Source organism: Camponotus floridanus, unplaced genomic scaffold (genome assembly GCF_003227725.1).
Source record: "Camponotus floridanus strain SB8 unplaced genomic scaffold, Cflo_v7.5 scaffold97, whole genome shotgun sequence".
NCBI classification, from domain to species: domain Eukaryota; kingdom Metazoa; phylum Arthropoda; class Insecta; order Hymenoptera; family Formicidae; genus Camponotus; species Camponotus floridanus.
Genome location: NW_020229868.1, coordinates 123,537 through 411,894, shown reverse-complemented (window position 1 = coordinate 411,894; position 288,358 = coordinate 123,537). Strand labels below are relative to the sequence as shown.

The following is a 288,358-nucleotide window of genomic DNA, read 5'->3' as shown; positions in this document are numbered from 1 at the left end:
CCGCCCGCGATGTAATTAAAATGTCAACGCAGCAGGAGCCAACACGCCCCGTGTGTATGCTGCACACATATATTGTCTATATACATGGTGTCTGATAAATATTGGACCAATGCTCATGCGAGTAAAGAGCAGTAAAAGGAGGAACAGAAAAGTCCTTTAACATTTTGCAATTTTTGCGATAATTATTGTAATATTAATTAAAAAGAATTGGCAATCATGTGACATTTATCAAACACCATATATGTATGTATGTATGTATGAATGTCCCGTGCCGTATACAGGGTGTCCCAGTTATCTTCCGTCATCTTTCAAAGATAGATTCCTGGGATCATTTAAAGACGATTTTTCCTCAGCGAAAATGTCAATGAAGGCCATCATTTTTTGCATGTTCTCGATTTCTGTCATCATATATCTTTGCAATTAAGTGTTAAATTAAAACTCAACTAAAGTAAACTCTATTTAAAATTAATCGAAGAATGTGGTTTTGTTAATATTTTATTTCTACAAAGCTTAGTTTACGAAAAACCCCTTATTTCCAATCACTTATAATTCGAAAATTATTAGTGCCTCGATATTTTCGTTGAGGAAAAATCGTCTTCAGATGATCCCAGGAATCTGTCTTTGAAAGATGACGGAAGATAACTGGGACATTCTGTATATGGGGCTTTTACAGTTTGTTCTCTCAAATCGGCGCGACAAAGAGCTCGACGACGATGGTCGGGATCTGTGCCAAAAAGCGTCGAAAAGAAAACAGACTTTCCCGAGCAGCATTGTTTGAGCATGTCGTCCCGATGCACCAGGAGTCGCGACTGATATGCACGGATGTCCCGACATTGGAGAAACCGCGTCGGGGATCATCCGATATTCCAGGTACGATTTTCGAATGGATCAAGAAAAGAATCACGGTACCTGCTTTTAACATTTTAACGATATTCCGTCGTCAAAAATTCCACGTCGATAACTGTTATGGTGTCTCGAAAGTAATTTCAACTGGGAGATACGCAGGATGCACTTTAATACGTCACGAAAGAAGTGAAATATTTTTCTAAAGTTATAAAAGATGCGTAATTAAAAATTATAGGATTGCTGGAGACAAAGCTTGTTATCGTACGCAAGGCATATATTTTTCAAAAATTGTCTCCTCCTGGAAGAAACGCGATAAATATTTATTTATACGCTTTATGAACACGTAAATGACGCAAATGGAAAAGTGAAATATAAAGATACGAGTATCTTAGCTGTTTGGAGATCGTCGAATAGCACACATGGTCTGAAGAATGTTTAGAGGAATGAAAAACATGAAAGAGAGAGAATGTCTTTTTGAACGTGAGGTGAAGCTTTACAGCGTTCTTATCTCCGTTCTCCAGTGCTGTCCGAAGAAAGAATTTTCTAAAAAGAATCTTGGTAGAATTCACAAAGATAGTGTTTACTGATTTCTCAAGGGAAGTAATTCTTTTCTTTCGTCTTCTCTTTCTTTTCTTCGAGAAATCATTTCTGTTTCTTCTCTTCATAGATCTCTCGAAACTGAAAGGCGAATGGAATTATAACAGTCATTAAGACCAAGATTTCTCGAACGACAGAGAATAAATCGATCGGTCTCTGAAGTCTATTAAAAAAAAGGATTTAACTTATTCGTTTAACGATTCCAAAACTTTTATAATTCTTACCGAAAATTGCGAGAGATCCATTTTGTGTAGGAAGCAAATTCTGAAGAAAAATACTGACAAGATATATTGACATGTATATGTAATATATAAATTGTTAAACATTTTGTAAAGTCCTTTCAGGTCCATCAAATTTATAAAATTGTTAAAATCAGCAAATATTCCGGTATAATTTGCAATTTAAATTCCGTCTCTCCCCCTGGTAGTAGCAAGCAAATCGTTATTGCCAATTTCCCGCGTCGAACGATATCACTGTCGCTGAAAGAACGACTCGAATGAACGATTCGTTAGATCGAAATTGAAGAATTCGGTAACACGCACGCTTCGGCGGATGTCGAGAGCAATCTATAGCGACAGCTGCGGTTATTTGTATGCAAAATACTAGTCGTTGGCACGACCGGCCCGCTGCTTCTCGTCGTCCTCGTCCTCGGGGATTGTCATCACCGGTCTGAGGCTTGCCTCGGACAAGCGAGACGAGCAACGTGTCCCTGCGAGTTCTTCTTTATGTGCGAAGCCTCTGGAATAACTTCCGGACAACGCACGCCATTGTTTCGGCGTCGGGGAACTTGGCCGAGTCGAGAGGCGAATTGTATAAGGGGGACCTTGTTGGAAGAGATGAGAGTCAGAGAGCAACGCAGCGGTCATGATTAAGAGCGAACAAAGGTGCGCCTCCAAATGGCTATCTCTCTTTCCGGCTTTTAATAAATCTGAACTACCGAGAATGAAATGACATTAAAATGGCATTTCACTTCCTCCTTTTATACGCAAGTTATTATACGCTCTCACATTTCTGTGCGAATTTTTTAGGCAGACGTGAATGAAAATTTATAGCATAAATATTTTTTGCACGCGTGCTATGTATCTTTTTACACTGTTTTGTGTAGTATGTATGTTTTTATATTATTGTATATATATGTTAGAATAACAAAAATTTTTGTGACATGGTACAATGTTATATACGATATTTAAAACAAACGATGAAACTGAAAATTAATGATTTACTTTGTTTTAGTAATGACTATTATTTTTGATAATACTTTGCAATTTAAAAGATAATCTCAATTAATAAACTTAAAATATAAACATCTAGAGAATCAAATACGAGCGGAAACAATTTCACTTCCAATACAATGTTGATTTAAAATCAAGGGAGAAAAAATTACGTAATCTCAGTGTTTTATTAAAATTTCTCGATTTTCTCCAATTTTCCCAGAGGAAAATAAATAATTTAATTTTTCTCCATTTTCCAAAAGAGTAACAAATTCAGCGGGAGAATATCCCTATTTCGCCGAAGCTCTGTGTTTCGAGTGAAAACAATATTGTTCCGAAGCAAGGCAGAACTAAGTCAGGGGAGCAATCCGAGGAGCAACGATAATACTGTTTCCAAAAGCATGAAGCGAGGCAGAAACTTTGCGCGTTTACCAATCTAACGAACGCATCGATTCGAAAATTTTATCGCCCGTGGGAAATTCGCAGACCGATCTACCGAAAAAATATCTACGGTAAAACAGTAACCGCAACAGGGAGGTAAAAGGAGCGAGACTCATCCCCGAGTGGAGGTCGAAGTAAAAAGCCCGGTGCAGTTGCGAAAGACAATTACGATCTTCAGACTGCGGGAGAGGGAGGAGATGGAGGGCCGAAGTATTTCGCCTGCACAATGCTCGTACAAGGGACGATTGAATATTTCAGTGAGGCCATTAAGAGTCGACACGGGCATAGTTTAACGGGACTCCGAAATAAAGGGATCGCCGAATTAACAAGCGCGCGGATCCCTGTCCGGAGGAATCTCCGTCTCGAGGGACGGAAGAGAAAAACTCGGCAAAGTCGAGTGCATCGAAGAAAGCGAAGTTAATTCAATTCGTCGAGACAATGACAATTTGGCGGGTAACGTGGGACCATTTGCTCCCAAGGACGAAGGAGTGAATTTCACTGGGAAAAAGAGAGACACTCGACTGACGATACGTCAGCTCGCAGAATGCAGGAAATATCGAAAATGTAGTGAAAAATGGTGGAAAAAACAGACACATACACAAAGATGTAGAATAAACGTTGCATATGAAATGTCAGTTTTGCATCAACGATTTTCAGATAATTTTCGGAAAAACAAAATATTCGAAAAGATTTAGTAATGTTTTTTTTTTCAATAATACATGTGCTTTTTCGTATGAGAAATTATTTATTCCATATTTTTATTTCAAACAGAAATGGAAAATGTAGTTTAAAAAAATATGTATTTTCAGCTTCGTATTCGAAAAAGATTTTATGTATATTCATTTTTTGATGTTAAAATGACTGTTTTTTCTTCTTGTAAGGAGAAATGTACGAAATTTTTACTGCAAATTATATCTCACTTATTATTATACTTTTAAAATCATAAAGTAATATTATAGAAATTGTCATATTCATTCAATGTAATTCACCCATACGTATATTCAGTCAATACACAATTATATAATAATTATGTCATTTTAATGAAATATTTTATTATCAAAAATTATTTACGAGTGTTCTGTAAAATTTAAATTTTCAGCAAACTTTTTAATGACCCAACCAGATATGAACATATAAAATATTAGAAAAAATTAAATGAAAGAAATAAACATTAAATGCTTTTTAAATATATATCGTTATTACTATTTTTTATATTTTATTTTAACAATTGATTCGTTTTCACGAGATTTGATAATTTGGCGCAAAGAAAGCGACAGAAATATCTAAAATGAGAAAAGTGGAACATGAAAAGTAAAATCACTTGAATAAAAACGATAAAGTTTTTGCTGCTCTCTGAGAGAAAAACTCTTTCAAGTATATACTCGATTTCAACTGATAATTGATTGAATTAAATTGAATAGATTACAGAGATCTTCATCACATATTGAGTCGAATACTCGAGTCAAGCATTCCGGATTGTTACTGAATTAAGAGGCTTTCGCCGGATGCGACACGCGCGAGAAAAATGTGGAAAAATAGCGGAAAAATTGTCGTCGCCGTGAACATTTATCGATTAATGATGCGCTTCTTATCATACCACGATAATTACACCGAGTCGACGAGCGTTTTTCACAGAGTAGTTTAATATTCGACTCTCTCGCAAAAGCTTCTCGTGGAAATGCGAATATCTAAACGCGATGCAAGATGAGAAATGGGATGGATTAAAGCGCAGACAGATATAGCTATTTGAAATTAAAAATCCTCCGGCCCCTGATTAACGCGCGCCAGCACAATTTTTTCCAACGAGGAGGAAAGAAAGACGAGACAAGTCGTCGAGAAGAATGGAAAATGAGGCACGATGTTTTAATGTGTCGCGTAAAGTAATAATCGAACGTTTCCCCGAGAGAAGATTAACTCGCAAATGCTAAAGTATATACAGGGTCTACCAAAAGTGTGGAAACCCCTAAATATCTCGGAAAATATACGTTTTACAGAAAAGTGTTTCCAACAAAAGTTGTAGGGTTTAAGAAGATCTATATACTGATTCTATCAGTTTGACCTTGGATGGCGTCGTCAAGGTCAGGTCAAGGTCACATTGACTTTTTTAAATGACACCCCCTACATTTGATTGCATATTCTTATAGCTTAATTCAAGAGCTTTCCAAAACACTATAATAATGTTCATTTTTATTAAGTACTTTGCGAGTTATGAGGGTTGAAATAATTTCTTAATTTTACATAAACCATAAAATATCTAGTAAACCATTCATTTTTCGATTATCTTACCTTCATACTTTTATGTACAAATTAATGAGAGGAATCAATTGGTGTAAAGAAAACACATAGTTGTTTCTAAGAAAAAATATGTAATTTGCAATTAACAATTCCATATTTTTTCTTAAAAACAACTGTATGTTTTCTTTACACCAATTGATTCCTTTCATTATTTTGTACATAAAAGTATGAAGGTAAGATAATCGAAAAATGAATGGTTTACTAGATATTTTATGGTTTATGTAAATTAAAATTATTTCAACCTATAACTCGCAAAGTACTTAATAAAAATGAAATATAGTTTAAAGCTTGAATAACTATAAGAATATGCAATCAAATGTATTATTAAAAAATCATGTATTACTGACTTGACGACGCATCAAGGTCAAATATAGAATCAGTATATAATTTCTTAATACAACTTTTTTAACTTTTCTGTAAAGTATATTTTGAATTTTTTACATTTTTAATGTATACAATCTGTATTATTAATATTTTTCCACAGGCAGCACATGAATTTATAAAATTCTCACTCTACGAGCTCAGTTATTTTAAAAGCTTCATACTTGATGAAATAAGATGCTAACAAATATGACAAATTTTAAAATTGAAATTTCTTCAGGTTTTCTCTCTCTCTCTCTCTCTCTCTTTCCCTCTCTGTCTTTCCCTTCTTGATGTGTATAGAGCTTTTTCCTTTTTTGAAAGGTGAAAAGGGAAAAATAAAAATAAAGAGGGAAATGAAAGAGACTCCTTTTTCTGACGAGAAAAATTAAAAATGCGGCGCAAGTGTCAGCATATCGCGTAAATTAATAATCAAATGTCCTCAGCAGGGAATTAATCCAGAAAATACATCGAATATAATCCATGTATATATTTTTTCCAAATTTTATACAAATTAATTTTATTTATATATATCCGTGAATTTATATAAAGTATAACACAAAAATTATAAAATTATAAACACAAATTTTAATTAATTTTAAACTCTTTAATATCTCCATTTCTTTTGGATAAAAAAGCAATTTTAGTCAAAACAGTTAGAGATTATCTAAATGCTTTAGCAAAAATCAAAAGAACGTATTTCTCTAGACGTCAATAATTATTTCAGTACAACTTGATTTTTGCGGCACTTTATGTCGGACCACGCGATTACAGAATTAAAATTCAAAGCGCGAAGTAGCCGAGAAAGATGTCGAAAGCTACATGTTTCGCGAACTCGTTGCCTCAACCAGATATCTAGAGATATCTATTATCCCACTTAAAAATTAACATCGGGAAAGAGTCGACCTTCCTGCTCGTCGTGTATCTCGCTGCACTGCACATCCTCTAGCTCTACTTTCGTGAATGTCGAATGCGCTTCTCTCTAGAGCCGAGAGAAGGGTCATAGAGAGAGAAGGAGAGGATTTTGAAGGACATGTACGCAAATCGGAGGACGGCACCGCCCCACTCGCGAATTCCGTTTCATCTCGTTAATGCACTTTGCCGGAGTTCGGGGACCAAGTTACGGCAGCGTTACGTCCGATCGAGGTGCTCGTATCGAGAGGAGAAGGAGAGAGATGGCGAGATAGACAAGCTTGCCGCGTATCTTCCTTAATATTCGTTTGAATTGCCAAACGGGAATTTCATGCGCGCACTTGGACATGTCCATACAACATGCATTTTCGACGGTTTACATGACGGTTGTATCATCCGCTTACATACTAGACTTGCGATCTGGAATTTTGTTGGATATCGATGAAAATAAAATAATGGATAATGGCAAAATTTAATAACCAGGATGTAAAGCTGAAAACACATTCCGCTCTCCATTTTGATTTTTTTTCTGTAATATTATATATTTAACCGAAATGGAATTAATAGAAAAATCTTTTTCATTTTATGAGAACATCGCTGAGTTTTTAAAATAATGTACGTATAATTTATTTCCTCGGAAATTATCTGAAAAATATTAATGTAAAATATGATATTTCTCATACGTAGAATTCAATATTATTACGTAAAAGCAAAAGATTAAATTTTGTTGAGAGGAGCGTTATCATAAAAGAATAAAAAGAATTGCAGAAAATTTTCAATAATCAAATCCATTACTTAGTTAAATTCTTTAATTTTCGACTTCTATAAAAGTCATATGTATCGTTAATATATTTACCACAGAAATCATCTTTTTCATGCATAAATGCATTTTTTACAGGAAAAGGAGTGAAAAATTATCTCGGTCGAATTGCGACTGTGTGTGTTTGTGTATCATTCTGATTAAAAGTTCCTTTCCATGGTTTATAAATGGAGGTTTCAATTTGTCGAAAAATGTCCGCGAATACGCAAAAGGACAAGTAATAAACAGAGCAGTCAAGCCAGAAGACAAACGCGTAAGACGGCGAGAAAAAAGGAAGGAAAGAAAAGAGACGATATAACCGAGTTATATTTTCCGGTTCCGCGAACACACGCATGAGAACGAGGGAAACCTCTTTCGTTTCCGCTTGTGTTTCTTCTCTTTGCCCGGAGAAGAGAATATTCAGAGCACGGAGGAAACAATAACTGGCGAGTTTTCACTGACTGTATTCTACTGAACTTTGGCTGGGCGCGATTAGGGGGAAAAAATTTATAAGGTGTACTTCTTTCTTTTTTTTTCACACAACTGCCTCCTCAAAAATGCAGAAGCGGAATATTTTACAAAAGAACTTTTCTAAATAGTATCGGAAGCCAATAGATCTTTTGTTCATGATAATTATCCTAAGTTTCTTTTTCTTCAAACGCTAATGCATTTCTAAATGTCTGGAGATAATAGAGATATTTATCCATCATATATTTCGTGGAATATAAAGTATCCTTATATGCTTTTCTCTTTCACAATTTTATATTTTTATAATTGTTTACAATTTTACAATTTTTTCAATTGAATGATGTCTGTTAAAATTTTTTTAAAAATTCACTGCGAGTTCGCTAATTTCAGGTATTTTTGTCCAACATTTCAGATAAAAAAATATTTTAAAGAATTTTTGGTTCAATTTTCTAAAATATATTTGTTTATTACACGAGTTTTATAATGCTATTTACTACAAATGGAAAACACCGAAAATCAGAATAAAAACATTGTATATTCAATATTTTGTTAATCCATTGAATATCTAAATAAAAAAAAAAAAAAATATATATATATATATATACACAATACATATTTTAAATATATAATTCACAACTTGGCTTATTATGGAGTGTTTACAATATAAGAGTAAAATTATCACAGAGAGAATTTTTTTAAAATTTCATAAGTTCCAATCAAATTTCCTGTTTCCTCCAGGTACAAAAAATTCCGTGAGAATTCTAGATTTTCCCATGTTTTTCCAAGTAACAGACACTCTGAATTATTTATAGTAACTAAATTTTTATTCGACTCGAGACGACATTTTATACATGACGTCAAATTTAAATTTTTATCATTCGATCTTCTATCATCTCGTCCCAACTACTTCGGATTAAGCTATAAAATCTCTTATTGTCGATTATCTAAAATCGGATCTCCTTCCTAAAAAAAGAGCAAAGCGTTCCCAAGAGTATCGGTCGATCGATAAAACGACAAATGACAGACGGACAAGACCGGCCTGAAATATCACCCGTATTGATTCAAAGGGGTGGTGGCCGGGTTTACATTACGTCCACTTTCATTCGATTGATTATTCCGAATCGGTTTGCTCGATAGTCGATTTCTATCGCTTTACCAAGAGACCCTCTTATTGATCGCTCGCTCGCTTTCTCATTACCAAACCGTCGTGTTACATCTCGCGATAGTCCACAAAGGGTCAAAGTAACTCATCACACAGTTCAGCTCTCCTCCCTTCTTCTATTCTACGCTGCAAAACATATTGTGAATAATAAAGAGCTCAATACAAAATAGATATATAAGTACATAACAAGTATATAAGAAAGTATTTCATGACTTGATATTATTGAATGATTTCGTAAAAAAAATTATCAATACACTTTTCAGAATAATACACGTTGGATATATACTTTTATAACTGACATATTAAACTCCTTTGAAAGAAAAAAAATGTACGCGGTTTGTATTTAATCGGCGAACAAACTTTTCTACCATTGAACCTTTCGGCAGGTTAAGAGCTGTACTTTTATACGTCGTATACAGCTGTAGTCAGGTTCGGCTTGTTATGTTATACGCTCATTACTTCTCGAGGAACGCTTTACTTTCGTATTTCATGCGGAAGAAAAATGCGCAAAACGAGAAGAAAGAGACGACTTGAGCTCCTTCGCGAAGATCGCGGTGTATCAGAAAAAAAAAAAAGGAAAAAGGTTGAAAAATAATCTCATTTAGGTGATCGTGAGGCCGTAACCGGGTGCAACTATGTCAAGTGAAGTGGGAGGAAAGCGAGGTATCCTCGTCGATCGACGTTTATTTCCCAGGGAAAAATATTTTTAGCCGTCGACAACAGGCGACAACGTCTGCCGTTCATCGTTCATCGATTAATAACTCCATTTTTCGCTAGCCTTTTTTTCCTCTATTTCTTACCGTTGCTCATCGAGGTCCATTTATCTACCTGGGCTCTGTTGAAGCGGTCATATGTTTTCGCGTGCGACTAAGAATTGGAGAAAAAAGAGACTAGTACCTTACAATTCCCAAAGCAAAACTGCAACACCAACATCATTATTGTTCTCTTATTATACAGAGTACCTCTTTTTATTGAAAGCACATAGTTTAATTTTCATTCTTGTTCGCTGAGCATGTTTCATTGAGAAATGTTTCCATTGTATCATAAAAAATTTCCCTCGAAAACTAATTTCCATTTATTATAAGATTATAGGATTATAAGAACATTAAAGAAGCTGAAACTTTAATCAACTGAAATGGAAATTATTGATCTTTTCGTCTACTATAAAATTCGGCTTTCAAGTTGGAATCTTCAATAGCCAAGCTTTTTCAATTTCGTAATTTGCGCGTAAAAAATTCAAGGCTTTTATACATTAATACTTTTAAATTACCAAAGATATTAAATATGCATAAATTCTTTTATACTAATTTTAATTCCAAATTCGTGAAAAAACCCGAGATGTTCAATTGGATTTTTAATTTGAAAAACTAGCTCTCGAAATTTTACGCTAAAATTAATTGACATTAAATATTTCATAAAATACACACACGTTTTCCACCAATTTCGATTCACGCCGGGTGAGTCTAGAGCTCACGATTAAAAAATCCTCTACTACAGTGGATTAAAGCGAGCGTTAAATAACGAGAGGAACAAACGAAAGCGGAAAGAAAGTTCTCCTGTTCCTCTTTCCTCTCTGCCCCCTCGGTCTTTCTAATCGCGTTAATGCAAGTTCAATGCTGGACGGCAAGAAATGTTTAGCTCGCCGCGAAAGGAACTCAATCGCTTTGATTTTTCACTCCAGAAAATTACGGTTCGCCGCCATCGGAAACTTTTCCGTTCAAAAGAGTAAGAGAGACAGGGAGAATTAAGGAGAGAAAGAGAGGACGAGAAAAATTCGATTAGCTACGGCAATTCCACTTCGTTTCATTCGATGCCGAATTGCCTTTGATTCGCTTTTAAAAAGATATTTTTATTCGAATTTATCTCGCGCTCATATCAGATAAAACGTTACTATCTTTTGTGCCAAATTTTACGTTCATAGAATGTCTCTGCAATAACAAATTCTCCATTCAATGCGGAGAATCGAGAGGTCCTTTCCTCGAACAAAAATTAATTTTTGCGTTGCTCGTCGTCTTATAACTTACAACGCGCTTTACTTGTTCTTTGATTTTTATTGCCATAAAAAATGGTATTGTTAAAAATTCTCTGTATCTCCTCTGTATCTCATCCATTTGTCTCTCATATTTCCTCATGTTCAGTATCCTCTTTGCGTTTCCTTCTTTACTTGTTCTTTTGTTTCCGCCTTTTCATAATCTTTTCTCTTTTTATCTATTCTTTTTTCTATTTATTTACTCTCGTTTCTTTTTCTTGCTGTGGTTTTTCCTTTCTTTTATTCCTCTTTTATTCCGGATTGCTTTCGATATCTTCGTTTTTCAAAAGATTTTGATTTGAATATATTTTGCGCAGATATAAGTAATCCATCGTGCGCAAAGAGCAATCTTTTCACGATGCCATTCCCCGGTTGGGGATTCATGCATAATGCATTCGCGTCAGCGGATGCTGGCTTACGCTACGGTAGATGGAGCGATATCATTGTTTGCGAATCATTGAATCGACCGAAAGCATTATCGTGTCGTGTAGCACGACACGACTTTATATCGAGAGTTTACGAAAAATTTGGGTCTCGAGTCATAAGACATTAAATCTCGGGAAACTCAATAATATAATGTCAAATGGTAAAAACTGAAGCGTGGATCTTTCGAAAAGTGTTTCAATTTTTGAACAAGAAAATGTTTGTTTCCTTATTTTTTTGTAGTAATTTAATCTTAAAAGAGTGATTTGAAACGTGTCGCGAAGAGACATGAGAAATTACCGGAAAATTCAGAATTATTAGGACATGTTTCTAGATAAATTTTAATGATGTACCTTTTAGAGTACGTTAGGGATGAAATCTCGTTGGAAGAAGTAATTTTCCAGTAATATCGCGAAAGAGAGATCAAGCAGGCTTACCGAACTTATCTGCAAGCTAAACTTTGTTTCTCTTTCGTGCAGAATGACGGAATTTCACGTTGCATCTTGTTGAATCATTAATTAAGCGGCATATAACTTCTGAATCTATTAAATTCGTCTGTAGCACAACTTTATGATATCTTAAAAAAAAGATAACAAAAGCGAAAAAGATAACAAAAGCGCGTTACTTTGTTTTGAAAAGGGAAGAAAGAATTGGAAGGGAGAATTGTCGTAATAATAAAAACGCGATAGCGAAATTAATGATATGATTTGAAAAATATATCGATACAAAATATGGCACTAGCATGAAAAAAAAAAATAAATTGTCTTCTTAATAAAAGAGGCTTATAGAGCCGCGCCGATCGTATAAGGTCAACCGACAAGATTATACTTGTTAATGCATTTGCGGACTTTGCGATGACCGCCACTATTATTTCCAACTGATCCAATAGAGTGTCCGTGAATTACCTATGCGCATGAAAATCCTTTAAGCAGCTTTAGATGACTGGTTTGCCGCAGGATTTATACATGCCATCGACACAGAGAATCAAACACATTTCACACTCCATCGCATTAACATAAATCTGTATCTTTTATTTTCTGAATTCAATGGATTATATCGAAATATAGTTTATCGTTAATGCAGATAAAATCTTGCACAGTAATTTGTTTGGTTTCTTTTGGAAAAAAATAAGCTTTTTTATTCAAAAAATTAAAAAGTGAATAAACGCGTTTTTCAACATTTTTTGGGAAAGATGAATTTCGATGAAACGCTTCATTGCACAATATTTCTCTTCGATAATCAAAAGATAAATTGGTTAAGGAATCCGTGGATTAAAGAAGATACTTGATTTAGGACACCCTGTATGTCGGTGTATCCGTTTTACCAGATAGAGAGGTAAAGAAATCTCTAGTTCCTTAAATCGCGGAATGCTCCTGTCCGACAGAGAATGATAAATCAGCTTGAAACTTTTTTCCACGACGAAACTTCTCGCGGCGGATAGTTTCGATTAATCAAAAGCAGCTTCTATTCGCGAGCTGCGAATTGTCACTAATATATCATTCGGTTTCGCGTGACGTCAAAATACACCGTTGACGCGCGATGCGCCAAGTTTGTTTGCTTGAAAAATGGCCGACAACTTGAGAAAAGTGGAAATTTGGCCAAAGTACTCCTAAGAGTTTTGAGATAGACCGATCAAAAAAATGTCTCCTTACGCGAGTAAGCAATTTTTCATCTGATATTTTAATCAACTAAAAAACTTACTTTTAAACTCCCATAAATCTATATTTTTTTATATTAATATATAATGACTATATGTATATAATATGTATTAATTGTACTCTTTAATTATACTCCTATATTTATATTATAAAATATATGTTGTCTTTTTAATATCATTAATCTCGTTTAGTCCTCGATGAAATGATGGACTTGAAACAATTTATTTAAATCTTTTTAATTTTAAACAAATTTTTCTCTTTAGTCTTGAAGATATTATTTATCGCTTATCTCAATCTATAAAATCAAATATTATTAATTTCAAATTACAAAATCCAGTCAAACAAAGTTCATTCGAATCTGAATAAATAATATCGTATTGCTTGCACTTTTTATAACACAATATTTAAAATTCATTTCATTTATAATCATAAAATTATCTCGATTTCCAAGTTTCTACTCTCCAAGAAATAAGAAATTTTTTTTCATATTGATTTTTTTCTCAATCTGCTTGATAAAGTCATTAAATTTTTTTACACCACATTAACCGGTTACTATTGGAATGCTTGGCGTATTTTCTACGCTCTGAAAACTTGCAACGTGAAAAATCTTCCGTTTGACATTAACGATGGCTCTTCTCTTACGAAAAAATATCTCGGAGATTTTTAATGTATTCAACCCAACGAGTTTGAGAGAAAAGTCAAAAGAAGCTATTGTTGTAATTATTCACTTTTAACTTTCTTTGGAAAACAAAATCGCAGAAAGTATCTTTCACTTTTGATTTCTCGATGCATTCATCAATTTTTTTCCCAGCATTTTATATGTCCAGAATATTTCTCGGCACTCTATGGGTAAAATATCCCATATTTTATCATTAATTGCAAAATCCCTCAATTATATATTTCGATTTCACACCTTTCTAGGTGCGTAATCCCTGCCCCAATTGTAGATATCAGTTCCGCCGATTCGGGGCAAACTGTAAAATTTAAATACGAACTCAGTCATCGGGAGAACGAAATGGCACGCGATGTTCGGGAAGAAACTTCCATCGAGTTTTCACGGGAACGAGTTCGATAAGGGGAAAAATCCGAAAACGCGTTTTGACCCAAGTTTATCGCGTGAAAAAGGAACGTTTATTCCATTTTCGCGTATCACGATCGAAAGTTTGCAAATTTTAGCACTGCGATAAAGACTATCACAATCTTGTTACGCGAGCAGAATTGAAAAATTTCCTTCTCTAATTGTTCCTTCGATCAATGCACTTCTTCTTTTGATTGCTAAAGTTCAAGCAACCGGGTCGGTCGAAACGTTACGTTGCGCGAAAAAGTTTGTTATATGATATTTTTTCCCTCGAAAAACTCTTCTTCTACTTGCACGAAAATCTATTAGTATTATTATTAATATTATTATTATTAATAATATTTTTAATATTAAAATTATTGTTAATATTCTATCTAAAATATTGTTTTAATTATATATTTATAATAATATTATATTATTATTATTATTATTAATATTAATATATATATAGAAAATTACATTTTATATATAAGGATAATATTAATAACAGTAAGAGTTTTAAAAATTTCCTCGACATTTTCTATTTTAATGAAATTTTTGCCAATTAATATTTTATTTTAATTTTTTATTAATATCAATATTATATATATTATTATTGTTGATATTAAAATGGTACTTTATATTTAATATTAACAATAATTTTGTTAGTTATTTAATTAACACAATAATTGTGTTTTATTAATGTTGTACTAATATTAACATTAACAATAAGGATTTGAATAATTTTTTCTCTCAATACTTTTTATTTTAATAAATTTTCTTTATATATGATTGATCTCTTTTTTCAAATAATCGACTCAATTAATATATATTTTGGCAAATCTTTCAATCGACGTGTAATACACTTGAAAGCACTGTTATCTAAATTAACGCAGCTAGACACGTCTACGCGAGATTTTCCTTTATCAAATAAAAAAAATGAAAGAGAAACGGATATCGAGAGATCTACAAATACAATAGAAGCGGAAATCGCGCCTTGTTTCTCTAGAGGCATAGTTACACGTTCGTTAGTTCTCCTTCCATTCTCTGTTTTTTCTACTCTCTTCATTCTTTTCATTCGCACACTTCATCTTTTTCTTTTATTTCCATTGCCAACCGTCGTGATAAATTAGTCGACGGTTCTGTTAACGCACTCGTCTACCATTAATTTGTTATTTACAGGTCGGTATAGTCCTCCTTTTTATTACGCTACGACGTACCTCGAACTCTTTTATGGGTCTCATCGATCACACTATGTTACCTCATCGTGCATCCATCTTGTTCTCGCTTGTTCCCAACTTGTATATCCAAACTTGTGTGCTCGCATGGCATCATGTTCTCTTCAATACATGCAATCAACCCCCGATCTCTGTCTTACGAACTTTAACAACGTTCAAACATCTCGAGTACCGAAACTCAGATCGAAAGAAAAGGACTTTATTCTTAAGTTCTCGACACAAATTGCCAGAAAAACTCAAATTACTGTCCCATTCCCAGTCATTACATGACCATATTCTTATTCACTTTTAATCTCTTTGTCCATCTATTCGAGCTTTTTTTCTTCTTATCTAATCTTCCATTCGTGTCTTTTCATAAAAGCGTATTATCATTGTACGATTTTTGACATTTCATTAATAAATATGTACATGTATAGTTCCTATTTTTAAACAGCTCGATAAAAGAAACATCGATAAAAGAAAATAACAACAATACAAGATAAAGAAAAAATATTTTTTTCTTTTCAAATGTCACAGATATATAGTTCCAGTAGATGTAGCTTCTTATTGTTATTGTTCTTTTAATTTCATAATTTCATTTTCCTCTCTGTATTTTTAAATAGAATTATTCAGGATTATTATAACAAGATATATAAATGTACACATTATAGAGAATTATTTAAAATGGTAAAATGTAAAATGGATATGTGTATTACGCTTTAAAAAATATATTGGATAAATATATTAGATCGAATTTAAAAAAAAAATACATATGGTACTCATCTGAGATTTGATATGATATTCAAACATATATATATATATATATATATATATATATATATATACAGGGTGTTATATATACAGATGTCCCACCTAGAAGTGGCCACCCCCTTTTATCTTTTAAACTAAAAGAGATAGACCATAACAAATATATATGAAATTAAATGGCTTTAACTGAACTTTATTGTGAGTATAGTGGTTGATTACAAAATTTATTTGTATTAAAGAACGGAGAGATATGTATAATTTTTTTACAATAATGTAGATACTTTAATATAATAAAAGTTGTAACGCTGTTTGAAACGAATATAACAATGTATGATTTAATGTAAATATTTTACATATTATACGAGATTTTCCGGCTTGAAATATCACGGGTGACGTCCACCATTTCATTTTCGGCCCTGCGATATAGTCAACTTCTGACTGAGTATCATGATTAAATAACAACATGACATATGTCAATCTCTAATGCACGAGTCAGAAGTTAGCTATATCGCAGGGCCAATAATGAAATGGTGGATGTCGCTCGCGATATTTCAAGCCAGAAAATCGCGTATAATATGTAAAATATTTACATTAAATCATACATCGTTCTATTCGTTTCAAACAGCGCTACAACTTTTATTATATCAAAATATCTACATTATTATAAAAAATTATACATATTTCTCCGTTCTTTAATACAGATAAATTTTGTAATCAACCACTATACTCACAATAAAGTTCAATTAAAGCCATTTAATTTCATATATATTTGTTATGATCTATCTCTTTTAGTTTAAAAGATAAAAGGGGGTGGCCACTTCTAGGTGGGACACCCTGTATATATATATATATATATATATATATATATATATATAATATATAGGTATATGTATAATAGTACATATACAATGTATAAACGTGCATAAGTTCTTGAAAGATTACGGAATGGTACGAGAGTTTGTAAGAAGAAACGAAGACAGAGACAACAATACGAGGAAGTGAAAGGATGAAAGGGATCGTATATGCAACAATGCAACTGCTGCTTGTATTTGGAGCAAGACTGCGAATGAAGATGCAAAGCACGGGACACGACACGCCTCTCATCGATCAGAGACAGTGCGGCCTGTCCGGGAAACGAATGAAATGGAGTACACACGCGATAGTGCATAAAATATACGGATACCAAACCCGCATGCGACGACCTCCCTCGAACTTTATCGGATATTCGGGGTCGCGTGCAAGGATATCAATCTATCAATATATTATCGGCGAGTGTACATTGACGTATACACTGGAATGCTGCTCCGAAATATCGACACGCTCGTCTCGCTTTGTTATCGTCCCGCTTCGTTATTGGCTGCATTAGCATTACTCTCCTCCAAGAGCGACACATTGTATTTAAACATAATTCACTTCACGTTGAACGACAATGATGGATGAGAGGAAAATGAGTGTCGGGGGTTCGGGTAAGATATAATGCGGCGAGAGATACTTTAACCCTTTTTCGAAAGAAACATTTCGCGTTGAAGAAAAAAAGAGAGGGTAAAAGTTATGAAAAACAACTTAGTTACGCGTTTAGCTTTATAAAATTAATAATTTTTCGCATCAATTACGCAAAGCGATGATGAGACGGTGCATTCATCTAAATTAAATAAATTTCGATATTCTCCGCATTAAATTGATTAAATTATCCGAATATTATCCATGTGTGTGTGTGTATATTTCCAAGTATCGATGAAAATTAATTCGTGACACGGAATACGGTATTATTAATAATAACTGTTAATGCGAGTAGAGTGCACATACGCGAAAATATTCAATTTAAAAATATCATGCGCTTGTTTTTATTTAAAAAAAAATTCCACATTTTTACTGTCGAATTAATTTCTTGCGGTGCATATCGCATCGGCGGATACAGAAATATGATCAACGGTGTTCGGAAAGAAAAATAGGGCCCGCGTTTCCATTCGTTATTTTTTTAAAAGTACAGATTAGAGATACTAAGTTTATTTTTCACAGAAAGTTTCTCGAACTTGCATGTCGAAATTTCACGCAAACGAGATTGAAAACATTGCCTATATACATGTACATATATGTAAACATTTTTCGGCGCACCGTTTAACATCACTCTCTCCTCTCGTTTTCCTCGTCACATTTCCATGTTGCAAATATTTGGTCCGTGGTTCCGTTTGTTGATTTTTTGCGGGCGAATTGCATAGGGACGGGGAAGGGGGAGTGAGAGAAGAGGGGAAGGACTTTATTCGGCATTTTATTCGCTCTATCGTTGCAGACACAGACGAATACGATGGCATCCCGCCAAATTCCACGAGTGCTTGTAATTTATTGCAACTGTAAAAATAAAGTTATCGTGTATGTGTGTGTGTTTGTGACACAAGCGTCTTTCTATCATGATAAGAAGTGTTTCGTAGATTGCCATTTAGACGCGACGTGACTTGCAATTGGGGCGTCCAAAATGCCACCATGCAAATTAGACCTAGATTCCATCACTGATTAATTTTTTTATATTTCATCGTTTAACGATTAAATGCTGGGCGTCAAAAATTAAAATTAATGTCAAATTTCTTTTAAACATTATTTTGCCTAATTTTATGTTTTTGTAATTTTTTTACGGAACAAGATATTTTTATATCATTAATTCTCTATTGCCAAGAATGTTAGGCAAGTCGCAATTATTTCATTATCATTTATAGTTAATTTAAACAAATGGTAGAAGTAATGGCGACATTCACATATATGTCATTATTATTATTAAATTAATTTATTGCGCGCATAGCATTTTAGAGAAAATTTCTTCAACCGTAACTAATAGACAGATATATATTAAATTTTAAATACATGTTTCAGCTTATAATTGTTTAATGTTCAACAAATACATTTTAGCTCTTTCAAACAATAAATTCATTTTTTAATCGTACGAATTTTTTAAATTAAATTAAACTGTTTAAATTGCTAAAAAAGTATTCTCGTATTTTTAAAAAAATATTAAAATACCGTGAAATTAGCGTACATTTTCCTGCGCAGCCTTTAATAAATCGCATCTCCCGAGAGAAAAGCCATCCTTGCAAAGCCACCAGCAGCGTGTTCGCATTTCCTTCGCGCGCTGAATTTTCGGCGAGCGTCTACTCGTTCGTCATGCGTCTCATTTGGGGCGCATGTGCGCACTTCCGGTGAATCTCGCGCCGGCACGAGAGAGTATCCTAACTACGACATCCGGCAAGCTTCATTCAAAGGATGGAGCATAATTGTACGTATCGTTCGTATTCCGTACACACGTAGCAATCTCGTTACGCGGCTAAAACTTCTCTATCCGGTTGTCGACATTCGAAGAGATGGCCAGATAAAAAGAAATTTGGCTTAAATCCCCACTTCCTCTCTTTCCCTCGCTCTTTCTCGGTGCACGCGCGCGTGAAGTTGTTGTAGACGCTGTTCCTTTCCCCCCTTGCTTCCTTCGAACCTCAGACTTCCGCAAAACTATTCTCGTTGCCCAAAATAGCGCCGTTATTCGCTAAAGGCCAATGCACCGCGAGCCGAATGATAAGAAAATTCAATTGCATCGCTCAATGTCAAAAGAGTTCAATTTCGAAAGGATCTGTGTCCCTCGTTCCTTCCTTCTTTCATTGAAATTTCATCTACCGAAAATCCTTGTATATCGAAAGTCTCACAGTTTTGTAGAACGCTCTTAAAGTTAAACGTTTTTCGATAATCGAGGGTTCATCGCATCTCACATTAAAGTCATATAATTTTTTTTCTACAAGAGTGTACTTCTTAGCTTCGTTGTAGAATTTTTGCAATTTTTTTTTCAGTTACAACAAAATTTTAGGACGTAGGAAAAGTGGAAAAAATGGCGCTAATTATCCTACAATTTTAAATTATTCTTTGTATAACTGCGATTACAATTGATATACATTTGATATAAGATAATAATAACACAAGATTTAACGTACTAATAAATAAATAATCCCCTAATTGTTATTTAACAAAGATAAATTGTTATAAGAATTCTTATAGATGTCTTCGTGCAATATCCTCGCTCTAATCGATGAGAATTGAACAAGGGATTGAACAAGATTAAGAAACGATTACGCGCGATAACGAGCAATTTAAAGTCAATGTACTTCAATGATCTTGCAATCTACAAAATGATCGTGCATTGATATAAATGATAAACCGAATGCGACACGTGCTCGCGTTTTAGATCTCTATCTAAAATTTTTCACATTGTTTATAAATTAATTCATAAGTGCATATGATTCATACATGATTTCACAGATTAAATATAATATCAATAAAATTTATCAAGACGACGAAAAAATTCTTTATCACAATTAATATGTTAAAAGTTAATTAAAAAATTCAAATTTTTTATTTCCACCATTATGGAGAGATCAATGTGTCGTTTATCGAGGAAGATTAGATCCATTGTTTTCCTCACGAATTTTAATTTTATGTTGTCGTTTACTTTACCAGCGTGAACATTATATAATTTTACTATGAAAATATTCTCGTGTACTTCAATGTATTCATCAGAGAAAGTCACATTAATCTACGCCGACACGTGTAAATTAAGTTTAACGCGACAATTCGAAATTGTCCCGCGTTATCCGACATTTGCAGACTATTACCGACGTTTCCTTAAGCGCTTAATAATAGTAACTGATGTCTACGATGTTTCACGCACACTGATAGGATTATCATGAGCTTGCATTTATATTCGCGGGGACCGGTAATTAACGCGATAATAAGGCTCCATAGGAAGACATCCCGACAGTTACTGCGCGGTGCATTTAATTTATATATTAAACCGGATGAAACGGAGTCTTTAGCCATTTTGCGACTGATAAAAATATATTACACCAGCGTTGAGAAAAAAAATATTACGTCAAAATGATAGGAGAAAAGACGCAGTCATGTTCAAATAAAAAAATCAATGTTACACATCGATGCGATAGTGAATTCTATTTTGACGCAGTTGCATTTTGATGTACTAATAATTGTTACTACTGCAATCTAGTGCAAAGAGAATACGTGCAATATATAAAACATTGTTTTCAATTTACAGTCTATCAGAATTAAATATCTATAAAAAATATTGTGCTAAATGTAAATAAGTGATATAAAAATTTTATGAAAAAATATATATATTTTCTCCTCTCTCCGCAAATATTAAAATATATTTTAATCACAAAATACGAGTATATAAAACTTTTCAGGTCAACTGTTACGAGAGATATATGAAATATCTCTCGATATTAAATTATACATATCATGCAATTTACCCGATTAATTTCAAATTTATTTTAACGCGCTCGTCGAAGCGCTGATATTTATTTCGCTCGAGCAATTTTCTCTCGAATATAATTTCACGCGCTTTTTACATAAACTATCGACGACAAACGCAATTTCATTCATATTTTAATAAGGCTCGCGAGGAAATCGATTTCTAATTTCCGCCTCGACTTGTCCCTCATGCAGGATAAGTTCGTAGACGATTCGTGATGGGGGAAAAAATGAGAAGGATATTTCCTGCGGCTACAATATACTGACTGGATGCCACTTGTAAGTGGAATGTTTCGAAATTTCTCGCCGACGCGAAACGACCAGGGAAGAACGCGTAGTTGGTGAAAAAGGGGAGGGAAAAAGAAAAATTATAACGACGTGGATTGGCACGCCCTGCATACATGTGTACGTGTGTGTGTATGTGTATTCTTTTTTGTCGCGGCGGAAAATGGTGCGGTAAAACTCTGGGGATGTCATTTTTTCCGGCAAACCGACGCTCTCGAGCTACGTTTTTTTTACATGAAATATTTTCGAACGAAGAGAGCAATTAAAAGAAGAAAGAGCCACGCGATACTATATCGCATACATGCGACGTACGTTGGCGGTACTTGACAAGTCAAAATTATCGCACAGAGTTGTGTCGAGACATAGTATGTATGTGTGTAAAATTTCGCGATAATCGTAATTGTAAAATATTCACCTTCCAGCTTTCCCGCAGGATTTATATTCTCCACAGAGTTTTAATCTTAAGGGCACAAGTACGCTTCATCATGATTGATTAACAACGTATTACTTGATCACCTGTGACACAACAATTTACTTTAATTCGCGATTCATAATGTTTGCTTCATTTTAATCATGAAACATTGGAAAAGAAATTTTTCGTTTTGTATTTTAATATCGATTCGTCTTGTATATGTATTAATATTTATTTTTAATTTTGCGTTTTGATGTACTTTGTGTTTCACTTATATGAAGAAAAATCACAAAAGAAAATTGCCAAAATATCGATAATTATCGGCAAAAAATAAATCAAGAAAAAGAATAAAAAAAATTTTTTATTCGTAGAATATATATATTTTATTCTATACGATATTTTACTCTACAAATAAAAAATTTTTTTTATTCTTTTTCTTGCTTTATTTTACGCCGATAATTATCGATTAAACGAATAAAAAATGTATACAAAAGGATATGCATAAATGTTTGACTGATGTAAGGCTCCGAAGGTAAGAAACAGCCGGATGCACGATGCGCCGTCTCGGATGTTTCACCAGTGAATTAATCGGACATTTTGACAACAGAATAAGCTAATCGGCAAATCAAGGATATGACTCTGCACGGGAATAGGATAACCGGAGGATTCGAGTTATGCGACGACCGTAGGACAGTAATGATTCACGCAGCTGACGACGTTAATGGAAGGATTTCGGGATCGGAGTTTTCTCTCCACCTCCGTTCGTCGGACTAATTAACCTCATTATGTCACCGGTCCGACCGACAGAATACTATTCCTGTTCCCGATGTAACGATCGTCGCACCTCCTCGCAAACCGACGACCATCGCCGAGCGAGTTTAATTAATCTAATGAGCCTCCGCAGCATGCTTGAGCGACCGATGTAATCCGACGTGGTATAAATGCACCGAGAATGTACGGATTGTACAGCTTACCATGGTATCCTTCGGAGCGACGTAGTTTCTCTTATCGAGGAAAATATTGGTCGTGTAAATTAAAAATTGGAAAAATCTAAAATTTCTTTTCTCGTTTAATCTTTTCCCCCCGAGTAAAAATCGACTCCAAGAAAATAGATCGCTCGAAAATAAAGTGTTAAAAATGGAGCACAAGGTATATCGTTGCAAATGAGCTTCGTGAAATTTACAGATTTTTTCAAAAAATATTCAGTTGGAATTAAATACCGTAAATATATATTTTTACCCAATCCTATAAATAAATATCGAGAAATAGAAATAGATTTCTTTATCAATTATCAATTATCAATTATCATTGATCTATGACTTTTGATCTTTTGTGAGTTAAAAATCTAGCCCACAAGAGATCAAAAGTCATAGATCAATGATAATTGATATCCAGCTTCTTTAAGATGCATCTGTTATTAGCCACTTTAGCCATTTTCCGATTCGCGACATCGAATTCCACCCAGACTTTCGTCTCGACTTTCTTCGCAAAACGTCGCGTCTTTCGAAGAGCGAACTTTATATCGAATGTACATCAAATGTTAACTAAAAAATTCAAGACGATGTTTCTCGTATATTTTCAACTCACACGACAGAGAATTTATTTATTATTTTTGTTATTTAAATTTTTTCCATACAAAAAATGCATTCCTTTCCTTTCGAAAATGAAATATGTCGCTCTCATTTCCCAAAGATATCCTCAATTCCACAAACATTAGAGTTGCAAACGACTTGAAGCGCAAAATTAATGTAACTTTACGCAGTTAAACACGCTAACAAACTTGTGTAATTTAACAGATATCAGATCCATGAACTCGTGAACAAACCATCAATTATCCAAGTTCTCTTTCGCTTTCTCTCTCATTTTTCCTAAAAGAAATAAAATTTAGTAAAGTTGGAAAAGCGATTCCGCTCGTAAAACAACAAATCGAAGATCGAAATGACAAAACAATCCAGATAATTTTATCGAATCCGTTTTCTCCCGCTCAACTTTGTCGTTGTTCGACCCTAGCGACTCGTTCTCTCAAGGAAGATGAAATTCCGACGAATGGAATTCCCTTCGTGATGCGATTTCTCACGTGCAACAGAACGCAATCGTTACACGTTCGCGTAAGATAATAACGACAAGATCGATCTCCAATTCGCGCGATTTCTTTCTTCCAATTCCCTTCGTCCAATACCACTCTTTTTTCTCCGATGACATTTCGCTTCCTCGAGCAATAACAAGGTGTTGCTGCATTTCTCTCGTCTCTTGTGTTTTTCTCTCTATCTCTCTCTCTATTTTTTATTTCTATTTTCTCGACGATACTTTTTCTCTGGGTCTGTCCTCGACTTCCTCAACTTTGTCTTACGAAGAATGCTCTTCGCTGTCTCACGTCTTGTGTGTTTCTCTGCAAAACGAACTTCCGTTGTCGATAAAAAAAAATTCATCTTCCTTGTGACGCTAAAGAAACCGGCGACACGAGGCGATCCTTCATCGTATAATGTCGAGGAATCTCTGGTAGGAACACACGCAGCGTGAACGAGAATCCTAAGTAAAATATGAATGAAAATGCGACGCGCGATTAAGTAATTAACGTAACAAAGTCGTAATTTGCATACATCTGTAACATAAACATCTTCCCTCTAGGACGCATAAGATGCACTTTGTAATAAAATGTATATCCTACATCTGTGCGTGAAAGTAAGCCATACTTTTCTCATGCAAAATCTTATAATTTATATCTGTAAAATATATGACACAGTGTTATTGTTTTATTCTAGTTTATTAAGCAAAACGTCTATTCAATCGTGAAAAAAAATTAAGAATTCTGGATTTTTTCAAACAACAGATACTCTTGTAAGTAGGGTCTATTCACATTTCAAATCCGATAAAAATTCAAATAACAAAGTAATTTCCTTCACTATATAATAGCTGGATGGAAAATTCCAAGGAATAAATTATCGACAGACTTTTTATTTCTTTCTTCGCAAGAAATGATACGTTGCAAAACCTTGCGTGTAACTCAATTACGCGGATTATTTCCGGCAACATGAAAACAACTTGCAGGATGACATCGTGACATCGAACGTAAATCATACGTTACTGACAGATGAATTTAATATAAAATTATAAGAGAAAAAAGGGGGAAGATGCCTTTCGCGCGATTTATTATTTTTTTCTAATTTATAAGTAAAATATCTATTTAAATTTTGTAAAAAGATGATTTCTGGAAGACTTCTTTCAAAAACAATAGATACTCATTAGCAATATCTATTCATTCCAAACCGTATAAAAAAATTGAAATAAAAAAGTTATCTCTTCTATTTCAAACAGCTAGAACGGACACAAATTTCCGAGGAATAAATTATGGATGGATCTTTTAATTCTTGCGTGTCGCTCGATCACGCGGATTATTTCCGGCGATGCCGGATAAAATTTGCGGGACGCGCGACATCGTAACGCGAACGTAAACCGTGCGTTGTTGACAGGTGAATTTAACGAAAGAGGAGAGAAAGAGGAATGGAATGAGGAGAAGAAGGGTCATTCGAGCTCGTTAACTATCGTTAGCAGGACCGTCTCTTGTCGGGACAAAGCTGGCGGCGTGTCGAAAAAATCGCGAAACGCGACAAAACTGTTCCGGACCGAAATTCGCAGCCTTATCCTTGGCACTGGCATCCTCCTCCCCGCCCTCTGCTCTTCTGTCCCCCCAGCATGGTTGAGTATTTCGTAGCAGCTCGTAAAAGTAATTACGTTTAATGCTCGCAGGTTACTCGAGAAAGCCGCGCACTTGCCAGGCAGAAAGCGAAAAGGCTCCACCTCTTCCTTCCTCTTTCTCTCTCTTACTCATTGAGGTAATTTGAAGCAGAAGAAGACTTATTAACGCGCCGTGGAAATAATTATGCAACGTGTTACGAAGGTAAACGATCGAACTTTATACCAACATGATGCTCTGCGAGTACATCGATGAATCAGCGAGAAATGATTTTTTCTTAAATTCCCTGAATCTTAAAGTTTCGTAAAAAATAAATCCCTGAGAATTGAAATTTTTTTAAATTTTTCTGTACAACTGTTTCGAGAGATTTGAGAATGAAAGGGAGAGTTGATGTGACACTCTCTCGTATCTGAAGAGACAGTTATTTTGAGTAACAATAAGTACCTCTTCCAGTCGACACGCTCAACTTGGGGCGGCACCCCGAAGGTGAGTGTCGTCTCGTTTGCAGCCACGGAAGTTCGCAATCATTGTACCGCAAATTGCCCCGCAAACGTCGAAAGACGTATCTGTAATCTCGCCGAGTCGTGTACTCGTGTCTGTTATAGGAGAGGAAGTGGGATCATAAAGTACACGAGCACTAATACACAGACGCGCAGATATCTAGGTGAGAGAGACAGAGATAGAGAGAAAGAGAGAGAGAGAGAGAGAGAGAGAGAGAGAGAGAGAGAGAGAGAGAAAGAAGAAAGAGACAGAAATAATCTCTTGTCGAATTTTGCCTACTGCGGTTTACTTGTCGATAGCCTTTGGTGTAGCCTTTGGTGTGTCTACTTTGCTGTTAAACGATGACGACAGAGAGGATCTTGATAATTTTAATATCTTTAGCGGAAGTTTCCCCCACTGCGACTTTATAATATGTTTAATATTAAATATTTTCATTTGTTGGAACGTCGAGTTTTAATATGTCGCTCGTAAACTTTACTTCAAGTTGAACCATCGAGCAATATCAATGATGTATAATTTGAAAAACTTTTTATATTTCAGAGTGTATTTAAAAAAATTTAGAAGCGCACACATTGCAATAAATATTTTTTACGCTAAATGAAAAAGTTCGTGTATATAACGCACATTCTTAAGTTTCATAATAATTGTAATATCATGATCTTTCTTATATTATTATAAATATTATAATGTAATTTTATATAAATTCATAAATAATATATCATATAAATTTAATATTAAAAGTGAAATATAACATTAAAATATATTATAAATATAGTATTTTAAATTCAATATTAAAACTATTTAATTTAAAAATATTTACATCATACTATATTTATATAATACTATATTTATAATATTTTTGCAATATTTCTTTTTTGATATTATAAATGCTTAAAGTGAACCAATTACTCAATTTCTATTTAACTACTTTGTTTCAATCTTTATCAAGGCGTCCTCATTATAACAATTCATTCATATTGCTCGAGAAGTTGCGTTAAAATTCTCCGCAAACTAGTTCGTCAACTATAATCAGATACTGCTTCTCGAGTATTTGGAGAATAGTCCCAAAGCACTATGTAGAGCACGCCACGACACAGCACCCTGGAGGATTAATATCACGAGGGTGGTTCATTACATCCCTATATATTCGATGAAAATTAGACAGCAGGGAAAATTGACAGCAAGATCAGCTGGTGCAAGAAGCATGACGTCTCCTCGTCCTTTGTCTAATATTTGCCAAGCATGGCGCGGAATATCCGCGGTCGACGAGACCAGGAAACGATCTGGCGATGATCCAACCGGATACGACGACCTTCCTTGGGATGTGGTTCGATCGATATCATTATCGTTTCGAACCACGACGACGAAAATTCACATAATCTACACTAGACACGACAGGGTGGGGGAAGAATCGGCGAGAGCTTCTTTCGATCCGTGAAATTTGCCCGAGATATTCTACCTTCGAATCAGACTTTCTGTACGAATCGTCAATTGGATTCCAGAAATTGCTTGCAATGCATGCTTCCCGATTCTCGGGTCGTTACATAAAAAATGATGGATCTCGAAAGTCTCAGTTTTATGGATGGTTCTCAAAAAAGAAAAAAAGGTTCTCGAATATTATACGTTACGTCAAAAACGACGTGACTTTTTTATACAAGTACGCTCCAATTTTGACGAAATGTTTGCCGCTTTTTGACACACGATAAATTCGTAAAGAGAGAGACAGAGAGAGAGAGATGTAACTTTTATCAATTATTTATAAAAAGATTGGAAATTCTAATAACATTAACCTGGATCGAACAGCAATTTTTTACGTAAAAAATTTCACTCTTGAAAGAAATTGAAGATTATACGCGAGAAAAATGAATATTGAAAAATAATAAAAAGCATTGAAGCTACTTACGAAATCATTCATTAATATTCGGTAAAATTTTATTTTAAAAATTACAGAATCTAAATATAAATATTTCTATATAGATATCATCAGTGTATATTATTTAGAAACAACAAAGTTTCGCGAAATCATGTGAAAATATTTAGAAAAATATATTATTGATAGAACGAAATATGGAGGAAGACTTTATAGAGAATGCAGATTGCAGGCTCACGCGGTTCTTTTTATTCGAGAAATAGAACGAGGTAAGTTCCAAGACACGGAATGTGAGTCGATCGAGTCACAATAAAAACAGACTCGCTCCAACAATCTCTCTGATTTCGCGTGATCGAACGCGACAAACAAATAAGCGAGTGCGGTGGGTGGATGTTGGAACCGTGCAAGAGCAGGTTAACGATCGAGCATTACATAACGCATTTGGGTTCGAGTGTAAGGTCAAAGACTTTATTTGCCTCTCTCTCTCTCTCCTTCTTGGTCGACATAATGAGTGCTGTAGAACGTGCCAAGAGTGCTGCCACACCTAACAGCATTATCACGAGAGTATTATCTGAGAAACGAGATTTGCCGTAATCTCGATATCTATCTCGGTGCGGTGTAATTCGGAATTTTCTCCTTCCTCCCGCGAAATGCGACACGATAAATGATCCTCCGAATAGAATCTAATTATCTCACTTTTTGTCCACGATCGAGCCAGTAGCCCGACGTGGCAAATGGTGCCCATTTTCTTGCCGCAAAAACGGAAACTTGGCGTCAGTCGCGAGAAATTCGATCGGATGTTACAAACTAGTGCGATACGCTAACTAAATTGTTAATTGAATAGAATTAGAAAGTCGCGCGTCGTCCCTTTTCGCGTGTCTCATCTCTTTACTCGAGTCGCTCGCGAAATCCTGGGTGCGACTTTTCCCCGAGAAATCGCGCTCTCTAAACGTGACAATCCCTTGTTTCACCCGGAGAAGTGAATTACCAGTCGTAAAATGTTCTCTCGTAATTTTCTCATAATTAACCAGTCGTAAAATGTGCTCTCGTAATTTTCTCGTAAATAACGAGCTCTATTTCAAATTATGAAGATGCGTTTTTGTGGGGAGGAATTTTCTAAATTTTTCCAGATTCAGATTATGGATTTTAGCGTTTATATAATTTTACAAGCTTTTTCTGTCGTTTCATTTGTTTCTCGTGTTTCCAGTTTTATATTTCTCGTTTGCACGATGATTATTTTTCGTTCGCCGCTCGTGAAATACCACGAAATCTCCATCTCTCGTGACCGAGATTGAAGACATCACTTTTCGAACCAGCCGCTTTACGAATTACCTCGCGCGCATGTTAATCTACAAAGGACACAATATATGGAGGCATTAATTTAAGCTCCGATGTAAGGTTGTGCCACACGAGTAAATATATATCTTAAAACAAAGGAGCGCAATCACGCAAACAACATATACATGAAGAACGAATTACAGCTTGACGTTCGCAATCTCGAAAATCTGTACACGAATCACCGAAAATTACGATGAAATTTTAATCAGGTCAAATTTGTACGCAAAATATTTTGCTGTCGCGGATATAAAATACTTGCACGTCTGTTCAAATCTTAATATACATTTTTATTGATACATTTGTCTCGGATTACTTTCTTAATAATATGCGAATATTCCCATCTGTATTCGTGAATGAAGCATCATTTAAATTAAAAATATTCTTCAAAGGGAACATTTCTCCAAAAATTAATTAAAAATGTGTACATTTAATTTTATTGTAATTTTCATTACAAAATATTTTATATCAAAATACATAAATTATAATAATAAATTTTGCGATAAACATGATTTACATTAATTAATCAATTATTTAATTAATTAATTAATATTACAACAGCCAACACATCATCATTTAATCTACTATAGTTTGAAATCACAATAATATCTTTCTCATGAAAATAATTCATTCACAAGAGTTAATATTCATACATTTGTATCTGACGTTAAAATTTGAAGAGGCATTAATTTATCATGCTCTACGTGCTTCTGTTTGCGCGTCATGCTATTTGGCAGTAAAATATTTACTAAAATATTTAAGGATACTGGAAATATTTGTAACAATATGCATCTCTTGTTTTTTGCAGTACACGTATGAAAGTAAGTATATCCTTCCCGTCCAAATGTATCGAAAATGAAATACTTTCGTGTCGTGAAATTCAAAAATGCTCCGCAACACTGGCAAAATTCGCGAGACACAAGTTACATCAGGCACTTATTTATTCTTTCCACGTTTCTCCAGAGAGACAAGATAGATAAATCAGTTTTTCGCAGGATGACATGAAGCGGTGGTGACTGGGCGAATATAAAATGTCGAAAAATGACATTTTCAAAAATGCAGAAACGTCAAAGATTGTACCCACCTTCTGTCACTTAGTTAGCAATTTTAATTAACCAGAAAAATAAAACTAGTAATTTTTTCTTATTCATACGCAACATATTAAACACGTCGTTCGATATGTGATATACATATATCCTCGTTTTTTTCAGGTAATTCAAGCACCTGTATCAAGAGCGACTTTCCTCCGGGAGCTCTTATTGATGTTTTCATTTCATTATCAATCTTACTCGCGCGAGAAAAAAAATTCCGCATCTGTATCTCATATTGTGCCTTGATATCTTCCACGTTAACCTTGTGCATCGCGTTTTCTACGACACCGGGCAAAAATGCTAAAAGTGCTTTAAAAATAAAAATAATTCTCCGATAACATCATCTATCAGCGTATCGGGTGAAACGTAGAAGAGAATAGCGTGCATATTTTATACATGCATGGATCATTTACGAGCTCATTATTCGCGAATCTAATACAATAATTTGACGAAAAATGTAACCAAATAATTTTTCATTAAAAAAGAAATGTTAGCTTTATAAATTTTGCTCAATTATAAATCGTTGAAATTCGGTTTTCTTTGCAACCAACCGCCAAGAGAATGTATTTATTATTTCGATTTCATGACAATATTATATATAATTATGTAAATATATATAATTATGTAAACTATTACAAACAGGATTTACGCGACTTTTCACACATCATTGCTTTCATCTTGATTGCTTTTTTTCGTCCCGATTAAGGTCGATCATTTGCGTAATTATAGCACGAGCAGGAGACAAATTTTCCACGATAACCCGAACGACTCAGAGTTCAAAGATAAATATGTCACGGTTTTTTTCGCACTGAATATTTCACGAGTCTCTCCGATCGGTACATTTAACGCTTGCTATCTGTTAAATAGAGACGCGACCAGCTGTTTGACGGTTCATTTAACGAGCATAATAACCGCCAGCATATTTCCAAGAATTTTTAGCGTGGAAAATGGGTCGCGAAGCCGCCTCTTGTCAAATTATCGCGTATCATTTTGCCGCGTGTCCACAACGTTGGCTCCTTCATTGAAAATCCGAGGAAAAAATTAATTTCGACTGTGAATTAATTAAACTTGGCGGATTAAATAAAAAGGTATATTTCGAATTTAATCACTTCATCGAAATTAATTTAGCTCGCCGCTTTTACATCATTAATTCACCATTTATAACGATATTCCCAGTTTATGCGGGACGCTATTCATTGTCGAAAACTAACGCGGTTTTTCCCCCGACAAAAGTGTCGAAACTCGATTAGCTCGAAAGATTGATCTATTTTCACATCTCGTGTAGCTCTATTTTAGGGCGAGCGTGGATCCGGGAAACGTTTTTATGCGCCATTTACACTTTCCCGTAACTTTTTTAATTTAATAATACTGGGTGTTTCTATAACGCAAATCCAATTTTGTCAGCATATTCTACGTAATCCTATTGAAATTTTAAATTAAAAAATGCCGCATAAATACATAAATGTAGCGCAAACAAATTGTTACGAAATAGCCATAAATTACAAAGGATTACAGACTTATTCGGAAGAAGAGAAAAGAATAAAAAATCGCGAGAAGAAAAGATAATATAGGAACATGTGTTATCGAGATAATGCAAGAAATATCGTCCATATTTCAAGCATTAGTTTCACATGATAAAACGTAGTTATTAAAGACGAGCGTTCTGTCTTACTTATTGTTAGACGATTGTTGCTAAAGCTTTCAAGTTCGCGATCCTCTTTCCAAATCACCCCCAAATACCCTCCTACACCGACCCAGTGAGTGAGACAGAGGTCATTTACCTCGTAAATTACGATACCGAGATTGCACCCCCTGTGATTTACGTCATGTGCATAAGGCAGGCCAGGCAGGGAGAGAGAGAGACGGAGAAAGAAAGAGAGAGAGAAAGAGAGAAAGGGAAAGAGAATGTTTAATTATCGGAAACAGAACTAGCGTGAATGATCGTTGGCGAAATATACGCGAAACACACAGGATTCGAGGTTTACAATGCCAGTGAAGCTTGTGCGGTTCGACATTCTCTTCCCTGGATACGAAACCCACGCATCGCTGCGTTTTAACAAATCGTTCAATCGATCTTTAATCGAGAGAGATAATTCACGCAAAAACCGCGCATATTTACGCTGATAACAATATCGTCGAAATACACCTCTCTTCGCTAAAGCGAAGATCTCGACGAAATAAATATATATTTGGACTAATTAAAACAAAATATTTTTTTAATCGGACGTCAAATCATGTAAAAAATTCTCTGTTCTTTCAGATATTTTTATTGAAATAAGAATTCCACATAATATTTTAAGGATTTTTGGGTGCAATTTTCTAAAATAAGTTTTTTTATTATATGTTTTCTGATGTTTCTCATTCATACGAAAGAAAAACATAGAGTCATTTAACTTTCAAGTGCTAAATTTATCTAATTTGTAATAAATTTGTTAAATTTAATTAAATTAAATTTAATTTAATTTGTTAATTTAATTAAATTTAATTAAATGTTTAATTTAATTAAATTTTTAAAAAATTAAATAACTTTTGCAAGATAAGTATTTCTTACCTGCATAAAATTTTTACTTTTATCACTAAAAATTATAATAAAAAAACAATACAATATTAAAATAGAAACACTTTAATATTTTAAGATATTGAATTTGTAAACATAAAACATATATGTATATGATATATTTTAAATATATAATTTACTTGCTTGCCGACTGTTTATTATAGTATAAGAGCAAAATTATCAAAGAGAGATTTTTTTTTAAAGAAATCCTTAGAATCTCTAAAAATTCCAGCTTTTCCAGGGAATAGATATCCTATTTTATTTTATTTAATTTTTAAAACGGCAGCTTCTTACACTTACATCTTTCATATCATACCTCTCGTGTATGTGTGACTACGTGTATGTATTGTGTGTATTTTTACAAATCCCGATAATCGATAACAGGTATATAATTACTATCCATCAGCTCAAATAATATACGTTTCATTGTGTCTGGATAACCGGAGGCTCATCAGCTCGCCCCATTATATTCCTTTCACAGATAAGATGTAGACAGGCGGGAATCATTAACGCGAAGAACCGCTATTCCTCGGCGCAGCATGACGTTGGATCCGTCAACGACGGGTACAAGAGACGCGCAAACGTCATCCGCAACAAGTTACTCGACAACCCCTGATCCTTGACGCGCGGGGAGATTTTCCCGGCGCGTCGGGGGTGAATCCATGTATCGAGTGCAGGATCGTATCCTTGTATCGCCGGTTCACAGAGAGGCAACGTGGTCGCTTCCATCCAGCGCGACCATCCACGTCGACGCGACGCCTTGATTTATGGGCAGGTTTCGCCGTGTTCAAACAGCGGAAACAAGGACACTGTTGGATTTTCGCATATATACGCGTTAACGATTCAAAATGGCGAGAGATTGCCCAGATTTAACCTCCGGATATTACCTTAGAATATTCGCGACGATTATTCAAACGACCAAGGATAACGTTTCGCTCAATTAACTTTTTCTTTCAAACCCCGCCGTCAAGGATTCGCCGAGATAATTACGCGATGTGCGTAATGCGAATATCCTTCGATAGTGACTAATGAATGCGTTTTAAGAAATATATTCAAATATTTGTTTAAAAATTCGCTTTAAACAATTTACGATTCGCGATAAAATTTTATTGTTATATTTTCAATTTATTTGTCACAATTTTTAATGGATATGACATCCTGATGTGTATTTTACGACAGACATATATTTAATTTCTCCTCAAATGCTTTTTATATTTCATATATAGTGCACACAACAGAAAAATTATAATTAATATAAATACAATACTTTTCTATCTCGAATTTGATCGCAAAAATTATCAATCGTCCAAACGAGCTTTATACATACATTGTTATAGATATCTTTTGATAATAATTCTAATGTGTACGTTAGAAAAAAATTTAAAATATTCAAACATTTGTGTAAAAAATTCTATTTTCCAATTATTTGCCAATTTTTAATGGATATAAATATCCTGACATTTTATGACACACATATTTCTTTTTTTTCCAAACGCGTTTTATATTTTATATATAGCTATGAAAAAAATCATAATTAATATAATTATAATTCTTTTTCTGTCCTGAATTTTATCTCAAAGATTATCGATCGCCAAAAACGAACTTCGCGTTGTTTGAGACGCAAATTTGCCCTATACTCCAGTAGTAACATACACAGTACGTAGACCTCACTTTGGATAATATATAATTACTCCAGCAATAGGATAACACATCTCACACCGTTACAACTCAATTTTCGGATAAATTCTTCAAGTTCCGACAATGGCAAATTATTCGAGAGACATAAATGGATTTCGCTTCAACATCACATTTTATACATTTCCCGATTTCGCGATTAAATTATACAACCAATAATACATTCTCGTGATTTATTCTTATTATTTAACATCGTGCTTGTATATCAACAGTTTATCATTATCGAATGAAAGAGTTCTACTTTAAGGCGGATATTGCATAGAATTGAATTAACCCGTCCAAGTAAATTTGAACGAGTAACGAGACTTTTTAAATGATTATGCACACATGGTTGTAAATATGTACCGTACAGCTTTATCAAAGGCTTATAAAGCCGTAACGTAATAAAGCGGTGCTGCGGAAAATAAGAAATAATTTCCACGACCGCGATGAGCTTACTCGGGATGCGATACGCGTAAAGTAGTTAATTATTCTTATCGCGAAACGCGAATGAAAGAGGGGCGACTGACGAAAATTACAAACTTTGCGACACGCAAGTCATTAGGAACAATCGCCGCGTCGTACAAATCATTAAGAAAATCCCTTTCAGAGCTCCCTTTAGGCGGTTCGTAATATTCAAAACAACTTTATTTACTGTAGAAACTTGTGGGGAAAGAATCAGAATTCATATCGAAATGCGTGGCACATAAAAATGAATAGATTTCTATCTTGAATTCTACGGCCAATTATCGTCTAAAAAAACCGCGAGGGGAACGTTAATGAATTCTCTCTTTCAATTACGTGCATCTTGCGTTTTCCGGAAATTAAACGAAAATGTAATGTCGATGTATAATCATATATGCGACTCAACAGCATCGAGCGAAAAAAAAACGTGGCTCGTTTCGCATAAAACTGCGGATATTCCGAGCAGCAACTAGATTAGCCGTAATGACATGGGATATTTGTATAATAGTGCTTCTTTTTTAATAATAGCGGATGTAGCGAGAGCGATGAAGAAGTAAAGGATAATTTCCGGTAAAGCTTACGGAAAACGACTCGGCGGTATTCCGTTTGAATTATTTCGCTTCTCTCTTCTTTTCTTCGCCTTCGGTTTTCGCGCTATTGTTTTTCCTCGCTAGCTCGTATAACATTCATGATATTAAACTTACTCTGACGACGCCGTGATATTTATTTTGCGCGTCGTTTCCAGACTTTATCGCGTCTTTCACACGGTATTATGTTAGCTACGAGAAGCTTGAATAATATAATTAAATATAGAAGTATTTTTGCTCACTCTTTATTTCATGTAATGCATTTTGAAATTATATATGCAAGATGGTCTTACAGTTACCGTTATTAATAAGTCGTGTTTTACGTGTTACATTCCCAAGATGTTCCCCTCATAATTTGAAATCTATTCGCGTCGGGATTTCCAGCGCAATATCGAAAGAAAAACATTCGAGATTTAAAATACAAATATGCTATCGTACACATTGAAATTGTTATTAATCGCGAATATATATTGTTTTTTTGACCGGCCACATTTTCAGAAAATTGTGCGTTGCGCGAATCGACCTCGCAAGGACACCACGTCATCTGACGCTCGCTCTCAATTTCGAGTCTTTTCCCGTTTGAAAAAAGCGAATTCGTCGCGTGACGTTTCGCGACGATTTTCGCGAGTCTCGTTACGTCCTGCACCGATTTTTCTTTTTACGAAACGAAACAAACGACGCTTAAATCTTACGCGAAAAACTTCTCCAGAAATGTAAGTCGCTGATTGAATAGACGGCGATTCCGCGTTTCTTTTCACGGTATGGTTATCGACGCATCAGGTGTCAGTCACTCCGAGTCGAGAGAACGTCGAATTTCGCGTGCACGACGCATGTCATACGCACACACTGATACCTCATCTTCGTCGCAACAACAATATCAATGCGACGCGAAAAAAAACAACAATCACACGTTGCGATAAATTCCGCGAACGCGTATAAATAGGACAATCCTATTCTGGGAATAAGCGCGAAACTTGTCAACAAAATTTTTGTCGTCAACCATTTCTCGAGATACTCGTTAAAAATCTCTCTTTGATTCGGAGCAGAAACAATAATCGCTACTCACCCGGTGTTGCGTTGATCGTGGCAATTTCTTGGCACTTGTGACCCGTGGTCGACGACGTCTTGGTTCGTCCCACGCAGCTTATCACCGTTTCGCAATCAGTCAAGAAGTTGCGAGGATGCTTCAAATTTCTTCATCCTTCGTAGCGTCGATGTATTCCTCGAATCACTCGCGACACGACACGACAAAGTAAGACGCACGAGCGTACGCGGACACGCACGGATTCGAACGCTGCGGAAGCAACCTGTCCGAACGCTCCCATCAGTCAGCTGATACTGACGACGTCACCGTGACGTCGTCACGCCGCCGGGAGGAAAACAGGTGACCGCGAGTCGCGCGTCATCTCGCGGCGCCGCACGGCAGCTCGAGCGGTTGCATCTCCCACCGACAGATGACGCTGTTTCGTGCGCGCGTGTTCTTGCGATATTCTCGATTTTAACAGCGACACCGAAACGAGATATTTCGATTAAATGATGATTAACTTGATCGTACAGGCATAATATGAGAAGCGCCCGATACTTTCTTTGCCACTCCCGATGCTATACTTTATCTAGCGATATTTATTAGTTATATTTATTAAAACTACTTAAAATCGTAATCGAACACGATGAGCTAAAAGTGATTCTTGTTACCGTAATGTCGTCTCGTAAATAACGATGACTATCATAGCACATAATCACATCGATCGAGTTCCTTCGATCTGCGATGCTCCATCGCGTAATCGCGTGAATAATTATCACAAGCGTTTCGATGTTATAAATAATCGCGCACAACGCCAAAAACACTGGATGTCTCGACTTTGGACGCAGGTACACTGTGGTCCAGTTCCGAGATTCCTTGCATTTTAGGCGAATCAAACATGGCTGTCGTGACGTAATCAGCTATTTTATATTAAACGTGTATGCATATGTCGAATGTAAATATATATTAACGTACGAGTGAGAGTGATAAGTTTGGACAAACTCTCGCGATAGCACTAGTGAGAAAATATTTCAAACAAAATGTCATAAAAAGGTAGAAAAACGTGAGAGTGGCGAGAAGAAAGACTTGCTTTTCTTTTCTTTTTTTGCGCGCGAAATCCACACAATTTAAAAAATAATCCATTGTTCAATGTCATCGTTAAAACCTTAATATTTTTCCATTTTTTAAACGTTACGGAGTTTATAATATTTCCAAGAGAAAAGAATTCATTATTTAATGAATATTTAATGAAGATTTAATGAATATATTTGCTGATAATTAGTGGTAAGAATTATTTAATGGCAATCGCGTTCTCTCTTTTTATATTGTCGCATTTAATAAAAACTAACGCTCGAATAATTCACATAGGACAGACGGATTTAATATTATATATATTTGCGTGATATAAACTCGGAATCGAAAATCGAGGTGATTTCTGCCTTTATTTATGTGACATGTGTATTAAAAACGATTGAAAGAAAAAATGTAAACAGTTCTTCGTCGAAACAGTTTCTATCGATATATTATTCTCATAGCGAATCAAAGTCGTCAGTCGTAGAGTTTGGTGGTTAAGAACACGCACATGTACGATCGGAACGATAAAATTTCCTTATCATATTAACGAGCATCATAAAGAGAGATTAAGAAGATGACGGCAATAGTAAAATGTCGAATTTTGATTGGTATGTACGTGACAGGTGTATTTTCCATGTAAAATATATTATATGCATGTAGAAAAAAATATGTACTAACATGTTATAAAATCTATTTGAAAAGATACGTTACGTATAAAATATTTTCATTATTTGTTCGCTAAGTTTATTAAATGCGAAGGTTAAATGTAGCCATGTATCTTATCCAATACCTTTAATTGCTATTATAATTATTTTATATAGCATAACGATATTGTTTACTTTTCTAATGTATTAAAATTACTTTCTACAATTAATGCGAGTATTTGAATCAAATTATAATTTAAGAAATACATCTAATTTATAGACTGTTTATCATATATATTCTAAATTAATAAAATCTAATTATTATAATTATTTATTGTATAACAAAAACACATACACAAGCATATATATATATATATATATATATATATATATATAAAGTTTTAATAATTTTATTATAATTATGCAGTATATGTCGAAAACGATGTACGGGCAGATATAACAGCATATAGAACAAACATGAGCGATTTGATACGTTATATTAAAAATACAATAACGCAGAAATTTGACGTAGAAGTAATTGATATATTGCTATCATTTGATGACATGATGGTAACTAGATATTTTAAATGTTCTTTTTACGTTGTTAACGTTTTATGTTATGTTGTTATGTTCAATATACTTTCAATATATTTTACTTTATTTTACTTTATTTCAATATATTTTAATTTATTTATATGATATAGACGCAAATAAATGCTTGGTGCAATGAATTTGTTGATACTATTTTTGTTATTGGTTATCCATATTATGTTAATAAATATAAGAATTTGCTTGGAAAACTATATAATAAAAATATAACTAAGTTTATAGAAAATAAGATTATAGAAAAAGTTGGAAACAATTTGACTAAACATATTAATAATAAAGAACACGCATATATATTAAAAGCAATACAGGCGAAATTAGAATCCAAGTTTCATCGGTAAAATTTTACTTTTACATATTTTATATCTTTTTATTTTTCAAATTATATAACAATTTAAATGCATTTCCTCAGAAATATATGTGGCATTCTAAAAAAAACGCTCATCATTAATTTATTTGGCTTCAATAAAGCAGAAGCAGTAATATGCATTGATATAATTGTAACAATAATGGAGCATAAATATATAGTACGATTAATGAAAGAGGACGAAGAAAATAAAGAGAAAATAAATCAAGCTACTCCATGTTCTTCAAAAGAAACTACTATATCTTCTTCAAATAATACAGATCAGGTAAGATTTTTTTTGCTTTAGAAACAATGTAATAATTTTCTATATGCAATTAAATATTTTTACAGATAGAGGAAGATGAGATCAAATCCCATGAAGAATCAGATACAGACGAGGTACGACTTATATATTAAAATAAAATAATAAGAGAGGGAAAGATTGTATATAAGAAAAGCGATTAAACATGCAATTATATCTCTTTATAGGAAACTGTTAGGTGGGATGACATGCAACAATTGGTTTCTCAATTATCTTCACCTATAACAAAGGTAAAGTATCTTTCATATCAAAAACAATAGAGTAATGACGGAAAGAAGAAGAGAGAAAAAGATTTTATGAAATTTTATATGCAATTAAATCTTTTTTAAGGAAAACGACATGAATAAGAAGAAACGCCATGTTCATTTTGCTTCTGATAAATTGAAGAAAATGGTAAGGTATTTTAGATATAATGAAATATTAGATATAATGAAATACGAAAAATTTTAGAATTGATATATATATATATACACACACTTGTGTTTACATACAATTTGATCATTTTATAGATGGAAGACGAAAGTAAAGCAAAACATTATAGCAATCTTATTTTGATAAATTTACAGAAAAATTATTTTCTAGAAATAACAAAAATAAGACGAAATAAGAAATTTTATGAAATTTTAATTATTTAAAATTTTTTTAGATAAAATTGGATCAAATCCCCAAACTTTGCGAGATATTGCCTATAGATTTATCTGAAGAACAGGTAAAATATTTTTATATTAGAAACTTTAAACGAGAAAAAAAAAGAAATTTTATGTAAGATTGTATGTATGCAATCTTATAATTATAATTATTAAATTGCATGTATACAATCTTATTATTATAATTAGATCCCTTTACAGTTGGATGTTGCGTGTGAAACCACTATTGGTGCGAAATCATCTTCGTCTAACAATGAGACATTTAAAACTGAGGTAGGCAATTTTTAATACTTCCTATATTAGAAATAATAAGAAATCTTTTTATAAGATTATGTATAATTAAATTTCTTAACAATTTTTTTTACAATTAATGATCGCTGAATTGCTTTGTCAAGACACTATCATCGTTTGATATATCAATGATGGAGCAGGTAAATTATTTTCTATATAAAACATAATAAGAGATTTTATGAAATTATAAATGAAATTTTAAATCTCTTCACAGTTAAGCATCGCATATCCAGACGAGGAATCTTCTTTGCTTGAAGCCGCGGACGAGGTGAGCTATTTGTTACATTAAAGACGATAAAAGAAATATTATGCGAGATTGCATATACAATTAAATTTCTTCACAGAAACAGGAAGACATGATTTGTCAACAATATCCCATGATTGCTGTAAAAGATGCATTGTTGAAAATACAACGAAAAGTAAAATACGGTAGACACGAACCATTAAGTGATTCTATAAGGACAGATGATGCTTATGGCAGAATATTGGCCGACCACGTATATTCCGATTGCGATGTGCCAGCATTTAGATGTGCCACTAAACATGGATACGCAGTATTGGCAAGTGATGGTGAAGGCATAAGAGTATTACTGAGCGGAACTACAGTAAGTTGTGATGTTAGAAGCTATACAAAATATACAGCAATAGGCTAGAATTAAACAAAAATTTTTTGCAGTCCGATCCAATATCTCTCATTCCTAGAACATGCATGTATGTGAAGAGCGGAGCGCGTGTACCTGACGGTGATAATTTAATTACAAACTAATTTAATTACAATTAACGAGTCTCTCTGCAAATTAATGCTTCTCTCTATTTGCAGTAAAGAATTAATTATTATTTCTGTATCTGATTCCAGAAGCAACAGCGGTTGTGCCAATTAAGGATGTAAAACGAATAATAATATATGATGACGCGCATGATTTAATTCTGATAAAGATTAAACCAGAATTCGGGCAGAATATTAAGTATGAAAAAAATTCAATATTTTTCTATATATATGTATATATATTCATTTCCAAATATTATCTTTTTAAATTTCGTATATAATTTTTTAATATTATCTCTTTAAATATTGTTTTCCTTTTCATCTGAACGCTTTTTATATATTTTAAAGAAATATCGGTAGCGATATACCGAACGGGAAACTAATTATATCCCCATTCACACGTATTGGTCCAGCGGAATTAGGACTTTTGGCGGCTACAGGTCGTAAAGAAGTTCGAGTCGTTAAACCTGTATCCATAGGTATATTGTCAATTGGAGATTTATTAGAGGAACCTGGAGAGCCTTTAAGACCGGGATATGTTTACGATAGCAACAGAATAAGCCTAATCGCGCTATTAAAAGATCAAGGTTTTAATTCGATAGTGGATTTCGGAATTGTGACGGATGAGTGAGTGCATCGATATTTATTACGTATTTCTTGCCATTCTCATTATATTTGATTTAATGTACAAATGATTAATATTTTTATTATTTTATGATTAATGTAACAAAAAAAATGAAAAATTAATAACTGACATTTCGCAGTATACTACCTATAAAGATGAAAATCAAAGACGCTTTAAAGCAAGTGGTCGTACTCGTGACAATAGGCTGCTCGAACGATAATGATTTATTGAAGCCCATTTTAAAGAATGACTTTGACGCCACTATACATTTTGGTACTTTTATTTCTGAATACACATTGCAGTAACAAAATATACAAAAAAGACGGCTGTTTGGGATGTATAGAATTATACATAAAAAATGTGTCGAAAATTTCAAGAGTGATAAAATTAGAGTTTAAAAGTTTAAATTAAATAAATAAATAAATTATTAAAATATTTATCAGTTCCACACAAGTAGCAATTTTTAAGATATAAAAATTTAAATTCATAAATATAAATGACAATTTAGCATTAAATTACTCTTTATGATTTAAATACTATTTCTTGGTATAAAAAATATCAAATTTAATGTTTCAAACTTTCATGCTGTAATTTTATTATCCTCAAAATTAGTCACATCTTGTATACATATATTTTTTCAGGAAATGTATTTCTGAAACCGGGAAAGTCGACAACGTTCGCAACATGCAAGTTTGACGACAAACTGAAGTATCTTGTATGTCTTCCTAAAAATCCAGTGTCTGCTTCCGTTTCCGCGCATCTGTTCCTCTTACCTATTTTGAACAAGTTGCACCACATCAAAATGCCTTGCGAAATTCCAGCTCGCGTAAGATTCAAAATTTGAAATGAAAGGAGATATGTGCGCGTATATTTATAATGTTATTATAAATCATATTGCAGATACACGATCGATATATCTTGCATTCGCGTCCTAGAGCGGCATGGGCGACTTTAAAATGGAATGAGGAGGATAATTTCGCGACGGCTTTTAGCAGAGAAAATGTCGACAGTGATAAGTCATCGAGCAGTCAAGCCGCTAATGCGCTCTTACTGTTGCCGCCGCAAACAGAGGATCAGAAGGTGATGTATGAGTCATTTGTACCTGCGTGTCCAATCAAATAATTAGGCGTTAATAATAAATGCTTCTAATGGATTATCATCAATAGCATTTTATGACGAAATAATTGCGTACATAATTAGGTATATTCGATTACGTATATATTATATGTATATATGTTTATATATAAAGTGTTCGGTAATAACCATCGAAAATCGTTAAATGGGGTACAGAACTTTTTTATTAAATTTAACACGTTCCACCTGTACACGAGAGGTGATACGATTATTATTGGACACACCTTGTATATATTAATATTGAGTAAAACAATTATTTTATAATTTGAATAATGCAACTTTTAAATAATGTTGTATACGAGAAAAAGCTTGTCAATATATCTCGTTTTAATTGGAGGAAAGAACTGGATATGTTACATTGCTTTATGTAAAACTTGGAATCATTTTTCCTTTAGCGAAGACAGATAACTGAAAGATTACAAGGTTCTCAAACTTCACTATTTATTGGTTGGTAATTCAATGTCCAACTAAAATCTATTATATATATTCGAGATTATGTACACACACACACACATACACACGCACGCACGCACGCACACACACACACACACACACACATGTATTGTACTATATAATACTACATATGTGTATCATACTCTACATGTATATATATTATATAAATTATATATATTACATATATTATATATATATACATATATATATATATACAATTATATATATTATATATATTATATATATACAAATAATATATATATTATACAAATATATATATATATATATAATTATATATATTATATATACATACATACATATATATATATGTACAGACACACACACACACACACACACACACACACACACACACACACACACACACACACACACACACACACACACGAAGTGTCTAATAATAATCGAAAATGGCAAACAGGACATTTCTATTCAATTTAACACGCTCGACCTATACACAAGAGATGATACAATTACCGGACAAATCAATATTGAATAAAATAATTTTTAAACAATGTATAAGAAAGAACGCTTGTAAATATATATGTCGTAATTGGTGAAAAGAATTGGATTTATTACGTTGCTTTATGTAAAACTTTTGAAATCATTTTCTCTTTAGCGAGGACAAGTCGCTGACAGATTTTAAACTTCTCAGACTCCACGACTTATTGTATCACTTATTGTTAGCTTGGTAATTCAACTTTCAATTAAAATTCTATTAAAGACTTCTATCAAGACATTTCAAATTAAGGAATACGTAATAAGTCGTTTGGTTCTCTAAAATTTCATTAGTATGAAAAACATGGTTTAACTGATTTGCAGAATTTATACTTCAAAAATTATTAATGCTTTTAAATATTAATATTGTTAACATTTTAAACATTAACACTGATGATAACTAATGGGTTTTTAATGAGATTTTTAATGAGATTTCAGAAAAAAATGTTCATATATATTTATATACCTTCTTTCAATTTTGGATATAAGTGTCATAATGTAATTTTAATGTAATGTAATTTTAATTCACACTGCATGTATTGTGTAATGTGATGATAACTTTTGTTTATCATTTTATCATTGAAATTATTTCTGTCATCAATAAAATATGATATTTGTATATATTTGTGTCTAAAATACATTAATAATTATATTTTACCATATCATATATGTGTTAGTAATGATGTTTATAACACATTAAAAATGTTTCAAATCTTTGCAATATTATAATTCAACATATAAAATCACTTAAAATTTGTAGAACGGAGGAGAAGAAATTATAATAATATTCAACAGAACAAGAAAGAAGAAAAAAGAAAAATAAAATCACATTAATATCACAAAAATCGAATCGCACTTTTAATTTATTCTAATATTCGGATTATGTTTTTGCATTAATATTTTTTCTTTTTTCATAAAACTCCGTTTTATTTAGATTCTTTGCATTTTGCTTCCTTTCTGCCGCTTCCTGATAGCAAATATAAATAAAAATTAAATAAAGCACGTAAAAAATTAAATAAAAAATAAAAATTGGTTTCAAAGTGGGGAATGTAGAAAAAAAGACTGCAAACAAAGCGAAAAAAAACAGATGTCATTAGGACATCCAATAATTAGTATAGTATAATAACAGCGAGTAAATTGTGAAGTTTTTTAATCCATGAAAAAGACTGTAATACTTCTTGTAAATCCATTCCAGATATTACTTGAATAACAACGTCTAACAAAGTCAAAAAATTACAGCATACATTGGATTAAAACGACTTGTAATTTACTGCCTCATGGAAAAGCAGGAAATACTGTAAGTCGAGAAGGAGAGAAAGAGAGAGAGAGAGAGAAAAAGAGTACCAGGTTACATCACATTTTCCTTTTTCCAACAACGGCTTTACGTAATTGTACGCCACGTTTCCTCGTCGACGCGTAAGTTTAATGAAAGTTCGACGTGCCTTAATGACGTTCGGTATCTTTAAATCGATACTCCATTATAATCGACGTCGTTGCTTGACTGACGCGCTAACGAGAACGAATCGATCCCGGTGGGGTTGAAGGGTGGTTTTCAGTTAGTTTCTAGGAAAGCTACCGATTCATACCAAATCGTTCGAATTATCCTTCCTTGGTATTGTGCAACGTGCACTGATGTTCAATGAAATTGGAACTGCGAAAGAAGACATTCAATCCCGAGATATATCGATTTAAAAAAGGAAAAGTAGATTTATAAGAATGTAATATATTTTTTTTTTTAATAAAAAAGAAATTTGAAAGATGCTTGTATAAAATATATCGATAAATAGGTAGTTATAAATGATTTAAAAGACTTAATTAACAAAAATACGCTAAATGTTTCGCCCTCAAGATATTTAATTATTTTTTTTACTATAATAATATACAATGTAACATTTTATTTTTTTATATTAAACTCTTGATGCAAATGACAAAGGTACGAATCCGAAATTCTCCAGAAATATCGCGTCGAGGTATTATTACAGTTCCACAATACATTTCCATGGTGGAGTTCCAATTCTGTTGAACAGTAATTTGCAACATGCAACAATGAAGAGAAAGGTAAGAGGAAGGAGCGAGAGTAACAGGAGCGATCTTCGTTTTGTAATCGCGCGGCGAATTCGGCCAAAAGTTACGATCCCCATCAAATATTTGACTTTAATCTTCCGCGTATATAATCATAAACATTCCATTTCCATCAAGCCCATCCATCGCCGCCCAATTCGCGAGCAATTTAAAAACTTTAATCGCGAAAACTGCGGAACAATAGCGGACAGGCCGCGTGCGGAACAGACGCGAACAAAAGATACTCATTATACATAGACGTGGTATAGAAAACGCGTAGCATCCCTTTCATCCAAAATTACGCAATTAACGGTAACAATAATGGCTCGAAAACACAACACCTTAGGTGATCAGAAAAGCGGAGAAACGAAAAGCGTGAGAAGAAATCGGGCCGAAATTTTCTGACAACTATATATTCGCGATTATAATATTCGTTCGCGCAAAATTTGACTCCAAAATTCATAATTCACCATCAATTGCGATGACGCAATTGATATTCGTCGTGGAGCGATATAAAATTAGGTGACATTTAACGATTCGCTGATGGATATTATTGTAATTGTAATAATAATAACAATAATAATAATAATGGCATCGTCAAATGCTGCGGATTGGAAAATCACCGAGTAAATCCGAGAGACAAACTGGAAAATAATAAACAATTATTATTATTTTGATAGTAATAACGCAATGTAACGAGCGAATTTATAGTTTCCATGCTCGTGCATTTCCAGAATCGTTAATCTTTGCAATGTTTATCTGAAATTCCATCGAGAATTTTTATCTCGCAACACCGAGTATGCTATTTTGCATTTTTGACGTGCCCGCTTTAATATTTTACGTGTCGAGTATTCGATTTTCGTTGAAAAAAAATTTATTCATTATTTATTTATTATTAATTATATCGCACGAGACACACACACACACACACATACACACACACATACACACAATGTTAACGGGTGGGTTTTTTGTTTCATTTCATCCTTGATTAAGTACAGATTCGCTTCATTTTTTTTTAACGTTCATTATCACATAGATGAAACTCTCGTTAAGTGAACCCGATTACCACAATCGATCGAGATTTCGCTTTATCCCCTATCGCTATCGAAAGTCGATCGGGGTGGTTGGAGTTCAGCTGGAGAAAACTTTAAAGCCATACATTGGGAGTAGAGCGGTCAAGCTTAGCGCGACGGTGGCCGTTATTTTTCGCTTTTTATCTCGCAACAAAATTGCCTTACGGTTGCCTTTGAAAAGCGTCGACTAGATGCTGAGAAGCGGTATTATGTTAATGTTACGTCAGCGGAAAAAATGAAAACTAACGGCTTTTTGCACTGAGCGACTCTTTGCTCTTGCAGCATATTTCGCATACGGTAATATTAATAGGGATATTTAACACCGAGAAAATTAAAGAGGCACAAAAGAAAAGGTTTTTGATTTTTTAACAAAATTTATTTTTAATAAAAAAAATTTTCCGTGAGTTTATCAAAGGATTTTGCGCCTGCGAAATTAGTTTCATTTCACGCTGAATTATGTTTATGCTGCGATAATATATATAATATTCGTATCATGCCACATATATACATTTATATAAAAATACATACAATTTGTTTTCATTATGAAAATAAACGTTGTTTATAATTTACTATAATTTACTTTATACTTATATTTAAATTTTATTTTCTATTAATTTGTATTTGATTTATATTATATATTTTTATTTCATATTAATTTTATATTGTTCTTTTATATTTATCTTTATCCTTTTATTATATTTATCTTCTTCTTTTATCTTATTTATCTTTATCTTTTATTATATTTATCTCCTTACACTTTACCAGAGAAAGAGAGTGCAATGGTTACAAATTTGTAAACGTAACGAGCGACAATATCTCGCGGGCGACATTCAGATCTTTTAATGGCGGCAATTATCGGTCGGGAAACGAGGAAGCATGCCTCCCAGAATCGGAAAACGCAAATCGATGCGTACCTGAGCGTCACGTCGCACCTGAGCTTCCTGCTAATTAAAAACCTCCCAAGCTCGCGACCTAAACCGCGAATCGAATCGAAAGTTAAACAAATGTCGAATCTAATTCCGCCACGCGTCAAAGCGCCAAATCATATTTATCGTAGGTACAGGTGTTTCAAAATTTGAAATCTGTTGCTTCTCTGCAACGAAGTGTCAAGATTGTCAAAATAATAATAATTATTATCGATAGTATCTATAACAAAAATTTTACTGTGTCTTCACTTTTCTCAGTAGAGCACTTCTATAGATTTTTTTTTATAATTTGTCAAGTACTCTTTGGGATTTTTGAAACTTATGTCGTCTGGAAAAAAAGAGATGGGATATCTATTCTCTCGACTATATTTCTCGATTTTCGCCATTTTTCGAACTTGCGGCGATTCCGATTGTCTCCTCCGAAAATGGATTCCTTGCAAAGTCTCTTCACACTCTTGCGGAAGCACAACCGCGAGTTTTCTTCTTCGGGGGATTCGGTTACATCGCTCTGAATGTTATCGATCATCGCAAAATAATGTCCTTTCTGGGAACGATTCTTCGATTCTACAAGAAGGAAAAAGCTTGCCTTTCGGCGACAGAAGATCAGTAGTCTGTAGAGTATAGCTTAGTTACGGAAGCACTTAAGTGTTTTTCCAAGGAGAAGTCTGAGAAAACTGTCGCGCAGGATGCATTGTCTTAATGGAAAACGTCGTCGGACTATGCTTCTTTGCCTTGAATTCTCCTTCCAAAGATCAATCGCTCCAGAGAACATTTGGCATCCACAATAGAGCGATGACAATAGACATTGTCGCCTCGAAAATTATCTCGCGGATAAAATAGCCTTTCCAAAAGTTCTAAGAATGATGTGATAATAATAATATCGCGATTTACCTCCATATTAATTTCTGATTTACATTTCATCTTTTTACGAATCAAAAATACATCTATGGATATTGTTTGATTTTATCATCTTCCTTGTTATCGATTTTCCGCGATAACTCTCACACGAATCGATAAATAAGTTTTAATTACACCATTTACGAGGGCAATCACGAAATTTCGCGATTCACTCCGCCTTCCGTTCGTAAAGCATTTTGTAAAACCCTTTCAATTTCCGCCCCGGCGCGTTTTGGTCGGAATAGGCCGGATCAGTGAGATTTAATCGTTCGATTTATCGTCTCGCAGCGAGAAATAATTCGAATTTATCAGGTCGGACCGTCAAGGGAGACTATCGATGATTCGCGGTGCGAATTTAATCGGACGAATATCGCGAAAATCAAATACCGCTTTTCGCTTTTATCGCTCCATGTCACTTTAATTGCATTGATTTCACTTGACGACGGTTGGTTTATTATCGGCGGTGGAACAAATTATCGCGGAAAGTAAACCAGTTCACCCGACATTGTCCATGTCCCTGCGCAAGTGTCGTGAGTGAAGCAGGGATGGAGCGAAGGGGTGAAGGATAAAACTGGATTATGAGTCAAACCGCCCCTAATAGCTACTTAATTGCGCGCAAAGTATTAACAGTGCACTACTAACCTTTGACTTTTTATCCGGATGCAAGAGAGAGCTTCTTTGTGATTTTGTCGGGGAAAAATGTCGAAAAAAAAAGAAAGAAAGAAAAGAAAAATTCGGAATAATCGGATTGATTAAAATATTGATTACGCTAAAGCCCTCGTTTTATTACATGATTCATAATTCGCGACAGGATTCAGAACTGAATTCCATTTATGATTTCATGCATCGGATGTATTATGATTTATTATGATATACGCATCCTATATATATGTATGTGTGCAAATGTTTTTCTATCACACACGACGCGTAGATTTATAAATAAAATTCGCTCTGTCGTGAATTATATAGCCGGTATAAAGTGGATTTAATAATTTTTAGGATGACAGATATATGCGAAAATAATTTTGAATATTTTTTATATTTATCATGAGCGCTGCAATGACTTGATGTGATTGTTTTTTGGATTTTTACGCCGTCATAATCGATGAATCGTACCGATAAACTCGTCGATAATCGTACTCGTAATTGTTAATCCTCGTGGACCTTTTGCGTTTTCGCGTGTACGATCTCTGACGATTTTTTTTTCAGTCTGCGTCATAATTTGAGGCATAATTCTCCACCGAAGAATTATTATCGGCTGAAACATCTCGTATCGAGAAACACCCTAATGAGGTTTACCCACGCGATACCACAAATGATTTTCCCTCCATCCAAACGAAAGAATCGCGTTTCGTAGAATTTCATCTGAGTCGAGAATTATTTCAGATGATCCATTATCCCCGACAGAATTGACGATGGATTTCTACTTACAAGGTGTCTGGAAATAATCGGGTACTGAGTCTGCGTTAATGATTTTATTGCAACATCAATATTAAATAAATATCTTATTAAAGGAGAAGTTAATCTTAAGAAAAATATGAAAATGATAAAAAATTTTATTATAGGAATCGTCGAATTCGTAGAAGAAATAACCTCTAAATATCTCTCTCAATTTCCATCAGTCGAGCAAACTAACATGTTGCATACATAGAGAGAGAGAGAGATATGTAACCATCGTTTCAGATAAAAGCTGTCCAATTCAGCCAATTTGTCAGTCACGTACAAAAAATAGATTTTTTTTATAACCGATCCATTGTTTGCATGACGATCATTCCGGATTTATATTGAATTGCCGCGAGCAATAGTCCATAACGAATTTTTAAATGGTTTTTTAAATAAATCATCTATATATAGCATTTTATCGCCCGTTTTCTCGTGCTATTCGGACTAAGCATAGTTTCTTGACAGATATTAAAATATCACAACAATGATATTTTAAAATTTAATTTAATTTAATTAATTTCAATTTCATTAATCAACAGGTCGTATTTTTCGAATAATAGAAAATTTGCGACATAAAATATTATTTTTTAAAATATATATATTTGTATGTATGTGCACAGACATGAAATTGTATATATTAAGATCAAATTAATTATTTTCATAGCACCTTGATAAATTTTTGCAAACTAAACGCGAATGATATTGTTAATTATTTTTGACTGCGAGGCTCAATTTAAAAAATTCGCTTAATTTACTTTGATTTTCAGTGATTTGTAACTTGAAAGCTATCGATATCTTGTTATTCTTTCACCGATTACAGTCAATATTTTGATAAAAATAACACGATGTGTCCATTGACAGGCGATTCCACGACACACTGTATATTCGAGCCTTATGTTAAAAAATTCTCTTCAATGGATTAAGAGCGAACGTTAAATAAAAAGAGTGAGAAACGAAGGAAGCAAGAAAGTTCTTCAATTTCGAGTCAATTACGGAACTTTGCGGGACTCTTGCTAAAGATCGGGACAAGAAAATCAAAAGGGCATCTAATGCAATTCTCTCTACAGAATATAATATTGGCGGGAAAATTAATAGTTGAGAAATATTTATAGAAACATGATCCCTTATCACTTTTCGACGCTTCAGGATATTAGAAACGTACGTGAATTGCGACGAGAGAAGAGGAAATAGCCAACGGGCTCTCGATACTTGGATCGAGAATGCTTCTCGAAGCCAGAGCACAGCTGAGAAAGGGGGAGTTAGATTTAATCCCTCTGTATGGACCTCGAGTTCTCGCACACAAACTATATAACTCTGAAACTACAATAACTTTTCCGTATTTGCGAGACGTGCAGTATAGCGAATAAACATTTATAAAACGTCAGATATGTTATCATACATATTTCGAGTCATGATACTCCATTCATCCGGTATTTATTAATGTCAATATTAATGTCATCAATGATATTTATATCACATTTTATCGAGTAATTTTTTTCCAACAATTACAAATAATATGAAAAAAGGAGAAGAACAATGCACATTGAGAAAAAAATTGTAAACTTGACTAAATATTTGCAACAAATTATTGAAGTATTAAAGTATTTAAAAAAATAATTAATATATATTTAAATATATATTTAAAATATATTTATAATATATATTTATAATATATTAAATTTATATAATATTATAAATATATTTATAATATTTAAAATATATTTATAATATATCTATTTAAATATATATATTTAATATATATATTTAATATATATTTAAAAAAATAATTGGCTGAAAATATTTAGTGTCAAATTTATAATTCTTTTTCTTAGTGTAGAATTAAAATTGGAAGATATTTTAAATAGGGTTGAATATCGAATAACATTTTCTCATGTAATATTTTTCTTCCATTGCCCCAAATCTTTAAGATTTTCCTTCGCGCGAATGCAATCCTCGAGGTGTTTTCTCTAGCGGATATATCAAAATCATTTTGCGAAGATGTGCTTGCTTTCGACGAGTTGATTTATATTTCGTCTAAAATGTGGGAAGCGGTGATTTTGCATTTTACGCCCGTAAATTCCTCTTACTATCGCGCATCACGCACAGAAATACGGTATTCTTTCGAATCGCTCTTTCTTGGTCAGTCTTTTTGCTTTCGCTTTTGTCTGGGATCACGATGTAACCTACATTCGACGAGAAACGAGCGATAAAACACGTAACTATATGTATCTTACATCTCTCGAATGCTGAGACGAAGGAAACAAGAGTGTCGCAACACGATAAATTTTGCTATATTTAATATATTCCGGTCGAACCGAACGAGTACCTTATCGCCACAACATTAGTTTACATTTTCATTAGTTTTCCGATTGAAAGGAGGAAATTGAATTTAAATGGCATCATCTCACAACAGAAACGGGTGGAACAGGAGTCTCGTACAAAATGCAAATAGTATGAAAACTATTACGCACTTTTTGATTCTCCCCCTCTCCTAAATTAGCATAAATTCTCTCTAAATTCTTCAAGTCATTTTAAAAATATACTAATGTTATCTTTTGTTCAATGTAAATTAATTACATGCAACGTAGATTTTATTTACCGATTTATTTTACTTGAACAAAAGGCAATAAAAGAATTTCGTACATCACTTTTATTCTAACGATATACTATCGTATATTTTATGCGGGATTGTATTTCCGGCCTAGCACGGTCAATATTTTTCACGCGACTTTTCGACCAAGAGAACAGAGAGCTTTCAAAAATATATGGAAAATGTATGGACCCCAAATCCTTGCCGGAAAGAGAGAGAGGGGAACAAAAGAATCACCCATCTTCCCAAGTTTTGCGCCGGAGCATTCAATTTTTCAATACCGCGAGCCAGAAATATCCGCATCTCCCATTCGTACATTTGTATATTTGCATCGTCCCTTTATGTTGTCGCTCGCGGATGCTTTTATGTACCAGATAGACCTTCTCCATCCTCTGAAATAAACAGAATATCGTCGGAAAGAGAACGAAGTAATTAGAGACCGAAGTCAGTTGTGTTCGAAGCGAAAGCACCTTTGTAAAATCGACTTTAAAAAAAAGAAAGAGCGAGGAAAAACGGAAAAAATCCGATAGAAATGAAAAATATGACCGTAATTTATCTCGTGTTTTTCTTCTCAAATGCACTTTCCATACATTTGCTTTTCTTTCAGCAATGAAATATTGAAACCGATGCTGATAAATATTGCGATAATGGAACATCTCGTCAACCATAACGATATATTTATCAGTCTCGCGATATTTGCGTAATTATTTCATTTCAATAAAATTTCAATCCGCGTGAGCCATAGTTGCGTAAGGACATTATTAATTTGATTATTAATATTATTATTGCGACTCGTTATCAAATTACGTTGATTTATTTGTAAATATATTAATTAAATAAGTTATTATAGTTTATTCGAACGTTTAAAAAATATTAAAAATAAAACATTAAAATACTTATTCTAGAAAAATATTTCGGAAAAAGATCTAACTAAATCTTTGTCCCAAGAGAATATTCAGAGATCTATGAAATTCGTGGATAAAAATATGTGCGAAAAATTCGAAACATCCTCTACACATGCTAAAACGATAAATATCAATCATGCTTATATTAATGCAAACGATATTATAATGATTATGTAATAACGACTTCTTTTCCGGAAGCGAAGTGAAAGAAATGGGAAAACCGATGCTATCGCGAAATAACCAGGAATTTGCGGTTGTTCAAGGGTGGGAAAGGAATTCGAGAGGAAATAAATTGTACGCAGCTGATAATATTCAGATATTTTGCGTCGTTATTTCTTGTCGACTTCTTGTCGCAATCAAAATGCATTGGTTTGCAAAGTCTTCCCCTAAAGTCTTTTTCTATTTTAATTCTTAAAATACTCTTCTAAGAAGCACGTTAACAAAAATTGTAAATATACATATACATGCGGTCTTTCAAACTTTTATGTGCTTTCGTATTCAATTTTTTAAAACTTGCGATATGTAAACAAATTTGTAAATAATTGGTAGAACTTGTAAGAGATAAACGTGTATTTATCGCATAATTCACGAGTTGCTGAACTACAATTAAATTTTAGAGAGAGAAAGAGACTAATGTCTCGCGGATTTCAGAATTAACATCCCGAAATATTTGCGCAAGTTACAATATCAACACAACACCAAGCTTGATCTTTATAATTTCAATTTATAGACCATTCGAATATCGTATAATATCCTTGATCTTTCCGTTGATGAAGAAATGAATTATTTCAAAGTTTCTGCTCGTTGAAAGAATCCAATTTCTTGTAAAAACAACTTTACCAACCAACATTATAATTTTGTTTCAAATTAATCGAAAGGTAAACCGGTTTTTAAATAATGCTTTTATCATCTAGTTATGTAGCATCCAATTGGACTTTCATCGAGGAAAAATTGATGTTGAAGACTAATCTTTGATAATTAAGCGACAGAATAGTCGTAACAACCTCAATGCATTTTTCTCGTTTAATGCCTAGAAAAGAAGACTCAAGAAGATATGAAAGTTAAGATATCTTAATCGCCCTATCTTTCATGCGCATTTACGTGTAATCGAGCGTGAATTAAACGCAATAACTGCTAGTTACACTTGCTCGTCTCTAGCGAGAATCGTTTTCGACTCGGTCAATTTTTTTTTCAAACAAGATCGAAAGAGAGAAAGCGATGAGAATATATATTGGATGCTGTAACGGAAATCGGCTGTAGTTGCATTTTAATTATGCCGAGCTATCGAGCGTGTTCCAATTCAGCATTGCTTTTTATGTCGCGAAAAAGGACAAGCAAAGCAAAATCGAAAATCGAAAAATACGGCAACTGATTATTTAATTCACCAAATGGTCCGGGATTTTCCATTTGACATATCCAACTATATCTATGTAATTATGTATAATTGTCTTTTTGGAAAATTGTCTTTTAAAGAGAACACGCCTTTAATACACTTTCTTGAACATTTAGTACATTTTCTTGAACGGAATGAAAATTAATAATTGGACAAATAAATGCAAAATACTAATAATTTCAAACATTTTAATTTTTAAATTTGTAGCTTTGATTTTTTAATCTATTAATTCTGATTTTTTAATTTCCCTTTTTTTCAATGTATCACAAAATGATTCAACCCAGTTTTGCTTCTCATTGAGAGCCGCTTCTGAACTAAATAAGGAGAAAAAAATTAAGATTCGATGATCTCGCGAAAGAGCCGTCTGTTCTTGCAATACAATGCAATAGGATAGACTATCGATTTTGCATCTATCGGGGGAATCAACCGCATGTTTTACGACACGTCCCGTCACGAGACTCTTACGAGAAATATCCGGCGGATGTGGGTACAGAATGCTCGCTATAAATAGGGATTTCCGTCGTTGACTCAAGCTCTAACATTACTGCTTTGTTTTCTTTGGTGATTTCTCTGGTGTACAATATGCTGACTTGTTTATCTCTCACAAAACGTAACGATAGTTTGTTACAAATTTATTATTTAGTTCGACGCTCGGGCAAAAGCGAACATCGATTCGGATGTTTAATAAACCAACAGTACTCGACTGAATTGTGTTTTAGCGTTCTGGTATTTTCTTTTTCAAATTAGTATCATTTCATTTCAATCGGTTATTTCACCAAGACACGTGGATTAATATTTCGATAAAAACTAGAAAATTAATCCATATCGACGATATCAAGTTTTTTTTTTGGACATGTGCCATGTCACATCGATGAGTATATCATATTCCGTGCATCATAAACTGATCGGTGGATAGGATTATCGACTTATCGATTTGCGATGCGATTGAACGGAAAGTAAAACAAGGGTACGAATGACGTTTTGAGCAGGGCAACGGCACCGCCGGCGATGAATAATTCAATCGTTGATTTGCACGAATCAGTAGAAACGTCGGCTCGATTTCGATATCGATTCCTTCCACCCGGGTCGCATCAATCGAGCGTCCTTAAAATAAACTTTCATGCTACGCTCATAATTTGACTCGCTCTCGATGAATAAATAACGCGCAGGGATCATCGAGAAATCATCGAGGCAGTATTTTAATATTGTGTATCAATTTTCGAAATCGACTTTTTCTCAATCTTCGAACTTTCTTCTCAATATCGTCCACAAGAATGCCACTAATATTTTGTTATAATTTTGCATGAAAAAATTTATTTAAAAATAATTCAAAAGTTTATTGTTTAACAAATATATAACTGCCTTTCTCTTGCAGACAATAGCTTCCTCTCTCTTTCGAGAAATCCATAGTACAAGGGAAACACGATCGATGTGTGACACCGCGGATATATCGGCGATGCGCGTCATGCAAATTAAAATTCTAATTTCTGGTTGATCAAAACGCGAATAATCATCTCACGCGTCGATGCGCATTGTATATTTCACTGATTCATGCGATGCAACGCGATATTTTGCTCGAAACGAGCGCTCTCATATGGAATTTTCACGCATCGCGTGTTAATTAGACCGAAAGAGCTACATCAGGTCTGTAATGAGGTATTTTTCCGCTTTAACAGAATCACGCTTTTTTCATCGAATTTCGTTAATTGCTATTTATTCGTCTATTCTGTCTCTAGATTACTTTTCAATTCTTCACACCCCATTTTTAACCCCGAGTTAATCTTTGCCTTGACGAATATTATTGAGAGATGGAAGTTGTCATTGCTCGTGGCAATTTCGAGGACTGTAATTTCCGTTTCTCACCGTGATATTCGATCCCCGGTAAAAATTTACGACAGAAAAATGCGGTTGACGGGTAGACGTAAATTCGCTCTGTTAATGAGCTCAACAGGTGCATGGGGTATATTCGAGATTAAAGCTTTTACCTCACGACTGCTTGACATGCTTGTGCGAATCGTCACAGCCTCGCGAAATTCATGTCTTCGTATACGTTCTTGTGCGTTTCAATCGGGAAATCGAATCGATTTATATCGCGACGATAAAAGAAGCAAAAGAGGAACAAAAAAGGAGCCGGAAAATGGATCCGAGCGCGAGCAACGACAAAAGAAGGTAGGTATTCGATGAAATGGAGAACGAGAAAATACGGAGAGATAAGAGAACAAGATGCTTTTGTATGCCAGATGAAACTCGCGCGGTGAAGAAAACGTGAGGATTTCATCGGAAACGAGCGCTTTGATGAAAATACATTCGGCGCGGCGAGATATTTTCTTCCTTGACGGGTTCAAAAGACTCCGCAGAAACTAAACGCGATTAGCGCGAGTAGGACCCGGTGTATATTCGGTCTCGATAAAATAGAAAATGTACATTTTTAAAATAATTAATGTTTGATTGTTCAAATAGGAATTTCATTTTCCACACGTCAAATATTTTATTTTTATAGCTTCCTAAAAAGAAATGTTAATATTTATAAAGTAAAACATGTGTGATATCTCTTTAAGATATATATGTAGTTGGATAATAAAGTTATTTTTTTCGAATTATAAATTAGTAATCAAGAGAGAAAGAGAGACAGAAAATTCTTATTTTAATTTTAATTTAAAAAAAAAATTAATTTCAATCAAAGAAAAATAAAATTATCGATAATAAAGAAAATTCATATTTTTAAAATGTTTTAATTTAAAAAGTAGGAGTTTGATTTTTCAAGTAGGAACTTTATTCCACGTGTCAAATATTTTATTGTCCTTTTCTCAGCTGATAAGAAATAAACGTTATCCTTCATAACATAATATAATTTTATCATTTCGTGATATATCTAGTCTAAAATTATTATATCTAGTCATAAAATATCATATATATATCTAGTCTATATCTAAAATTATTTTTTTTAAATTATTGATTAGAGGACGAATTTATATATAATGATTTTAAAAAATAATCACAAAACACAGAGAATTTCTAAATTTTAATTTTAATCTTAAATTCTTTGAATTTTTCTCTTAATCTTAATGGTTTGAAAAATATAATCAATAAAAATAAACCAAAGAATAAAAAGCAAGGAAATATATTTTTTACTTTTTAGAAAAAAGAATTATTGAGATGAAGGTAAAGAATATACTGCTTACAAGGATCTCACACATGTTCGCTTATAATTTATTTATAATAACTTTTTAGTCACACTCACCCGACTCCGCCCAATTTGACCACTGGATAGGGTTGTGGAATAGTTGATAATTGCGAGACAATGGCAAATAACAGCGATCCCGTTGGCAGAACCTAGTGAAAGATTTAATTGGCTGTTACACGATCGTTCATTCAGACTCGATAACTGGTATAACTCCTGCATTTCCCTTTCTCTCTCTCTCTCTCTCTCTCTCTCTCTCTCTCTCTCTCTCCCTTTCTCTCTCTCTCTCTCTCTTCAATTAACGCTAATTATTCTTAACCGTATAATCAATATATACTGAAAGGACGCGCATGAAATTGTCCTCGCGATAATTCGACAAACATCAAATACGGATGTACAATGAGCATTGAACGAATATTTAAACAATTACATAATTTTGTAAATTTGCATTTTAGATGCGTCATAAAGATGATGAATGCAATCTTTAACCTTGTCCAAGAAATATCAAATTATTTTATTTCATTTTATCTTATTTGACACTTGCAATTTCAAATTACTTTATTTTAAATTACTTTATTATTATTCATTTTATTTTATGAAATTATTTTATTACAATTTTTTTCATTTTATTCGATACATTCTTCGCATATTTCGTATGCATATTCAAAACGAATGGGGTCGCAATAAACTAGATGTCACGTAGAGTTTTTAGAAAAATATTGAGTCTCGACTCTTTCCAAAATTATTTTCAAATATATCTGGAAACATTTTCGATGACGTATAATTCGGCAAAATTTCAAAACATCACGATAAATAATTTTATTTGTGCCAACAATCCGTAAATGGATATTGGATCTTACGCAGAAAGAGTATCGCGTTTTGAAATATGGTTTCGCGGGTGCGATATTGCGTTTCGATCGCAAAAAATCAGGACTGTTTGGTCAAATCCGATCAAATCCTGCTACAATTAATTAAAACACATTGCACAACATGATATTCTCCGATTGCAAACAATGTCAAAATAATTAGTATAGCGAATAATGCTATGTGAGAATAAATGTGTTTGTTAGAAACAAGATAAATTCGAGAGCGCAAGAGAGAAAGGGAGAAAAGGATAGAGACAAGAATGTTTTTTCGTATTACTTTCATGTGTGTGAGATCTTTTTTTACATGTTACATCATTTTACATTTTTTGACTATTATTCTACGAAATTCAATGATATAAAATATTACGAACGTAGAGTAACACAGTCACAGAGACACGTTGAAGGAACATTTCTCTTGCATGATAGTCATTTTTTAACAAGTAATTAATAAATGTCGTATGTTTCAAAGTATAAACGCGTTTGCTAGAAATGAGATTTTTTCAAATCCCGTTTGAAATGAGACCATTATGATGTATATGAATATGAATGCAAACATAAATTTTATAAAAGCTACGTAAAAGGACGCGTAAAATAGACAGAATTTATGAGGTTGGAAAGAAAATGGTATTTTTTTACTAATCCGTTTGATGAATATGTGCGCAAATCAATCTCTTTTAATACAATCGAGATAAAAATTTATATCGTCAAAAATGAATACAAATAACAATTTTTAGATACGTATTTAATTTAAGTTATAATTAATGTAAAAAATATTTAAATAAAATTTGAATATTTAAATATTTAATTATATTAAAATATAATTATTTTAAAAAAATAATTGTGTTATATTATACGAATATATAAGATTTATTATGTGCTCGCGAAATATTAATATCTCGTAGTTGTTATAATATCTCTCCTTTATGAGCGTGGATAATATTGTAGATCGTTTATGCGCCACAGTTTATAATTTGTCAGAAAGTGCTTGTCCTTTTAATAATAGATTCTTCAATCAATTTCGAGTTGATTTCTCCTAGAGAAAATACCGAGGCATCGATAATTTGCGTGAGTTACAAGCGAAAAAGTTGAAAGAAAGTTCTCAAAGCAAACTAAACTAAAATTAAGAGATTAGCAAAACTACGCTTGTGTTTAATTTCAGGCAAAGTTTACTTTAATAGAAACTTTTAATTTGAAGCTTAGTTACTCTTCAAGTTGTTTGAAGATATATATATATATATATATATATATATATATATATATATATATATATAAATGCAAAAAATAAAGCGCTCATCGACAATTTCGCTGAGGGAGATCATCTCGACTATGAGAATTTGAAATTCAAGAACACAAAAGTTACTGTGAGAAATCGATCAAAAATGTACATTTTATATGTTTAAAAAATTTCGTAAAATTTTGCAGGATTTATTAATGGACCAATTTCGAACATTATTATCTGAAAAATTTATAAATTAATTATTATTAAGTTGAAACAGGCGAAAGTAATTTCAGCTTCGTAGAGGCGCACGTGAGATCCGGCTTTGGCTTCGAAAATATTTCACGTATTTGGATGTATTCGCATATAACCAAATTTACAACGCGGTCGTTTACATCCTCAGGGGAAATTACCCTCGCAGCGGTGCGATAAACTTCGTGCCAGACGTTAATTATTACTCAGAAAGGCAATCTATCTGCTCGTGTAAAAATGCTATCGATTGCCACGTCAGGTAGGCTCAATATCTCGAAACAAAATCATCCGTGCAACTTATTATTAGGCAAAAAAAAATATGAGCCATGAGAGAGACGTATAATGATCGGCCAAATTCACCAGAGAAATGTCAGCCTGTTTCGATCTCGTTGATATTTAACCGCATTCTCATTAATTAAATATTACTGCTAATAGGAATAAGCGTGACTTATGTGTATAAATAATTCTTGTATTTAATAAATTCCCAATTTATATTCGATACGATGTTTGCCAGATGTTTACGCGAGTGAAAAATCTGACACCGACAAGTTTTCCACTGGTGTGCCTAGAGTTCTTATAAAGTTTCGTGAATGACAAAGTCTGAAATTCTTGGGATATCGGGAATTTTCAAACTTTCCGAGTAATCGTACCACTGTATAACGAAGTCTGTTAAAAGTTTGCGCGCGCAACAACGAATATATGTCATGGGTCATATAGGAAAGCATCGCAGGATGAACGAGAGGCGATAACGAAAATGATTTATTCAAAGTACCCAAAGCTGCATTTCGATGGTCGGTGGAAAATTTATATATACATATATACAATGCTAATTTACAGCAACGTATTTCCCAAAAGACACGCGGCTATGCACAAATGATCAGCGTCCATTCCCCGCGAGAGATATGGATTGAATTGTTGATGTTGAGTAATACTCGACGACAAACCGTTATCGAAAAGCGGTAACAACGATACGCGATATAATGGTTAATCTTATAGACCTCAGATGTGGTCCGCAACGCGCAAAACCCGTAGTTTTTTTTACTCCTATTTCGCAAATTAATTTGGTTTCTCTCTCTCTGAACGCGTTTTCGAACTTGCTATTTATCTCTCGAAAATATAATTCTATTCCGAGCCTTTATGTGGAGCAACGATCAAATCAAATGGCGAAAAGTCGAGCCGAGACAATCATGTTTCAAAAATCCATTTCGGAATATATAGAATGAAGTAAAAAAAATGAATTTGTTCATCTGAATTTTTTCTCAAAAATAATTATATGTTGTTTTATATTAATTGATTTCTTTCATTATTTTGTACATTAAGATATTGATGCAAAATAATTGACAAATGAATATTTTATAATATTTAAAAATATTTCATAATTCATGTCAAATTAAAATATAAGATATCTCATAAGCAATATTCAATTTATAATCTTACTTTTATCATTTTTTACGTCGAATATTGCGAGGAATCGATTCACATAAAAAAAATGAGATAGCTCCATTTAAAAAAATAAAAGTAATCTTAAAATCTCAGAGGCGTTTCCACTTACGGAAAAAATATTACTATCATGTTATGGCTCTCTAGATGTCGTATAACTTTCATAATTACAGTTTTTTTATTTTTAAAAATAACACAAGTATTCCAGGTGGACAAAGTTACCGCCACTCTGTATATGTGTGCTAAATAGAAAAAAAACGATTTAAGAGAAAATTGATCCGCGAGACGACTATGTAAATTTATATAGTAATATATATGTAATTTATATAGTATATATATATGTAAATATGTATAATAATATGAAGGAACAACAACGGAAAGATGAAGACCATCCAAGAGATATACGAGAATATCATATCCCAAGTGTTCATATATGGGTCAATAATATCTCCTTCTGCTAGAATGCAACCCTGTCAGATCGATTGGTTGGAAGAGAAAAATGGAATTGCACGAATTATTTTCCCGATCATGTAATGCCGAGATTTGATGTTAATGTATTTGGGTTACTTATTAGGAGCTGCGAGATTCAATTAACATGAGTTTGCCATCGTATCCGTTCGAACAATACCAGAAAGGAAGGAGAAAAAGAGAGAGAAAATGGCCAGAAAAATGATAATAACATATTTATTATTCGCGCGTATAAAGAACAATTTCGCACATTACTTGAATTCTCATCGAGTCATAAATCTCGGTGTTGAATTTTTCTTTCCTTTTTTTTCTCTTTATCAGAAATATGTATTTTTATCGTATTTTTAATTTTCGATTCGAAAAAAGTCAGAAATTCATATCGTAGCGATATGAATTGAAATGTGAAAAAGCGGGCGTTTTTTTGTACGAAATCGTTCCGCGTTTAACAATCGTCGTGTCGCGTGTTCGAACGATTGTCCCTAATAAATGGAGTTTTTAACGCTCTTATCGCGGCGCCGCCATTTGTCGATTATTAATTCCGTGCCGCCGGTGACGATGTCATAACTAAATTAATTACACGAGTGCCTGTTTCGTGCGATTACAATGCGTGTCCCCCGTCCCGTTAAAACACGAAATGAGAAACGAGAACCGACATGGCGCAAAGTTACGCGAGACTTGGCGCTTTCTCGAATTGTATTTGTATATGTATTATAATAGGTATTATAATAGGGGGGTAAATATGCATCTACGAACCGGGAATTGAAACTGTTATAATATCTCTGTAAATTGACGTAATATGTTTTTTTCCCCAAAAATGGAAACGCGCGACGATATCGGATTATGAATCTTTCTCTATGTGAGACTAATTAAATTATTAGAATAATTATAATAATAATTAAATTATAAAATTATAAAATTATATTATAATAATAATTAAATTGAGTAACAACAGGTTTCGATCTCCTCTGCGAATATTGCAAGTTTACTGTGTATGAAATAGAGCGGTTTAGAAACATCGCTTCTGAACTTTCATACAAGTAAACGTTCTTTCCATAATCAAGCATCATATATAATTAACATGATCTTTTTACGAAAACATGTTGTTTTTTGCGAAATACTTGCGATTCTTTTAAGTTCAGCGGAACAATTGTGAGAAATTAAAGGAGGAAATATTTTAACTATATATTCTGTATAGCTGAAAAACATTCTAATTTTTTATTTCAATTTTCATTTTCATTTTCATTTTTCAATCTTCTACATTTTATTCAAGTGAAATTATTTCTTGTTGATTGCTTTTTACTCTAAGAAATACATCTCTTTCTCATATTTAATATAATTATACACTGTTGCTTCAAAATTTAGCCATGTGAATATCGTGTTGCTTTAGAAACAATATTTTTACATAGAATTTTTTATATTCCATGCAAACATCAAAATACTTCTGATAAAACAAATTAATAAAATAAATACATAAATAGGAGAGAATCTAGTAGTTGACGAAATCGTGAATATAAAAATTCGTCTTACGCAGTACACGTAGTATGTTTCACTGTAAGTTTCGCAACTTCAGTCTCTCAACTTGAATTGATGCGACCCGTCACGTCGCGAATTTTTCAACGAGTTCATCCTATAATTTCGTTACTACGTCTAGTTCGTCTAACGAAAAAGTTGCTCTTAAAGTTACAGCTTTACAACGTGAAATTGTGCCATCGTCGTTGTTTCCGCTGCAAGGGCGGAAAGGGGAGAAGGAGAGAAAAAAAGAGAGAAAAAAAAGAAAAATTCGTATCTTGTTGCCCCTTTGCTTCCTTCGCCACACGTGTCAATGACCGAGCACGGTTGTTGATAATCCTTCTCTAGGCCCTTTGAGACACAGTTCCGGACCGTTTTTATCAGAGCAGATCGCGCGAAAGTCCGATAATTCAATTTGCGGTCGCCGCGATTTCCGTCCCCGTGAACCCTACCACCTCTATCCTACCCTACATCGTCGTGGTTATGTACGAGGACACATGTGTCGTTAATAATGCTTCCACGCGTCTGGTTTTATATTATACTTGTTAATGAATAATCTCGTTACGAATTCAGTTCCCCTCGGTGCGAGCCTCTCCCTCCTCCTCTCCTCCCTCGCATATAGCAGTCAATAATAATCCTACGTGAGGATTCCTGGAAATTTGCAGAGCATACATTTTAATGCAATTAGTACACACAATCAAAATCTATCTAATGGAATGAAAATTTATACGATTTATTTTACAGCCGCGCCAAAGAGAAACAAAGGCGGATGAAACGCACGCGCATTTCCGGGAAATTCGAGGGAAGATACGGTTGACAAAGGCTGGATTAAAGCGAGAAAATGCGACGAGCACTCGCGGCACATCGCGATTCGAGACGTCGAGACAATGCCAGAAGCATAAGACCGGGAGGAAGGAGTCAGGTGAGAAGGAGAAGAGGACCCTCCGCCCCTCTCATCATCTCCCTCCACCCTTGCGATGTCTAAATAGCTTCTTTCCGCGTTAGCTTCGCTCGCGAATCTAACTTTTCGCTCTCGCGTAATTACGGGAGAGGAATACTCCGCTTCTCCGATGCTCGGAAGGCACGCGAATATTTCCGGATCTCCCACAATTTTCCAGAAGAATGCCCCATTCCATCCCTCATTAGCCGATGCGAATCGGATTTCGTACCGTATATCGAGGGATTTCCCTCGGAAACTTATTCGCGCGCGTATCACTGAGAACAGATTGATAGCCGGGATCTTTTCCGCATTTCTCGAATCTTGCGCGACAATTGGCGCAAGGATATACAATTCTTTTCTCATTTTTCGCAGCATCGCGTTCCCTCCTTTCTCTTCCCCTTCATTCTCTTATCGCTCCAAAATTGAGGCAATTACCGTTTCAAGAGCTGCTTTGAAAAAAGCATATATCTATATATCTTTCTTTCTTTAAAAATTAATCGTCTCAATTTTGAAATAACAAGAAGAAAAATATAAAAAGAACATTGCAGAAAACTTTGTACAGAGTATGTATTCTGTCAAGAAATGATCCAGTGGGCGGATAAAATACGTTGATGTTACTTTAATGTTGTGGCTAGATTATACAGAACATTTCATGGTAAGCATTGTGTAGAAGATAATGGAGCTTTCCTTTTTCATCTCTTTACGTTAAATTTAGTAATAAAAGTCGTTTTCAATCACTCGAAAGCTATTATGTTGCTTTTTAAATAAAACTATACGCTAATTTTTTTCCTTACATATTGTAAATCGATTTTTAATTTTCGTATTTTATGTTTCATATATGTTGGATACAACTCGGTGATAAATAATAACGATATCTTTCTTTCATTAGTAAATTAAATAAATATTTTTTGGGGCGGCATAACGTCGAGAAAATTAATAACAAAATGCTTTTCTAGATAGATAGTAAATATTGACAAAGATTGCTCTCAACGTGAAATAAAATTAATGTTGTTTAAACGTGTAAAAGAATCAAAGTTACAAGAAACAAAATTCGTGAAATGTATCAATGAGTACTTATTATTATTACCGAATAATGATATTAATAATTAATAATGATTATCGTAAGTAATCGAAAGTACCTTTTTTTAAAAAGCAAATTAAAATAAAGACATTAATAAAAATAAAAATAAAACACGTTTCAAATATGTTTTACGTTCTGCGAAAAGAGGATTCGCGTCATCATTATCGTTTACAATTGTGTAAATATATAAATTGATAATCTCTTTCATAGTGTATAAATAAAATACATATAATAAATATATTAAAGATAAAAATTAAATTAAATTAAAAATGAATTAAAAAGATCGATAAAGCTCTGCAAATATGATACATAAATTCAATTCAAATGTTACGAGTTAACAAGAGTTAGACGCCAGATGAACCGATGGTCATCTATCACTTTCACAGAAAATTAATTTTTTTATGAAACTGATTAGTGTACTGAATTTTTTTGGATACCAAATAAATATATAAATTTCAATTCAAGATTCTTAATTTTAACATACATATGTATAAAATATGATGTTTCAATGCTCAAATATATAATAATTTTCCTAAGATATCGGAAACGTTTTCCGTCCGAGAAAATAAAGGATTTCAACGCTGATCGTGATATAAACTTTATGTCCAAAACATCCTTATCGAATTAAAAAAAGTTTTATTCTTGCGACAGTTTTTACAAATATTTCACATTTGTAATAAATTTAATTCATGTTTCATCCAAGATAAGTTTCCTGGATAACGGAAAGATAAATTTGTTATTCGGAGGGAGAATATTTTCCTTCGATATTTTATTGCAAAAAACTTGCCGGAAGGAATTTTAGCAAGTGAATTAGCCAGAGTTTCGAGGATTGGATGCTTAAAAATGAAAGAAGATGAGCACAAGGCGAAATTTCGAAAGAATTCGATATGTTGAGAGGAAAGTTAACTCTTCTTGCAATTCTGTATCGAGGGTGCACTCGACACAGTGATTTACGGGGAGCCTCTACGTATTTTTCTCAACGTTCGAAACAGTGAATGATTACATTCGGTAAACTGCATTACTCGAATGTTTACAGAGTACTCCAAATGGCAGAGATCGATCATTGTGTCAGACTGTTCCCGTAACACTGATAACTTGGAGAAAATATATGTATTTTATATCCATTCACATTGATTGAAATTCGAGGAAAGTGTGTGAGAGATATTTTGGAGATTTCCTATAAAAGGATTTTACTAAATGATTTTATAAAACCAAAATACTCTCCGAGCGAGAATATTAAATCATCACTTTAACATAATTTTACCAAAATATGTTTCAATTTCCGCGAAATGTTTGCAACTTTTCAAATATTTGGAAACGTACAGGAAAAAATTGGGAAACATTTTACAACCTTTTATTCTACTATTTTAAAGTTAAACACGATGATTGTGAGTAAAATTGAATGGAAAAAAACTTTGAATATAATATATTAAATATTTAAAAGCAGTCGTTATTAAAATCCCGAAAAAATAAATATTAATATGGAAAATTTAATATCATATACAGGGGATATATGTAAAGTTAAAAATATGTTCTCTATTTTTAATCTTTCCCATTTTTCTACAGCTAATCTAAATAAATTTACGAAAAGGAGATTATTAGATGTTTTGATATTATTTAAATTGTATTTCTCCTTAAAGTAATTTCGAGATCGTATGGAGATATAACACCTATTATAACACCTACGTTTCATACACGATGACCGAATAATTCGGATCGATTTGGGGTCGCAAATTAGGAATAGCAGACCGACAAAAACGATCGCCAGCTTGTTAACGCGACTGTTTCCATTACAATGATCATAATAAGGCAGTCGAATTTGATAGTTACGAGGCGCAAAGTACGATGATCATACTTGTCGACGGCAAACTTTCTAATTAAGGACGCCGCTCGTTAAACTTACTCGCATCTGCCGCGAGATGCATTCGCTAATTAACCCAGTATTTTTTTTTCGAGTTTCGACCAGACTCTCTCCAACCTCAAATTGGCTCCCCCCTTTCGCGAGGAATTACGTACATTCGATCGAATCTCGTAATTAATGAGAGAGAGAGAGGGTCTCCTACATCTCGTCTAGTAAATGTTCCACGAGACAGAGCTGGAACCTCGTCGCATTTTGCAATGCAAATCGCGAATTGACCAAAAATCTCGTTCTTCCCGGGGATAACAAGCCCGGATCGAATACCAAAATAATTCTACTACGCCGGAAATAACGTTACGCCAACATTTTCTCTGCCGCGCAAAATCGCGATATGCCAGACGAAGGAGCCTTTAATCATCGCGAAATTGAACGCGAAATAAACGTCGCACTGTATCTTTAATACAAGTACATTTAACATCGCGGCATGCGAAAACTCCAGTTACAATTCGAAAATCGGCAACTCGAAAGTCGAAATACAAACGGGATCCATCTCGCCCGGGAGGAGAAAATGCGGTCGCATATTTCGCGCGATCTCATCCCGCCCGCGATGTAATTAAAATGTCAACGCAGCAGGAGCCAACACGCCTCGTGTGTACCCTGCATACATATATTGTATATATACATGGTGTCTGATAAAGATTGGACCAATGCTCGTGAGCGAGTAGAGAGCAGAAACTAAACAGAAAAGTTCTTTAATATTTTGCAATTTTTCCAATAATTATTGTAATATTAATTAAAAAGTATTGGCAATCATTTGACATTTATCAAACACCATATATGTATGTATGTATGTATGAATGTCCCGTGCCATACGGGGCTTTTACAGTTTGTTCCCTCAAGTCGGTGCGGAAGAACTTGACGACGATGATCGGGATCCGTGCCAAAAGTTATCGAAAATTCCATGCCGAGAAAATAGCTCTTACGATTTCTCGAAAATTATGCCAACCGAGAAATCGCAGAAAGCACTTTTATGTCACGAAAGAAGTGAAATATTTCTCTAAAGTTATAAAAGATACATAATTAAAAATTATAGGATTGCTGGAGACAAAGCTTTATATCGCGTGCAAAGCGCATATTTTTCAAAAATTCTCTCCTCCTGGAAGAAGCGCGACAAATATTTATTTATGCGCTTTATGAACACGCAAATCGCGCAAATAAAAAGGTGGAATATGAAGATATGAGTATCTTGGCTGCTTGGAGATCGTGGAATAATCGCCCAAAGCCAGGAAAAATAAATCGCGAAAAGGCACACATGTTCTGAAGGAGGTTTGAAAGAATGAAAAACATGGAAGAGAGAGAATGTCTTTTTGAACGTGAGGTGAAGCTTTATACAGCGTTCTTATTCCGTTCTCTAGTGCTGTTCGATGAAAGAATTTTCTAAAAAGAATCGTGATAGAATTCACAAAGATAGTGCCTACTGATTTCCCAAGGGAAGTAATTCTTTTCTCTCGCCTTCTCCTTCCTTTCTTCGATTAATCATTTCTGTTTCTTCTCTTCATGGATCTCTCGAAATTGAAAGAAGACTAAAATTACAAAACCAGTCATTAAGACCAAGATTTCTTGAACGATAGAGAACAAGTCGATCGGTCTCTGAAGTCTATTAAAAAAAAAGGATTTAACTTATTCGTTTAACGATCGTTTCCGAAACTTCTGCAAATCTTACAGAAAATTGCGCGAGATCCATTTTGTATAGAAAGCAAATTCTGAAGAAAAATATTGACGAGATAAATATCGACATGTATATGTTAAATATAAATTGTTAGACATTTTTTGTAAAGTACTTTGGGGTCCCTCAAATTTATAAAATTGTTAAAATCAGCAAATATTGCGGCATAATTTCCAATTTAAATCCTGTCTCTTCCCCTGACTACAACAAGCAAATTGTTATTGCCAATTTTCCGCGTCAAACGATATCACTGTCGCCGAAGGGGCGACTCGAATGAACGATTTGTTAGATCGAAATTGAAGAATTCGATAACGCGCACGCTTCGGCGAACGTCGAGAGCAATCTATCGCGAAAACTGTGGTTATTTGTATGCAAAATATTGGTCGTTGGCACGACCTGCCCGCTGTTCCTCGTCGTCCTCGTCCTTGGGGATTGTCATCACCGATCTGAGGCTTGTCTCGGACAAGCGAGGCGAGCAACGTGTCCCGGCGAGTTCTTCTTTACGTGCGAAGCCTCTGGGATAACTTCCGGACAACGCACGCCATTGTTTCGGCGCCGAAGAACTTGGCCGAGTCGAGTGGCGGACTGTATAAGGGGGATCTTGTTGGAAGAGATGAGAGTCAGAGGGCAATGCAGCGGTCATGATTAAGAACGAACAAAGGCCTCCAAATAGCTATCTCTCTCCTCGACTTTTAATAAATCTGAAGTACCAAGAGACCCCATTAAAAGGATATTTCACTTTCTCCTTTTATACACAAGTTATTATACGCTCTCGTGCATATTTGTGTGCAAATTTTTTAGGCAGACGTGAATGAAAATTTATAGCATAAATATCTTTTGCTGTGTTCCTTTTATACTATTTTGTGTAATATGTATTTTTATATTATTTATATTATATATATATATATATATAACGACGAGCCCCCAAAATGTTACGCCCGCGGCGAGGACTTCGATTATTATCAAAGACGCGCGCGAAGATTCGGCCGCCGCGAGTCGCGCGAAATGAATAGACACTTTTTCAAGGAACTCGGAACTCTTTAATGCACAACACAAAACAACACAGAACACTACAACGTAATCACAGAACGCTTTAACACAATATTAGTAATTCGGCTCGGCACGATACACAAACGCGTCCGCGCAGCTTGACAGCTGGAACCGAACTCAGATGACAGGCGCTCCTGTCAACAACCTCTTGACTACGCGCTTCTTTTCGTTAATCGGCGCCGTCCCGATGAACACGGACATCAGGGCCGTAACAATATATATATAATATATATAATATATATATATATGTTAGAATAACAAAAATTTGTGTGCAATGTTATATACGATATTTAAAACAATCGATGAAACTAAAAATTAATGATTTACTTTGTTTTAGTGACGACTATTATTTTTGATAGTACTTTGCAATTTAAAAGATAATCTCAATTAATAAATTTAATGAAATATAAACATCCAGAGAATCAAATACGAGCGGAAATAATTTCATTTTCAATACAATTTAAAATTAAGAGAGAAAAAATTACGCAATCTCAGTGTTTTATTAAAGTTTCTCGATTTTCTCCAATTTTCCCAAAGGAAAATAATTAATTTAATTTTTCTAAAAGAGTAACGAACTCAGCGGGAGAAAATGTCCCTTTTTCGCCGACGGTGTGTTTCGAATGGAAACAATATCCGAAGCAGAACTAAGTCAGGGAAGCAATCCGAGGAGCAACGGTAAAAATACCGTTTCCAAAAGCAAGAAGCAGAAACTTTGCGCGTTTACTTTGCCGATCCAGCGAACGCATCGACCCAAGAGGGTTGATTATCGCCCGTGAGAAATTCGCAGACTGATCTACCGAAAAAATACTTACGGTAAAACCGTAACAGGGAGGCGAAAGGAGCGAGACTCCAAGTAGAAAGCAAGGTAAAAAGCCCGGTGCAGTTGCGAAAGACAATTACGATCCCCGGATTGAGGGAAGGGGAGGAGATGGAGGGCCGGGATATTTCGCCTGCTTTTCACGGTGCTCCTAGGGACGATGGAATATTTCAGCGAGGCCATTAAGAGTCGACACGGACACGGTTTAACGGGGTTCCGGAATAAAGGGATTGCCGAATTAACAAGCGGATCTCTGTCCGGTGGAGTCTTCGTCTCGCGGGACGGAAGAGAAAAATTCGGCAAAGTCGAGTGCATCGAAGAAAGTAAAGTTAATTCAATTCGCCAAGTCGAGACAATGACAACTTGCCGGGTAACGTGGGATCGCTTTTTCCTAAGAACGCAGGAGCGAATTTCAATGGGAAAAAGAGAGACACTCGATTGACGATATTTAACTCGCAGAATGCAAGAAATATGGAAAATGTAGTGGAAAATGGTGGAAAAGGACAGACACATACATAAAAGTGCGGAATATTAGAGCGTTGCATATGAAATGTCAGTTTTGTATCAACGATTTTCGGGAAAACAAAATATTCAAAAAGATTTAGCGATGTTTTTTTCGAATGAGAAATTATTTATTCCATATTTTTATTTCGAACAGGAATGAAAAATGTTGTTTACAAAAATATGTGTTTTCAGTTTCGTAATAGAAGAAGATTTTATGTATATTCATATGCATTTTTACTACGTTAATATGACTGTTTTTTTCTTCTTGTAAGAGAAAGAGTATACAAAGTTTTTATTGCAAATTATTTTTCATTTACTATTATATTTTTGAAGTCATAAAGTAATATTATAGAAATCGTCACATTCATTTAATATAATTCACATACGTATTCAGTCAATACACAATTATATAATTATGTCATTTTAATGAAATATTATAAAAAATTATTTATAAAAGTGTTCTGTAAAATTAAAATTTTCAGTCCAACCAAATAAATATATAAAATATTAAAAAAATTAATTTAAAAAAATAAATATTAAATGCTTTTTAAATATATGTCGTTATTACTATTTCTCAAACTTTATTTTAACAATTGATTCAATTTCATAAGATTTAATAATTGCGTGAAGACAGCGATAGAAATATATGAAATGAGAAAAGTGAGAGACGTGAAAAATAAAATCACTTGAATGGAAATGATAAAATTTTTGCTGTTGAGAAAATAGCTCTTTCAAGTATGTAATCGATTTTAACAGATAACTGATTAAATTTAATTGAATAGATTACAGAGATCTTCATCACATATTGAGTCGAATACTCGAGTCAAGCATTCCGGATTGTTACTGAATTAAGAGGCTTTCGACTGATGCGACACGCGTGAGAGAAATTCAGAAAAAAAGTGGAAAAATTGTCAGGGTAAGCATTTATCGATTAACGATGCGCTTCTTATCATACCACGGTAGTTACATCAAGTAGACGAGTCGTTTTTCACAAAGTAGTTTAATATTCGACTCTCTGGTAAAAGCTTCTCGCGGAAATGCGAATATCTAAACGTGATGCAGGATGACAAATGAGACGGATTAAAGCGCAGACGGATATAGCGATTTGAAATTAAAAATCCTTGATTAACGTGCGCCAGCGCGCTTTTTTCCAACAAGGAAGAGAGAAAAATGTGACAGGCCATCGAAAAGAATAGAAAATGCGGCGATGTTTTAGCGCGTCGCGTAAAGTAATAATCGAACGTTTCCCTGAAAGAAAATCGCAAATGCTAAAGTTTACGTATAACGTGTGTTATTAATTTTTTTCCAAAGGCACACATATTTACAAAATTCTCACTCTACAAGCTCGGTTATTTCAAAAGTTTCGCGCTTGATGAAACGAGGCACTGACAAATATATATTTTTAATTTTAAAAATTTTAAAATTTCTTCGGCTTTTTTCCTTCCCTCTCTCTCTTTCTCTTCTTCACATGTAAAAAGGTAAAAAGAAAAAAATAAAAATAAAGAGGGAAATGAAAGAGATTTTTTGTCTGACGAGAAAAATTAAAAATGCGGCGCAAGCTCCAGCATATCGCGTAAATTGATAATCAAATGTCCTCAGCAGAATGAATCCAGAAAGTACATCGAATAGATATATTCGAATATAATCTATATATTAAATTTTTTCAAATTTCATATAATGTAATTCCTCATTTACATATATCCGTGAATTCATATAAATTATAATAAAAAAATTATAAAATTATAAACACAAATTTTAATTAATTTTAAACTCTTTAATATCTCCATTTCTTTTAGATGAAAAAACAATTTTAGTCAAACAGTTAAAGATTATCTAATGCTTTAGCGTGAGAAATCGAAAGGCCGTATTTCTCTAAACATCAATAATTATTTCAGTACAACCTGACTTTTGCATTTTATGTCGGGGCACGCGATTACAGAATTAAAATACAAAGCGCGAAGTAGCCGAGAAAGATGTCGAAAGCTACATGTTTCGCGAACTCGTTGCCTCAACCAGACATCTAGAGATATCTATTATCCCATTTAAAAATTAGCATCGAGAAAGAGTCGACCTTTTTGCTCGTCGTATCTCGTTGCACCGCACATCCTCTAGTTCTACCTTCGTGAATGTCGAATGCGCTTCTCTCTATAGAGCCGAGAGAAGGGTCATAGAAAGAGAAGGAGAGGATTTTGAAGGACATGTACGCAAATCGGAGAACGACACCGCCCCACTCGCGAATTCCGTTTCATCTCGTTAATGCACTTTGCCGAAGTTCGGAGACCAAGTTACGGCAGCGTTACGTCCGATCGAAGTGCTCGTATCGAGAGGAGAAGGAGAGAGATGACGAGATAGACAAGCTCGCGTATCTTCCTTAATATTCGTTTAAATTGCCAAACAGGAATTTCATGCACGCACTTGGACATGTCCATACAACATGCACTTTTGACGGTTTACATGACGGTTGTACCATCCGCTTACATATTAGACCTGCGATCTGGAATTTTGGGTATCGATGAAAATAAAATGATAGATAATGGCAAAATTTAATACCCAGGATGTAAAGCTGAAAACACATTCCGTTCTCCATTTTGATTTTTTTCGTGTAATATTATATATTTAACCGAAATGGAATCAATAGAAAAATCTTTTTCATTTTGTGAGATAAAACATTGCTGAGTTTTTTAAATAATGTACGTATAATTCATTTTCTCGAAAACTATCTGAAAAATATTGATGTAAAAAATGATGTTTCTCATACGCAGGATTCAATATTATTACGCAAAAGCAAAAGATTGAATTTTGATGAGAAGAGCGTTATCATAAAAGAAGACGAAGAATTGCAGAAAATGTTCAATAATCAAATTCATTACTTGCTTAAAGACATAAAATTTTTCAATTTTCGGCTTCTATAAAAGTCACATATATCGTTAATATATTTCCCATAGAAATCATCTTTTTCACGCGAAAATGCATTCTTTTAGGAAAAGGAGTGAAAGGAAAATTTAATTCTCAGTCGAGTTGCGACTGTGTCTGTGTGCGTATCATTCTGAAAAGTTCCAATCCTTCCATGGCGCGTTTATAAATGGAGATTTCCATTTGTCGAAAAATGTTTGCGAAGACGCGAAAAGACAAGTAATAAACAGAGAAGTCAAGCCAGAAGACGAGCGCGTCAGAGGCGAGAAAAAAAGGAAGGAAAGGGAAAAGACAATATAACCGAATTATATTTTCTGGTTCTGCGAACGCACGCGGAAACAGGGAAACCTTTTTCGTTTCCGTTTTGTGTTTCTTCTCTTTGCCCGGAGAAAAGAATATTCAGAGCGAAGGACAATAACTCGCGCATTTTCACCAACTGTCTTCTACTAAACTTTGGCTGAGAGCGATTGGAGAGAAAAAATTTATAAGATGTATTTCTTTTTCTTTTTTTCACACAACTTCCTCCATAAAAATGCATAAGCGGAATATTTGACAAAAGAATTTTTCTAAATAGTATCAGAAGCCATTAGACCTTTTGTTCAATGATAATTATAAATTTTCTTTTCTTCAAACCCTGATGCATTTCTAAATTTCTGGAGATGACAGAAGTATTTTTCCATCATATATTTCGTGGAAAATAAGCATCCTCATCCTTTTTTATAGTTTTAGATTTTTATAATTTTTTACAATTTTATAATTTTTTTAATTACCTAATGTCTGCTAAAATTTTAAAAAATTCCCTGGGAATTTCCTGATCTTTCAGGTATTTTTGTCCAAAATTTTAGATAAAAAAATATTTTAAAGAATTTTTGGTTCAACTTTTTAAAATATATGTATTTATTACACGAGTTTTATTATGTTTTTTTACTACAAAGGAAAAACACCAAAAAAAAATCGGAATAAAAAACATTGTATATTCGATATTTTGTTAATCCATTGAATATCTAAATAAAAAAAAAATATATATATATATATACAATATATCTACAATATAATTTAAATATATATAATTCACAACTTGACTTATTGTAGACTGTTTACAATATAAGAGTAAAATTATCACAAAGAAAGAATTTTTTACAAATTCCATAAGTTCCAATCAAATTCCCTGTTTCCTCTAGGTACGAAAAAATTCCAGATTTTCCCATGTTTTTCCAAGTAGTAGACACTCTGAAATTATTTATAGTAACTAAATTTTTATTCGACTCGAGAAGACATTTTATACATGACGTCAAATTTAAATTTTTATCATCCGATCTTGCATCATCTCGTCCCAACTACTTCGGATTAAGCTATAAAATCTCTTATTGTCGATTATACAAAGACGGATCTCCTTTCTACGAAGAGGGCAAAGTGTTCCCAAGAGTATCGGTCGATCGATAAAACGACAAATAACGGACGGGCAAGACCGGCCTGAAATATCGCCCGTGTTGATTCAAAGGGGTGGCTGGGTTTACATTACGTCCACTTTCATCCAATTGATTATTCCGAATCGGTTTGCTCGATAGTCGATTTCTATCGCTTTACCAAGAGACCCTCTTATTGATCGCTCGCTCGCTTTCTCATTACCGAACCGTCGTGTTACATCTCACGGTAGTCCACAAAAGGTCAAAGCAACTTATCACAAATTTAGCTCTCCTCCCTCCTTCAATTCTACGCGTGTAGTGAATAATAAAGAGCTTGATTCAAGATTGATACATAAGCAGATAACAAGTATATAAGAAAGTATATCATGCAGACTTGATATTATTTAATAATTTCATAAAAACAATCATTAATACACTTTTCAAAATAATACATGTTAGATATTATATACTTTTATAGCTAGCATATTAAATGTCTTTGAAGGAAAAAAATGTACGCAGTTCGTATTTAATCGGCACAAATTTTTCTGCCATTGAACCTTTCGGTTAAGTTAAGAGCTGTACTTTTGTATGTCTTACAGCTGTAGCCGGGTTCGGCTCGTTATGTTACACGCTCGTTACTTCTCGAGGAACTTACTCCCATATTTTGTACGGAAGAAAAACGCGCGTGTAAAGCAAGAAGAAAGGAGCAACTAAGCTCTTTCGTGAAGATCGCGGTCTATAAGAACAAAAAGAAGGGAAAAAGTTGAAAAATAATCTCATTTAAGTGATCGTGAGGCCGTAACCGGGTGCAACTGTGTCAAGTGAAGTGGGAGGAAAGCGAGATATCCTCGTCGACCGATGTTTATTTCCCAGGGAAAAATATTTTTAACCGTCGACAACAGGCGACAACGTCTGCCTTTCATCGTTACACCGATTAGTAACTCCATCTTTTACTATTATTTTCTTCTTCTCTCTTTCTTATGGTCCATTTGTCCACCTGGACTCTGTTGGAGCAGTCATATTTTTTCGCGCGTGAATAGGACAATTGGAGAAAAAAGAAATCAGAACTTTACAATTCCCAGAGAAAACAAAATTGCAACACCTCCATTATTATTGTTCTCTTATTATAAGGAATATCTCTTTTTATTGAAAGCACATTGTTTGATTCCCACTTGTTCGCTGAGCGTGTTTCATTGAGAAATTTTTCCATTGTATAGTAGAAAATTTTTCTCGAAAACTATTTTCCATGATGATTATAAGAACATTAAAGAAGCTGAAAATTTAATCAACTGAAATGGAAATTATTGATCTTTTCGTCTACTGTAAAATTCAGCTTTTCAGGTTGGAACCTCCAATAGCCAAACTTTCTCAATTTCGCAATTTGCGCGTAAAAAATTCAAGGCTTTTATACATTAATATCTTTAAAAATTACCAAGGATACGATGTTTAATTTGAGAAACTAGCGTCTTGAAATTTTACGCTAAATTTTACGCTAATTGACATTAAATATTTCATGAAATACACACACGCTTTCCACCAATTTCGACTCATGCCCGGTGAGTCTAGAGCTCACGATTAAAAAATCCTCTATTACATTGAATCAAGGCGAACGTTAAATAATGAGAGGAACAAATGAAAGCTGAAAGAAAGTTTTCCTGTGAAAGTTCCTCTTTCCTCTCTGCCCCCTCGGTCTTTCTAATCGCGTTAATGCAAGTTCAATGCTGGACGACAAGAGGTGTTTTGCTCGCCGCGAAAGGAATTCAATCGCTTTGATTTTTCATTCCAAGAAATTACCGTTCGCTGCCACCGGAGGCTTTTCCGCTCAAAAGAGTAAGAGAGACAGGGAGAATTAAAGAGAGAAAGAGAGAACGAGAAAAATTCGATTAGCTACAGTAATTCCACTTCGTTTCATTCGATGCCGAATTGCCTTTGATTCGCTTTTAAAAAGATATTTTTATTCGAATATATCTCGCGCTCATATCAGATAAAACGTTACTATCTTGTGCCCAATTTTACGTTCATAGAATGTCTCGGCAATAACAAATTCTCCATTCAATGCGGAGAATCGAGAGGTTCTTTCCTCGAACAAAAATTAATTTTTGCGTTGCTCATCGTCTTATAACTTGCAACGCGCTTTACTTGTTCTTTGATTTTTATTGCCATAAAAAATGTATTGTTAAAAAATCTCTGTATCTCCTCTGTATCTCATCCATTTGTCTCTCATATTTCCTCATGTTATCCTCTTTGCGCTTCCTTCTTTACTTGCTCTTTTGTTTCCGCCTCTTCATAATCTTTTCTCTTTTTGTATTCTTTCTTTTTCTATTTATTTACTCTCGTTTATTTTTCTTGCTGCTGTTTTCTCTTTCTTTTATTCCCTTTTTCCGGATTGCTTTCGATATCTTCGTTTCTTAAAAGATTTTTATTTGAATATATTATGCAGCGATATTATTGCCTGCGAATCATTGAATCGACCGAAAATATTATCGTGTCGTGTAGCACGACACGATTACAGAATCGTACAGCTCGATACATATCGAGAGTTTACGAAAAATTTGGATTTCAAGCCATAAGGCATTAAATCCCGGGAAACTCAATAATATAATGTCAATGATAAAAACTGAAGCGTGTATCTCTCGAAAAGTGTTTCAACTTTTGAATATAAATTGTTTGTTTCTTTAAGAAATTTTGTTATAGAGTTATTTGTTTTTTTTTGTAGTAATTTAATCTTAAAAGAGTGAGTTGAAACTTCTCGCGAAGAAACATGAGAAATTACCGGAAAATTCAGAATTATTAGCACATGTTTCTAGATAAATTTTAATGATGTGCTTTAGAGTACGTTGGGGATGAAATCTCGTTGGAAGAAGTAATTTTCTAGTAACATCGCGTAAGAGAGGCCAAGCAGGCTTATCGAACTTATTTGCAAGCTAAACTTTGTTTTCTCTTTCGAGCAGAATAAATTTTGTGTCGCATCTTGTTGGATCGCTAATCAAGCGGCATATAACTTCTGAATCTGTTAAATTCGTTTGTAGTACAACTTTAAGATATCTTATGAAAAAGATAACAAAAGCGTGTTACTTTATTTGAAAGAGAACAAAGAATCGTGAGAGAGAAATGTAATAAAAACGCGATGACGAAATTAATGATACAATTTAAAAAAAAATATATCGATACAAAATATGACACCTGTATAAAAAAAAGAAATTGTCTTTTTAATAAAAGCGGCTTATAAAGCCGAGTCGACCGTATAAGACTAACCGACAAGACCTACTTGTTAATATATTTACAGATACTTTGCGATGACCGCCAATTATTTCTGAGTTTAACTGAGCCAATAAAGCGTCCGTGAATTATTTATGCGCGTGAAAATCCTTTAAGCAGGTTTAGGTGACTGGTTTGCTACAGGATTTATACGTGCCATCGACATAGAGAATCAAACAAATTTCACATCGAATTAACGTAAATCTGTTATTTCGAGAATTCATAATAATTAATATCGAAATATTGTTTATCGTTAATGCAGATAAAATCTTGCAGAGTAATTTGTTTGATTTCTTTTGGAAAAAAATAAACTTTTTTATTCAAATTAGAAAAAAATTAAAAAGTGAATAAACGTTCTTCAACATTTTTTGAAAAAGATGAATTTCGATGAAACGCTTCATTGCACAGTATTTCTCTTCGATAATCAAAAGATAAATTAGTTAAGGAATCCGTGAATTAAAGAAGATACTTGATTTAGGACACCCTGTATGTCGGTGTATCCGATTTACCAGATAGAGAAGTAAAGAAATCTCTAGTTCCTTAAATCGCAGAATGTTCCTGTCCGACAGAGAACAATAAATTAGTTTAAAACTTTTTTCCACGACGAAACTTCTCGCGGCGGATAATCTCGATTAATCAAAAGCAACTCTTATCCACAAGCTGTGAATTGCCATTATTATCATTCGGTTTAATGTGATGTCAAAATACACCGGTGACGCGATGCGGCAAGTTTGTCTGCTATGTGAAAAATGACCGACAACTTGAGAAAAGTGAAAATTTGACCAAAGTACTCCTAGAATTTTGAGATTAATGGATCAAAAAATATGTCTCCTTACGCGAGTAAGCAATCTTTTATTTGATACTTTAATCGACTAAAAAGTTTACTTTTAAACTCCCATAAATCTCTATTTTTATATTAATATATAATGACTATATATAATATGTATTAACTGTACTCTAATTATACTCTTATATTTACATTACAAAATATATATTGTCTTTTTAATATCATTAATCTCGTTTCGTTCTCGATGAAATGATGGACTTGAAACATCTTATTTATTTAAATCTTTTTAATTTTAAACAAATTTTTCTTTTTAGTCTTGAAGATATTATTCATCGCTTATTTTCAATCTATAAAATCAAATATTAATTTCAAATTACAAAATCTAGTCAAACAAAGCTCATTCGAATCTGAATAAATAATATCTTATTGCTTGCACTCTTTATGACATAATATTTAAAATTCATTTCATTTATAATTATAAAATTATCTCGATTTCTAATTTTCTATTCTCCAAGAAATGAGAAATTTTTTTTCGTATTGATTTTTTTCTTAATCCTCGAAATTTCTCCATCATGTTGATCAGAAACCGTAACACATACATCGCGTTACTCGATAAGGTATTTAATTTTTTACACCATATTAACCGGTTACTGTGGGAATGCTTAGCATACTTTTTACGCTCTGAAAACTTGTAACGTGAAAATCTTCTGTCTGACATTAACGATGGTTCTTCTCTTAAGAAAAATATCTTGGAGATTTTTAATTTATTCAACCCAACGAGTTTGAGAGAAAAGTCAAAAGAAGTTATAGTTGTAATTTTTCATTTTTAACTTTCTTTGGAAAATACAAGTGAAATTTATCACAGATTAACCAGAAAATATCTTTCACTTTTGATTTCTTGATGCATTCATCTATTTTTCTTCCTAGCATTTTATATGTCCAGAATATTTCTTGACACTCTATCTGTAAAATACCCCATATTTTATTATTAATTACAAAATCCCTCGATTATATACTTCGATTTCACACCTTTTTAGGTGCGTAATCCCTGCCCCAATTGTAGATATTAATTCCACCGATTCGGAGCAAATTAAATACGAACTAAATTTAAATACGAACTCGGTCACTGGAAGAACGAAATAGTAAGCGATCCTTGGGAAGAAACTTTCGTCGAGTTTTCATAGAAACGAGTTCGACAAGGGAAAAATCCGAAAACGCGTTTCGACTCAAATTTATCGCGTCTTAAGTCTGCTCGCGTGAAAAAGGAACGCGTATTCCACTTTCACATAACGCGATTTCCCAATCGAAATTTCGCAAACTTTAGCGCCGCGATAAAGACTACCACAATGGATTATTACGCGTGAGCAGAATTGAAAAATTTCCTCCTCCAGTTATTCCTCCGATCAATGCACTTCTTCCGATTGTCAAAGTTCAAGCAATCGGGTCGGTCAAAACGTTACGTTACGTGAAAAAATTTGTTTTATGATATTTTTTTCCCTCGTAAAACTCTTTTTATAATATTATAATAATATTATTAATAATATGATTATTAATAATATTAATAGAGAGATTTTCGCGCAATTAATATTATTAATAATATTATTATAATATTATTAATTTTATATATTTAATAATTTTATTAATTTTATTAATTTTAAATATATTTATTATCAATATTATTATTTATTGTTAATAATATTTTTAATATTAAAATTATTGCTAATAATATATATAAAATTGTTCTAATATTAATAATATATGTAATATTATTATTAATTTTAAAACAGTATTTTATATGTAATATTAAGATACGTAATATGTAAGAATAATTTTAGTATTAATGTTATTTTAATATTAACACTAACAATAAGAATTTTAATAATTTCTCTCAATACCTTTTATTTTAATAAATTTCTCTTTTATATATGATTGATCTTTTTTTTCAAATGATCGGCTCAATTAATATATATTTTCGCAAATTTTCGATCGACGTATTATACACTTGAAATCACTGTTATCTAAATTAACGTAGCGTAGACACGTCTACGCGAGATTGTCATTTATCGAATAAGAAAAAATGAAAGAGAAACAGATATCGAGAGATTTACAATTACAATAGGAACAGAAATCGCGCCTTGTTTCTCTCGAAGCATAGTTACACGTTCCATTCTCTGTTTTTTCTACTCTCTTCATTCTTTTCATTCGCACACTTCATCTTTTTCTTTTATTTCCATTGCCAACCGTCGTGATAAATTAATCGACGGTTCTGTTAACGCACTCGTCTACCATTAATTTGTTATTTACAGGTCGGTATAGTCCTCCTTTTTATTACGTCACGACGTACCTCGAAATCTTTTGCGGGTCTCATCGATCACACTATGTTACCTCATCGCGCATCCATCTTGTTCTCGCTTGTTCCCAACTTGTATCTAAACTTGTGTGTTCTCACGGCATCATGTTCTCTTCAACACATACAATTAACCCCCGATCCCTGTCTTACGAACTTTAGCAACGTTCAAACATCTCGAGTACCGAAACTCAGATCGAAAGAAAAGGACTTTATTCCTAAGACACAAATTGCTAGAAAAACCCAAATTAATATCCCATCCCCAGTCATTACATGACCATATTCTTATTTTAACCACTTTTAATCTCTTTGTTCATCTCCATTCGAGTTTTTTTCTTCCTATCTAAATCTTCCATTCGTGTCTTTTCGTAAAAGCATATTATCATTGTACGATTTTTGACATTTCATTAATAAATATGTACATGTATAGTTTCTATTTTTAAACAGCTCGATACAAGAAACATCGATAAAAGAAAATAACAACAATACAAGATAAAGAAAAAATATTTTTTTCTTTTCAAATGTCACAGATATATAGTTCCAGTAGATGTAGCTTCTTATTGTTATTAGTTACACGTTCATTAGTTCTCGTTCCATTCTCTCTTTGTTTCTAGTCTCATTCGCGCGCTTCGTGTTTTTCTTTTATTTCCGTAGTCAAACGTCGTGATAAATTAATCGACGATTCTGTTAACGCACTCGTCTACCATTAATTTGTTATTTACAAGTATAAGCCCTCCTTTTTATTACGCCTCGAACTCTTTTGCGGATCTCATCGATCACCCTACGTTACCTCATCACGCATCCATCTTGTTGTCGCTTGTTCCCAACTTGTCTCCAGACTTGTGTGCTCTCACGCCATCATGTTCTCTTCAACACATGCAATCAACCCCCGATCCTTGTCTTACGAACTTTAGCAACGTTCGAATATCTCGAGTACCTAAATTCATTGTCAAATCCAAAAAAAGAGGATTTTTCTTAAGTCGACACAAATTGCTAGAAAAATCTAAATTATTAGTATCCTATCCCTAGTCATTACATGACAATATTCCTATTCACTTTTAATCTCTTTGCCCATCCATTCGAGTTTATCTTCTTCCTATCTAATTTTCCATTCATGTCTTTTTGTAAAAGCATATTATATTTGTACGATTTTTGATATTACATTGATAAATATGTATATGTGTGGTTTCCATTTTTAAACAGCTATCGATAAAACGAACAAGATAACAAGCTATCGATTCAAGATAAAGAAAAAATATTTTTTCCTTTTAAAAGTCATATATATATATATATATATATATATATATATATATATATATAGATATATATAGTTTTTGCGCTTTTAATATTGTTCTTTTAATTTCATAATTTCATCGTTTTTCTCTCTCTCTGTATTTTTAACTAGAATTATTTAGGATTACTATAATAAAATATACACAAATAATTTCCTAAAATGTACACATTATAGGAAATTATTTAAAATGATAAAATGTAAAATGGGTACATGTATTAGACGCTTTAAAAATAAATATATTGGATCAGATTAAAAAAAAAAACATATAATACTCATCCGAGATTTTATATGATATTCTCAAACATATATAATATATAATAGTATATATACAATATAATAATACAAACGTGCATATGTTTTTGAAAGATTACGAATACGCGAGTTTGTGAAAAGAAACGAAGACAGAGGCAACAATGCGAGGGGGTAAAAGGGATCGTGTATGCAACTGCTGCTCGTATCTGGAGCAAGACTGCGAGTGAAGATGCAAAGCGCGGGCCACGACACGCCTCTCATCGATCAGAGACAGCTCGGCCTGTCCGGGAAACGAATGAAATGGAGCACACACGCGATAATGCATAAAATATACGGATATCAAATCCGCGTGCGACGACCTCCTCGAGCTTCGTCGGATATTTGAGGTCGCGCGCAAGGATATCAATCTATCAATATATTATCGGCAAGTGTACACTGACGTATACACTGAAACGCTGCTCCGAAATATCGACACGCTCATCTCGCTTTGTTATCGTCCCGTCTCGTTATTAGCTGCGTTAGCGTCATCCTCCTCCAAGAGCGACACATTGTATTTAAACATAATTCGCCTCACGTCGAACGGCAATGATGGATGAGAGGATGCGAAAATGTGTGTCGAAGGTCCGGGTAAGATATAATGCGGCGAGAGAGCCTACTTGAATCCTTTTTCGAAGAAAACATTTCGCTTTCGTTGAAAAAAAGAGAGAGGTAAAAATTATGAAAAACAACTTAATTACGCGTTTAGCTTTATAAAATTAATAATTTTTCGTATCAATTACGCAAAGCGACGATGAGACGGTGCATTCATCTGAATTACAAATAAATTTCGATATTCCCCGCATTAAATTGATTAAATTATCAAAATATTATCCATGTGTGGTACAGTGTGGTATTTCCAAGTATCGATGAAAATTAATTCGTGACATGGAATACGGTATTATTAACAATAATTATTAATGCGAGTAGAGTACAAAAACGCAAAAATATTCAATTGGAAAATATCATGCGCTTGTTTTTATTTAAAAAAAAAAAAAAAAAAAAAAAAACAGATTTTTGCTGTCGAATTAATTCCTTGCGATACGTATCACATCGGCAAATATCGAAATACGACCAACGGTGCTCGAAGAGAAAAACGGGTCCGCATATCCATTCGTTATTTTTTTTTATTTTAAAAAATACAGATTAGAGAAAATAAGTTTATTTTTCACAGAAAGTTTCTCGAATTTGCATGTCGAAATTTCCCAAAAACGAGATCGAAAATGTTGCTATATACATATACATATATGTAAAAATTTTTCGGCGCACCGTTTAACGTCACTCTCTCCTCTCGTTTTCCTCGTCACATTTCCATGTTGCAGATATTTGGTCTGTGGTTCCGTTTGTTGACTTTTTGCGGGCGAATTGCATAGGGACGAACGGGGAAGGGGGGGTGAGAGAAGAGGGGAAGGGCTTTATTTGGCACTTATTCGCTCTATCGTTGCAGACACAGACGAATACGAACGATGGCATCCCGCCGAATTCCACGAGTGCTAATTTATTGCAACTGTAAAAATAACGTTATCGTGTATGGTGTGTGTTTGTGACACAAGCGTCTTTCTACCATGATAAGAAGTGTTTCGCAGATTGCCATTTTCGACGCGACGTGACTTGCAATTGGGGCGTCCAAAATGCTATCATGTAAATTAGATCTAGATTCACCATTTTGATTAATTTCTTTATATCTTATCGTTTACCGATTTAACGCTGAGCGTCGAAAATTAATATTAATGTCAAATTTCTTTTAAACATTTCTTTTCTTCGTTATATAACATTTTTATAATTTTTTAGGAAACAAAATATTTTTATATTATTACCTTGCTATTATCAAGGCTGTTGTGCAAGTCAAAATTTATTATTGATGAATAATTTAAACAAATGGTAGAAATAATTGCGATATTCACATATATATGTCATTATTATTATTAAATTAATTTATTGCGCGCAAAGCATTTTAGAGGAAATTTCTTCCATCGTAACTAATAGGGATATATTTTAAATTTTAAATACATGTTTCAGCTTATAATTGTTTATTGTTCAACAAATACATTTTAGCTCTTTCAAACAATAAATCCATTTTTTAATCGTACGAATGTTTTAAATTAAATTGAATTGTTTAAATTGCTAAAAAAGTATTCTCGTATTTTTTAAAAAATATTAAAATACCGTGAAATTAGCGTACATTTTCCTGCGCAGCCTTTAATAAATCGCATCCCCCGAGAGAAAAGCCAGCCTTGCGTTAAGCAAAGCCACCAGCAGCGTGTTCGCATTTCCTTCGCGCGCTAAATTTTCGGCGGGCGTCTACTCGTCCGTCATGCGTCTCATTTGGGGCACATGTGTGCACTTCCGGTGAATCTCGCGCCGGCACGAGAGAGTATCCTAACTGCTACGACATCCGGCAAGCTTTATTCAAAGGATGGAGCATAACTGTACGTATCGTTCGTATTCCGTACACACGTAGCAATCTCGTTACGTGGCAAAACTTCTCTATCCGGTTGGCGACATTCGAAGAGGTGGTCAGACCAAAAGCAATTTCGCTTAAAATCCACCCACTTCCTCTCTCTGCCTCGCTCCTTCTCGGGTGCAAGCGCGAGTGGAGTTGTTGAAGACGCTGTTCTTTTTCCCCCCTTGCTTCCTTCAAACCTCATACTTCCGCAAAACTATTCTCGTGGCCCAAAATAGCGCCGTTATTCGCTAAAGGCCAATGCACCGCGAGTCGAGCGATAAGAAAATTCAATTGCATCGCTCAGTGTCAAAAGAGTCCAATTCCGAAAGAATCTGTATCTCTCGTTCCTTCCTTCTTTCGCTAAAATTCCATCTATCGGAAATTGTTGTACATCGAAAGTCTCAAAGTTTTGTAGAACGCTCTTAAAGTTAAACGTTTTCCAATAATCGAGTGTTCATCGCATCTCACATTAAAGTCATTTTTTTTCTACCAGAGTTGTATTCTTTAACTTCGCTGTAGAGTTTTGCCATTGTTTTTAGTTACAGAGAAATTTCAGAACGTAGAAATAGTGGAAAAAATAACGCTAATTATCCTACGATTTCAAATTTTTCTTTATATAACTGCAATTATAATTGATATACATTTTAATAAGATAACAATAAAACAAGATTTAACGTATTAATAAATAAATAATCCTGTAATTGTTATTTACGAAAGATTAATTGTTTCTTATAGACACCTTCGTGCAATTTCCTCGCTCTAATCGATGTGGACTGAACAAGATTAAGAAACGATTATACGCGATAACGAGCAATTTAAAGTCAATATACTTCAATGATCTTGCAATTTACAAAATGATCGAGCATTGATATAAATCGGATGTGACACGTCCTCGCGTTTTAGATTCCTTTCTAAAATCCTCCACATTATTTATAGATTAACTTATAAGTGCATATGATTCATACTTGATTTCACAGCTTGAATATAATATCAATAAAATTTATCAAGACGAAAAAAATTTTTTATCATAATTAATATGTTAAAAAATTTATAATTTTAATTTTTCTGTCATTTAAAAATTAATTAAAAACTTAATTTTTTTATTTCTATCATTAAAGAGATCAATGTTTATGGAGGAAGATTAAATCCATTGTTTTCCTCACGAATTTTAATCTTGTGCTGTCGTTTACTTTACCAGCGTGAAAATTATATAATTTTACTACGCAAATTTTGTCGAGTGTAAACTTCAATTTAATCATCAAAGAAAGTCTCATTGATTTACGCCAACAAGTATGAATTAAGTTTAACGCGACAATTCGATATTCTCCCGCGTTATCTGACATTCACAGATTATTACCAATGTTTTCTTTAGCGTTTAATAATAGTAACCGATGTCTACAATATTTCACGTACGCTGATAGACTTATCACGAGTGTGCATTTATATTTGCGTGGGCAAGTAATTAGCGCGATAATAATCATAAGAAGGCATCCCGACAGTTACTACACGGTGCATTTAATTTATATGTTAAACCGGATGAAACGGAGTCTTTAGTCCATTTTGCGACTGATAAAAATATATTACACCAGCGTTGAGAAAAAAAATATTACTAAAAATATTATCAAAATGGAGAAAAAGCGCAATTATCTTCAAATAAAAATTAATGTTACATATCAATGCGACAGTGAATTCTATTTTGATTGCATTTCGATGCACTAATAATTGTCACTATTGTAATCTAGCGCAAAGGGAATACGCACGCAATATATAAAAAATTTTTTTAATTTACAGTTTATCAGAATTAAATATCTATATATAATATTTAAAAAATGCTGTGCTATAAATAAGTAATATAAAAATTTTATGATAATATATATATATATATATATATATATATACAGGGTGACCCATTTTAACTTAGGCAGCCAAATAACTCGAAAAATAAGCACACTACGAAAAAATGGTTAGAATCAAAATTTCGTCATTTCGAGGGGGACGTACAATGACGTTAAAATCAGCCTCCCCACCCTTCCCCCTGGGCGGTGAGGGGGGGCAAGTTTGAAATCTTAAATGAAACCCCCTATTTTTCATTGCATATTCTTGTAGCTTATCTCGAGAGCTTTCCAAAACACTATAATTAAGTACCTTTTTATTAAGTACTTTTTGAGTTATAAGGCTTAAAATAATTTCTTAATTTTACATAAACCATAAAATATCTAGTAAACCATTCATTTTTCGATTATCTTACCTTCATACATTTATGTACAAAATAATGAGAGGAATCAATTGGTGTAAAGAAAACGTACAGTTGTTTTTAAGAAAAAATATGGAATTGTTAATTGCAAATTACATATTTTTTCTTAGAAACAACTATGTGTTTTCTTTACACCAATTGATTCCTCTCATTATTTTGTACATAAAAGTATGAAGGTAAGATAATCGAAAAATGAATGGTTTACTAGATATTTTATGGTTTATGTAAAATTAAGAAATTATTTCAAGCCTTATAACTCAAAAAGTACTTAATAAAAAGGTACTTAATTATAGTGTTTTGGAAAGCTCTCGAGATAAGCTACAAGAATATGCAATGAAAAATAGGGGGTTCCATTTAAGATTTCAAACTTGCCCCCCCTCACCGCCCAGGGGGAGGGGTGGGGGGGCTGATTTTAACGTCATTGTACGTCCCCCTCGAAATGACGAAATTTTGATTCTAACCATTTTTTCGTAGTGTGCTTATTTTTCGATTTATTTGGCTGCCTAAGTTAAAATGGGTCACCCTGTATATATACATTTTTTCTCCTTTTTCCGCAAATATTAAAATATATTTTAATCACAAAATACAAAAATATGAAACTTTTCAGGTCAACTGTTACAAAAGATATATAAAATATCTCTCAATATTAAATTATACATATTATGCAATTTACCCGATCAATTGCATATTTATTTTAATGCGCTCGTCAAAGCGCTGACATTTATTTTGCTCGAGCAATTTTCTCTCGAATATAGTTTCACGCGCTTTTTACATAAACCATCAAACGCAATTTCATAGGATTTTAATAAGGCTCGCGAGGAAATCGATTTCTAATTTTCGCCTCGACTTATCCCGCCGTCATGCAGGATAAGTTCGTAGACGGCTCGTGATGGAAAAAAACTGAGAAGAATATTTCCCGCGGCTACAACACACTGATTGGATGCCACTTTTAAATGAAATGTTTCGAAATTTCTCGCCGACGCGAAATGGCCAAGGAAGAACGCGTAGTTAGGAAGGGAAAAAGAAAAATTATACAAGCGCGGATTGGCACGCCCTGCATACATGTATACGTGTGTGTGTATGTGTATTCTTTTTTGTCGCGGCGGAAAAGGGTGCGGTAAAGCTTCGGGGATGTCATTTTTTCTGGCAAACCGACGCTCTCGATCCGCGTTTTACATGAAATATTTTCGAACGAAAAGAGAGCAATTAAAAGGAGAAAGAGTTATGCGATATTATATTGCATATACGCATTGCGTACGTTGGCGATACTTGACAACTCGAAATTATCGCGCAGAGTTGTGTCGAGATATAGTGTGTACGTATGTGTGGGTGTTTGTGTGCAGAATTTCGCGTTAATCGTAATTGTAAAACATTCACCCTTTTCCGCTGGATTTACTGCCTTCACAGGATCGTTTAATCTTAAAGGCACAAATACGATTTATCACGGTTGATCAACGACGTTTTAGTTGATCACCTGTGACACAACAATTGACTTTAATTCTCGATTCATAATATTTGCTTCATTTCTTATTCATTTTAATCGTGAAACATGAATTGGAAAAGAAATTTTTCGTTTTGCATTTTAAAATCGATTCGTCTTATGTGTGTATTAATATTTATTTTTAATTTTGCGCTTTGATATACTTTGCATTCCGTTTATATGAAGAAAAATCACGGAAGAAATCTGCCAAGAAATCTACAATTAATTTCGGCACAAAATAAATCAAGAATGCATAATTTAACTAATACATATAAGGATCCAAAGTTACGAAACATCGTGTACGTTTTGCCGAATGCACGCCGTCTCGGATATTTCGCCGGTGAATCGATCCGGCATTTTCGACAACAGAGCAAACTAATCGGTGAATTAGCGATATCACTCTGCGAAGGACGCGGGGATAGGACAATCGGAGGATTCGAGTTATGTGACGACCGTAGGACAGTAATGGTGCATGCAGCTGACGACGTTACTGGAAGGATTTCGGGATCGGAGCTTTCTCTCTCCGTTCGTCGGACTAATTAACCTCGTTATATCACTGGTCCGACCGACAGAATACTATTCCTGTTCCCGATGTAACGATCGTCGCACCTCCTCGCAAACCAACGACCATCGCCAAGCGAGTTTAATTAATCTAATGACAGTCTCCGCAGCATCCTTGAGTGACCGATGTAACCCAACGTGATATAAATGCACCGAGAATGTACGGAGTGTATAGCTTACCGTGTTATCCTTCGAGCGATACGTAATCGGTTTTCGTTATCGAAGAAATATTGGTCGTATAAATTAAAAATTGGAAAAATCTGAAATTTCTCTTCTCGCGTTTAATATTTTCCCCGGAGTAAAAATCGGCTCCAGGGAAATCGATCGCTCGAAAATAACGCGGTAAAAATGGAGCACATGATATATCCTTGCAAATGAGCTTCGTGAAATTTACAGCTTTTTAAAAAAAATATACAGTTGCAATTAGATACCATAAATATTTTTACCTAATCCTATAAATAAATATTGAGAAGTGGAAATGGATTTCGCTAAAAATCTAGCCCACAAGAGACTAGAGGTCATAGGTCCATGATAGTCGATCTCCAGCTTCTTTATGATGCATCTGTTATCGAACAAATGTTTCCATTATTACGTTTCACGGTTGACAATCGATGAATCTGATCGAAATACAAAATGTCGTTATACATAAAGATTGAATTTCAATGCAACGTCCGATAAACGTTTCGAAAATTCATAAAGATTTTATTTCCGTCGAGCGAAACGAGATCCATGCATTTCAATATATTCGATTTATTCATTTTATCATTTTTGGCAAAATGATGAAGTGTCAAATGGTAAGGTATTTCGATTACTAACATGTACAAAATAAGTATTGGGGTGAATACTACGCTGATGTAAAGAGTCCATTTTACAGAATAATATTCCAAGATGTAAAGTTTTTATATTTCACTATTTTATTACAAAGTCGCGTGTACACGATATCGACGAGGGCAGAGAAACCCGAACGTTTCAAAGGTAACGAAGCTTCACGAAATGTATCGCCCAGACAAGAGACATTAACCGGAAGTAACTCCGCCTCGATCAGGTACCTCGTCCATTACTTATCGATCCGGTCGGCGAAATTGTTTAGCTGATAAGGGTGAGAGAAAAAAGACTCGACAAGATACTAGGGAGAGGGAGAGAAAAAAATGAAAGATGAGCCAGAGAGGCGAGCGGACGAAAGAGAAAGTGTTTCAAACTATGTGCCAAGAGAACGAGAGGTGGAGGATAATCTGAGGGGAGAACCCGGGAGAGAAGAGGGTGGGAAACGACCTGGTGGTTGAATGAAAACTCGGATATCCCGGGAGTCGCCTATCGAGAAGCGGGACGAGAAGCGAGAAACGAATCGCATCCGGTCGCGGAATTTACCGCATTTAACAGCGAACGAGCTGAACCTTTAATACCATCAACACGGGGATTCCAATTAGCCACTTTAGCCATTTCCCGACTCCCGGAATAGAATTCCATCCAGACTTTCGTCTCGACTTTCTTCGCAAGACGTCGCGTCGATCTTTCGAGGAGGGAACTTTATATCGAATGTATGTACATCAAATGTTTACTGAAAAATTCGAGATGATGTTTCCCGTATATTTTCAACTCACACGACAGGGAATTTATTTATTATTTTCGTTATTTAAATTTTTTTTCCATAAAAGAATGCTTTTCTTTTCCTTTTATAAAAGAAATATGCGCTCATTTCCGAAAGATATCCTCAATTCCACAAACATTAGAGTTGCAAACCACTTGAAGCGCAAAATTAATGTAACTTTGCGCAGTTAAACACGCTAACAAACTTGTGTAATTTAACAGATATCAGATCCATGAACTCGTAAGCAAACCATCAATTATCCAAGTTCTCTTTCTCTTTCTCTCTCATTTTTCCTAAAAGAAATAAAATTTAGTAAAGTTGGAAAAGCGATTCTGCTCATAAAACAACAAATCGAAGATCGAAATGACAAAACAATCCAGATAATTTTATCGAATCCGTTTTCTCCCGCTCAACTTTGTCGTTGTTCGACCCTATCGACTCGTTCTCTCAAGGAAGATGAAATTCCGACGAATGGAATTCCCTCCGTGATGCGATTTCTCACGTGCAACAGAACGCAATCGTTACACTTTCGCGTAAGATAATAACGACAGGATCGATCTCCAATTCGCGCGATTCCTTTCTTCCAATTCCCTTCGTCCAACACTCTTCTTTCTCCGATGATATTTCGCTTCCTCGCGCAATAACAAAGTGTTGCTGCATTCCTCTCGTCTCTTGTGTTTTTCTCTCTATCTGTCTCTATTTTTTATTTCTATTTTCTCGACGATACTTTTTCTCTGGGTCTGTCTTCGACTTCCTCAACTCCGTCTTGCGAAGAATGCTCTTCGCTGTCTCACGTCTTGTGTGTTTCTCTGCAAAACGAACTTCCGTTGTCGATAAAAAAAAATTCATCTTCCCTGTGACGCTAAAGAAACCGACGACACGAGGCGATCCTTCATCGTATAATGTCGAAAAAACTCTGGTAGGAACATGCAGAGTGAACGAGAACCGTAAGTAAAATATGAATGGAAATGCGGCGCGCGATTACGTAATTAACGTAACATAGTCGTAATTCGTATCTTTAATATACATCTTCCCTCCAGAACGCATAACATGTACACTTTATGAAATGTATATCTTACATCTGTGTGTATGAGTAGACTGTACTTTTATCGCGCAAAATATAATTTATATCTCTAAAATATATAATACAGTTTTACTATTTTATTCTAGTTTATAAGCAAAATGTCTATTCAATCTTGAAAAAAATTGAGAATTTTGAATATTTTCAAATAATAGACATCCTTATAAGTAATGTCTATTCACATTTCAAATCCGATAAAAATTCAAATGAAGCAGCCATTTTTTTCACTGCGAATAGCTGGAATGGATGCAAATTTCCAAGCAATAAATTATAATTATCCACGGACTTTTTATTTTTTTCTTCGCGAGAAATGACACGTTGCAAAACCTTGCGTGTCGCTCAATTACGCGGATTATTTCCGGCAACATGAACATAACTTGCAGGACGCGTGATATCGAACGTAAATCATACGTTCCTGACAGATGAATTTAATATAAAATTATAAGAGAAAAAAGGGGGAAGATGCCTTTCGCGCGATTTATTATTTTTTTTCGAATTTATAAGTAAAATATCTATTTAAATTTTGTAAAAAGATGATTTCTGGAAGACTTCTTTCAAAAACAATAGATACTCATTAGCAATATCTATTCATTCCAAACCGTATAAAAAAATTGAAATAAAAAAGTTATCTCTTCTATTTCAAACAGCTAGAACGGACACAAATTTCCGAGGAATAAATTATGGATGGATCTTTTAATTCTCTCCTCGCGAAAAATGATGATACGGAACGGGACATGGGCGTGTCTCTCGCTGGATTACGCGGATTATTTCCGGCGGTGCCGAATGAAATTTGCGGGACGCGCGACATTATAAACCGTGCGCTGTTGACAGGTGAATTTAGCGAAGGGGAGAGAAAGAGGGGTGAAATGGGAAGAAGAAGGGGAGAGGAAGATGTCTCTCGGGCGCGTAGCAGGATAATTCGGTTCATTCGAGCTCGTTAACTATCGTTAACAGGACATCTCCTGATGGGAAAGCTGGCACGCGGCGCGCCGCAAAAACCGCGAAACGCACGCGACAAAATTGTTCCGGACCGAAAACCGCAACCCGTGACCCTGCTATCCTCCTCCCCGCCCTTCCCTCTTCCTCCCCATCGCCACCCCAGCGAGGTCGGTATTTCATAGCGGCTCGTAATAGTAATTACGTTTAATGCAGGTTGCTCACGAAAGCCATGCACTTGCCTTTTGCAGATAGAAAGCGGAAAGATTCCTCCTCTTCCTCTCCCTTTCTCTCTCTTTCTCATTGAGGGTAATTTGAAAAAGAAGAAGACTTATTAACGCGCAACGGTAATAATTACAACGTGTTACGAAGGTAAACGATCAAACTTTATACCAACATGATGCTCTGCGAGTACATCGATGAATCAGCGAGAAATTATTTTTTCTTAAATTCCCTGAATCTTAAAGTTTCGTAAAAAATAAATCCCTGAGAATTGAAATTTTTTTTAAATTTTTCTGTACAATTGTTTCGAGAGATTTGAGAATGAAAGGGAGGGTTGATGCGACATTCTCGTATTTGAAGAGACAGTTATTTTGAGTAACAATAAGTACTTCTTCCAGTCGACACGCTCAACTTGGGACGGTACCCCGAGGGCGGAGGTCGTCTCGTTTGCAGACACGGAGGCTCGCAATCATTGTACCGCAAATTGCCCCGCAAACGTCGCGAGACGTCTCTGTAATCTCGCCGAGTCGTGTACTCGTGTCTGTTATGGGAGAGGAAATGGGATCGTAAGTACACGAGCACTAATACACAGACGCGCAGATATCTAGGTGAGAGAGACAGAGATAGAGAGAGAGAGAGAAGAGAGAGACAGAAATAATCTCTTGTCGAATCTTGCCTATTGCGGTTTACTCGTCGATAGTCTTTGGTGTAACTACGGTCTATTTTGCTGATAAACGATGACGACAGAGAGGATCTTGATAATTTTAGTATCCTTAGCGGAAGTTTCCCCCATTGCGACTTTATAATATGTTTAATATTAAATATTTTCATTTGTTGGAACGTCGAGTTTTAATATGTCGCTCGTAAACTTTATTTCAAGTTGAACTACCGAGCAATATCAATGATGTATAATTTGAAAAACTTTTATATATATTTCAGAGTATATTTAAAAAAATTTAGAAGCGCACACATTGCAATAAATATTTTTTACGCTAAATGAAAAAGTTCATGTATATAACGCACATTCTTAAGTTTCATAATAATTGTAATATCATCTTTCTTATATTATTATAAATATTATAATGTAATTTTATATGAATTCATAAATAATATATCATATAAATTTAATATTAAAAGTGAAATATAATATTAAAATATATGATAAATATTGTATTTTAAATTCAATATTAAAACTATTTAATTTAAAAATATTTACATCATACTATATTTATATAATAACTATATTTATAATATTTTTGCAATATTTCTTTTTTGATATTATAAATGATTAAGTGAACCAATTACTCAATTTCTATTTAACTACCTTGTTTCAATCTTTATCAAAGCGTCCTCATTATATCAATTCATTCATATTGCTCGAGAAGTTGCGTTAAAATTCCCCGCAAATTTAGTTCGCCAACTATAATCAGATATTACTTCTCGAGTATTTGGAGAATAGTCCCAAAGCACTATGTAAAACACGCTACGACACAGCACCCTGGAGGGTTAATATCACGAGGGTGGTTCATTACATCACTATATATTCGATGAAAATCAGACAGCAGGGAAAATTGACAGCAGGGTCAGCTGGTGCGGGAAGCATGACGTCTCCTCGTCCTTTGTCTAATATTTGCCGGGCATCGCGCGGAATATCCGCGAGACCAGGAAACGATCTGGCGATGATCCAGCCGGACCTGACGACCTTCCTCAGGATGTGGTTCGACCGATATCATTATCGTTTTGAACCACGACGACGACTTATCCGAAAATTCACTTAATCCACACTAGACACGACAGGGTGGGGAAGAATCGGCAAGAGCTTCTTTCGATCCGTGAAATTTGCCCGAGATATTCTACCTTCGAATCAGACTTTCTGTAGGAATCGTCAAGTGGATTCCAGAAATTGCTTGTAATGTATGCTTCCCGATTCTCGAGTCGTTACATAAAAAATGACGGGATCCCGAAAGTCTCAATTTTATAGATGGTTCTCATAAAAAAATAGAAAAAAACGTTTTCCAATAATCAAATAATATTATATGTCAAAAACGACGTGACTCTTTTATGTACGTTCCAGTTTTGACGAAACGTTTGCCGCTTTTCGACACACGAAAAATTCGTGAAGAGAGAGAGAGAAAGAGAGATGTAACTTTTATCAATTATAAAAAGATGGAAATTCTAATAACATTAACCTGAATCGAACACCAATTTTTTACGTAAAAAAATTCACTCTTGAAAGAAATTATATTGAAGATTATACGCGAGAAAAATGAATACTGAAAAATAATAAAAAGCATTGAAGTTACTTACGAAATCATTCATTAATATTCGTTAAAATTTTATTTTAAAAATTACAGAATCTAAACATAAATATTTCTATAGATATCATCAGTGTATACTATTTAGAAATAACAAAGTTACGCGAAATCCTGTGAAAATATGTAGAAAAATATATTATTGATAGAATAAAATATGGAGGAAGACTTTATAGAGAATGCAGATTGCAGAGAATCACGCGGTTCTTTTTATGCGAGAAATGGAACGAGGTAGGATCCAAGACACAGAATGTGAGTCGATCAAGTCACAATAAAAACAGACTCGCTCCAACAATCTCTCTGGTTTCGCGTGATCGAACACGAGAAACAAATAAGCGAGTGCGATGGGTGGATGTTGGAACCGTGCAAGAGCAGGTTAACGATCGAGCATTACGTCACATATTTGGGTTCGAGTTTAAGGTCAAAGACTTTATTTGCCTCTCTCTCTCTCTTTCTCGGTCGACATAATGAGTACTGTAGAACGTGCCAAGAGTGCTGCCTCACCTAACAGCATTATCACGAGAGCATTATCTGAGAAACGAGATTTGCCGTAATCTCGATATCTATCTCGACGCGATGTAATTCGAAATTTTCTCCTCCCTCCTGCGAAACGCGACGCGATGAATGATCCTCCGAATAGAATCTAATTATCTCACTTTTTGTCCACGATCGAGCCTGTAGCCCGACGTGGCAAATGGTGCCAATTTTCGTACCGTAAGAACGGAAACATGGCGTTAGTTCGCGAGAAATTCGATCGGATCTCACAAACTAGAGCGATACGCTAACTAAATTGTTAATTGAATAGAATTAGAAACTCGCGCGTCGTCCCTTTTCGCGTGTCTCACCTCTTTACTCGAGTCGCTCGCGAAATCCTGGGTGCGACTTTTTTCCGAGAAATCGCGCTCTCTAAACTTGACAATCTCTTGTTTTACTCGGAGAATTGAATTACCAGTCGTAAAATGTTCTCTCGCAATTTTCTCGTAATTAACCAGTCGTGAAATGTACTCTCGTAATTTTCTCGTAAATAACGAGCTCTATTTTAAATTATAAAGATGTCCTTTGTGGGAAGGAATTTTCTAAATTTTTCCGGATCCAGATTCTGGATTTTAGCATTTATATAATTAAACAAACTTTTTCTGCCATCTCATTTGTTCCTCGTGTTTCCAGTTTTATATTTCTCGTTTGCGAGATGATTATTTTTCGTTCGCCGCTCGTGAAATATCACGAAATCTCCATCTTTCGTGACCGAGATTGAAGATGTCACGCTTCGAACGAGCCGCTTTACGAATTATCTCGCGCGAATGCTAATCTGCAAAGGACACAATATACGGAGGCATTAATTTAAGCCCCGATGTAAGGTTGTGCCACACGAGTAAATATCTTAAAACAAAGGAGCGCAAACACGCAAACAACATATACACGAAGAACGAATTACAGCTTGACGTTCGCAGTCGCGAAAATCTGTGCACGAATCACCGAAAATTACGGTAAAATTTTAATCAGGTCAAATTTGTACGCAAAATATTTCGCACTCGCGAATATAAAATACTTGCACGTCTGTTCAAATCTTGATATACATTTGTCTCGGATTACTCTGTTAATAATATGCGAATATTCTCATCTGCATCCGTGATGAAGCACTTAAATTAAAAATATTCTCTAAATAAAATATTTTTCTAAAAATTAATTAAAAATGTGTACATTTAATTTTATTGTAATTTTCATTATAAAATATTTTATATCAAAATACATAAATTATTATAATAAATTTTGCGACAAACCTAATTTATATTAATTAATTAACTAATTATTTAATTAATTAATTAATATTACTACAACCAACACATCATCATTTTATGATCTACTATAGTTTGAAATCGCAATGCATAATGTCGTTCTCACTCATAAAAATAATTCATTCACAAGAATTAATATTCATACATTTGTATCTGACGTTAAAATTTGAAGAGGGATTAATTTATCATGCTGTACTGTTTGCACATCCTGCAACATGCAGCAGTAAAATATTTACTGAAATATTTAAGGACACTCGAAATATTTGTGACAATATGTATCTTTTCATTTCATTATCATCGTAACCGTAACGAACGAGTGCGATACTTCTTTCGTCTTATCTTTAATCCGACACTCTGCGATGCAAGACTGAGAAACGAAGCAAATCCCTTCCCTGCTCCTCTCCCTCGTCGTATTTTGCATAACATTAACTTTAAGAGACTCGCTTCGGCGAATATGTACGATGCCGTCTATGTTACTCGCGCGAGAAAAAAAATTCCGAATCTGTCTCTCATATTGTGCTTTGATATCTTCCACGTTAATCTTGTGCATCGCGTTTTCTACAACACCGGGCAAGAATGCTGAAAGCGCTCTAAAAATAAAAATAATTCTCCGGTAACATCACCTATGAGCGTATCGGGAAACGTAGAAGAGAATAGCGTGCATATTTTTCACATGTACGGGTCATTTACGAGCTCATTATTCGCGAATCTAATACAATAATTTGATGAAAAATGTAACCAAATAATTTTTCGTTGAAAAAGAAAGTCAGCTTTATAAATTTTTCTCGATTATAAATCGTTGAAATTCCGTTTTCTTTCTAACCAGCCACTAAGAGAATGTATTTATCATTTCGATTTCACGACAAATTATGTAAACTATTATAAACAGGATTTGCGCGACTTTTCACACATCACTGTTTTCATCTTGATTGCTTTTTTTCATCCAGATTAAAGCCGGTTATTTTTATTTCTATGTCGAAAAAGAAAATTTCAATTTAATAATAAATACAAGATACCTCACCAATATATTCATTTTGCCAAAAAATATTTTTTTTTATTGAATAGAAAAACAAATAAATGCACCACAAATTTAGCCAACAAGTTTATCGAAACAAAATATTTATATACAAGTCTATAAATGAAAAAAATTGTTAAAAAGTTGAAAAACATTTGTCTTATGTGTAAATTCAACTCGCTGTCACAAGGAGGTATATTTGACGAATTAATTTTTTAGTGGAAATTCCATTGCGCAAAATAACGCCACTGTCATAAATAAAGGACAAACAACATTACATTCGTGTGAACATTTTCCAACGGAAATTAGTGAAGTGGAAACTACATCAGTGCAAACTGGTTTCGATACGCAATTCGCGGCACGCGCATCTTGTACACGTAATTGAATTAAGTAACGCGAACGCAGTTACAGGTTATTGCATTTCGTGTCTGCTTCGCTGCTTCCATGTGCTATATCCCTAATGCTCCCTTTAAGAGTCGATGCGTATCTACCTGGCTAAATTAACAATCGTAATCGCGTCAGTCGAATATTAAGTTATGCGTTCAAAGGAAAGGGAAATAAATGCAAAATTATCGGTTTTAACATTTTTGACATTTTTGCACCGTTGTAATCACACTACAAATACAAACTTTGCAGTGATATAAAGCAAGCTCTTCATTTATTTCAAACGAGTCAAGCTCCGAAATTGTGCAAACATAACGATTAAAAAAGAAGAAAACGTAATATTTAAAGAAATTAATAACGTTAAAACAACGTTTAAGATATGATAAATCTATGTTGCGAAAAAAAATAGCAAAACAATTTTATTTATAAATAAATTATATTTTTTCACAAATGAGAAATACTATTTGAAATAACGTCCATAGAATATTGACGAAATATTAAAAAAGAGAATCAAGAATTTAAGCGAAGTTAAAATAAAGTTTTCTAAGCGAAACTTTAACAGAAGATTTTCTCCTCATAACTTTTTAATATTCAACATAAAATATCTTGAGGTAATTAAAACTTGAATTAAAATTCATTTAAAGTAAAGCTCACATATAAAAACTAAAGTTTACCCATAAATTTGTATTTTAAATTTATATATATGTTGTTATTATTATTATTATTATTAATTCTTCTACTCTTAAAATTAGTTTGTAAAAGTTTATTTTCATTTTGAATATTAATGATTTAAAATTTATATCGACAATTTAAAATACACGTTTTTCATTTTGATTTGTGAATTACCGAGATATTTCTTTCAAAAGAGAAAAGCCTGCGATATTGCGAGACTTTCTCCTTTGGATCAAAAATAAAAGAAAAATAAGAAAATAAATTCGCACGAAAAGTTTTAATTGTAAACATATATACGAAATAATACATAGAATGTTGAAAAAATTTGATATTGTACGGATTTCTCGACTTACATTTGCTTCCATCTTTCAACCGCGGAATTATAGCGTGGGCAGAAGAGAGATTTTCTACGGTAACCCGGACGCCTCGCAGTTTAAAAATGAATATGTTACGATTTTTCTCGCGCTGAATATTTCACTTTCTCTCTCCGCCCGGTATATTTTACGCGTGCTATCTAAATAAATAATAAAGACAGCTGGTTGACGATTTATTTAACGAGCATAACAATCGTCAGCACATTCCCAAGAATTTTCAGCGTGGAAAATGGATCGCGATGCCGCCTCTTGTCAAATTATCGCATCGTATCATCCTGTCGAGTGTCCACAACGTTGGCTCTTTCATTGAAAATCCGAGAAAAAAATTAATTTGAACTGTAAATTAATTAAACTTGGCGGAACGAATAAAAAGGTATATATTTCGATTTTAATCGGTTTATTTCATCGAAATTAATTTAGCTCGCCGCTTTTACATCGTTAATTCACCATTTATAACGAGCTGCTCCCAGTTTATGCGGGACGCTATTCATTGTCGAAAACTAACGCGGTTTTTTCCCCGACAAAAGTGTCAAAATTCGATTAGCTCGAAAGATTAATCTATTTTCACATCTCGTGGAGCTCTATTTTAGGGCGAGCGTGGATCCGGGAAACGTTTTTATACGCTATTTATACTTTCCCGGAACTTTTTTTATTTAATAATACTGGGTGTTTCTAAAACGCGAATCCAATTTTGTTAGCATATTCTACATAATCCTATTGAAATTTTAAATTGAAAAGTGCCGCATATAAATACATAAATGTAGCGCGAACAAATTATTACGAAATAGCCATAAATTACAAAGGATTACAGACTTATTCGCGAGAAGAGAAAAGAATAAAAAATCGCGAGAAGAAGAGATAATATAGGAACATCTGTTATCAAAATAATGCAAGAAATCGTCCGTATTTCAAACATTAATTTCACATGACAAAACGCAGTTACTAAAGACGCGCGTTCTCTCTTACTTAGATGATTGTTACGCTAAAGCTTTCAAGTTCGCGATACTCTTTCCAAATCATCCCATATATCCTATACCGACCCAGCGAGTGACGGAGCAGAGGTCATTTACCTCGTAAATTGCGAGATACTGAGATTGCGCCCCGTGATTTACGTCATGAGCGTAAGGCAGGGAGAGAGGGAGAGAGGGAGAGAGGGAGAGAGAGAGAGAGAAAGTTTAACTATCGGAAACAGAACTGGCGTGAATGATCGTTGACGAAATATACGCGAAATACACAAAATTCGGGGTTTACAAAGCCGTGGAGCTTGTGCGGCTCGACATTCTCTTCTCTGGATACGAATCCACGCATCGCTGCGTCTTAACGAATCGTTCAATCGATCTTTAATCGAGAGAGATTAATTCACGCGGGAAGTGCGCACGCATATTTACGCTCTGATAACAATATCGTCGAAATAATAAATACACCTCTCTTCGCTAAAGTGAAGATCTCGACGCAATGAATATATATTTCGACTAATTAAAACAAAATATTTTTTTAATCGGGATGTCAAATCTTGTAAAAAATTCTCTGTTCTTTCAGATATTTTCATTGAAACAAGAAATCCACATAATATTTTAAAGATTTTTGGGTGCAACTTTCTAAAATAAGTTTTTTTATTATATGTTTTCTGATGTTTCTCATTCGTACGAAAGAAAAACATAGTCATTTAACTTTCAAATGCTAAATTTATCTAATTTGTAATAAATAATAAATTTGTTTAACTAAATGTTTAACTTAATTAAATTTTGAAAAAATTAAATAACTTTTCCGAGATAAGATATTTCTTACTTGCATAAAATTTCCACTTTTTATCTCTACAAATTACAATAAAGAACAATACAATATTACAACAGGAACACTTCAATATTTTGTTAAGATATTCAATTTGTAAACAAAATGCAATGTATATATATTTTCAATGTATATAATTTACTTGGCTTGTTAACTGTTTACAATACAAGATCAAAATTTTGTTTAAAGAAAACCTCGAAATCCCTTAAAATTCCAGCTTTTCCAGGAATAGATACCCTATTTTATTTTATTTTATTTTTAAAACGATAGCTTCTTACACTCACATCTTTCGTATCATATCATATCTCTCCTGTATGTGTGACTATGTATATGTGTTGTATGTGTGTATTTTTGCAAATCCTGATAATCGATAACAGGTATATCATTGCTATCCGTCAGCTTACGCTCATAATATGCGTTTCATTGTATCTGGATAACCGGAGGCTCATCAGCTCTCGCCATTATGTTACTTTCACAGGTAAGATCTAGACAGACGGGTATGGTTAACGCGAATACCGCTGTTTCTCCAGCGCAGCATGACGTTCCATCCGTCAAGGACCGGGTACAAGAGACGCGCAAACGTCCGCAACAAGTTATTCGACAACCCCTGATCCTTGACGCGCGGGGAGGTTTTCCCGGCGCGTTGGGGGTGAATCCATGTATCGAGTGCAGGATCGTATCCCCGTATCGCCGGTTCACAGAGAGGCGACGTGGTCGCTTCCATCCAGCGCGACCATCCACGTCGACGCGACGCCTTGATTTATGGGCAGGTTTCGCCGTGTTCGAACACCGGAAACAAGGACACTGTTGGATTTTCGCGTATATACGCGTTAACGATTCAAAATGGTGAGAGATTGCCCGGATTAAACCTCGTCCGCATATTACCTTAGAATATTCGCGATGATTATTCAAACGACCAAGGATAACGTTCCGCTCGTCGACGTCAAGGATCCGCCGAGATAATTACGCGATGTGCGAATATCCTTCGATAGTGATTAATGTATGCGTTTTAAAAAAAGTATTCGAATATTTGTTTAAAAATTCGCTTTAGACAATTTACGATTCGCGATAAAATTTTATTGTTATATTTTCAATTTATTTGACACAATTTTTAATAGGTATGATATTCTGATTTGTATTTTACGACAGGTACATATTTACTTTCTTTTCAAATGCTTTTTATATTTCATATATAACGCACACAACAGAAAAGTTAATATAAATACAATATTTTTCTATCTCGAATTTTATCGCAAAAATTATCAATCGCTGAAAACGAGCTTTATGCGTTGTTATAGATATTTTGCGATAGTAATTTTAATGTGTACATTAGAAAAAAATTCAAAATATTCAAATATTTATCTAAAAATTTGCTTCAAATCCACGATTCGCGATAAAATTATATTTTCCATTTATTTGCCACAATTTTTAATGAATATGAATATCCTGATATACATTTTATGACAGACACACAAATTTGTTTTTCAAAGGCTTTTAAATTTTATATATAGCTACGAAAAAAATCATAATTAATATAAATATAATATAAATATAATTCTTTTCTGTTTTGAAATTGATCTCGAAGATTAATCGATCACCCAAAACGAGCTTCTTGCATTGCTTGAGATGCAAATTTACCTTATACTCCAGTAACATACACACTACATACTCACTTTGCATAATATATAATTACTCCAGCAACAGGATAACACATTCCACATCATTACAATTCAATTTTCAGATAACAAATTCTTCAAGTTCCGACACCGGCAAATTATTCGAGAGACGTAAATAAATTTCGCTTCAATATCACGTTTTATACATTTCCCGATTTCGCGATTAAATTATACAGCCAATAATACATTCTCGTGATTTATTCTCGTTATTTATCATCGTGCTCGTATATCAACAATTTGACATTATCGAATGAAAAAGTTCTACTTTAAGGCGGATTGCATAGAATTAAATTACCCATCCAAGTAAATTTAAACGAGTAACGAGACTTTTTAAACGATTATGCACACATGGTTATAAATATGTATCGTACAGCTTTATCAAAGGATTATAAAACCGTAAAGTAATAAAGCGCTGCTGCGGAAAATAAGAAATAATTTCCACGATCGCGATAAGTTTACTCAGGATGCGATACGCGTAAAGTAGTTGATTATTCTTATCGCGAATCGCGAATAAAAGAGGGGTGGTCGACGAAAATTACAAACTTTGCGACACGTCGTGCAAGTCACTAGGAACACTCGCCGCGTCGTACAAATCATTAAGAAAATCCCTTTCAGAGTTCCCTTTAGACAGTCTGTAATATTCGAAACAACTTTATTTACTGTAGAAACTTGTGGGGAAAGAATCAGAATTCATATCGAAATGCGTGGCACATAAAAATGAATAGATTTCTATCTTGAATTCTGCGGCCAATTATCGTCTAAAAAAAACGCGAAAGGAACGTTAATAAATTCTCTCTTTCAATTACGTGCATCTTGCGTTTTCCGGAAATTAAATGAAAATGTAATGTCAATGTAAAATCATATATGCGACTCAACAGCATCGAGCGAAAAAAAATGTGGCTCGTTTCGCATAAAACTGCGGATATTCCGATAAGCAGCAACTAGATTAGCCGTAATGACATGGAATATTTGTATAATAATGCTTTTTTTCTAATGAGGATGTAGCGAGGGCGATGAAGAAGGAAACGATAATTTCCGGTAAAGCTTGCGGAAAATGATTCGACGGTTTTCCGTTTGGATTATTTCGCTAGCTCGTATAACGTTTATGATATTGACTTACCCTGGCGGCACCGTGACATTTATTTTGCGTGTCGTTTTCAGGCTTCACCGCGTCTTTCATACGGTATTATTAACTACGAGAAGCTTGGTTAATTTCGCGGCGCCCTGAGAATAATTTGCGCCATTTTTCCGCGAAAGATACAAATGTACTTTGTTCCGTGAGATAAAGAGAGACGTATGCGTATTTTTAATTGAACCTTCTCTCAGGACAGGATCTCTTTACTTCTAACAATAGTGTCTAATAAGTTAAATTAATGAACACGTGTAATTGATGAATAAGCATAGTTGCGAAATTTTGCAATCTAATGGACTTAACTCGAATTTTTCTAGCATTAGTCTTGTATAATAACTCGTAATAATTTATTTAAATTAAAAACAAAATATATATCCGTTTATTTATACTTATATTGTTTTAGTGATAAAATAATAAGAATATACTTTTGTATTATGTTTCTAAAAGAATAAAAATGTAAAATACTTTTCTCGGAAATTACATGTCTCTCTTTAATCAAATAATTATGTATATATTATTTCCATTTAAGGATTAATTCTGATAAGCGATAAATATTGCAAATTATTGTCCGCTGAAATAAAATTTAAATTCTAGCTTTTGAAACTAATTAATCACTAATTAAACTTGTTATCGACAATACATCAACAGGTAATTAACAAACAGAGCGTACGCAAATATTTGATTTGTAATGCAATCGATTAGCACGGCACTGCATAATAGTACGTTAAAATATGTATGTCCTGCTCTTACACAATACCTATATGCATCTGAAATATATGTGACATATTTGAAACAAATTATTAATTAATTATATTAATTATATTAATTATAAAATGTTAATATAATTATAAATATATTAATATAATTATAATGGAAATAGCTTTATTTTCTCACCGGGAATTAATCATATCGTGAGATACCTAAAATTTCTCTAATATACTAATTCAATTTCGTTTATACAGAGTATGCTAGAAAATTCCGCCCATTTATTTAATTTTAATATTGTAGAATTTTAAATGAAATTACAACCTGTTTTTGGGAGGGTGAATTTCAGAGGAACATTTATATCATACAATCGCATATGAACATTAACAATTTAAATTAAATGTAGTTGTAATTAAATATTGAAGACAAAGTTTGAGAAAGTAAAGTCTATTTAGATGAATAATAAAGTTTCGTTTATATTTAATAATTCAGCTAAATATCAAGTTTAGTTCGCAACTACATTTTCGAACATTTATATATTTTAAAGTATATTTTATATTAAATTTTACGAATTAAATAAATAAGGCTATTAGAACTCAGATAATTTTAGTTTCTATGATTCTTTACTAGTAGCTGTAATTTTTGCGATGCGTTTGTCTTTTTGCATAGTAAAAATCAACATCGCAAACGACATTGCAAATATATTGTGACAAAATAGACAAATGAGACTAGCCATGAGCAAATATAATATTATTCTATGTAAAATTTAAAATCAACTTTTAATAAAATAGTTACAGCAAAAGAAAAATTTTTATAAAATAAAATACGAAAATAAATGGAATGTTAGTCTCTCAGTGTTTAACTTGGAACAAATTTAAATAGAACATTAATATCAAGAGATTTAGATTTGAAGATATCGTGAGTTAACGTTTAAAAAGAAATAATATGTATATTTGTATTCTTGTGTTTATGAAAGAAATATTTTGTCGCGAAATTTATATACGTTAAGAAATATATATTTATATATATTTTTATGAATTGTTAAGAATTATATATTTTTTAATCAATTTTATAAATAATACTATTTAATCAATTTTATATAAATTAATATTTCAATAATTAATTCACACATGTGAATATTATAATTAAACATAGAAGTATATTTGCTCGCTCTTTCTCTCATGTAATTTATTTTGAAACTTAAGATGCAAGATGGTTTTACAGTTACTGTTACTAATAAGTTGTGTCTTAGATGTTACATTCCCAAGATATACCTCATAATTTAAAATCTATTCGCATCGCGACTTCCAATGGTATGTCGAAAGAAAAACACTCGAAATTTAAAATACAAATATGCTATTGTACACAGAGAAAAATATCATTCTACTGCCAAGAAAAACGATTATTCAGTTTATTTTTCTTTTTTTTAAGTAATATTTTTCTTCAACAAAAAATATATTCTTGATAATAGTCTTAAAATATACTCATCACAAGTGTTAGAAAATCTCATTATCATGTACTCAAAAGAAGAATTTATTTTCTCTTCAAGACTATTATAAAGTTATATCAATGAAAAATCAAACTTATTTTACGTCAACTCTTGTAGTAAGCAAATTTTTGTTTTAATTTAATATTCTTGATTAAAATACTGCACTTATAATTCAGAATAATTCAGAATATATTCAATTAAATTTAATGCTTGTGAATTTATGATATTTGCGGATGTACAAACTTATGATATACTTAAAATAAATGATATTTACTTGAATACAGTATACATTTTCCTCTGTGTACACAAAATATATACACATTAATCCATTAGCGAAATTATTGAAATTGTTATTAATCGCGAATGTGTATTATTTTTACCCACCGCTACGTTTTCAGAAAATTGCGCGTTGCACGAATCGACCTTCGCGCAAGGACACCACGCCATCTGATGCTCGCTCTCAATTTCAAGTCCTTTTCCCGTTTGAAAAGAGGCGAATTCGTCGTATGACATAACAATTTTCGCGAGTCTCGTCAACGAGCGCTGATTTTTTTTTACGAAACGAAACAAACGACGCTCGGATTTTACGCGAGAAACCTCTCGAGAAATGTATGTCGTCGATTTAATAGACGGAAATTCCGCGTTTCTATTCACGGCATGGTCATCGACGCATCAGGTGTCAGTCAGCCCGAGTCGTAAAAACGTCAAATTTCGCGTGCGCGACGCACGCATGTCGCACGCACACACGTACGCACCATCTTCGTCGCAAGCACAATGTCAACATTGTCAACGTAACGTAAAAAAAAACAACATCGTACCTCGCGATAAATCGCGCGAGCGTGTGTAAATAGAACAATCCTATTCAGAAAATAAGCGCGAAGTTAGTCACAAAAATTTTCGTCGTCAAACATTTCTCAAAATACTTGCGAAAAATCTCTCTTTGATTCGGAGCAGAAACAACAATCACTACTTACTCGGTGTTGCGTTGACCGTGGCAATTCCGTCGTGACTTGTCGACGACGTCTTGATTCGTCCCACACAGCCTTTCACCGTTTCGGCCAGGAAGATGCGAGGATCCTCCGGATTCCTTCGTCCTCCGTAACGTCAATTTTTTCCTTCACTCGCGACGCGGCACCGTGAGACGCACGACACAAACACGCGAACAACACGACGCGGACGCGCGAACGCGGTGGAAGCGACCACTCCGAACGCTCCTCACCCCTCGATCAGCTGTTACTGACTGACCGTACCTCACGCCGCCGGGTGGAGAAGAGGTGGCAGCCGCGAGTCGCGTGCCATCTCGCGGCGCCGCGCGGCACCTCCGATGATAGCGCCTTCCGACAGATGGCGCGCGCGCTCTTGCGAATTTTCGATTTTTGGAAGCGATTCCGAAAGAAAATATTTCAATCAAATGCCAATTAATTTGATATGCATAATAGCAAAAACGCCCGATACTTTTCTCTCGGCACTCCCGATATTACTTACTCTTACTTCATTTAGCGATATTTATTAAAACTAAAATCGTAATTGGAACACGACGAGCTAAAAAGTTCTTGTTCTCGTCTCGTAAAAAACGATAATTATCGTGGCACGATCACGATTTTCAATTGATCGAGTTCCTTCGATATCTGCGATGCACCATCGCGTATTCACGTGGATATAATTATCACAATTAGTTTTTCGATTATAAATAACCGCGCACAACACACTTCAAGCGCCAAGAACACTGGATGTCTCTTTGGACGTAGGTAGAACACTGTGGTCCGATTCCGAGATTCCTTGCATTTTAGGCGAATCAAACATGGCTGTCATGACGTAATCAGCTATTTTATATTAAATATATACATATATATGTTTATACATTGAATGTAACCATATGATATATTAATATACGAATGAGAGTGTTGGGAGATAGTTGGGAGAAATTCTCGCAATTAAATATTTCAAACAAAATGTCATGAAAAGAAAGAAAGACGTGGGAGAAGGAAGTTTGTTTTCCTTTTCTTTTTTTACGCGCGGAATCCATACAATTTTAAAAATAATCTGTCGCTCAGTGTCATCGTTAAAATCTGCTTTTTCGCGATTTTTAAAATGTGATTTACCAAGAGAAACGAATTAATTATTTGAATATTTACTGAAAAATTGATGGTAACTATTATTTAATGACATTTACGTTATCTCTACTTATATTGTCGCATTTTATAGAAACTGACGCTCAAATAATTCACATTATGACAGATAATTAATTTAATATTATGACAGATAATTAATTTAATATTCTCATGATATAAATCGGAAACAAAACGAAAGACGAGATGATCTCCGCGTTTTTGTATGATGTATTAAGAACACTTCGAGGAAAAAAATGTAAACAATTTCTCATCGAAACAGTTTCTGTCGATATATTATTCTCATGGCTAAGTAAAGTCAGTCGATAAGTTTGGTGATTAAGAACAAACACATATACGATCGGAACGATAAAAATTCTGCGGCGATCATATTAGCAAGTATCATAAAGAGATATTGAAAATGGCTAAAAAATCAATAAAATACGGAATTCTATGTGGTATGTTTATAACGAGTATATTTTCGATATAAAATATTCAATATACATGTAAGAAAAAATATGCGTGTTAAAATGTTATAAAACCCATTTGAAAAGATACGTTACGTATAAAATATTTTAATTATTTGTATGCTGCATTTATTATATACAATGATATATACAATGATTAAATATAGCATCTTATTCAACATCTGTGATAGTTATTATAATTTTATATTGCATAAAAATATTTTTCTAATATATTAAAATTATTTTCTCAATTAATACATTTGTATTTGAATAACATTATAATTTAAAAAATATATCTAATCTAGGCTGTGCTTATCATATATTTTCTAAACTAATAAAATTTAATTATTATAATTATTTATTGTATGATAAAAACAGATACATAAGCATACAAATATATACATATATATGTATTATATATAAAGTTTTAGTAATTTTATTATAATTACGCAGTATATACCCAAAATTTTCTATGGGAAAACGCAGATATGACACTTGCATATAATTGTGAGATGAACGAATTAATAACGTTTATTAAAAATACATTTACGGAAAATTTTAATGCAGAAGTAATTGATATAAGCTCAGAACTTAAGGAAAGTGACATAACGGTAACTAGATATTTCAAATATTTTTTTTATATTATTAATTTATATTATGTTTCAATTTATTATATTTTATTTTTGTATATGATATAGGAAAAAATACGCTTTTGGTGCGATGGAAATGAACCTGTTGATATTATTTTTATTATTGGTTATACAACTTTTGATTCATCTGATAAACCAGAGCTTGAAAGAATTATCACTAAACAAATTACTAAAAAATACGAAGATACACAATTACTGGAGACATTGGAACGCCCGTTTCAACGGTAAATTTTTGTTTTTATATATTTTATATCTTTTTATTTTTTAAATTATATAACAATTTAAATGCATTTCCTCAGAAGTTTTTGTGGAAAGCGATATAAAACACGAATCTTTAATTTTTTTGGCTTCTGTAATGAAGAAGTAGTAACATTCATCAACTCAACAGCAAGACAACTCAAATGTCAATTAAGATTAATACCCCAGGAAGAAATACTGCAAATTGTCCCTTCAGCTAGCTGTATATCTTCTAATAATAATAATAATAATGCAGATCAGGTAAAATATTTTTTATGTCCTAGAAACAATGTAATAATTTTGTACAAAATGCAAATTTGCAATAAAATATTTTTAAAGGAAGCAGACGAAAGTCAAATCCAATCTGATGAAGAAGATATGTTTAATATATTATTAAAGGTAGGCGAAAGTCAATCTCATGAAAAAGTTATGCTTAATCTACATATAGAGAAGGTAAGATTTATTAAAATGAAGTAATAAGGGAGGGAAAGATCGTATGTTAAGAGGTTAAACATGCAATTATGTCTCGTTATAGGAAAATATTAGGCCGAATATCACATTTGAACCTGCTTCTCCTTCAACTTCATTTTTAACGAAAGTAAAGTATCTTTCACATCAAAACAATGAAATAATGATAGAAGAAAAAAAACTTTATGAGATCATATATATATATATATATATATATATATATATATATATATATGATTATAATTAGATCTTTTATCTATATATAATTAGATCTTTTTCTAGGAAGACGACACAGAGAAAAAGGAACCTAAACCTTCTTTTTCATCTAACAAATTTACAAAAATGGTAAGTTATTTTCTATATTAGATATAATGAAGTAACGAGAGAGAGAGAGAGAGCAAGATTTTCAAAATGTATAATTTGATCACTTTATAGATAGAGGAGAATGCACGACAATGCTATAGAGAATCTCAGCTTTTGGATTCAGAAAGGGTATTTTTTAGAAATAACAGAAATAAGAGAGAATAAGAGATTTGAAATTTTAATTACATTAATTTAATTTAATTTTTAATTATATTAAATTTTTTAGGTACACGTTGATCAAGTCGCCGAACATGATGAGACATCTGCATATTTAACTACAAACCAAGTAAAATATTTTTTATATTCAAAACTTTAAATGAGAAAAAGAAAAATTTCATAAGATTGTCTGTGTACAATATGTTATTATAATTATAATTAAATCACTTCACAGTCGGATATTGCGTCGGAGAGTGAAGTCACTATTACCGCGGAATCTCCTCCGTTAATAAAATTTGAGGTAGGCTAATTACATTTTCTATATTCGAAAAAATAAGAAAAATATTATGAGATTATATACAATTACATACAATTAAATTTTTTTACAATTAACGATCGCGATTGTCAAGAAATCTTCGTCGTCTGACATAATAATGATGGAGGAAAATCATATTTTCTATATTAAACATAATAAAAGATTTTATGAAATTGTATATGATATTTTAAATCTCCTCACAGTTAAACTTTGAGAGTCAAGATGATAGTGACAGTGAATCTCTTTCAGCTGAATCCATGGACGAGGTAAGCAATTTGTTCTGTTAATAGAAAAACGATAAAAGAAATATTATGTGAGATTGCACATACAATGAAATTTCTTCACAGAAAGAGGAAGACACAATTACTGTAAAAAATGCATTGTTGGAAATACAACGGATAGTAAAGTCCGTTGAACTCATAAGATCATATAAATATATAAATACAGAAGATTCTCATGGCAGAATATTGGCCGAAAGCGTGTATTCCGATTGCAATGTACCAGCATTTAGAGCTGCCACTAAACATGGATACGCAGTATTGGCAAGTGATAATGTGGACAAAAGAGTAGTACTGGACAGAATTACAGTAAGTTGATGTTAAAAGCTTAAATACAGCAATGAACTAGGGTTAAACAAAATTGTTTGCAGGCCGACCCAGTATCTCTCATACCTGGGACATGCACGTATGTGATGAGCGGACAGCGCGTTCCTGACGGTGAAATTGAATTACAAACTAACTTAATTACAAATTAACGCTTCTTTCTATTTGCAGTAAAGAATTAATTATTATTTCTGTATCTGATTCCAGAAGCAACAGCGGTTGTGTCAATTAAGAATGTAAAGCAAATAATAAATGATAACATGCCACTTTTAATTCTGATAAAAATTAAACCGAAATTCGGGCAGAATATTAAGTACGAAAAAAATTCAATATTTTTCTATATATATACATATTTTTCTATATATATAGAAAAATATTGAATTTTTCGAAATACTATCTTTTTAAATATTGTTTTTCTTTTCATCTGAAACACTTTTTATATATTTTAAAGAGATATCGGTAGCGATATAAGGAAAAACAAAATAATTATACCTGCATTCACACGTATTGGTCCAACGGAATTAGGACTTTTGACGGCTACAGGTCGTCAAAGAATTCTAGTCATGGAACCTGTACCCATAGGTATATTGTCAATTGGAGAGTTCTTAGTGGAACCGGGAGAGCCTTTAAGACCGGGATTTGTTTACGACAGCAACAGAATAAGCCTAATCGCGCTATTAAAAGATAAAGGTTTTAATTCGATAGTGGACTTCGGAATTGTGACACATGAGTGAGTGCATCAATATTTGTTGCGTAATCCTTGCTGCATTATTATATTTTATTTAATATACAAACGACTAATATTTTTATTAGTGTAACAATGGTAGAATAATAATTGATATTTTTACAGTACACAATCTATAAAGATGAAAATCGAAGAAGCTTTAAATCAAGTAAACGTACTTGTAACAATAGGCTGTTCGAACGATAATGATATGTTGAAGCCCATCTTAAAAAATAACTTTGATGCCACTATACATTTCGGTATTTTTATCTCTGAACCAAATACACATTGCAGTAACAAAAAATATAAAGAGACGCGCCTATAGAGAAAATTATAAAAAATATCTTATAAATTTCGAAAATAATAAAATTGTAGTATGAAAGTTTATAAAAAAATAAATAACGAAATTATTTGCCATTTTTTTCCGAGCAGCAATTTATAAGATATACAAGTTAAACTCACGAATATATATGACAATTTAGCTTTAAATTATTCTTTACGAAAAAAACTATTTCTTGAAATAAAACCTAACAAATGCTTAATTTTTCACAAAATTTCATGCTGCAATTTTATTATCCTCGAATTTCGGTACATTTTATATACGTATATTTTTTCAGGAAATGTATTCTTGAAGCCAGGGAAATCGACGACGTTTGCAACATGCACTATTGACGACAAAATGAAATATTTTGTATGTCTATCGAAAAATCCTGTGTCTGCTTTCGTTTCCGCGCATCTGTTTCTTGTACCTTTTTTGAACGGAATACACCACATGTTTGAGAAGCCTTGCAAAATTCCAGCTCGCGTAAGATTTGAAATTTGAAATAAAGGGAGATGTGTGCGTATTGTTATAAATAATATTGTTATAAATTATATTGTAGATACAGCAACGATATATTTTGCATCAGCGTCCTAGAGCGGCATGGGCGAATTTACAATGGAAAAAGCGGGATAATATCGCGAGGGCTTATAGCAAGAAAAATCTATGCAACGATAAACCAGTTAGCTGTCAAGCCGCTAATGCGCTCTTATTACTCCCGCAGAAAACAGTGGATCAGGAAGTACTGAATAAGTCATTTGTACCTGCATGTCTAATCAAATAATTAAGCGTTAATAACAGATGCTTCTAATTGACTATCATAAATACCAATTTATGATAAAACCATTGTGTACATAATTATATATACCGATTATATATTCGATTACGTATATACTATATGTATATTTAATATATATATATGTATATATATATATGTATATATATATGTATATATATTAGTATATATATATATGTATATATATTTATATTTATATATAAAGTGTCCGGTAATAACTATCGAAAATTGCTAAATAGTACAGGAGTAATGGCAAAGGTACTTTTCTATTCAATTTAACACGTTCCACCTGTACACACAGAGATGATACGGTTATTATTGGACACCTTGTATATATTAATATTAAATAAAACAATTATTTTATAAATTGAATTATAATTTAAAACAATTTGTAAATAATGTTGTATGAGAAAGGAGACTTCAATATATCTCATAATTGGAAAAAACAATTAGGTATATATAACATTGATATATTACTTTGCTTTATGTAAAACTTGGAATTATTTTCTCTTTAACGAAGACAGGTAACTGAAAGATTACAAGCTTCTCAAACTTCACGACTTATTGTTTCACTTATATTGTTAGCTTGTTGTAATTCAACTTCCAACTAAAATTCTATTAAAGTCAAGATATTTCAAATTGACGAACAAATAATAATTCGTTATGGTCTGAAATTTCATTTGTAAGAAAAACGTAGTTTAAATGCTTTATAAAAAATAATGCTTGTAAACATTAATATTTATATAAATTATACTTCAAAAATTGTTAATGCTTTAAAACATTAACATTGTTAATACTTTAAACATTAACATTGATGATAACTAATCATCCTTTTGGAGATATTTCAGGAAAAAATATATGTTATTTATATATCTTCATTTTCTTCCAATTTTGAATATAAGTCTCATAATGTAATTTTCATTCCACATTATATGTATTGCGTAATGTGATAACTTTTATTTATCATTTTATCATTGAAATTATTTGAACAATAAAGTTAGTATTTTTATATATTTGTCTAAAATATATTAATAAGTACATTTTACTGTATCATATATTATTACATTTTGTTGTATATATGCATTAATTTATAATACATTAAAAGTATTTCAATTTTTTTGACAATAATTTAATATATAAAATGTTATCTAAAATTTATAGAGAAGAGGATAAAAAATTATAGTAATACTGTTTCAAGAAAACTACAAAGAGAAAAAGAAATGAAATCACATTAATATCACAAGAGTCGCATTTTTAATTTATTCCAGTATTTGAGTTATGTGCATTAATATTTTTTCTTTCTTCATAAAATTCGTCCGCTTTATTTACATTCTTTGCATTTTGCCTCTTTTCTGCCGTTTCTGAGAGCAAATATAAATAAAAATTTGCTTTAAAGTAGGGAATGCAGGAAAAGAGAATGCAAATGAAGCGAAACAAAGAAATCTCAAGTGCATTCCAAAATTAAAAGGCGGAAATGGTAATCATAATACCTGACATATCGATCCAGCAATTTCAGCGCGACTTGGAAAACCAATCACGAGCACATAATCGAACCGAATCTATCCGGAAGGAGCCGAAGGAGGTCGCATTCCAAGTCTTCCCCTACTCTCTTACTCAACAGCTGATCAGCTGATGTTCTGTCAACGGAATATTGCATGTTTATGCGCGATTGGAATTTGATATCAGTGACAAACGAAAAGCCTCGTAACTGATATGCTGTAACTTGTGACACATGTAACGCATATTTGACATCAACCTCGTAATTTGTTACAAGATACGACACAAGTCGCATGCACTCGTCATGTAAGTATGCAGCTTGGCAATGTAAGGTTAAGTGAGGTTAAGTGACATGTGTTTTCATTCATTTCGATTCTTTCGTAAAACGAGGTTAACGCAAATATATCCTCAATTGTAGCAAGAAACAAGTACGAGAGCCTGTGCGAGCGTCATCGGAGGATGCGACGTCGGTTTTTGCGTTATTTAAATAATAATTATTTAGATTAGGTTAGGGTAGAGGATAATTTTAATATAAACACACATAAAAATTCTCCAAGTCGCGTATAAAAATTGTACAAATTTAGCGAATATCGTATCAAAAGTGGAGGAGAAAATAACACGCGGTCAAATACGACGATCTACTTAAATTCAACTTTGACATTTCCGCCTCGACATGAACGACAATCCGGGCATCGTGTGCTTCCGTCATTGCCCAAGGAAGAATGTGTTTTGTAGGCGTATCCCGACGACGTGCCCGGTTTGCTCATCGCGAATACAAGATTTCATCGTAGACCCGTTTCGTGTCCCATATCCTTTCGCAAACGCCGCTCATAATCCGACCAGCATCGCGATTCGACCCTCGCGCGGTAGCTTCCTGGACGACTACGATGTGACGAGCGACGACTTGCACGTGGGAATAATCGATTCCGATGGAGGCATCGTCGAATTCGATAAGGACGGATTGATAGCGAACGACGTTGACAGATGGATCGGTTGCGTCGCCTTCCACGTCGTACCGGTTGCCTGGACCGCTCAATGGGATGAAACGCTGTCATCCATGTCAAGAGATGATAGATGGAAATCCGTCAACTACGACGAGATCAATATGAATTGCTTCGACTTCGTTTTGGAATTTCTCAATAATCTGGGGTACGCGAATCTTAAGTTTGCGAGCAAGGAAGATCTATGCGAACGATTGATACTGTCGAAAATTCAAAATGCAATCAAATATATTTCATTGTACAGAGCTTTGAAACATCAGGAGTACTTGTTGTCGGATCATCTCTCTTATTCTTGATACGCGATATATTTTATTTTGTCATTTTCAATAAAATGCTATTTGTTATGACTTATGCAATAAATGTTTGCTTCCATTTTTGTTCTTTTTGTTAATCCTCTGTTGTATAGATTATTGAAAGAAATTGAAATAACAGTTCTGAAATTTCTCTTCCAAAATAGTCAAATCTTATCTGAAAAGAACATAATTTTTATTGAAAATACATCTCTATATTATACATCATATAGTATCAGTTACCAAATTATTTAATTTGGAATAACTTGTAATTTTTATCATAAACAATAAAATATTAGATGAATATTATATGAATCTGAAAGAGAAACTGAAATATAATGTGCTATTTAAAATTAAAAATGAAGATTATTCTCATCTACATTAAAATTTTCATGAGATATTTGTACTAAATTATTTCAAATCGCATACATACATAGAAATTTAAGTGATTCACTATATATATATATATATATATATATATATATATATATATATATATTGATAATATATTTTTTCAATATGTTAAAGAAAATATTATTTAATATACATAGTGAATTATTTAATTCTTTAATATGTTACAAGTTTTATTTGAAAAGAATAGACTTTAGATTATATTATGTAAATATTCATATATCATGCAGCTTTTATAATAGTATTTTATCATTAAATACATATCTAAAATTAATTAGATTTTTATGCAATAAGGAGTTAAATAATTTAATATATTCAAATATTTGATTTTGTTATCTTTCTCTAAATTTATAGGTATTTAAATATTTTTGCAGAAATTAGAATACAGATAAGAGAAGCAGCAAGCAAGGAGAAAAATGATTTCTATAAAAATTAGAACAACTTTGTTCAATCCATGTTCCAAACAGAAGCGATTACGATTGAGGAGATTAATCACAAATGAAAGCAAAACGAAATTTGAATCATAGTTGGCGGTGATCATACTGAAGCATCTGCTGCTGCTATCAAAATGGGTGCGAAAACGTTAGTTACTAAGAAAAAAAATATTATTGGTATGTATGCTTAAATTCTATTTGGCAATGATTACATTTTCGAATAGATTGATATCATACAATGATTGATATTGATATCATATATCACATTAAAGTGATGTGATTCTTTTATAAAAGTATGTTTCACCATTTTCACAGAATGCTTTTCTAGAAACTATATAAATATGTATGAATATGTATGAATAAATATGTATGAATATTTATATAGAAACTATATAAATATGTATGGAAACATGAAAAGTTGAAAAATTTATAATATTTATAATATTATAGTTTTAACAACAGATATAACATTACATAGAAACAATTTGTGGTTTAAATTTTCTACACTTGAAATTATAAAACAGAAAGATATATATTAATAAATTTTATAGATTAATATTAAAATAACTAGGATATAAAAATAAAGAGATATGAGATATATTTTTATAATATATTTTTATTAACTTTTTTCTGTCCTTATATTTTCCATCTTTGAGTATGTTAAACATATTTGAATTTGATTATGTTTGCAGAAGAAATGTCATGCAAATTTCGTCTTTCGATGGAATTAGAAGAGGCCATTTGATGAGAGAGATAGATGCTTTAGGCGGGACATGTTGTCAAATATCTGATTTTTCAGAGATAGACTACAAAATTTTGAATAAGTGCAAAAGACCGACAAAGTGGGATCTCAGAAATCAAGTCCATAAAACATTATACAAGAAACATCTTTAGGCGAAATTTTTCACTCTACTTGGTTTACGCAGTTTATGAATCCTTCATGGAAGATTTAACTTAGCTAACAATCTTCTGTCTTGCTGCAGAGAAATTTTCAGTATGTTTCAAACTTTATAATAAAATAAAATAGAAGAAAAGATACATAAAGACATATAAAGAATAAAAGTAATTTAACTAATTTTAATTACACTTAATTTTAAAATATTATGATTTTATTGCATTTAATTTAATATTGAGTTTTACATATTACATCAATAACATATTATATCAATCTATTTTCCTAGAATTATTATATAAATTTAAAAATCTATATATATATTTTTATTATTAGTATTAATATTATATATTATCCAGAAATATTATATTATTTCGTAGGAAATGAAACAAAAATATTTGGTGACGCAGTAATTATAACAAAAACTTTCTTAAGAGACTAAATAAATATTGTATTGAAAAGAGATCTGCAGATAGATTAAATGATGAACCTATTGGTTTGGCAATTACACTTGACAGGCTTGAATTTCAGATAGGAAGATTGAAAACTGGTAAAAGAGAATTATGTTTTATGCACAGTATACATAATTTTTTATTAATTAATGTAACACATATAATCCTATAGACATATTTCTTATTTTATACCCTAATATTTATATATTAAATTTATATAATCATATATTAATTAAAGTTGTTTTAACATTACAATTTTTAATTATAATGATATATTGATTAGGTTACACATATTATTAGGGACACCGCCAAGAGAGAGAGATAGCATTGACTTAACGAGTATATAGAATATCTACCGGATGACTCTCTGAAGCCATTTTCATTTATAAGTGATAATGTGTGAGTACCTGAGAAATAAATACCTGACATATACGAATGAAGATGTCGCAAAAATTATGAAGGACAATAGACATTAATTTACACGTTATGGAGAAGATATTGAGTCCACGATGTCCGAGCATAAGGAGTAAGATTCTGCGATTCCAAATGACAAGACATCAAATGTGATTTGAGCCGGAAAGTTCGACAAGACGAAAAAAACTCTTAGCAAAATACAGAAAGCTATACGAATACTTAAGAACGAAGTGCGATTAAGCCTCAAGTGGCGACAATTATTAAAGATGAAGAGCACTAAAACTAATAAAAATACGGCCTTTGAAATGTTTTCAATAATGAGGAGAAAATTATATTTGAATAATTAGCGAAGTTTTTATTGAATTTGCTTGATCACTTGGATGGAGATCCTACTCTAGCGTAAAGAATAGAGGTTTGTGAATTATTATTGTGATAATAAATATACTTTTCGGGAAAAAAAATGTTATTTTACTTTAATAAAAATTCTAGAAATTTTAATAAAGTAAAGCAGGTATATTTTCATCTGAATACTAATAATGTTATTTTCAGATAGAAGCAAAATATGCTCATATAATTGTGGATCAACAGAATCAAGTAAAAGACATTAAGCGCAACGAGCAAATGATTACCTGATGATATTAATTATAAGTAAAAAATTTGATGCGTCTCATTTATTTTATTTATTAAAAATATTTATTGAATCACTGTTTGATAAGATAGATAAAAATAGGTGAATAATTTAAAATTTCATATGTCTGGAAAAAGTATATGTCAACGAAATTGTTAACTGTTTGTTTTATTTTTGTTACAGTCCTGAATTAAACTCATCCACTAGGAAAAAACTCATAAAGTATCTCGAAGTACGATAAGTTTTTTACTGCTATTCTCTTTCGTCTTTGGACTTCTTTTAGTCGCTATAATATTGTTATTAAAAAAATACAATTACTTTTCAACAATCACTTTACAACTACTTTTATGTAATTACTTATGTTTTTAATAATTATCCGTATCAGTTTAATAATTTCACTTGCAAATTGCTGCACAAAATAAAATCTCAGACGTGACACCTTCAATTATATTAAGACTATTTTAATACATTAAATATCACCCGAATAATGCTGTCGCAAAAATATAATAATGTATTATAATTAATAAGTAATTAATAAAAAATAATAGTGACAAATCCATCATATATCATATTATAATTATTAGATTAAGCATTAATATATAATAAGTGAATATTAATAATTTGAATAATTTAAAAAAAAAGATTAACAATACATACTTTATAAGAGAAAAATAAAATATTAATATAAAATAGCTTTAATAATAGCGTAAATAATAAAAAAAAACTTTGCTGCAGTATATGCTCCAAAAGTTTCCCGTATACCGTTTAAGTAAGATCTGTCACGTGCACGTGTTTACGCATGCGTACATATCAAAATCGGATACATTTAAATTCTATCAGTAGGATAAAGTTTAATTGACCAGTCAGAACAAAAGGACCACAGATTTTTTTGATAGAATTTTTGAACATATATTTTGGAGTACTAAAAAGCAAAATTGATTTGAAATCATTGATTTTCCTTGATGTTCTATTTTCTGGACGTCGTTCAACGCGGAATCATGTCGATTCGTTTCTCCTAAAAATAATACTGTCGCTTAATGTCATTAAAATCTGAATATTCCCCGGTTTTTAAAATATGTTACGCAGTCTAGAATATTACCGAAAGAAACGAATTAATTCTTTAATCAATATTTATTGATAATTAGTGATAACAATTTAATGGTATTCGCATACTTTCTACTTATATTGTCGCATTTAATAGAAACTTATGATCGAATAATTTACATTATAACAGATTTAATATTCGCATAAACTCGGAATCGAAATAATCACGTTTATTTATATGACATGTATTAAGAACGCTTGAAAGAAAAAATGTAAACAGTTTCTCATCGAGAAATAGTTTCTGTCGATATAATCTTCTTATAGCTAAACACAGTCGAGTCAGTCGATGAGTTTGGTGGTTGAGAAGTACATATACGATCGGAACGATGAAAATCCTGCGGCGATCATATTAGCAAGCACCATAAAATGATATTAAAAAAGGCTGAAATAGCATCAGAATCAATAAGATACGGAATTCTAGCCGGTATGTATATAACGAGCAAATTTTTCCTAAAATATACTTTACGTAGGAAAGTATGTGTTAAAATGTTATAAAATCCATTTAAAAAGATACGTTACGTATAAAATATTTTAATTATTTGTATGCTGCATTAAATGCAATGATTAAATGTAGCCATGTATCTTATCCAATATCTATGATTGTTATTATAATTTTATATTGCATAAAAATACTTTTTATATATTTTATTACTTTTCTAATATATTAAAGTTACTTTCTCAATTAATACATTTGTATTTAAATAAAATTATAATTTAAGAAATTTATCTAATCTATAGACTTTCTAAATTTATAAAATTTAATTATTTAATATGTGTATAACAAACACACACACATACACACAAATATAAATAAATAAACATACATATAAATATACATATAATAAATAAATATACAATATCATTATAATTAAATCACTTTATAGTTGGATGTTGCGAGTGAAGTCGCTATTGGCGCGGATTTTTTTTCGTCTTACGCAATTAAAACTGAGATGTGTTGTTTTTTATTTTCTATATTGAAAAGGATAAGAAAAATTTTATGAGATTATATACATTTAAATTTTTTACGATTAATGATCGCGAATGCATATGTTTTTGTGAAGGGACTCTTCTCGTCTGAGATAAGAAAGAAGAAGGTAGACTATATATTTTCTATATTAAAAATAATAAGATATTTTATGAAAATATATATGATATTTTAAATCTCTTTACAATTAAGCGTCGAGACTCAAGTTAAAACGTTGGTGACAAAGAATTTTCTTCAACTGAAGTTACGAACGAGGTAAACTATTTGTTACATTAAGTGCGATAAAAGAAATTTTATATGAGATTGCATAGACAAATAAATTTCTTTATAGGAAGTGGAAGATATGAGTCCTTTTCGATATGGCATGATGACTTTAGAAGATGCATTGTTGAAAATACAAGAAGTAGTAAATTCCAATGTAAAAAAATGTGAATTGATAAATATAAATCATCTTCACGGTAGAATAACGTTCAATGTGATAAATTCCCAATGCGATTTGCCAGCATTTAAAGTTTCCACTAAACATGGATACGCAGTATTGGCAAGTGATGGTGAATGCGAAAGGATAGTATTGCACAGAACTACAGTAAGTTGTGATGTTAAAAGCTTACAGCAACGGGCTAAAATTAAAATAAAAATTTTTTGCAGTCCGCCCCAGTATCTCTCACACCTGGGACATGCACGTATGTGAAGAGCGGAGAGCGTGTTCCTGAAGGTGAAATTTAATTACAAACTAACGCTTATAAATTAACGCTTTTCACTATTTGCAGTAAAGAATTAACTATTTCTGTACCCTATTTTGCAGAAGCAACTGCTGTTGTGCCACTTAAAAATGTAACAGGAAATAATTCTCATTCAGTTCAGATAAATATTAACCCGGAATTCGGACAGAATATTAAGTATGAAAAATTCGACATTTTTCTATATATATATATATATATTTTTTTCAAAATATTATCTTTTTGAGTTTTTTATATTATTTTTTAATATTATCTTTTTAAATCTTTTTAAATTGTCCTTTTTTCATCGGAATGCCTATATTTATATATTTTAAAGAAACATCGGTAGTGATATATCGAAAGAGAAACAAATTTTACCCCAATTCACACGTATTGGTCCAGCGGAATTAGGAATTTTGGCAGCTATGGGTTGTAAAGCAGTTCCAGTCGTCAAACATGTGTCCGTAGGTATATTTTCGATTGGAGAGTTCTTAGTGGAACCTGGAGAGCCTTTAAATCCGGGACAAGTTTACGACAGCGCCAGAATAAGTCTAATCGCGCTATTAAAACATAATGATTTTAATTCGATAATGGATTTCGGAATAGTGAAAGACGAGTGAGTGCATCGATATTTATTATATAATTTTTGCCACGTTATTTTATTTTATTCGATGTACAAATGATTAATATTTTTATTACTTTATGATTAACAATGTAACAATAAAGAATTAATAATTAATATTTTCACAGTACACAATCTATAAAGATGAAAATCGAAAACGTTTTAAAGCAAGTGGACGTACTTGTGACAATAGGTTGTTCGAACGATAATGATTTGTTGAAGCCCATTTTAAGAAATAAATTTCGCGCTACTATACATTTTGGTACCTTTATCTCTGAACTAAATATATATTATACAAAAAATATAAATAGCTATTTACTTAAGAATTATGCATAAAAAGTGTCTCAAAAATTTCAAGAATAATAAAATTAGAGTATGAAAGTGTATAAAAAAATAAATAATAAAAATATTTACCACTTTTTATTCCACACAAGCAGCAATTTTTAAGACATAAAAATTTAAACTCACGAATATATGTGATAATTTAACTTTAAATTTATCTTTATGCTTCAAAAATTATTTCTTGGCGTAAAAAATATCAAATTTAATTTTTCACTCTCATGTCGTAATTTTATTATTCTCGAATTTCGGGGCATACTGTATATGTATATCTTTTCAGGAAACGTATTACTGAAACCGGGAAAGTCGACAATATTTGCAACATATAAGGTTAATAAAAAACTGAAGAAATATATTGTATGTCTACCGAAAAATCCGATGTCCGCACTCGTTTCCACACATCTATTTCTGTTACCCATTTTGGAAGGGTTGAGCTGCATCTACCGGAATCCCTGCACATTTCAAGTTCGCGTAAGAAATTTGAAATGAAAGCAAATATTTGCGCGTATTGTTATAACATTATAAGTCATATTGTAGGTAGAGAAGAAGTATTTTTTACATCCACGTCCTAGAGCAGCATGGGCGATTTTAAAATGGAATGACATGGACGTTTACGCGCAAGCTGTCAGCAGGGAAAATCTCATCGGTGATCAGATATTTAGCTGTCAAGGCGCTAATGCGCTCTTACTGTTCCCGCAGCAAACAAAGGATCAAAAAGAATCGTATACGTTATATGCAACTGCATATCTTATCAATAATTAAACGTGAATAACAGATGATTCTAATTGGCTCTCATTAGCATTTTATGACGAAACAATTGTGTACATAACTATATATATTCGATTACATATACCATATACATATATATATGTATGTATATATATATATATATATATATATATATATATATATATATATATATACAGGATGTCCGATGATAACCATCGAAAACGATACAGGACTTTTTCATTCAATTTAATACGCCCTACCTGTACTTGCGAGGCGATATGGTTATTACCGGACATTTTGTATATGTTGATATTAAATAAAACAATTATATTATAATTTGAATCAATCCATTTTTAAACAATGTTGCATAAGAAAGAAAGCTTGTAAATATATCTCGTAAAACGAAAAGAATTGGATATATTACGTTGCTTTGAAAAAAAATAATATGTGTTGCTGTTTATATATATTTACTTTCTTCCAATTTGGAATATAAGTTCTAAAACGTAATTTTAATTTCACATTGTACGTATGTATTGCGTAATGTGATGATAACTTTTGTTTATCATTTTATCATTGAAATTATTTTTGTTAGCAATAAAATATGATGTTTTTATATATTTGTGTCTAAAATGTATTAATAATTACATTTTACCATACCATAAATGGGTTATTAATAATGTTTATAACACATTAAAAATGTTTCAATTTTGTGCGATGTTATAATTCAACATATAAAATGTTATCTAAAATTTGTAAAAAGGAAGATAACAAATTATAAAAATACTGTTTCAATAGAAGTAGAAAGATGAAATCATATTATCAAGATTTAAAATCAAGATTTTAGACGCATTTTTAATTTATTCTAGTATTCGAGTTATGTGTTTGCATTAATATTTTTTTCCTTCTTCACAAAAGTAATTCGTTTATATACATATTCTTTGCATTTTTCCTCCTGAGGATGTAGCGAAAATGATAAAAGACAATACGCATGTAATTTACACGTTGTGGAGGAGATATCGAGTCCACGATATTGCTGAACATGGAGAGTAAGATTCTGCGATTCTAAACTAGGCATCAAATTTGGCTGAAGTCAGAAGGATTTGCTGTTAATTTATCCAAATGGATTGTTTTACATCTTATCAAGAAAGAAACAAAAGGAACTCGTTAATTGTACTCCAAGATTAGAAAACGCTTATCCAAGTACATTTAATTCTCTTAATTTTGAGTTAATATATCTTATATGTTGAGTAGTTTGAAGACTATACAATATTCATTTCTGTTATTCGTGCATAAATTTCATTTTGATTTTTCCGTGATTTTGGAAAAGATCTAAACTGGATATTTGTCGTTTATTTATCATAACGATTTTGTTAATTAATTTTTATTTTATTTTAAATAACTATTATTATATATCTATGTAAGCAATCATGTTCAAGCTTTACATTTATATTTATAGCGAAACCTGGTTATGGTGTCGAGTACGATTATATATAGATTCTAAAGAATTGACTTCCTAATTGAAGACTAGAAAGATTTCAGGCTTAATTTTTGCTGGACAAATAAATGGTACTACCGGTTATAAAGAGGCTGCTGCACAAGATATCGTCACAGGTATTAACCTAAGGTAATTGGCACAATTTTGACTGGAAAATTTTCCCGTGTAGAGAAAAACTTTGGCATAGATTATCATATTTTTTAAGTTAATTGTTGTGAATTCTTAAAAAGATTTGAACTTATTGAGATAGAGAGAAGTAATTTACAATTTTTTGTAAACAATTTTCATGTGTTTTCTTATTCTTCTTTTCTTTTTTACGGAAGTCACACAATTTTAAAAATAGTTAGTCGTTTAATGTCATCGTTAAAATCTGAACATTTCGCGATTTTGAAAATGACATTAGTTCTTTCTATTTATATTGTCACATTCAATAGAAACTGGCGCTCGCATAATTTACGTTATGACAGACAGATTTAATATTCGCATGATATGAACTCGGAATCGAGAGAGGAGATGATGTTCGCGTTTATTTGTATAACATGTGTATTAAGAACGCTTGGAAGAAAAAATGTAAACAGTTTTCTTCATCGAAGCAGTTTCTGTCGATATACTATTCTCATAAGCAAAGTCAAGTCAGTCGATGAGTTTGACGGTTGAGAAGTACATGTACGATCCGAATGATGAAAATCCTGCGACAATCATATTAGCAAGCATCATAAAGTGATATTAAAAAAGACTGAAGTAGCATCAAAATCAATAAAATATGGAATTCGGAGGAAATATGGAAGCCGGTATGTATATAACGAGCAAATTTTCCGTATAAAATATACTATATACATATAGAAAGAAATATGTGTTCAAATGTTATAAAACCCATTTGAAAAGATACGTTACATATAAAATATTTTAATTATTTGTATGCTGCATTTATTAAATGCAATGATTAAATGTAACCATGCATCTTATCCAATATCTATGATTGTTATTAGAATTTTATATTGCTTAAAAATATGTTCTAATATATTAAAATTACATTCTCAATTAATACACTTGTATTTGAATAACATTATAATTTAAGAAATATATCTAATCTATAGACTATGTTATCTAAATTAATAAAATTTAATTATTATAATTATTTAATGTGTGTATAACAAACACACACAAATATATGTAAATAAATAAATAAATATACATATACAATATCATTATAATTAAATCACTTCACAGTTGGATGTTGCGAGTGAAGTCACTATTGGAGCGGAATTTTTTTCGTCTGACACAATTTAAACTCAGGTAGATGGTGTTCTATTTTCTATGTTAGATGGTGTTCTATTTTCTATGATAAGAAAAACTTTATGAGATTATATATAACTATATATACAATTAAATTTTTTTAATGATCTCGAATATGCTATTGTCAAGAACCCTCGTCGTCTGACATAATAATGGAGGAGGTAAACTATATTTTCTATATTAAACATAATAAGAGATTTTATGAAATTGTATATGATATTTTAAATTACTTCACAGTTAAGACAAGACGTTGGAGACAATAGCTCTCCTTCGTCTGAATCCACGACCACGGCCACGGCCGAAGTAAGCTATTTGTTACATTAAAGATAATAAAAGGAATATTATATGAGGTTGCATATACAATTAAATTTCTTCATAGGAACTGGAAGAATGGCTTCGTGCACAATATAACCTGGTTACTGTAGCACAAGCATTGTCAAAATTAGAAGAAATAATAAATAACAGACCAGATAGGACAACATCTGAAGTTATAAAGATAGATGATGCTTATGGTAGAATATTGGCTGAAGCGCAAACTTCCAATTGCGATTTGCCAGCAGTTAGAGTTGCTACTAAACATGGATACGCAGTATTGGCACGTGATGGTGAAAGCAGAAGGAGAATAATAAAGACAAGTTCTGTAAGTTGTGATAAGCTTATATACATATAGCAACGGGCTATAGTTAAACAAAAGCTTTTTGTAGTCTGATCCGGTATCTCTTCTATCTGGGACATGCATGTATATGAAGAGTGGACAACGTGTTCCTGACGGTGAAATTTAATTACAAATTAACTTAATTATAAATTAAGGCTTCTCTCTATTTGCAGTAAAGGATTAACTATTGTTTCTGTATCCGATTGCAGAAGCAACAGCTGTTGTGCAAATGAAGGATGTAGAGCGACTAATTCCCTATAGAAATATAATTTTAATAAAGATTAATCCGGAAATCGGACAGAATATTAAGTATGAAAAATTCGATATAGTTATATATTTAAAAAAATATATATATTCTTTTCAAAATACTATCCTTTTAAGTTTCTTATATTATTTTTTAATATTATTTTTTGAAATGTTAACTTTTAAATGCTACCTTTTCAAATATTTATTTTTTTAAATCATTTTCAATTGTTCTTTTTTTATCGTTTGTTCTTTTTTTTATTTTATATATTCTTTTTTTATTAATATTTATATTTATATATTTTAAAGAGACATCGGTAGTGATTTATCGAAAGAGAAACAAATTGTACCCCAATTCACACGTATTGGGGCAGCGGAATTGATACTTTTGGCAGCTACGGGTCGTAAAGAAGTTCCAGTCGTCAAACCTGTATCCGTAGGTATATTTTCAATTGGAGAGTTCTTAGTGAAACCTGGAGAGCCTTTAAGTCCGGGACAAGTTTACGACAGCGCCAAAATAAGCTTAACCGCGCTATTGAAAGATAAAGGTTTTAATTCGATAGTGGACTTCGGAATTGTGACAGAAGAGTGAGTGCATGGATATTTATTACGTAATTCTCGCCATTCTTATTATATTTCATTCAATGTACAAATGATTAATACTTTTATTACTTTATGATTAACAATTTAACAATGAAAAATTAATAGTTGATATTTTCACAGTATACAACTTATAAAGATGAAAATCGAAGACGCTTTAAAGCAAGTGGACGTACTTGTGACAATAGGCTGTTCGAACGATTATGATTTGTTGAAGCCCATTTTAGTGAATAACTTTGAGGCCACTATACATTTCGGTATTCTTATCTCTGAACCAAATACACATTGCAGTAACAAAAAATATAAAGAGACGCGTCTATAGAGAGAATTATAAAAAATGTCTCAAAAATTTCAAGGATAATAAAATTAAAGTATAAAAGTTTATAAAGAAATAAATAATAAAAGTATTTATCACTTTTATTCGACAGCAACTTTTAAGATATAAAAATTTAAACTCACGAATATAGGTGACAATTTAGCTTTAAATTCATTTTTGTGATTTAAAAACTATTTCTTGGAATAAAAAATATCAAATATAATTTTTAAACTTTTATCCTGCAATTTTATTATCTTTGAATTTTGGCACACCTTGTGTAATATAAACATATATTTTAGAAAACATATTTATTAAACCGGGAAAATCGACAGTGTTTGCGACATGCGAGTTAGAGGGAAAACAGAAATATCTTTTATGTCTATCGAGAAATCCGGTAACCGTTCTCGTTGTCGCGCATATATTTCTCTTAACTCTTTTGAAGGGATTATGCAATATGTTCCAGAAGCCCTGCATAATTCCAGCTTACGTAAGATTCGAAATTTGAAATGAACGGAAATATTGCGCATATTGTTATAACTTTATAAATTATATTGTAGGTAAAGGAGGAGTATCTTTTGCATTCACGTCCTAGAGCGGCATGGGCGACTTTAGAATGGAATGAGTGGGAAAATTTCGCGAGAGCTTCTAGCAGGGAAAATCTCGACAGTGATAAGCTATCTAGTTGTCAAGGTGCTAATGCGCTCGTATTGTTCCCGTCGCGAGCATGGAGTGACAAGATGTCGAATACATATCTATGTGCAAGTCCAATCAAATAATTAGGCATTAATAACAGATGGTTCTAATTGTCTCTCATCAGCATTTTATGACAAAACAATTGTGTACATAACTATATATATTCGATTACATATACATATATATATATATATATATATATATATATATATATATATATACAGGATGTCCGATGATAACTATCGAAAACGATACAGGACTTTTTCATTCAATTTAATACGCCCTACCTGTACATGCGAGGTGATATGGTTATTACCGGACATTTTGTATATGTTAATAATAAATAAAACAATTATATTATAATTTGAATCAATCCATTTTTAAACAATGTTGCATAAGAAAGAAAGCTTGTAAATATATCTCGTAAAACGGAAAGAATGGGATATATTACGTTGCTTTGAAAAAAATAATATGTGTTGTTGTTTATGTATATTTACTTTCTTCCAATTTGGAACATAAGTCTTAAAACGTAATTTTAATTTCACATTGTACGTATGTATTGCGTAATGTGATGATACCTTTGTTTATCATTTTATCATTGAAATTATTTCTGTTAGCAATAAAATATGATGTTTTTATATATTTGTGTCTAAAATGCATTTAATTACATTTTACCATACCATATATGTGTTATTAATAATGTTTATAACACATTAAAAATACTTCAATTTTGTGCGATGTTATAATTCAACATATAAAATGTCATCTAAAATTTGTAAAAAGGAAGATAACAAATTATAAAAATATTCTTTCAATAGAACTAGAAAGAGAAGTAGAAAGATGAAATAATATTATCAAGATTTAAAATGAAGATTTTAGACGCATTTTTAATTTATTCTAGTATTCGAGTTATGTGTTTGCATTAATATTTTTTCTTTCTTCACAAAACTAATTCGTTTATATACATATTCTTTGCATTTTTCCTCCTGAGGATGTAGCGAAAATGATAAAAGACAATACGCATGTAATTTACACGTTGTGGAGGAGATATCGAGTCCACGATATTGCTGAACATAGAGAGTAAGATTCTGCGATTCTAAACTAGGCATCAAATTCGGCTGAAGTCAGAAGGATTTGCTGTTAATTTATCCAAATGGATTGTTTTGCATCTTCTCAAGAAAGAAACAAATGGAACTCGTTAACTGTATTTCAAGATTAGAAAACGCTTATCCAAGTACATTTAATTCTCTTAATTTTGAGTTTATATATCTTACATGTTGAGTAGTTTGAAGACTATGCAAAATTCATTTCTATTATTCGTGCATAAATCTCATTTTGATTTTTCCGTGATTTTGGAAAAGATCTAAACTAGATATTTAGCGTTTATTTGTCACATTTGACGTTCTTATTAATTAATTTTTACATTATTTTAAATATTATTTTAAATAATTGTTATTACTCATATACATCTATGTAATGATACTTAGACTATTTGCATTTACATTTATAGAAACCTGATTGTGATGTCGGGTACAATTATGTAGATTTTAGAGAATTGACCTCACAGTTGAAGACTTCGGGCCTATTTTTTGCTGGATAAATAAACGGTACTTACGGTTATGAAGAGGTTGCCGCACAATCGTTGAGAGTGTTAATGCAGCCGCTCAGGTGAGTGGCACATTAACCAGAAAATTTTTCCATCTAGAGAAATGTTTGGCGTAGATTATCATATTTTTTAAGTTAATTATTGTGAATTCTTAAAAAAACTTAAACTTATTGAAAGAGAGAAATAATTTAAAATTTTAAATAAAAGATTTTCGTGTATTTTCTTATTCTTTTTTTCTTTTTTACTCACGAAAGCAACACAATTTTAAAAATAGTTTATCGCTCAATATTATCGTTAAAATCTGAACATTTCGCCATTTTTAAAATACGTTACGCAATCTATATTACCGAGAGAAACGAATTAATTATTTAATGACATTCGTTCTCTACTTACATTATCGCATTCAATAGAAACTGGCGCTCAAATAATTTACGTTTTATAACAGATAGATTTAATATTCATATGATATAAACTAGGAATCGAGAATCGAGATGATCGCATTTATTTGACGTGTGTTTTAAGAACGCATGGAAGAAAAAATGTAAACAGTTTTCTTCATCGAAGCAGTTTCTATTGATATACTATTCTCATGGCTAAGCAAAGTCAAATTAGTCGATGAATTTAGTGGTTGAGAATAAATTTATATACAATTGGAACAATAAAAATTCTGCAGCGATCATATTAGCAAGTATCATAAAGAGATACTGAAAGAGATATTGAAAATGGCTGAAAAGGCATCAGATTCAATAAAATACGGAATTCTAGCCGGTATGTTTATAACGAGTATATTTTCGATATAAAATATTCTATATACATGTAGGAAAAAATATGTGTTCAAATATTATAAAACCCATTTGAAAAGATACGTTACGTATAAAATATTTTAATTATTTGTATGTTGTATTTATTATATGCAATGATTAAATGTAGCCATGCATTTCATCCAATATCTATGATTGTTATTATAATCTTATATTGCATAAAAATATTTTCTAATATAATAAAATTACTTTCTCAATTAATACACTTGTATTTGAATAATTATAATTTAAGAAATATATCTAATCTATAGACTGTTTTCTAAATTAATAAAATTTAATTATTATAATTACTTAATGTATAATAAACACACATACACACACACACACACACACATACACACAAATATAATATATATATATATATATATATATAAAGTTTTAGTAATTTTATTATAATTATACAGTATATATCGAAAATCCAAAAGCCTTATGGGAAAGTATAGACGAACAAATTGTATATACTACGGAGCTAATCAATTTAATAGATTATTTTAAAGTCATATTAATGCAAAAATTAAATGCAGAAGTAACTCATAAAATAATACCACTTCATGAAGTAGCCATAATGGTAACTGTAGATATTTTAAATATTTTTTTATATTATTAATTTTTTATATTGTTTCAATTTATTATATTTTATTTTATATATGTGCGATATATAGGAAAAAATATGTTCTTGGTGCGACGGAGATAAATATGTTGATACTATTTTTATTATTGGTTATCCATATTTTTCTGATAAATATCAAAATAATATTGATGTAACTAAAGTGATTGAAAAAATTACCACTAGACCAATGATTAAAAAATACACAAATATAGTAGAAGTAACGACGAGATTAGAATCCAAGTTTCATCAGTAAAGTTTTATTTTTATAAATTTTATATCTTTTTATATCTTTTTTTAAATTATGTAACAATTTAACTGCATTTTCTCAGAATTATGTGTAGAATGCTAAATGAAACCTTAATCATTAATTTATTTGGCCGCTCCTACAAAGAAGCAGTAACATGCATCGATGAAATTGTAATAGCAATAGAGCATAAAATAAAATTAACACATCAGGGAAAAATAAAGCAAGATATTACATCTTCTTCAAATAATAATACAGATCAGGTAATATATTTTTTATGTTTTAAAAACAATGTAATAATTTTGTACGTGCAATTAAATATTTTTACAGATAGATGAAAATAAAATCAAATTCTATAAAAAAGCTATGCTTAGTCCATATACAGAGAAGGTAAGATTTATATATTAAAATAAAGTAAGAAGGAGGGAAAAATTGTATGTGAGATTAAACGTGCAATTATGTCTCTTTAATTCAGGAAAATATTATGCCGAATGTCACATATGAATTTGCTTCTTTTTCTTCTTTTGCTTCTTTTACTTTCATCTTTAGCAAAAGTAAAGTATCTTTTATATCAAAAATAATAAAGTAATGACAGAAGAAAAGAGAGAGAAAAAGAAAAATTTTATAAGATCATATACAAGTCAATCTTTTTATAGGGAAACGACGTGAATAAAAAGAAATCCCAATCATTTCTTTCTTCTGACAAATCTATTGAAAAGGTAATGTATCTTCTATATTAGATATAAAGAAATAACGAAAGAGAGAAAGAGATTTTAAAATTGTATATATATATACAATTGTGTAATTTACAGAAGAGCTATTTTCTGTGTTAGAAATAATACAAATAAGAGAGAATAAGATATTTTATAAAATTATATTAAATTTTAATTATATTAAATTTTTTTAGGTAGACGATAATCAAACCCCCAAATATCGCGAAAAATTTTCTCGTTTGTCTCTAGAAAAGGTAAGATATTTTTTATATTACAAGGAAATAAGAGGAAGAAAGAAATTTTATAAGATTGTATATATATATATATATATATATATATATATATATATATATACAATTAAGCTTACAATTATGATTAAATCCCTTTACAGTTAAGAAGATACGTTACGTATAAAATATTTTAATTATCTGTATGCTGCATTTATTAAATGCAAATAAAATGTAGCCATGCATCTTATCCAATATCTATGATTGTTATTATAATTGTATATTGCATAAAAATACTTTTTATATATTTTATACTTTTCTAATATATTAAAATTATTTTCTCAATTAATACATTTATATTTTATGAATAAAGTTATAATTTAAGAAGTATATTTAATCTATACGATGTTTTCTAAATTAATAAAATTTAATTATTATAATTATTTAATATATAATAAACACACATATACACAAATATAAATAAATACATATATAATCTCATTATAATTAAATCACTTCACAGTTAGATGTTACGAGTGGAGGCACTATTAGCGCGGAGTCTTCTTCGTTTGAGACAATTAAAACTCAGGTAAGCTATTTCCTATTTTCTATATTAAAAAAGATAAGAAAAATTTTATGAGATTATATAGTTATTATACAATTAAATTTTATTATACAATTAAATTTATTATACAATTAAATTTTTTTACAATTAATGATCGCGAATGCATACGATATCAAGAAACCCTTGTCGGCTAACATAACAATGGAAGAGGTAAATTATATTTTCTATATTAAAAATAATAAGAGACTTTATGAAATTATACATGAAATTATAAATCTCTTTACAGTTAAGCATCGCGAGTCAAGAAATCAGTGACAGTAAATCTTCTTCGTCCAAAATTACAAACAAGGTAAACTATTTGTTATATTAAAGGCGATAAAAGAAATTTTATGTAAGATTGTATGTATACACAATTAAATTTCTTTACAGGAACTTTCTTCACTGAATGGCACGATTGGTGAACACTATCTCATGATTACTGTAAAAGATGCATTGTTGAAAATAAAACAAATAGTAAATGACGGTGCACAAAAAAGAACATACGAAGTGATAAATACATATAATGCTCACGGCAGAATATTGGCCGAAGCCGTTTTTTCCCAATGCGATTTGCCAGCATTTAGAGTTGCCACTAAACATGGATACGCGGTATTGGCAAGTGATGGTGAAGGCGTGAGGATAGTACTGCATAAAACTACAGTAAGTTGTGATGTTAAAAGCTTATATACAACAACGGGCTAGAATAAAAATTTAAATAAAAATTTTTAGGACTTAAATAAAAATTTTTTGCAGTCCGACTCAGTATCTCTCAAACCTGGGACATGCTTGTATGTGAAGAACGGAGAGCGTGTTCCTGACGGTGAGATTTAATTACAAATTTAATTACAAATCATTAACGCTAATTAACTCGATTAATGCTTTTCTCTATTTTTAATAATAAAGAATAATTAACTATTATTTTTGTACCTGATTCCAGAAGCAACAGCGGTTGTGCGAATTAAGGATGTAAGGCGAATAGTAAATGATACCGCAAGGAATTTAATTCTGATAAAGATTAAACCAGAATTCGGGCGGAATATTAAGTATGAAAAATTCGATATTTTTCTATATGTAATCTTTTCGAAATATCATCTTTTCAAATTTCTTATATTTTCTTTATATTTCTTTATATTTCTTTATTTCTTTATATTTCTTTATATTTCTTTATATTTCTTTATTTCTTTATATTTCTTTATATTTCTTATTTTTTAATATTATCTTTTATGTTAACTTTTAAATGTTATATTTTTAAATCTTTTTAAAATACCCATTTTTCATCGGAACGCATATATTTATATATTTTAAAGAAATATCGGTAGTGATATATCGAAAGGGAACCCGATTATACCCCCGTTCACACGTATTGGTCCAGCGGAATTAGGACTTTTGACAGTTACGGGTCGTAAAGATGTTCGAGTCGTTAAACCTGTATCCATAGGTATATTGTCAATTGGAGATTTTTTAGAGGAACCTAGAAAGTCTTTAAGACCGGGTTACGTTTACGACAGCAACAGAATAAGCTTAATCGCGCTATTAAAAGATAAAGATTTTAATTCGATAGTGGACTTCGGAATTGTGACAGAAGAGTGAGTGCATTTATTACATAATTCTCGCCATTCTTATTATATTTCATTCAATGTACAAATGATTAATACTTTTATTACTTTATAATTAACAATTTAACAATAAAGAATTAATAGTTGATATTTTCGCAGTACACAATCTATAAAGATGAAAATCGAAAACGCTTTAAAGCAAGTGGACGTACTTGTGACAATAGGCTGTTCGAACGATGATGATGTGTTAAAGCCCATTTTAAGAAATAACTTTCGCGCCACTATACATTTTGGTACTTTTATCTCTAAACTAAATATATATTACAGTAACAAAAAATATAAATAGATATTTATTCAAAAATTATGCGTAAAAAGTGTCCCAAAAATTTCAAGAATAATAAAATTAGAGTATGAGAATTTATAAAAACATAAATAATAAAAATATCTATCACTTTCATTCCACACAACAATTTTTAAGATATAAAAAATTAATCTAATTAAAATTAATTAAGTTTTAAATTTATCTTTATGATTCAAAAACTATTTCTTGGAACAAAAAATATCAAATTTAATTTTTCAAACTTTGCTGCAATTTTATTATCCTCGAATTTTGGCACATCCTGTATGCGTATATTCTTTCAGGAAAGATATTCTTGAAGCCAGGAAAATCGACGACGTTTGCAACCTGCATAGTTGATGACGAAATGAAGTATTTTGTATGTCTACCGAAAAATCCGGTGTCTGTTTTCATTTCCGCGCATCTGTTTCTTTTACCTATTTTGAATGGATTGCACTGTATGTTCGAGATGCCTCGCAAAATTCCAACTCGCGTAAGATTCGAAATTTGAAATGAAGGGAGATATGTGCGCGTATTGTTATTATAATGTTATTATAAATCGTATTGTAGATACACCAGCAGTATACCTTACATACGCGTCCTAGAGCGGTATGGGCGACTTTAGAATGGAATGAGTGGGAAAATTTCGCGAGAGCTTTCAGCAGCAAAAATTTCACCAGTGATAAACTACCTAATTATCAAGGTGCTAATGCACTCTTATTGTTCCCGTCGAAAACAGAAGTCAACTGTAAAATGTTATTTGTACCTGCGTGTCTAATCAAATAAGTAGGTATCAATAACAGATGTTTCTAATTGACTATCAACGCTATTTTATGACAAAACAATTGTACATAATTGTATATATTCGATTACATATATGCTAAATACAGGGTGTCCTAGACCACCAGTACATCCCTTTTCTTTCAAAAACTAAGCATTTTAGAGAAAAACGTTTTCAACGGTTTCAAAAATTGTATGGTTTTGAGGGGAAACATAAGATGATGTCATTGGTTTGACTTTGGATGGCATCGTTAAGGTCAAGTCAAGAACACCTTTAATTTCTTAAATGGAACCACCTATTTTTTATTGCATATTCTTATAGCTTATGTCGAGAGCTTTCCAAAACACTATAATAAAGTATTTTTTCATTGAGTACTTTTCGATTTATGAGGCTTAAAATAATATCTTAATTTTACATAAACTATAAAATATCTAGTAAAATATTTATTTTTCGATTATCTTACCTTTTATGTACAAAATGAGAGGAATCAATACTTTTATGTACAAAATAATGAGAGGAATCAATTGGTGTAAAAAAACACATAATTGTTCCAAAGAAAAAATATGTAATTTGCAATTAACAATTACATATTTTGTCTTAAAAACAACTGTGTGTTTTCTTTACACCAATTGATTCCTCTCATTATTTTGTACATAAAAGTATTAAGGTAAGATAATAAAAAAATGAATGTTTTACTAGATATTTTATGGTTTATGTAAAATTGAAAAATTATTTCAAGCCTCATAACTCGAAAAGTACTCAATGAAAAAATACTTTATTATAGTGTTTTGGAAAGTTTTCGACATAAGCTATAAGAATATGCAATAAAAGTATCTGGTTCCATTTAAGAAATTAAAGGTGTCCTTGACCTGACCTTAACGATGCCATCCAAGGTCAAACCAATGATACCATCTTATGTTTCCCCTCAACACCATATAATTTTTGTTGAAAACGTTTTTCTCTACAATGCTTAGTTTTTGAAAAAAGGGGTGTACGGGTTGTCTAGGACACCCTGTATATATATGATATATGGTATAGATATAGTATATATATATATATATATAATCAAATATATGATATATATGTATGTGTATTATCATATATATATATATATATATATATATATATATATATATATATAGGATATCAAATAATAATAATCAAAAATGGCAAAATGATAAGACTTTTTTATTCAATTTAATACGAGAGATCCCACTTGTACACGAGAGATGATACGATTGTTACCGGACATCTTGTATGTATTAGTATTGAATAAAACAATATTATAATTTGAATAAATTTAATTTGAATAAAATAATTTTTAAACAATGTTGTATAAGAAAGAAAGCTTGTAAATATATCTTGTAACTGGCGAAAAGAATTGGATATATTATGTGCTTCATGTAAAACTTGGAATCATTTTTTCTTTAGCAAAGACAGGTTATTAAAAGATTTGAAACTTTTCAACTTCATGACTTATTGTTAGCTTGATAATTCAACTTCCAATTAAAATTTTATTAAAGTCCAGATATTTCAAATTAAGGAACAAATAATAATTTGTTATGATTCTCTGAAATTTTATTTGCAAGAAAAATAGAAAAATTGTAGTTTAAATGATTTGTACGATTTATATTTCAAAAATTGTTAATGCTTGTAAACATTAATACTTAAATGATTTATACTTCAAAAATTGTTAAATAATGCTTTAAAATATTAACATTGTTAATACTTTAAACATTAACATTGATGATAATTAATCATCTTTTTGGAGATATTTCAGGAAAAAAATCGTGGTTATCTATATATTCACTTTTTTTCCAATTTTGAATAAGTCTTATAATGTAATTTTATTTTCACATTGTATGTATTGCATAATGTGATGATAACTTTTGTTTATCATTGAAATTATTTCTGTCACCAATAGAATATGATATTTTTATATATTTGTACCTAAAATACATTAATAATTACATTTTTCCATATCATATATGTGTTATTAATAATGTTTATAATACATTAAAAATTTCTTGCAATTCAACATATAAAATTATAAAGTTATAATTCAGTATATAAAATTTCATTTAAAATTTATAAAAAGGAGAATAAGAAATTATAATAATACAACAAAACAAGTTTCAACAAAACAAGAAAGAACAAAAGAAAGATAAAATCATATTAATATCACAAGAGTCTAGTCGCATTTTTCATTTATTCTAGTATTTGAATTAAGTTTGCAGTTATATTTGCATTAATATTTTCTGTTTCTTTGTAAAACTCGTTCGATTTATTTACATTCTTTACATTTGCCTTTTTTTTGAGAGCAAATATAAATAAAAATTTATTTTAATGCCAGGAATGCAGAAAAAAAAGAATGCAAATAGAGTGAAACAAACTTGATGTCAAGTTCTTTTCAAAGTTAAATGGCAGAGACGGTAATCAAAATGCCTGACATATCGATCGTAATCTTCCCCCACCCTCTCTTACTCAACAGCTGATGTTCCGTCACGTGTTGTCTGTTTATGTGCGACTAGAATTCGACATCAGTGATAAATGAGAAGCCTTGTAACTGATGTGCTGTAACTCGTGACACGTGTAACGCATATTTGACATCGATCTTCTAATTCGTTACAAGATACGACACAAATCGCATGCATTCATCGTGTAAGTATGCAATTTGGCAATGTAAGGTTAAGCGAGGTTAAGTGACATGTGTTTTCATTCACTTCGATTCTTTCGTAAAACGAGGTTAATGCAGATATATCCTCAATTGTAGTAAGAAACAAGTACGAGAGTCTGTGTGAACGTCATCGCGGGATACGACGTCGATTCTTGCGTTCTTTAAATAATAATAATTCACTTAGGTTAGGTTAGGTTAGAGAGTTTTAATATAAACACATAAAAATTCTGCAAGTCGCGTATAAAAGTTGTACAAATTTGGCGAATATCGTATCAAAAGTGGAGGAGAAAATAACACGCGGTCAAATATGACGATCTACTTAAATTCAACTTTGACATTTCCGCCTCGACATGAATGATAATCCGGGCATCGTGTGCTTCCGTCATTGCCCAAAGAAGAATGTCCAAGGAAAAACATCTAAAATTGATCAGATCTTTATACAATGCAACTTTTATGTAGCGAGTTAAACAAATAATTTAATATATTCTAATATTTGATTTTATTATCTTTCTTCTCTGAATTAATAGGTATTAAATATTTTTGCAGAAATTAGAATACGGATAAAAAGCAACCAGCAAGAAAAAATGATTTCTACAAAAATTAAAACACCTTTATTTAACGCATGTTCCAAACAGAAGCGATTACGATTATTGAGAAGACTAATCACAAACGATAGTGGAAAGAAATTTGATGTGATCGTAGTTGGTGGTGGTCATGCTGGAACTGAAGCATCTGCCGCTGCTGTCAGAATGGGTGCAAAGACATTATTAGTCACTCAGAAAAAAAATACTATAGGTATGTATACCTAAAATTATATTTTATTTAGCAGTGATTATTAAATTTTCAAGTAGATTGAGATTCGTACATTGTATTAAAGTGATGTGATTATTTTGTAAAAGTATGTTTTACAGGTTTCACAGAATGTTTTTTTAAAGAAAGAAATAATTTTTTTGTAGAAACATAAATTGTATGGAAACATAACAAGTCAAAAAGTTTATGTAACATAATTAATAATACTATAGTTTTAACAATAGATATGACATTATATAGAAACAATTTATAGTTAAAATTTTCTACTTAGAATTATAAAACAAAAAAGATATTAATAAATGTTGTACATTAATATTAAAATAACTAGGATAAAAACAAACTAAGAACATGTTTTTATTAATCTTTTCTGTCTTTAGAGTACATTACTATATATATTTGAATTTAATTATATTTATAGGAGAAATGTCATGCAATCCGTCTTTCGGTGGAATCGGAAAAGGCCATTTGATGAGAGAGGTGGATGCTTTAGATGGAGTATGTTGTCGAATATGTGATATTTCAGGAATACACTACAAAGTTTTAAACAAATGTAAAGGACCGGCGGTGTGGGGTCTCAGAGCTCAAATCGACAGAACACTATATAAGAAACATCTTCAGGCGGAACTTTTCAATATGCATGGTTTACACATCTATGAATCCTCTGTGGAAGATTTAATTTTAGCCAATAATCCTTTGTCCTGCTGTGGAGTAATTCTCAGTACGTTTCAAACTTTATAATAGAATAAAATAGCAGGAAAGACAATATAAAGAATAATAGTATTTTAATTAATTTTAATTAAATTCAATTTTAAAGTAATTTGATTTTATTGTATTTATTTAGTACTGAGTTTAACATATTCGAACATTGTATATCAATCTGTTTTTCTAAAAGTATTATGTCAATTTAAAAATGTATATATTTTTATTATTAATATCAATTAATATTATTAGTATTATTAGTATTATATATTATCCTGAAATATATTATTTCATAGGAGATGGAACAAAAATATTTGGTGACGCAGTAGTTATAACTACAGGAACTTTTTTAAAAGGCCAAATAAATATTGGATTGGAGAAGAGACCTGCGGGTAGATTAAATGATGAGCCCAGTATTGGTTTAGCAAATACACTTGATAGGCTTGGATTTCAGATAGGAAGATTGAAAACTGGTAAGAGAGAAAGTTATATTCTGTGCATACATCTTCTTTTATTAATTGATGCAATGTACAATTCTATAGACATATTTCTTATTTTGTGTTCTAATTTATATTAAAATATATATTCATATATTAAAGTTATTATAACATTATAATGTAACATTTAATTATAATAATATATTAATTAGGTTACACATTTATAATAATATATATTAGTTAGGTTACACATTATAATAATATATTAATTAGGTTACACATATTATTAGGGACACCGCCAAGGTTGGAGAAAGATAGCATTGATTTTACCAAGTGTATAAAATATCTGCCGGATGATTCTTCGATGCCGTTCTCATTTATGAGTGATAATGTGTGGTTACCGCCCGAGAAACAAATACCAACATACCTGACATATACAAATGAGGGTGTCGCGAAAATTATAAAGGACAATATGCACTGTAATTTACACGTTACGGAGGAGATAACCGGTCCACGATATTGCCCGAGCATAGAGAGTAAGATTTTGCGATTCCAAACGCCTAGACATCAAATTTGGCTGGAGCCAGAAGGTCTGGACTCGCCGTTAATTTATCCAAGTGGATTGTCGTGTACCTTGCCAGAAGAGAAACAAGTGGAACTCGTTAATTGTATTCCAGGATTAGAAAATGCTCGTCTAGGTATATTCAATCTTCTTAATTTTAAATTTATATATCTTAAATTTTCAGTAGTTTGAAGACTATGCAAAATTCGTTTATTCATATATAAATCTCATTTTAATGATTATTCTGAAAAGAATCCAAAAAAATGGATATTTAGTGTTTATTTGTCATATTCAACATTTTTATTAATTAATGTTTACATTATTTTAAATAATTATTATCACTTATATATATCTATGCAATCATGCTTATATTATTTGCATTTACATTTATAGCGAAACCCGGTTATGGTGTCGAGTACGATTATGTAGATCCTAGAGAATTGACTTCCCAGTTGGAGACTAGAAAGATTTCGGGCCTATTTTTTGCTGGACAAATAAACGGCACCACCGGTTATGAAGAGGCTGCCGCACAAGGTATCGTCGCGGGTGTTAACGCAGCCGCTAAGGTGATTGACACATTAACCAGAAAATTTTCCCATGTAGAGAAAAAGTTTGGCATAGATTATTGTATTTTTTAAGTTAATTGTTGTAAATCCTTAAAAAAATTTGAACTGCGAGAGAGAAGTAATTTACAATTTCTTATATCTATAAAAGATTTTCGTATTTTATTATTTCCCGATGTTGTCGATTGAGAATATCTAATATGTAGATATGCTTTTAAATATACTTTAAGCAAAATCTGGTTTATATATATATATATATATATATATATATATATATATATATATCTAGGTATTTAAGAAATCACCGCTTCTGATAAGCCGAACCGAGGGTTATATTGGCGTTCTCATCGATGATCTAACAACAGAGGGTACCACGGAGCCATATAGAATGTTCACTAGCAGATCGGAATTTCGATTGAGTCTACGTCCTGATAACGCCGACCAGAGATTAACAGAAAAAGGCTATGCAGTGGGCTGCGTTTCTCGCAAAAGGCTCGACAAGACGATAGAAACTCTTAGCAAAATACAAGAAGCTATAGAAATACTTAAGAACGAAATTCGATTAAGTTTCAAGTGGCGGGAATTATTAAAGCTTAAGAGCGCTAAAACTAATAAAAGTAAGTCGGCCTTTGAGATGCTTTCAATAACGGAGAAGAAAATTACATTTGAACAATTGGCGAACTGCTTACCGAATTTGCTAGGCCACTTGGCTAGAGATCCCACTCTGGCAGAAAGAATAGAGGTTTGTGAATTTGTGTAATAAATTGTACTTTTTGAAAAAAAGAACGTTACTTTTTTTTATTAAAATTTCTAAAATTTTAATTAAAAACGTAATAAAATAAAACAAGAATATCTTCATCAATAAGTATTAATAATGTGATTTGGTTTTCAGATAGAAGCAAAATATGCTCATGTAGTTGCAGATCAGCAGGATCAAGTAGAAGATATCAGGAGGAACGAGCAACTGATTATACCTGATGATATTAATTATAATAGGTAAAAAATATGACGCACCTCAAACACTTATTTTATATGAGTCACTATTTAATAAAATAGATAAAAATAATATTCCTTTAAATCTTTACGTCTGAAAATAATATATGTCGACGAAATTATTAACTGTTTGTTTCATCTTTGCTATAGTTCTGAATTAAATTTATCCATTGAAGATAGAGAGAAACTCACAAAGAATCTCCCAAGCACGGTAAATATCTTACTACTGCTATTTTTTCGTAAATTTGACTTTACTTTTTTTCTAAATCACTACATCATTATTAAAAAAATACATATATATACTCACTTATCGTGTTTTTAATAGTCATATGTATCTGTTTAATAATTCTATGTGATCTACATTAACAAGATTTATTTTGCAGATTGCTGCAGCGAATAAAATCTCAGGTGTGACACCTTCAGCTATATTAAGGCTACTTTATTACATTAAATATCACCCCAATAAGGCTGTTGCAAAAGTACAGTAATGTATGATAATTAATAAATAATAATTTATAAAAAGTAATAGTGACAAATCCATCAAATACCAGATTATAATTATTAAATTAAGTATTATATTAATATAAATAATATCAAGTAACTTAAATAAAGAAAAAAGAACATATGGATAAGATAAAAATGACAATATAGTAAAATAAATTAACATTACATATTTTATAAGAGAAAAATTATATAAAAACAATTTTATTTTACAAATATTAATATAAAAAAAAATAGTTTTAATAACAGTATGAATAATAAAGAACAAACTTTGTTGTAGCCCTTAAAAGTTTCCCGCTCATTCTAAACAAGAATCTGTCACACGCATGCGTACATATCAAAATCATGGATGCGTTCGAAAATTCTATCAGTAGGGTACAATTTAATTGACCAATCAGAACAAAAGGACCACAGATTTTTAGATGAGATTTTTGAACGCATTTTGAGATGCTTGAATAGAAGGAAGCTTGTTTCCGCTTTCCGTTTGCATTGATATCCTATTTTCTGGGCGTCGTTCAACGTGGAAACATGTCGATTGATTTCTCCTGCACAAAAAGAAAGGAAGAACGCAAGATGGTAAGGAATTTTTGGTTCCTCTACGTCTATATCTTATTCGAAATATCCATGATTTTCTCTTCCATTGATTTTACCGGGCTATTTGTGATTATTTATTTGTCGCAGAAATTAATTTGCCGGCCGCGTTCCCGACCACGTGTTTCTTATTTTAATTATACCGTACGACGTATTTCAAATTAATATAAATATAATCACTTCTTGATATATTATCTCATTTTATTATTTTTATGACGAGAGATTAATTTTGAAATGGGATCTTAATAAATTTTTCTGGACTCTTAACAAATGGTTATTTTCCATCCCATGTGTATGCAAAACTTTTGTTTAAATATGGAAAATTAATTGATCTCTTTTGCTGATTTAATGATTATAATTGTTTTTTGACATATAACAGATTCGTAACTGAACAATTGTAATGTTATTAATATATATCCCTTGTTTCTTAGGTTATTATTTGTAGAGCACTTGGGAGCATTATTGTTAGTAAAATGAATATTGAGACTGACTATCAGTTGTCTGGACTTACAATTGGATTTACAATTACATGACACTTGTCATGACTTGAATGAGATTGGTTTTTGAATAGACATTCTCTATGAAATTTGGCATAAAGTTCTATTTCATGGAGAAATAAAGTTCGCAGCTCAAAATGCTCAATATCAAATCTGAACAGGTTTGTAAATACTTATGAACAATTATATTATTAATTAAACTTATTTTTTAAATAATGATTATATACATTTTTATTCCCTATGATTAAGCCATTTTTTTTAGTTATGATGTTATTAATGGTCCGTGTTTCTGAATGACAGTGATTATTTTAACCATTACTGATTAATTATAAATCCCGATTTTATTTCAATTTTAACAATATATGGTTTAGTAAAAAAAAATAATGTGATTGCAGGAAAATAATGATAACATAAGATGAAGAAATTAGATCCATTCATCAGCAATCAATTTAATCTTTAATGCTATGAAAAAGAACAATTTCATCAACATAAATGCATAGGTTTGTAAATACTTTTGTAAGAAATTATACTAGTTTATAAATAATATTATTTATAAGTTTTTACTTTCTGCAACTAAACTTTAATCATGATGTTATTAATGGTCCGTGTTTCTGAATGATAGTGATTATTTTATCCATTGCTGATTAATTATAAATTTCGATTTTATTTAAACTTTTGAGATATGTGATTTATTGAAGAAGAAATATAATGTAATTGCAGGAAAAGGATGGAGATACAATACATATAAAATGAAGAAATTAGACTTATTTATCAGTGATCAATTTAATCTTCAAAATTATGAAAAAAAAACAATCTGTTATATATTTTATATTAAACATAAAATAAATAATTTCTTGACAACTCATCTTTTGCTAATTTCTTAATGAATAATAGAATAAGGGAAAAGAATCTTTTTATCAGATAGAATAAAAAAAAAATGGTATAATGATTATAAACTGTATTATAAATTGTAATTATACAACTTACAAATATATTATGTTTTATAAAATATCATGTTTTATTATACTTTATTATGTTTTATAAAATTTTAGCGTTTTTTTTTTCTTTATTCATTTTTTCCAGCGTTTTGTTTAAAAATATATTATAACTATTTTTCTGTATAATTTTTACCTTAAACAGCAATATATGGAATGGGGTATTTATTATTAAAATATCTATTATTTTTATGTAAATATAAAGCAATTCTTTTGATGATTCTTCCTTTGTCTCCATAGACAAACAAAAATATAAACAAGAAGAAATCGAATTAAAACAAGAAAAATGAGCTAACATAAATATATATATTATTGCATTTTTCTTTTTTTAATTCTACTTATTTTATATATATAATAAATAGACAGGAAGACAGAGAGAGAGAGAGAATCTTTTAAATATAATTTTCTTAATCCCTGGTTCACAATACGTGGATTTTATTTTTACTCACGTGGTATCTTTTGATGACGCTAAAAATGATCGTGAGCATGGACGTAAGAAATACTGGACAGAGTGTATTGCTGCGTGAGTGAAGCTCAAAGGGTGAGGGGAAAGAAATGTCTACTGCAACGGAATATGAGGCATGTAAGATGGCGACGGATATTAATTTCACGGAGTGTGATATTTTTGAATTTCTTAATATTCAAAAATGATTCGGAATAACACAGCAATTTCAGATGATAGATGATTTCACGGAATCTCTCATATTTTATTCGATTTACGTCCGTGCGACGTGAAAATAGACGCTAAATTTGATGCATTTAAGATGGTCGCGACAATAAACCCCTTACCCCTCAGATTTCACTCCCCTCGTCTAAAAGAGTACTTTATGCTCTGTCCAGTATTTCTTACGTCCATGATTTATATAGATTCAAAATACATATACAAAAAAATATTAATTAATCACATCAGCGGTTGAGTCCTTCGAATGCGACCATATTATTTGTACTAGACGAATTATTGATTGATTTTTCCATGCGTATATACTTTACGAATTTTTCGTATATACGACTCACGTGGTGGCCAATCAATTTCCTGCTTCGGCCAAAATAAAATAGCGAGAGATGATTGGCTGGAGGCATTAAAGGTACCTTTATATGGCAGCATCGGGAGCGTCCCATTTGACGTTGCAATTGATCAATTAAGATGCGGCCTCATTGACGCTAAAAAGTAGCGTCAACCATTGGTTGAACAATGAAGCAACTATACTTACCTCTTTGTTCAACCAATGGTTGACGCTACTTTTTAGCGTCAATGAGGCCGCACCTTTAAGGTGCAATTTCATTGACGCTAGAAACCAGCGGCAAATTAAAATAGACTTTCTCTAGATTTGGCGTCAATAAAATAAAGTTCAACAGTTTCAACTTTTTCAGTGTGTAAAGGTGCGGCCTCATTGACGCTAAAAAGTAGCGTCAACCATTGGTTGAACAAGGAGGTAAGTATAGTTGCTTCATTGTTCAACCAATGGTTGACGCTACTTTTTAGCGTCAATGAGGCCGCATCTTAAAGCGGCCTTTTCATTGACGCTACTTTTTAGCGTCAATGAAATTGCACCTTAACAGTTGGCAGCCCTACGAGATAGGCTGTGCAGCACTGCGCGTATATAAAATAAATTTGAAATCGCTTCTAGCCTAACCATCTTCACGCGATCGACTTTATTTGAATTGCACGGCATTGCATCGAATTATGATGCGGCGCCGATTTGTTCGAACGTAATTCGGGACATCGCGATACTGTATAAGCGTCGAATGAGCACGAATTGTCACGCAAATATGATAAATCACATCTACTCACCGTTCACCGGCTGTTCCACAGGCCGCTCCACTCGCTCGCCTCGGGACGTCCCATTCCGATCTTAATGCACACGATATCATCAACGCGAACGCGCGACACTTTATTTGGCACTCCCGATATTTGCTCGCATCCGATAATCATCATCAAGGGCGCAAATAACGCGACGCGACTTCACTCCATCTTCGCGATCGCGCTATCACTGAACTGTGAAAAATAGCTGTCGCGCACTTTCACCGACATATTATGAAAGTCGCGCGATCATCCTTGGACACTTTCGACGCTCTTTCACTCGCGATATTCGTTTAAAAACGGTTAAAAGACGCGAAAAATGCGGACGTACGACGATCCGTGTAACTGCGTATGACTCCGATTCACGTATGACGCGTATGACGTAGCAGTCACGCGCTAACATGGCGGCCGAACCATTCGTTTCTGCGCACTGGTTCGGCCGCCATGTTGGCGCGTGACTGTACGTCATACGCGTCATAGCTACGTCATACGCGTCATACGTGAATCGGAGTCATACGCAGTTACACGGATCGTCGTACGTCCGCATTTTTCGCGTCTTTTAACCGTTTTTAAACAAATATCGCGAGTGAAAGAGCGTCGAAAGTGTCCAAGGATGATCGCGCGACTTTCATAATATGTCGGTGAAAGTGCGCGACAGCTATTTTTCACAGTTCAGTGATAGCGCGATCGCGAAGATAGAACGAAGTCGCGTCGCGTTATTTGCGCCCTTGATGATGATTATTGGATGCGAGCGAATATCGGGAGTGCCGAATAAAGTGTCGCACGTTCGCGTTGATGATATCGTATGAGTTTGTGTGCATCAAGATCGGAATGGGACGTCCCGAGGCGAGCGAGTGGTGCGGCCTGTGGAACAGCCGGTGAACGGTGAGTAAATGTGATTTATCATATTTGCGTGACAATTCGTGCTCATTCGACGCTTATACAGTATCGCGATGTCCTGAATTACGTTCGAACAAATCGGCGCCGCATCATAATTCGATGCGATGCCGTGCAATTCAAATAAAGTCGATCGCGTGAAGATGGTTAGGCTAGAAGCGATTTCAAATTTATTTTATATACGCGCAGTGCTGCACAGCCTATCTCGTAGGGCTGCCAACTGTTAAATTTTTTCGATCTAACCCTGGATTTTATTATGCTTTCAAAAATAATATTTAATTATTTCATTAGTGTATTACATTTTATTACGTAGTATATTAATCGTATTAAATGTGCGATGTACAGTTTTACACATTTTAATGAGAAACATGGACGTAAGAAATACTGGACAGAGTGTATTGCTGCGTGAGTGAAGCTCAAAGGGTGAGGGGAAAGAAATGTCTACTGCAACGGAATATGAGGCATGTAAGATGGCGACGGATATTAATTTCACGGAGTGTGATATTTTTGAATTTCTTAATATTCAAAAATGATTCGGAATAACACAGCAATTTCAGATGATAGATGATTTCACGGAATCTCTCATATTTTATTCGATTTACGTCCGTGCGACGTGCAAATAGACGCTAAATTTGATGCATTTAAGATGGTCGCGACAATAAACCCCTTACCCCTCAGATTTCATTCCCCTCGTCTAAAAGAGTTCTTTATGCTCTGTCCAGTATTTCTTACGTCCATGATCGTAAGCGTCGACATGAAAAGACGCCTTAACTTTTGTAAATGCAATAGCCTTTACGATTTGCGCAGCAGCGAATTGCGCAGACTCGATCCACACACACATCCGGTCTTCGCACATACACATAGAAAATTTGTTTCGGATTTCACGTTCAGAGTCTGGTGCAAATGTTTCGTTTGCGCGGTGCAAGTTTTCATCGATAAACGATAAGGAAAAAAAATGGTACCTCTCGGCCCATCACCTGGGCATCAAACCTCCGTCAACAATTCTTCCACTACGGCCGCTAGCGGGACAAAAAGCAACGCGATACTAGTAATTTAAATTTTATTCGACGAGAGAACGGGAGAGACACGTGTAGGTTAAACTGTGCCAGCAAGTGGCAAGCCGGTTTGATCAGATAAATCTGTAAAATATCGGGATAATATGAGAAGAAATGATCAATTATGTCTTTACGAAAGACGCGAAATCTCAGGATGTTGATTGAATTTGCATTCAAATGAATAAATTCGTTTTTAAACTCGTCATGTGTTTCTTAGCAGCTTGTACATGGTTCTTTTGTAAAGACATAATTAATGTAACTGATATTCTTCTCATATTATCCCTATTATAATATTTATAAGATTCTCATATTATCCCTATTATAATATTATAAGATATTTAGATTTACTCGATTAAACCGGCTTGCCACTTGCAGCTTAACTTACAGGTATGCCTCCCATTCTCTCGATTAAAATTCGAATTATCAATATCACAATTATAATAATTTCTTTAAATAATCTCTCTCTTTTTCTCTCTTTCTCTTTATATATATATATATATATATATATATATATATATATATATTCGAATACAACAATAGACTTATAGTCAAATTTTAAAATCTTTATGTGTATTATGTTTGTACTCAACTAGTAATTATTTCACAATGGAATCAAATAATGCGAATGCAAGAATAGTATTTGTATCTTTGCTTTTCTTTCTTTACAGAAACCCAATTATACATTAAAATATACTTTGGCTGGTCATACTAAGGCAGTTTCATCTGTTAAATTTAGTCCCAATGGAGAATGGTTGGCAAGCTCCGGTAACTAAGGATTTCTAGAAATCTAGTTGCAAATCTTACTGTGAAATACAACGAGTATCTAATTTTCAGCTGCTGATAAGCTTATTAAAATCTGGGGATCTTATGATGGAAAGTTTGAAAAGACTATATCAGGTCATAAACTTGGTATTTCGGATGTAGCGTGGTCCAGTGATAGTAGATTACTAGTATCAGCTTCTGATGATAAGACTTTAAAAATATGGGAATTAAGTTCGGTAAGTAATCCATTTTATAAGATGTTTATATGTATATATAAATCGGTTTTATAAAAATGGATACAGATAGTATAATGTTTAAAATTTAAAATCAATTTTATTTTAATAAAAAGGGTAAACATCCTAATAATCTTTAAGCTATATGTTGTGAATGAATTGCCAAAAACATTTTAATTTTAATATTAAATATTAATTTAAATTAGCATTAAGTATCCAACATAAAACTTGAAATTGAAGTTTTGCCAGTTTTATTGTTATATAGTTTAGCAAATAAATCATAAGTTTGTATTATTTTTTGGTATATTAATCTTGAAATCTTCTCTTTTAGGGTAAATGTTTAAAAACATTAAAGGGCCACAGTAATTATGTTTTCTGTTGTAATTTTAATCCACAATCCAATCTCATAGTTTCTGGTTCTGTAAGTATCACTTATCTATATTTATATGTTAATTATGTACATAGAATAATCCTTTTATTTTAAATGTTTTAGAATTTTTTCCAAACATTAGTTTTTATTTATTTATTTTTTTGTTTTAATTGAGTTACATGAGTTTTTATTTGCAATTTTGAAATATTCTGCTTTCTATCTCTTACATGCAGAGATTCTCAAGATTAAATATAATTTATTCTTTAAATGTAAATAAATTCTGCATGAGATATTTAAATTTATACATGGATTATTGTGTATTATTAAATTAAAATATAAGTTATGTATTTGTAGTTTGACGAAAGTGTACGTATTTGGGATGTTAGAACTGGAAAATGTCTCAAAACTTTGCCAGCACATTCAGATCCTGTAAGCGCAGTGCATTTTAATAGGGATGGCTCTCTAATTGTCTCAAGTAGCTATGATGGATTATGGTAAGTTAAATTTCGCGATTGAAATACTTTATAAAAAGAAAAATATATGTACTATGTTTTCTAAATATTGATTTAGTGTATTTAAAATTGTAATATTGACAACTTATATTAATACTTATATTATATGATATGTTACAGTCGAATTTGGGACACTGCCTCGGGGCAATGCTTGAAAACATTGATAGATGATGACAATCCTCCGGTGTCATTTGTCAAATTCTCACCAAATGGAAAATATATTTTGGCAGCTACGCTGGATAATACATTGAAATTATGGGATTATAGTAAAGGGAAATGCTTAAAAACATATACAGGCCATAAGAACGAGAAGTATTGTATCTTCGCAAATTTTTCTGTAACAGGTGGAAAGGTTTGTATTATACATTTCAAATATATCAATACAGGGGCATTGTGTTTTAACAATTTGTTATTCTTATATAGTGGATTGTATCAGGATCTGAAGATCACATGGTATATATTTGGAATCTACAGACAAAGGAAATTGTACAAAAGTTACAGGGACATACAGGTAAATATATGTGAATTTAAGAATAGTAAGAAAATACTCTGTGAAAAAATGAATTAATGTCCCAGAATCTTTTATATGATATATATGTTCTCAAAAACATAAACTTTTTTATACTTTCAGACGTGGTACTTTGCACAACATGTCATCCAACGGATAATATCATAGCTTCGGCCGCTCTTGAAAACGACAAAACCATTAAACTGTGGAAAAGTGATACATAAGGAAATTCACTTTACTGTTACTTATCTCCTGTACAGATCTTTATTTTTTATTTGCAGAGAAATTATTACATTGTAAAACAGCTCATAATCATTTCATTGTATAAAATAACTAGAAAATAGTAAATATTTTATACTAGATATATATATATATATATTTTTTTATTATTAAATGGCATTATAGATTTTTATTTTAGACTAAATTAATTTCGCGACATTTTAGCATAAAAAATTATAAAAAAAAATATCACTAGACAAGTAGTTTAGTATTTAATCTAATGAATGATATTAAGAGTTAATTCACATTTTTCGTCTGGTGTTACACTTGTACATAATTATATATTTATATATAAAAGTAGGCAGTAGTCAATATTATCGGTCGTATATATATAATTAATATACTGCTTGGAGAGGGCGGGGGGGAGGGGAGGATTTAAACATCGGATATAAATAATAAGATTTTGGTATTTCCAGTAATACATGTGATAGATATAATTTGAAAATAGTAAATCATTCGTAGATTCAAATGCAATAAATATATATCCGGTAGATGTTAGGCAAAGGAAATATTAAAAACTAGGGAATATATAAAAAATCAAAGAATTTCAATATATTTTAATTTCTAAATTTACAATAACTTGCAAAACAATTATAAAAAATATAGGGTTAGTTTCCATTTCTAAAAAAATCTTTTTTACATATACATACATATAAACTTGGTATAATTACGAATTTCCTTTCTTAAATGATATGTCTAATTATAGATCGATTTTAAAAACATATAAAATATAATTAATATTTATAAACTCTAATAAACTTTGCCTATCAAATCAATTGTATTATAGTACAAGAAGAGATATGTAATAAAATTGTAATAAAATATATTACATATCTTTATTGTATGTAATTTTACCCATGATTTTGCTCTCTTAATTCATGTTAAAATAAAGTTCCTTATTTGATATAAATATATAAAATTTCTATATTTCATGATTCTTGTGCCTTTTTAAAATCGTTTATTACTTCTATAACGTTTTATAATACTCAAATAGAAGAGTTACAGCCATGATTGCCAATTCGCATACATGCGACCCAAAATATTAAAGTCTTTTGCTTGATCTAACAAACAATCCACCTGAAATATTAATATTCATTAATAGGTATAGAAAAAATTCAAAAGTTCTGCTTTAGAGAGATTTAAATATCTCGAGTTATAATATTAGAAATGAAGAAAAATTTATCTAAAAATATCTGTTTAAATATCTATATTCAAGAAAAAAAGCAATATGTATCGCTTTTAACTTTATACTGAATCAAAATTACCTGTTCAGCAGGTGTTAAACAATCATTCCTTGTATCTGCTCGTGCTTGTTTGATCCCGTCAACGCCCATGACAATGGCATGATATCTTGTAAAGTATTCATCATTGTGCGCTTCTTTTAATTGCTTCAATGTAATGATTGCTGGATGGATTCCATTTAATTTCTTTGCAACTATCTCAATATTTCTCTTGGACGACCACGTTAAGTCTGCAAATTATATGATTTTATGTATCATCAATATCCAATATATTTATATATTCTATGAATTTATATTCATAAGTATCAATATAATATAAATTATAATATATGAGAATATAAATATATATTTAGAATATAATATATTCTCTTTAAATAATCATAAATTTATATTAAAAAATTCATAGAATATATATTATATAAATCTAATAAATTCATATAACAAATAGACATTAATACATATGCTTTTACAATATTTACATTAGAATAATAAAAGATTAGAAAAGGAAATTAGAATAACATTAAAATACTCAACAAATTTTTTATACTTATCTCTACAGATGCAAATAAGTATATGTATAAATTCTACAATATTACTTATATTAGTAAGCATGTAACGAAAACTTCCCATCGGGATTCGTTGACGATATTCCAGTAAACAAAACCCCTTGTAAAATTCAACATTTTCATTTTGTATATTACCTGCATCATCTTTTTGATCATCACTCCTCATCATTTCATCGTCCAACGACGATCGATTGACGGGCTTGTGAACGAAGATATCCATGCAAGCGAGAATCGGGCCACAGTCGTCACGCAAGGCACGCATCGCGTGGGTCATGATCGTCGCCAGGAGGTCGCGCTCGGTGAAAGGTCGCAGTAGCTCCAGTATCTGCGGCGTCAGGCGAAACGGCACGAGTTCCGGTACAGCTGCTCGCAAGCCGCCCCCGAAAGCGTGGCCGAAATCGATGCCCAGGCATCGTCCGGTGGTGACACGCACCAGGGTGTTCTGCAGATGACGATCGCCAACGCCCGCGAGCCAATGTGCCACACACATGGTCGCGTAACTCGCGACGAAGTTACGTCGCAAGGTCATGAAGCACTCCGGCGACGGACTAACGGCGACGAAAGCGTCGCGAAGAGCCGTGCGCCTGGTCTCGCTGATGAAGCGCTCCATCTGTTCCGTGACAGTTCGACAGCTGAACCTGGCCACGGCCTCCTTGTACTGATTGGGGTTGACGATCCAAGAAGGCTGCTTCGAGGCGCTAGCTATCCACTCCAAGTATCTCTTTAAAATGCTCTCGCATCGATCGCTCTCTTTCTTGGACAGGGTGAAGCGTATCAGATCATCCAGGGATTTCGTATTATCGATCCACTGTATGAGACCGAATGACCTCGACAACGGAATCACCTACAAGTTGAGAAGATTAAATAAATAAATAGATTTAATAAATAGATTTAATAAATAAATTTAAAGGATTAAATTTTATAAGATAAAATGAAGAAATGTATGTGTGCATAGTATTTAAATTAAAAACTGCTAAATGTTAATAAACAAATAATAATAAATAATAATAAATGACAAATAATAATAAATAATAATACTATACACATACATATTTTATTTATGTACGAAAAATGTATACCTCGTATGTGTCTATAGACAAGCGTCTTTGTCTGCAGCTAGCATCATTGCGTAATGTCCTGTTCATGGTGGTGTACAGCTGCTGCAGGCCGCGATCGATCGTCAGATCCTCACCGAATTTCACCAGGAACTTGTACTCCTTGCCGTTGTCACCTACCATGCAGATGCGAATTGGTTTGCGCAGTGATTTCATGACCGCCACGCGTGGCTCGAAACGCGCGATCCTCGTGTGATAACGCAATATGGGTTTCCTATCACCGGTGTATTGGCCAGGTACCTCGATTCCTCCGCCCATGTGCCACTCGTGCAAGAACGGGCTATAATTCTTGAGACTTGAGTATTTGCTGGCCTGTTGTGTTTTTGCTGGAGGTTTCAAGAGAGACTCCTCCAAGATAGATTTCTTGAGTCTTTGTATTCCATCTCGCGTGGCGTCGAGATTGTCAGGATTCAAGGCTCTTATCTCGCTTTCATATTTTGCTATCTTCTGGTAAATATTGCCCGGACGAGGATTATTCACTCCTGCTGTCTGTGTGCTTGGATAGACCTTTCGCAGCAGCGATTCGATGGCTGATGCTCCTTTTCCTCGCGACAGATCCCTCATCGCTCCGTTGAGATAGTGCTGGAGAAACAGTTCCGGTTGCGCCACGTACTCTATCGCCCGCAGGAACTGCTCATACTTTTCTACTTTGTCGCGCAAGAGTGAATGTATCCTCTGAATGTTTCCATCCTGAAGAATACCAGGGTTTCTCTCGATCACCAGGTGATACGTGTAGGCTACCGCATCGGGATAGGCCTCGGCGAGTCTCTCGACGATCGGTACAACCGCGTTTGCAATCGACGGCGTGTCCAGATGGGAGAACAACAGATCCCGCCAACGCAGGAACAACCACGGCTGCAACTCGGCGCACTCCCGAACAAATGTGATACGCGTCTCCTCGTCCTGTAACCGTTCAGGTCTCAGCAAACAGGGGAAGTAGTGCGCCGCCTCGAGATAATCGTAACGCATGGATCTCAAGGTGGATAACAGGAATTCGTGGAAAAGTTCGTCGCTGTCCATGTCGGTGGACATCAGTCTATTGTAACAGTGCCTGGCCAGGGCGCAATAGTGTTCGCCGACATTAGTGCTCGTCGCATCCTCGCAGCAGGCTCGCAGATTGTTCAAGCTGTACCGCAACAAATGCTCTCGGATGTTGTTCAAGTCGACGATCGTCGATTCCGCGATTCCTATCTTCTGCAGGATCGCGGAGTTATTCGCCAACGCATTTGCGAATTCTGCGTTCTCCCTGCTTGAAGATTCGATCTTCGAAGCGAGGATACCGACGTGCTGCCTGACGGCAGTATTTGTGTCGGTGTCGAGCTCGTTGCACTCGTTCAACAGTCGATGCGAATATTCCCAGGAAGCGGTATAATCCGACATCTTTGTGCACGCGTCTGTTTCGATGTCGGCACACAAACATTTGATCCTAGCCTCGAGCCACGAAAGCTCCAAGTGCTGATGGTTATTCCTTAAACGTTCGTTCATGTAACTCAAATGCTTCTCGGCGATGTATTGGTGTTTCTGATGCAACGCTGCGTTGGCGATGGCCAGTCGAAGCTGAAGACCGCTTCTATGCATCCGTTCTATGATAGCGCGTTTCCTATCCTCGTCGTCATCTTCTGTCATATTGTTGAAGATGTTTTTAAATAACATTGAGAAATGCATTCGATAAGCGGCTAATTTATTCCACTGCACGAGGTTGTCTTGAATGGCGGGTACTTTCGACGACCAGAAGTTCAACAACGCGACCAACCGATCTAGAAAGATCGCTTCGCTCGTGTATCGAAGGACATTGAGCGAAGCGTTAAGATCGTTCATGGCTTGCAATTTTAGTGATTCGCGTATTCCCCGTTCGATGCAGAGGGGATTCAAACCAATCCATTGTTCTCCCGTTTTGTCCAGAAGTTCATTCATCAATAGATCAGCGGCCTGTCGCTCTACCGTCAATAGAAATATGATCAGATCTTTGCCTACCAAATGCTTAAGATGCTTCGATTTATCTCGATCGTTTATCCATGATTCAATGACTTCCAGATCATCATCCATTGATCTCCAGTTTTTTTCCAACATGTGTACGTAAGCAGTGAAAGCATACGGAAGCATCCAATCCTTCCATGTGTCATCCCAGATACTACTCAGCTTTCCATCGTTCGTGCGGCTTTTCACAAGTTGATCGATAGCCGACCAATCGCACAAATTCTGGACAGCCTCGAATAATCCTTGGAAACAGTGCTCTTTTATTGATCGATTCTCGATTTGTTCGTAAGCGCTTGCGTAGGCGTCTCTTGCTTGAATCCAATCGCCATTTATTTCCGCAAAAGCCGCTTTCTAAAAAAAAAAAGAATTTTTTTAAAGAGAGAATTAAAGAATCTTTCTTCTAGATAAAAAGAGGTATAAAAGAAACTTGAAAATAGAAACTATTTTGATTCCATTTCGTATTCATTTATAAAAGGAATCTATATTTTTGTGTTAATCAAATACTATCGAAAATTACCTGCATGTCATCGCCAAAGAATTGCTGTCTTCGGAAGATACTCAAAACAACATCGACGTCATTTAGCGATTTATAGAGAGACACCAATTGCACCCACTTGTCGGTCTCTTCATTATCGCATCTTCGCATTCTTTTGCTCGACGTGGGTGAGTCATTTCTCGGGTCAGGCAGCAAACTACGTTCCAGGAGAAGAGCACCGAGAACATCCAAGCGGCTTGTCTTGGAAATCTTTGCTATATCTCGCGGGTCGCCATCGGTGACATTTAATTGTAGCAATGTCTCGAGAATAACGGCGTTAAAGGAACTATCTTTCTCGCTTGAATTATGCAAAATTCTTTTTAAATTGTCCACGATGGCCTGACGGAAGTCATCAGATTTCTCTCTCTCGGTTATTTCTTCGATCAACGAACAAAATAACGATACAATCATGTCTTTACAGATCACCCGATCTAGTTTTATCAATTGTTGAAGCGGTACAATCAAACTTGAATGAGGTATTTCAATATCGGGGACCTCTCCGATTCTGTAATCCCTGTGAATAAAAGCGGAAGAACAAACATTAACATTTATTTGGGATATACAGAGTGTTTCAGACCACATGTACCACCTATTTAAAAACCAGAGAAGTGGTTATTTCAAAGAAGTAAAAACATTTTCTTTATAAATCGAGTGCGCTCTATCGAATGGTGATATTTTCAATTTCTGATTCCGGCCGGAAATAGGCGATTCAGACCGGAAATACATTTTTTTAAATGGAAATTATTTTGTATATAAAAGTATTAAGGTAAGATAATCGAAAAATGAATATTTTGCTAGATATTTTATGGTTTATATAAAATTAAGAAATGATTTCAAGCCTCATAACTCGAAAAGTACTTCATGGAAAAATAATTTATTATAGTGTTTTGGAAAGCTCTCGAGGTAAGCTACAAGAATATGCAGTGAAAAATAGGGGGTTCTATTTAAAAAAATGCATTTCTGGCCTGAATCGCCTATTTCCGGCCGGAACCAAAAGTTGAAAATATCACCATTCGATAGAGCGCACCCGATTTATAAAGAAAATGTTTTTACTTTTTTAAAATAACCACTTCTCTAATTTTTAAATGGGTGATGCGGTAGTCTAAAACCTGTATAATTGAAATATTAAAGGCCCAAAATTTAATTTTACCTGTACAATCTCACGCTGCTTCTTTGTCTGATACTTTCCTGCTTCATCTTTTCTCTCCATTGCACGTTCTTCTGGATTTGCCTCCGACGAATGTCATTTGCGACATCCGATGAGCTCTCTACAATCCTAAAAGGTCTTCTGCGCATCGTTGTATCTTGCAACGACTGTCTCGATGAAGATGCTATTGTAGATGCTTGATCGAATTCGACATCAAAGGTCGCATCCGCAGCTTCAGAGTTGTCAAGAGTCGGCTCGAATTGCAAATCCTGCGTCGCACGAAGTCTCGGAGGGATACCTGAGTATCGTAGAAGATGCGAATAGGAATCTACTCGAGTGCCATGTAAATCGGCACCGCCGCTTATTTGAGAAAAGGTGCCGTAGCTCATCTGCGAGGCGAGCGAATCGACGAACATTGGGGTCATGCAGCTTAGGTTGCGTCTGCGCCAAGAAACGGCTACTTTATAATTCTCGAAGCTGCAGTTATTATTTAACGGCGCGTCGAATATGTTCTTGTTGTAATCCATCGATTTGGTGACCAGTTGCAACATCAGCAGCGCCATGAAAGGCGCGAACGCATCCTCCTCAGATGTTGACGTTGTTACCTGAAGCATCGAGTGCATAGTGAGAAGTCCCAGCAATCGATTTTTCGATCTCTCCGTGCTGAGCCTCGTCTCTTCCGTCCAGAATCGCAGTATTCTGTCCTGTAGCTCATGTGACGGATCCAACAAACCAGTCAGCAGATTTTCCACGCTGATAGATAACAACAGACGAATCGCCTCGTCATTGAGGATCGCCACCGTAGTCTCTACCGAATATTTTCCGTAAACCTTCATAAGTATATCATAGGCTAATTCTCGATGTTCCGTACTTGTATCTTTGATGTACGGGATCGTCGATTTTACATAAGGCAACAGATCCGAGGGTGAGATGATCGTTACTAAATTGCCGACGATTCCCAGTGCTGGCTTCACGCAAGATACCTGTTGATTCTTCAATACTTTCTCGAGATCCATGTGACGCAGATTATTCAGAAATTTCGCTAATTTGTCATCCGAGGCGCTAAGTTTCGACATGGACGATGCGAAGATTTCCAGACAGGAGGCTGTTTCTGCATTCTTAGCTATTGCATTAAGCATCACAGAGGTATAATCGTCGGCAACCTCGGGGTAAGTTTGACAGAGAGCAACGACGCGCTTTACCTGTTTGATTATATTCGGCTGCGTGGAACGTAAAATAGCAATGATTTTATTACTTACTTCATCGTATTTGATTTTTCTCTCGATCTCGACGCGCTTATTCAGAGACTGCAGATATAGTCCAAGACCTCTGCTACATTGCAAAGGCGTTTTGTCCGTTTCGGGTGTGTTCCAATTGCGCAACGGTTCCAGCAAAAATTCGACAATGTCGTCCCTCGCAATCATCTCTTCTGTTATGTTTTCATTTTCGAGGAGCACTAGGATAAGATGTACCGCGGCCTTCGGCGCGGATGTCATTATGGCCAGTAAAAAGGAATTCGGTACTCGTAGATAGCTACCCCACTTGTCCACCATGATCCTCATTAGACCGAAATTATATTCGGATATTTGTCGTTCATGAGATGTTCGTTGTTCGTTAGGTGTTTCCATCATGCTCCAATGTTCCAATGCTTTCTTGAGGAACTCCTCGAAAAGTTCCTGAGCTTGCTTTCTGTCGTTCTCGTCACTCGGCACGGCCACATCGTGCCAATCCATAAGCATTTCCAAAATATCCGTAATGATATAATTCAATTTATTATTATGCAGTCCCAGGTACCCGACGACAGCTTCGACGATCGGTGTCAGCATAAACTTGGCGTAAGGCTTAAACACATCGACCATGTTCCAGATGATCCTCAGCACAAACAACGTGATATTTGGCTGATTATATCTGAGAGCATTGAGGAAAAGTCGCAGCCACTCGGGAAGCTCCTTGGTCGACACGCAGATTTCCCTGATACGTCGTAATAAGACACATATATATGGCATGCATTCGTGTTTGTTAAAATCGTCGCTTTCCAGGACGACGCTTAGAGTTCTCGCCGAAACAGACCGATCACGATTCAATGGCAGCAGGACCGATCTATTAAAATCATAAGCGTTGATGTCCTCACATAACGTGGAGGCTGACAGATCGTAGCTATACATGTATCTGTGTTGTAGTCCGTCTGTATTGAAAGCCGTGGATTTCATATTAACGGCGACCTCGCGGGTCTTTGGGTATTTCTTGAAGGTCTGACGGAGGTTGTAACACTTGGAGCGATCTATGATATTTTCCCAGATGAGGAGATTGGGGAAGTGATTCTCGCCGAAAGCGAACTTGTAATAATATTCGTCTTCGTTCAAGCTGACGATGGCCAGTTCGCAGTTGTACGCGGAGCAGTGTAATAAACGCATGAGCTCTTTGCATTCTGCATCGCATGGAGCAATCTTCAAAGCCCGCGTTTTATTGGCGCGTTTGTGCAATTTTTGAATGAATTCCTTGCCGGTGTTGAGTTGAAGCAGAACGTTCAGCGCGATTGGTGCATTTTCACCGACTATTTTGCTCATATCTACTGTGGCAATCATGGTCGTTATTATTTCAAAGCATCCGATCTTGGACACGATGTTCCGTTTGTCGTCAATAGGGCGCGGATAAGCAAGATCGTACAACTCGGGAATGTTTTGCTCGAAGAAACGCTCGATCGCGATCGTTTTGCAAACTTGGAATGTTGGCAAGAGAAATCCGCGCAACACGTCGAGTCTCTCAGTTTCTGAGAGATTTTTGTAGCGATCCATAAACACTTCGTACGTCATCTTTAATAATCGTAGGGCATGTTCGCTGGACGCTTCGCGATAACATTCGCGCAGATGTTCTTCTATCTTCTCATTCTGGAATAGATGATCGCTGGTACCGGCTGCGAAGTGTATCACGCACTTCAGCATGATTTTTGACCTCGTTGTTGAAACCAGCATCAGCAGTATTTCAAAACAGTTGATTACCTTCATGGCGTTCACGCTTGTTTCGGACAAATTCGGACAAAATATTTTTTTTTCTGCGTTGAGAGAATCCAGGATCCTTTGCAATTCAGAATGTTCGTTATCGCCGTAATCAATCGTCGCGTCCGTCAGGCAAATGAAAAACTTTTGCAGAATCTGTATTTTATACTCGAGATCACAACCATTCAACTGGTTCATAATCCACGCATGGAGCTCGGAAAACGGGGAATCTTGTGTGATCTTTACGGGCTCCGAACTGAGACGCACCACGATACCGTAAATATTCATCAGTCTCTCTCTACCACTGTTATCGTTACAGGAGGCGGTCTTCAGACACAAGAAGTGCCGCAGCATCGCGTCCACTGTCGCATCTACGTGAGCCTGCAATTCGCGTTTGTGCTGTTTCAGGTACAACACCAGATCCTCGAGCCACTTGAGCAAAAAGGATGGATTGTTGCGCGACATCTCATCAAAAACGAGCGTGATTGCGCCAACGTGCGTCAACATGAATCTGAAAATCACGTTCTTAAACATATTCAGAAAGTACTCGCCATGAGTGATCTGCGCGGAATCTGCGCCGATGATCAGGGTATCGTTAGATATGAATTTCACCAGCGTCTCAGTTATCGAGCGAACATCGTTGGGTATCACCATTATCGGTGCCTCAATTGTCAATGAAAACAGCGAGAATTGAAATTCCATCAGAGTTCTCAAATACTCGACCATCCGTGCGTTCAAGTTGCTGCAAATCCATTCTCCGATGCGTTCGTTCACCAGAAACTTGAAGATACACTCGACCGTTCTTTCGCCATTTGCAAAGGCGCTTCTTTCTAGGATCATTGGGTCGAGCATGTTGCATCGTTGGAGGAGAATCAGACCTTTAATATGTTGAACCAGATCGTCGCTGAGATTGTTTTGCGCGACGTCGTTCAAATTTAAAAGTCTCGCGACGTAATTTCGGCTGAAATTTAAGAGACAATTCTTAAAGGTGTTTGGTAAACCATAGGTAAACCGCGATTTCATAGTGTTCAATAGAATTTCCAGGACATCTGGCATCTTGTCTGCCATTTCGATGTTTCTGACGTTGAAGCCGACCGCTCGCGGAAACATTATGCACTTGATCGTTAACGCAGACAAGGATTCGTCCCACAAAGATTCCGGTAATACATTAACCTGAAAAATGATAATTACAGAGTTTTATCACAGTTGTTCAGCAAAGTTACATGTATTAATTTATCGAAACAATCATTAAAACAATCCGATTAATAATTCGTGGTTAATAACTATAGCTTACTCTAATTAATTTCATTATTCGCTAATCTTTGATTCAATAAATTACAGGATTGGCATGTTTTAAACAATGTGTTTAAAATTGTTTGATTAAAACTTGTTTAAAACAATGTCCACTGTTTCAAACATTTTTATTTTAAACTGTTTTAAACTATTGTTTAGAACCGTTTCAAATATCGCAAATAAAATATATGATTATTTGGAAAAGAAATTGTAAAAAAAAATCAAAAACATACAAAAACTAATAGATGTGTATGTTGCAAAAAAGTTTTTGTTTTAGTGTTTTTAGTTTTTTATCTATATTTATGTAACATATAGATATAAAAATATAAATAATAAAATAAAAATGATAAGATGGGTGTTATTTTAGCAGAATATTTATTTTTGGATATTAAATAACAATCAATACAATAAAGATTTCTTAGAAAATATTGACTGACTTTACATTTTACATTTTAACATTTTAAATTAATAGTACATAACTCATAGCAGGTCAATAGTTCTAAAAAAAAGTTCTTCTTTTAAAAAGAAGAATTGAAGTTTTTTATTTTTCTTTTACTTATAATTTATGTTGAGAATTAAGCATGAGGTTGCTTAATAAGAATAGGAAAGGAACCAAAGTATTATATATTAAATATTATTAACTAGAACTTTTTTTTAGAACTACTGACCTGCTATGAGTTATGTACTATTAATTTAAAATGATAAATGTAAAATGTAAAGTCAGTCAATAGCTTCTAAATAATCTTTATTGTATTAATTGTTATTTAATATCCAAAAATAAATATTCTGCTAAAATAATACCCATCTTATCATTTTTATTTTTAATAGCGTTGTCAATTTTGGCAACGTTATTTATAGTTTAACGCTAGTGAAAAATTTAAATATTTATACAGATCAAAGCTATTAAGTGTTGCTTGTTTAAAACATGCTTTTTTTGTTTAAAACATGTTTTTTTTACTTTATTTAAAAACACAAATAAAACAAAAAACATTGTTCTAAAAAAAACAATGTTTTTGTTTAAAATAAAAAAAACAAGTTTTTTGCCAATCCTGATAAATTAGCTTGATTATCCAACTAGGTAATAAGCTGGCAAGAAACATGACTCACGTTAATATTCAGCAGCATTTGTATAAAATTCAACATAGCCATCAAAGTTTTGCATTGTAATGTCTGCAGCTGTTCGTGCTCCCTGGAGTTTATCGCAAACGTCTCTGCCACAAAATCCTCGGTCGTTATTCGCCAGAACTGACGAGTAAAACTGCGAATGCAGGAGAAGATTGTGTGTTCTCGTGCATCATCAGTAGCAGGAAAGAGAGTTTCTATCGACAGCAATTGGTTTTCCATCAACCAAATGTAGCAATCTAGAGCCTTCAAGAGCGGCATCACATTATCGATGATAGAAATGTCTTTTAGACCCGACTCCAAGCCTCTCAGAACGATATCGTTTAATCGATTCATCCCGTGAGTCTCGACAAACTTCTGTATCGTTTCCTGCGGATAACTATCAACATATTGCGATATGTTAACATACAATTCCATGCATTTCGCTCGGCAACGTTCGTCCAGTGTTCCACACCGCGACAGCAACCAGTAAAGAGCATGAGTCAAGGTCGCGCTCTCAAATTCGTGCGGCTTCCTCCTATTGAGTGGATCAGCTGTGTTTAGAAGTTTCGCCCTCAACCTCATCACTTTTTCAACGTGAGCTAGCGCATTCGCGATCGATGGGTCATCGCATTCGTCATTTAAACTGCAAACGAAACAGTAGAATATTTCTAGCCAATAGATCGAAATAGTATCGTTGTCCTCGCGCAGGATCGCGTAGAGATGATTGAAGGCCACGGCCGCGGCTACGCGTTTACGCTTCGATGGATGCAGTGCAAACTCGTTGATCCTTCGAATGATCCGGTACATGTTCTGGAACTTCTCTTGTGTTTCATCTGGTTGGCTAATAAATAAATAAATGTGTTATGTTCCCTGCGATAAGCTTTTTTTGAATACACAAATATACAGGCTGTTTCAGACCACCCGTACCATCCATTTAAAACCTAGAGAAGTGTTATTTCAAAAAAGTAAAAACATTTTCTTTATAAATCGGGTGCGCTCTATCGAATGGTGATATTTTCAACTTCTGGTTCCGGCCGGAAATAGGCGATTCAGACCGGAAGTGCATTTTTTAAAATGGAACCCCCTATTTTTCATTGCATATTCTTTTAGCTTACCTCGAGAGCTTTCCAAAACACTATAATAAATTATTTTTCCGTGAAGTACTTTTCGAGTTATGAGGCCTGAAATAATATCTTAATTTTATATAAAATATCTAGTAAAATATTCATTTTTCGATTATCTTATCTTAATACTTTTATGTACAAAATAATGAGAGGAATCAATTGATGTAAAGAAAACACAGTTGTTTTTAAGAAAAAATATGGAATTGTTAATTGCAAATTATTTTATGATTTACGTAAAATTAAGAAATGATTTCAAGCCTCATAACTCGAAAAGTACTTCATGGAAAAATAATTTATCATAGTGTTTTGGAAAGCTCTCGAGATAAGCCACAAGAATATGTAATGAAAAATAGGAGGTTCCATTTAAAAAAATGCACTTCCAGTCTGAATCGCCTATTTCCGGCAGAACCAGAAGTTGAAAATATCACCATTCGATAGAGCGCACCCGATTTTTAAAGAAAATGTTTTTACTTTTTTGAAATAACACTTCTCTAGTTTTTAAATGGGTGGTATGTGTGGTCTGAAACACCCTGTATAGTTACAATAAAAATATAACAAAACAAGAATAATGATAAACATATTATAAAAGAAATAAATTGTCCATTTTATGGACAACAAGAAGTATTAAAAGTCCAACATACTTGAGCGACCAATGTGTGAATTCCGCCAGACACATGCCGGAGAACTCTCGCAATGCAGAATTCGAATCATCGGTTAAGCTGTCGAATAGCGAATCGAGAATGGGCGAGATCACGGACGACGATAGCACGAACTTAGAGCTAAGCCAGCGCATCAGTTGCAATGTCAATGGCTGAAAGAGACCGCAAACGACTTCGTCGGAATCGCAGCCAAGCACAAGCATGACCGGACATAGAGTGCCATAGAGAGCGGTGAGACGATTCTCCGAATCAGACAGATATCGCGCAGTGGAACCGATGATGAGTGTCACTATCGAATGCAAAACTTCACAGGCCGCGATCTTGGTGCGTCGATCGCTGGATTCGCGTGCCAACGCGATTATCCGTGGCAACATTCGATCGAAATGGATGTCCGGTCGCGCATCCGGCAGCGGTAAAGTGTATTTGATCAGATTCTTGCGATCCCAGGACGCCCCAGTGCTCCGGGAAGCGCGATCGTGTACGAAACTTGACAGCAAGTCGTGGTCGAGCGATCCGAGGAACAGTAGAACTCGTCGTTGGAAGTTTCGTAGCATACATTCAGTATCAATAACCTCGACGCGTTTTACACGACTTCTCGTTCTCGTTACCGTCAAATCCTGAGAGACTTCGACGGAACTCTCCGTGCTGCGCAAATATGGCTCCAAGTAAGCTACAACTTCGCGCAGTAATTCGTTTGTTCGCTCCTGCTTTCGTTCTTGCTCAGTCCACGTTTCCAGGGTAGTAAGCGTGTTGTATGCGAGCTCCAGATTGCTCAGACCGACAGTAAACGCAATTTTAAATACCGGCAGCGTGCATGGTAGTGCATCCTTGAAATACGTGTGAGGCGTATCCAAGATCAAGTAAAGACACGTGATTAGCAGTTCATTAGAAAACGTGGGAATTAAATCAAGAGTACGTATTAGATAATTGGATAAAAGTTCTTTCATCTGTTGCGATTCTCCAATATCCTCTTCTTCTTCTTCTTCTGATGCGTAAGTGACAAAGATCCTCATACCGGTTCGAACAAGCTTGTAAAACCCAGATATCAACGGATACCTATATGATAGTCTAATAATTTCATAGAGAAATTTGCACACGGTATTGATGTTGAATAGCGATGGTTCCGACACATCGATCACATCGACATAAAGATCCACGAGATTTATAAATACACGAAAATCTGCCTGGTTCAAAGCACTCTGAGTAAGAGCCACGTCTGAGTACACGGTGTTCTCGTTTTTTCGTTTTATGCGTATATCCAATCGGTCAATTAGGATGATACATACGTTCATCAGGGTATTTGCCACATGTTGCGCCATTTGCTCGCATCCACGAATGAGATCTCTCTTGACATTCAGCAGCTCTGTCCATAATGGCAGATAATTCTTGTAGCATATCAGCGACTGCTCTAAGTTGTTCTGTTCCTGTTGTAATACTGCGTCGAGCGCCAACGTGTGCGAACAGCTCCAAGCGATGCCGTCGTAAACTAATAATTTTTTTTAGATAGGAAATTTAGATTTTTTAAAAATATTTTATGCATATGCACACATATATAATGTAATATATAAAATATAATATAAAAAAATATAAAACTTTTAGAAAAAATCTATTAAATACGTTCAACTGAAACATAAACTGATTTTTAGGAAATCGATCTTCTAATTTCGATTAAAATATCATATATATAAATTATGAGGATTAATCTATATAATTAATCTACTTACTTATATTATCAAGATATTGCTGTAACAAGCTTTTATTGATGGTTCCAAGTTTTTTCATAGTTTTAATTAAAGCTGAAACGGCGACCGCATTTTTAGATATTATTAAGTCGGGAAACCTCTTGATTATATAGGTACTGAGTTTTATAAGAACATTAATCTTTTCAAACGTAACATCAGTCATGTGACACAGTATTTCCGAAAGCGCTTCTTGATAACAGCAAATGCTTTCTATGTGTGTTGAATTACTCTGTTCACTTGAAAAAGAAATACAAAAAATTATTATTTCACTAATGTTGAAAAAAATTCCAATATAATATTAATGTTAATATAATTATTATATATTATTATATTATTGGAATATATCTCAAATATCTCCATTTTTACCTAGAGCAAAGAGGAAGTGCATAACTGGTTATAATCGAATACATCTGTTTGATATCGAATTGATCCATATGCAATTTGACCGGCGCAGCCATTTTACTGAATCCATAAATAACTAATTGCAAGGTAGTCAGCTCTAAGTCAATATTTTTGAATTCTTTTTGAAAGTCTTCAAGGAAATACTAAAACCACAAGTATATTATAGATTACACGAGTGAAAGGAAATACTAAAACCACAAGTACATTATAGATTATACGAGTGAAAATTGCAGAATTTTATTCTAAGTTAAAAAAGAAGAAAGTATATTTTATTTAAAATTTCTTGCTTCTCTTGCACAAAATCTTATTTACCACTAGTAACTTTTGCGTATCTGTGTTATTTCTTTCTGAAAGAATGTGTCCAATAATTTGATAAAATGTTTTCAATGCATTCTGTCCACAGGTACCAGAAGTGGTTGTCTTGCGCGATAAGTGCCGAAGAAAATTATGCCAATATTGGCAATCGGGATACAAATAATCTTGAAACAATTTCATATGACGGCTCAAGAGATTGATTGCCGATCTCAATACAATGGGTTGTTCTCTATCCAAATGACTGATATTCTTAATCCATTCATAAAATTTGCAGAAATGTCTATTTTTGATTTCCTCCGGCGGTTCAACACTCTCTAATATATCCGCGAAAACATCGAAGTATGTATGGAAATCATTGGGCAAATCATTTAATTGATGCTGTGTACAAAGAATTATAATACAATATTAATAAATAAATAAATACTATACTTATTACTATTAGCTTTACCACTTCAACATCAGAAAGCAGTTGTTGAAAAATAGACTTCAAATATATCCGTGATGGACATACATTTCCTTTGTACTTAATTATTTTACCAAAGATTCGGAATATCAATCTTCTTTCTATAACAAAATTTTGTTCTATAATAGAATGGCATGAAATCATTATTTTTTATATGTAAATTTAAATGAAATTATTACATATTTACCTTTAATTTCGTATGCTTTAAATGCTACCAAGTTGTCTGGCTTAACAAAGTCTGTTAATGTATTAGTGAGTTCCTCATGATCTCTAAATAATTCTATCAATTTTGTAAAAGCATTACAAGCAGAGTTCTGGGTATAATAGGAACATTTTTTAATTATCGCTGACTGACACACTTTCTACAACATATTATATATGTATATAAAGAGAATCATTATTATAATTAAATCATATAAAATATGTATAAAAATATAATACTAAATTGTTTCAAAGTACTATTTGTCTAAATAAAAAAGTGACAATGTTAAATTCTTGCATAAAAGTTATATTAACAATAGAGAGGAGGTGTGCGTATGTGTGATTTATACAAGTAGAACTATTTCATTATCTATATCTAAAAACAAGTAAGATAATCTATACATGTTTCATAGGGTAATCTAAGCAAGTTTCACATGAGCATTTGGTAATACGAAACTTGACAGTTAAGATAAGAAATCCGCGTCTTTATTACATCATCACGTTTTTGTAAAGATGTAACACGATATGGAAGAAATGTACCTTTGAAAAATCATGACAGAGAGAAGTGTAGAAATATGTATTCTTGCATTATCAGCAAAAACTAAAAAATAAGTCCACGCACACACCTCAGAAATTCTAAGAAAGATTCTATATGTCAGATTTATTTTTAACTTCTATTAATGTTTTTTATATGATTTATAATAATTTGTCAATATTTTGTATACCTTAATTTGAAAGATGTATTTTGCAAAACACTCAGTCGTATAAAAATTTTCAATAAAAAATTTAAGGAAATTAAATGCTTCTGTGAATGCATTATCAACAGTCCTATTTCTTTTAAGGTTTCCAAATTCATTATTGAGGAAACACAACAAGCTACTTCCTCCATCAAATACTGCGTATACAACTGGTTCTAAAAAACAAATACATATTTATATAAATTATTACAATATTACAATATTATAGCTCTAAAATTTTAAAATAATAAGCATACACAGGATAAAAGTCAATCATCATATTTATAACTTTTTATAAAATGCACTTTGAATCACAGTATCGAAAAGGAGCGTTGATGATATAACCCATATCTTAATAGAATTGTAATTTAAAGTTTAATGCTTCAAAGATTTGCAGAATCTTAAAAGTACTTGAAAATATAAAATATTTACATACATTGAGATCTTTTCTGATTGAGATAAAATCGAGTGCAAAATCATTGAATAGAATCTCTTAGTAGGATATAATCCGGTCAAAGAAAGAGAAATATTTTATACATTTTAATGTGTGTACATAAAAATAAAATAATGAAATATTATAAAATATATGTGTATCGTTTATATATAATTATTACGCTCACCACGACGTTCAATCGAAATAATCGCAAGGAATCCCTGACCACTCTTCAAAATGCTCGTCAAAGCAACGTAATCTCTGCCAGAGATAGCCTGTTGAAGTGTTTGTATGAAATTTTCGCAAGAATCCATTCTTCGCACTCTTGTCTGTACCTGATTGAGCTGGAAATGTCAAATGCAGCCGGTACGCATAACGCGCAATTGCTTCGCTGTTATCTGTCCATTGTCGGTATGGAACGAACTTCCGTGCGCATGCGTGACATATGTCATCGAACACGTGACTAGCTTCACAGATTCGTGTTTTAAACAGATCGTGACAGAACATTATTTATTAGTACAGATTCAATTTAATCAAATATTTTTTTTAAATATTAGCAAGTTTTTAATATTTTTAATCACAAGAATAAAATAAATTAAATAATTATGTATACTGTCATTTATTTTATTTTTCAACATTTATATTAATATTATTTTATTGTTTATATTATATCGTATTATTTTAAAGCCGGATCTACATTGATCGTATCGTAACGCCGCAAGTCATAAGTCGTAGGCAAATTGACCAACCATAGTTGATTATTTCAAAAATAATCAATCATAATTAGTCAATTTGCCTACGACTTACGACTTGCGACGTTATGATACGACCAATGTAGATCCGGTTTAACATTTATTGTATATTTATTGTATATTTTATTGTATAATAAATATTATATGTTTTTATATGTTATATATTATATGTTTTTCAAGTTTCAATGGCCATACATATCTATCAATAATTAAATTAAAGATTGTATTTATAATGTATATTTAATATTGTATTAAAGCTTTTTACATTGCTTTTTATATTAGAGTTTTTTACATATTTAGCTTACGTTGGTGTTAAAGGTGTGTTGGACTTTATCAGATTTAATTTTGATTATGATATTGTCATCTGTAAAAAAAAATTTGCAAAAAATCAGAAATCAAGAAATTATATATTAAATTCTCTAAGAGCTGCGTTAAATTTAATGATTTTTATTAAACAGACAACAAAATGCGCTAAATTTGCAAAGTAACACTGAACTGAATTTTACATTCTGCATATTTTTCAATAATTGAGTCTTAAGAAAATTTTGCACAAATTCGTAATTAGCGTTCGTAATAATAAGTGTGAATATATATATATATATATACATATATGTATATATATATATATATATATATTCACACTTATTATTTTATTATTACATATACATTATACAATTTGTTATAAAGAAAATAACTGGAATTAACTGTTGAAATTAAAGTTACAGCAAATAAAGTTATAACAAATAATGATAAAAATGTAACACATAAATAATCATCAATATTAATGTACAATTTGTTTATTAAAAATATGATATGACGATCAAATTTTAACAATCTAACCGACATAGTAAATACACAAATATATTATTTTATTTATATTTGTGTTAAAATGAACACTTATATAAATATAAAATGATATATTTAATATATTTAAATATCATATTTGTGTAGAAAGAGAATGACAGATTTGAAAATCGTTAATATTTTTCATTATTCTGAAATTGTTATAATAATACATACAATGATGCGCGTACAAAATAAATTAAAAGAATCTAAGATTTATTTTTAAAATCTTAGATTTTCTTTTAAACAAATTATTTAATATCGTGAATATTAAATAATTTGGTACATTTAATAAAATCTTAGATTTAATTTAAAGATCTTAAATTTGTTAATATAATTCCTTTTATTAGACATATATTTTGTAACATAAAAGTCATATATTTACATTTTTTTAAATGTTACTTAAAACTAATTAATTATAAATTTGAAATTCTAATTAATTTGAATCAATGAAATAATTAGTTATATCATTTTATGCTGATTAAAATTTTGCTGATTAATAATTATTTTTATTATATTAATTAATTAGTTTTAAATTTACTTTAAATGAATAATTTTAAATACCAACTTTTCTTATCGTTGTTACACAATAAAAATTTGTTAGAAAAGTACTTTATCTTATAAACAGATTGCGTTGTTAATATATGTGTAGTTTAAAGATGCAAATTAAATTTATTATATTTTTAGTGCATATAAAATGTGCTTTAGCTGTAGACAACTATTAACTGTAGCCTGTAGCTGTAGATTTTCACGTTTATAACTTCAGCAATATTACAGATTAACAGAGACAGTTATATCAATTTGTCATAATAACAATATCATGATTTTAATATAAATCTCAATGGATGATAAATACAGTAACTATAAAACACTAAATCATTAATAATAATAACCCTTATAGTTTAAAACTAAATAAGAAAATAAGAAAAAAAGTATTTAATTAAGAATATATTTAACAAATTCTCTATGAAATTATTTAATTATTAAAAGTGATACATAATTCTCTATGAAATTATTTAATTATTAAAAGTGATACATAAAGTGATTAATAATATAAATCTAATATAATAAATATGAATATTATATAAAAAGTAATTGATAGACAATTTGTCAAACAATAAAAAGGATAATATTATCATATGGTCATACTGTTTGACGTTGAGGTTCGATTCGAACAAACTCCATACTATCATCATGAAATTCTTGTTGTGCACTCTATTGAACAAATAATTTAAAAGTTGTGAATTTAATAAATTTATACATATATATTTATTCGCAAATCTTTTACTCGTGTAATCATTTTACTCACGTAATAAAATATCGATCTTAATGCTTCCCGTTCTCTGCGCTTTGCAAGCATGTTATTGTACGTCTGCCGAGTGTCCCAAATACTTCCTGCTTCAATATTGTTTATAGTAATTATATATGAACGAGAACGCATCTTCTGAAAGTATTCTCGTGCGACATGATGGAATGAATTGAGTCTAAAATTGACAGAAAATTTTAACGAAATTTTAATATAAATGTAAAGTAATTTTGTGTGGATGTAAGCGCAATACTGAAAGAATAAAAAAAATATTATATATATAATAAAATATATATGAAATATATATAAAATATATATAAAATAAAATATATATAATAATGATAAAAAGATTGTCAATGTAACACAGCTATTAAAATGTTTTTTAGGATTAATTAGAAAAGATAAAAAATAGAAAAAATAAAATTTTCAAAGCATCTAGTAAAAGATGGTTAAGAACATTCGTCTTCATTTGAAGTGAAATTAGTGAAAAATTTTTGATGTGATAAGAATAAATAATATATCAAGTTTGGAGTTTTTTTTCTCCAACAAAATATCTCTGTAAATTCATCTGTAATTGCAGGAGGATTACTTAATTTCACTGTCGAAATTATCTAAAAGTGGACAAGGTTTTCGCTTTGATTGCATTTTCGTCCTTACCTTGTGCCAATTCCAAAGCGAGATGTCCGGTTGTGTACACACCGGTTTTGTGAATCGTTTAAGATAATTTGGTTTACTCATCGATGATTATGATGAGTAGAATGTACAAGTATTTTATATATATCTGCAATTATCGATATGTTTTCCAAATTTACTTGAATATATTGAACTGAATAAACAGTTAGCTAAACAATTAGAACTATCGAAATTATCGATAAATCGAAATACAGTAGCAGCAAACTTTTGAAAAATCAATGCATGTTACTTTTGAAAAGTTAATGCAAGTTATTATTTAATAAGATGTGCGCAGCATTTATATAAGCGAAATTTAAAGATTACTGTGTGAAAGAAGATACTATATCAGAAGATAAACATATCATTATCATAAAGTACCAAAAATTACATAAAGCACCAGAAGTTAAGCAAATAAGTCGTGAGTAAATTCTTATTTTGAAATTAGTGCTTGCTAAATTAATAATATAAGAAAAAATAGAGATCAAAGACAAAGAAATTTGAATAAATTTATTACAATAGAATTTCTATATATAGCTTGCGAAACTTTGATCGATACAAAAATGTACAAAAATACGTTGATAGCGAAGCGATAACTTTGATAGAACAAACTATTCAGATTGAAAAACTGTGCGTAATTTTAATAATTACAATATAATTACAATGTATTAAGCATTCCAGAGGAAAATCAGATACATCATGATAAGAATCTCAAACCACTTATGATCTATAAAATAGATGATTCAGTTGCAAATGATTCAGATCTATAAAAAAGATGATTTAGTTGCAAATTCAGTTTGATCTGAGATGAATCTGAATTAGATATAAAATAAATAGACAAAATATTTAAATTTTCATGTCGTAGTGCAAATAGATCGAAATAATCGATTGATTGCGTGATAAATCACAAGAATAAACTTTTTGATGGATTCCAAAGCCGAATGTGATATCATGAGGCACGTTGATAAATTAAGCAATTCAGAAGAAGCAGAAGAGATAAGATAAGATCGACAAAAAAGAACAAAATGTTAAGTGTGTCAGTGTGTTCAAAAACGAATGTGTTTGTATAGTGTATTTTGCAAGACATACGAAATAAGTTCCCATAACCATCCTTTTACATATTTCATTTTTGTCTTAATTTTTTAATAATTTTAATGATTTACTAATTAATCTTACGTAATTACATGATTAGAAAATGTATAAGTATACATATTATATATATATATATATATATATATATATATATATATGCACAAAAAGTTTACTTACTTGATATATTTATTCTTGATAATCGCAATGATCACAATCACTAGTATAATTGCTATTACTACAATCTGTATTATAATTTGCGTTATAAAGAAACGTTGTCTGTTTCTCTTATGTAATTCTTTCATGACTAATTCTTTCATTTCATCATAGTCAGTGAAATTATATTCTATATTTGTATTATTTAATATCACATTTTGTACGGTATTTAATTCTGTAATATTTTTTGCATTGTCTACCGCATTTAATTCCATTTTGTCTACCATACTTAACGTTGTATTGTTTTCTATATCATCATCTTCATTACTCGTTGCTTTCTTTACAGTGTCTACAAAAAATAATTACAAAATTTATAAAAAGATAATTGATAAGTCAATATACATCCATCATTAATTTTTTATAAATTAATCTATTATAAATAAATATATATTATTGATATAAATTAAGAATACCAATAACAAAATAAATTTATTAATAAATAAAAAATTATTATCTGTAGAGTAATTTTTCATACACAAAGATTTGTTGTAAATTAATTTTGTTAATTAGCAAATTATATTTTAAATAATATGAAATATCATCTTACCAAACATGAAAATTGTGAAAATTCGATATAAGATCCACCATTTTTTCATAATGGCTTGGATCTTTCTTTAAAAAAATTTAATTAGAAACTAATTTTGCACTCTTTTAAATTAAATTATTATCAGAATTGCAATTTTGTATCAATTGTCTGAAATTAAAGACATAATCATTTTAAATGTTGAAATTGTGAAATAGCAGTTTTACAGCTCACACATTTTTTTCCCGAAAAATAAATTGAGAGACTATGCATATATTTATAATAAAATAAAATATAATGAAATTTAGATTTAAATTAATATTTGATAAAGTAAATGTCTGATTAGAAAAAACATACATGTTGAATGGCAAAATATTTTAAAAAAATATTCATATAATAATTCATATATATAAATCGTTCGGATATAAATAATAATGCACACAAATTTTTACACGTCACTTTTTTAAATTTTATTAACAGAAAACTTTAATTTCTATTTTATGTTTTGTAAATCTTTTAAATGTTTTTATTTATTTCAAATTGTAAATAATAAGAGTTAACTGTTGTAAATTATGATATGTATTTATAATATTTAATAAATATGTATCACTAATTAAAATATTTATCAAAAGGTTGATTCATTAAATATTGTAAATATGAAACAAGAATTCAATTTCGAAACATTAAAATCATCGGAATGTTCAATAAAAATCAAAAACTTCATACAATAGCATAGTCTATGTGCATGTCATAAATCAATAATCAAATGTAAATACAATAATAATAATAATTACTATGTATGAAATTAAGTTTTATCAATATTCACTGGTTAAATATGTAATTTTCAATTAATATTGCAATAATTCCAATAATTATACTTTTTAAAAATATTCAATTTTCAATTATCAATTTTATCAAATTACATAAAATTATAATGAAATATTTCTTTTTTTTAACAAACCTATTAAGTATCAAATGAAATATAAAATAATAACACTTATATAATTAGTGATAACTATCGATTTCGGTCCTGACAGAAAAGAACATCTGTTCCATTGCATCCTGATCGAATTATGACCACGTGTCAGCTGTTCTTATCACATGGAAAATTGGAGCAAACAACGCAAACGGCGTTATTTGCTCCAATTTTCCATGGAACGGCACTAAAAGCGGAGCACTAAAGCAAATATGTGGCATAATTAATATAATAAGATATTATCCAGCGAGACGTGATTGTACATTTTATCAAGTCAAAGGTTTGTCTCTAAGTCCTTCGACATAATGATAGAATACAATGAAAGAACAATAATGAATATACGCTTGTAAAAATGTGAAAAATCCTTGATTTTAAATCGGCATAGACTCCACTAACTCTATTAAAGCGAAATTACCTGTTCTTGGACACGTGCTTGTGTTGAATTTGATCTACTTGTATTCTTTACCTTGCCATGAATCTTGAAATTATACAGAGATTCGGTTTCACCTGCCGGATTTTTTTCAGTTTGGATCCAACAACAAGTGCATTTCCGCTTGTCGTATGACAATCTATTGGAGCCAACGGATTTGCCCCTAAATTTTTTTCAACCAATACTTCGAGCGATACCTGACCTAAACTCTGGGCCCTCTATGTTGCCTATTGTTATTGTATACAAAGCTGATGTTTCGCCGAATTACAGGTTGTTACACGTAATCGTCATTTCCTAAATTTTTTTTGAAAACCTTGAATGATTACTTACTTTGTTAACATTTTTAGGGATATATAATTATTTACAAAATGATCTTATAAGTAAAAATTAAAAGATCTATAATAATATGTATATATATTTCTCTCTCTCTTCAAATTATTCTTTTATTTTATTCAAACTACAATATTAAAGTTTCTTTATTCAATATCTAAATTCATCTTTGATATATCTTTATAAAAAAATTGATTATATTCATGTAAATTCAACTTTGATATATTTTTATAAAAATTGATTATATAAAATTGTTATATAAAATTGATTATATAAAATTGTTATATAAGATAAAATATATAAAATAAAATCTCTGTGTGAGGAAAGAAGAAAGATATTATCGCCAACTTACAAAATTACAATGTACGTAAAAAGCACAGGTGAAAAACAATCTCATTTGCTTAATTATTTTATTTATACATGATCACAAGATAAGCTGGAATATTCTCACAAATACTGAGCTCTATACGTATTTTACTACCAACATGTACTTGATTATACTACTTTATTATACTTGTTCACATGTATACAGTTAAGAGAAAGCTTCAGAGAAGGAATTTCAGTTATTGCAATTTACTTTTTTTCTCTCTCTCTCTCCCGCTTTCTTTTTCAATACGACTGCCTTATAAAGAAAGAAATGCTCAAATGCTCGAATGCTTCATAAATAAATGTTATAAATAACTGTTAATGACATACTCTTTTGGCGACAATTATTAGTATTTTTATTATGCACTTAAAAAAACACAAAAATATTTTTTTAAATGCTCCTCGTCATTTTAAAATGCTCCTCGTCATTTTAAAATGCTCCTCCCCTGTTTTTTTTCTATATATAAGATTTACATTTCAAAAAGAGTTCAGTAAAAAAAATAATAAAGTGAAAGTTAAGAGTGAAAGAAAATTTAAGAAAATTAAGAATATGGATTGTTAAGAAAAAAGTTATCGAGAATACGGAGACTCGATTATCAGGTCATTTCGCACATAGTATATGCGAGATAGACTTCAGTGAGTATCAGTATACATTGAGATATCATACAAGCATCATCTCGGATAATTTTTCAGCGATCGAAATCAAAATTAAATACGATTCGCGAACAAAATGGATTATCCTCTAGCAACTGTGATTTCTATTGGTTGTTGTTCAATTGTCTATGTTTTAATAAGATATTATTCTAAAAAGACTAAATTGCCAGAGTTATCTCAGACTTGGTGGACGCCCGGTACCGAAAATTCTGTTAACAACGATATCAGACCATACGAAGTCGTTTTCTCCGAAGAGGTAATCAACAAAATTTGACATATAATTAAAGGCTTTAAAGGATTTAATAGAAAAGCTCGATTTAATTAAGCGATTATAAGAAAAAATTATTATTTCTAGCTTGTGAGTGATTTAAAGTATCGATTAAAGCATACCAGATCTCTGACACCGCCGTTGAAAAATGTTGCCTGGAATTATGGCACTAACACGGACGCCCTACGTAAACTTTTAAATTACTGGGTAGACAACTATAATTTCCAGGAACGTCTGAAATTCATAAATCAATATCCACATTTTAAGACTAATATCCAAGGTAAAGAATATATACACTACCGCTCAAAAGTATTTGGCCACTTAATTTAAAAGAAAACTCGAAAACGAAATTGTATCTATTGCCTTTCATCGATGTTTATTGTTTTTATGCTAATGGAAAGTCGTTCTCAATAGCTATATTATAAATATCACTTCATGTTTACTAACAGATAGCTACAAAGCCAAATAAAGTATTTATGGCTCTCTTCCTAGAATGAATACTTTTAAGTTTTTACTACAAAATTTGTAATGTTTCCGAAAAATGCCGAAAAATGAGAAAATAATAATATAATATTTAATCTAAAACTTGATTAATTATATTTCATTGAATAATATGTAATATAAAATATATATTTTTGCAATAGAGCAATTTAATTTTTTTAAATTGCATTGTCGTAAACATAATCATACTATTTAAAAAGACATTCAATAAAGTAGACTTTGACTCCATCTAACTTAAAAGTATTTTAATTGAGCACTCTTAAATGGAAATTAATTCTAGCGGAAAAATTCTAACACAAAATATTCTCAAAGTTAGAAATAATTAAAAATAAATATCGTTCAATCATTAGCAAATCAAATTTATAAAGTAAATAATTTATAAGTAACGACATAAATACATACATGCATTTAGGCATACATTTATACATTTAATTTTGAGTTATTCATTGGTTGGCTTTGCTTTTCAATTCATTATGAATAAAACCATACAGAAATTATTATGAATCACGAAATTTAAATCTTTCATATGTGTATCTACTGACCAAAAATTTAATGATAAAGATGATAAATATGCAGATTTCATAAATTGCTGTGCTTGCATCTATCTATTTTCCTCATGTTATCATTATTTTTTAACATTTTACATTAAATGCTATACAAAATATTTAACAATTGCCTTATAATATTTTAATAATGTATTACAAAGAACTAAAATTAAAAATTCTTATGCGAAAGTGTTGATGATTTAAGTTTTTGTATTATAAGTAAGATCAAAGTTTGTTAATGATATCGCATAAAATTTGCACATTTATGTTCGTATCTATACTCATTTGTTATTATTATCTGTTTTTTCTATCAGTTAATGTTAACTTTTATAGCCTATTTTATTTAGTTGTTTCTTACATGTGTATGTATTATGTACATCATACATCTTTCATGACAATTAATTAATATTAATAAATTATAAATAATGTACGGAAACCATTGAATTCTTTTTAAAATAAAAATTTAAATGCTAATTAATTATCATATTTAAATATAATTATAAAATCTAATGTGTTCACATATTTAAAAAACGAGATACATTTTTTTAATCAAAGAAATATTTGTAGAAATGAATGTATTATTATAATTTCTTGTAATAATTAACTATTTTTAAAAAAAAATTAATGTTTTTCGCATATCATTTATAATTTTTTAATATTAATTAATCTACGATGTACGCACTTAAGAAACAATAAAATAAAATCAATTGTGTAGTAAAAATCATTTATTATTGATTTAAAAAAATCATTTATTATTGATTTAAAAATCATTTATTATTGATTTAAAAAAAATCAATAATTCAAAAATTATTGCAGCCTCAACATTTTTACATTAGATTTTTTTACTCCATTTTATTTCTAGAAAAGTATTAAAGTATTGTAAACTATTAAAGTATTGTACGGAGGTTGTGAGCACTCTATATAAATGACTATACAGGGTGTTTTATTTTAATTTCCCCAGACAAATATTTCGGAAAAAAGTGAATACAACCATACAACTTTTGTCTGAAACATTTTTTTCGAATTTTCATTATTTTCCGAAATATTTACCTGGGGAAATTAAAATAAAACACCCTGTATATTCTACATTTAATTCAGGATTGGATATACACTTTATTCGCATAAAACCAAGTAATGCGGAGAAAAAACGGATCTTACCACTGTTAATTTTACACGGATGGCCCGGCTCCATAATGGAATTTTACAAAATCATACCTTTATTGACGACACCAAGACCAGAGCACGATTTCGTATTTGAAGTGATAGCTCCTTCCTTGCCCGGATTCGGTTTCTCCACTGCAGCTACGATACCTGGCCTCTCGTATATTCAGATGAGCGTGGTCCTAAAAAATCTCATGTTGAGGCTCGGTTATAATCAGTTTTACGTACAAGGCGGGGATTGGGGCTCAGGCATCGTCAACGCCATGTCGACTCTGTTTCCACAACAGTAATATTATTTTCCTCTAAATATATCACTAAATACATATTCTCTAAATGTATCACTTAAGCTTCCCAGCATCGATGTGTAAAAATTACAAACGTATTGTATAAATTATAGCGTGCTGGGTATGCATTCCAACATGTGTATAATACTGAAGAGATCGATTCTAATCAAACAAGGACTGTGCGAGTATTTATCTTCTTTTTTACCTTGGACAAAAAAGACTGACATGACACGAATGTTTTCAATCAAAATGCTCCTATTAGAGACTGGATATTTTCATATTCAAGCTACAAAGCCGGATACGATTGGTACGTATTACTGATGTAATATAATATTATACATAGAAAAAAAAGGAATTAAGATACTACGTTAAGTAAAAATTGAAGAATTTAATAAATTTTTCTGAAGTTCTACGACTGATATCAAGATTATCAATAATGTATCATCATCATCATCATCATCATCATGTTTCAGGAGTGGGGCTAACTGACTCACCTGCTGGTCTAGCGGCATATCTCATAGAAAAATTTTCGACTGGTACGAATCCTTCCTATAAATCTATGGAAGATGGTGGATTTTTGGAAAAATATACATACGACGAGTTGATCGATAATTTAATGATATATTGGGCATCCAATAGTATTACTACAGCCGTTAGAATATACGCCGAGATGTTTACCAAGGAGAATGTAGCGCTGGGAGATCTCATAAATGCGTACGTATACAATGATCATCCCGAACCACAATAATCCTATTGTACGATGATCCTCGTAATGAGTTGTAAATATTAAAATATGTATATTTTTACAGAACATTGGTAAAAGTTCCCACCGCTTGTGCGCAGTTTCCTTATGAAGTTATGGAGCACTCTCCGCGTGTGCTTAGGACACGATTCGTGAATCTTTTACGCGCTACTAAAATGCCTCGAGGTGGTCATTTTGCAGCATTCGAAGAGCCTGAATTACTTGCGAATGATATATGGGCCTCTATTGACGAAATGGAAACATGGAACAAAACACATAATAAATATTTGTGATTTAATTTCTAACTCACACATGTGCGCGAACGAGAATAACAAAAGCGCAAACATGAGTGTTCGGATCTTTAGAAAAGATTTTGAGAAAGAATTAATAAAAAAGAGATAATAAAAGAAAAGAAGAAAAAAATATGAGATATGTAAGTTTTTCTCTGATATTTTTTTTCTCTTTTTGTAGCGTTTGAGGAGCCTGAATTTGTTCGAAATGATATATAGGCTTCTATTGACGAGGTGGGAATAAAAAATATAATAAAGATATCTTTATTATATTTTTTTACAAGTATTTAAACTCGAACGCTGTAAAAGGAGAAAAAATATATTATTTATATTACATTTTAATATATATATATATTATATTTTACAGAAAGAAATCATTATATTTTAAATAATTCTCTCTTATTACGTTATCTCTTCTGTATCTTTTTTATTAATTTTTTCTGAAATCATGTTCTTCCATATATATGTTGAAAAGTATAAACTTTATATATATTCCTTAATTCTTAAGTCTTCTTATATTTGAAAAGGGCAACATATTTTTTAGCACATAAACTATTATTAATATAATGTTAATATTTTTATATATAAAATATAGTGACTTGCTGCAGAAGCATTCAAAATGATGCATTTTTTAATTTTATGAATACTGTCGAAAAAAAAACCGAAACAAATATATTAATAATATTTAATTATTTTAATTAATTATTTATTTATAAATTAAGTATTTTAATTAAATGATTTTAATTATTCTGTATTTTTCAGTGCATTTTATATGATTGTATAAAATGCGGTTCTATTTATAATCTTTTCGGATATTCTAATGTATATAAATATTCTTATATATATTTTACTTTTGAATTTTTTACCTTTTTTACACGAAACACATAAAATTACAAATACAAATAAAAATACAAATATAATTACAATTCTATCCCGAATTTTGTCACGAATTATGAATCTGAAAAGTGAACTGTAGAGAGACTGAAGAGAAAGTTAAAAATAGATTTAATTGATAACGATAAGGAGAACACAAAAATCTTATTATGGAGCGCGAACAGACGAACATAAACTACAAAAATACTAGATCGTCTGCGTACACTATTTTTTCTAACAAAATACACGCTGCTCTCGCGTTTCATTGGTTCGGATCCAGCGAATCAGCTACTCGAATATCAACAAGATGGCGACTTTTATCGAAATGCGTCACGATGATTATCTTCTTTAATCTCCTAGATTCTTTCGATGATTATACGATGTGCGCATTCGATCTTGCATGAGAATTTGTTTTCTCGATGAGAAGAAAAAACGCGTTTCTCTCGCTTGAGCAAATATTTATATACTTCGATGTCATTTGAAAAAAATGACACATGATGCAGAGGTGAAGGAAACAGGCTTTTCTTTTGTATTCTCAGCTTTGTCGAGATCGATGACGTTTCTTGACGCGCCGCCTCTATTTCTTTCCACCTCTTATTTTCGCGCGAGATAACGCGATGTTGGCAGCTCTGTCTATCCTATCTGTTATCAGTCATCACTGTCATAATACAAACATGGCGACAATGATGCCCGTTTAAAGAGCAGCGACGTTTTTACTCCCCTTTTGCTACGACGAAATTGCATTATTATCAGTGATAACGGAGGTGCATCATGGGCAATGCCGACACCAAGTTGAATTTCCGGAAGGCCGTGGTGCAATTGACGTCAAAGACTCAGGTAAACAAAAAAATAGTCTCTTGTTTACCCGTCCGATCGGATAACATATGATCGGTTGACAGATCGATAAGAGAGCAAAATATTCTTAACAAAATTGTCGATCGAAGAAACAATCTATTATGAAATCGGATAAAAGCATCTGTATCTTTAATCATTATGTTTATTCAGTTTATGATTAAACTTACATTGATTAAATATTACAAATGAGAAAAATATATTATCTTCTGCTACAAGAAACAAAAAAATTTCAAGGCATTCAAGTCATTCAAGATAGAATATTTTTCAGGATATGTAGCATTATATATGTGAAGATGTATCAAAAGAGTAATACTGTTAGTGCAAAGTTTATAGAAATATTATTGTCCTTTTCTGAAGCTCATTAAACAATGAGCGTAATACTAAAAGAAAATTATAAAAATTGTAATATGTAATAATAAGAATTAGTATATGTAAGATATATTAACTATATTAATTTTCACTTTACCATTAATAGAGAGCTATATAACATTAGAATTAATAAATTTTTATGAAGAAGATTGTAAGAAAAGCTGTCTCTCTCTTAAAATATTTCAATTATTATATATTATGTTATATAATTTTTTTATTTGAAAGTTATCAATATATATCAATATTTATATATAATGTATAAAAATAGGTGATTGATGCATCAGACGATTCTTTCTGGGATCAGTTTTGGTCTGAGAATGTGACCAATGTTCAAGATATCTTCACTCTGATCCCAGCTCCAGAGATTCGTATATTAAGAGAAGAGGCGCCTTCTAATTTGGCCACATTATGTTACAAAGCGGTTGAGAAATTAGTTAAGGCAGTGGACAGTAGCTGTAGAACTCAACGGGAGCATCAAACTGTCTTGAATTGTTGCCGCTTGTTAACACGTCTATTACCTTACATATTTGAGGATCCTGATTGGAAAGGTTTCTTCTGGTCCAGTTTACCTGGCAAAGATGACGAGGAGAGCTTGCCACTGGCGCATTCTCTGTTGAATGCAATTTCTGTAAGAAATTATTTAAATATAATAAACAAGATATAATAAAATGTATCTAAAGTATGATAAAATCATAAAATACATATCATAAAATATAATAAATTTTCTATTTTAAATAATAATTAATTATTATTTAAAGTAGATAATTGTATTTCATAAAAATATATATATAAAAAAATGTTTATATATAAATTATATATATAAAAGAAATTTTAAAATAAATTATAAATGATAAATTATACATATATATTATTTTTAATTAATGACAAATTTAGTTAACACTTTTTTACACATATATTTTATACAGTACATGAAAATCTATACTAAACAATGTCTGTTTCTGTTTTAGGATTTATTGTTCTGTCCTGATTTTACAGTAGCAGCAAATAGGAAATCAGGCCCTGTAGGTTTTATTAGCTAGAATTTTTTCATAAGGAGGAAGAAGGAAATGCATTGTTATATATAATTATCGTTGTAGGACAAAGTCGATGAATTGCAATCGATAGATAGTTGCGAATATATCTGGGAAGCAGGAGTAGGTTTCGCATACTCGCCACCGAGGTATCCTATTCTGGATTCGAATCGCACGGAATTGTTGAAACTCTTGTTAACATGCTTCAGCGAAACCATGTACAATCCGCCAATGGACCCGTCAATTACGCCGAATAAATGGATTCAACATTTAACTAGCAGCGAAAATAGGTAATTTATCCCTCTTATTTTAATTATTATATTAGTCATATAAAATATATGTATTTATATAATTACCTTACTATATATTTATATTTACAACATAGTTGATATTATTCTATTTTTGTTAATAATTAATAATCTACCTATTATTCACAGACATGCATTGCCAATGTTTACCTCGCTATTAAATACAGTATGTGCGTATGATCCCGTTGGTTATGGAGTACCGTATAATCATTTATTGTTCACCGATTCTTTGGAACCGCTAGTCGATGTCGCCTTGCAAATCCTGATTGTAACATTAGACCATGATACTACTGGTGGGGCGCCATTGGAAGAAGGGGCAGTCGGAGACAATTTGTTCATCAATTATCTCAGTCGAATTCATCGTGATGAAGGTGAATCTATTTTATGACATTTTATATATTTCAGTTATTCCAGATTTCTTTTTTTTTTATTTATAACTTCTTTATTCGATTTACCAATTTTTATGCATAATTATTTTTGTGCAACACTTTTAACATTCAGTTTTTCAAATATATTTGTATAGACATTGAATTAATATACTTTAAATTAAACAAGAAGCAAGATTTTGATTTCTTACATCCTAAAGATTTATTAAAATTTTGATAATTAAAAAAATACCATAAAATATTCATAAAAAAATCAATTTTTAAATGGAGAATTAGTTGGTACAAGTTTAAAAAGATGTAAAGAGATTTGGTTGTATTATATAGAAAAAAAAGACATTACTTTTTTCTCTTGCAGATTTCCAATTTGTCCTAAAGGGTATCACCAGATTGTTGAATAATCCATTGATGCAAACGTATCTGCCAAACTCGACCAAGAAAGTGCATTTTCACCAGGAATTACTGGTTTTCTTTTGGAAGATGTGTGATTACAACAAGAAGTTCTTATATTATGTATTAAAGAGTTCAGATGTCCTTGAGGTCCTCGTGCCGATTCTTTATCATTTAAACGATTCTCGTGCCGATCAATGTAAAATTTTATTCCCTGTTTCTTTATTCAATTATTTACATCGGTGATTCAATTCAACATCAAGATTTAAAAAAAATTTTATATAAAATATGTTGTAGGAAATAATATTTTTTCTGTAGAGATAATCTAATATAAACAATATCTTTTTTTTCGAAAAAACATAATACAAAGACATGATATTAATTCGATTATTTTTTAAAATTATATATTTTAATTATAGAATAATATAAAACATTAACTGATGTTTGTTCAGAAAAAATATTTTTATATTTTAGAGGATTGAATTGAAGCAGCGATATATTAATGTGAATTATATCACTTTAGTTTTTTAAAAATTAAGTTGACTAATTTTCAATTTTCTTAATTTTTCAGCACGAGTTGGTTTGATGCACATCGGTGTATTTATCTTACTTCTTTTGAGCGGAGAACGCAATTTTGGAGTAAGGTTGAATAAACCATACACAGCTACAGTGCCTATGGACATTCCGGTTTTCACAGGTGTGATAATAGATATCATTTGTACATATTACATTAAATAATTTTAAGAAATAATCAGATTTTTTAGTGTAAAAAGCACAATAGTGTTTTCAATTGTAAAGTCAATCATTAGAAATTCGTTTTTCTAGATTTAAATTCTTTATCACTAAATTGAATTTTTAGTTTTTAAAAATATTTTATGTATAGTTGTGTATACAATGTGTACAAGAATACATAAATTTAAAAATCTGTTATAAGTTTTTTTCATATAATTTCTATCTACAATTTTGTAAACATATTTTAGCATATTTAAATAGTTAATGTATCAAAGAATGCTATTCATTCTGTTTGTTTCAGGAACGCACGCCGACCTCTTAGTTACTGTATTCCATAAAATTATTACGACTGGTCATCAGAGACTGCAACCGTTATTTGACTGTCTACTGACAATTCTAGTCAATGTCTCGCCGTATCTTAAAACCTTATCCATGGTGGCCAGTACGAAACTGTTGCATCTCTTGGAGGCATTTAGTACGCCGTGGTTCCTTTTCTCAGCAGTTACCAATCACCACTTGGTGTTCTTCCTGCTTGAGATCTTTAATAATATTATTCAGGTAGCATCTTCATGTACATAATGCTCTTCTAAACATGTACAATCTATATTGTTCAATCACATATACAAATTTCAAAATAATAGTAAAATTTCGAAAAAATTGTAAAATATCAATAACGTAAAATTTAAAACAAACTATCCTTTTATTAAGTTTGCAATTTACTTCTCCTTTCAACACGCTGGTTATAATTTTAATATTTGCAAAAATATTTTTTTAAAATTATATTTTGTTTTATTATATATATTTTTATTATACGGAATATAAAATATTAAAAAAAGAGATAATATGTCTTAGAGTTCTATACGTGTTAGACCTTGCTTTCGAATTTTCAGTATCAATTCGATGGGAACAGTAATTTAGTCTACACTATAATACGCAAGCGGCAAGTGTTTCACGCGCTTGCAAATCTACCCAGTGATTGCAACACGATCGCAAAATCTCTCAGTAAAAGACAGCGTCGTCATATGCCTGCAAGCACGTCTAACGAGAACGTCAGCGAAACCGCGATGGAAGGATCGCATCCTGCGCAACCCGCCGAGCCCGGAACTTTGAAAGCGTCTTTATTGGAAACTCCTGGTGAGTCTCTCTTTGTGCGTGATTTTAGTAATTAAATTTTTTCTAGACTGTTCAATGTATTATATATGTAAAACTTATATCTTTAGCTTTTATATAAATTCAAGCGCATTAATCGCAGGTATTGAGAACATGACAGAGAAAGAATCGGCGCATCCCTTGAGCCCGTCAGCCAGCATCGATATTGGTAAATCTATCGGTAATCGCTCAGAGAGCAAGACGGACATTGCGGAGGAATCTATGAATGCGACCAAAAATTCTGTAGTCCCGGTAAGAAACAGAGAAAAAGGGGAATTTCGTTTCTCGTTAATTTTTTAAAATTTATTGATGCGAAACAGTCTATTAAAAAGACACAATAAATAAATATCAAGAATAACAATAGAAATTTATAATAAAATTTATAATTTGTATAAAAAATAAATATCGAGAATAAATAGAAATTTGTTGGATGCGCAGAAGGGTGGTATTCGCGTGGCAGAACAAGCGAATGCCAATGTGGAGAACACGAATCAATGGGTGCCATCCAGTGAATGGGTCTGGCAATGGAAGAGCAAGCTTCCGCTGCAGACTATCATGCGATTGCTCCAAGTCCTTGTGCCGCAAGTTGAGAAGATCTGCATCGATAAGTAAGTCATTCGATCTTTGATTTCAGAAAATAAAAAACAGTCCAATGCGCTAAGAAACCAAAATTTTTACAAGAGAATACCTTTTCGCTTAATTATACATTTCAAAATTATCGGTATAATTACTTTTAATTTATTCATTTTTCTTATTTCCCTTTCTTACTTTCTGATACAGTTTATTTAATTTAGTAGTAAAATATAATTTATCTAAATAATTATCATCCTAAATAAATCTTTTACATAGATATATTTTATATATTCTTTTATATATTCTTTTCATATATTCTTTCGTGTTATATACGAATAATTAGTAATTTAAACATTCATAAATTAGATAGACATAAAATCGAAAATTGTTTCAGGCTTAAATGCTTTCTGTCAGTAGTTAGAGAATTATGAGAGGTAACAACGCTAGTCATTATGTTCACATATATTCTTTTTTGTCTATCTTATTATTAGGGGATTGACAGACGAAAGTGAGATCTTGAAGTTTCTGCAGCACGGCACCTTAGTCGGCCTATTACCGGTGCCGCATCCTATACTCATCAGGCGGTATCAAGCTAATGCTGGTACAACCGCATGGTTTCGCACGTACATGTGGGGTGTTATATATTTAAGAAATGTCGAACCTCCCATATGGTACGACACGGATGTCAAGCTGTTCGAGATCCAGAGGGTTTAGATAGCGAGAGACGCGTTATTATTCGCGCTCGTAATACTATTTTATTGGCAGTGCGCAGAAAGGTGAGTTTCGTCGAACTCATTATTGTGTACGATACAGAGCCGTTCCTATAAACATTAATTAAATTTTCAAGAATAAAATGTGACTCGCTTTTTTTGTATAAGAACTCGAAGAGATATGAACTTAATTTTCTTATTGCTTTAAAATAAATAAGTTAAAATAAAGAAATGATTAGAAATCTGAAATAAATTCCTTCGAGGTCTTAATTAAAGTATTACATCATTAGAATTCTGAAATTTCAATTAATTGAAATTCAATTCGTTTCTTTTGAGATTATTTAAATAATTTCATTTAAATAATCCCTAAAAAATTATAACAATTATCTCAAATACATTTTTAATAAGCAAAAAACAGAAAGAATCGAATGTCGTCTTTGATCGATATTTATCCAAAGAGATAAAGAGCGGCGAATATGCACGCTTCATCTCGTTTCTAATTATTTTTTACACGGCGAAAGCGTCCAAAGTACTTTCATGATGTAACATATATGAACCGCGTACAAGATTGTAAGCGTGGTTTACAGTTGACATCGTATGATTTATTATTATTATATCCCGAAGACTGTAATCTCTCATTTGTATCATAGTAATATATATGTATCGTTAGTTATAGTGTGAAAAAACGTATATCGTCGGTCTTAAGGAAAAATGCACTAATTAAATTAAATTAGCAGAAATAATGAAAAGAGCGGATGCGCTGACTATAAAATTTGATTAAACTTAAATAATTTTAAGTTTGGCTCTTACATTTGGCATTTTTTATATATATTTACATATACATTTCATTTATTATAATTTATTTATATTTTACATTTCTGCATGCTTTATATCATTAATATTTTAAATGTGTGATGAGAAATATTAAAGAATATTTTATATAATTTTTTTCAAGAAAAGGATCTTCGAAGTACGATTGTTTCGTTAAGACCAGTGATATCGTAGATTATCATTGTCGGATCTATTTAATCCATCTTTCGCCACATGTATATGAAGCTGCGTTTTACGAAGGAAAATTTTTATTCGCGTTTTTGCACCATATCATGGTATGTTCTGCTATATACAATTGTAAAGATAAACTGATAAGATAAATGCAAAGATAACACGCTTATTTATAATCGAATGAGTCCTTGATCTTCACGTTTTCGCGAAAAATATACTGTATCTGTAACCACATAAGTTGAGAGAACACTTCCGGGTCTGCTCTTATTATGCTCACTGCAACACCACGTGGCCTTTCTTCTTTCTGTCTCGCGAGCGCGAGTTCATTTTTAGAAGAGTGTAAGTAATAAGAGAAGGCCCGATGGAAGGAAAAAGAACCGGTTTTTTCGAACTTTTTTGAAAACTTTGTGCGCGGCAAGTCGACTGCAATTTTCTTAAACTGTAACGCAAAGAACTGATCTTAGATCTACCTGCTCTTCCTAGCTGCACTCTCTTAGACTTTTTGCAATTCGAGATAAAACGAATGTCTATTCAAAATAATAAATCTTCCAAGAAAAAACTATGAATAATCGTCTAATCGTCTAATAAGAAAAAAAAAGGAAAATAACGAGAAGTAAAATTTATATATCATTTTGATTCTTTCTTTCATTTTTCTTGCAAAATGCGAGATAATCATTTCTCGTCAGAAATAAAAAAATCCAAATAAAAAAATAAATAGTGACAGATTCGAATTTATTTTAAATGTTTAAGATTTTTAGAATTTGCTTTGTTATTTTTAGATGAAAAGATGTTTGTTCTCAAGTGCAGTTAGAAAGGACTATGACTTTTGTAATACAATTATGACTTGTAGTAACAAAAAACATTCACAAACACGAGATCTCACATCAGTATGTATTATATGTACTTGCCGTTAAATATATACAGAGTTATGACATAAAGAATCATTTACATGCGTGCATACACACTTTCTCTCTCTCCCTCTCTCCCGCATTCATGGAAAAAGAAATATATAAAATCGTATTTGTTTCACGCTCACAAGATTTCTAACATCTCCGTCGTAAATTATCGCGAGACACCGCATGCGTGTTTACGTATGTCGCGTGAAGCCACGCGATTTAAATCGTACGTATATATTCGGTAACGTTTGTGCACGTTTGATGAACCTAGTAGTAATGCACCTGTTTGAAAACTGAAACTGTGTACATCAAACGTGTCTATTATTAGCTGCTTATCATAATAGTGATCGAGTTATGTGTTTTGCAAACTCGACACCTCTACTCGAATCGCATGTTTTAAATTTGTGCGCTTCTTTTCTTTCATATCGTGAGTATCCGTGTGTGTGTGTGTGTATGTCTGTATGTGAGTAACAAGAATAACTCGCTCCACACGCATCTTGTATCGATAAGCTTATGAAAGTAAGAGATAATCGAACGTAACGATTCAGCGAAAATTCTCGGAATAATTATACGTATTTAAGGAAGTCCTAAGACCGGAAGAACAACGGATAAAATCGAATGACTCGACCAAGTTTACGACCTGTGTCGCGCTAAAGCTAAGTCAAATATATCACGCGTAGTATGTCGAAGTATAAAAGATTAAAATACAGTTTACCCGCACCATAAACGTAAATTCGGTGGCAAGGAGCACGGCTCCTCACCCCTCTCCCTACTCCCCCATATAATGCCCACTAGAAAATATAGCCGCGCGAATCTTTTTCCTGAATCTCTCCATTTCCTGTTGTGTTGTCGATGTGTCATCGTCATTGCATTCCTATCACAGATGTGAAAGTTAATCCTAATCCTAGAGAATTGATTGGCGCTACGCCTCGAGTGTAGCGGAGACACGAGAATGTCGCGAAGGAAGAAAGGTTTTGGACGAGAATCGTCCTTGAATTTCACGCTGGTCCGGCGATTTCATCGCATACCTTGTCGTAACTGGGTGGCGGTGCCTCGTCCGAGAACGTAGGTGGCAACGGCGGTATCAGGATGGCGATGTGATAAGGTGGCGGTGGATTCTGCCTCACCGCTGTTGTCGTCGTCGACATCGTCGTCATTCTGCCGACGACGGTGTCGCTGATACCAGACGCGTTCGTCAGGGCGGCCAGGTGGTCCTCCTGCATGCGAGCACTGTGCTCCGGACGACTGCCGTGGTGATAATGACTTTGATCATGACGCCGGCAGAAGATCGAGTACAGACATGCTGATAGCAATAGTATCAGCAGCCCGCAAAACATGAGTATCTCCAAGCCTGGCCCCTGTTACATGTAGATAAGAAATCATTAATTAGAATCGAAAGGGGAAAAAGAATCGTAATCGCAAGTTTCACAAGAAATTTGATATAATACAATTTTTTTAAGCTTATCTCTCCGCTTTTGTCTCGTTATTTTTTAATTAACAGATTATGTGTAAGTCACAATTTACCGTGATTTCGTACATTTTTATATTTTATAAAGATTCTCTTAATTTTTAGCCATCCTTCTCTCACAAAATCTTTAATTTGTTGTCAATTTTCTATGTTAAATATTTTTGTAATTTCCTATCTTTTCTCGAACTTATTAAATCTCTTCAAAGTAAGATATTTACCCTATAACCGAAGTAGAACTTCGCGGCCGCCACGAAACCCGTCGCTAGGACGAACGTGATCCAGACGGCGCAACGCAATCGGTAGCCAGCCAGTTCGGCGTCGCTGATTTCGAAGAAGCCCAGTAGATTTCTGTTGGTGCCGTTCGCACCAGTCGCGTTAGATAGAATCAGTTGATTGTTGCTGGCGTCGGTGACGTTGCTGCGAACAATCAGAGACGGTTTAATACAGTTACTTTTTTTATTAAACTCGCAAAATCGAGGGCGAATCTCTTATAAGTGATCTTTCCGCTGATAGATATGTATAAGTGAGTCACCCTGTGTATAAGAAGAGCATGTTCTTCTCAGAATGTCTCCTCTTTTTCTCTCTTTTTCTTAGATGTAGACCTTTTTGTGTTTTCATTAATTACTTGGGGATGTTGTTTAGCTGAGCGAGTTGGGCGGCGCTGAGCGACGACGATGATGAACGGTTCTCGTTGTGGGTTCGCGCGGATGTCGTCGTTGACCGGGCAATGCTTCGACAGGAATTATTGATATTACTAGGCCCGGCTGACGATGCGTTTCCGCCTGCGAAGTTACCTGCGAGGCCCTGAAATCGACGCACCGGAGTCACCATCTGCCTGAGCTCGCCACCTCGCCGACATTGGCCTGCAAATATTAGCAACAAATGAAATTATTAGACGAATAGAGGAACAAATCGATGATCCGAGAGGCGAAAATGAAAGTAAATAAAATATATATTTATGCGATATTTTCCTTCAATTTTCTCTCTTCATTTGTTTATTTATTCAACCTTATCTTTATTTAATTTGCTCTATAAAATTATCTCGGAATATGATTCCTAAATTATCTTAGTTAAGTTATCTTGCTGTATGATAAAAATCCCTTCTAATGTGTAATATAATTAAAGTAAGGTTTATAATACATCTAAATAAGAATTGTAATATACATGAGAGATAATATACTTTGATAATATCCTCTATTGATATTTTGATAACATAGATTGTTGAATTGATACTGTTTTTATGCTCCACTTACTGCGTGTTTTGGGCACAGGTGTGGCAGGGTATCGACGGCCGGTGAAGCCGTAGTACCTGCCCGCTGGTTTGTTGATCCAGAAGTGCATCAGAATATCACTGTGCAGCGAGCTCAGAGATTCATCGCTGCCTGATAACAACGCATTCGATTATATAATCAAAATATTTCACAACTTGTGCAGATGTAGCGGAAGAAAAGAGACAATTTAATAAAAATGATTTGACTTTTACTAACGAGCATTATTCAAAATTTCTGGCTAAGAAAAAGTAGTGAGATTCAAATTTGACAGGATTCTCCATGACTCTCTATGCATTTATCAAAATTGGTATAGTGAAATGATTCCTTTAAGAGTAATTGCATATTTTAATGCATATGTTTATTAATCTGCAAATCTCTTTATCCTTCTCAGGAGATCCTTCATCAAATATAAAAAATGTTTGAGAGATATCTTGCTAGTTTTTCCTTGCATAATATTGTGAAACCTATGCAACTCCCTTGGCATCTTTGCTCTATCCCCAATATCTGTACAGATGTCTGCAAACTATAATTTAGAAGAATTTTAGAATCAACTCTTCATATAATTACTTACCCAGCGATGCTTTCCCACTGATGCACGATTTATGCAGGATCCTTCACGAACATCTTCAATGTACTTTCCTGCTCTTCGGGGTCGGCTGCAGGCCTCATTGCATATGTATCCCAGGTAGATGTGTCGTATTGGTCTTTGATATATACTGTTCATTGTCTTTTACTCATTATCGTCATCAATGACATTTATTAGGTCCATCTTCTATCCTAAGATTGTTATACTCAATATTCTCTGAAAACAAAAAGCATCAATTAAATATACAAGTTATAGAATGACTGGTGTTTTGTTCCAAATTTGGAAGCAAAATCTCTGAATATTATGTAAAAAAATGAAAAATGGAATTAATGTCTCTAAAAATATGCATGTTTATTTGATGTACAAAGAGATATTACAAAGTATATTTAAATTATTATTATATTATAGGTATTATTTTTTTATTTCTTGTGAGAAAAATACCTCAAGAGAGAAATGAAATTAAAAATAAAGATGTAGAAAATAAAAATAAATTTCTCCACAGTTATTTATATCATCTACATTTAAAACATAATTGCATATATAAAAATGCTGTCCAGAAAAATGAATGCAAAAGTACATTATTCACTCTCTTCCGTGAGATGATAAAAGGAAAAAAAAATGTAATGAAAGTGTAGAAAGTGCAAAGAGAAAGTAAAAGGATAATAGATCTGATGAGTCCATTCTTTTCAGCGAAATTTCATTTTAGGTAGAAAATTCAGAGAGATTTTGGCCGAAGAGACAGAAAAGGATGGAAAATAAATTTCTAGAAATATAATAATCTAAATTCCTATTAATATCAAGTATATAAGAAAAAAATAAAAGCGACACGAGGGAGGATATACTTTCTCGAGGAGATGGAAGAAAAAAGCATCCACGGTACTCACTTGCGTCTCATTCCTCATTCAACGTTCCCTCTCCAACGTGTCACGAGACGTGTCACGAGAGAAGTCAAACATGTTCGTAGATCCAATCTCTCGATTTCATTTCCATCGACATCGGAAACGCGAAGGATACGAGAGTGCTTTTTCTGCGTATATAAATATACACATACGAGGGTGATTTGAAAAGTCCGTGCAAAATCGGAGAGATGTCACCGCTGGTGTGAATCGAGATTAAGGCCCTTTCACAATGCTAGGCAGCAGGCAACAAGAACAGAGATAGACATATCTATTCTCTGCTCCTATTGGCGAATATTTTCTATTCCGCGTTTTTATTGGTGAATAGTTTCTATTTCCCATTCCTATTGTCTGTTGCCTAGCATTGTGCAAGGACCTTTATTTTCAGTGAGTAGCCTCTCTTGAAAGAACACACCAAGTTTCAATCAGATCGGTCTATTTCTCTGCGTTTGGCGTTCGTTTGAATCGAGGAAATAGACTGATTTCCACAAAAATGGATGAAAGAGAATTTCGTGTGCTGATCAAACATTACTTTATGAAAGGCAAATCACCTCAGGAGACTAAAGAGAAGCTTGATAAATATTATGGTGACTCTGCACCTTCGATTAGAACAGTTTATAAGTGGTTTCAAAATTTTCGGAGTGATCATATGAGCACAAATGACGCTGAACGTTCTGGACGCCCTGTTAAGGCCACTACTCCAGAAATCATTGATAAAATCCATGATATGGTGATGGATGATAGAAGAGTGAAAGTGCGTGAGATTGCTAGTGCTGTGGGTATCTCGAGTGAACGGGTACATAATATTTTGCATCAACATTTAGGCATGAAAAAGCTATCTGCAAGATGGGTGCCACGATTGCTCACAGTTGACCAAAAACGAAATCGTGTGAGGTGTTCCAAGGACGGTTTGCAACTGTTTCAGAGGAATCCACAGGACTTTAGGCATCGTTTCGTCACTGTGGACGAAACATGGATACACCACTACACGCCTGAGACCAAGGAACAGTCCAAACAATGGGTTGCCAGCGGGGAGCCTGCACCAAAGAAAGCGAAGATCGTTCCTTCGGCCGGGAAGGTTATGGCGACTGTCTTTTGGGATTCGCAAGGAATAATCCTCATCGATTATATGGAAAAGAGTAAAACTATTACAGGTGCATATTATTCATCGTTATTGGATCGTTTGAAAACCGAGCTGCAAGAAAAACGTCCACGATTGGCCCATAAAAAAGTCCTTTTCCATCATGACAACACACCAGCTCACTCCTCTGGAGTTGTGGCCGCAAAATTGATGGAGTTAAGATTCCAACTCGTTCCGCATCCCCCCTATTCTCCAGATTTAGCTCCCTCGGACTATTACTTGTTCCCCAATATGAAGAAGTGGCTGGCGGGAAGGAGATTTTATTCAAACGAGGAGGTGATTACGGAAACGAATGCCTATTTTGCAGAGTTGAACGAATCCTATTACTCCGAAGGGATCAACAAACTGGAGAAGCGATGGACGAAGTGTATAAGCCTAAAAGGAGACTACGTTGAAAAATAAAAAAAGGTTTATCCCAAAAAATTAAGTAATTTTCATTTTCGCACGGACTTTTCAAATCACCCTCGTATATACACACATGTACATACAGAAGGCAGTGGCTGCCTTATTGCTCGAGTGTGATTGGTCGATTCGTTTAAGTCTTAAGTTTACTGTCTAAGTTTTTTTATGTGCTCCAGGCTGAAGACGCTCCGTTTGCCGGCGCGAGATGTCGATTTTGACATTTGTATCGCAGGAATAAAAATAGGTCTGCGTTCGTGCCTGCAAAATAGGCTATTTTTACATTTAGAACGAGATGAATATATATTTGGATAAGTTCCGTTGAAGAGAAAGAGAGAGAAAAGGAGAAAGGTGTAGAAGTACAAGCAACGCGAGTGGACTAATGACAGCAGCAACATGGCGCAGCCAATGAGAGTCTTCCTTTTTAATGCGTCCATTCATGTCGCGTGCATCTTTTGCGGTTCTTTTACTTCTCGCCTCTAACGCTCGAATGTATAAATTATCCATTCCGTTTCTCTGGAATTCTTTCGAAAAATTGCAGTAAAAAGCAGGACAAGTTTATACAAATATCTCGCGTTGTTCCTCGTTATCTTCTTCGTATAACTGATGAGTGTACAGATGATAAAGTTAGGTTATGTTTACTCTCATACTCGTGAGCTGATATAATTTTATAAATGCAAAGAATTTGAAAAGATTCATAAAATAGTCGCGAAATGTTATTTACGATCGAGAGATTTATGATTCGCGCGAGTTCTCGATATTTACGACGATGTTTTTCGAAAAATGCCGGTACTTTGGCACATGATTCCCAAGAACTTATATCACAATCCGACAATAATTTTGCATCGCTGCCTTTAAACCAGAAGTCTCTGAAGATCGCCATCCTAGGTGCACCGAATGCTGGAAAAAGCACGCTCGTCAATAAACTTATTAAGAGATCGGTAGATATATATCAAATTATTTTTATCTTTTTTTTGCTTGTGTAAAGAAGACTTGAAGATTATCTTGATCAAAATTTTTAAAAAATATATACTTTTTTATTTTCTATTATTTATATTATTTACTTCATATTTATAAAAAATATTTGAAAATTATCTAACCAGAATTTATTATAGATATTGTACAATCTGTTTCTATTTTTTACTTTATATTTATTCCTCCTCTTTTCTATTTTGTGGATCTATTTATTATTATGATTAATAAGTTAATTTTCTTCCTGCGTCATGTATCTTTCTCTTTATATTTTCCAGATATGTCCTACATCTTCTAAAGTACATACTACGCAGACCAAAACAGATGCAATTTATTGCGAAGATGATACTCAGTTGATATTTATAGATACACCTGGTGTGGTTTCCATGTACACAAGTAAACGATACAACTTAGCTGGTTCGTTTAGAAACGATCCACAAGTTTCCTTGGCAGCGGCAGATATTGTGGGGATTGTGCAAGAGGCAAATAATATCTATACTAGACACAAAATCGATAAAAATATATTAGAACTATTGACTGAGAAAATAATAAATAAGATTCCTATGATTTTAATCTTTAATAAAGTGGATAAATTGAGAAGGAAAGACGTGTTACTGGAACTTGTGGACATTTTTGTCAAAAGCAAGGAATCTTTGAAGTTCTCTGATATATTTATGGTATCTGCTTTGACCGGAGATGGTATCGATGACTTGAGGGTAAATAACTTTGCAAGTATAAATAATTAAATGCATATAATATAACACAATTATTTTTTGGTAACCAACAATTTTTATATTATTTAAGATCTCCATAAAATATAAACTATGCTGTGTTTTACAGACATATTTGCTGGATTCGGCTAAGCCTCAAGATTGGCAATATGAAAGACATATATATAGCAATCACAAGTGCGAGTATATAATACAACAGACAGTACGGGCAAAGTTGATGGATATTTTACCACATGAGATTCCATATATTTTGGATATAAAAGTAGATCATTTTGAGACAGGATCCGATGATAGTATTAAGGCGGTAGTGTCTATCACATGTCCTAGAAAAAATATTGCTAGACTCTTAATTCGCAGTTTTAAGGATAAATTAATAAATAGTAGGATAAAACAAGTTGCTATTATAGTAGAGCAAGAATTACAAAATGCCTTTCGAACACCAGTAAAATTAAAACTAGTTGTGAATTTTCCGAAATGATTTGGTTTACATTTGTTATTTGTAAAATAAAATTGATAATTATACAATTAAAAGTAAAGTATAATTTCCATTTAATAAGATTTCTCCATTTTCTTTTTATTTATAAAAAGCTCAAAAACTAGTGAATCTGATTAGTTTATTTGAAATGTAACAAAAAAATGATATTCTTTCTGATGCAATCCATGCATATTAATAATTATACATATATAATAAATTATATATATATATATATTTATATAACAATTTTATTATAATTTTTTATAATTTTAATATAACTTTGATATAATTATATAAATATATTTTATTGTAAATACAATTGTATATAATATTATTTATTATATATACATAGATATTGTATATGTTCCAATCAATATATAATTTTATTCTATTCTACTATATTATAATTTTACTTTATTATTTATAATCATCAATGAAATTTTTATACACAAAACCAGAAATTACAAAATGATTATTATTGTGCCAGTATTTTGGTGGATTGCATTTGGCCTTTTAAATAAAACTTTTAAATAAAACTTTTTAAAATTATAATTATACATTTGTTGTAAGTCAAATTCATTTCTCTATATTGCCAGGAAAATCATTTTTATATATGCATTTCATATATAATAATAAGGAAAAATCTATAAACAAGGAAATATAACAAAAAAAAGTCAAACACGTAAGGCTTATGAGGATGAATTGAAATTATCATAATTTAATTTAATTTAAGTATCATGTTTTTTGAATATTGTTCTTTTAATTTAATTTTATTGAAAAAATATATACAGATATATATCTTCTTTTTAATTCACATTTATTCATGCGTTTTCCTTTCTACGGTCCTTCACAATTCTATGATGCCATTTTTTCAGAGACGGTTGGTCTTCTGTATATTATTCAATCTGTGAGAAGTGACGTCACCCTGTTCCGTAATAAACGCGGGAAATGTTGTCAAATGCGCGTTAATAATGGCGCAACGTCGTATAGAGTGAGTAGATTGACAGGATAATTATTTGGGGAAAATCTAACAAAGTAGTTTAATCATTAACAAGTCCCATAATATAACATAATTCGATAATATAAAAATTATGATTTTATCAATTGACATATAATTTGACAATTTTTTTCTTATACATGTGACTTCTTTTTCGAGTGACATTGCTTTATCGTTACAGCTCTTTCTTCACGAGGATATCGTCCAAGAAGGAGAACTCGAGCGAGGATTATTCGGAGAGGTATGTTTCATAAGCGCTAATAGTCTCTAATTAAATCAATCATGCTGAAAATTCTTGCGACATGCTCGCGCTTGAGCTCCTTGACTTTACCGGTTCGACGTTTCGAATTCGCGAACGCTGCTCATAATCGATTTGTTATCGTTTTTAATTGGATACATGCAACCAACAGCAATTTGTCCGACAAGGAAAAGAATCAGGATGCACCGGGAAGCGGCAAACGGAAGAGAGATAGCAATGGATTTGCTAGGTAATTAACAGATTTTTTGTTTGTTGCTTCTAATATTTAGTACTTTTAAGAGGGAGGATTTTATTTTATATCATCTTTCTCTATTTGCTTTTTTATTTATATTGTTTCTCTAAATTGTTATTTTTACAGCCCTCCTTCCAAGAAGGTAGACAAACTTACGAAGCCAAAGTCAATTTCCAAGACTCCTTCCCCAGGCGCAAAGTCTCGTGCAAAGCTAGGTAATTATACTGTTGTATTATTGTGTATAGAATGTTATATATTTTTATAACTACTTTATCAGGAACTACTCCAAAAAATAAGACGACTAAACTTTCACCTGGAGCAAATAAAAAGAGGAAATTAACCAATACTCCAAAAAAGGAGAAGAAAGATGAAGCTAAAAATATAAATGGAACTGAGATAGTGGAAAACATTCAAGAAAATGATACAGTTAAAAATGAACGAGAAAAATCTATTCCTCGAGATACAAAATATAACTCTGATGAAGCAACGAAAATGAAAAATAAAGTGAAAAAGAAACGGGCCAGAATAATCGAAACAGATTCCAGCGATGATGATCATTTACCGGTAAATTTAGATCATTCTAAAATTGATAATTTGCTTGTTAAAAATAAAAATTTATTATATATACATTTTAAATTAAATTTATATATTTGTCCTTGTTCTATAAATACTTTTTTATATTTACAAATAATTATTTATAGTTACCTGAAAGTCCGAAAAAATTAGAGACTAACAGCAAAGAAGACAAGATTGAAAGTATAGATGAATGTAAAATAAAAAAGAATGCATCACATGATGAAATAAATGAAGATATTTTGGATATCGAGGAAAAGATTGATACCTTGAAAAAGGAGCCAACACCAGAGAAAAAGTCAAAGACTACTTCTAAAAAAGTACACAGTTTTTTTAGTAAGTACTCAAAGATTCAAGTATTTTTAAAAGATTATCAATTAAAATTTAAGTGTATATATATTTAAATAATAATATGAAATATAGAAATATAATCTTATAAGCTTTAATGAGATTCAAATTTATTTAAATCTTATTATTAAACAGCATCTAAGGAAAAAGATGATGCAAAGGATACAAGTGATGTAAAAAACAATAATCAGTCTTACAATCCTAGCATATCTGGTTATCATCCAATAAACAATGCGTGCTGGAAACGAGGAGATAAGTGAGTTGGAATAATTGAAACAGAAAAATTTGAGAATATATAAAATTCTCTTTTTCAAATTTATTTACAGAACTCCATACAGTGCTTTCACGCGTACTTTGGAGCTTATCGAAGAAACAAGTGCAAGATTGAAAATAATAGAAATATTATCAAATTACTTCCGATCTGTCATAGTTCTGAGCCCTATGGATCTTTTGCCAAGCGTGTATTTGTGCCTTAATCAATTAGCACCAGCATATGAAGGTAAACATTGAACCTATGTGTATTGTTATACTTTTAGAGAAAGCAGTACTTTAATTTGTGTAATGAAATATAGTTATATTTAAATTTTATTATTTGATTAGAAATTATTTGTGTTTTTATTTTGTCTTAGGAATTGAGCTTGGTGTCGCTGATACGAACCTGATGAAGGCGATTGCGCAGTGCACTGGTAGGACGTTGGCGCAAATTAAAGCCGATGTCCAGGAGGTTGGCGATTTGGGAATTGTAGCAGAAGGTAGCAGATCCAATCAGAGAACTATGTTTCAGCCGGCACCGTTGACAGTTCTCGTTGTGTACTCCAAACTAAAAGAGGTTGCCCAAATGACAGGCCACGCGGTAACCCATACAACTGTTATAATTAGAAAATTTATATTATTAATAATATAAATATATAAATTAGAAAAATAATATCAAATTTTAAAAAATTTAATAATTTAGGAAATTAATTTTTGTAAGCTACATTTTAAATTAAAATTTTATAATTTATTTTATATATATAAATTTTATATATATATATATATATATATATATATATATCAAATAAATTTAAAAAATAATATAATTGATATTTAAAAATTTCGAAAATTAAATTTATTTGAATTTTAAACAAAATATGAAAAATAAAAATTGATGTAGATTAAAATAAAATAACATTAAAGAATACATATTAGAATATTTATCTAGAAATAAAACACACTGTGTTATTTATTCACAAAGTAAAAATTATTTTTTTCTTTTTTTTTATATATATAGTCTCTAACGAAAAAATTGGACAAAATTCAAACGCTCTTTGTGGCATGTCGTAATACGGAAGCGAGATATCTTATTAGATCGTTGGCTGGAAAGCTTCGCATCGGTTTGGCGGAGCAATCTGTTTTGCAAGTAAGTCATTGATGATGTTGCGTTCTTTCAATCGATATTATTAATCTATCTTTTTTTAGGCATTGGCTCTAGCTTGCGCTATGACACCACCACAACAGAGTTATCCACCAGAAATCTTGAACGCGAATAAGAATCTATCGAGCGATCGTTTTAAACAGAAATATGACGAAATAGCACTTATACTCAAGACAACATATTGGTGAGCTATTATTCCGAAAATATTATTCTAAATATTAAAGTAAATTAATTAGAAAATAATAAAATATATAACATTTATTTTATTTAAAATAATTGTTAATTAAGAGTTTAAAAAAGATATTTTTAATAATTAAATTATTAATTAATTCAATTTAAATTCATGATTAAAATAAGTATAGTTAATTTAAAGTAAAATTTTATTCTTTTTCTTGTTTGAAAATAAAATATTAAATATTTAAATATTTGCCAACTTTTTTATTTTTTTCTAATTAAAATGATTTACATTTATTTTCAGTGAATGTCCAAATTATAATCTCATAATTCCCGTTTTACTGGAAGATGGAATCAATGGCTTGCCGAGTAAGTGCAAGCTCACTCCTGGAATACCTTTGAAACCTATGTTGGCACACCCTACCAAGGGTATTCAAGAAGTCCTAACACGATTTGAGGGATTAAAATTCACGTGCGAATGGAAATATGATGGAGAAAGAGCACAGGTTCTAATTTTTTTAATTTTACAAATTACACACGATATATTATATTGCATGAAAAAAAATGTAATATGTGCCACAATCAATTAGCGATGAAATGCGAATTTCAAGATTCAAATCAATTATAGTATTACAATACAATAGATACATGTCGCGGACAATGGCCACATCAATATCTACAGTCGAAATCAGGAAAACAATACTAGTAAATACCCGGATATTATTAAGCGATTCAAGAATACTCGCGGCGACCTGGTGAAGAATTGCATACTCGATTGCGAGGCAGTTGCTTGGGACAATGAGCAAAAACAGATTCTTCCATTCCAAGTACTCAGCACGAGAAAGCGAAAGGTAATATAGTTGTTTTAATTGTAATCATCACGAATTGTCATAATTTAATAATCACTATGATTGTAATTAATGTAATTGTTATAATCGCTCTTTTTAAAATAATATTCTGTTTTTGTTCTTAGGATGCCAACGAGAAGGACATTAAAGTGCAAGTATGTGTATTCATGTTCGACCTGTTATATCTAAACGACGAGCCGTTGGTAAAAGAATCTTTTGCAAAACGTCGCGAGTTGTTGAAGCAGCATTTCAAAGAAATAGAAGGCGAGTGGAAATTTGCCAATAGTATGGACACTACTACGATGGAGGAAGTGCAAATTTTCTTGGACGAATCTGTGAAGGGAAATTGTGAGGGTTTAATGGTGAAGACGCTCGAGGAGGAAGCAACCTATGAGATCGCGAAGCGATCGAGAAATTGGTTGAAGCTGAAAAAAGATTATTTGGACGGTGTGGGCGATACGCTTGACGTGGTTGTAATCGGTGGTTATATCGGCAAAGGAAAGAGAACAGGCACTTATGGTGGCTTTCTCTTGGCTTGCTATGATCAAGAAAACGAGGAGTACCAGAGCATCTGTAAAGTATGTTTCTATATTTCCTTAATGTTGCGGAAATGAAGAAGCATAGCAATTAATGGAAATTCTTCTCATGTTAAATAATTTTAATAATTTTAAATAATTTTAAATTTTATCGAGTATTTTTTAATAACTTAATATTTTTATTTTGTAATATCTAATTTTAAATATTTTTCTTAATCATGTGAAATACGATAAATTCAATAATTTTCGTAATTTAAGTTAATAATTTAAGTGAACATTACTTTTTTGCTCATTTAATATATTATTCTAGTTCGTATATTAATGTATGTTGCTTTTTTATAAATAGATCGGCACAGGCTTCAAGGAGGAAGATCTGGAGAATCACACAAAGTTCTTTAAGGATCATGTGATATCTCAAACGAAATCATATTACCGTTTCGACAGCAGTCATGAGCCCGATCATTGGTTTGAACCGGTACAAGTATGGGAGATTAAATGCGCTGATCTTTCCCTGTCACCAGTTCATAGGGCAGCTATCGGAATAGTGAGTTTCAAGAGTTTAAAATTTTCTAAATTGCATCAAAAAACAAAATTAATATCGCATGATAGAAATCTTTTAATTTCGATATTTTTAATTTAAAAAATTTTCGATTTATGAAAGAATTTGCATCATTACAGAATTTCGGAAACATAATAGGTGTCCTTTTTCTATCAAATTGAAACGATAGCGATATAAGTGATTCTGTAGTTAAATAGCCTTTAAATTAGAAAATTCATTATATATTAAATTTTTTCTGCTTTATCTAGGTTGATCCGGAAAAAGGTATTTCTTTAAGGTTTCCGCGATTTATCAGGATACGTGAAGATAAAAATTGTGAAGAGGCCACTTCTGCTCAGCAGGTGGCAGACATGTACAATAATCAAGAACAGATTAAAAATAAAACGTCGGCATCAAAAGCTACGGAAGAAGATTTCTACTAATTTTTATTCTTTTATTTATTTACCTATACACAAATATCGATCTGGTATATTTTCTATTTCTTATAATTGCAATTTTGTAAGGGTTACTGTAAATAAAACGTATTCATCATATGGCGTGTCATCAAAATTACTATGTGATGTGACATTTTATTCTTGTCACATCTGATGATTATTTATTTCTACTCAAAATCTATTTAGGAAATATAATTTATTCATTATTAATGTTTAAAAAAAATCTCATTTGTGTTAACGACGATTTGTATATCAATAATTTTGAAATTAAATGATTGAATTACGAGTTTTTTAGTTTTATAAACAGTTAAAATATTCGCAAATAATTATGAGCGAATTAAATATTATCATTCTTTATCATATTAGCATTCTTTGTGCTGATTAATAATTATACTTTTTAATAATATATACATTCATCGAGATACCACGAAAGAAGTGATTCATCTCGGTAATGCGAGGTATTTTTTTATCTAGGACGGTTCTTATCCAGTTATCTATATTTGCCATTGATAAAGCAACAGTTAACAAGTGATGATACTCGGGGTACCTCCACGATCGACTAATTACGTTTTTGTCTCATTCACCTTTCCGAAATAACGTCTCGGTCGTCGATAAGACTCTGTGACGGAGGATATCTTCCGTAAGGAGCCAAGGAGATGGTCGCCAAAAGCTCTGTACCGCTGCTAGAGAAGCAGATCGGCTGCATCAAATTCACGATTTTCTGCTTAAATGCGATAATATGGGTGGGTACGCGGAGTTATCATGATGATTGCGTCGTCTTGTGAACAATGTGCTAGTGAAATGATATAATATGATCTATTTTTTGCGTAAAATATGAAAAGAACAAATAAATGTAAAAGACGAGTGAACAACATTGTATAAGTCAGTGATATAAATAGATGTAATTATTTTGATTTTTGAATTATTTTATTTTTGATTTTCAAAATAAAAAATTTTTCTTTAAATTTTCTCTTTTTTCAGATTTTTTCTTTTTCTCAAGAAAAATGTTGCGATTGATTTGTTCAATAAAGTAATCGATTATTAAAAAAAAATGTTTAAATTTAATTTCTTAATAATAAAGTTTGTTGAAACTTAAATACGTTTTATTATATTATTAGAAAGAATCAAATCAGATCAAATTAAAATTGAATTACAAGATTACAAAAATTAGCTACACGATTTCGCCGAATAAATTGTTACTAATATTTAAAATATTAAACATATATAAATATTTTCTTATACAAGTTCACGAAAAAAATACAAAAAATATATATTGAATAAATCTTATAAAATATGAAAATTAAAATAAGTATTTAAAAAACATGTATTTACAAAATAGAATTTATATAAAATTTGTACAGAATTGAAATAATTTCTTATATATTACATTATGAACTATTATAAACTATTTTTATACTGTTCATCTTTTGATTTAAATATAATTTTATAATCAATGTAATAAGTTTTAAAAGACACATTGTCTTCGTTTTATCTTGCTATTACATTATTGCAGTTAAAAACAAAGGAAAAAAGTCATCATCGCTTTATTAATTGATACGTTCTATTAATAAAATTATTGTTATTTGTTGAAAGATCCTGGGCTGTGCAATGTTCGGGCTGTCGATATGGATGAGATTCGAGCCAATGTTCGAAGAATGGGTGGAATTTCTGGATATGTATGAGTTTTACATCGGAATTTATATTCTAATTGCGACTTCGGTGTTCGTCATGGCTGTTGCATTTATTGGTTGCGGCGCTGCACTTATGGAGAATATACTGGCTTTATACATCGTAAGAATGTTTATCATGGACTTTTCCGATAATTCTCGAAGGAAATTATCTCTGAATAAGCTAGTTGTCAAGATTATTTGATTTTTTTATAATTATTCCAAATCATTTTATTGTTAAAAATATTTTTCGTTATTTTCATTATTTCAATTATTAATAATGCAACATCTAAAACATAAACATAGAAAATATTTAATAATAAATTATTAATCAACTATTTTGTTGCAAGTTAATAATCTTTATCGAATATTTAATTCAAATATTAATTGATAAAAAATATTGCAACGTAAATTGCTTCCTTTTTATTAAAATTCAATGTCAAAATTAATTTTTTAAGATATTTCTTTTTGAGGATTAATTCTTTTCTTACTAAATTTTCTCATTAAATTTTTGAAATTGAAACAGAATTATTTCTTTATAATTATAAGATTTTGTATGACAATTCATCAAAGAAAATTTCGTGATTTTAGCACGTGGGCCTTCAATTCTTTAGTTTCGTCTGCGGTTTAGCTGGAGCGGCGGTAATTCTTGATTATTCGACGTATGACAGTAAGATTCAACCTATTATCCAACGATCCATGTATAATCTTATTAGCAACTCCCAACACGAAACGGCGAGCTACATCCTAAGAGTAATCCAGGAAACTGTAAGATGTATATAATATTTTAGAAATTATACTTTTTTTATTTTAATCTTAAATTTTGATTTTTTTTTCTAATGTTTGATAGGTCGGATGCTGCGGAGCTGATGGACCCAGGGATTACACGCGGCTACGTAAACCATTGCCCACCGAATGTCGGGACACTGTTACTGGAAACGCTTTCCATCACGGCTGTGTCGAGGAATTGTCCTGGTTCCTGGAAGCAAGATCAGGATGGCTCGCTGGTCTGGCAATGGCGTTGTGCATGCTTCACGTAAGAAATTTTTATTCTTTATTTTTTTCTTTACTTTTTTCAAGAAGAAAGAATACGTAATTTTATAATTTAGCTATGAAAATAAAATGATATTCTATCATCTTCTTGTAATTCTATCTCTCTCTTATCCTAATTATTACAGGTAATTATAGCTGTATTGACGTTGACGCTTATTCGAGCCATAAAAAAAGAAGAGGAATCGATTACATTCAAGCATTAGATGTCAATTCATTATCTAATGTTACAGTAAATTTATTATAATTATATTTTTCATAAGAAAAAAGATATGAAAAATTTAGTACATTTTCTCTTTCTTCTGCACTTCAATTGCAAAGCTTTCATTGCACTTATATTTATTTTGAAAATTATGTTCGTTTAAAATATATAGAATACGTACGCAGTTTTTAATATGTTTTTATTTCTATATATATTTTATTTCTATATGTTTTTTTAATGCTTTTATTTCTATTTTTAATTTTTAAAAATGAGAATTTCCTTTTAGTTTTTTATTTAAAATAAATTCTCTCTTTTTTCAAAATCAATTTAAAATAAATATTACATATATATGTTTATGTCATCAGATTTTTGTCATTAATTTGCAATAAAATTTCATCTATTTCGTTTGTATCGCGTTATCTACAATCATTTATTTAATCTTCTCGTTTTGTAATTTTATATACACTTTTTTTATATTTACAAAATATACATTTATAATTAAAGAGGTAGTCATTTTTAGAAGACAATCATCATCATTTTAAAATAGTGGAAAACAATGTATATGTAAACTAATTGTTCTTATTTCCAATAGTTACGAAACGAATATAAATAATCGAATAATTCGGCAGGAATGAGATATTATCTCTGATATTTCACGTAAAAAATTATCATACTGATGATTTCACGTAAAAAATTATCATACTAATGTATTAGGTATATTAATAAATTAAAAATAAAAAAAATATTAAACATAGAAAGCAAATAAAATGTAATTTTTATCATTAGTAAACATAAAATTATCATTAATTATCATTAGTGAACATAAAATATATATATTTTATATAAAAAGTGACACATAATAAAAATTAGTATTTTATTTTGCGCTGAAGAAAAAGTTTTAAACCTTTTCAATTCTAAAATATTTTAATTTACATCTCGTTTTTATAAAGATTCGTATATTGAATTATTAAATTCGTAGACTTTAAGTATAAATTATATTACATCTAATTAAAAAATATATATATATATATATATATATATATACAATATTATTCATATAAATGTATGTGTAATATTGTATCACCAATGTTTAATGTTCAGGAGTTAGGCTTGTAATACGATAAAAGTGGCAGAGATTTATGTTTTTGTTTTATTTATTTACAAAATACGCGATACATACAATATACGATATACAATATTATAATCAATAATTTATTTACAATAATTTTCAATGCGGTCCAATTAGGATCATCGTCGTTAAATCGTTTCGATTATGTAGAATGATTTGAAACTATGCAACTTTGTAATTTCTTTTTCATTCGATATGCGATCTCGATTGCGTTTTTTCATATTCTACTTGTAGTGACCCAAATTGATATTGAATGCTATTATGCAGCAGTTGTATAATTACAAAAAATATTAGAACTATTGCTCTGTTGAAAAGTATTGTGAATTAGCAGCATTATTACCGATATTATTCTTTAATTTAACACAAATAAATATGTTAAAATTTCTTAAAGAAAATAATATTTTAATTAAAATTAACATTTTTTTGTACAAAAATATGATGTCGACTTCAAAGATAATTGTCTAATTTAAAATTATTCAATATTAATCGAAATTAATTTATATATAAAGTAATAAATGTCAATATGGCAATCAATGCACATATAAATTTGCAAAAGATAGTTAAAAATGTTTATATCGAAAAATTTCTCAAACTTATTATAAAAAGTCATTAAATAAACAAAATTGTATTGTTTTAGCTACAATTACATCGTTCATAGCGTTTATCATAAGAACTAGTATTCATCCAAGAAAATCAAAATTAAAATTTAGTCCGAAGAAAAATCTACTTGAAGAGTAATTGGACCGCAAGAGGCTTGATGGTCAGATTAAAATCTAACCGAGAAAGGGGTAAGGCGGATAGGGCACCGGCGCTGGATAATAACCAGGATATGCCGGTACCGTCGGCTGTACTGGCACCGTGTTGGTGACATAGGTGGTGAGCTCTGTGGGTACGACCCTCGTGGAGAAGAGGGTGGTATAAGCGGTTTTAGCACCGAAGGTGAGCTTTAATACTCGCGAATCCGATATAGTGGCAAGAGTCTGAGTGACCAGAGGCGCGCTTGTCACCGTAAACTGTGGCTGCTGCGGGAACAACGGCACTTGCGGCACCTGCGGCACCTGTGGCACTTGCGGCTGTAGCACCGGACTCAGAGTGGATGTGCCGTATTCGTAGGAGGTCCTGAAGGAATGCGCAAAATATAGTATGTAAGATGATACAATATATTGTATAATTAATTAACGCATATAACTTATTAAATATACATTATACCAACCTAGGTACAGTGGCAACTGGCCTGGACAACGTCGAGTAAATGGTATTTCCCGCGCTCACTACGGGAATCACATGCGATTCGTACATCGTTTCCAGGACGACCACCGGCCTGGACGTGGTGATGATTTGAGGTTGCGGTTGGGGCTGACCAAAATATTTCAGCAGGGCCAACTGTTGGGCTTGTTCCGGAGTAAGCTGGGGTTCGACACTGCTGCTGGTCGCGATGTCACTCTTGGCTTTGGACGCTAATGTGGACTTGAAGATATCCAGATCGGAATCTGAATCGCTGCTAGGCGCCACTATCCTCTTGAGCACATCCTCGTCATCACGATCATCTTCGCTGAAGTCAAGCTCGAGATGCAGCTCGCTACCGGCTTCGTCGAGCTTCGAATTAAACTCGTTCAGTGTCTTGCTCGGGATGAACTGGTAGATTTCCATCGGCGGTAGAGTTTTCGTCGCTGTCACCATTCGGGCAATGTTGTACGTTTGTACCAGAGTCAAACGAGTGGTGCTGTTGCCGCCATAAATCACTGGTAACATGTGTGTCTTCAACAACGTCTGCGTCGTCGAGAACGTCTCTGTTAGCGTTTCTAACGGCGGTGTCGCCTGGCTGGCATCCAAGGAGATTGCCGGTAGCGTTGCAACGGACGAATCGAGCGGCAAAGTCGACTCATAAGCAGCTGCCGTGTTCGCCAGGATATTCTCCGTGAGCGGTTCAGTAGGTGAGATGGAACTGGTTGGCTCGACCGTCGCGAAAGTCTTCTTAATTGTAGAAGTCACTGTGATGTAGCGGGTATTTCGAAGTGTTCCCACCTGGAGAAAAAATATTTGGATTACTGTGACAATAAAAGAAAATAACAACGATCTTTTCTGATGTATTTTACAGCTAATCTCAAATAAAAAATGTAATATATTAAAAATCAATGATTATATTGTTACGAACAATAATAATTATTCTTTAATGTTCGGCACAGTTTGGCACAATTATTATTTATATATAAAAATAAGATTTTATCGAATATTTTATTTAAATAAATAAATACTAGAGTAGAGTCGAGAGAACATGCCTGGAAAGAGTACGGCGACTTGATAGTGGCGATCTCGAAATACACGTTGTCGAGATCCGCCGCGGTGGAGATCTCCACGTTGAGCGTCTCTATCGGAAGGATCTGCTCTCCATTTTGATCCTGCTGCACACTGACACTGGCTACATCCTCGCTCTCACTGGGATCTAACTCGTCTTCTGTGAAGGACAATTCCTTCCTCTGGGCGATGTTGACGACGCCGCCGGACGAGGTTGGAGCCGCGTTATTCGTCGTCGCTGTCAACTTGCTCTGTTCGTCCGAGGCTACCACGAAAGACTCCGTGTTCGTAGACTCGGTCGTTGATGATCGTAGATCCTCGTCGTCCACCTGTTTGCGGATCATGATCCTAGGCTTCGGCGTAGTCTTGTACGACCAGCGACCTTGCGTTCTTGGTAGCTTCACCTTCGGCACCGGAAGACTGGCCGTTGGTGAGGGTTGCTGATCGCTATTCTTTGACTTGGTTGTTTGCTTCGAGAGCGAATTGATGGATTGACTGCTCGGTCGAAAACCGCTGCGACGGCGACTAATTGGTGTCTCTGTGGTGCTGGTGGTAGTTATAGGACGATTCCTGAAGAAAAGTGTAAGTTTCTTGCTTAAAAAATTGATCAGAAATCTCATCGCACAAGGATCTAGCGTATATTTTAGCTTTATATTTTCAATAATAAGACAATCATAATGATATCTAAGTTGTTTCATAAGACATAACAAATGTTAAGTTACAAATTAATTCTTTCCTTCAGATTGCTACTCTCTCATCAGAGACACTCACTTGTAATTTGGACGAGTTGTCGTCAAGCGATTTTTGCCGGTCCTCGCTTGTTGTTGTGGCTCGATATTTTCGTAATCATCGGCAATCTTGTTTCGGAATTTGGGCTTGAGCTGATTATTGGAGGTCGAGTGCCTTCGCGTTGTTCGTATTGGAGTGTCTAATTTGATAATCATCAAATTTCTCAAAAATCAACTCTTTCAGTACCATATAATTCTTCAAGAAATATAGAAAGTTTTACAAATATCATTGAAAATAAAAAATTAGCACATACGAAAAAGCTTTTATCTATCGTAAATCAATGAGACAATTAAAATTTTTGATAAATATTTTTTTCTTATATTCTTCAATAATTATCATATATTACAAATTAGTACAGATTATTATCTTGAAGCTGAAATAAATCAAGGCGGACTAAGAACTGATAAAAAAAGAAATATTTAAAATCTTCCACATTTCAAAATTTATTTATAAAAAGTTTTTATCATAAAACAAGTTTATAACTTATATATTTTGCAAAATTTATTATAATCTGTGTTCTAGACAGATTTAGATTATAAAACATTGCTGCTAGTATATTTTTATCACAGAAATACTCACCGGAGGGTGCGTTAAAGAGATTCTCTAAGGGTAATGAGGACTCTTCCTGCTGATAGGTCGGAGTGGGCTCCAGCTGGGGCTTAAGCTTGCCATGATGCGGACCGATGGTCTTCAGGATTCGAGTCGTGCTGGACGGATGAATCTTTTCTTCGATCACCGGCTCTCTCAGGATTCTCGATGAGCTCTGCAGCACCTGGGCGTACTTGCCGTTGATGTAGGTGCCGATTACACTGGTCTCGTGCACGGTGGTGAGACCATCCTTCACGACGGTGCCACCAAGCTTAGTCACCAGGCCTGTCGGGTTCTCCTTGTCTCTTCTTGCGGTGGCGCGCGGCTTGTGATGAGCCTTCGACGAGGGTCGCAGGTTGATCAACTATAGAAACCAGGATTTTAGCAGAAGGTTGATCAGCTATAGACCAGGATTTTAGAAGAAGAAACATGGCGAAAAGATTATATTGGGATAATATTAAATTATATATGAAGCTAAAAATATAATTCATGTAAAAAATATTAATCTTAATTTGATAAAAAGATAAATTTTCAACATTTTACTAGTATAAAATATTGAAAACGAGAAAAAAAAAATATATAAAAATTGAAGCAATAATTATATATGGGAAATTATTAGAAAACAATAATAACCATAATTCTCTGAGTTTTTGATAGGCCTGAAAAATAAAAATAATTTTTTTAAATTTGTTTAATATTTAGCGACTAAGGACAATTTCTAATATCTTTCGTTACAAAAAAAGATACCAATTTAGATTGTCATTTTAAGCTTCCAAATTCTCGAAATTTTTCGACGCAATAAATGTTGAAAAATTGTATATAATAGTTGGAAAAGTAACGCTCGTCGCGTTTTGCGAGTGAAACCGATTTATCAGCGCGATCAGATCGAACTTTCACGCCGATCGTTGAGGAACTTATGGAGGGGAAGGCAGTTGGAAAGGATCGGCTAGGAAATCGATTACGGCACGCGGAAAATTACGCCAATGCAATTATTCTGAACAATTTCGTTCGCGGTTTCGCGCGGGAGTTATCGTGAAAGTTGCTTACAAGATAAGGCGATTGCATAATTTTATGGAGAGATACTACGAATATTCTATTTTATCACGATGGTTTTTCCATCCGGCTGGCCGGATAACCCATTTTCCATCGGACGTTCACTTAAAACCATCAGTATTTCGTTGAACTCGTTTTTGCAAAGATGTTCATTAACGACGTATCCGGTTTGACGACAATCAAAGACATCGAAACCAGATTCTCGATCTTCGTATTTGCGACTCCCATTCATGGGCAAAGATAAAACGGATATTTGCATTTCTTGCTTTTGCGAATTAATCGCGAATTTCGCGAACGCGAGATATTCCATGATTGAATTCCAATACAGCCAATATCACGTTTTTTAATAAATCAAGTTAAATATGTTTTCGATAAGCTTGAACAGAATTATGTGAAATGTACCGTAAAATTTGTAAAAAGCATATTTATCTTTCCATCAATTTATCGTGTACATAATTATAAAATCTAAAATATGAGATTTATTACATATAAAAACGTAATTACAACATTTTTAAAAAGAATGAAATATATATATAAAATAAAATATAGATATACAAAAGAATATATTAAATATTTTATTACATAATTTGTAAAAAGTTGACATTAACTCTTTTAGAATTAAACACTATGAATTTATAGTAAAAGAAAAAGAGAAATCTCCGATGAGTCTGATCAATTTATAGAAGAATAATTTTGCATACTAATGCATTTAAAATATCACTGTCTTTAAAATATCAAAACATCATTGATTATTCAGAAAAACATATTTATATAAAAATATTATATGTAACTTATATATGTATATATATAATTACAAGATCTCATTTTCTTTGCTCACTTCCTATTCATAGGAAAAGCAAATTCGAGATATTGATTGATTTAGTTTCAAGATACCAGAAGAAGTCGAGAAAGCTATTAAAAAACAAAATATAAATGAATAAAATACGATAAGTGAATACAATCTGTGAAAAAATAATACAAAATAAGGCAATGTAAAGAAGGAAATAATAAAATTACATGAAACATGCTATTTCTAGAGCGGAAAAATAATGATATGGCATTTACTTTTATTCCCTATTGTGATATTAGAGAGTTATTTCTCTTTTTGATATTATGTTTTACTTACTTTGTAAGTTTCATCGATCACTTCCGTCGGCTGTTTTGAGAGGAAATCGTATTCCGGTTCAGCGAGATTATTTTTCACACCTAGAGCTTCATCCTTAGCACGTACTTGAACCGTTGACGATAATATTGGTGTCTTCGTTACTGCTTGTTTATTTGGCTCCTGAAAGAATCCAGCTAAATATTCACTTTCTATTCACGTTTCCATAATAATGCCTTAATTTATGTAACTTTATTACGCTACATATATAGTAGATATCTTATTTTTTGTTAATCATTAATTTTTGTTTTCAAAATAAAGCCTTAATTCATGTAATTTTATTACGCTATGTATATGGATACATCTTTTATTAATTATTAATTTTATTAACTATTATATTAATTCACACTGAGGGAAAAATTTTTTTTAATCAATTAAATTTGTTTTCTTGAAACTTTTGCTTTAAATGCAAGGAATTGTTTATTTCATTTAAGCAAAAGTATTTAATTTTAATTAAATATGCATGTTATATTAAGTACATTATTTTCATTTATATATTTTTTATATTTAAATACTATTTTCGTAAAATATATACTATAATTTATTAAATTAAATATATTATTTTTTAAAATTAAAAAATTTAAAATTTTTGGGAATAAAAAATGCATTTTAATAAATATTTTGTAAAATAAAAATAAAAATATTTAATTAAAAATTATATTTTTTTAAGCATATATATTTTTTTAAACATAGGTAAATAAATACTTAACTTAAACAAATAGACATTTTGAATACAAGTAAATACGTGATTAGTACCCACCGAATAAATAGTATTTTTGAGTTAACTAAAATTTTTTTATTTCAAAATAATTTTTTCCTCAGTGCATTATTGAGAAAAATGAAATTATTATATTATTAATTAATAAAAATTGTAGTATAATCATTTAATTTTTAAAAATCGGATTTTTTCTCCCTATACACAGAATTATATGTGTATATGATTTATAGTTGTATAATTTCAATATAATTATTATAATTTATTAAAATATAAATACGTTTTTAATTATGTTATATATCGTGTTAAAATTATGTGGAAGATATTTTTCATACACATAATTAGATTTAAAAAGATTAAAAATATTTAAAGAATCGACTTTATTTTAATTTACCTGTTTCTTCGTCGTCTTCGGCGCAGCATTTTCGGACGGGTTCCCCAGGTTTTGCTCGACCACAGAATTTACGACAATTTTCGTTCCCTTTATCTGCTTCTTCGTCTCGCCATCCTGAATTTCGACCTTGTGAGTTTTGCTGGGTTGGATGTCGGGAACATTCTTCTTTTGCTGCTGCTGTTCCGTCGGCTTTGTATGAATCGGTGGCGTAGAAGATGCGGTCTTCTTACCGGAGACCCCTTCTGAAAACAAACGACGTATTTGCATACTCGACGACTGTTGAAAATAAAAATCGCGATTCCGCGAGAAATCTCAAGAGACTCGAGGAAAAATAGAATTAAAAAAGCGCTTCTTAACGGCCAATATTCTTCGCCAAATTTTTTTTTCTGTACAGCGATAAGATAAAGAAAATATTCAACAAATTCTCTTTTCTTAAAAAAGAATCTTTTCTTGTTTCAACATTAATTATATTTAATTATATAATTATATAATTTAAATTTAATTATATAAATTTAATTATATTTTTTTAATTATATTATATTTCTAATCATATTCATATCATTTTATTGTATTTTAATTCTAGTATCAATAGAGTAAAATTTTATTTTTTATTAATGTTTAATTAAAATTAATTTTTGGATGCTACAACAGGTTTTTGTCATAATTATTTTATATTATTTTATTTTATATTATTTTATATTATTTTATAGCCTCTTCAAAATATATCTTTGTATTTAGAAAAAAAAGGAAGCAACACAATACATTGAGTATTGTAGTTTAAAAAGTCAAGGAGAAAAGATGATAGAAGAATCATAACGAGTTAACAATGGGCATCATACGCCGACGACAATATGCAAACGAGATTGGATCCCGATGTCTCGTCAAGGTTCGCCTTGTGAATATAAAACTCTTCAGCGTTTCAAGGTTCCGAATAATCGGACTTGCCGTAAATGAGCACAGCATAATAATAACAAAAAGGTGCCGATTGCGCTTAGAAAGTAATTTTTGGCATTATTCTCAAATTCACACATGACACTTCATGGCTAGAGTTACTTGCGAATCTTCTGTTTGCGCAACAGCTTCTTGTGTGATATCTTATTCTCATTGCTTAAAAATTACAATGACGCTCTCTACTGAACGATGATTGATAGCCGAACGTTTTACATCGAATGCGATTATTAATTTAATAATCAAGCAAATGATGATTTATGTAATCGCACCTTGAAAGCAAACGAAACTTGATATAAAATTTTATTAACAGGCATATTGAGAGCGATTAAAATTTTGAATTGAGGTATATAATTTACAATTTTATTATCTGTTGTTAAAATAATGTTAATGTATTTTAGGAATCTGATATATAAATATTTAGATGTGACACGTGACACATAAATAATAAATAAAATTCTGAAAGTCTTGAAAAATTCTTACCTGCTGGGGCGCTTTGAGGACTGAAGACCATCACCGTGTTACCGAGTGTCGTGGTAAAATCCAGAAATCCGTAGACCGTCTGCGTGATAAAGTCATTATTCGTAGCTACTGATTCAGTCGCTGGAGTCGAATCCAAGGGATAGCTCTTGTAAACTTGTGCAGCAGACACTGCAACTGCACAATCGCGATTTTATAAAATCATCTGCTTTACATTTTTGTATATGATTTCTTCACAAGAATCGCGAGTATATAAAATGAATATAAAAAATAAATTATTATGCACACAATCGCAGACACAAATTATATTTTAAAATGACGTAAAAATAAAAATATAAACGCTAGAGAAAAATATAAATATAAAATAATTGATCAATGTTTTCAAGAGCTTAAAATAATTTTATGCAATTCATAATATGTATATTTACAATAATTTAATTAAAAATTGTTAAGAACTGTTATATCTTTTTTTTCACAGACCATTTATCTTTTACAGACCAAATTTGTTTGCGACGCAGTTGGAAGATTCCTAGACACAACGAATTTTACGAAGAAATTCCTTTTATCTAAAGTTTTACATTTATTAGCAATGAATTTATTAGCAATGAATCACTTAACTCACCATACGCTAAAGCTGCGGCGAACACGAAATATCTCGATATCATTGCGCTCAATCTGATCTCATCATACGGAATCTCGGAATCTGAAAGTATAAATAAGATAAAAAAACATACAAAAAATTATCATATTAAAAATTAACATATTAAAAATTAATTATTACGTTATCCTGTATATGATAATTTAATATACAATTTAATTTACATAGAATAGTTCTCATTAAATTTTTTTTTACATTATAATTTACATTATAATAACAAATGTGTTATTACGTATTTATAATTTTTAACGCAACAAATGAAAAAAATAAAAAGTATAAAAACAAATAAAAATAAAAATGAAAAGTATAAAAGAAGAAATAACGCAAAGATATTTTACTATATTAATGGTCCGTGCAATAATTCGGCTTATGAAATTGTTAAATTTGTCACACAGTGTAAAGTAATTTTTTTCTACAATCGTGGGAGAATCGAGCGACGATTCTCAGACGATTGTGCAATTATTGCAGTTGCACATGCAATCAACCACTTGTAGCTATTTGCTCGAATAGATAAAAATCCGCGTGTTGCATCAACTACGCGAATATGACAGATTACTGTGTTATTTTACGAAATACCGTTATTCTCTAATAATTAACAATGATGTAAAAAATATTCTGCTTCATTAAAGCCCTCTTGTCTATCATCTCGCGCTTGTCTTCTAACGAGAATTGCTAATTATGCGACTCCTATAATTATCTATCTCCTACGTGAAAGATCGTCATCGGATTCAGAATTACTTTATGAAGCAAATATTCCAATGGAATGTCACGATTTTACACAAATCCGGATGTTTTATGATATTAAATAGTAATAATAATAGCTATATGATAACGTAATCATCTGGAAAAGTATTTCTATGCGTGAAATGTTAATTTTGTTCCAAATGTCCTTGAATATTCTTACATCAACTTAATAAATGTCATAAATCATGATTAAAAAATCATGATGCTAATAATTGTTTACAGATAGATGCCAAGTGATTATTTATTTAAACGGCTTAAAGAAAAGAATTAAACTTTCAGAGAAATTAATTAAAGAGTTAGAAAAAAAATATGACTTCGTTGATTACGAAATAGAATTAGTAGCTGACAACGATTTTTAAATCAATTTATTAAAAAATGTATATATTTTTTAATATGTTCATTATTTTTTCTAATACACTTTTATCTCAGTTTTCTTCAAATTTAAATTCCAATTAAATTCCAATTTTCCTTTCTCTTTAATAAATAAAAAATTATATTTCAATAAAATTATTTATTATTATTTAATTGTTTTATTATTCTTTTGACGATGTCGATTCTTTGTGTAACAAGGATTTTATTATCATAAAGCATTGACATTGTCAATCAACATTGATTTATGGGAATGCAATGCCGGTAAGTCAGAAGGAATAAAAAGAGCGATTCAGTTTCAAGATTTGCGTGAGGCAATCAAGTGTCGTAAGTAAAAATTTCCTTCTCGCTCGATCGCTATCTGCCTGAGCATGAACATTGTGAGGCATGAGCTCGCTCGGGAAACATCCCGTGTGAGGCAAACGAGACAACATTAACACAATCACGGCGCGTAGAAGCTGAAATCGTTGCGTAATCGAGTGGGTGGGTGTCCGTAATCGCTTAGCCCGAAACAATAGAAAAAGCCGCCTTCAGAGAGAGAGAGAGAGAGAAAGGAAAGAGGGACAGAGAGAGAAAAGGAGTAAAGATACGATTAGAATCTGTAATTGCAGATCGGTAAGCCAAACAGGGCGAGTTTCTCTAGTATTCTCGGGAGTGCGTCGCGTGCCGTTACAATGCGTGCCTTTACTACTGTCAATCTCTATACGGGGTGTCTCGGATACCTTTTCAATCGCAGCTTCCTCAACAAACAACTTGAGAAAGTAAATTTTATTTCACGAAAATAAAGAGAGAAAGAATCCTATTTATCAAAATTCTTGCTTGTCTTTCACACTTTTCTGTAATTAAGTTTCAGATTAAAATACTATTAAAGCAAAACTAATTAAAGAACATGATATTCATCGATCTTCTACTGATGCTCAGTTCGCTAGAAATTTCTTAAGTTCTAATTTTTTTACAATTTATATTTTCATTCGCAAAATTCTTAATTATTGATTTATAATTTATATATTCTTTTATATAAAAAATCATTTTGTATATGTGTATAAGACATGAGATATTATTCGACTTGATCCATGGAAATTTAAGATCGAAGCTCCTTTTAATTCAGCTCAAATGACTATTTTTCCCCCGAAGATGCAGAATCGCAATCGAGAAATCGAATATCGAAATAAACAGCATCGTGGAATCCGCTCCTTTCACTCGTATTCTCTCACGACCGATCTACCGCGGCTGATCTCGCGTATAATGACTGCGCGAGCTGTAACTGAAAAGAGCACGAACACACGACTCTTTTATCATAAGGTACTTTTAATGATAGGATAGGCGATGTACTATACCGTGGAAGATATGAATAAGAGTTCGCAGTGATCGATGGATTATTGCACAATCCATCGACCACTGAATCGACTTCTCATTAATCGATATTAATTCATCGTGGCCGCCCCCCTATCAATATTTGTATAATATATTTGTACAATATTGCGTATAACATAAGTATAATAAATAATAATAAAATAAAAAACGTATAATAAATAGTAATCAAACAAAAATGTGTAGGAAGCTGTTGCTTGCTTGGAAAAGATGAGATAACATTGATAATAAAATGAAGCAATAAAAATTGTGTCCCTAAAGAAGAATTAAAAATTATGTTAATATTCAATTCTGTTTGATTAACAATTAATAACAATTTTAACAGTACAATAAAATGTTAATATTGATATTAGCGGATAAGAGATAGTTTATATTTTTATATTTTTCTATCTGCCATTTATCAATAATAATATCAACAAAAAAATTTTGTGCAAATTCTTTTCAACTATAAGTAAAAATACAGGCCAACACAAAGCGGTCAAAAGTAATCAGCGCGGAAATTCAAGGTGTACAAGATAATACAACGATAAATTATTTCGCGAATCGTGCGTGAAGGTAAAAAGGTGTGGCCCTATTCTCTCGCTCTATCATATACGCACATATATTTGTCACGCATATACGCACAAGTACGTGCGCGGAAAGTAATGATCTGAAAAAATGTTATGCTGCAATGCGTGTAAATCTTGCTTAAGCCTTTCAGTAAATTCCTTCCCGCGCACATGTAATTTTTTTTTTGCAATCAAGATATGTTTTCTTGCGAAAAATGATAATGAAATATGTTGAACATTTAAAAATAATATGTATCTAAAAAATCAAATTTGTATTCTTATTTTGCATAGCATACAATTATCTATTATTTTGCATTTTAATATTTTATTAAATTCGTCAAGAAATTACAAATTAAAAATTATAAGTGATAAATTATCTAAAAGAGAAATTTTTAATTTATTTAAATTTATATTTTAATTTATATATATATTAATTCATATTTTAATTTATATTAATTTTAATAAATAATTTATTTAATTATTTAAATTCATCAAGAAATTACAAATTAAAAATTATAAATGATAAATTGTTTAACGCAGACTTGAAGCAAGTGAATTAAAAATGTTCGTGATCAGAAGGCAGGCGTTTTACGTCGCCGAATTTAGGATGAAGCCTCGTAAAATTGATCGTCGTCTTCGTCTTTGAGGAAATTAATCGCCAAAACACGCGTTAGAGACCGATTCATTTATTATGTCCATGAAAGTAAGTTTCGTGGTCAAGAGTAATGATCGAGGTCGATAGTTCGTCTCAGGAGAGATATGTTAAAAACCGGTCATCAACGACGAGAACGGTATTCCCGCTCGATTTCTCAAGATCATGGTCAGTTCCAAGACCCCCGAGACCATCGACCATCAACTGTATCTCGAAGATCAACTGCCTACGCATCTCTACGGTTTCATTTTCGAGTTGATGTTCCTACATGAAATCTTAATCGATGCAGTTTTGTTTCTCTGAATCCTTCGATTCGCTCTGATTCCTCTTTAACTTACTTTAGATTGCAAAAGAAAAATGTTCATGTGCTTCATCTTTTCTTTCATATATGATCAATATTTTTCAGAGACTAAATTGATAAATTTTTAATAAGTAATTGGCATTTTTTCCAATAAATGATCGATATTCAATATTCATATTTTCATATTTTTAATAAATAATTAAATAAAAAAACTAATATCTTAGTTTGTACATAAATATAAATTTTAGAGAGAGTTTATATATATATATATATATATATATATATATATATATAAAATAAAAAATGTGACATATAGATTCTATTTATATTGTTTTATTCATTGTTGCAGCCTGTTTGTGCAACGTCATGCATTTCAAAATTGAAAGAGAGTTCTTTCAAATGAAAACTTTTCGTCATCGATATATCACTTGTGTCAATTCGTCATAATATATACAAGGTGTTTGCTTCGCTTTCGAACAGCTCTCTTCGTTTCTCATTCAACCGACGACATATGCTAATCATTCAATGATTTCTCCCCTGTTTGGAACATCATCCTGCAGAGTCATTGAACGGTTTAAGAAGAAGTTCTTAAATTTCAAAAATGTAAAAAAATCATATAACGATACTGAGCATAAGCAACGTTGAAAAACATTAACATATTCGTGTCTTCAAACGCATTATGTATTCTTGAACACTAGACATCCGTATATTTGCTCGTTTGAATCGGCATAGTGGCCATGAACTTTACGAGTTCACGAATGATCGTGATAATAATTTTTCGCCAGTAGTTGTAACTTCTTGTTACATTGTTTTAAAAATAAAATCAAATAAATAAAATAAATCGAATTATTATATGTTTGAAAAAGTCTGAAAATATCTACATTTTACGTATTTTTGTTATAATTAAAATCATGTAAATGAATTGGAAAAATTTATGATTTTGTTAAGTATCCCAATGTATGTCTCTGGTGGACATATGTCGGTGATTAAATTCCAAAATGGACGGTAATTTCGACGCAAATTTACATACGTCTGACGCAAGCGAGGCACAATCGACTTGTGTCTCCTGAGGCAATCCTAGGCAAGCCTAATCACAATCTAGCGGTTAAGTGAACTCTGAGAATTCTTGGGAAAGCACTTTCCCAGCGGTACATGACTTTATCATTCTCTTCTTCTTCCTCTTTTCCATCAAATGGCAAAAGTCAATGCATTTTATGCGAAGAACAAAAAATACTGCCATTGTTAATCCTATCTTTTGAACTAAACTTCACGTAATGTTTCTTCGTTATTTCCAGCCGCGTTTGTTTTGCGAATTTTCCTGTTCTTTTAGGTACCACCCATCGCGATAAATCGTCGACAATTGAATCATAAAAGATTCTCATCTCTCTTGGAGTACAATTAAAACTAAATAAAAGACAAGGCTTCACTCTCGGAGTCATAACAAATGGTGAACATTGACCTCACTTCCTTGTTTTTCTAGTAGGGTATCACGGTCATTCGTGAAGTTTCATTGGTTTTACTGGTGACTCTTCGCCTTTCTCCTGCGAAATATTTTTAATTGGACATCCCGCATCGCGCGACCTTCCAGCTGATCCTGGCTGCGAGATAAAGGAATCCTGGACCCTTCTCTCGAAGATCTATGGTCCGTCTCTGCAACTGCTAATTCATCGCCTGTTAATTTATTCTTCACAATCCGCCTCCTATTATCTTCTCGATCGACTCTGTTTATGCCTCGAAGCGTGATGAGTATTCTTTGAGTTGCAAGATATTGATCGTTTTATTTATAGCTGATAGAAATAATGAATTATTAAAAAGTAATTGTTTAACACAGCTTCAAAAAATTTTAAACTGTCAATTATATTAAAGAATATTGTATTAAACGCTAACAGATAATATATATTATTATACTAAATAAACATAATTAAATTCTGACATTATTATTCAGGAAGGAGACATTAAAATTCACCAATGAGCTGTATTGCAAATTTTAAAACCTTTATGTCTCTAAAGTCTAATCGTTCGCTTTGGAAATTTGCCGAGCTCACCGCAAAACCGCGTCGAATTGAAATCTGTCATTAGATCGCCGCGTTTGCGAAATTTGTAAAAATCGTTCGCGAAGAGAACACGAAACTTCGGCGGCTAAGTTGGTTTTATATCGACTCCCTGGTGTGCATATCGGACTCGCAAAATGAAAACAAGTTTATTTTTGCGGATGACAAAGTACTTAAATGCATTATGCGAATCCTTGGAGCGTGATTTTATATCTTTGCTTTCGATTATTAATCAGTAATTAAACTTTCGATTAATTTAAAGAGTTAATGTGTATTTATAAGTAAAATATATACATGTAATATCATAATATATAATATTATTTTGTGTAAAATAAGTATTGAATAATATATAAAAAATAATCTTTCTCTAATAAAATAATATAATAAAATATTAAAATATATAATGCTTTTATTTATCAGAACTGAATTTGTCAAATTTGCACTTTACAAGATTCTCAAGTTTCACAGAAATAAAAAATATTAATTTCATTTGTATCTGTACAAAATATTTCTATAAAATAATTATAAAAATAACTTCATATATAAGCTTGTTTTTTGCGTATATTACTGCTTAAAATTGTAAACTTTTCGGCAAAAATAATTTTTACTTGCAAAATTTTTAGATACAAAGGTATTAATTTATTAAAATTTTGATCATCAATATATTACAGTATTATATATTAAACTACAAAAATAAAGTGTATTTAAAATCAATTGAAAAATATATCTTGTTTTCTATATTTTATATTCCATTGAAACTCAGTTCATTAGAACATGATATTACATGACAATATCGATAAAAAAGGAGGGAAAAACGATTGAAATATGTATGTACATATTAGGTAATATGACAAAGTTGCGGTTTAACCACTTGGACAGGGTCTGTAAATTTCTATGCAATTTATGGCATATAAATTATTTCTTTATTGCTTCCTGATCGCTTAACGTGCGCGACCGACCAACCCAGATTCCTTTTTTCTCACCCCGTGTATCTAAAGCGGATCCACAATGAGAGATACCGCAAGACAAAAGTCGGTAGGTCGGAAGCGGAAGCTCGTGATTTCACACGGAAGCGCATGTGTTCTGCGCGAATTTATTTTACTTTCCATCCAGTGTAAGTGGATACGTAACACATCGTACGCGCATATAAATGTATTTTCACGCTCCGGTTCCTGCGACATCATCACGCTGAGGAAATGCACTTGCCGCAATCTATTAATCACATTTATCGTCTAAGTTTCATTTTTTGAGGTAAAAGAACGTTATGAAAAAATTCAGAAATGTTAACTGTAAAATTATAGTTAACTATAGTTAATTAAAGTTTCTCAGAGCATGAAATAAGATTTAGAAAGGTTTAAATTATATGATTATTAAATCTTTTTTAAGCCCAAAACTATTAATATTATAAATTTACAATTATATATTAATATAAATTATAAATAAATATAAATTATAAATTTTTCTCTCTCATAAAATTTGATATGCAATATATTAAAATTATAGAATGTTCTGCATTAAAATGACTATAAATATTTATAATTTACAAATATTTACAATTTATTAATAAAATAAAATTATAAATTATATGATAACACATATGTAAAAAAAAGAAAATAATTAGAAAGGGAAAGAAGAGAAAGAGGAAGTGTGTAGGCAGCATGAAATGTTGTATTATCTTTAAAAAAGGGGGAATGTTGCAACGCATTTCTAATCAATGGCAAGTTATAAAATATGAAATATAACGAGTATAATTAATTAGTAAAAATGCAATCAAGTGTAAATAAAAATATAAAATTCCATCCTACGTTCAGGGTTAATGAAAAATTGCGAAATTCTCTCTCGTTCTATAATTACGCCCTTCGCGCCAATCACACGGTACATTATCACGGTTACGTGAAAACGAGATTGCGGCAAAAGTGTATCGAAGTGCGAGCAAAACGAGAGCAGTGAACGTGCTTTTCGCACGTATGTATGCGCCAGTCACGTGTGAACCATATAAAACATATAAAATCACGAGTGGACAGGCGGCTGCACGTGTCCGATCAGAATTATCCGCGCGAGCTGGGATCTTGTCGCACGTGACCGGGGACCTCGCTTAGAAAGCAAGCCTAGGGTTTCTCAGAGGAATGCCCATTTAGCAATCGCTCTACTCGCTGGCCCCGAAACGCCGTCGCGATCGAGTAAACGCGAACTAAAAGAACGAAGTTAGAAATAACTAACATGCCGTGTGTTTTAAACTTGTTCTAGAGGCTACAAGTTAAAATTTGATCAACACGTTAGAAATTGCAATCTGTCATATTTAGAAATAATTTATCGATAATATTAATTAACAGAGACAGAGAGAGATAGAGAGAAAGCTCTCTCTATATATATCTTATACATTATCTTTATACATGTATATTTTATATATTTTTTATATAATTTATTAAAGTTTATATTATGTATATATGTATAATTTTTTATAAGCTTTTATTTATATAGATTTAATTAGTAAATTAAAAATATATGAAAATAATTTAAATTATAGCCAGAAAAATTTAGGAATGTGTTGCTTAAAAGATCTATAAATTTCTAACAATACATTTCATCATAGATGGAATTTTACATAATATAATTATACTACATTTATAATATAATATAATAATTGTTATGATGATATAATAAATTATAATGTTATTAATGTTTATCGTCGTTTATCATGTAAATTATTATCAGTAATCATTATATTGAGACATATAGATCACATTTAGAAATATTAAATGTTAATAATTAAATAATTTAAATAAATCGATTTTTAAATATTTCTTATGGACAAGGAAGAGAGAAAGCTTTCACTTAAATTTCCTTAACAGAGAATTAGTTTGAAACTTGATGATAAAAATGTAAAGAAATTTGCGAAAGAGAGAGATTGTGATCTCGAATTAAATTTTCTTATATATCAAATATAAAGGAAATTTATTCTCAAATATGTTAATCGAGATATACTTCCGTTGTAATAACTCTTGTTTTTTTATTTTTAACATATTCCATGTACCGAGTACGTAATGTAACGCAATAATATAAGCAATATCCCAATTATACAAGCAGAAGCCGGTACAAGGATGCCGTAGGGAACGTATAGACGCAAACAGTTATACACTTTCACTTGAATCTCGTTCAGCTTCACAATTAAGATATACAGAGTGTCTATCTTTCGCCGAAGTCACATTTCGATATTCACGAAAAATTATGTACGAAGGGGATGACATAAAATCTTTACATTCTAATTAAAATAAATAAAATAATAATTAATACGTACAAGAATTATTTAATATTTGGGGTGATTCCTGGCAGTAACCATCTTTTCATTATTTAACATTTATTGGAATCTTATTATTTTTATATTTTAAAGAAAATATTAGAAAATAGTAAACATTTAATAATTGTGTGTATAAATAGATTAGTTTCCTTTTATGATGCAAGATTTAAGATTTAATTTTTCAGTCAAGTTAGTCAATTAATTAAGAAATTAGTCAATTTATTGTCTCGAGACAAATTTTCCTTTCCTCCTTAATGGCAATATATATTATGAAGGTTGAAAATGATTCGCTCGAAATTTCGCTTCGGGTGATTTTATTGTTGCCGGCAATAACATTAGTCATCGCTGTGCATCGCGTTAGGTGCAACTCAATTCCCAGGCATATCGTGAGACGAGGATGACATTCACTCGTCTATTTACGATGTGCAAAGCATTTATATAAACAATATTTCTAAGATATATAAATATGCGTCTATCGTACAACTTACTCAGGCCGTTCATTTTTTAATTAACAAGCTAAAATTAAATTTGAGGAATGTTGTTGTTATATCGTATAAAGTAGAATATTTTTTTGACAAGAGATTTTCTCAGGTGTATCTCTTTCATGTATATTCGATCTTTTTTATTTTAAACAAAATAAATTAAATATGAGATTGGACATTTTTTTCATGAAACAGTTAATAGAGTTTAATCGTAAAGTTAATAAATATTGAATTTTATATGTTATAATTGAAATTTTATAAAAAAATCTGTTTTTATTCTTTTGAATATTTATAATAAAAAAATTAAGCAAAAATGCACAAAATATTTCTTTCTTGTCTAAATAATTTGAAGAGAATTAATCTTACGATTGAGAAAAATAAAGCACAAATGTGAATTAATTTTATTAGATTTTTAATTAATTTCATTAATTTCATTAAATTCGTTAGATTTAAATAAAATAAGTTGAACCACATATACTATTGCATGGATGCCCTCAATTTTCATATCGAAAGTCTTTATGAAAGAGTAGAATTCGTTTCAATATTTCTAGTAGTTGGATCCAAATAAAAGATTTCGTCGGATCATCTCGCTTCCTATAAATTAAGTGCAGATACGGATGAACATTCTCTCTCGTGAAGTCGCGCTTTCTCTCGTGTTCAACTTATATGAAAGTGACACAATTCCTTATTCATTGATTGCTCTGATATTTGTTTCGAATATCTCTTATAAGTCAGAATTAGAAGATGCACACATACATACATACATACATACATATATACACACACATATATATGTAAAATTATATTTATTTTTAACCTTATCATATAATATTTTAAAAATCTAAAAATTTTTTATTAGAAATTAGAAATTTGAAAGTAAATTTTATATTTCATTTTATATAAAGTAAAATAAAAATTTTACTTTCAAATTTCTAATTCATAGTAAAAAATTTTTAGATTTTTAAAATATATGATAGATTAAAAATAAATATAATTATGTTATGATTATGTCTAAAAATATAGTAAATAATACATAAAGAAATATGCATCCTTTTAATTCTACATATAGTCACATCTCTAATATATTTCCGTTGATTATTCTGATTTATTCTGATTTCTTGATTTTTTATAGACATACCTAGATAAACGGACTAATTATTATTTCAGTGTCGATGTCATTAACTATAATTAATATCGATAATTAACGATCCTAACGACATTAACCGATCGTATAAAAGGTATTTATATCATTTTATTAGATTTAAAAAATATTGCACAAAATATATTTACTTAAATATATAAATCAAATTAAAGCATGAATTAAATTTTTATAAGCCATCAAACAAGAGAATAAAGTATATTATTAGATCATAAAATTTTTGTATTAAAATAAAAATATATACTATTATCTCGAGCTAAACACGTAAATTCCAAATGACACAGGCACAGAAATCCTTTTGACACTTATCCTGTCACGTGGAGCAGAGATCGACAGGAGTAACATGAGGAATATCCGTCAGTTCTGTACGTACCGGATCGCGAACGTTATCCCAGGCTTGAGTGATTTTTCGAGGGATGCTCAACTCGCTGATAACTCGCGATGCACGATACTCGACATGCCAGCTCCCAGCTCACCTCGGACTGACTGCACGCGGTCCGAGGACCTGGGACCATCGTTGCGGGCCCTCGCGATCACAGCTTGCTTTCACTCGGCGAGTACCTCAAGCGGTACCACCGCGTGAATCGTCGATCGCTGATAAAAGACACGGATTTGATACGACTTAATGCGCGCTGCTGCTCACGCGATGTTTCGCATAAAATTCATATATGTCATGTATCCAAGTTTATATATACATATGTGTTCAGTTATGTCATAGGTGTTGAATATTAAACATGTATATTCAATTATATGTAACATTCAAATATCTCTCATACACTTGACATTTTCTTACTACTTGAATTTCTCGTTTTCGATACTTATTATTGATATTCATTGCTAAAAATATAGTTCTCGATATATTTTAATACTGATTATTTAATATTGACCAATAGTTGAGACCATCAAAATAATCTCTGTTATTTTAGAGCTTCTTAACTTATATAACAATTTTTTTTGTATTATCAAAATATTATATATCGCTTGTATCTTATACGCAATTCTTTTTTATAAAAATATTACTTATTATTATTACATTCTTATAGGGCACATACAATCGATGATTGTGTGTGTGACATATTGTTGCAAGATGTGAAAATCTCCCATACGATTATATCGCGGGATTTAGGAGAATTGTGAATTTATTTTAAGAAGACATCTTTCTTACCATATTATGATAGGATACGATTGCACGTAATTTTAATGCAATGTATATACAAGGCTTTCATTTAAAAAAAATTATACATATATACAAACGCATATTACTGCGTAATGTGGTAAAAAATTGATATATGAAATAAGATACATATAAGTAGAGCGAAATTGTTATGTAAAAAAGATTTCTAAAATATAAATATTTAAAAACCTTCAGCTTGAGTCCTCATCCTCGGTGGGGACATCTTCACGATGCTGTTTCGGATTCCATCGACGCCAAAGTAATTCTCTCACTGTAAATTCAGAGAGTATTTCGGGGCTAGTTGCACTGATGTCCTGAGGCACTGATGATGGCCATAAAACTTGCGCGAAGAGTATCTCCTATAGTCCAAACGAGTCAATAATAGTTAATAATATATGAAAGATTGTATTTATATTATATTTATTATATTTATTACATAAATATGCAATTGTTTATACCTTGGCAGCAGTTTCAGAGAGCCTTTGCAATCCAAACAAACTGTCCCACGTGGATCGCGTAGACAAAGTAGACTCTATAACTAAGGAATCTGCATCTACTACTTCGACTATGACAATATAAGATGCATGAAAAAAAGGTGGTCCTTCTTTATAGAGCACTAAAAAATTTAAAAGTATGTTAAATATAATAATAATAATAATGTAAAATAAACAAAATTTTCTTTTTTTGAGATATATATACACATAAGTATATGTGAATACAAAATCTTTTAAAAAAGACAATTATAAAAATATTTTTAACTAACTCAAATTATTTACTATTTTTCTGATAATATAAAAATGATTTAAAAAATTTTTTACAAGAAAAATATGAAAAATCAAGGTGTAACTTTATACATATATGATATTTTTAAATATGGGAAGAATAAAATATTCAATAAGATATTTTCAAAAAATGAATACTCAAATAACGAATACTAACAAAAGTCGCCGCCATATTTCAGGCCGGGCTTGACCACCCATCCTTTACTTCTGTAATAATGATAAACTACATATTTTTGTAAAAAATCTGGCTTTTCCTTGCAAAAGTACAACCATGCATTATTGATATCCAACAGACTGCCATCAAAGTGAACCACTTGGAGACAACCTAAACCAAAGAGGAGAAAAAAAGTCTCTTCAAAAGTGAGATGCAGAGCCTCTCGAATGGGGAAACCTTCGTTTTCGATTCTCGGCTTAATATTTTTTAAATAGTTTTCAGTATCTGAATCACTGTCTGGTAAAACCAATAGCTTTCCATGCTGCTTATCATCTTCACTCGCGCAGTCACTCTTGAAATCGTAATAATTTAATTCGCAAACTTCTTCCTCTTCTTTTTTTTCCTCTGAGAAATTCTCATCATCGTGAGTTTTTGGTGGACTTTTAATATTGTCAGATTCTTGATTATTAATGATGATACATACGTCATCTTCTTCTGCAGAATCTAAAACGACTTCGTCAATTTCTATGTCATTTGTGACTTCGTTTCTTTGTTTCGTGTTGTTTATTTTGTTATTTTTCTCATTGCAATTCAATGGAATCTCAATGACGTCTCCAATATTCTCTGTTTTGCTATCCAAGACATTTTCTTCTTCACATTCAGCACTTGTTTTAGCATCTACAACATTACAGATTTTCATTGTAAGTTAATAATATATTATTTTTATTTTATTTTATATTTATTTAAAAATGATTTTTATTATATTAATGAATGATAAATAAAACAATTCATTAATATTTTAGATATCATGATATATTGTCTGTTGTACCTTCAAAATTGGAAGAGGCAGAATTCAATTCCTTAACTTCTTTCAACCATTCTTGTCTACGAAGCCACTGTCTGTTCCGAACAACTGGTGGTGCTCCGTATCTTGCTTTACCAAATGATGGATAACTGCGTGACAATGATCCTTTACCAAAAAATCCCTGCAGATAAAAATATTTATTCCTTATTGCCACTTATGTCAAAAATTAATCTTAAAACTTGTCCTCACCATAGAATGCACTGCATTGATCTCCTCAGGTTCAATTATGCATGATCCTACATCTGTAAGATGTGCAGTATACACTGGCCATTCTTGCGTTTCATTCAAAGGAATAGGAAATGGACATTGTGGCTTCAATTTTATCTTTTTTTTCTTTCTTGGTTCTCTTAAATTCATGTTCAGCTAAAAAATATCAATAAATAAGAAAATAAAATTTTATAATATACATTTGTTATAACATCTATCGTGCAGTGTCTATTAGAATGAATCCTAAAATCTTGAACATATATAATGTTTTGATTCTTATTAAAATTAAAATTCAATTCAATGAAAATTCAAATTAAATTTGTATTAAGAATCAAGATAATTTTTTAAGATTTTAATTACAATTATAAATAACATTTGTTAGTATTATAATATGTATAATAAAGATAGATAAAATAAAAGAATTAATTTACGTATGTGCTTACAAAAAAAATCGAAAATTATACAAATGCAGAATTTTAGTTTTTCTTGTATGCAGAGACCATCGACATATTATTTAACCTATAAAAATAGATTATCATCTCTTTATATATAGAATTTTTTATATACAAATTTAAAATAAATTTTAAACACAATATAAAACGAAGAAAATGTGTTTCCCTATATAAAAACTTACATTTGTATTATTCGTTATATCAGTTATTAAAAGTCATATATCGTTTTAAATGACCGCTACCGATTTCATTTAGGACTGATTGTTGTTTAGGTAAAGTTAGGTCAGGTCAGGTTAGATAAGCTAGGTGACATGACATAAAACACATGTATACTAACATTTAATTGTATCATTAATAGAATTTGTTTTCAATCAATTTACACACCTATTTTCAACTTATAGTCATAACAATAATTTATAGTAATAATAATAATAGAAGCGCAATTTTAATGTAAATAATTTGGAATTTTTTCCTTTCTTTGATCACACATGATTTATCCTTTTATATCATTAAAATATATATAAAAGAAAATATACACGTTTCATTATATTATATGAAAAATAATTCGTATTTTTCATAAAAATCAAAAGATTCAGCACAATTTTAATAGAGATTTATTATGCAGAAGTGGTTTCAAATTAAGATTATTGAAATTGATCTTCTCAAATCTTAAATCGATTGTATCCTTTACAATATCAATTGTACAGTTAGGTCTATATAATTTTTATTATATCGACTCTTCCGAAATATGAACGCAAAAATTAGGCACATGAAATATTTTAACACGTTTCAGAAAATAAAAGCTCAATATATAAAAGAAATGTCTTAATCTTTTAGACAACCTAGCTATGAAAAACGTATTTTTTATATAAATATGCATATATTTGTGTATAATTTTCGATTTTTTATAAGTGCATACAATAAAAAACAGGTTTTTCATACTTAATTTTTTAAAACATCCTTTATTTTTCAAGTTATTCACTTCGCAGCAATGTTAAGCATTTCTATCACATCCACAATTTTTTCCCGCGGTTTTCCCAATTGTTTACCACGGTCTTGTTCAACACGATCAATCTTTTGCCAGTCCTCATAAGATACGATCTGGATTCCTTTGGCATTCAAGATATCGCGCACACCGTTTGAACCCGCTTTATTCTCAGTCGAGGAAATCAGTTCGTTGCACACCAAACTACCGACTTGAAAAGCGTTCGTCATAGTTAATAAAATAACGCCGACCGGTCCAGTGGCCGCCCATCCAGCGCTGTAGAGATTGGCGTCAACCTTACCGTCCTTATTCATCACGCGTCCTTTCTTCCCATCAAATGGAATCGAACTATCTATTTGAACGGACTTGTAACCGATGCTACGCACAGCCAAGCCACACGAGATCGTCTCGAATTCGTTGGTGGCTTCGGCCACCTGATCTTGAAATGCATCTCCTTGCAGACGATTCACTGCGAATCTAATGCTCTGTAAATCATCATCGCCATGGAATTCGACGGGACTTCGCAGAAAGATCGGATTTAGCTCTTTAGTCTGCGTCGAGTCGCTCACAGATTCTTCTAAAGATTTCAACATGAGTTCCGTGAGTCGTTTTCGCGGTCTAGCTAAGGTTGGCACGATATCTCGTACACCCGTGAAATCTTGCAGTCGCCAAAGATTCTTGCAGTTCTCCAACTTGAGGAGTTCGCGCAGTTCCGCGATCGTGAAAGCGGCCTGCAAAGGTCCTCTGCGTCCAACCATAGAGACTTTTCGCACTCTACTATGAGATAAACGTTCCAGGGCGAACGATGTGATGTCAGTGTTCTGAAATAATCGAAAGAGATCAGAGATGGTTTCACATATTTCAAATTAAAAATTAATTCCATTTTGTAATAGATAAAATTATTTAAAGATTTAGTTTTAAAATCTATAGTATATTCGATTTTAGAATCTTTTTTTGATTATAAATCCTAATTATTTATAAAAGTTTTAATTTAACAATAAATCATTAATTAGGAATCGAGAATTACCTTAAGTTTATCGATAGGTGTTAAAAGAATTCTCGTGATATCTATAGCTACGTTGCCTTGACCTAGAACAATCACTTCCTCCATGTCTAAATTAATGTCCAAGTCCTTGTCAGCTGGAATTCCATTGTACCAACCAACGAAACGTCGACCTGATATCACATTGTTTAAGTGTTCACCTGGTATATTGAGCAGTCGGTCTTTTTGGGCGCCATAAGTCTAGAACAAGAATAAAAGAAACAATTATTAATTAAACAAAAATATTATATGTTTACTTCTCATTACATAATTAACAAATATAGTTTAAGTATTACATACCAATAATACAGCATGATAAAAATTACGTAATTGATCAATAGTAATATCCGTGCCAACATTAACGTTGCCTAGAAATTGAACACGTGGATTGGTCGCGGTTTTATGGAACGTATTGATGACATTTTTCACTTCTGGATGATCCGGAGCAACCCCGAAGCGCACCAGACCAAAGGGAACAGGTAGCTTCTCCAATATATCGACTCTCACATCGCCAGAACTCTATCAATCACAATTTGATATATTTGTTATTTTATTTTTCGTGAAATATTTAGACTTTAATAAATTTATTTTTTTAATAATTTGTATCTATATTGATTGTAATTAATCTCTATTGCTATTACCTTTAATAACTGTTGGGCTGCATAAAAACCTGCCGGACCTGAACCGACAATGCATACCTTCGGCGTGTGCTGTCCGGTGGACAGGAAACGAGTACAGTTCCTGATAAGGTAACATTTCATCTTAACGTGCGATGACGTCGATCTAAAACGTGGCACGTGGATTTTTTATAGTTACAATACGCCTTCGAAAAGACCTCGCCGAGACTCGCACAACGCCGTCTCGTTATTTCAATGAAGAAATCCTTTTCTAGAAAGCGGAATCTCGGTCTACGCATCGAACGTGATTCCAAAACATCGATGTTACATCTGTTGTTACAAAACAAATCTGACCCACAAGTATCGACCTCGAATCTGAAATTATTTATTAACTCGTGTTATTTATTATTAAGTTATTATCGTGCAAAAATATCAAGTATGAAAAATTTCACGAGAATAAAATTAGATTCTTTTATTCATATATCGAGATTTGGACATTATTTTTTATCCTTATTTAAAATATTAAAGCTATTATAATTTTAATTAATATAAGATCTTTATAAACTGTACAAGAAAATTTAGGTATTATTTTTTCGCTGTAATTTGTTACAAGAAAATGGAAAATATTTATTAAGATTATTTAAAAATAAATATAAAATATATAAGAATTTTTCTATACTTTTCTGGATAAAAGAAACGTTTCTCATTTTTAATCTTTGATATAAGTATATAATTACCATTTGTCTTACTTGCCCATGCATGCAATCATTTTTCCATTAACGAAAAATTTCGTTTTTAACATTGCATATTTTACAAAGCTTTGCACATGTATATTTTACTCATAATAAGGAAATATTTGCAATATAAATACGATATTTATAGAAAGAGAGAAAGATTCACAATATTATTTACAATTATCTTCAAGTATATATAGTTTTAATTATAAATAAATTTATATTTATAATTATACAATCACATCATGTATAGAATTTCTGACATGATGAGCGTATTTTTTAATCATCAGGTGATTAAGTTGAATTATCATGGGAAACTGGTCACATTCTAGAAAAAAGTTGTGTCGTAAATATCGGATGTACGTTAATAATAAGTATAAATAAGTGTATTTGATGCGATTGACAATATTCTTTATTAAAGACCGAAATGATTTCTCGTTAACAAAATAGTTAAATAACTGTTAAAATCTGTAAACCAAATATATTTAAAAAAAGAAAGAATATATATTTATATTAAGAATTATATTTTATATTTATATTTTATATTTATATACACTAACACAGAAAATTAATGAAATTGATTTGTTCTCTTTTCTGTTTGTTATTATATATAAATCTTACCATATAAAATTGTTATAGGTATTATCGACCAGATTATCATATTATCTTTGCGTGCATTTTGCGACGCAGTAAATATTTCGCGCAAATCATTAAATGCTTTATCATTATGCTTATAAGTCTCCAATTTTATGCGATAGCCTTCGTTATCATAAATATCTACAGTGATGTTATCGAAGAAATCACTTAGGAGATGTAAAAGACCGACGTTCAACTGCGTCAACAAAGAGTAGCCGACGAGAACGAGTGTTTGTCCGATTCGGAGCTTCTCTAATCGATCGTAAATTTCAGCAATCGTCCGATGACTATCGTAATCGCGGACGAATTGGAAGCTCAGTATCTCGTGAAGTGGATCAATTTGTTGCGTCTGCTCTCTTGTAATTTCTGCTGATGGGAAATATACGGTAGAGCACGTATCTCGTACTATATCGTCAATCTTGTTCAATATTTGATGAATTCTCGAGTCACAAAAGTGCGAGCTGCGGACTTTGTTAAAAGCTCTTCCTGTTTGTATCTCTACAGTTTCCGGTGCCCGTAAATGCCACTACAAAAGGAAAATAATCACGTTGTGGACCATTATTCTTTTCTTTTCAGAAAATAAAAATTTTTCTATTTTTTCAAACAATAACTTACACACACCTTAATTATTTCCTCACACACAATAAACATAATTGTGATACAATTAGAATAAAATTAAGATTAAAATATGATAAAATTAAGATACACATTTTGTAGAGCGTTGTTTCTTTCAATTGCTGGGTTTAATTTTCAAAAATATTATGGAAGACGAAATTTTTTAGTCTGCCACAAATTGTGAGATACATGGCTTTTTCTAATTTGAGATTTATACAGAAACACGCAGTTAAAAAGCTTGCTTACAGTGTAAGATTTTTCTGCTGGCGATTCGATCTCCATCACTTCGTTACATATCTGCGATAAGTGTTCTCGCGGTTCTAAATCTTGTTTCTTGCAACGCTCGTTATAAGAATCGACACGCCATTTTTTATTCGTAAAGCTATTGCTGCTCTTCTCTAATACTTCCCGGCCGACTATCTCATTCCCGGGATCTATTCGACTCAATCTGCAATCCCTGAGATATTTATTAGCAACAATTCGCCTGACATGCTTCAATGTGGAAAGGATATCGTTGTATTTTTCTGTACGAAACATACTTATGTTATCTTCTATGACTTGGCACTGATGACATTTAAAGAACTCGCTGCATTCCTCGAGTCTTCGCAGGAAGTCATCTGGAATATCCCGCGGATTAAACATCGCTTTTGCAGGCGACCCGTTGCTGCAGTGCTGTCTGAGAATATTCAAATACGGTGCTATGTAATCTCTACCCTTGAAATTTACGCAGACGACGTACATTTCTGAATTTCCAGCTTTGCTGGACGCTGGCTTTGTTACAGTGACCTGATGAAAGACGCAGGATAGCAGATACATCAAGCATACGGACTGATGCTCGAACAGGGTGAAGAGCTTGAGGAGAAAATTGCCCCCTTTCTCCAAGAGATGCATACAAGCCACCGTTTCACACAAGTGCAACTGAGCCACAGCGCTTTCTTGCTCTCCTGGCACGTCTGTGCAATCTACACTTCCATCTGCGGTGACCAGCAGGATTCGTTCCTTCTCATTTAAGAGTTTGCATCTCTCTATGAAAATGTCTAGATTTCTAAGATCCATGATATCACCCGTATTGTCGGCGCCAAAGCACCAATGCTTCAGAGTGTGCCTGATGAACCTGTCATCAGCGACCATCCTGTCGTATGAATTTCCCTCGCAGTAAGGATTCAACGTGGTTGCCAACCAATTCCATTGCACGTTGGGCGCGTTCGTCTTCAACCAGTGATTCAGAGCAGCCACAAAGGCACCTGGTGCTTCGCACAGATGCACGGAAGTGAAGTTCTTACCGTTTTCTTCGCGATGAATCTCGTTTAACGGGACTAGAAAAAAGTTGGAAGCGATCTCGTAGAATTTACACCATGCTTGAGTCACAAGCTCTGCTTGTATGTTCTTTTTCACAGCGCTCACGATATCGCCTGCTTTGTTCATCTGATTCGTATGTTGTTGCCATTCGCATAGATTGAAATTGTTGAGACGACTCTTCATCTCGTTTAGACTATTCTTCAACATTTGCAAGTTATCCAGCTGCCATGGTGACGCTTTAAACATGGACTCGGGCTCGGGTAATGTATATGTTTGCGTTTGTTCTTGGCTGTCCGAAATTGTGAAATACTTTTCGAACAATGTCTCGATGCTATACGTCAGCTTGGCATGTCTACTTTTATCAATTTTTTTATTTTGTAATTTTTGTTGTGACACTTCAAAACTATTCCTTTTTTCCTCCGCCATTATGTAAAATGTAAAATTAATTCAGGATTGTAGTAAAATGATTGAAAAGTATCTTTACTTTTCTCTTATAATTACATGATTTTTTACAATTCACATTCTATATCCATCTTGCGAGTTTTCATCCAATGTTTTTCTTGATCCTGGAAGTTGCAGTTGTTTCATGTTTATATATCTGTTAGCATGATATCGAAGGCTGAGATATTTTCTTAAAATAACTCTGAATGTACAATATATGCGAAAGAAAACTGATTTGCATGCAAATAGTTCTCCTATTCAAATAAAGTCACAAATTTCATAAAATTCAATATTATAATACATATGATACTAAATTTATTATATAATTGTTATAATTAATATAATTTATATATAATTACATAATTGTTATAATTAAATATGTTTAACTGTTCTTCTGTTACATTTTTACGTTTTCAGTGCCTAAAATAAATCTTTTATTTATTTACGTTTCTTATACCTTTTTTTTCTTTTTATCCTTATTTAAAATCAAATTTATAGACTTATCTCGAGTTCAATAGCAAGAAGATACATCTCCAACAAGCAGATTTTGTGTTGAAAATAGGAAGAGAAAATAACGCACATGTAGAAAAAATGCAATTAAAAGAGATTAGTTAAGAAAATCTCATTAAGATTCTTAGAAGAACCTGTTGCTTACATCAGAGGATTATTTACGATTTTGAGGTTAGTTACGTACACCGGCATTGCAGACAAGAAAAAAAAAATATGACTCACCTCTTCGGGAAAGCACGTGTGGCCGTACAATTCACAGAATGCTTCTCCTAAACTGAATCGAAATATTATCTAGCCTATTTTCTCGACGAACATGCAAATTTCTGCACACACATCATCTCGACACACTTGTTATTATGTACATTATCGCGGCGATATTCGCGAATGTCACAATCTGTGACGTCAGAGAGAGCTAGAAGACGATTGGTCTGATTGCCGCATGCGCAGTCCTCTCGGGATACGTTCGAAAATTTACTAGAGTGAAGTTAGACGCTCGGTCGACCAATGAGAACAGAGGACTCCTTGCTCCAAATTAGTACAGATTTTCGAGCGCATGCACAGTCCTCCCGTGGAATCCGGTGCAAGATGGCGTCGATAGTGCGGTTCGGGTACTTTACGTGAGTATGATATAATGAAAAATATCATCTGATTATGATAATCGTGCGATAATCGTGTTTGATAATCCATTTTGGTAGGATATATGTATATTTTTTTCTCCAATATTTCGCGTTTGCGCGTAATTTTTAGGCGATCGACGCGTTAAAAAAATTCGAGCGACAAGAGCGCGATTTTCTTCGATATAAATGTCATATATTTGTATTATTTCTAATAATGAAATACGATAAAATTGTATTTTAATATGATTGTTATATATTTTCTTTATATTTAGCGTTTTGAATGCGAGATGCTTGTATTATTGTCGGATATCGTTTTAATTGTCGTGTTTCAAACAAACGTAGCGCGCTTTCACGTGAAGGTAGAATCGACTCTTCGAAGAGAGAATCCGATGGCGGGAAATCGATGTCTCTCAAAATGGCGTCTTCAGTTCGCGAGTTTCAAAGTTACGTGGTAAAGTTCAAAATATCTTTGTATTTATATAATAATCGCTCGTCGTTTGATATTTCACTCCTGTAGGATATATATCTTTCGTTTGATGTTTCACGTATGTCATAATTGATGATGAATCGTCGTGATTGATGATGAAATTCGAGCGGCGAGAATAATTAATAAGCGCGATACTTTGAGAGATACGGAATATTTGTGACATCGAATTTCTAAAAAGTACGATTCATATATTTTTATTGTTAATCTATTTTTGAATGCGAAATATTGGATATCAGTTTCGATACGTTTCGATTGTAAGAAAAAAGAAATCAATTTCTCTCCTTCATAAGTTGATCCTTCGCGAAAAATTCGACAAAGTATGGCATTTATATTACGGATCGCGAGTGTTTGTAAATTGTGAAAAATTTGAAAGTATTCGAATCGTGTAAACCGATCATTTCGAGAGTGCTTTTTGGTGAAAAAGTTGTGCTTCTTGGATCTCGAGAACTTCGTCGGAGAAAGAGAAGACTGTCAGTGAAAGGTGTGTATTATTTAAAGATTATTTCGCAATGATGTATGAATGAATCTTAATTTTAAATTCAATACGAATTTATTAAAACGAAAAAATATTAAAACAGCTAAATTAAAATAGTATATTATTTTGTATTTAATTATATATTTTCTTACATTGCTTTATTTTATTACTAACATTCCATAATAATATCTTACTTAGAAAAATTACTTAAAAAATTTATATATATAGTCCATATACAAAAATTATATTATTTAATTGTTCAATGAAATTTCTGTATAATAATATATAATATTTATTATTATGTGTATATTATATATATATATATATATATATATATATATATAATATTTATTATATAATGTTATCTTAAATTATTTTATAATTGACTTCTTTTTCTTTTTTTTCTATTATATATAGATTTATTATACAATATTATGTTTATATAAAATTATATTTATGTATATGACTCTTATTATCATATAAGTACATTATTCTCGTTATTACTTAAGTTTCTTCTAAATTCGAAAAAATTATTAAAAAATTAACGATAACAAAATATTGCAACATACAACAGATACATTAATATATAATATTTATCTTTTTTCGATTTCTATTTGAGATTTGCCTTTGCGATTTGCAATCGATTTGATATATTTACATGGCGTTCGGGGATTATGAGAAATCTAATGTATAATTTTATGGAACATGCATTTTTTGCAGGAAACTCGTAGTGCTGCTCGATGCTGACGGAAGAACAGACAGTCTGATGCTAACTTCCTGTAGTGGCAGATGCGCTGATTTCATCATTGGTAAGTGCAACATTTGCTTGCGAACGCTTCTATTTCCTGTAGCCCAGTTTGCGTAGGGCCTTCAGGTCCACGTTACCATAATAATCTTGACTGGGAAATGTATAAAAATATTGGGCGTGACTTGATCGTAACATATGATTCCTTCAATCAAAATCGCGACCTTCAGATGGTTTTAATATGATTTTAATGATATAATTAATTAAAGTTATAGGATAATAATGATTTGCATCAAATATGGATTTGCATATTGATTCTTTACAATTTCTGATAAATTTGACTTTATATATTGGAAATCCGATTGAAGGTTGTATCAAAAATAAAAAAAAATTAGTTTTGCGAAGAGAAAGCTAAGCAAATAAATTGATCTCGTTATGTTAGTCACATAAAATTTATCATGCAATTTTTCTTTGTACATCGGACAAGATTTTACAGATATTTCACTCGCGATTGTATTGTTTCTTGATTTTCAAATTTAAATGAAATATGAATAAAAATATTTATACATATGCACATACATTCCTTTCATACATTTATTCATCGTTTTTTAATTGCAGTGATAAAATTATAGAGATGTACAGGATATTTAATGTGTGTTAAAGTACCTATTTCCAGTTTTTAACATATTGCATATGTTACGATTAAGTTATATACATTATTAGCTTTAACATGCAACAGATAAGTACATAGAATGTGTTAAGAAACTAGTAAAGACACATACTAGCACATTAGAATTAAATGAAAATTAAATAAACATCAATGATTATCCATCGATAGAGATCAATTAGGGAACAGGACAAACAAATATACATTGCTTATATTTCCACCACATATTTGGTATCAAATAGCTATTTGATTTTTAATATTTACGTAAATGTAATATATATATGTAAACCGATAGTATTAAATAAGTAAGAAATTCTTATATCTTAATTTTATCCTATATCATAATTTTAACATCAGATAATTAGATTTCAAATATATATACGAATCAAAAATATATACGATCAAATATATATACGATCTCTTTTAAAATATATTACATTGTATAAATATTATATATATATATATATATATATATATATATATTAATATCTTTAAATAATTGGAATGTTATAAATGGAATTTTTTTTAATATTAGCATATGCGATGAAAATACGAGCTAAAATCTTTGATAAATTTTCTCTTTTTTTATTGTTGTAAACTTTTCACTTTACTTAAAAATACATGACAAACCGGCCAAATTTGTTTATATATTGACGCCAAGAGTCGGAAGAATTTCCGAATTGCAAATCGTCAATCACGCGAGTTCATAGACTCGATCTCGTATATAAAATTGAATACTTTTTGTTTGTTTTTATTTAATCGTGTATTTTATAGAAATGAAAATTTCATTGAGTTTTATTTCGCATGCCATACATGTAGAAAAGTTAGTCTTTCTAATTAGTATGATTTTTACAAAACTGAATTATTTTTAAGATTGAAAATTTTCAGAACACATATTTTATTCATTCTTTGATGTAAAAGTACATCATTAGGAAATAGATACAAGTTGTAGATTATTAAAAATAATCAATAAAAGAAATAATCAATATAAGATAATTTTATAGACGATGCATAATAGAATATATTTTTAAAAATTTTTGTTACGCAAATATGTAATTCTTATTTTTAATTCACGTTGTTTTATTCACGAAATTATAAGTTTTTAATCTCAATTTTATGGTAAAAAGAATTGAAAAGAAGAAGTAAAAAAAATAAAGAACATTTTTAAAGAAAGAAAAAGAAAGAAGGAAAAAAAGAATAGACTTTTACAAAAAATTGCCGAGGAGGCATCACGATTAATATAGATTTTGAATATCAATCGTTTGAGCATTTCTCAGAAAATTTTTGCGAATAATTTACGCTGTATTTTATTATATTAATCAAAATATTATTAATATTGATTATAATAAATTATATGGCCAAAGAAAAAATAAGTTACAATTATTTTTGTGCGCTTTAGCAGTAACAATAGCAATTTGGGCGGGAGTTTAATATATTTTCATGTATAAACTATATAATTATATATTGGAAAATTATAGGAAAAGAGAAATATAATAATACATTTTGATAGAATAAATATCTTGCCAATTTTTCTAAAAAATTGTTTTAAGAGTTGGAAAATTTTAAGAGTCGCATTATTAGGATTTTTTAATAGTAATACATGTGTTTATTACAAAATGCGATTTACAGAATGCATAAAGAGTTTCACATGATTTTATGAAATTCTCGATTACATTATTCGTCACGTTATAAACAGAAATATTTTCATTCTTTTCCTTCGATTCGAGTATAATTACAAAAGTAACGATACACTCTATGCATCAAAATTGCGCCATTAAGACGACGAGAAAGAATCATACGAGAATTCTTAGACTCGACATTTATAACAGTTTAATTGTGCGCTCCTCATTCCTCGCTTCTCTCCGAATCTCGGGGATTTTGTTTCGAGATCGAGTCGTATTTTTCTGGAACGCAAAGTATAAAAACGACAAATAAATTCAGTCGCTTTTTTTAGGACGGATTTCGTTTTTTTCTCTCGGTTCTCGGCGTTGGTTATTTCCTTCCCGGAGAAATCCTTTTTACGCAATTAGAATTAGATTTTCCTTTAATTATGTATGTGTATGTATGATAGAAAAAACACAGAGATAAAGAAAGAAAGAGAGAGAAGGAAGAAGAAGAAGAAGATAAAAAAAGAATAAGAAAAAAAGGGAAATGAAAAAAGAAACGAAAAAGAGAAAAACGTATTTTGATATAATTTATTGGCGTAAAATCAGTAAATGTAAATTTAAACAATACAAAATAAATTAAAAAGGAGACAACATCAAAAGATACAAAATAAGATATAAGCCTTGCAAGCATTTTTATTATTGAATCATAGGATTAAAATGAAATTATAAACCTAAAAATTTATTATTTAAATATTGGAGTCCAGTTTTGCTATTTTAGGGGAACATTTAATTATAATCTTCATTTAATTATGATGGAGAACATTTAATTATGATTTTCATTTAATTATGATCTTTATTATTGAAGAAATATATTTTGATTCAAGGGTATTATATCCTATAAAAAAAATCTCTACATTTTAATTCTGCAGTCTAGATTTTGCACCAATAATTTGCATTAAACAATAGAATTCGTTATAATTAAACGAGAGCAACAAAGAGAAAGATAAAGAGAGAAAGAGAGAGAGAAAGAGAGAAAGAGAGAGATAGTGAATGAGTGAAGAAGTGAGGTAAATTAGGATTTATTCCTGGACGGGAGAGGAAGGCCTCGTAGGCCCTCCGGCCAAGGGTCTGGGTTTGAGGGGCGCCTGGTGCGGCTTTTTGTGCTCGTTCTGGAGTCCGGTAAGTAGCTCGCTTTTCCGGATGCTCTTCAGGTCCAGGTCGCCGTAGTAATCCTCACTGTGAAGCAGAACCGAGAAAAACCCGGAAGTCATGACATGCTCGGTGCGCGCTACTTGACATGCTTTTGTCGTTATGCTTGCAGATGAGATACTCATGCATGCACATATAGAAAGGCTATATTTGCGTTTATTATATTGTTAGTCACGAATATTTGCAGAGTGCGCGGATTTTTATTTCTTTTATTTCGAATAAAATATTGGCAGAGCAAGTAAAGAATATTCTTGTTACCTTATTTAAATATGCTAATTTTCATGATTTAGTATTTCTCTGTGGATTGCCAAGCAATTAGTATAGAGTCCATGAAATCGACTTTGAATATTTATACACATATCATATTTAAATCTTTATGAATATGTAAATTATAGAAATATTCCAAATTTTTTCATACTTTTGAAAAAAATAGAAATCTGGATGTAAAGCAAATTGATATTGCAACAAAACATTAAAACGATGAAAAAGTTAACACATGTTAGAAGATCATTAACAAATGTAATACTAATGTGCTGATTAGCAGACATAATCATTTGCTAATTTATGATCATGAAAAAAAATCGACCTAGGAAAAAATTGATTTCACGACGCGATTTTTTAATTTTTGTTACACGACAGACATTTCCCCGGTTAGATTACTTTTTATACAGCAGTTACGCAAAACGTTATTAAGTACCGCGAAATCTTGCTGCAACGCGAATATCTCTTTAATTACGGATCATCCGCGAAATGCAATTGCGCGATGCTGTGCCCGAGAATTCTTGAACACAGTTCCATCCTCAGGGAAGCCTGAAATTTTCCCTGTCGACGACTACAATTACCGAGATAATCGAATTCGGATATTTTTATAATTATTTGTTGCACAATATATATTGCGCTCATAATTATTTGTTACACAACGCACTCCGTTATTTTTGCACTCTCGCTGATTTTTCATAGCGTATATTTTTTCGCGACTATTCTGTTAATTCACTAATAACTTAATCCAGTTTTCATTTTAATAATAAAAAATAATACGAAAAATCTATTTTCCATGAGACAATTAAAAAATATGAAAATTTAATAGATCTAAGAGAAAATTACAATTTTTCCGAAAGTAAAATTTGTTATTTTCTTAGTAGAAAAAATTCAATTTTGAAAAAACTAAGCCAGAAAAATTTTTATTATAAGAAATTTTTTAATTTTATGAAAAATTTTTATTTTTTGTTTTATATTTTATTCTATAGTTTTTTATATTTTTATTTTATAGTTTTAAGACAGAGAAATATATAATTATAATATATAATTATATACTTTTAGGAATGTTTTTTAATTTCTTTTCGAGATTTTTTATAAGTATCAATTTATGGTAATATTTTTGGATTTCATTTGTTCTTAAAACTACAATTTTTATAATGATCGAATTATAAGTAAAATTTCGAATTCTTGGTCGTTAGTATTTACCTTCGTATGAGATTAAAAATATGGAGTTTTGATAGATATGAATTATTCATTTACATTGCATTCAATCATATACTCTCGGATGACCTAGATTAGAATTGTAAAATAAAAAATAAATTGTAAAATAAAATGTTCAATTGAAAATGATGTAATAATTGTCTCATCGAAAATAAACTGTGCAGGAAGGAAGAAAATAGTTTTGAGGAAAGATTCTTTACAAATAGGTCAAGAATTTTTTCTAATATTTTTTAAAATAATTTTATCTTTCACAAATCTCTGAAAATTTACTTTTAATTTCTTACTACCGGGTTTTTTTTGAAAAATGTCTCATTTTTTGTATAGAATTTTGAAATTTATCCCTTTCTGCATAATTGAAATATGATAAGGCCTCATGATAAGGTTGTATATTTATATAAAAAATTGCTCACCATCCGGGAACGTCCTCGGGATCCTCGCAAGCGCCACTACCGTCAGCGTCGCCGATCTTGAAGACGGTGCCGATCGGGCAGCCGTATTCCCTGGCGACGCCCTCGAGGCATATGTAGTACTTTCTGCAATCCTCCGGATGGGCGTGTCTGCTGAAGCTGCCGGATGCACCACTCACTTCGCCCGCGGCCGGACACGTGAAACCTCCGGCGACCTCTGCAATAAATAGGGTACAGAATGTTGAAAGAGACAGAAAAAGTAAGAGAGTGAGGAGGGGGACAAAGAGAGAAAGGCATCTCGTTTCTTTAGTGATCGGTCTAGAGTTGATAAATGAAAAAAAGAATATAAGATATTTATCGTGTATAGAGGGAATAAAATATATATTTAAGATTTGCAATAAATAATAGTAGCTCAATTGTAGAAGAAAATGAGCTCTCGTCTTTTACAAAATTAATATATAAATTTCAATATAATTACAATATAATTTTAATATAATTTTTAAAATAATTTTTGATATGTTTAAATTTTTAATATAAATTACAATATAATTTTTTTATGTCATAATATTTTTCAAAATATTAGAAATATTTATATTTTAATGAATATATTTATATTTTAATGAATAAATAAAAAAATCAGAGTAATTTGAGAAGAGAAAACGTTCGTATCTCTAAGATTGTCGATCAGTTCCATGGCGAATTATATATTGCAAATAAAAGAAAATTAAAATCAGCAAGATCAGCGTAGGCAGGTAGAAAGGAGATAGAAGGATTTCTAGCAGTTGTATTGTGAAAAGACTAGTTGAATGCTGTCACGTTCTACGTATGTTCTATTATCCGTATCAAATCGTGCGTAACGAGTTCCTGGGTGACTGGACCAGGAATCTGTGCAAGTTTGCATTACAATGTTCGATCCGGCATAGAATCTAACGTTAGTGGGAAAGTTAAAACTATTTAAAAGGAAACATCGTGACACAATTTTAACGTCTTTCTTGCAAATTTCAAACTGCAAAACTAGAAAAATCCTGAATAGTACAACTATTGCACTAAAAAATACACTATTATCACTTGAATGTAACAAGTTTTCGTTCAAATTTGTCTTCAGCTTGAGTGAAACTTTCTTTAATGAATATTAATTGAGCAAGATTAGAACAATCGATACCTTCGTTTCTGCACTCGGGCACCTGGTCGGCCCACATGCACACCCTGGCCTCACGATCGTATGCCAATCCAGGGCTGCACTGATAGCGGGACGCTTCGCCGTTCCAGCAGTTCCAGAAGACGTCGCACTTCTTCTCATCGGGGAAGATGCCGTAGAGGCGGGTGCAATGAGGGGTACTGATGGGTGGCTCGAGCTGCGTGCGCTCGCCGCAGTCCACGTTGTGCAGGTAATCGCAGTTCTCGGTCAGGAACTTGTTGTCGCTGGCGTCAAACGCGAGGCCGTTTCCGCACGTCTTCAGCTCCGCCACGTTGTTATCGCATTTCCAATATTTGTCGCACGATATATGGTGAGGATAGAACCCGAAGTCATCCGGGCATTTGAAAGATTCCTGACCGCTCGTTCCTGAAATCATTGAGTAAAGATTGTAGATGGTGGGAAATTTACATAATAAATTTGAAAATTTTTTGGGCAATTCTGACTTTGTCCTAAATTAGGTTTTTATGAATAATTTGATTTTGAAAAAGCCTTATCATAGCGGATTTTTTAAATTACAATATTTTTGTAGGTATTTAATTTTATACATGTGTGTCTTATATTTAGCTTTTATAATAACATATAATAATTATATAAAATAAAGAAAATACATAATAAATTAAAAAATAAAAAATAAATAATAAATAAATTTTGCTATTAAAATAAAATTACGAATAACTAGTAACAATAAATTAAATTTTGATTAATTGATATATTGAACAAAAAATTCTAGTTTTTAAATGTTTCTTATATTAAAAAAAAAAACTGTTAGAATAATTAATTTCTTGAAAAGTCGGCCATGTTTTTCAAAGACTAAACAAAAAAATATATAATAGTTACATTTGTCCTTTAAATTCGAGGAAATGATAGAAAATATTGCAAAAGAAAACTTTTTACTATGGAATTAGAAAGAATACTATTTTTGCTTTCAAATCCGCATTTTGCTACATCGAATTCCTCGAATTGCGGTTGAACAACCCCGGTTTTAGCTAGATACCACCGTTCTCTATAGGAAATTACAGGCTAAAATTAACTGTCGACCGCGAGAGAACCTTCCATTCCGGGATTTCTTTTTCCCGTTCTCTCCTTTAAATAGCAATGAAGAATAACACGCGAGCAGCAAGAATAACACGTTATTGCAAGAAATTGAGAAAAAATAAGGAGTAGATAAATAAAGTCTCCTCGTCATCCTTCTTTTTCGCGCGTCACCGATCCACATTAATTGTGCATCTTTTTCTGTCTTTCTCTCTCGCGGACGCACATGACATATGACGTTTGAATAAGTTAAAATGTCTTATGTAAGGGGCAGTACGGGACAGTAACTTTCGCCGGGCGCTTTCACTTTGGGCCCGTGGCCAGACCCGGCTGCGGCCTCTCGTAACTGGGCCCTCCCAGCATCCCGTTCACCCGGTTCGCGTCGCAAGCCGCAGCAGCGAGTCTGTATTTGAGTGTATTCATGTCTGTGTGCGTGGAACCAGCTGTATTCACTTTCGTTTTCCATGGGACCGGTCCCACCACCGAAAGCGACTTTGAAATATTCATCGACCTGAAGACTGCGAATCATGATGCCTCCCTTCTTGCCCCGGGATTTTATTTGCGTTCGACTTCTTTTGGAAAATACGCGACATTAGATTCTTATATAATTACTCGTTTGTAATAAAGATTATGTAAAGTCGAGAAATGCATATAAAAATAATTGATATCAAAAAATATGAAAGTTTTACGATTAAACCGAGGAATTATTTAATTATGCTTAATAATACTGATTAAGATAATATTGAATTTTATTTTTGTTTTATAATATATTGCAAATGTTTTTTATAAGAAAACGTGAGATTAATTAATAATTAATAGTCTCTTGGAACGGCAGCTATGTTTTTCAGAAAATAAACAAAAAATGCTTAGATAGCTACATTTTTTCTTTGAATTGGATATGATAGAAAATGTGTGTTTACGAAATAAAATATATCACGTAAAGTTATATCACACATAAGATGACATATCTTTATAGTGCATTTTTATAAAAAATATTATATTTAAATTTCTTTGAAAAATTTCTGAAAAATACTTCTGAAAAATACTAAAGATTTTTTTAGTTTTTTATTAATTTTTGATGATTATATGATATATTCTCTCTGTCGAAATTGATTGATGAAAGATTTATTATAGATATATAAGAATGGAATAAGATTTATTATAGATATATAAGAATGTAATACATTATATATAATAATCAATTATGTGTTTGAGTTTTATATAACAAATGTTTTACATACAACATATATTTATATATTATATAAAAGAAGATTTCTCTAAAAGATATGAAATTTTAAATAAATTTCTTTACAATCTTTTATTTTCATAGAAAATAGCGTATTTTTCCTTTAACATAATTATTCAATTTAAACGGCATAAAAATTGTCTTTTTATCTTTTTATATCACAAGTTTGTGAATTTTTTACATTTCTTAATTAAACTGAATATTAATATTCTTTTAATTATCTTTATTAACAAAATTCTTGATTAAAACAATATTTTCATATTTCCATCATTATCATTATTTTCTCATTAAAAGTTTGATTCTTCCTTCAAATTTTTTGCGCGATTAGTCATGCGTGTGTAAAATTTTTATACTATGAGTTTGTGTTATAGAAAAATATTAGCATAATTTTCGATGAATTGCATCCTTGAACCTTCCTTTGATGAAGAGTGAATAAAAAGAAGGGTCAAGATCTGGGCCAAGGTTATACCGCGACGACGAGAAAGCATGACGAAAATTTTTAGGCCAGAGGCAGATTTTAATCATCTCGTTACTTAATTAACGCGGTTGCAAAGAAGTTGTTGTGTTGGAAAATTTCGTTATCATTCTTAGAGATAATTAAAGAATGCTCGATTTTATCTAGAAATATCAAATTTTGACATTTTAAGATAAATGCAATATCATTTAATTTATAAAAGAAAGAAAAAAAATCTGAAACATTATTTTATGAAAAAATATTGGAATATCAAAATATTAGAAAATATTTTTTACGTGATTTTGAGAAGAATAACGATACTTAATTATGAAGATGCTATGTGCGACAACTATAGTTTTATATCAATAATTATCGTCTATAAAATTTATTAATTATTTTTCTGTACCCTTAAAACACACATAAATAAAAATTAATATATTATTGACGCAATATATTATAAACGCAAGTATAGAAGATTTTTTTTAAGATTAGAATATTTCTCTTTTAACATGACACAATCGAAAAAATGGAAATATCGAAAAAAAATTGTATCTATATAAATATATTATTTTAACTTAAAAAGCACATTTTCATCTAATTTTTATCTTTGAACTCTCTATTAAGAAAAATATATCTTTTTTTTTAAGAAATATGCGATTACACTAACAATTTCGTCAATTGTTAAACGATATTTAAACGCGATTTAAAAAATTATATTACATTTAATTTAATAGAAAATGATAGACTCATGATATTTCATTTATAAATTGAAAATTTTTATAAATTGAAATTTATGCAACTGTGCGAAGATGAATCGAATCGCGATCGAAATTTCGAAAGTCCAAGAATGATCTCCGCGGATCCTTCGGCGATCCCCGGCGAGATTCTGGCGCAGGGGGACTCGGTCTCCAATAAATCCTGCTTACGACGCACTGCTCTACTCTACACACGCGATATGATCACACACTGATGATGAGATCTCGACCACTTTCCGTTCATTTCGTTCCAAGTCGAACATCGCATCTCACTCGCGACCTTCTGCATTAAATCGGCCCAGTTTAACTTCACCACCCTTGTCGCGCCTTCAGCGATGAATAGATTTTTATTTACGTACCGGCGATCAGTATGGCGGCTATTACGAAGTACGTCCTCATGGTTCAACGAAAAGGTCGACTGCGGAGGTGAACGAAAAATTAACGAGAAAAAAAAGATCTACAGGCACACTTTTAAAGACACCGCCTCCGCTTCGTCGAGAGACAGAACTCTGTGTTTGGGCCCTGTCGTTCGCCACCTTTATATAAGTCATTGGTCACGTGTCTATATTCCTCTCCCCCCTTCTATAGTTACCACTACCTTCTTCGGGCACTTCGAGAAAAGGTGCACCTCTCTACTTTTCTCGTATTTCTCTGTCTCCTTTCTCTCTCTCTCTCTCTCTCTGGAATTTTCTGTCTTTTTCCCCTTTATGATGTTATCCCCTCTTTCGTTCTCTTCTTCTTTCTCTATGTTACGAGGCAATGAAATTCCACACTGGGTATTCGATGTGTTTCTATTCTTGTCAGTCTCGATTGTTCTATTCAAATTCTTGAATGAAGGAATTCATCGCATGAAAAAGAGCGTGATTATAATAACGATATTTCCAGAGAAAATAGATTTCTAAGAGTTTCGGAGATAAATAGAAAAGTTAAAAAAATATGGAGCATATATACATATATGAAATGATAATCTTAAATTATATAATAGTTACCGCGAGAAAAAAGCTGAAAGATGGAAAATGATAAAATGATAATTAATCACAAAATATGCGCGTAAAATTAGATTTGTTTCGGTTGCCGAGTTTGTTATGGTATTGAATTAAACTTTCGTCTACTTAATTAGCTGAGTTTATTCTGCACCTCATTTTAAAACTAACATCAAGCAAGAATAGTCATACATCAAGTTATGAGTTTTCTAGTCATATAAATGAATTATTATTTAAGACATCTCGGTTACATTGCTTTTTTCATCGCACCGCAAAGTTTTGTTTTTGTAAAAATTAAAGATTATTATTTAAGATTATTGTTTTTTATCGGAATTTAATAATCTGTTATGTAGAACAGGACTTTAAGTATGTTTAGAGAAAGGGAAAGTAAAGAAAGAAAGATGTGGTCAGATGAAACGAAAGATGTGGTAAACTTTTCTTTTCTTTTTTTGATTTATCGTTAAAAAGAAAATCCGAAAAGAAAAGTTGTACTTTCCATTTTTACATCTCTGAAATATACATATAAATATTTTGCTTTAAGAATAATTAATATATTTTGCATCATTAATACATTAAAATTTTTATTAGTGTATTAAAATGTAAATAGTAAATTTAAAACTCTAGTATTATTAAAATACATTTTAATTGTTACTTATATATTGTATAATACTTATATATTGCATAATGATTATTTCATTTTGAGCCTAAAAAAGTGAAGTTGAAAAACTCTCTCTAATATAAAATATATCTTTTATTTTACGAACTAAAACCACCTTTTCTTTCATTTATAAATGATATTTCACTCCTGAGACATCTTCCGCAAATCTTGAAAAATCTCTGAAATAACTTTTAGTATTTTAGTGTCTCCGGGATCACTTGTTTTTTTTTATCCACGTTATCTGTTGCTAGTTGCACGACCAGTTTTGAAGTCGCTTTTTGCCAAAGAGTAGTACTTTGCGAATCTTGAAATGCCTTGTTCCTTTCAAGAATCGCAAAATTCAGCGCCGATAGAAAGAGAGCTGTCATCCTTTAATATACAATTATCTTAATTTTTTCTTTGTTGTTTTTCGAGAGACAAATCAGAATTTATTATCTCGATGAATTTCTGTCTGTCATTAACGCTCCCGAAATTCCTGGAAAATTTTTCCGAGGATAGATTCGTTTCGGAGATTGCAGAAGCTACAATATAATTTTAAAGCTAATAAGTAAAGATCATTTTATTTTTATAAGCGCAATATGTACATTAATTAATATTACGTTAAGAAGACGTCGGCGGACGCGCGTTTGCATATCGATAAATTCGTCAAACTGCTTTCGTAAGCGTCCGGCGTCTGCTGCTGGCCATGGTCGTGCGATTTACAGAATACCAGTCGGCTCGTGGCTATAATAATAATTATACAGGACCAAGATACGTGGCTATAATGGCGATCGTAAGGTTGCGATCGATTGCGAGCGGTGCGATACAAAATAACGGGGAAGGCCGTGCTTGTGCGAGACGAGTGAGTCATGTCACCGAGACACCACCCTCTTTGAGATTCTCGTTCGAGACCACGTCCGTTATAAAGTCAGCCGATTATATGCTTTTAATGCATTTCCGGATATTGCCATATCAATATGTGGCCTTAGTACATATGAGAAGAAAAATTGACGTAATATGACAAATTAATTTTTTTTTTTTCGAATTTTTACATATGTGTGTCTCTTATCAAAGAATATCCTTTAAATAAGATTTGTCGAAAAGAATATTTAATTCTATTTTCTTCTTTTTTGAAACCAATAATTACATAGTGATATTAATTATGAAAATGAATTTTACAAAATTACGGATATTAATAATTTTTGCAAAAAATATAGTAATTAATTACATATAAATATGTAAATATGTAGAGATTCGTAAAAATATAAATTAATGCCAAATTATATGAATCTTATAACATAGGTTTAAATGCAATATAAATATATAGGACAAGAAATATATGTATCTATGTGTGAAATTCGCTTGTCTGAAAGCAAGCTGTACATGTTTGGACGTTTTCGTCACAGTCGATAATCACTCTCGCCGACTCTCAAGAGTAAAAGTTTGAAATTTACATTAATATCGCGTGCATACACGAGTCGAGAGAAAAGGAGTTTACCTAGATTTAATTCCACTTTATACATTTGATTTTGTTTGCTCAAACTTATTTTTATTCTAAATACATAAAGACTACGTTTTCCTCTAAACTTATCTCCTTTATTTTTGAAATCTTTTTGATTTACATTTTTAATTTTGTTAAGCTTAAAATATTAAGATATGTATCTTATACAATATATCAACAATGATCTTTTTCTTAAAAAAATAGCAAAATATCGTGTATTTCATTTTTAGACATCAATCGACAGAGAGTTGTTCTTTCAAGAATGTTGAAAAATTAATTCAAAGAAGTTGAATGCCTAGCTTCGAAAATGGAATATGATTAACTGCAAAACGAATTGCGAAGAATCATACTTCATACGAGGAAAAAACATCGGGTTTTCAAGTGCAAATTCAATTCATAATTCCCGAAACGTATTTTTCGAAAAAAATATTAAATAAATTAAATTGCAGCGACATGAGAAAATAACGCGCGGAAGAAAGCCACGAAAAAGACATACAATTAGATAAAATTCCTAACATTTTTCTTCACTCTATCGTTTCTGTGCCAACAAGATTGATTTATTATATTCTTCATATGGACATAGAAATCGCTTGTGTCTCGATCAGAATGAAATAGATAATTGAGATTGGAACTATAAGTTCTGCTGTCTTTTTCTTTGTTTCCAATAAGATTTTTATTAATAGTTTTATAAATAGTTTTGAATAAATTAAGAAATATTGCATAAAAATGCTATTTATTTTATTTATTATTTTGTAAAAAATATCTTATACATATATAAATTTTACATTTTCATGTCTAAATATTTATTTTTATATTATTTTACAAATTTTCAATAAGACAGAGTTCTTTCATTTAAAGTTTTAATTTCTTGTGTGCAAAATGTAAAAATAGATTAATGGGATTAACCTTTTCAATTTATTAAGATTTTCTCAGTAACGTAATGAACTTCAGGCATGATTGATAGAAAATTTTATTTTATTTATATGAACGATACACTTTATCTACGATTTATAACCGTGGAACTTATGCAAATTTTTTAAGCTTTTTCTTACTGCGTCCTTTTAACTTGAATACTGTGAAATCATTGTAAGTTTTTGCAATATTACGAAAAGTCGCATATCGTATCGATAAATCAGATCGTGCTGTATCAATTTATACTTATATCATCTATTTATATTTCCGGTATCTATTACGATTTGTCACGTAAGAAAGTACGAGTTTTGCAACGCATTTCACCACTTCGCGCGACAATCTACAAGCTATTTCGTCATATATGAAAGTCTTTAGCTCGAAAGAAAAGAATTAAGAAAAACTAGAATGTAAGAAATAAAATAATAATTAAAAAATAAATAAAAATTTACATATAGATTTATCATAGATTTATAGATCCACAGAAAATATTCGAATAAAATATTTTTAAGAGAAAGTTTGTCACAATGTCACGATATTTCAAAAGAAAACATAAAATCCAATCGAATTTATATATATTTATATAATCAATTAAATTTTTACATATATTAAAAAATATATTTCTATGTTTTCGAAAAATAGTAATATTTTTTTCCTGTAAAATATTAATAATATATAAAAATAAAATTCTTATTGTCTCATTAAAATTCAGCTCGAGGATATTTATTTAATCAAATTATTTTATTTTGTAGAATTTTAAATTTGACAAATTTTTATGCTCTCTTTATTTCTTGAATACTATATCAATCAATGAAAACTCTCTTGAGATACCTTCGAAACGAGAATCGATCCGCGTGTTTCTTCTCGAGACCAAGGACGATTTCGATCCAAGGCAGACATGCATGTTAATACAAGACGCTTTCGACAACGACGACGACAACGGAACTTTCTCGCTCCGTTTAATCCAGTTTCTCGAATAAATTGTACCGCCGTCGTCGCTTGGTCGAGTGAGAGAGATAATGAGATTTAAAGCGCATTCAATGAGTGGCTGCTGGCTATCGATTAATTCTATTTAAATAATAAGATAAACAGGATTTCTGCGTATTTCTGTCGAGTGTATTTTAAATGTAATTTGTTACAATCTCTTATAATCGAAATAAAAATATCACAGTAATAATAAAGAAATTAATTTAACAGCTCTTTATAAAAAATATTGCACTCCAATGCTTGGTGTGTTAAGTATATTATTTTTTTCAACAATAAAATATATATAATTAAAATAATAATTCTTTTGATTTCTTTTTAATTATCGCGATAATTTAATTATTATCGATGCTTAATTTTTTCCACATTATTAGCTGTCATCGTTATCTTTTTATTAATTGGAAAATTTAATTTGATTAAAAATATAACGCATAACAGCGCGCATTCTATACATTTTTCATGTATATTATCGTGCTTCCGGTAAAAGCGATTTGATTTCCAGTTATCCAAGCGAGTTTTCGCGGCATCAAATAACTTTCACGTTTTATAAATTGTAAACAGTATTGTATTCCGAGCTAACATTTATTAGATCCGAGGAGAGAGAGAGAAAAGATATTCTAAAGATACTTTCATATCAGAGTGCATTATAAAATTATTGTATTTTTTGCTCAATGATTGGAAGCGACCGCAAATTGTCATTTTATGTTGTCGCATTCTAAGTGAATTAATTAAGTAAAACCTGCAATTTTCCTTTAAATAAAATACCAAAAAATCACGTAATTTCCCAGAGTGAAAAACAGGAAGCGCGCGTGGTTTAAATAAAATACGGATCACGTATTTTTATGATTAACATCGGTGGGCCGTGAAGAAAATGTTTCTTCACGACGAAAAAGGTAAACCCTTTCCGGATAACGGTAACGTTGCGTCGCGTACGGTGCATTATTGCGGTACACTGATCAGTATTACGTGTTCAACGTGCCAAGGATGTTTATGCCATACCCCGGTGCGATTAATATTCGGCTTGATGGCCTCTCTCCTTTTTTTTTAGAAGACTCGTCGTCCTTCCGCAGGATCGCCTCTTGCACCGCCCATGGTTGTCTCGCATCTCTTTCATAAATTTTTTTTCTCGTCTTACGAATTATCATTCTCTCGTAAGAATTTCGTTAAAGATCGAGGAATTTTTTTTCCACAGCAAAATATACGATCGAGTTCTAATAACAGAACGGTTATTATAACATAATTGAAATGAAAGTGCTATGATGAAATTTAAATTAGAAATTGATTAATCAATTAGCTGTCGTAGTGAGAGATAAATCATTCGACGTGTTTACGAAACTGCTTTTTTATGCGGCCATTTATCTTTATGAAATATATGAAACTTGTTTTTCTTCTGGATATATAATTCTTTATATATTTCCTTATTTTTTTACCTGTTTTTAATCTTTCTATTTTATTATCTTTCTATTTAATATAATTACAGATTTTTGTGTTATGCTAAAATATAATATAGTCAATATAAACAAATATATAACAGTAATACAACAATATAGTGTAATATAACAATCTCTTGATTGATATATATTTTTTGTTTTAATAAATTATATCTAGAGAATGAAATGATATATTAACGAAGACTAGAAAGATAACAAATCTCCGTCACTTTCATGAGGCTCGCAAAATACATTGGTTCTCATACAAATAAATTTCGCGGTTTTTTCGTTTTTAATATAGCGTGAAATTTAATTTTCGAACCTCCTCGCCTATTAACAATTCGCGCTTAGTGCGTCGCCGGCTTTTGCCAACAGGGTGAAGTAACATCTCCCAGGCGGCTTGCGTAATAGCATTGCGGAGGAGAAGAGGATGGTCGATCGCGCTGCGCCAGTGGCTTTAGCGATTTTATCCGTTGGCATCTGCCGCGGCATGTCTATCATATACGCGGGAGTGAAAGTGAGGCGCTCCTCGCTTTCGATGGATCCTCCGCAGCATCCACGTCTGCACCCTGCGCGCTTCTGCGCTGTCTCCAAAAGATCGCGTGACTCGCGGACAATGACATCTAAAGGACATCGAACTATTTATTATGGGAATACTTTAAAATAAGCCTCTCGGGAAGTTATGAAACATTTTTAATTATAAATTATTAAATTTTAATTATTAACTTTTAATTATGAAAAATATATATGTCAGACAAATTATAATTATATTATAAATCTAAGATGTATATAATATTTGCAGCAGTCAAAAGCATACGTGCCTTTAAAGAAACTAAAGAAGGACGAGGGGATTTTAATCCTTCTTTTACTTTAGAGTAATATATATGCAAGTTGAAAATTTTAAAAATTTTGTTTAATAGAATGAGACAAAAATCTTTTGAATATAATTGTATATTTTATATATAGAAATATTAGAGAGCGAGTTAAATTAGATCATTGTTGATGATTGAGAAAGATTTTTAAAGTGAAATAATATAAATATTTTACAGAATATTGAGAGAATGATAAAATATTGCTCAGACAATTATTACCTCGATCGGAAAATTAGGTCGAAGGATACTGAAGAGATGAACGAGATCTTTACGTAATGCGAAAGGTGAGGAGGAAAGTAGCCATCTCCCGCAATCGTGATTTAAATTTATTTTTATTATAATAAAAAATTAGATCGAGTAATTGAAATAATAATATACATAGATTACACCTTTGGAAAATTGTGACAAATTAATTTTATATTTTATACAAGTTTAATTAAGATGAAAAATAAAGAACAAATGAGATTAAAAACAATGTTTGTATAAATACAGTATTATTTTTCGTATTTTTTAAAAATAAAGTGTTATTTAATTTTCTTTTCTCTCTTTCTCTCTGAGAGATTTCATAACTTGTCCTAGTTTATTCAGATATTTTAAGAATTTTTGAAGAAATATATATAATGTTGTTTGTTCAGTTGAACTTTATCATGGTGACGCAGAAATGTATTTTAGTATACGATTATTAGCTTATGCATAATTTAATTGCCTGCTTTTTTGAAATACTCGTAAATTTAGGCAAACTGTTTTATGCATGAGAAGACGGAATTACTACACGGAATTATTTCTGCATTTTTTAATCACATAATTTCTTGCAAAAGTTATGTAAATCAGTCGAAATAATTATATAAATTTATGAATTGATGCTTTTATAAAACACAGTTTATATAATACAATATATGTAAAAGATAAATCGAAGTGACGCGATAATGATATTTATTATTAAAATTAAAATAGTATTACATCTTATATCACTAATTCGATATTTAAATATCGATGCAACATTTATGCATACATTTCAACAAAATACTTGTAATATTGTTTTAAAAACAAAAAATATAATTGCAATATGACCTTATACGGAATATTAAAAATTTGGTTTACATTCTTTCTACAATATAATAATCAATAATCATTCGTTTCTTGAGAAAAGGAAGCTTCTTTTATAACGGAGCTGTCTTCTGAAGGAAGCTCGGCCTCGCGCAATTATTTCTTAAGATCAATGAAATTGCATCAATCGAAAGATTCATACACTCTGTGACGAACAATTATGCATTGCATTATGCCGTTTTCTAAAAGGAGCTTGTCGCCGAGTGGATTGCGGCGCGTCGGCGACAGAGATGGTGTGGGAGGTGGCAAAAAAGGCGCAGGTGGAGGAGAGTGTCGCGAGAGGTTGTTGACACCTTCCTCCTCGCATACGTATACATATATACGTTTCTTCGTGCGTTTTACCTCTCGGTACGTGCGCGATGCGCCGCGAATGACAATCAGCTGGCTGCTCCTCCTGATGTGCGCGCGAGCGCGAGCGAGACTTGCATTCTCTATTTTGTGTCGAACACCCATAGATGAGATTTCAATGAAGCATCCGTCGCCAATCCAAGGTCCTCACTTCCGTTCCTTTTATTTTTTCCGCGGTTGCACTTGCGTCAAGTACACTCGCGAAGATGTTGTCTCAAGTTTGCTGCAATCGCAAAATAAATTATTATAAAAATTATTATTATAAAAGTTATGAAAAAATACATTATTATATTATAGCTCTGATAATGTCTGTAATTTTTAATTTTAATTTTTAATTCCAGAAATATATCAATTTTATGATATATTTCTGGAATTAATTAATAATTGGAATTAAATAATTGGGATTTTATGATATATGTATCTTAACTTTCACATATTATGAAATCGTCAGAATAGCTCACAGTTTATCTTTGCCATTTTCGTGTAATAGGTAGCATAAATTTCTCTGAAATTAGTTTATTCATCTGATCTTGTCGTTTAAGTTTAGATAGAGCGTCATGCTCGGTCGAAATTGACATCGTCGATCCGAAGAAAGTGCGATTTCGAATTCAGCCAGATGTTCCTTCGTCAATTGGATCTTTTTCCTTTCGCGTGGATTCTCGTCGATTCCTTTATTCAACGACGTAACTCTCGAGAGCAGTTTTCTCTCTTCCTTGACGACTGACAGCGACCCGACTCGCGACGTGCGCGTTACGACTTTTAAATGCCGCCTAGTTTTTTGGCGGTCTGGGCCCCGTTCAATTCCGTTTCGCATACGAGACACGACAGATAGATTGTCTCGAAGATTGGCACGTTTCCCATCGTACGTGTGTAACAAAGAGTGAAGATACTTAAATTACGAAATTTGGTCAAACATCGACATTTTTCAAGTCAATAACGCGATTTTATTTTCGAATATAATGTTTTTGGAAATATATAAAGTATATTTACGCATTAAAATATGAGTGTAAAAATTTTTGAACATCGCTTCTTTGAACCGAATTTTTAGAGAATAATATAATAATAATAATAATAATAATAATAATAATAATAATAATAATAATAATAATAAAATATTTAGAAAGACTTAGAAAGATTATATTTATGACTTGAAGAACATATTTAGAAAAATACTATACTTATGATTTCTTAATGTTCAACATTAACCTATTTTTTACACTCAAATCTTAAATTCAAATTCCATTAAAAAATACAATTTACCTGAAATTTCTATAATTAATTATTTAGTTTCTTCCTAACGTTCTTCGTCTGTTCTTTAGTTCTTAGTCTCTTCTTAAAGTTCACCGTTTAAGTCCGTTCATTAATTGCTAAAAAATTTGAAAGATTTGACTTGTCAATACTTTTGTTGAGGAATATTAGTTTCAAACACATTATAGAATCTGTCATTAAAATAAGAACGGGTTGTCATATCATCATGTATCACGTAGCGCCGTGAAACCGTTAAATCTTGCGCGCGAGACAACATCTTCCAAATGGGAAAGGAGGATTTCTTGCGAGGTAGATGCACCAACCGGTCGGTCGATCGTGCCGCAATCTCCGTTGCATTCAGAACGGAACCGAGATATCGCCCGTTGTTTTCGGGATCACGTCTCCTCGCCTCCTTTCGCGGATTCTCACAAGGATAATAACCGGATCTCGTGTCAAGATGTAGTCTCTCCGCACCTTACAATCTCTAATCTAATCTCTCTCTGCAATAATTTGTAAAGCAATAATTTGTATTTCTCATTAAGGAGCAATTATTACATGTATACCGGAAAATAAGAGCTACATCTTATTTTGAAATAAAATTAACATAGTAACTTTCTTAGACTTTAATTAAAATTAATCTTGTTACTCACGTATATTAATTCATTTTTATTCGGAAATGAATTTGTATCTTGCCTCGCGTCAAAAGTGCGTAAAAATATTAAGAGAAATTCGAGTCTAGATTGATTGACAATAAAAGAGAATCGTAGCTTATTACGGACATTGTATAGATAATGGAAAGTCTCTCATGCGAGATTTTTTTCTCTCATTTTTCTCGAGACAGGTATTCGTCGTTTATGACCATAAATGTAACTCAATGACGAACACGTCATCATCCGAGGAAGGGTAGCGGGGGGGAAAAGGGGGCGAAAGGGGGTGCGATGCAACGTGTTTAGCGGTAATAACGTGCTCACACAGATCCGTTTTTCCGTCGCCCACGTTGCAGTCGCGGCGCGGAAAAAAAGCCGCTGGGAGAGGAGATGCATGCTAACCGGAATGCGGCACCGAAGCCCAAGGAGAACCACTTCTCGCCGCTGCACCCTACATATTCGCCGGCTATCTCCTCGATTCACGAGCCTAAACGCAACCGGTCGACCGGTAACATTGTCGGCTGTTCCCGCGAAAAATCGCGACGATTCCTCTTTCCTCCCTCCTTCCGTCAACTTTTTTCTTTCTCATTGTCAGAAGAATTATTCTTAATTAATTTATCCTATTTATTATTCTAAATTATTCTATTTGTACTATTTTGTTAAGTGGATTTAATAAATAAACGCACTTAAATAGATTAATCGCATGTATCTGTAACGTTAGATCAAAATAATTATTCTTAATTAATTAATTTTATTTGTATGCTATTTTGTAGAATAAATTTAATTAATACGCGCATTTAAATGGATTAATTGCGAGTATCTATAACATATTTGTAATGTTAGATAAAAATAATTATTCTTAATTAATTTATTTTATTTATGCTATTTTGTCAACTAAATTTAATTAATATACGCGTTTAAATGTGAATATCTATAACATATAAAAATAATTCTCTTCTTTCGTCATTCACCTTTCCGTGTTTCTGACAGGTTTTCCAACAGGTTCCCGTAATTCCTGACATTTGAATTAAATGTTTGATCCTTGCCTTCAGCATTTGCAATGCCGTCGTAAGGAATTGCAGACGTAAGGCTCAGACACGCGCGAGTGAGTTTGCTCGTAACTTACCGACGAGACGAGCCGTTCCTTCCGCGATCGAACGCTGTGCGAAACGATAGTGTAGGCAAAAAGATTTTCCAATTTTCTACCTTTCCTTTACATTTGCTAATTACACTCTGCAATTTCTAATTTAATTCTGCCGTTATTTAATAGTTACGGTAGCATACAAGTAATTCGCAAAAGAGTCCCCGGAAAAGGACTTTATTACTTTTTCACTTTGTTTGCTTATTTACATAATATGATATCATTTTATATACTTATCGATTATTTCTTTGAATAACGCACACACATATATTATATATTATATGTATTTTAATTTATTATTATTAGCACTTTTTCTTCTGTCTTACTTCGAAGGTGAACGGAATGCACTTCCTTATACGGTGCATAATAATGTGCAGCTCGCTCGCATGTAAAAAAAATTAAAAAGAAAACTTCGAAGGAAATACAAGCGATGCATTTACCAGGAATACATTTACATAGATGGAGAAGATTATGCATCGCGGTGTTTTTATTTTTCAATGAGTTTCTCGCTTTCTCCCTTAACATTACCTGATCGCGATGCTTAGAAATATCGCGCAAAAATGACGCGAAAATTATAACAAATAAAATAAATCTTGGATATTATAAAAATTAAAGTTGGCTTTTTATTTTAATTCAATTGGATTTATATTTCAATCGACTAATTACGCCATTTAATTTCTTGATGTTGCACTGTTCTTGAGACATGACAAGTTATGCATTTCTACTCAAAATTAATTAGATATAAAAATATATAGATTTTTATAAATACGCATGAAAATATATCTATTTTTATATTATATTTATATTATATATTAAGCGAATAAAATAGATATTTGAAGCTCTTACAATTTTTTTGACCTCTTATTTACTTTCTCTCAGACTGCAATAATTACATTTATCCCGGATTTATTTGGATTATGGTTACGCAAAGTCGCAAGGGGTCGCGAATCGGATTCTACGCGTAAGTAGTAAGTACCATTTTGGATCGGACTTATGACTGTGCCGCACCCTGAACCGTTCGCGCCCGTCATCGACAACAACAACGAAAAGATGAAGAAAGCAGCCGTCCCATAGCCGGGCTCGCATGGTGAAAGTCGTCCAAAATGTCACCGGAGTTTAACCTTACTGCAAATATGTGCGCACACGCGTTCGTTGATAGAAGGAAAGGGAAAAAGGAAGACAGAGAAAGAGAGAAAGAGAGACGTTGGGCGCGGTAAGGGTATAATCTGTCGTTGTGTAATTTGTCTCCTGGCAGTTAAAACAACATTAGGACAATCGACGCCATTTAAGCGAGGCTGCAACCGCAGCCTTGATCGGTCACTTAATCTTCAAATTTAGGACAACGGGGCGTTGACGCGTTAAAGGCCACGCGAATCTCACTTAAGTTTTGCTAAGATTCAATTAAAGATTTTATATCCAATGCAAATATGTTACAAGTAAAAATATTTATCAAACAAAAATACTTATCAAACATAAATATTTATCAAAATATTTCGAAATCGCATCAAATATTTTCCTTCATATTTTTCAGCTTTCTTGTCATGATATGAGGCGATCAATATGAAGACGATATATTCTTAATTAATATACGTTATCTTAATTTAATCGGATTTAATTGATTCGCGCTCATAGCAATGCACGCAACGTGATATAATTGGCTGGATTTTACGCATACATTATCGCTTTCAGAAATAATTTTTCCAGATTTTCCAGACGAATATATGATTTTAGAAAAATTAAAAAAAAGTCTTTTCTTTTAAGTAGAGTATGCAAAACTGGACGGAACAATTTACCGATTATTTCTTTTATATCGCGTTATTAATATCATTGAAATGCACTATCAGCAAAAGACCGTAGCTTTCTTTCTGGCCATTGGCCAGGTATTGCTGTATCGTCCTTTCACGAGTCTAAAATTATACGTGTCGAGGATGGTTAAATGCGTTCCGAGAAGCCTGAAAAGATAGCTTATATCGTTGCACGAAGATCCAGCTCCCGAGGTCTTCAACATCGGGACCCACCCGAGATTCCCCTCCGTCGTTATTTTCCCCAAACCGGATTTTCAGACCGCATTTCGTTCTCTGTTTCGCTTTTTAAAACATTTATCTGCCTTGCAAAGTTGCAAAATCTCCGGCAAGATGACCCAGTTACACTTTCGATTTAATTAGATTGAAAATTCACTAAAAGATAGGGGTTCATTTTGATTTCTCATTTCGTGATTAATTCAACAAAGAGAAAAAAATCTTTAAAAAAATTAAAGAATATAAATTTGAATAATTGTTGATATAATTGCGTTATAATATGTAATTAAATTGGCAACAATAGAAATCTTTCACTGTATTTTAATCTTGCTTTATTGGTTTAGTTAATATTTTGCAGAAATTCCATATAATTTTACTGAAAAAAATAAAGAACAATAATAAGAATACATTTTAAAGCAGCGATTTAATAAGAATAATTGTATGAAATATCACATTTTCTTCTTCAAGACAATTAATAAATGACATTTTTAAAATTTACTTTTATATATCAATAATAATAAGTTAATAACAGAAATTAATGTATTTTAAAGAATTTGATTAATTACTTTAATTATAATATTTAATATTGACAAATAATTGTTTGATATTATTTTAAAAACAATAAAAATTTGCTGCATAATTTTTATATAAATGTATGTGAAAAATGATACATGACAATCCAAAAAAACATATATTTTCTAATACGTTTGATAATTTTATCTTGAGTTAGCTTGCTAGAATCTTTTACTAGATCACCTTTCCCACTCGCTCTTTCTCGCAGCGAAACTCGCGGATCTGTGAAGATGTATAATCAAGTGTGCAATAGAAATAATATACGTTCTCCTTCTCTTGGGCGCAGTCGACCTGCAGGAAAAGTATAACGAGAGAGACAGAGACAGAAAAGCGACAGGTCGAAGAATTCGAGTCACACCTAGAGGACCTTCCCTGTCGACGTGAAAAAATCGTGGAACGCGATGACGAAACATAAGCCGAGAATGTCTCCTCCGGGTTCCTCCTCCGTATTTTCTTCATCTTCAAAGTGCAATCTCATGTTGATAGCTCTCTCAAGATAAATTTCTTTAATATAGTTAATACATAGTAAAAATTCTATGTTTAAGAAACAGTTAATTGTGAACAAAAAAGTCTCACATTACATGTTTGTTAATTCGTGGCTTTATAAAAATTTTTAAATAGTTACCCGAATAATTCCCTTTCAAGAAATCACTTACGTATGCGATATAAATTCTTATTACATTATATTTAAACATAAAACTTTCTGAAAGATAGCAGGTCTCGTTCGCACACGTAATAAAATTTTTCACCGACATGTCGTGCGACATTTCACGAATGTTTCGCGGATTTTACATAGCAGCTCTCATTACGTTATAATTTGCATAATATAATGGAATTTTTCAGTACATGTATTACCTGCTTAACGGGAACTTGCATAATGTTCTATTTATTGCATCGATATATATTACAATGTGTATAAATAAAATAATGTCTCCGACTACGAAATACATTCGTTTCGCTATTATTAGAATAGGCAGATGCAAACGGAAAGGTCACCAAGACCTTTAACTGAAATTGTGCACTAATAAACTTTACTTGATAAAGAAGATTCATCCGCGAAATTAATGGCCTTTCTGAAGACAATTAATAACTTTTTTATTATTTTCACTCATTTTTTATACATCATTTTTAATTTTAATTTATTAATGCAATACAATAGTGTAATTGTTAATTTTAGATTCTAAAATGACGATTAGAGGGCTTGAAAAATGTAAGAATAAAAAAATATTTCTTTTACGTGAAATAGAGAATTAATAAAAATTTCGTAAAACTTTATTTTGCTGAAATATTGCATGACCCATGTTAACATTTAATCGTACGCCGCTTTGCAGCTTAGCCGGTGTAAGGACGTTGTCCTTTGACAATCATTAAGGTGAGAGAAAGGCGATTCCTCGCGACGGAAATTTCGTAACGACACACTCTGATTTTCTGACGGACACAATTGTAACCGCTTATCATACATCTCGTGACCTTATAATTTATTAAACTTTTTATCAAAATTTCTCACATTTTTCTCAATATATTTTCTAATTAATTATATTTTTTACTAATATAAATATTAAAACGCACTTATAATTGTTCTTACAGTTTTGTATCATATATAATTTTCAAACTTTTATTTTTTATAAATTTTTATTTTATATCGGATATGTACATATTTTACTTTTTAAAATTTTTTCTTAGTTCTCTGAATTTATGTTTTTATTTCGAATAAAAAATATATAGAAAAATTATATTTGTTTTTGCGCGCGATGACCAAATTATATTATTTGTTTTTATGACATCAAAATTGGAAATTGAAATGCTTTTGCATCGCACGTGGTAGCCTCGAGCGGTCGTCCATCGTTGATCTTTCACGCGTGCCTAATCGCAGGGCTTGTTGACGGCATGTTTTTCTGGAAAGGTCGAGGCCAGCTCGCGAATACCTTCCTTTCTCGACCCGCAAGCCTTCCGTAATATGGAAATTATGCGATTATCTCTCTCTCTTTCTCTCCCTTAATGTTCTTCTACCGCAAATCATTATCGCAATCATTTCGCGAATGTGAACGCTTGCAATTCAATTCCTATTTGTTTTATATCTTACCGCTTTATTGCTTTTTTCTTGGTGAGATAGTAATCGAATAGACTTATGTGATGAAGATAGAAACGTGTAAGCATTTACTTTAAGTATATTTAAGTAGCTACATCTTGTATTCCTTGTTTTGCGTTCATAACGTTTGAAATCGAATGTTTCTTCGATCTCTCGCAGAATCGTAAATGTAAACGGGTGTGGCAGCAGAAAAGCAGCAAGAAAGCAGCGGGAAAGTGATGTTTTTTCGCCGTCTTATTTAAGAACGAACCAATTTTCTTGATCTTAAATTTGAAACAAATTATTATAATTGCATAAAATAATTTAATATTCGAAAATGCTCGAATTATTGTGAATTTTTGAATGGCAAGCCACTTCACTAGAGATCTTCATTAAAGACATTTCTTTATTTGTATTTTGTAAAAAATAATTATTCTCTTCTCAAACAATTTTTAATCAAAATAGTACAAAATAGTATTTTTAATATAGCAAATTATTATAATTCAATCAATAATAATACGAAGGAAATATTCTGATTATGAGAAATATTTTCATATATACTTTATTCTATCTTTATTTTGATCTTTATTTGTTTGAAATCCTTGATGATCTGATAGTTAATTTTTTCCAGAGATAATGATTTTTTTATCATGATAAAAAATTTTTTTTCTCACATCATAATGATTTGATTGCATTCTCGGCTAAATGCAATCAAGTATGTATTCGATATCTTTCCCACTTCGATTCGCCTCACTTTTTACATTTCACCAGGACCTTTTGCCGCTTCACATATTCTCCCAACGTAACACACACGTCGCGCATTATTACGTAATTCAAGTTTTGCGCCTCGTGTTCGAGTGAAACGTACAAGATTCTCTTCGCTACTTTCGATGCCCGATTGTCCGTTTCTAAACGATTTCTCGAATTTCCAAATCCAAAAACATCCGGCTTATACGAAATACTCTTTGCTTAAAAAATAAAATAATATCACAATTTCTATTTAACAACAAAATATCTCCAATTATATTCTGCCAAGTTTTTTAAGCGTAGAAACATTGACGACAAAAATGTCGCAGATATTATTTACATATATTTACATAATTAGCATGCAATCTTACAACAGTTATATGATCATTATATTATCGCTCTATGACGCTGCTATTATATAATATCATTGCGTGATTATATAGCCATTTGTTTATATAATTATTATATAGTAATACATGCTGCAATTTTATAATTCATTAATTACATATGACATATGTGGATAATTCGAAAGATACTTTAAGTTATCTGAAAATTCTTTTTTTCTTCTTTTATTTTTTCCCTTAATAATTTTTCATCATTATTTCTTCTGCGCAATCAAGCGCAAAATTCCGATTACGAAGAAAGATCTGAAAAAGATCGTTGCGGTTTACGATGTTCTCTTTAACGTGCCATCTTTTCTTCCAACAATGCACCATCGAAAACGAGAGGAATGAAATAGAGAAGAGAAATTGATCACGCAATAAATATCGCTTTGAAATATGCTGAGCATAACATTATCTTATTTTATTTTTTTACTGTACATTATTAAATGAAATTATTAAATTAATTAAATGTTTATTAAATATTTTTAAATAAAACTATAATATATAGAGAGATATATAAAATATATGTACAATATTAAAATATATGTACAAATGTGTACAAAGAACTAATATTATTAATATATATTTCGATATCGAATAATTAGAATCATTTAATTAAATCACTTAATTGGATTTATAAAATATATAAGTTTGTAAAGTTATAAAATTTATAAGTTATTCATAGTTATATTATTTTAAGAACTTAATTTTTAAAATTTACTATATTATTTTAAGAATTTCTATACTTTTTCAATCATTGAAATCTTTGATATCGTTATTGATGAAAATTCGAAATATTTAAATTCTTAAAGCTTGATTTAAAAAGATCTTTTATTACATTAAAATATATTTCAGGTCGGAGACTTCAATGCTAGAATAGACTCGAAAATATATTTCAGGTCGGAGACTTCAATGCTAGAATAGACTCGAAGTAGTATATTAAATCTATCTATTTATTATTCAAAGATTATCCCATTTAATTCTTAATTTATTATCATCAATACTTTCATTAATAATGTACATTAATAATTATAAACATGTAATAATGTCGAGATTAGGACAATTTATCTTTCTGAATGCGTGAAAATTAGGGCAAGAAACACTCGCTCAACGCGTAGTATAGTCACGATCTAATAAATCTGTTAAACGGCGCAGAAGATTGCTTAGCGGGTTTGAAAAAATTGGAGAAGATATGCCTTAGCGCACGTTCTCTAAAGGAGTGGAAAAATGCGTGTGTTCCAGTTACGTGCCGACATATCGAGCAGTGGGAGTTCGTCGGCCATCTTGACGCCGCCGCCGGTTATCAAACATGATGTATTTTGTACAACACGTTTCTCTTCATGACTCAATCACGCTCTAATTCCTCACAACGATCTTGGATTGCTAGAAACGCACCTCTCAGATCTTCTCGTTTATAATTCACTCTCTTTGTCCTTTGAAGAACCTGGAGAAGTTGGAGAACGCGTGCTGCAATCTGGTGAATTCCACATAAACCGCCTGAATTGCATTATTTTCGCGAACAGTTTACCATCGATGGCAATTTCGCATAAAATTAATTTCTTAGCGCGAGAGTCTACTTAACTTTTTATATATTTATTTATTTTTAATGTATTTATTTTCTTCTTTTCTATTAACATTTATTAAAATTTTATTTTCCATAATAAGTTTCTCAAATGTAGGTGTATTTTTTATTTACTTATATTTATTTATAAATATTGAATTGGAATAATTAAAATTAAAGTATAAAAAATATATAATAGAGTGTCTACATTCATTTTATTATTTTATGTATATTTATTAAATTTAATCATTTAGGTTTAATCTAAAGTTACAAATTTGTTTATAGGATTAGGAAGTGAATGCATGATATAGAGAGAAAATAACTAAATATTATATGATTAATGATTTATTTCTTTACTCATTTATTTATTTTATCTTAAACGTCTTATCTCTCAATAAAACTGCTTATTGGCAAATTTTCAATTTAAATTCGGATTGAATATTGCACAGATATCGAAAATTGGTAGAAGACAATTAACATGGTAATTTATTACAAATGTTATACTATATTGAAGTTCAATCGATACGCATCCTTAGTACAAGGCTTGAATTCTAAAAAACTTCTCGTTAATTAGCTGAAACAAAAAATGCATTTTTTCAATTTAAATCATTGCTTTAAATGTTTATATTTATATAGCATATACTTCATTTTTGTTAATATACGAGAGTTGGAATGTAAAATCCTTTAATATACATTAGGAAAGAGAGATCGTACCATTTGGCAATGTTGAAGGGCCTACAGGAGTCCGATGGCTTATCATATGAAAAGCCCGTTGAACACCTCACCATTTGAGGCTTACTGTTCCTGCAAACTACAACGTTAGTGCAGGCATCATTAAGTTTGTGCACGTCGCCATTGTTACACGTAGTATTCGCCAACTCGCTTGGTATCACCTGGAACAGAGGCCACGAGTTCACCAGATCGGACGTTTCGGTCACGATAGGCGTGGGCCGATTGTTTAATAGTTGATTATCGGTCGCTTCTTGAGTGGGATTTTCTTTGTTGATCTCCAGCTGGAGCGCCTGTGATCGCTGATGCCAGGGATCAGACTCGACTTTGCCCAGCCAAGGATTCCTGGAATACGAGGGGGGCGGTGGTGGATAAGGCTGCGGTTGATAGATCGGCGGTTGAGGAGGATAAGCCGGTTGTGGGGGATAAATGGGTGGTTGTGGGGGGTTGGTGGGAGAGGGTTGCGAAGGTGATTGCGAGATCTGAGTCGGTGATTGCGAAGGTTGAGTCGGCGGTTGTGAAGTTTGAGTCGGTGATTGCGAAGGTTGTGTCGGTGTTTGTGAAGATTGAGTTGGTGGTTGGGTAGGCTTTGGTGGATTCGGCGTGGCCGCGCCTTTGCAGTCCACATTGCGTAGATAATCGCAAACATTTAGTACCTGAAACATGAAATCTTAATTATATCATTTATTTCTTTTTTAAAAATAAATTCATCACATATCTATAATAACCTTATAATTTTCTATAAATATATATATATTTCTATGAAATATATTTTACATCTATAAATAAAAAAAATTTGTTATGTTTCAACAAAGGATCAAAAAAATTTAATTAAAATTAACACAAAATGCATAAATGGTCCAAATGATAAATCAATAATAATAATAAAGTAGACTTATTTTAAACCAAGTAAAGCGCAGGTGGTAATGCGTGACAAATAATTCTATAATTTTTAAAAAAATCCTATAATATTTATTTTTAAATATATTTCAGTAATTTTAACTTATTAGGTTCTTAAATATCTTTTAAAATATTTTTTAGAACCATAACATATGAAATTTTAATAAATAATAAATTAAATATATATGTATAAAATCTATTTTTTCGCACTTTGCATAATTAAGCTATTTTAGAAATTGATAAAAGTATGAAGAATAATGCAGAAATAAAATATCAAAATATCGGATTTTCTTTTCAAATTTTTATGGCGTGTTTTGAAAATACTTAAAACTACGCAAAAATTCATATAACTTCTTTTATATATATTATATATTATTAATGTGTACTAAAAGATATGATATGATATTTGGTTTAGAAATAATTATAAAATCTAGAAATCAAATTTAATTTATCTTTTTTAGCAGGACTTTATATTAAATAATTTCTTAATTATAAGTTTTATTATAAGATTTTTCTCGCGGGGTCTATTTTAAGCAGCATGCCGTTTCGCGACTTAAAATTCCGCGAGCGTTTACGGCGCATTTTTTAAACTGAATCCTTACGTCATTGTAGACCAGACTGCGAGGACAGCTGAATTTGGTCGGTTTGCCCGCGACGCATACGTAGAATTCCGAACAGTTGGTCGAGCTTCTGTAACGTTCGTTCGGATCCGGGCAATATTTCGATTCTGGCGGTAATGATGGTTCTGCCAAACAGAATTTATCTCTTTATTTTTTCCATTATTATTAATATCAATATAAAGCATTAAATTAAAAAAAAATACTAAAAAATATAATTTATTCTTTTATTTTTCTTTGTTTAATTGGACTATTTAAATGGAGAATTACAAAGAGATTATTGTAAGATCCTTAGCAAGGATAATAAAAAATTAGATATGTCTAATTATATCAAAATTATTATGTCAAATTATTATGTCAAAATGATATTGACATTTGGCTTTTCGCAAGTAAGTCCACTCTGAGAACCACTGATCGAATAGACGAAATCGCGATCAAAGGACGATCGAATTGGCTGTTGGGAATCATCGTAAATGAACCATTCGCGCCGCAGGATTCTCGATCGCACTCACTCGGCGTGGCGGGCGGTCGATCGCCGCAATTGACGTTGAAAGGGAAGTCGCAGTAACCGGCGACATCGTTGAAGAGCAAGCCGTTCAGGCAGGTTTGCTCGATCACCACGTCGTCCCAGCAATTCAGATAATTGGCGCAGCTTTTCGGGCTCGGGTACTGGCCTCTCGGACCCTGGCAGCCCGGTGGAGGCTTCTGCGACGGTGGTATCGGCGGCAAGATGGGACTCGGAAGCTCGTTTGTGTCACCAGGATTGCTCGGAAGTCCCGGGTATTGCTTGCTCAGAATGGCTTCGTCATGATTCAGCGAAGCGTTCCTCAAGATCTCCGAGCGGTCGTCCAGTTTCTGGATGTCAAAGTTTTCCCACAGAGTCTCTACTTCTGAAATTTGATTGGGCGCGCGAGACGCTTGTAACGACGGCCTGATATTAATTTTATTAAGATATTAATTTTCTATTAATTGAACGAATTTTGTAATTAAGAATAGTAGAGAAACAGAAAATAAGATAATTTACAAACAACAAATAGCTATAAAAATATTATTATAAATAATTCTGCAAGAGCGACAAAATTAAGGATCTTTAGATATTGTTATGTCAAGGACATAACAATATCTAAAGATCCTTAATTTTGCTTAACGTTAACGTAACACACGTCGTAATGTTACGTTATCGTTACCGCAGTCATGCAGGAAGCTCTCGTGAAACTCGAGACTCTCGACCCTGAAAGCATCGGCACTGACCTTCAGGTTGCCCAACGAAGGCGAACTGTCTATTGACGAACGACGCCGGCGTCGTCGTTACCGTCGCCGTCGTGGATCTGACTCTTCTTCTGGCCGCATCCACGAGTCCTAGAGCAAGGACCACGATCAATGTCACGTTCACTTTCATCTTTTTTGTGATGTATTCTTCGTCTTTCTCTCTTGCATCGACGACAGTTGGTCGATCTCCACCAGGACGAAGGGGTACTCTTCCGAAGATTCCCTTCCAAAGCTATCTTCCTCGCGGATGATCCGAATCGAAGGATAATCACTGACAATCGGCGGCGCGAGTCCTGACGCGCAGTGGAGTCCTGATGCTGGATGAACTGGACCTGGTCGCTTCCAGGGCCTTACATAGGGCGGCCCCCACCGCCGCCAAGACTCCTCCAAGGGATCGTAGGACCTCAATTACACGGCGGTGCCGCAGCACAGGACCCTCTTCTTGTTGCGCAGGAAGTGCTCGCAACAGTTGCTTTCGCATTGATCCTCCTTCTTTTCGTATCTCCCTCCCCTACTTCTTACCCGAGAACTCCTCATTGGACGAGATTTAGGATGCACCCGAAGGATGCATGCACGCTCGCGATCATCATTCGTCCTCGGAGCTGCTTTTTTTTCGTCGTTCCTTGCGAATAGAACAGGCGCTGGATATTGTTGCCGGATTTAGGACTTTAACCCTTCCAGATCGGTTGTTTAATGCATTAAACATGCATTCCAAAAGCTCGGTCGAGGTTTTAAAAATCTTCATCTGTCATATTGTCGCGAGGGAATCGACAGTACTAAGAATACCTTGTTGATTGTTTTTCAACTTATTAATTTTATTTCTTGGAAAACGAAGAAGGAACAGACATAAAAAAAATTGAAGATACTATTTTAGAACTTCTCATTATTGATTTTCATTATCATTATCAAAGTTAATTCGTTCATTTTAATGGAAAAATGCAACTGCACAGATTTTTTTTATGATGGATTTTGATTCTTAAAAAAAATTTTATATTTGGAAATAAATACATAAATTTTTCACAGGAAATATCATAAATACTTTATCAAAGTATTTTTTTTCTTCCAAATTTATTGTTTAATTTATTGTCACAATATTTTGCTAAATTTCTTTCTATTCACATTTTTCCTTATAAGATTTTTTTATTATATTATTGTTACAAAAATCTCTGAAAAATTCGTCAAAAATTAACGACACGGATCAGTTCGATTGATCGATCGTGGCGATTTGACCGTCTGCGTGGTTTCCTGTGTGACCAAAATGAGTATCCTGCGGCTCAGAAGAGAAGAGGAAAAAATTCCACACCTGCAAGATTTGGAGGGGGAGAAGGGGTGAAGCGCACCGGTATGCAAAGGTGGACGCACTTTCGAGAGGACTCGTTACGTACTCGTTACCCGAAAGAGTGGGTCCTGCGTATGGATGTTGCAGGCATGAGTATGTAGGAGGCCGCTATCGTCTTCCTCGGCAGGGCTCATCGTCCTTTTTATTATCCGTTTGGATAAGAGATTCGACGGAGCCGGCAATAAGGAAGAATCCGGTCGAAACGGCGAGAACGGTCGATGAGAAAAAGAAAAGATGACCATGTCCACGTAATCCTGGATTCCGCCGACTTCTCGAATCTCCTTTTGCCTTTGAATTTCACGTGGTGATCCTGAGTCACGCGCGATGACCTCGCCGCTGCCTTCTTCAACGTGTCAGCGAAATCTGCGATATTTGAGGACTCACGTAATCGCGCGTATTTTTTTTGCATGCAAAACATCGGAACTCTTACAGGATTGGAAAAGAATGAGTGTATAGGTGTGTGCCTTGTGCGTTTTTAATCTGGCTTAATATTGATGGAATTTTAATCGTCTTATTCATATACTTTGATTAGGATATTATTTTACTTTATAAGCATACATAATATTGATTTTATTTAAATGGATTTTAAGAAATTTAACAATGGTAAAATATATTATAATTATTTCTTCTGATGATCTACAAATTAAATATATATATATTTTTAAATAGGATTAATCTTTTTATTATGTGAATATTTAATGTTGAAATCTTAATCATAATTTATAATTAATTATATTAATTATATAATTTATAATTAATTATAATTTATATATAATATATATGGATTAATAATATAATTAAAAAATATATAACTTAATTTAGTTAAAAATAGAAAATATATTAATTTGATTTAATTTCAAATTAAATTTAAAAATTTGTAGTTGTTACGAATCTTTTTTTAATTTTTAAATAACTATTTTTTATTTATTTAATTTTTTATTTTTTACATTTAGCATATTTTTATTCTTATATTTATCATGCAATAATTTATAAATTAAATGCTTAAGCAATTTTATAACTTATTTAAAGAGATGCGTTTTAATTTAAAAGTGATAGAGCCTTAATAAGAATCTCAGGTTTCTCACAATGGTCGTTCGTAGAGACATATGACTTTGACATATGACATCAAAGTCACAAGAATGATACCCGAGATAATCCTCTGTCTAATTCAGTCAATGCTAATATTTACATCCCGCATTCGACGAAGCGGTTACTTCTTGAGTTTTCGTCGTCTTCATCATTCGTGTCCGGTTGTGTTCTCATCGTTGTTTTAACTCGAGCGGTAGTTTGGTTAAACCGCACAGGACGAGAAATTACAGAGGGATCTAGGATGGAATGTTGACAGGACAGAGAAACAAGGCGGGAATTCCCGTCTGCTAAATCGCGAGATTGATTTGATGGAAAAAGAAACGATTAATCCTTAACAAGACCCTTGTACAAAATGCAACGAACGAGAAACAAATCATGAATTATAAAACAAATTGAATTATAAATTGCAAAAGTACGCGCTTTTATTAAATTGTTATCTATTCTAATTTATATATTAGATAATAATTCTTTTTAATAATTTATATATATACATTAAATTTTTCTATGCTTTAATTATTATGTTAATTACTATGTGATCACGCTCTGAGAATTATTTTTATCCTCGTCGAATGCTGTTAATAGCGTAACAATGTTTTTCGTGTACGAATACTAAATCGCTCTCAATAAATTTAAAGTGGTTTACACAGTACGCCACTTAGTTTTAAATACGAGAGTGATATCTTCGCTGAAAACTTGCGTGCACGCTTTCTTTTTTAAGTTTCTTTCTTATCGAAGAAGAGATTAGAGATTTCTTATACTTGTTACGATTTTTATTTAATTAAACTACTTTTTACATTTTTTACTTCTAAAAAAATTTGTCAGATTTTTATGATTTTTATTTATTTAACATTTTTATTTTTGATAATTTTATTTAACTTAAGAAATTTTATTTTATTGAGATACTAAAAAGAGTAGTAACACAAATTTATTACTTTATTTAGCTTTAAAATGAAATTAAAAGATATAAAATAAAAATGATTTGATTGGATATATATTTAACGTTATAAATATAAAGTATTGCGAAAAATTTCTATCTTTAAGATGTCTCGGCGAGACATAGATCTCACAGCGGGGAACAACTAAATTTAGATTCTCTGGGAGCAAATTTTATGGCTATATAGGAGCAAACCTGGTGAATGCCCTAGCATAGAAATTCACTGGAGAACATCGGGCATAGAAATTCACTGGAGAACATCGGGAATATTGTTTCTCATTGTTTAAAATTGATAGATTTCGATATTATTAAATTAGAATATGAAACTTCAATTGGTTATTATAATATTATCAATAGAAATATAAGAGATATATGTATTATAATAATTAATATTACAATTATTAATATAATAATTATTAATATAATAATAATTAATATAATAATTAATATAATATTAAGTCCAACATATTTTAATATCTATTTTATGATTTAAATCAGCTTCAACAACAACGTTTACGTACAACGCTTTTATCTACTAAATATATTTTTAGTACCAATAAATTTAAATACATTTTATATACATTTTAATAAATTTTATATTTATTTAAAGATAACAAAAGAATGGATTTTATTCTAGAATTTTGCATAAAAGCACCAACTCGAACCAAAGTTTTGTTCCGCGTATGTGTTCCGCTTGCGCAATGAAACTCGAAAAACAGGTTGGGAAACACGTCGCGTATTAAAGCAGGAACCGATCCGAAATAACGTTAAAAATGCAGGCGCTGAGCGATGATACTGCACCGCTCATTCAAATTCACTTTGGCGCAGGTTAAAGTGTATGCACTGCGAGAGTGCGTCTGACATAGGTGGTCTTTTACTACTCTTACGCGTTCATAATTCAGGGCTCGATGATAAAGCGCAGCCCGGAGGAATACAAGCACTTAACGCAATCGTCTGACGATAACTGTTTTAAACGGTATTATTGCTATCGAGGCGAAACGCACGTCGGGCAATTGCCCTCGCGATTACGCCAAATTATTCTCGCAATTCTTTACGCACTTTTTTGCGGTAATTTGGATAAAGACGAATAAAAGTCTTACGCAATTATCGTTTGATTTCAAATTTCATTGAGTAGAATATTTTTAAAGAATTTAGGATGAACACGTAATCAAAAGATATCGTTAATTTAAAATATTTATAATCAATGTTTAATTTTTTTTGTACAAAAATTATTTAAGTCTTTTTTCTATTCGATGCAGGAAAGTATATTAAGCTAAAATTGTGATATATTTTTATTTTGGTTTGATCGAAGTAAATTTTGAAAAAGAAAGAGAGAAACAGTTTGAAATGCAAAAGATAGCAGATGAAGGATTGAAGGGAATGATTTTTTTCAGGGGATCGAAATGAGAGAAAAACACAGAGGCGATTTGGGAAGGTCGTTTATTCTTTCCCTCGCAACCAGTTTTTTCTGACTAATGTCGGGGCACAATGACGTCAAAATCTGTTCGCAGCCCAAGGCGGAGGGTCAAATTTGCATAAATAACACAAGTGGTCAAAACGAGCAGTGCGTTGCAGGATCGACGATAAATATTGCCCGTAGGTGGGATTGAAGCAATAAATTCATGTAGCTCTCGTTATTTTTGTGTGAGACGCATAGAGAATAACTCAAAAATCACTCAATTTTAAAATGATTTTTTGTTTTTTTACATAATTTATCAAATTTTCATGTAAACTTTTTTTAATTATGTAAAATTATTTCTATGTACAAATTTCTATAATTATATACAAATTTCTATAATTTCTTTAATTATGATATTTAATTATGATGATTATGAACTTTTAAATTACATAATAATTTCTTATCCTTCTGCAAGCGTGTGATTCATTTTTTTAGTTTTTTTCTACAGTTTATGAATTCTGTTTCTGGCACATCCTGCATCGAGAAACGGCCCTTTATTTCGTATTTAAAGATTTAAATTTCGCGAGGATGGCCGACCGGTTCGTTAGAAGTATTCCTTTTAATTACAATTCTTGTGTACGTGTTCCGGAGATATACGATAAAATAGTGATATGTAGGCTACTGCCGGTGATGTAAGATGCACATTTCAAGATACGCACTACATCGCCGTAGCATAGGTGTCTCACCAATAAACGTTATATCTTTCACAAGTTCTGTTAACGATCTTTTATATCTACGAATGAGAAATCATTATGAGAAATCATAATGAGAATTCATTATTGATATAATTAATTAGATATTTTCGAGACTTTTATTTTAAAGGTTTTAGAACTTTTGAAAAATTTTAATTGATAAAAAAATAAGAAAAACACAAGAATAAAATTCACAAACAAAAATAAAATTTCAAATAATTAAATATAGATAAATACAATATTGCATCTGGAAATATCCTACAAAAATTAGGAGTATATAACATATATTTTTTAAATTTTATCTCAAAATTAAAATTTCAAATTTAATTTTTCGATAAGTAATTTTTTTCTCAAAATAAAATTTTTATATATATTATGTAATAAATTTATAATATTATATATAATATTTATATAATATTATTTATATATTATTTACACGTATATTTATTCAATATTGTTAGAATCAATCAATTATATGTATCAGCAATATGATAAAGAAATTATCTTCTTGTTATTGAAATTAAGTATCTTGTGTACTTTATACATTTCTTAATTTACAATTTTTAATTAACTTTCTAAAAATCTTAATCTCTTTTCAGTATAAATAATAATAATTTTTTTCTATTTTTGGGCATGATATAATATATTTTTAAAGCAGAATATACAAACTCACAGATAGGAAACGTGTTTCGCAATAATTGAAAATGTGTGTATATCTGTATAAATTATTCACGAGTAATCATGTCCCACGTAATTCCCGATACGGGATATCTGCGGGCGTTTATTGGCTAAGCGCCCTAATGAATTGAGTACATTTCGAGGAAAAGATCACTGGAAGAAAAAGCGAGAAAGCTAGAGGGAGGGGACGAGAGAACGACGATAAAACAATTAAAAAGGATTCAGAGGATGGACGCAGCCGCAAGAGGGTCCGACAAAAAAGGACGATGCAACACGAGAAAATAAAGGGGGAGAAGAACGCGGTGGACTCGAACGCGGGTCCAAGGACCAGAGGTCCTTGCTCTCCAGGTCATAACAGCCTACAGACTCCTTGCAACATCTTCCTCAAGCCTCTTTCAGAGGCTCTCAAGTCTGGCCTATTCGGATCCCCGAATCCATCAATATCGATGCAGCTATATTGGATTTATAATAGATAGAATGATACTTGATCATAATTAATATACGGTGTAATAATATGAGACTGTTCTTAAAAAAAGTATCATCTTAATAAATATAAATATTTACTGGCTAAGATTTATTAATTTCGCATTAAAATTGTTTATTATAAAAGTAGGAAATAATTCTATAGAGAAAAAGAGTCAGAGAGGGAGAGAGAGAAAGAGAGAAAGAGTGAGAGAGAGAAAGAGAAAGAGAGAGAGAGAGGTTTAGATTTTAATTTGAAAATATTCTAGATGATTTTTTTGAAATTTTTTGCAGTAATATATATGTTATTTATGATTTATTATTTCTTAAAATTTCAAAAAACAAATTGCTTCTCCTTATTTTAAGAATTTAAATGATTGATTTTATAAAAGAATGTACAGTATACACACACAATAAAATACAAATATTTTTGTAAGATTTTGCAAAAATATAGGAAAATAGTCTATAAATTTTTGTTTTAAATTTATTATATTGTTTAAATTTATATTTATTAATATCATATTTCTCTTAATTGGAAAAGATTATTAAATATATAAAAGCATAATTTAACATTTTGGAAAGTAATTTTTAGTTCTGACATTTCATCTAGTTAATCATCTGTTAGGTATTTTACATAATCGCTTGATATATATAAAGTGTTTTACCGAAACGAAAAAATTAACCGTGTCTCAATTAAAAATATTAGAAAGCACGAGACTTCGATTTCCTCGTTAATTACTTTCTCGCCAAGACACCTAGAACACTTTACATGATTACATGTAACTTCTCTACGCGCAGCACGTTTCGTAATTCTGCGTGTTCATAGCAAGTGTCCGCATTATATATATATATATAAACAAGGTTTTAATCTTTGTGATATTTGATTATGGAACGCATATATTCTTAAACTTTCTTTAAAACTTAATATCAAAGATATACATATCATGATATTCAAAAATGTTAAAAAAATATTTTTGTTAAATTTTTTATTGCTATTTAATTATAAAACATTAACTATTAAAAAATATTAGGAAATATTGAATATAATTTTATATATATATAAAATTTTATAACTTATATTTTATTATACAATATTTTCTTTATATAATAAAGAAAATATATAAAAATATAATAAAGAAAATATTGTAAAATATAAATTACATATATATTATTTTATAAATAAAAAAAGAGAAAATTATAAATTTTTTATGCTCAAATTTCTTATCAAAATGTATATTTTTTATTTTAGATTATCTAGTTAAGCAATGAGAAGAGATATTTTAGGTACTTAATTATATATCTCGAAATAATTATAATATACAGTATAATAAGTATACAGTATCATAATATACAGTATAATACATTAGTATAATTTACAATTTTTACACATTAATATAATTTATATTTGCAATTTATATCATGCACAAAATTTTAATATTCGCGAAATGACTGTTGAGACTTTCATACTTCAATATACCGTTTATTACGCAAGTTCAGAAAAATAGAAATTTGTTGGCACGCGTCGTGCTGTTACTGCATCAAGGCAATTACGGTGACGCGCAACGTGTTAATGTGATTGCATTACAAAAAGTTGCACTGTCGCGGAATTTTATATGAGGCCAAAGTATGCGATTAATCTTTAAACTTGTATTTTTTAAATTAAAATTGTTAAATTTTAATTGACGTATCTTAGTCTGTTTTATTTCTATCACACATGCGAACACACATGTGATTTATATGAATATAATATATCATATAAAATTAATTCTCACTTAAGATTAAATATTAACTTTCATTTTTTATCTAAAGTGGAAGATTAATTGTAAAATTAAATGCAATCTTCAATCCGAAGAATGATTAGATTGTTTTAATAAAAATAAAAAATTAAATTAATCTTAAATTAATGCTTAATAGGCTAAAATAGCTTTAAAATAGCTTTAAAAGATTTATATAACGAGTATTATTATATTAGTGAATTATATAGACAAATAATGTATCTATCTTTTTTATTTTTAATTTAGTTAGATGAAACCTCTATCAAGATGTAACCGGTTTTACTTTGGTGCTCACGGCTTGCCATTGCTTAGGCGTTCTCTTGGTAATTTAAACACAATCTTGGTATTTATTTTTATAAAAATTTCTATAAGAAATTGAACATTATTACTATATACATTAAAATTTAAGATTTATAAGTTCCATTGTACACTCGTGTTATTATTAATCTGCATTTTATATAAATTTATTAATTCATGTCATAGATCTTCATGTTTGAATAATTTTTTTATACTTTTTAAGTTTATATCTAATTTAAATCTTTTTAAATTTTATAAGATAAAATATGAAATATTAAATTTAAAAAAAGAGAGGAATGTACGTAACATAATTTTACTTATTCATTTATGTTCTTTTTTTAAATATAACTTTGTTTTATACTTCATACTTATTTTTAATTTAATTGTTGCTTTTATTTTTTTATAAAGTTCTGCAAAGTTCAATTATAGGATGTAGAACACAAACGTCCGCGTGATCGTGACTAATTTGATACGATCGACCTCTTCCTTTGCGAATCGAGGGTGGGATTGCGAGAGACTTGCGAAACTGGGTGCCCCATTGTTTTATTCTTATATGTCTCGTTTCCTCTTGTGACCATTCCCACCGAGCATCGTGATAATTTTATCCAATAAACGTCCGTTTTTGTCCTCTTTGTCGTTGCCTTTGCTTGCATAATAACAGCCGGTGAAAATCCTTGAAAGATTATACCAGACGTTTCGAGTGTTTTCGGTTCTTCCGGGAAATATCGGTTGTTTAATGCGACATTTTCATCTCGTATAATTCAATGAGAAATCTAACAAACTATTGTCTCTGATATCAATCAGCATTAAAACTTTCATTCTAACATTCCAAGAGAGCGTCTTTTTAGCGTTAATTAAGCGGCTTTCTAATTTCTAAAATTAGGAGATTCTCACTATTTACAGCTCAAACAATTTAATCTGCACTCTGTGAATGCGCTTTAATTCAGCATTGGAAATATAATTATTCAGTTGTTTTGAAATGAGAGAAAAATGCTTGACATTTTTAGAAAGAATTTCTCTAGCTTACAGCGAAGTTTCTTCATCTCGACTTTGTAATAAAGCAGCATTTTGATAAAAAAATTCATTTGTCCTCGAAACACGTCGAATTCTTTCGGGCATAGATTTCCATCGGAATTGGAATGTCGTTGCAACGAACGATCAGGATTTTTAATGGCCAGGATCGGAGCACTTTTGTAGGAATTCATAAAAGAATCGCGAGGAGTCGAGTGAAAAATAGCAAGCAAGAAAGTATTTTTAC

The 288,358-nt window shown here is 32.0% G+C and overlaps 23 protein-coding genes and 2 long non-coding RNA genes across 41 annotated transcripts in view; 15 read left to right on the top strand and 10 right to left on the bottom strand.

The window, feature by feature from the left end:
- The window catches only part of LOC105248709 (protein-tyrosine sulfotransferase), a 322,406-nt gene extending 285,069 nt beyond the window's left edge, over window positions 1–37,337 (bottom strand). Inside the window, exon 1 of the mRNA XM_025415097.1 lies at window positions 37,079–37,337. The gene's annotated coding sequence lies outside the window, so the exon portion shown is untranslated. The remainder of the gene's footprint in view (window positions 1–37,078) is intronic.
- A 1,210-nt stretch (window positions 37,338–38,547) lies between these two features.
- On the top strand, window positions 38,548–39,542 carry LOC112639886. The gene is made up of 3 exons (XR_003123718.1): window positions 38,548–38,718; window positions 39,182–39,324; window positions 39,459–39,542. It is a non-coding gene; the product is annotated as an uncharacterized LOC112639886 (long non-coding RNA).
- A 67-nt stretch (window positions 39,543–39,609) lies between these two features.
- LOC112639881 (gephyrin-like) lies at window positions 39,610–43,702 on the top strand. 2 transcript variants are annotated; one of them, XM_025415094.1, is made up of 16 exons: window positions 39,610–39,697; window positions 39,773–39,992; window positions 40,058–40,105; window positions 40,196–40,258; window positions 40,359–40,421; window positions 40,675–40,737; window positions 40,877–40,948; window positions 41,071–41,106; window positions 41,181–41,234; window positions 41,311–41,571; window positions 41,643–41,709; window positions 41,823–41,931; window positions 42,081–42,359; window positions 42,497–42,630; window positions 42,999–43,183; window positions 43,258–43,702. In XM_025415094.1, the coding sequence occupies exons 2-16, from the start codon at window positions 39,870–39,872 to the stop codon at window positions 43,477–43,479; spliced, it is 1,779 nt and encodes a 592-aa protein (XP_025270879.1). In that variant the 5' UTR covers window positions 39,610–39,697; window positions 39,773–39,869; the 3' UTR covers window positions 43,480–43,702. The 2 variants fall into 2 exon arrangements, with proteins under 2 accessions (XP_025270879.1, XP_025270878.1); XM_025415093.1 differs by having other exon boundaries at window positions 40,865–40,948.
- A 67,679-nt stretch (window positions 43,703–111,381) lies between these two features.
- On the top strand, window positions 111,382–116,123 carry LOC105258802 (gephyrin). Of its 2 annotated transcripts, none has more exons than XM_025415108.1 (18): window positions 111,382–111,432; window positions 111,895–112,052; window positions 112,140–112,315; window positions 112,391–112,589; window positions 112,668–112,727; window positions 112,864–112,926; window positions 113,079–113,141; window positions 113,232–113,288; window positions 113,386–113,445; window positions 113,551–113,616; window positions 113,835–113,897; window positions 113,979–114,218; window positions 114,281–114,347; window positions 114,441–114,546; window positions 114,685–114,963; window positions 115,084–115,217; window positions 115,575–115,762; window positions 115,839–116,123. In XM_025415108.1, exons 1-18 carry the CDS (start codon window positions 111,396–111,398, stop codon window positions 116,058–116,060), a joined length of 2,238 nt encoding a protein of 745 aa, XP_025270893.1. In that variant the 5' UTR covers window positions 111,382–111,395; the 3' UTR covers window positions 116,061–116,123. The 2 variants fall into 2 exon arrangements, with proteins under 2 accessions (XP_025270893.1, XP_025270892.1); XM_025415107.1 differs by having other exon boundaries at window positions 112,668–112,781.
- Window positions 116,124–117,672: 1,549 nt separating this feature from the next.
- Window positions 117,673–122,457, top strand: LOC105258792 (MKRN2 opposite strand protein). 3 transcript variants are annotated; one of them, XR_003123720.1, is made up of 7 exons: window positions 117,673–117,875; window positions 119,646–119,882; window positions 120,398–120,699; window positions 120,978–121,147; window positions 121,333–121,875; window positions 122,013–122,193; window positions 122,275–122,457. XR_003123720.1 is itself a non-coding variant. In XM_011270301.3 (2 exons), coding segments are annotated over exons 1-2 (564 nt in total). In that variant the 5' UTR covers window positions 117,676–117,873; the 3' UTR covers window positions 118,867–118,942. The 3 variants fall into 3 exon arrangements, 2 of the variants coding, with proteins under 2 accessions (XP_011268603.1, XP_011268602.1); XM_011270301.3 differs by lacking the exons at window positions 119,646–119,882; window positions 120,398–120,699; window positions 120,978–121,147; ... (1 more) ...; window positions 122,013–122,193; window positions 122,275–122,457 and adding an exon at window positions 118,305–118,942 and having other exon boundaries at window positions 117,676–117,875; XM_011270300.3 differs by lacking the exons at window positions 119,646–119,882; window positions 120,398–120,699; window positions 120,978–121,147; ... (1 more) ...; window positions 122,013–122,193; window positions 122,275–122,457 and adding an exon at window positions 117,988–118,942 and having other exon boundaries at window positions 117,676–117,875.
- A 994-nt stretch (window positions 122,458–123,451) lies between these two features.
- On the top strand, window positions 123,452–126,726 carry LOC105258794 (gephyrin-like). Of its 3 annotated transcripts, none has more exons than XM_025415121.1 (10): window positions 123,452–123,619; window positions 124,080–124,289; window positions 124,373–124,435; window positions 124,512–124,766; window positions 124,829–124,895; window positions 125,022–125,079; window positions 125,237–125,515; window positions 125,650–125,783; window positions 126,141–126,331; window positions 126,398–126,726. In XM_025415121.1, exons 4-10 carry the CDS (start codon window positions 124,524–124,526, stop codon window positions 126,620–126,622), a joined length of 1,197 nt encoding a protein of 398 aa, XP_025270906.1. In that variant the 5' UTR covers window positions 123,452–123,619; window positions 124,080–124,289; window positions 124,373–124,435; window positions 124,512–124,523; the 3' UTR covers window positions 126,623–126,726. The 3 variants fall into 3 exon arrangements, with proteins under 3 accessions (XP_025270906.1, XP_011268604.1, XP_011268605.1); XM_011270302.3 differs by having other exon boundaries at window positions 124,986–125,079; XM_011270303.3 differs by having other exon boundaries at window positions 123,457–123,619; window positions 124,257–124,289; window positions 124,986–125,079.
- A 1,964-nt stretch (window positions 126,727–128,690) lies between these two features.
- LOC105258797 (gephyrin-like) lies at window positions 128,691–132,057 on the top strand. 2 transcript variants are annotated; one of them, XM_011270306.3, is made up of 11 exons: window positions 128,691–128,875; window positions 129,315–129,380; window positions 129,510–129,541; window positions 129,618–129,683; window positions 129,760–130,020; window positions 130,085–130,151; window positions 130,245–130,344; window positions 130,588–130,866; window positions 131,002–131,135; window positions 131,494–131,681; window positions 131,752–132,057. In XM_011270306.3, the coding sequence occupies exons 3-11, from the start codon at window positions 129,533–129,535 to the stop codon at window positions 131,968–131,970; spliced, it is 1,323 nt and encodes a 440-aa protein (XP_011268608.1). In that variant the 5' UTR covers window positions 128,691–128,875; window positions 129,315–129,380; window positions 129,510–129,532; the 3' UTR covers window positions 131,971–132,057. The 2 variants fall into 2 exon arrangements, with proteins under 2 accessions (XP_011268608.1, XP_025270905.1); XM_025415120.1 differs by lacking the exon at window positions 128,691–128,875 and having other exon boundaries at window positions 129,379–129,541.
- Window positions 132,058–135,058: 3,001 nt separating this feature from the next.
- On the top strand, window positions 135,059–139,501 carry LOC105258803 (gephyrin-like). Of its 2 annotated transcripts, none has more exons than XM_025415112.1 (15): window positions 135,059–135,173; window positions 135,254–135,431; window positions 135,499–135,558; window positions 135,825–135,887; window positions 136,076–136,135; window positions 136,632–136,697; window positions 136,851–136,883; window positions 136,960–137,022; window positions 137,103–137,372; window positions 137,466–137,532; window positions 137,650–137,755; window positions 138,020–138,298; window positions 138,428–138,561; window positions 138,911–139,098; window positions 139,176–139,501. In XM_025415112.1, the coding sequence occupies exons 1-15, from the start codon at window positions 135,112–135,114 to the stop codon at window positions 139,389–139,391; spliced, it is 1,845 nt and encodes a 614-aa protein (XP_025270897.1). In that variant the 5' UTR covers window positions 135,059–135,111; the 3' UTR covers window positions 139,392–139,501. The 2 variants fall into 2 exon arrangements, with proteins under 2 accessions (XP_025270897.1, XP_025270896.1); XM_025415111.1 differs by having other exon boundaries at window positions 137,442–137,532.
- Window positions 139,502–141,873: 2,372 nt separating this feature from the next.
- Window positions 141,874–147,878, top strand: LOC105258799 (protein MTO1 homolog, mitochondrial). 3 transcript variants are annotated; one of them, XM_025415113.1, is made up of 12 exons: window positions 142,272–142,525; window positions 142,610–142,858; window positions 143,292–143,591; window positions 143,869–144,045; window positions 144,300–144,707; window positions 144,965–145,137; window positions 145,424–145,876; window positions 146,027–146,130; window positions 146,278–146,338; window positions 146,511–146,606; window positions 146,909–147,204; window positions 147,651–147,878. In XM_025415113.1, exons 1-11 carry the CDS (start codon window positions 142,414–142,416, stop codon window positions 146,933–146,935), a joined length of 2,160 nt encoding a protein of 719 aa, XP_025270898.1. In that variant the 5' UTR covers window positions 142,272–142,413; the 3' UTR covers window positions 146,936–147,204; window positions 147,651–147,878. The 3 variants fall into 3 exon arrangements, with proteins under 3 accessions (XP_011268611.2, XP_025270898.1, XP_025270899.1); XM_011270309.2 differs by lacking the exons at window positions 142,272–142,525; window positions 147,651–147,878 and adding an exon at window positions 141,874–142,047 and having other exon boundaries at window positions 146,909–147,010; XM_025415114.1 differs by lacking the exons at window positions 146,909–147,204; window positions 147,651–147,878 and having other exon boundaries at window positions 146,511–146,653.
- Window positions 147,879–152,237: 4,359 nt separating this feature from the next.
- Window positions 152,238–155,177, top strand: LOC105258800 (protein will die slowly). Its single transcript, XM_011270310.3, has 8 exons — window positions 152,238–152,457; window positions 153,133–153,229; window positions 153,299–153,462; window positions 153,791–153,880; window positions 154,184–154,323; window positions 154,462–154,693; window positions 154,765–154,852; window positions 154,973–155,177. The coding sequence occupies exons 1-8, from the start codon at window positions 152,365–152,367 to the stop codon at window positions 155,071–155,073; spliced, it is 1,005 nt and encodes a 334-aa protein (XP_011268612.1). The 5' UTR covers window positions 152,238–152,364; the 3' UTR covers window positions 155,074–155,177.
- A 694-nt stretch (window positions 155,178–155,871) lies between these two features.
- Window positions 155,872–173,597, bottom strand: LOC105258805 (DNA-dependent protein kinase catalytic subunit-like). Its single transcript, XM_020029854.2, has 15 exons — window positions 173,366–173,597; window positions 172,734–172,921; window positions 171,995–172,169; window positions 171,793–171,908; window positions 171,342–171,722; window positions 170,994–171,172; window positions 170,610–170,863; window positions 168,868–170,371; window positions 167,106–167,943; window positions 161,713–165,878; window positions 160,545–161,076; window positions 158,015–160,378; window positions 157,071–157,779; window positions 156,394–156,599; window positions 155,872–156,205 (listed from the first exon to the last, which is right to left on the bottom strand). The coding sequence occupies exons 1-15, from the start codon at window positions 173,490–173,492 to the stop codon at window positions 156,128–156,130; spliced, it is 11,817 nt and encodes a 3,938-aa protein (XP_019885413.2). The 5' UTR covers window positions 173,493–173,597; the 3' UTR covers window positions 155,872–156,127.
- A 2,204-nt stretch (window positions 173,598–175,801) lies between these two features.
- Window positions 175,802–180,350, bottom strand: LOC105258801. Of its 2 annotated transcripts, XR_003123721.1 has the most exons (6): window positions 179,968–180,350; window positions 178,601–178,747; window positions 178,018–178,342; window positions 176,737–176,860; window positions 176,083–176,257; window positions 175,802–175,988 (listed from the first exon to the last, which is right to left on the bottom strand). XR_003123721.1 is itself a non-coding variant. In XM_025415117.1 (5 exons), exons 2-5 carry the CDS (start codon window positions 178,647–178,649, stop codon window positions 175,917–175,919), a joined length of 621 nt encoding a protein of 206 aa, XP_025270902.1. In that variant the 5' UTR covers window positions 178,650–178,747; window positions 179,968–180,350; the 3' UTR covers window positions 175,802–175,916. The 2 variants fall into 2 exon arrangements, 1 of the variants encoding a protein (XP_025270902.1); XM_025415117.1 differs by lacking the exon at window positions 176,737–176,860.
- A 974-nt stretch (window positions 180,351–181,324) lies between these two features.
- LOC105259139 (juvenile hormone epoxide hydrolase 2) lies at window positions 181,325–185,390 on the top strand. Its single transcript, XM_011270881.3, has 6 exons — window positions 181,325–181,588; window positions 181,688–181,880; window positions 183,745–184,093; window positions 184,205–184,398; window positions 184,565–184,805; window positions 184,901–185,390. The coding sequence occupies exons 1-6, from the start codon at window positions 181,409–181,411 to the stop codon at window positions 185,124–185,126; spliced, it is 1,383 nt and encodes a 460-aa protein (XP_011269183.1). The 5' UTR covers window positions 181,325–181,408; the 3' UTR covers window positions 185,127–185,390.
- Window positions 185,391–186,497: 1,107 nt separating this feature from the next.
- Window positions 186,498–195,044, top strand: LOC105259140 (protein HID1). Its single transcript, XM_011270882.3, has 12 exons — window positions 186,498–186,833; window positions 187,489–187,848; window positions 188,189–188,242; window positions 188,318–188,541; window positions 188,689–188,930; window positions 189,301–189,531; window positions 189,904–190,029; window positions 190,366–190,622; window positions 190,955–191,198; window positions 191,317–191,465; window positions 191,652–191,821; window positions 192,278–195,044. The coding sequence occupies exons 1-12, from the start codon at window positions 186,768–186,770 to the stop codon at window positions 192,498–192,500; spliced, it is 2,346 nt and encodes a 781-aa protein (XP_011269184.1). The 5' UTR covers window positions 186,498–186,767; the 3' UTR covers window positions 192,501–195,044.
- LOC105259141 lies at window positions 192,425–198,791 on the bottom strand. Its single transcript, XM_020029959.2, has 7 exons — window positions 198,604–198,791; window positions 197,705–197,935; window positions 197,116–197,244; window positions 196,488–196,725; window positions 196,081–196,279; window positions 195,423–195,752; window positions 192,425–192,607 (listed from the first exon to the last, which is right to left on the bottom strand). The coding sequence occupies exons 3-7, from the start codon at window positions 197,201–197,203 to the stop codon at window positions 192,542–192,544; spliced, it is 921 nt and encodes a 306-aa protein (XP_019885518.2). The 5' UTR covers window positions 197,204–197,244; window positions 197,705–197,935; window positions 198,604–198,791; the 3' UTR covers window positions 192,425–192,541.
- Window positions 196,259–197,315, top strand: LOC112639887. The gene is made up of 3 exons (XR_003123722.1): window positions 196,259–196,385; window positions 196,505–196,801; window positions 197,134–197,315. It is a non-coding gene; the product is annotated as an uncharacterized LOC112639887 (long non-coding RNA).
- Window positions 198,792–200,495: 1,704 nt separating the features above from the next.
- On the top strand, window positions 200,496–202,375 carry LOC105259144 (GTPase Era, mitochondrial). The gene is made up of 3 exons (XM_011270889.3): window positions 200,496–201,096; window positions 201,406–201,843; window positions 201,968–202,375. The coding sequence occupies exons 1-3, from the start codon at window positions 200,869–200,871 to the stop codon at window positions 202,334–202,336; spliced, it is 1,035 nt and encodes a 344-aa protein (XP_011269191.1). The 5' UTR covers window positions 200,496–200,868; the 3' UTR covers window positions 202,337–202,375.
- Window positions 202,376–203,192: 817 nt separating this feature from the next.
- LOC105259166 (DNA ligase 1) lies at window positions 203,193–208,806 on the top strand. Of its 2 annotated transcripts, XM_025415110.1 has the most exons (16): window positions 203,193–203,324; window positions 203,512–203,571; window positions 203,741–203,818; window positions 203,948–204,036; window positions 204,099–204,385; window positions 204,523–204,730; window positions 204,878–204,998; window positions 205,069–205,241; window positions 205,372–205,595; window positions 206,013–206,141; window positions 206,201–206,340; window positions 206,635–206,836; window positions 206,975–207,181; window positions 207,304–207,756; window positions 208,061–208,258; window positions 208,522–208,806. In XM_025415110.1, the coding sequence occupies exons 1-16, from the start codon at window positions 203,305–203,307 to the stop codon at window positions 208,693–208,695; spliced, it is 2,763 nt and encodes a 920-aa protein (XP_025270895.1). In that variant the 5' UTR covers window positions 203,193–203,304; the 3' UTR covers window positions 208,696–208,806. The 2 variants fall into 2 exon arrangements, with proteins under 2 accessions (XP_025270895.1, XP_025270894.1); XM_025415109.1 differs by lacking the exons at window positions 203,193–203,324; window positions 203,512–203,571 and having other exon boundaries at window positions 203,582–203,818.
- Window positions 208,807–209,233: 427 nt separating this feature from the next.
- Window positions 209,234–211,751, top strand: LOC105259145 (tetraspanin-2A). Its single transcript, XM_011270892.3, has 5 exons — window positions 209,234–209,450; window positions 210,301–210,498; window positions 210,966–211,142; window positions 211,225–211,410; window positions 211,553–211,751. The coding sequence occupies exons 1-5, from the start codon at window positions 209,364–209,366 to the stop codon at window positions 211,628–211,630; spliced, it is 726 nt and encodes a 241-aa protein (XP_011269194.1). The 5' UTR covers window positions 209,234–209,363; the 3' UTR covers window positions 211,631–211,751.
- A 1,620-nt stretch (window positions 211,752–213,371) lies between these two features.
- LOC105259146 (flocculation protein FLO11) lies at window positions 213,372–233,350 on the bottom strand. 2 transcript variants are annotated; one of them, XM_011270895.3, is made up of 10 exons: window positions 233,186–233,350; window positions 221,802–221,882; window positions 221,183–221,356; window positions 219,752–219,990; window positions 218,607–218,765; window positions 216,419–216,791; window positions 215,822–215,978; window positions 215,035–215,620; window positions 213,969–214,780; window positions 213,372–213,874 (listed from the first exon to the last, which is right to left on the bottom strand). In XM_011270895.3, the coding sequence occupies exons 2-10, from the start codon at window positions 221,842–221,844 to the stop codon at window positions 213,529–213,531; spliced, it is 2,889 nt and encodes a 962-aa protein (XP_011269197.1). In that variant the 5' UTR covers window positions 221,845–221,882; window positions 233,186–233,350; the 3' UTR covers window positions 213,372–213,528. The 2 variants fall into 2 exon arrangements, with proteins under 2 accessions (XP_011269197.1, XP_011269195.1); XM_011270893.3 differs by having other exon boundaries at window positions 213,373–213,874; window positions 219,752–219,993.
- On the bottom strand, window positions 233,227–236,793 carry LOC105259147 (tRNA-splicing endonuclease subunit Sen2). Its single transcript, XM_011270896.3, has 7 exons — window positions 236,629–236,793; window positions 235,977–236,150; window positions 235,752–235,908; window positions 234,926–235,600; window positions 234,445–234,602; window positions 234,176–234,345; window positions 233,227–233,406 (listed from the first exon to the last, which is right to left on the bottom strand). The coding sequence occupies exons 2-6, from the start codon at window positions 236,142–236,144 to the stop codon at window positions 234,178–234,180; spliced, it is 1,326 nt and encodes a 441-aa protein (XP_011269198.1). The 5' UTR covers window positions 236,145–236,150; window positions 236,629–236,793; the 3' UTR covers window positions 233,227–233,406; window positions 234,176–234,177.
- A 250-nt stretch (window positions 236,794–237,043) lies between these two features.
- LOC105259167 (NADPH:adrenodoxin oxidoreductase, mitochondrial) lies at window positions 237,044–239,983 on the bottom strand. The gene is made up of 5 exons (XM_025415083.1): window positions 239,828–239,983; window positions 239,115–239,465; window positions 238,774–238,992; window positions 238,459–238,674; window positions 237,044–238,252 (listed from the first exon to the last, which is right to left on the bottom strand). The coding sequence occupies exons 2-5, from the start codon at window positions 239,232–239,234 to the stop codon at window positions 237,425–237,427; spliced, it is 1,383 nt and encodes a 460-aa protein (XP_025270868.1). The 5' UTR covers window positions 239,235–239,465; window positions 239,828–239,983; the 3' UTR covers window positions 237,044–237,424.
- Window positions 239,984–240,017: 34 nt separating this feature from the next.
- LOC112637055 (cap-specific mRNA (nucleoside-2'-O-)-methyltransferase 2) lies at window positions 240,018–243,723 on the bottom strand. 3 transcript variants are annotated; one of them, XM_025415081.1, is made up of 4 exons: window positions 243,548–243,723; window positions 241,322–242,972; window positions 240,446–240,986; window positions 240,018–240,152 (listed from the first exon to the last, which is right to left on the bottom strand). In XM_025415081.1, exons 2-4 carry the CDS (start codon window positions 242,798–242,800, stop codon window positions 240,055–240,057), a joined length of 2,118 nt encoding a protein of 705 aa, XP_025270866.1. In that variant the 5' UTR covers window positions 242,801–242,972; window positions 243,548–243,723; the 3' UTR covers window positions 240,018–240,054. The 3 variants fall into 3 exon arrangements, with proteins under 3 accessions (XP_025270866.1, XP_025270865.1, XP_025270867.1); XM_025415080.1 differs by having other exon boundaries at window positions 241,322–242,940; XM_025415082.1 differs by lacking the exon at window positions 243,548–243,723 and adding an exon at window positions 243,175–243,194 and having other exon boundaries at window positions 241,322–242,940.
- A 1,778-nt stretch (window positions 243,724–245,501) lies between these two features.
- Window positions 245,502–256,249, bottom strand: LOC105259148 (protein obstructor-E). 2 transcript variants are annotated; one of them, XM_011270899.3, is made up of 4 exons: window positions 256,063–256,249; window positions 252,181–252,582; window positions 251,022–251,235; window positions 245,502–245,803 (listed from the first exon to the last, which is right to left on the bottom strand). In XM_011270899.3, exons 1-4 carry the CDS (start codon window positions 256,100–256,102, stop codon window positions 245,743–245,745), a joined length of 717 nt encoding a protein of 238 aa, XP_011269201.1. In that variant the 5' UTR covers window positions 256,103–256,249; the 3' UTR covers window positions 245,502–245,742. The 2 variants fall into 2 exon arrangements, with proteins under 2 accessions (XP_011269201.1, XP_011269200.1); XM_011270898.3 differs by lacking the exon at window positions 245,502–245,803 and adding an exon at window positions 248,778–249,159 and having other exon boundaries at window positions 256,063–256,248.
- Window positions 256,250–275,217: 18,968 nt separating this feature from the next.
- Window positions 275,218–278,822, bottom strand: LOC105259150 (extensin-like). Its single transcript, XM_011270901.3, has 5 exons — window positions 278,358–278,822; window positions 277,619–277,996; window positions 277,092–277,234; window positions 275,575–276,245; window positions 275,218–275,434 (listed from the first exon to the last, which is right to left on the bottom strand). Exons 1-5 carry the CDS (start codon window positions 278,503–278,505, stop codon window positions 275,431–275,433), a joined length of 1,344 nt encoding a protein of 447 aa, XP_011269203.1. The 5' UTR covers window positions 278,506–278,822; the 3' UTR covers window positions 275,218–275,430.
- Between the last annotated feature and the right edge of the window lie 9,536 nt (window positions 278,823–288,358).

Bases quoted from the DNA above. Each gene is read 5' to 3' on its own strand.
- LOC112639881 (XM_025415093.1), top strand. From the start codon at position 39,870: ATGGAGCATAAATATATAGTACGATTAATGAAAGAGGACGAAGAAAAT. The intron at 40,106-40,195 runs GTACGACTTATA...ATCTCTTTATAG, and splicing joins AAGAATCAGATACAGACGAG to GAAACTGTTAGGTGGGATGA. The intron at 41,107-41,180 runs GTAAATTATTTT...ATCTCTTCACAG, and splicing joins ATATATCAATGATGGAGCAG to TTAAGCATCGCATATCCAGA.
- LOC105258802 (XM_025415107.1), top strand. From the start codon at position 111,396: ATGGCTAAAAAATCAATAAAATACGGAATTCTATGTG. The intron at 113,142-113,231 runs GTAAGTTATTTT...ATCACTTTATAG, and splicing joins CTAACAAATTTACAAAAATG to ATAGAGGAGAATGCACGACA. The intron at 113,289-113,385 runs GTATTTTTTAGA...TAAATTTTTTAG, and splicing joins AGCTTTTGGATTCAGAAAGG to GTACACGTTGATCAAGTCGC.
- LOC105258792 (XM_011270300.3), top strand. From the start codon at position 118,243: ATGAACGACAATCCGGGCATCGTGTGCTTCCGTCATTGCCCAAGGAAG.
- LOC105258794 (XM_011270302.3), top strand. From the start codon at position 124,524: ATGAGTCCTTTTCGATATGGCATGATGACTTTAGAAGATGCATTGTTG. The intron at 124,767-124,828 runs GTAAGTTGTGAT...AATTTTTTGCAG, and splicing joins TAGTATTGCACAGAACTACA to TCCGCCCCAGTATCTCTCAC. The intron at 126,332-126,397 runs GTAAGAAATTTG...GTCATATTGTAG, and splicing joins CCTGCACATTTCAAGTTCGC to GTAGAGAAGAAGTATTTTTT.
- LOC105258797 (XM_011270306.3), top strand. The intron at 130,021-130,084 runs GTAAGTTGTGAT...AGCTTTTTGTAG, and splicing joins GAATAATAAAGACAAGTTCT to TCTGATCCGGTATCTCTTCT. The intron at 131,682-131,751 runs GTAAGATTCGAA...ATTATATTGTAG, and splicing joins CCTGCATAATTCCAGCTTAC to GTAAAGGAGGAGTATCTTTT.
- LOC105258803 (XM_025415111.1), top strand. From the start codon at position 135,112: ATGATTAAAAAATACACAAATATAGTAGAAGTAACGACGAGATTAGAA. The intron at 137,373-137,441 runs GTAAGTTGTGAT...AAAAATTTTTAG, and splicing joins TAGTACTGCATAAAACTACA to GACTTAAATAAAAATTTTTT. The intron at 138,299-138,427 runs GTGAGTGCATTT...ATATTTTCGCAG, and splicing joins TTCGGAATTGTGACAGAAGA to TACACAATCTATAAAGATGA.
- LOC105258799 (XM_025415113.1), top strand. From the start codon at position 142,414: ATGAATGATAATCCGGGCATCGTGTGCTTCCGTCATTGCCCAAAGAAG. The intron at 142,859-143,291 runs GTATGTATACCT...TTATATTTATAG, and splicing joins TCAGAAAAAAAATACTATAG to GAGAAATGTCATGCAATCCG. The intron at 144,046-144,299 runs GTAAGAGAGAAA...ACATATTATTAG, and splicing joins GATAGGAAGATTGAAAACTG to GGACACCGCCAAGGTTGGAG.
- LOC105258800 (XM_011270310.3), top strand. From the start codon at position 152,365: ATGGTACCTCTCGGCCCATCACCTGGGCATCAAACCTCCGTCAACAAT. The intron at 154,324-154,461 runs GTAAGTTAAATT...GATATGTTACAG, and splicing joins AGTAGCTATGATGGATTATG to TCGAATTTGGGACACTGCCT. The intron at 154,694-154,764 runs GTTTGTATTATA...ATTCTTATATAG, and splicing joins TTTCTGTAACAGGTGGAAAG to TGGATTGTATCAGGATCTGA.
- LOC105258805 (XM_020029854.2), bottom strand. From the start codon at position 173,492: ATGGATTCTTGCGAAAATTTCATACAAACACTTCAACAGGCTATCTCT. The intron at 170,864-170,993 runs GTAAAAATGGAG...TTCTTTTTCAAG, and splicing joins GCACTTCCTCTTTGCTCTAG to TGAACAGAGTAATTCAACAC. The intron at 167,944-168,867 runs GTATGTTGGACT...TTTATTTATTAG, and splicing joins TTCACACATTGGTCGCTCAA to CCAACCAGATGAAACACAAG.
- LOC105258801 (XM_025415117.1), bottom strand. From the start codon at position 178,649: ATGAAAAAATGGTGGATCTTATATCGAATTTTCACAATTTTCATGTTT. The intron at 178,343-178,600 runs GTAAGATGATAT...TATTTTTTGTAG, and splicing joins TTTCACAATTTTCATGTTTG to ACACTGTAAAGAAAGCAACG. The intron at 175,989-176,082 runs GTGAGTAAAATG...TTTGTTCAATAG, and splicing joins TAAGATCGATATTTTATTAC to AGTGCACAACAAGAATTTCA.
- LOC105259139 (XM_011270881.3), top strand. From the start codon at position 181,409: ATGGATTATCCTCTAGCAACTGTGATTTCTATTGGTTGTTGTTCAATT. The intron at 181,881-183,744 runs GTAAAGAATATA...CATTTAATTCAG, and splicing joins TTTTAAGACTAATATCCAAG to GATTGGATATACACTTTATT. The intron at 184,806-184,900 runs GTACGTATACAA...ATATTTTTACAG, and splicing joins CTGGGAGATCTCATAAATGC to AACATTGGTAAAAGTTCCCA.
- LOC105259140 (XM_011270882.3), top strand. From the start codon at position 186,768: ATGGGCAATGCCGACACCAAGTTGAATTTCCGGAAGGCCGTGGTGCAA. The intron at 190,030-190,365 runs GTGTGATAATAG...TGTTTGTTTCAG, and splicing joins GGACATTCCGGTTTTCACAG to GAACGCACGCCGACCTCTTA. The intron at 190,623-190,954 runs GTAGCATCTTCA...TCGAATTTTCAG, and splicing joins TCTTTAATAATATTATTCAG to TATCAATTCGATGGGAACAG.
- LOC105259141 (XM_020029959.2), bottom strand. From the start codon at position 197,203: ATGCACTTCTGGATCAACAAACCAGCGGGCAGGTACTACGGCTTCACC. The intron at 196,280-196,487 runs GTAATTAATGAA...GATTGTTCGCAG, and splicing joins CAGCTAAACAACATCCCCAA to CAACGTCACCGACGCCAGCA. The intron at 195,753-196,080 runs GTAAATATCTTA...TACATGTAACAG, and splicing joins AGTTCTACTTCGGTTATAGG to GGGCCAGGCTTGGAGATACT.
- LOC105259144 (XM_011270889.3), top strand. From the start codon at position 200,869: ATGTTATTTACGATCGAGAGATTTATGATTCGCGCGAGTTCTCGATAT. The intron at 201,097-201,405 runs GTAGATATATAT...TATATTTTCCAG, and splicing joins ATAAACTTATTAAGAGATCG to ATATGTCCTACATCTTCTAA. The intron at 201,844-201,967 runs GTAAATAACTTT...TGTGTTTTACAG, and splicing joins ATGGTATCGATGACTTGAGG to ACATATTTGCTGGATTCGGC.
- LOC105259166 (XM_025415109.1), top strand. From the start codon at position 203,613: ATGCTGAAAATTCTTGCGACATGCTCGCGCTTGAGCTCCTTGACTTTA. The intron at 207,182-207,303 runs GTAATATAGTTG...TTTTGTTCTTAG, and splicing joins TCAGCACGAGAAAGCGAAAG to GATGCCAACGAGAAGGACAT. The intron at 208,259-208,521 runs GTGAGTTTCAAG...TGCTTTATCTAG, and splicing joins ATAGGGCAGCTATCGGAATA to GTTGATCCGGAAAAAGGTAT.
- LOC105259145 (XM_011270892.3), top strand. From the start codon at position 209,364: ATGGTCGCCAAAAGCTCTGTACCGCTGCTAGAGAAGCAGATCGGCTGC. The intron at 209,451-210,300 runs GTGGGTACGCGG...ATTTGTTGAAAG, and splicing joins GCTTAAATGCGATAATATGG to ATCCTGGGCTGTGCAATGTT. The intron at 211,411-211,552 runs GTAAGAAATTTT...TAATTATTACAG, and splicing joins TGGCGTTGTGCATGCTTCAC to GTAATTATAGCTGTATTGAC.
- LOC105259146 (XM_011270893.3), bottom strand. From the start codon at position 221,844: ATGATATCGAGATATTTCGTGTTCGCCGCAGCTTTAGCGTATG. The intron at 221,357-221,801 runs GTGAGTTAAGTG...GCGATTGTGCAG, and splicing joins CGCCGCAGCTTTAGCGTATG to TTGCAGTGTCTGCTGCACAA. The intron at 215,979-216,418 runs GTGAGTATTTCT...TTATCAAATTAG, and splicing joins TCTCTTTAACGCACCCTCCG to ACACTCCAATACGAACAACG.
- LOC105259147 (XM_011270896.3), bottom strand. From the start codon at position 236,144: ATGAATTTAAGAGAACCAAGAAAGAAAAAAAAGATAAAATTGAAGCCA. The intron at 235,601-235,751 runs GTACAACAGACA...GTAATGTTGTAG, and splicing joins TGCCTCTTCCAATTTTGAAG to ATGCTAAAACAAGTGCTGAA. The intron at 234,346-234,444 runs GTATAAACAATT...TTTGGACTATAG, and splicing joins TCTCTGAAACTGCTGCCAAG to GAGATACTCTTCGCGCAAGT.
- LOC105259167 (XM_025415083.1), bottom strand. From the start codon at position 239,234: ATGAAATGTTACCTTATCAGGAACTGTACTCGTTTCCTGTCCACCGGA. The intron at 238,993-239,114 runs GTAATAGCAATA...TGTGATTGATAG, and splicing joins CAGCCCAACAGTTATTAAAG to AGTTCTGGCGATGTGAGAGT. The intron at 238,253-238,458 runs GTAATTCTCGAT...CGATTATTTCAG, and splicing joins CACCTATCGATAAACTTAAG to AACACTGACATCACATCGTT.
- LOC112637055 (XM_025415081.1), bottom strand. From the start codon at position 242,800: ATGGCGGAGGAAAAAAGGAATAGTTTTGAAGTGTCACAACAAAAATTA. The intron at 240,987-241,321 runs GTAAGCAAGCTT...TTCCTTTTGTAG, and splicing joins CAGCAGAAAAATCTTACACT to TGGCATTTACGGGCACCGGA. The intron at 240,153-240,445 runs GTAAGATTTATA...ACTTTTTTCTAG, and splicing joins ACCTATAACAATTTTATATG to AATGTGACCAGTTTCCCATG.
- LOC105259148 (XM_011270898.3), bottom strand. From the start codon at position 256,102: ATGAGGACGTACTTCGTAATAGCCGCCATACTGATCGCCG. The intron at 252,583-256,062 runs GTACGTAAATAA...CAATGATTTCAG, and splicing joins AGCCGCCATACTGATCGCCG to GAACGAGCGGTCAGGAATCT. The intron at 251,236-252,180 runs GTATCGATTGTT...TATTTATTGCAG, and splicing joins GCCCGAGTGCAGAAACGAAG to AGGTCGCCGGAGGTTTCACG.
- LOC105259150 (XM_011270901.3), bottom strand. From the start codon at position 278,505: ATGAAAGTGAACGTGACATTGATCGTGGTCCTTGCTCTAGGACTCGTG. The intron at 277,235-277,618 runs GTGAGTGCGATC...TCTGTTTGGCAG, and splicing joins TCGACCGCCCGCCACGCCGA to AACCATCATTACCGCCAGAA. The intron at 276,246-277,091 runs GTAAGGATTCAG...TTCATGTTTCAG, and splicing joins GCAGTCTGGTCTACAATGAC to GTACTAAATGTTTGCGATTA.